The sequence below is a fragment of the Lemur catta genome, chromosome 25, assembly GCF_020740605.2.
Source record: "Lemur catta isolate mLemCat1 chromosome 25, mLemCat1.pri, whole genome shotgun sequence".
Taxonomy (NCBI): Eukaryota; Metazoa; Chordata; class Mammalia; order Primates; family Lemuridae; genus Lemur; species Lemur catta.
This window is the reverse complement of record NC_059152.1, coordinates 6,788,158-7,076,515: the sequence shown is the minus strand read 5'-3', so window position 1 is coordinate 7,076,515 and position 288,358 is coordinate 6,788,158. Positions and strand designations below refer to the sequence as shown.

At 45.3% G+C, this 288,358-nt stretch overlaps 1 protein-coding gene across 1 annotated transcript; it reads right to left on the bottom strand.

Annotated features, from left to right (window-relative positions):
• Nucleotides 1–81,082: 81,082 nt before the first annotated feature.
• DISC1 (DISC1 scaffold protein) lies at nt 81,083–280,960 on the bottom strand. The gene is made up of 17 exons (XM_045537033.1): nt 280,877–280,960; nt 279,829–279,971; nt 277,625–277,663; nt 273,153–273,270; nt 269,959–270,121; nt 268,688–269,685; nt 262,222–262,291; nt 234,097–234,247; nt 221,156–221,285; nt 219,631–219,866; nt 205,053–205,107; nt 200,106–200,208; nt 190,554–190,742; nt 127,053–127,113; nt 107,531–107,807; nt 93,492–93,609; nt 81,083–84,806 (listed from the first exon to the last, which is right to left on the bottom strand). The coding sequence occupies exons 1-17, from the start codon at nt 280,958–280,960 to the stop codon at nt 84,667–84,669; spliced, it is 3,075 nt and encodes a 1,024-aa protein (XP_045392989.1). The 3' UTR covers nt 81,083–84,666.
• Nucleotides 280,961–288,358: the final 7,398 nt, after the last annotated feature.

The window sequence follows — 288,358 nt, the reverse complement described above, 5'->3', positions numbered from 1 at the left end:
GCAGGGGGGGAGAAGGGGTGGTCAGAGAAAATCTCTCTGAAGAGATGGTGTTTGAGCAGAGCCTGAAGGAGGAGAAAGAGCCAGAAACCCAAAAAATTATCTGAAGAAGATGGTTTCTGCAGAGAGAACTGAAAGGGCAAAGTTCCCTCTGAATAAAACTGAATAAGCTCAGTTTCCCAGGAAACAAAGACAGCCAGTGTGGCTAGAGCAAGGTGAGCATGGGAGAGAGAGGAGCAACACGGTCCGATCGTGTAGGGCCCCGTGGCCCGTAGTCAGCTGCTTGGATTTGTTCTAAATGCCATGGGAAGCTATTGGAGGGTGTTAAGGAGAAGAAAAACTGATCTGATTTTGCTTTTTAGGAGACCACATTAAACTGTGAAAATGACCTGTGTTCACGGCTCAGTTTGAACCACCCTGTCTTGTCACTGTTAAGTGTTTGCTCTGCTCCTTAAGGCCTGGCCACACCAACCAGTCAGCATGTCCTAGAGAGAGAAACCAAGGTCAACGTTAGCATCGAAAACTGCCCCTTGTATCCATGGCTTATTGCGTTGCCAAAATAATGAAGCAGTAATACATGATGTATGTATGTTACAGAAGAGTTCAAACTCAGCCTTTCTTTTTTGTGTATATATTTTGCACTTTAAAAAACACTTAATGCTACAATTAAAACACTTAATGCTACAATTCCCCATGCTTTTTGATCGTTGTGCACTTTTTAATTAAGAAAGTATATCAAACATAAAACGACGTTGGGTCAAAACAGGCGAGCAATCTGAGCTTCCTTGGGATGGAAACAATTTTAATTGATGCAATTTGCAGCCATTTAAATATTTCATATTTAGTTATTAACACTGCGGGGAGAGTGGGCACTTCACGCTGACAGACCAACGGAAAGAGAACTGCTGGGTTTGTAATTTTCACTTGCTCAGGTCTAATTTGGCTCGGGGTTGAGAGTGGTGTGGGTCAGGTGAATGCCAGGTCCCTGAGGACAGAGGACAGGAAAGTGATATTTCATGTTTAAACCTAGCCATCAGCGTCAGAGAGGAGGTGGAGCTGTGTTGGCATTCAAGGCTGTTTCTCTCTTGATACTGTGTGAAAAATCTTTCAAATAAGGACCATAGCTTAGCGCTGAGGTTTCATGGTGCCCGCCATGGGGGATGTGGGTGAACGCACTCCATCAGCTGTTTAATTAGACGGCCGGCTAGCAGAGAGAATGAATGCCTGTGGAGTTAAGCATTTCCTGATTTCATTTCTTGTCTCCAGCTCACAGTGGAGTCTCCGGTGCTTTGTGATTTACATCTGCCCGAATCCCACCTTTAGGGAATGGAAGAGGAGGAAAGCAGGCGGAGGTATAGAAATGAATTGTTCTTTCACTTGTTGACATCCACCATGGACAAAATTTTTTAAAAAGTTAACTTAGACAAGAATAGGAAAGTCTCTAGGTCGGTGTTAGGAGGACCATCCTGAGAGCTAAGGTGTTCTACCTGTCACAAACACTCCCGAGGGACTGCCGGGTCCTTTCGGGCAATCTTGACCAAGTCTCTCTTCCCGTCTGTCTGCACGCAAAAGTCAAAGAGCAGCGAAATAGGTAAGAAGACCACACAGATCTCTTCTAAAGACATTTTCAAAAAGCCATAGCCCAGAAAAAATTCTGTCAGGCCTGCAGAAGTTCCATGATCTCAAGGCCCACGTATCGCTCTGTCTTTTCCAACGCCGACTCTCTTGCTAGGAAGAGGAAGCACAGCAGTTGCCTGGAGCCAAAGCAGACAGAAGCTTCCCTGTAAACACCAGTTCTCATAAAAGCACAAACGCCATGGAGGATGTTGCATTTTTCATCAGGCCCTGGGCACGTAAGTGCTTTTGTGTCACTGTTGTTCCAGGCATTGGATTCTCAAAGACCTGACATCTCGTTAGTTCTAACCACATCTGGTCAGAGCAGAGAGAAGGTCCCAGCACGGTGAGGCCATTGCTCACGGCATGTGCCTGGAATCCCGGTGGACTTGGACTTGAATGATGCCCGAGTGCAGCATGCTCTGCAGAAATGATACTCTCAAAGCCTTTCTTCCAATTGCAAGGGTCGGAGACTTCAGGGGGGAAATCAGGAGAAATGCTTTTCATTCTTAGCACTTTCCAGTAGAAGATGATAGTTATATTTTGAATGCATATAAAAAGGGCGCTCTTTGAGAGATCCTCAACCACTTGTGTAAGATGCCTTTAGTGCCACAGATGCCAGCAGGGCCAGCTCTGGGGCAGGAGGTTGATCAGAATCTACAGCCAGGAGGAGATTTGTCGGAATCTATTCCTACACCTGGATTTCTTTCAATGAATATTTGAAGTTATAGTTTATTTAGGTTTTCTTCACTTGGCATCTCATTTAATTAAATCCCTCAGAATGGTATTTTTGATTTTTAATAGTAGACTCTTTCCTGCTTTTTTCACACATGCAATTTCTTGCATGCTATTTTTCTGTTTCTATTTAGGAAACATACGAGAAAAGTCTAACTTTTTCTGAAAGTAAAATCGGTGGAACTGAGGTCATTTTGGGGGGGAACTAACTAGAATCATTCCAAACATTGTGATATGCTCTGGGAGGGGCACTGTCTATATGAATCCAGTGTGACTGTTAGGAAATATCCGGCCTCACAAACCCACCACACACACACACACACACACACACACACACAATTTATTCGGGAACTAATTCTTATTCTACACAATCTTATACATGCTCAACTGCATCATGTGGGGTAAAAGTCTGGACTTAAGTCTGTAGTTTTATAGGATCACCTATAGAGGACAAATGAAAGAAGAAACAGAACATTTTACAATGTCCCATTATCTAGTCTCAAGGGATCCCTATTGGGCTAAGAACCCTCACTAGAGCTAAAGGACTCACGGAACACTCATCCAGACCAATGCATTGCTGCAAAGCCATGCTGAGGAAGCAGGAAAATTGTCGAATGTTCCTGAAATATCTGTGTCACGTGAGCACTGCAGAACCAAAGTGTGGGCACCTTGATTGGTGTCTGGGGTTTGTCGAGACTGCCCATTGCCAGAGCTGGCTCCCAGATCATCCTCCTGCTCCAATTTAATTCATTTCAGTGCAACTTAACTCAACAAGGTTGTAGGAGGTTAACAGCACTGTGCTGGGAGAGACTCAGGGATGGTCCCTGCACTGGGTGACTTTGTGAGAGAACAAGACATGATAGACATGAGAGTCTACCATGAATCTCCCGTGACATTGTCTCATCTCCTTTCTGCAGACGAGGAAAGGAGGCTCAGAGGGTTTAACTCTCCCAAGGTTCTAGGGTGATGAAGTAACAGAGGTGATTCAAATCTGGGTCTACCTAACTCAAAGTTCATGTTCATCACCACGGCTACTCATGAGTCACTTAGTCAGCCACCCTGACAGGGTCTGAATGGGGGAAGGTGGCCTCTGAGGAAGTCCACAGGTCAGGCTGTGGGGTGAGGGGTCTGGAAGCTGGCATTCCTTAGGATAGGTGAAGATATTCCTTGGTAACAAACAATCCCCAAATCTCAAAAACTTAAAAACAATCAGTGTTTATTTCAGCTTCCGTAACGGCAAGAAATAAATTCTTTTTTAAAATAAATTACCCAGTTGTAGGTATTCGGTCAAAGCAACAAAAATGGACTAAGAGACCTGACTGATCCCATGATTCCAACAGGATTAGAAGGAGTGGTGGAAAAGTTTTCCTGTGCAACCTGGAAGGAGAGAAACCCGGAAGTGGGAGGCAGGAACAAATGCACTCTCTTCCTTCTCAGCCCAGAGCGACTTGGGGGCTAGGAGACGCCAGTGGCTGCTTCCCTTTGCTGGGTCATTGATATATTCAGTTCCTGTTGCCAAAAAGTACACTTGCTCTCGGGGTCTTATGCCAAATGGTACCAGCCAAGTGACACGGAAAGTTGACCTAATAATCTAAATAATAAAGACCAAGAATTTAATACTGTCACTGAAGCAGTCAGAGAGTTGAGGCAAAGTAATAAACATTTCAATTCCCTGGATTATTAAATAATGTATGCATTTCTGTTTGCGAGTGCAGACCTGGCCTCTCCAGCTGCCAAATGATAGCTCATCTCTTCAACTAACCCCTTTGGACCACCTGCTACTGTGCTAAATGCTGGGGCCGCAAAGCTGAATCAGATATAGATTTTGTACTTTTGGCTCTTGCTGTTGAGCAGAGAAGATAAAAAGAATACACAAAGAGGTATCAACAATGAAGAATGTGAGAACTTCTAGGAGGTCAAATTAAAAAAGGATGAGTGTACAAGACATGCTATTTTAGGCCACACACTCACAGCTGACTGGCTCAGGAGCAGAGGTTGGACCCAAAGACTGGCTCCTGGCCAGGCTGGAAAAGACGAGTAGGACTCATGTGAATTCACCCTGGGTAGCTGAAATTAGGAAACCCAGACACTGAGTTAATGGAAAGACGTGTCCAGTTCAAGCTGGAGTCACCTCTGTGGTCTACAGGCAAGCTGGAGTTAGAAGCCAGGCGGCAGCGGAAAGCACAGAAGCTGAGAGAGAAGCAGATGCTGCAAGAAAGAGACCGCGCTTCCCCGTGCAACTCACCAAACCCCTCCTGGCACGGTTCCAGGGGCACAAGCTGCCCTGCACTTTGTGCTCACGGAAGGACATGTCAAACAAGTTACAAGCACAGTTCTGGAGTCAGACAAGTCCAGGTTCATATTTTCGTTTGGTATAACACTAGCTATGCAATTGTGTAACCAGCCTAAGCCTCCGTCTCCTCAATGGTAAAGTGGAGAAAATAATTCACAGGTTTGCTATGAGGATTAAATGCCGGTATACCAGCGGCACTAGCTGTGTGCCTTCGTCCCTGCAAAGAGAGGCAAAAAGAGTAATTCCACGCCCCCTTTCCTGTTCAGCCTGTGGGGGGTTAATGAAGTGGCAATTACAGTGATCTGACCCCTCCTCCGCCCCCCATGTCCAGCCCACCCTCCTCTGCCCTCCTGAGCCCTTATGGAAAGGAAAGGGCAGTTTGGGATTGATCTTTTCCTTCACCTTAGTGTAGTCTCTCTGATCCCATATCGAGCGCAGCTTCTTTAATATAAACACTCGTCCAGTGTGTTTATTGTGACACCTGGCATGTCATGAAGGCCGCTCCTATTAGGCATTGCATGAGGATAAGCTTCCAGTCCTGCCCGGTTGGAACCACTCAGACCTCATGAATATAGGCTTATAAATTTTACAACACCCGTGAAATATTGCTCTTGGGGTAGGAACATTGGAGAGATGATTAAACCAGACCTCTAAGTCCCCCGAGGACTATTTTTATAGCTATTAATCTCAGTATTAGACACAATTTACAGCCATAATAGCTATCTCTTTGCCGGTATATACAAACACAAATAAAACCAGTATAAAAGAGGAGGTATTTAGATACAATTAAAGTGACGGATTCCTATGCAGACTTAGGACGGAGAACAGAGATGACTCAGTTCCTCTCTCGAAAATGATGATCTTTTGTATGCTTTTTACTTCATTAAATTCTGCAAAGAGTATTTTGAAAATAGCAATCACAAATTCCCCAAAGCCAACAGTAACTGATTCCACAATACGGGGAGAAAACATCACGCTGGGATTGCTCAGATGAGTATCTGACAATTCCTTTAAATGCCGGAAGCCAGAGCCCACCAATACGTGTCTGCGGGGCCCGGGGGATTTATGTACTGCAGCTAAATAAAACATAAAATGTGACAGTGTATGTTTTCTAGCATCTACACTGTTGGCCCCATAGAAAAGTTTATTGATACCTTCAGGGACCCAGATAAATGTTGCAAATTCTCACATTCCACACTGCCTGTGCCGCAAATAGGCTTTATTTGAAAGTTCCTAGTTTTTGCAGCATTTGTTTACTGGATCATCGACTCTCCTGTTTCTATATGGGGACATATGAATAATTTCACAAGCTTGTATACGAACCAGCTTATATGGAAACCATAATTTAAAAAAATAAGATGTTATAGTGCCTAGCCCCGGGCTTGCAAATACTGAATCTTCAATGAGAGTTTGTAGGGGGAAGACAGGGAGGAACAGAGAGAAAGAATTAGACCCACGATAGTTCTAGAGAAGACTGGTTATGCATGGTTCTTGATTTTTCCCTCCTATTTAATCACTCAAGAGTCAGGGCTCTGGGACCTTTTCCTGTTTTGATTCCAATGTAACATCCAAGGTCATAGTCCATGGAGGCTGTGACGATCCAGTTGTTCCTTCCAGAAGAAACCAACACTTGCATGTGGAGCCATGCTGGAGCTGGTGCAGGTCTTGCTCAGGGACCAATATTGTGAGCAGAAGGAACCTGCCTATTTCCAGTCCCCTGCTTTGCTCTGTGGCAGCACAGACTGGACAGTGAGGTGTCTGGATACTGAGATGCTCCAACCTTGAGTGCCCACCTGCCTCTTCCCTCCTGTCTTTTGACACAGCATAGGTCTCATCCCCTTTCTCATCTCCAAGATTTCTCCCTTCCCCAAATCTCATAACGCTCTCCCACTGGAATACCCTAGTTATCGATTGATTTTATAAAGCTGTGCATGGTTCTGATATCGTTTGCAGAATGTTATCAAGGAAGCAGGCTCTAGCTCAGCCACTCACTATCTGTGTGACTTTGAGCAAGTTTCTTAACCTCTCTGAACCTTTGTTTTCATTATAAAATAGGGCTGTTTTGTGAGGGTTAGACAGTCGGTATAAAGTGCACAGTGCCTGGCACGTGGCTACCTTTTAATAACAGTGAGTTGTTATTCTGGCCACTGTGATTTTCAAAAAATTTAAATATACTCCCAGAAAAATGAACTTGACTGTGAAATTAATTTCCAGACTGAGAAATAGAAGATTACTAGCACCCCAGGACTCCCCGGTTGCCTTTCCTAGTCACCAACTAGCCGTCTTCCAAGGGAAGCTACCCATGTGATTTCAATATCATGGATTAATTTTTGAAATTTACAGCAAATAAAATCAAACCGCATCCTCTTTCTTCCACTCAGTGGTATGTTTGTGAGAGTCGTTCACCTTGTTGTACGTAGTTGTAGTTTGTTCATTCGCATTGTCGTGGGATTTATCCTTTCCACTCAGCAGGTATTTGGACTGCATTCAGCTCTTGGATGTCACATCATTCTGCCATGAGTATTCCTGTGCATTCTAGGTAACGTGCGTGTGGTGTGTCCTGAGAGGAGGGTGGTGGGGTCACTGGGTGTACTTCGCCTCAGAGATGTGCTGCCAACGTTTGCTGTCAGGACACATGTCCCAATTCTCATGCCTCTCCCACACCCAGTAGTCACAGTGGACAATTATTTGTAAACTGACCCGGATACTGAACAAAAGGCATATTTGAGAAGCAAGGAGAGAAGCATTTGTAAATGATTTGACTAGGAAAATGAAGCTTTTTCTTCATAATAAAATGTATGATTTACTCTGAAGCCATTTTAGATGATGATATAGATTAGAGATTGGCAAACAATGGCCCTTGGGCCAAACGTGGTATGCTGGCTGTTTGTCAATAAAGTTTTATTGGAACACAGCCACAACCATCTGTTACATAGTATCCATGGCTGCTTTTGTGCTACAGTGACAGAGTTGAGCAGTTGCAAGATCACGGGGCCCACAGAGTCTAAATTATTTACTATCTGGCTATTTAAAGAAAAAGTTTGCTGAAACCTAACATAAGGAATATTTAAAGACAGGAGAAAGATAATTCTGAGCTCTCCCATGCCCTGGGCAATGTCCTCAACTCCACACAAGCCCCAAATGTACTTGCTTGCTCTCATTTCTCAGTGATTACCTCTAGCGGGTGGGGAGTTTGTACTTGGTCCCAGGGTTTTATAATAATCATATATGTCTTTGAGATCAGAAAAAAATTAAACATGACCAGAAAGTTGTTACAGAAAAAAATATACATAACATATGGCAGTCAGAAAGACGAGAGCTAGCCGGTGGAACAGTCCAGAAAAAATGGGGATGAGAGAGACTCTGCTGGCAAGGGGAGAGCAGCCTGGTCCAGGCCACTCTGCAGGTGGCAATGCCCCACGGGGACAGCGTGCAGTCAGGTGGTCATCCATGAGTAACTTCCGCATTTAGAGTCATTCAAATTCCTCCTGCTCCTCAGACAATGAAAAATTCTGGTTTTAGTTTGGCTTCCCCTACACATTTGCCTGGAGGGGTAGAATAAACAGAGCAGCAAACAGTATCCAATCTGCTTGATGGTTTTCTTTCTCATTATGAAAGAATAAATCAACGTTCTGTTTTCTGCAAAATCCTTGTCTATTCTAAATGAGAGCTTTTGTCCTTGTTTAATATTCAGGGGGACCGGAGCCGACACAGGACACACAGAGTGCACACTCCCTTCCCCTTGGCCTGAGCCATCCTCACTTATTTTTTGTTTGTACGGTCAAGAAGTGCCAGGTGGTTATCATAGCTTTATATAGTAAAACCCCTTTCTCTTCCTTGTCTGTTGTGTCCAAATTTTAAATAGTCACCTCATGAAAAATTTACCTTTTATTATTAGTCAAGGTTTTCCAGAGAAACAGAATCAATAGGAGAGAATCTATCTATCTAGAGATCGAATGTAGATAGATATAAAGTGAGATGCATTGCAAGGAATTGGCTTACACGATCACGTGGCTGAGAAGTCCCAGGGTCTACACTCAGCAAGCGGAAAACCCGGGAAAGCTGACGGTTCCAGCCTAAGTGCAAAGGCCTGACAGCTGGGAGAGCCGACGGTGTGAGTTCTGGTCTGCAACCACAGGCCCAAGGACCAAGAAGAGCCAACGTTTCACTCCAAGCCCAAAGGCTGGAAAAGACCAAAGTTCCAGCCCCACTAGGCAGGCAGAAGGAGCTCCCTCTCACTCAGCCTTTTTGTGCTACTCGGGTCTTCAGTTGATCATTGGGTGGGGCCCACCCACATGAGGGAGGGCACCTGCTGGACTCAGTCAACTAATTCAAATGTTAATCTCATCCAGAAACATCTTCAAAGACACACCCAGAATAATGTCTAGCCCAATGTCTGGGCACCTTGTAGTCCAGTCAAGCTGACACATAAAATTAACCATTATACCTTTTCTTTCTCTTTTTTTCTTTTTCTTTAGAGGTGAGGTCTCACTATATCACCCAGGAATAGACTCCTGGCCTCAAGCAATCCTCCTGCCTCAGCCTCCCCAGTAGCTGGGACTACAGGCACACACCACCAAGCACCACTCATTATATCTTTCTAGATTGTATTGTAGCCAAAATATATACTTAGTTCTAATTGGCCACTCCCATTTTGACTGATTACCTCAACAAGAGTTGAGACTCTATGCTGTGGTTAGATTTATGTTCCAAATCTAGGCTGTGGTGGTATCGCATAACCCTTTTGCCTTTGGAATGTCTTGGATAAAATTTTGTACAGAAAAGAAAAAAACAAAGTGGATTATTTCTCAAAGCGTATTAGTGAAAATACCTTCTAGTCTTTTCTGAAGAGGGACACATGAGCGGAAACATCGACATGCACCTTCTCGTTCACACAAACAACTCAGGCCTTTGAGATGGCGTCGGCCAGGTTTCCTAGAAGAACCAGCGACAGGGATTCAGGTGCGTATGACTTATCGCAGGTGTGCGCTCTGAGGGAGGGATGGCGGGAGCAAGATGGGACAGAACAAGGAGTGCAATGGTGTGACTGTGTCTCCGCAAAATTCACAGTGGAAATCTAATCCACAGTGTGATGTGTTAAGAGGTGGGGCCACTGAGAATAAGACCAGTGCCTTTATAAATGGGCTCCAAGAAGCGTGCTCACCTCTTCCCCCATGCGGGGACACAGAGAGAAGGTGATGCCCATAAGGAAGCCGGCCCTTACCAGACACCGAATCTGCTGCACCTTGATCTTGGACTTCCTAGCGTCCTGAGCATGAGCGACAAATTTCTGTTGTTTATAAGCCACCCAGTCTATGGTATTTTATTACAGCAGCCCGTATGGAGTAAGACAAGGAGTTAAGCAAGGACATGGTCTCAGCTGGACTCTCCCACCAGCCTGATCTCATGAGGAGCTCTGGAGCAAGAACTGCACCATGAAATTGGTTCCGCTCTGAGCAGGCGGTTAGTCTTTTGTACCCTGCTCCTCCACCCGTCCATCACTGCCTATGGGATTAGGAGGGGTGGAGCCAGGGGGCGGGGGGCAGCGTGTAATCTCCCGGACTGGGGATTCCTGTTTGGCCATGGCCATTCTTTGGGAAAGGGGCAGCTTTGAGTGGATAGCAGGCAACACCCATGGCAGTTGAGCGAACAGTGACGGCCCAGAAAGGGGACTGGATGGGAAGAAATAGCTCTCCCTGCACGGGGAACTGTAACCTATCTGAACGAATACAGGCCAGAGTTTCTCCCATAATGCTCTGGGGGTCACACCTTTACACACTGTCATGTATTACAACTTAAAGAACAGCAACAACAAAAAGAAAACACAGTGCATTATTATTCTTTGTTTTTTGAAGAACTGAGCACTAATTGGACAGAATCTGGATTGTATATTTAGAATATACAGAGAAATCTTTCAGGAAAGCTATATTTTTATATATATGTGTGTGTATATATAATATGTAATATGTGTATATTATATAGAGAGAGTGGAAAACAGGGAGAATAAAACCCCTTTCTTCTGCCATATTTAAATTTACTAACATAAAATGTGTCTCTTGTTGATGTGAAAATTGTAGATATGAGAATTAAATGCAGACATGAGAATTAAAATTATGTCCCAAATCCACTGGGGCGTTGATGGCATGCAGGAATTCATTAGGGGAGCTAACTGACTCTCCATCCACAGTATAAATACCCATGGGGGAGTCTACAGTTACATGAGGCTCATCTATTTTGCAGGAATTTCATTAATGTTATTAAGGAAAAGTGTCAACTTTGGCATTATGCTTACATTAAAATTTCCTCTTTCTGTATTTGTCTTTAAGCATTGTAATTATAAATATGGAAATGTGTGTTGCCTGATACGGTAGCCATGCCACGTATGGTTATTTAAATTGAAATTAAATAATTAATAATTAATTAATTAATTAAAATGAAATAAAATTAAGAATTGAGATTCTCGGTCACATGAAACACATTTTCCGTGCTTGATGTTCATGTGTATCTGCTGACTATCATCTTGGATAGCACAGAGATAGGATGTTTACATCATGCAGAAAATTCTATCGGGTAATACTGATATAGATACTCACAAAACCTTCAGGATAAAATTTTTAAAAAGTATAAAGTGTTTATAAATAATTATACTTCAAATTTCTTGTCATACATTTTTTATAGTTATTGCTGTTGTTACTGTTGTTAGATTTTATTTAAAAAGACAGCTAGGGAAACAGAAAGGATGCATACGTTGGAGCTGAGCAGCCTTTACTTTCTATTGACTGTGTAAGTTAGTTAACATTTCTGAGTCTCAGTCTTCTCATCTGTAAAATGGGAAGAATAGCATTTACCTCGGAAGGGCTTCATGAGGATTAAAGGAGTTACTTCCTCTAAAAAGTCTAGCCTGGTGTTTTGCACTTAGTAGGGACTTTACGATGCGTATTACTGTTTTCTTAAAAAAAAGAGTTGGCTCTTTTCAAGCATGTTTCCATGAAATTTCTAGCTTGCAACGTTAGAATTTCCCCATGTGTTCTGATACATTTGTTAATTACCACATTTGCACATGTTTGAACTCGTTTTTAAGTCAGAATTGTTTTGACAGTGGCAAATGAGCTGATTTCCTTCTTCATTCTCCTCCCTTTGGTTAAGCTTCTAAGATACTTCACTGAAAAGGAATTAGAAGAAATTAAAGTGAACCTAGATTGTACTATTGACTATGGAGACAGAGCGTTTACAGAGCTGGGCCAGAGCCTCCCTCTGTTACGGTTAAGAGACTAATTTCTCTCTCTGAGGGTCCTTGAGAATCATTTGCAGAAGAGGCTTTCGAGATGCTTTAAAACATCGGAAGGAATCTCATCCAAAACTGAGCGGGCTCAGGAGTGCCAATTAGCCCTGCATTTGATCTGTGTGGGAGATGGGAGGACAGGCATGGAGGGAACTGTCTTCCCCAGGGGGCCGAATCCCACCGAAAGGGCTTATGCCGACTTCCAGCTCCTGCCTTCTTAGACTAAAACTCATTGCAGGACAATTCCGTGAGACCTAATGATCCTGGGGACAGGAGCACAGCCATGAAGAAGACAAAAGCGCAGGTCCAGCCACTCTGCCTCTCGGGCAGCTGGCCAGGAATTCAAATGCCCTGATTTAAAGAACCAAACAAAATGCTCTCGGGATACCCCCAGGAAAGCTTAGAAAATATCCTGGTGTAGCTCCCCGCTGACAAAACAGCAATGCAGAACATATTACTACTAGTAAGACAATTCCAGTCATTTTGTTTTTTGTTTTATTTATTTTTAATGTACTAATCTGGGTTTGCCCAGACAGCTGCCTTAGCTGCCCAGATTTGAATTAAGAAATCTACCCGTGGAGTCTTCTAATCCGCAGCTACCCCTTCCCACCCTCAACACCTCAAAGAGAAACAAAATCTACAGTTACCCAAATCTTGATCCTTCATCTTAAAAAAATTATGCTAGAGGATGTGTAAGATGATGACAAATTTGAATATATATATACATACACAAATATGTGCATGTGTGCATGTGTATTTTATTTTTCTGGTCAGTGGGTGAAGTTGTTTTTAGCTCAAATGGATGGTGATTTCTTTTCAGAAGTAGAAAGTCCACATGTGGATTTTCTGGTGGAGATTGCAATCACTCCCCAAAGCTGGTCCCCAAAGCTGGTCCCCAGAGACAGGGAAAGCCCCTGAGGTCCTCCCTGCCAGGGAAAAGGCCTCCCACCGAATGCAGTTTGCACGGAAGCGGCTAAGCCTGAGCAGCAGGTACACAGTGATTCCTGGACTCTTGTTGCGGTTGCTGCTTTAAACAAACAAACCCTGCCTCTGTGCACAGATGTGCAACAGCTTTGGAAAGGACCAGCCCTGCCCACCTGCTGTGCTCCATTTAAAAGACAAAGCCTGATTGGCTTTTTATCTGTGAACCTTATTGCATCAGTTGCCACCTGGATTGCCCGTGTTTTGACTGAGTGGGGAGGATGCTCCCTTCCCTTCAAGAAGGAGGAGGGGGAGGAGGTCACTGCTTCAGAATGGCAGTCAGGGCCTGAGGGCACTTTCTTAAGCCGCTCCACACCCCAGGTTCCCAAGAAAAGCCTCTCTGCTCAAGGACTCGGAGAGAAAGCTGAGCCATCGTCCCTACGTAGGGCCCTGAGACAAATGACTCAATAAGGAACTCAAGCTATTAGGAAATCGCGTGGGCTCACACGCAAATTCAAATGAGAGAAATGGAGGCTGGGATGTTAAAAATGGGTTTTAAAATGAAAAAAAAGGCTAAGCAGGGACAGAGAGATTGAAACAACGAGCTCAAATCCATATCACATGCAGGCGTGTGGGAATTTGGAGTCAAAATATTGGGAATGGTAGGTAATACCTGGGAGTTTCCAGGGATTCATTAGGTGGCAGAGGCGGTTGGAGAGGCTCAAGAGAAAAGCAACATTATACTCAGAACAGTTGTAGCCCCTTATTTCTGCCTTCGCCAGCACCACCTTAGCTCTTATTGTCTCTCTTACGTGAATCATGACAATAACTTGCATTTCTCTACCTCCAATCTGTCTGCCTCCCAGCTCACCTTTCTTCCTTCCCTACTCACCTTCCTTCCTTCCTTCCTTCCTTCCTCCCCTTCCTCCCTCTCCCTTCCCTCCTCCTACCTTCCATCTACTGATTCATTAAAAGGATTTGTCCTGTAAAATCTGGATTCAGTCAAAAGGCCACACTCAAGGGTCCAGAAGGCCACATGTGGCCCAAGGTTACAGGTTCTCCACCCCCTGTCGGACCTTTTGAAGATTCAGTACTCACAGCAGGGACCTTGGAGCTCATTCTGCACCTACCCACCGGGTTTTACGCAGAGAGGTCGATCGGGCAGCCCGGCCCCACCACACAGCTGACGTGGGAGCCAGTGAACTCAAACAAAACATGGCGCACACAGATGTACGGAAAATATCGCCCAGGCAAGCTGCCCACTTTTGAGCCATGTGGAAACTGATTTTTGCTACAGCTCAGCACACACACGGTTTCTAGAGCATCTGTCGGGAGCACTTGAGTGACTGGGCTGCAGACAGAAGGGAACAGAGAGGATGGAGATGTATTTGTGGGGAGGGAGAAGTGAGGAGCCCCGTGATGGGGCCAGGGCTGTAGCCAGAGGGCATTTCTCCTGCAACGGGCAGGGGCCAGAGAGTGGGAACCTGAGCCCCAGAGAGAGATGTAGGCGCAGAGGGAAAACCTCCCTCTTGCCCTCTGAAGATTCACTGAAAAACCAACTCACAAAGGCAGATTAATTGGGGAAAGGGCGTACAAATTCATTTCACACGATTACAGTAGCCTTCATCATGAAGACCTCAAGCCCCCAATGGGGTGCAGAAGCTAATACGCCATCTTGGTGTTACAGAAAGAAAGGGAGCTCGGATCCTGGCAAAACAGGTTATGGGGGTAGAAATCAGAGAGACCTTGAGGCTTTCTCAGCTCAGCAGGTCAAATGCCATATTTTGGGGTATTGGTTTCTGAGCCCCACCAGGGACTCAGGGAGAGGGTTAACTGGCAAAACCAGGCCCACTGTGACAAAGCCCACGCAACATAACCAGGGTAGCAGTGAGTCTGTCACTACCACTGACCAGGTGTCTGTTGTTTTAGCCTCTGATCCCTTAAGTAGACTCATGTATTTGGGATTCAAAAGTGGACTACAAGCAAGAGACAGCTGAGGACGAATGTTGTTTGGAGCACATAGCAACCCTGTAGATAAACATTTGTGATTTGCTATTTGCAAACCATCCCCTGACACAGCCGTCCCATCAGTTAGGGAAGGTCTAATAATGTAACATGCTGAAGGTCACATTCACGTGCTGGTACGTAGTTGGTTTTGAACCAATGTCTTAAGACCCCGGGACCAGAGCTCCTTGCACGGTGCAGTGCAGGATGGACCCCAGATAGCCAGCCCGGGTGCCCGGGAGGAGCTGGGGTGAGCTGCCCCACTTCCTGCTGGCCTCTGCCCTCCTCGGGCTCTGCTAACAGTTGGCACTAGCTGGTGCCGGTTGGCTGGTCATTCATCCAGCTCTGCCAGCTGGCACTCTGCCCTTCCTGCTCACCATCCTGTCTTCTGCCTGGGTGGCAGTGCCTGCTGCTCCTGTCTGGCAGGACCTGAGTGGCAGAGGGTTGGCTGCGAGGTCCTGGGTGTTGGCTTCCGGCAATGGCCTTGTCCTCCTGGAAGTCTGTCTGCCTCAGCCTTTGACCCGAGGTTCCCACACCTGGTACCATTGATGAAATGGGCTCTGGCTGCCCAGAGAATAGAAGTGTGGGTCTCTAGTCCCCTCGGGTGGGCTGGCATTCCATGCTGGAACCCCTTCTTGCCCTATACCTTGTGCTAGTCCTGAGTTCATTCTGAAGAGCGAGACTGTATGAACAGAGAAAGGGAAGGAAAGGAAGAGCCAGCCACATAAAAAAGCTCCTGTCTACATACAGGTTTGTCCTTTGCAGATACAAATCTCACATACTTGTCCAAGGTGAGGTCAAGGCCTCTCTGTTTCCTTCCCCACGGAAATTTGCACCCTGGCCTTTCCTAGGTTTGCTGACAACTCCGTGCTTGTATGGTTGGGGTGGTCGGGAAGGGAGGATTAGGCCTCTGGGCAAAAAAAGAAGAGGCCTCTGCCATTACGGAGCACACAGTTCCCGGGGCGATGGACACACTCAAATAAACACACACATGTGTAAAACTCTATACTCATCAGGTGACCTTGGGCAACTTCCTTGACCTTTCTGTGCCTCAGTTTCTTCATCTGTAAAATGGGGGAGCTTTGCAGAATTGTGAGTGTTATATGAATCATGCAAAGCACTTAGGATCATGCCGTGCACATAGTAATTCATCCTTAAATGTTAGCTCTTAGAAAACCAGGCAAGTGCCATCAAAGAGAGGTGCATGAGGCCATCACGGCTTATAAAAGAAGGATTTGACTTAGTCGTTTGAGAAATGAAAGAAGTGCCCTGAACTGCAATGTGAAGAAGAAATAGGTTTTAACTTTGATGAGCAAGGTTGAGAAGATCATTCCTGACAGAGGGAATGGTGTGTGCAGATTGGTCAGCTGGAGGCTAAAGGCCACCAAGAAGCCAAGTCTTAAAGGGCAGCAATAATCTGTGCCATTACCCCCAGGAGGTGTGTTGCATGGGCTTTACCACCTTGGCTGGGGGTTGGGCACATTCCGAGGATTCCACTTGGCCTTCCCCACTGTCATAGCTCTGATGCCGCAGGAAGCAAGCTGTGGGCTAGGTGAGTACTGAGTATTCCCACTGCAGTTAGTGAATCAGGAATTAGGCACATAACTACGAGGTGGGTCTACACAACCGGTGGACCTACTATGAGGCTGACCCAACATGACCTCACTCTAAGGGGAGATGGGGGCATGGTGATGCTTCAGGTCACAGAGCATCAGTGTTAACCTGATTCCTGTGTCCACCAGCCCTTGAGACGCTTGGCTCTTGCCCTGTTCTCAGTGTAGTTTCCTGAATAAACGACCAAAGGTAACTCTGGGGAAGCACCAGGAGAGTCATTACTGTACACCCCTGCTGTGGTGTCACAGGGTCACTTCTCCTGGAATGAGTGAATTCCAGGTGTGAAAACTGGCTCCAGTCCAGAAACTGGGCAAGGGATCATGACTTTGTTGTAGAAGCTTCCCTCAACCTCCTGCTTATCCATTCATTATTTCTTTTGGTTATATAGATTGAGCAAGACCCTCGTTGGATACCCATCTAAACTGCCTCTACGGACAAGGTTCTACTTCATACTCAAGTTGGGTCAGTCCCCCTGGCTGGTGCGCCAAGCTTACTGCTTACGACGGGTAGGCACTGCCACTTAGCCTTGCTGTTTGGGGGTCCTGTCACTCCCATTGCCAGCAAGCCCAGTCTTCTGACAATGTCTCTCTGCAGTTGGCCTGTCCCAGAAGAGGGGAGAAGCAACACCGAATTTCCTACTGATGCTTGTGACCCTCTCACCAGTACGTTCCTTCTCGCTTTGGTAAATGTAGGATCAGCCAAGTTCTGGCACCATCCACGGTAATCTAGAAGGTTTTCTGGCCTTGTGCAGCATATTCACTCTGGCACGCCCCCTGCCTGAGACTTTTGCTCACTCCTCCTATCACCTGGCACTGCCAATTCCAGCAGTTCCTCCTAGTGTCAGCCATCACTTTTTCCATAGTTCCAGGGGTTACCCAAAGGGTGTGTTAGAGCCATTTCCTGGGCTCTGAGACAGGGTGTTAACTCCTGGATTAAGGAAGAGTACCCTAGTATTGATAAACTCTCTCTAATTAACTTCATGTTTTGCTTTCCTTGCTGCAGAACCTTCAAAGTCCAGTGCATCACATACTGCACTGGTTTGGCTGGTTCACATTGGCTATTTCCTACGGCTGCTTCAGAACATCATCCTTCCCTTCTAAGCAGGGTCAGCACTCCTTGGTGGATTGTGTTGCTACTTAACCCAAGTTGTTGATCTGGTGGCCAGGAAAGGAGGGGGGTAAGATCTGCAAGGCAGAGCCTCTGCCTCATCTTCAGAGGAGTGGGCTACTTCTGTTGGTCCAATGGTTCAGGGGAACCCGGGTATTCAAGACTTTCAAGTGCAACAAACAAGATCCCCCCATCCCATAGCTCAGGATCCATTCTTTCCCCCGAAGTGCCCTGGTCTTGGTATAGCAGACCTATCCATTCAGAGTTACCCTTTCTCTGGAACTTGCAATTCTCATGATTAAAATCTGGACCTGGTTCTCAGCTGTTTGCGCCCTCTACTTATGGGGGTGATGGCCTCTTTCCACGCTGCCAAGGAGGACTTCTGGCTTTTATTCCCAGCCTTAATTGGTTGATCACTGTTGGCCTTTTATTATTTTCCCCCAAATCTTCAATTCCCCAAAACACCGGACATCCAGTTCAATTGTTCCTGTAATTACTATCTTTCCCCATATTTTTGAACACATACATTCTACCAGCTAATGTATTTTCTTCTGCTGATATATTATTTCCTTAACCACTAAAGAAAGTTTTAACAATTGCACTACTCCCTTGGGCCACGGACCATCCATGCTGTACCTACCACCTGTGATGGGATCCTCACTGCCGGCTGGCCGGAGGGTGGCCCAGCTCCAGCCTCTGTTTGCTCACAACACTTGACCTAGCTGCAAGTCGGGTTCCTCTTAGAAGCAGACTCTGAGATGCAGATTAATGTGCAAAAAGTTTATTGGGAAGGGCTCTTAGGATCAACGCTTGTGAGAAAAGCGAAGGAAGTAGGATTGGGCAGAAGGAGAAGTTGTTCTGTGATGAGACCCAGGCATTCTGAAATGGGAAACAGGCCTTATCGAGCCTTATGCGGCTTTCTGAAGCTGAGCTGGGATGAGCGTGTTAGGCCTTTATAGTCTTATACTGAGCAGTCATTGGATATCGGCTGCTTTCAGAAGGCAACATGATCTTGGGCAAGGTGGTTCTCTTCATTGGAGAGCAATTTCTAAAGGCAGCTGGGATCTGAAGAGTTCCAGCTGGCCACACGCCCAGCAGCTGGGCGGCAGGTCCCTCGCTGCTGGGCGGGGATCTCAGTGCCATAGCAAGCTTTCCCCAGGCCACCAATGACAGGGGTTTGCACAGGATTTGAAAGATTTCAAACCTGTAGGCACGGCAACTGGTAGACGTGGAGTTTGCCAGTGGCTCCCAGGGCTTTCTGAGAAGTATCCATTGCTGCTGCTGCAGGTAGCTGAGAGCATCAAGAATGACCTCTTGTGATTGCTTCGCTCGGATTCATTAAAAGCCCGCAGAGCCCTTCTTGATCTATAATCTTCCAATACTTCCCCCAGTCATATGAAGCTGTAAGTCCTTATATTAAGTTCCCCCCAACGAAAATACCTAAAATGGTTCCTATTTTTGCCGTCCTAGTGCTTACTGCTACAGTTGTATCAGCAGGGGTTATATCCCAAAGTAAGAACATGGAGTTCTTTTCAATAATCTCTCCCATAATCAATGAATATAGGACTTCCAGACACCTCCCACTCTCCTGACACAGCGGTAGGTACTGAATGCTAAGATCAGCTAGCTAAGAATGCAGTTAGGAGTTTTAAAAAGATAATTAACTGGAAGTATTGACAGTAGGTAAACAGTGTTTAGATGGTGGTAGGGGGGCAGGTTACTAGGATCAGATCATTCAAAACTTGTGGGTCTTGGCCGGGCGCGGTGGCTCATGCCTGTAATCCTAGCACTCTGGGAGGCTGAGGAGAGCGGATTGTTTGAGCTCAGGAGTTCCAGACCAGCCTGAGCAAGACCGAGACCCCGTCTCTACTAAAAGTAGAAAGAAATTATATGGACAGCTAAAAATATATATAGAAAAATTAGCCGGGCATGATGGCACAAGCCTGTAGTCCCAGCTACTCGGGAGGCTGAGGCAGAAGGATCGCTTGAGCCCAGGAGTTTGAGGTTGCTGTGAGCTTGACACCATGGCACTGTAGCCCGGGCAACTGAGTGAGACTCTCTCTCTCAAAAAAAAAAAAAACCAAAAAACTTGTACGTCTGAGTGGCTATGCCAAGCTTCTTGAAACCACTGAGATTTGAAATTGGCCCTGAAAGGAAAACAGCTGAGAGAAAGAGAGAGAAAAGAAAGAAATATTAAACATTTTTTAATGTAGCACATGGGCCATGCATTATTTGACAACTGTCTATCTCCTCAGCCCTTTCCTTCCACTCCTTCGTCTCAACTTTCTGCTCCAGCAATGCCCAGCTGCTTGCAGTTTCCTTGCATATGTCAAACTCTCTCCCATCTGTTTTCTTTGCCCAAGCTGTCACCTCGGCCATAATAAACTTCTCCTCTAGTCACTCTTTAAAACTTACTTTGGATATCAGTAACAATGGCAGAGTAAGATCCTCTGAAAACCCTGTCCTCCATAAGCAATGAGAACACCGGGAAAAAATAGTAAGAATTATCATGTTCGGAACTCTGAAACTTAACCAAACATTTGCAGCAATCTAGAGAGCATTTTTGCAAGAAAAATAGCTGCAGCTCAGTAAGGACAGTGAGCTTTGTGTTGCTCTAATGCACCCTATCCCCATCCTCCCTCCCCAGCCCGACGACATTCTTGAAAACAAAAGCCCTTGACCAGGGGAAGCCAGCAGCCTACACTCACTGGCAGGGCCAAAATAGGGGAAGTCTAGACATTAAGTAGCATGTCAGCAGAAGAGGCTGGGGATTTAGGCAGGGACCAGGTCCTAACGGACTTTACATACTCTGCTGTAGACTTTTCATCTTACTGGGAATGACATGGAGAGCCCTGCAAAGATCTGGGGTTTCAAATCTCCATTCCCAGGTAATTGCTGTTATTTAACCTGCCCAGTGGTTCCCTGAAAGGCTGTTTTTATTTGACCTGATCCAGAGTTTGTCTAATGCAAACAGCTTTTTCAGGCTGGGGGTAGGGAGGAGAGCGTTTGTTGAAAACCATCAGAGGCAATTAGTTGAGTATGTCGGCTACCTGCGCCAGTGGATAATAGTCAGAACAAATAATAGGCCAACAAAAAAAAAGGCTTAGAAAGGAAATCTGGGGAATGAGATGTGCATGGGGGTTTTGAAGAGCTCAGACATATTCCTGCTGGGAAAGCACAAACGAGGTCTAGCTTCCTCTCCAGAGCACTGAAAAAGTGATCAGCTTTGCTTTGAGCTCGTTGCACTCTCATAAGGATTTTGCATCAGGTAGATGTTTGTTTTGTTCTTCTTTTCTGACAGTGGCCAATGAGAAAAATCATAGCGGAAGAAAATTTTGTTATTCTTTACCCTGGTATCAAATTGCACATAGGTTACTGACTTGGTAGGAAGAAAAAAATGAGTCAGTAGTCTATAGTAAATCCCTGTGAGTGCAATGGAGAAATCTGAGAATCAGAGATGTAGAGAATCTTGAGTGACATTGATTCAAACCTCTACATTCAAGCCAATCGCTTCTCGCAGGCTAGAGGATCAGAATCCCAGGGGGAAGGGGAGGCTCATGTAGTTTGAAAAATCCTATCTACCTTCTATCCATAGAAAAATTTTATGCAAAATTCTTGTCTGTTGTGAATATGCAGAAAAGAGTATGAAAGAATGTTGTAGGGGACAAAGTTTTAAAAAAAAGTTTGAGAAGAGTCTTGGGAACAAATGGCTGTACGATGTTAAAGTGACTCATCAGAATTTTTTTCTGTTTTTTTTTTTTTTTGAGACAGAGTCTCTCTCCATTGCCCTGGGTAGGGTACAGAGGTGTCATTGTAGCTCACAGCAACCTCAAATTCCTGGGCTCAAGGGATCCTCCTGCCTCAGCTTCCCCAGTAGCTGGGACTACAGGCATGCACCATCACACCCAGTTAATTTTTTCAATTTTTAGTAGAGATGGGGTCTCGCTCTTGCTCAGGCTGGTCTCGAACTCCTGACCTCAAGTGATCTTCCTGCCTCAACCTCCCAGAGTGCTAAGATTACAGGCATGAGCCACTGTAACCTGCCCTCATCAGAAATTTTTATCTCTATTAGCTATACTTGGCTTAAAATAACACTTCTTTGCGAAGTCTTTAAGTTAAGGAGTGCTGCTACCCGCTGCTATACACGAGAGTTCCAAAACAGTGAGCGAAAAACCGGGGAGCTTCTCAAAACTAAGGGTGACAAAATGATAAGGCATTCTGAATAATATTTGAGGTTTTCTCTTAAATTAAAATCACCTGGATTTTTTTTGACAACTCCTGTTGGACTTTGACCTGTCACTGAAGGAGCCAAATAATTGTCATTTCTGTGACTCTAATGATGCCCAAACTTTACCTTAAAGCCTACCAGTAAATAGTAGCATAAATAGCTCCTTTCAGAAAAAAACAGACTCCCCTCAGGTAGGTAAAAAGATAGCATTGTTCCTGAGACCACTATCTGAAGTATCTCTGACTCAATTACAGTCTGAACGGGTTGCTGTGACTGACAAGCCCCAACAATGCCAGAACTCACGCTCCACGAGAAATTGCAGATGAAAGCAAATCTCCTCACATTTCCAGCAGAAGGATTTCTCAAGGTTTGCTGGCTTTGAGTGTGAATGCACAACATTTCCTTGGTGTCAGCAGCAGCTTGAGAATGGATTCCAGGAGCAATTAATAGTCTGCAGGTTAACTCTTTATCTACAGACAAGGAACTTGAAAATGTCTATTTACTCAGTATATACACACACACACACACACGTATGTACATACACATAAACATCTATACTATCTCTTAACGAAATGTATCTTTTTGCACTTAGGAAATATTTCTTGCTATTTTTTTGAAAAACTACCTAAATAGATTTCACATTACCAAATACACATTATGATCATTGTAACCGAGTTTAATTCCTTCCTTTTTCTTTCCAGCAGCTGGGCTAATATTTAACAGGCTGTCTCATGGCCTAGAACAGGGATTAATATCTTCACCCTGTGGGCCAAGCCCAGGCTACCACTTTTTCTTGTTTGGCCCCTGTACACTTTTAAGTGATGGAAGAAAAATCAAAGAAGAGTCATAGGTCATGACACTTGAAAACAGTACGAAATTTAAATTTCAGGTTCCACAGATAAAATTTTATTGGCACACGGCTGTGTCATTTATTTATGAATCGACTATGGCTGCTTTCTTGCTAAAAGCGCAGAGTTGAGTATTTGCAAGAGATCATACAGCCCAGAAAGCCTAAAATATTTACTATCTGGCTCTTTACAGAAAAAGTTTGCCAACCCCTGGCCAAGAGCATTTCTATGTTTGCTGCGAGTTGTTTTAGGACCTCCTTAGGTCACTGCCCTGCCTGAGATGAGAGTGCAGGTGGTTCCCAACTTGCAATGGTTGGACTTAAGATTTTTCAGCTCTCTGCTGGTGTGAAAGTGAAATGCATTCAGTACAAACTAGACTTCAGATTTGAACTTGTGATCATTTCCTGGGCCGGTGATACGTGGTACAATACTCCCTTGCAATGCTGGGCTGTAGCGGGGAGCCTCGGCTCCCCACCAGCCATGAGACCACCAGGGTAAACAACTGATACTCTACAGTGTCCTGTGTTGCCAGTGTTTTTTGGATATTGTGTTTTGTGTTTTCATATCCCATCTTGTCTATAAAACACCCCATCTGCGTCTGGGGAGAAGAAGAGGAAGGCAATTACTCTTGAGATAAACCTCAAGATAACTCCCAGCGTGAAGGCAGCAAGCCAGTAATGGCCATGGCACTTGAGTTAGGACTTTTGCAAATCGTGACCATCTTTAGAGTAATAAGCCAATCAGTGAGGCGGTGAAATCATCAGCATCAGTTAAATCCACTGTCATCACAAAGAAAAGAGCTGGGCTGATTGATGATATGGAAAAATTACTTGTCACATGGATAGAAGACCAGCTACGGAAGCACATATGGCTTAGCGAGTGATGATCAAGGCTAAGGCATGATTGGCATGCACTAAAACAGCAAGCCAGTGATCTTACCTATACACAAATGCTCAGAGCAGGTCATGGGGGGTTGCGACATTTCAAAAGGTGTAATAATTTTCATAATGCAAATGTCAGCAGTGAGACAGCAAATGCAGATACTGAAGGTACTGACACTTTTAACAAAGAGCTGCATAGGATAATTGTGGAGGAGAAAGATTTGCCAGAACAAATATTTAATGTTGATGAAATGAGCTTGTTCTGGAAGCATATGCCAGAGCATGCATACATTCACCAAGGGTCCAAGACAATGCCAGGGTTCAAGGCATTCAAAGATCAGGTAATGCTGTTTTGGGGTAAAAATTTTGCAGGGTTCAAAGCAAAGTCTCTTCTAATTTACCACTTGTGTCACCATCAACTGAGTTGTATTGTCTGCTACATGAGAGGAAGCCCATACACTAAGACAGACGGGTTGCAGTGGAGGAAAAGTTTAATATTGCAGAGCACCAAGTGAGGGGACGGGAGAAATTTCTCAAATCCATCTTGCCAAGAATTTGGGGGCTAATGTTTTTAAAGGTAATCTGGTGGACAAAAGGCTAGGGAATTGGGTCTGCTGATTGGCTGGAGATGAACTCATAGGGTTGGGAAGCAGAAATTGTCTTCTTGTGCTGAGATAGTTCCTGGGTAGAGGGTTGCCATGCATGGCCACTAGTTCAGTTGATGTCAGTTGGTCCCCTTGAATTCAGAGTCTGGAAGATATTTCAAACACCAGTCTTAGGGCTTTACAATAGTGATGATAGAAGTGATTGGGAAGTCACAAATCTTACACCAGTCAAGGGTATGTGACTCTTATGCAATAAGCAATTGCAAGAAGGCAAGCTATGAAACAACTGCTGGGTAAATTTTAGCTATGTCTGTACATCATTATAAAGCAGGCTTTTACCACATTCCTTGCCTTGTGGACTTAGATTACTTGAATATAGGTGGTTTCACGTGGAGAACCCTAGATCATTCAAGAATGTGAACAAACAATCACTTCCTGTTTATTATTGCCAATTACTACAAAGTCTGGATGGCAACATCATTGTCTGAAGACTGGTTTTTGAACTGTTTCATTCTGCAGGCAAGAGAATATTGTAGGCAAAACAGCATCCCAGTCAAGATTCTTCTGATCTTAGACAATGTTCCAAGGTGTCCAAAGCACATCAGGCGACGTGCATCCTGATGTAAAAGTCATGTATTTGCCGCTGAATACAACCACACTCATTCAACCAATGAACCAAGGCACAATAGCTTCATTCTAAGCATCCAATTTATGCCAAACCTTTGCACAGGCTTTTGAAGAGACTGGATCTGGCCTAACACTCTGAGAGTTTTGGAAATATTTTAACATTCTACCTGCTAACTGGAACATCACTGCAGCATGAGAAGATGTCACAGCAATGCGTGAACAGCATTTGAAGAAAGGTAACGAGATATTAGTGCTTAGGAAACAGCTAGAATTGGACATTGATGAAGAGGATATTCATAAGCTTGTTGGTGTTGAGGCTGAAAAGCTTTCCAATGGGGCGCTGATCAAACTGAAGGAAGAAAAAAGTAAAGAAGTTGAGGCAGAGGAAGATGAAGTTATACCTGAGGCATCAAGAGTGCTCACAGCAAAGAAAATGGCAGAGTCTTTTGCTGCTATCAGCGGTTGGGTATGGATGTGAGAAGAAACGGATGCCAATTACAAGAGATTCACAAGAGCTGACAGGCAGAGGCACAGGATGCTCTTACTTGCTATAGAGAAATATATAATGAAAAAAAGAAACCAATTGTACTGTCAAAACTTGATATCTTACTGAAGAACACTACACCTGCTAAACTATCAACAAGTGTTGACATCCCAGTGCCTTCCTCGAGGCTATTCTCAAGCATTAGAAGAGAGAGAAATGCTGACCCTGTTGCTGTAACAGCCTCATTATCCAGCAATTAATTTTAGTTCAATGCATCAAACATTCTTCAGGCATCAGTGTGCTTTCAGCTGTGCATGTTATTGGTGAATACCCATGCAACCATTCTGTTTTTCACTTTCAGTATAGTATTCAATAAATTAAATGAGATAGTCAACATTTTATTATAGAATAGGCTTTGTGTTAGATTATTTTGCCCAACTGTAAGCTAATTTAAGTGTTTTGAGGCTGGGCTATGATATTCGGTAGGTTAGGTGTATTGAATGATGGTATTTTTAACTTATGGGTTTATTGGGGTATAACTCCACCATAAATTGAGAAGCATCTGTATTGCGATTGTGGAGCTCTTGCAGAATTCCATTTTGATCCACTGATGGTGTTTCTGAGTCTCTCTGTGCAGTTTTCCTAGTAGCTGCTGTAGCATCAAAATATACATATGTAACTTATCACAGTCTACTGGTATCAACATTTTACCAGTTTTAGTGAGGTGTGAACTTAATACCATTTAGACAATTTTCTTTTCCAATTCTTAAATATCATTGTCTTTAGTATCCGGTGGTGTTATAATTTTTGCTTCAGTCCTCACATGTGATTTTGAAAACTCATGAGAAGGATAGTGTTTTGTATGTATCACTATTTATGCTCTTTTCCTTGTTCTTCCTTCCCTCCTGATGCTCTATGATTCCTTCTTTTATCATTTCCCTCTGTGTGAAGAACTGTCTTCAGTCATTGCTTAAGGGTAGGTCAAGTAGCAACAAATTTTGTTAGCTTTTTTTTCATCTGAGAATTTACTTACTCTTCATTCCTGGATGGTTTTGTCAGATATAGACTTTGCACTTGACAGTTCTTTTCCTTCAACACTTGAAAAACACGTTACATTCTTTCTTCTGTTCTCTATGGTTTCAGATGGGAAATCCACTCTCATCTGAACTGATGTTCTTCTATAGGTAAATTTTATAGGTAGGGTGTCATTTCTCTCTGGATGCCTTCAAGATTTTTTCTTTGCCAGAATTTTAACTGTGATATATCTTTCCATGGATTTCTCTGAGTTAATTCGACTTGGGGTTTACTCAGCTTCTTGATTCCGTAAGTTTATACTTGTTTCCAAATTTGGGAAGTTTTCAGCTATTATTTCTTTGAATACTTCCTCATTCACACACACACTCTCCTCTCATTCTAAGACACTGATGATAATGTTAACTCTTTTCTTTTGTCCTGCTATTTCCTGAGAATCTGTTCACTTTTTTTTTTTTTTTCAGTTTATTTTCTCTGTTGTCTAGATTAGGTAAATTCCATTGATCTGCCCTCAAATAATATAATGACATCCTCTGTCATCTCTACTCTTGATCCCATCCAGTAAGATTTTTCATTTCTTTTATTGCATTTTTAAGTTCTACAATCTACATTGGGCTCTTCTTGTATGACTTTTATTCCTTTGCTAATGATTTCTATGTTTTCATTTGTTTCAATGGGGACATACGTATATGCAATCAAGACGTAGATAAGTGAAAAATGAAGGTTCTCCATCGACATGGAATATTCTAGGCCCAGTCAGCAGGGACGCCTTCTGTGATGACAGCTGGAAAAATCGTGACTTCACCAACAAGGTATAGAGGCTTTGTTAGTTACTTAGCTTGGAGTTGAAAGGAAGGCGGTTTCCTTAGTCTTTAGGCTTGCCGCTCAGATCTCTGCATGAATCACAGTTCCGACGGAGCAAATTCCAGTAATTTCGTTTCAGCATGAGTCCCTGCCTTGTTCGAGTCTCTTCTCAACCTGTGTAATTGCTGCCCCGTGGCAAAAGTGCCGCAGCCTGTTGCTACTTCCCTCATACTTTATGAAATCAAAGTTAAACCGACGGCCTGTTTACATTCTTGGTCTGGCACTGGCTGCAGCCTAAAAAAGACAAGAACCTGCAGAGCCTGCCAAAAAACATTCTCTGCCCTGCTAAAGACCAGACTCGCTGAAGCGCTGTGGCCTAAAGGGCGATTCTGGTGAAACGATGTGAGCGCCAGGCTCTGAGAATAATCACACGCGAGGCTGGAGCTGTATTCAATTTCCCTCCTTAGCTTTGATCCTCGAAGCATTCTGGCGAAAGGCCTGGAATTTTGGGCCCTAGTAACCAATTTAAGAGGGGCTTGTTTTCATGGACTTGGGCTAATAGCTTCTTCTAATGGGATTCCTCCTTATAAATTACAATTCCTCATTATAAACCCTTTCATCTAGGCCGGGCGCGGTGGCTCACGCCTGTAATCCTAGCACTCTGGGAGGCCGAGGCAGGTGGATCGCTCGAGGTCAGGAGTTCGAGACCAGCCTGAGCAAGAAAGAGTGAGACCCCGTCTCTACTAAAAATAGAAAGAAATTAGCTGGCCAACTAAAAATATATATGGAAAAAATTAGCTGGGCATGGTGGCGCATGCCTGTAGTCCCAGCTACTCGGGAGGCTGAGGCAGGAGGATCGCTTAAGCCGAGGAGTTTGAGGTTGCCGTGAGCTAGGCTGACGCCACGGCACTCACTCTAGCCCGGGCAACAGAGCGAGACTCTGTCTCAAAAAAAATTAAAATAAAATGAACCCTTTCATCTCACAAATGCATCTGCAGTCGTGGTCGTGACCATCACATAGCCAGAGAGTCCTCTGTGTCATATTCTTTAAACAATGGCTCTCGCTAAGGGCCGGACCAACGGTGCTGCTACCTGAAGAAGACACTGGGGAGTGGGTGGTAAAGGGAAACAGAACTTGTAAAGTGCGCGCCACCAGCTGCCGGACATCCCTGTGGCCATGCGGGAAGCACAGAAAGACCCAGGCACTGCCTTTGCCTCCGAACCTGGCAGTTCAGGTGGGTAGAAGCTTGCCCGGCATCTTGGATAAATACCGATGGTGATTCGGCTCCTGGCAAGAATGGCTACTTCCTTGCTTTCTGGGACAGGGTGGGTTCCATCTTAGAGGAAGTGGACTCAGAATTGAGCTGGAGTTGAGGACGACATTGTGATCGGAGCTGAAAGAGGTTATAGAAATGTTGTGAGAAGGTTTGCAGACCAGACAGGGCAGGAAAGAAGCTGATGGGGGAATGAGCTAGAATGGCAACATGATAACCGTTGCAAACCCTCGCCAGGCGCGGTGGCTCGTGCCTGTCATCCCAGCTACTTGGGAGGATGAGGTGGGACGATCACTTGGGCCCAGGAGTTTGAGAGCAGCCTGGGCAACATAGCAGAGGTCCCTATATCTTAAAGAGAGAGAGAGAGAGAAAGGGAAAAAAAAATCCTACTGGATCCTTACACAGTGTAGCCCTTGCTACTGGCCAGCCACTATTCCAAGACCATGATACATATTTCATTTATTTAATCCTCACACCAGGCCTGTAAGGTATGTGGTGTTCAAATGCCCTTTTTCATATGGGGAAACTGAGGTCAGAGGCGTTAAGTGGCTTGCCTGATGTCAGACAGGTAATAAGTAGTAAAGCTGGGATTGAAACCGCACCGTCTCCCACTGCACTGTGTGCTCTTAGCTCGCAGGTGACGCTGCCTCTCGGGGAGCTGGGAGGGGACAGGAGCAAAGAGACCATCAGGGGGGATGGGGGGAAACTGAATCCAGACGTCACATGAGACCTTGGCTGGCCGAGAGGAAGGAAGCAGCGGAAGTGTTCCAGTGGCTTAGTCACCTTCGGCTGACTCAGGAGGAGACAGCTTGGATGTGCGGGTTTTCTGAGAGCCCAGGCTGACCCAAAGAGTGGGGAAGGAGAGGCATTCCAGGATACCATGGAAGATTTGGAGGGAAAATCCGGTTTTCTCCCCACCTGTACTCACTCCTCCTGCTTCCCACTGTCATGTTTTCTTGCCTTGTTTTGCTGAAATAGCAGCGGTACCAATTTCCTAACCAGAGCCTGACTCTTAACATTTCCATCCAGTTGAGAAGCCAAACAAGAAACATTTATACTCTCAGGAGATGATGTCTCTAACCGGCTTTGAATCTATCAGAACCCAACCTTGGAGGGAACAGCCTGGAGGGAAAGGACCAGGAGCCAGGAACTCAACATCCCAGTCGGCTGGGAGGGAATTGGACAGACCCAGGGAGGGCAGGTGGGAGGAGGGGACGTGGCAAGCAGTGAGGCCAGGCAGGCAGAGCGTGGCCACAGAGACCAGCAGCCGCACTGGGGGCAGTCCAGGCAGATGGCCAGAATTTGGGGGCCCCAAAGGTGATACCACATCACGTACGCAGAGCATGGTGACGGGGCACCCAGCAGACAGCAGAGCTCAATGTCAACTAGATCTATCTACAAACAGCCGACTCTGTCCCAGAGAGGAGTTCTGGGAAGACAAGAAAGTAAAATCTCAGCCTTGGGGAAACCAAGCAATGGGCAGATTTTCAAGAGAGCAACCTGACATGGGAACCAAGGCGGGGCCCACTTACTGGAGCCCTGACTTAACGTGGGGGGTTTGTCGTGACAACAATACAAAAGGGGGGCCCTGCTGGATGAACGGAGACTCAGGTCAGGATAGGCCCAGACGCAAAATGAAGATGGATGGGTCCCCCGAGTGGCTGGGCTGTTGTGGCGTGTGATCCCAGCCACAGCTGGGAAAGGCTTTTAGGGGCAACATCCAAGGCAAGTGGTCTCACTTGGCAGTTCCAAGACACATGCGGCACATCACACAGCCCCTGCCTAGGACTTCAGCTGCGGCCGATCCAGACCCCAGAAACGCCTGCTGGCTGCCTGTGCTCTCTAGACGCACGGAGCAGGCCCAGGGTCAAGGCTGTCGGGACGGGAGAAGCCCAGAGGTTAAGCGCGTGGACTCCCGTGGCTGCAGGTGGGATGGGAGATCATTTCCTCCCAGCTGCTTCTTCTGTGGTCTGAGAATTGGAGACCATAAACCTGAACTTCAAACAAATAAGTTAGATGCTTAAACATGTGCCTCTTTTTCACCTAAGTCCTGGGGACGGATCCTAGGGAAGAAACACAGGCAGACTCTACCTGCTTCTCAAAGTGTGGCCTTGGAGCCCCCGGTCACAGTCACCTGGACTCAGGTGAATCAGAAGCTCTGGAGGTGAGGCCAGGGAGCAGCATTTGACACCCACGCTGCAGGGGACCCTAATGCGTGCTCAGGGCTGAGAAGCTCGGGCACATGCCGGGCTGCAAGCCTGCTGTGGCCCCCTTCCACCTGCCCGTCAGTCCCGGCAAGGGAAATGGAGGGCAGCCACAGGGGGAGTTTGAACTTGATTTTCTCATTAGCTGCTGGACTCGCACCATCTCAGGGAGGCTGCGCCGTTCCCTCTGCAGACTCTGTATCCGAGGACGCAAAGGGAAGCACCTCCCTCCTAGCTCTGCATTAAGTGGAGCTCAAAATATTTCCCCCAGATCCACCTGTTCAAGGGAGAAGCATATAAATGAAGGCTATTGTCACTGCCACCCACTTCCCGGTGCATGTCCCTTTTGGGGGCCCTGCCATCACAGATGTCGGAGACACGTAGAATATGTATTCATGCTCTAAAGCATGACCGCCAACGTCAACTGCTTAAAGGGAAGTGATTCTGTCATTTCCTCATTCTTTAGGAACTTAATGGGCATGGAGCGGAAGCGTGTGGGGACATGTGTGTGCATGGCGTGTGTTGTCCCTGGTGTCCCAGCCCCTAGCTGTGTGCTTGGCGTGTGGCAGGGGGGGACTCGATATATGCGTGTGGATTAAGGTGGGAGGAAGGCTGGGTCTCCGGGCTCCGGAGTCCCCTGCTGGCCTGCGGCACTGGCAGGAGGGAGGTTACGAGGGTTAACCTTCTGTCTCAGTCACTTTGCACGAGAAACCTTGCTAGACAAAGTCACAGTGGACTTATTGGAGGCTGCAAGGCGAGCTCAGAGAACCCAAGCTCAGGGCCCGCAGCAGGGTTCACGGTGGGTAGAACCAGCATCTGCAGACTCAGGACCGGGGGTTTCTCAACCCACTTTTTCCAGCGCTGCTTAGCTCATCTCTGCATCTCTGTCCACATCATCTTTTCTCTTTCTCTCTGCAAATGAATGTCCTCATTTCTCTACGTGTTTGGATCCCACATGGCTTCCCCCCGCCCCTGTCTCAGTGTTAAATCCCTTCATATCTCAAGATTCCAGAGGAAATCATGCACCTCTTGGTCCAAATTCCGAGAGGACGAGAGAGGCCCATTTTAGTGGAAGTGGGGGAACTCAGAGTCCAATCTGGGTCCAGTCGACTGTGGGTTGGGGAAGTTTCCCTCTTCCCTCTGCCCATCTGGCTGGGACTGCAGAGGACTCCCTGAAAAAGGGTCTGGCAGGTTCTGTGAGAAGGGGACCGACAGTCAGAGAGAGACACCTGCCTGAGAAAGCAAATAGTGTCTCAAGCATTCATATGTGGCTGGGACTCTCAATGGGGACGACACCAGTCCTTGGCTGTCGTTGGCATCTCTTTTCTAAGAGGCAGTCAGAGCCTGAACTGAAATCCCACAAACGTTAGGACATGTGTTGCTTCTGACTCGAATGTCATATCATGTTGCCCTTTCCTGCCTGTCACTCTCCCCTCCCCCTTGGATTGTTCCATTAACCTGGAGTGCTGGGTGTAGTCAGAAGTAGGGTTTATACCAATATTTTGTACCTGAGCATAGCTTTAGGACAAAGGTTTATCTGCCATCCTTTCCTTGGCTGAGACCCCACTGTATTTTGTTACAAAGAAACGTGGAGCGATGTTTCAAAACTGCATGTGGCACCTGTCACAGAGTGACCATTCATGGCCAGTGCTGGCTTCTGCTAATTTCAGAACCGTTGGACCTGCTCCCTGGCTGGAGTCCACACAAACCGGGGCCCAGGGAGCCGGATGAGAATGAGGAATGAATGGAGATCGGGACCCGTCGTCCGCTCCCCTGCACGGGCCCTGCCATTGCCATTTGGTTTGTGCTCTGCATCCACGGTGTTTCAATATTTTATGAATGACACCTTCCAAGGTTTGCTGGCCCGCACTGGGACCGCCTGCCTCCCTGACATCCTGCTGTCCCCTCGGGAAGAGGCACCGCACACAGGGAAGGTCCAGATGGCACTGGCTTCACTCCACTCCCTCCAGCGCGTTGCCAAGCTAGACGAACACAGGTTTCTGACCTCGCGAAAGCAGAATTATCGGGGTTTTTCCTGCGGAACATTTAGGGGCCCCCCATTCTGTCAATGCCAACAGCAGGCTGGCTAACTGGAGCTCTGGTCCCCAAGGCCTCCTGGGGCTGGCGGGCCTTGAGGATGCATTCACCCCCACCCCACCACCTTTCAGCCCTGACTGGACATCTCTACTGAAAGCGCATGACTTCTAGCAGCGGCTCTCATGAGGCCTTGGAAACCACAGAGCTTCAGAACTGTGCATTCCCGCGCCATGAAGCCGATGCAACGGATGAAACGCAGGGTCTGTGATGCCCTTGTTTGCCCAGGTGCCCCGAGTCCTTTCCCGGCGCAGGGCTGCACACCAAAAGAAAGGATGCCAGCCATGGAAGCACGTGTGGCTGCAGCTTTGGGATACGATCCAGAGCGGGGTCCAGAGCTTGTCTCCAAGACAAGTGTGTCCAGCCCAGTGGGTGCACAGACGGTCCGCTCCGGCAAGGGAAGAAGCCTTAGAAAGTCGTTCCTTAGTCCCTGTCTTCCTGTAGATAAAATGAATTATGCTTTACTCTTACTGGTACGCATAGCGAGAGTAGCACATGCATAGAACTAATTTTTAAGTCTTGCTCTCTCTTTGTTTTTTTCTGATGGAGAACACAATCCAAAGCCTCTGGAGATCCGTGGCTCAGAGCAGGGGTTCTGGAGTCTTTGTTTGCTGTGAAGTCCTGGCTCTGCTGATCTCTGGTTATGTGGCCCCGGGCTAGGCGCTTAGCCCCCTGAAATCCTTGTTTCCTCATTTGCAGAGTGGACTTGGCAGGAGACCCTCATGCATGAGACTGTTGGGAATGACATGAGATGGTCCAATGCAAGCGCAGCACCTGGGACACCAGAAGCCCTGGCCGAATGTCAGCTGTCGCTGTCATTGTTCCTGTCAGGTCATTTCCACATCAAACGGCAAAAGCTGAAGCCCTCTGGATGGCTCCCAAGCTCAGCTGGGGTCCACAACATGGCGCTTCTTCACTCATTTCCACTTCCCAATCCAGGGCCCTGAGTCAGCACGGACGATTGGGCAAACAGGTGCCATTCAAGGAGGACTCTCGATGTACAATTTGATCCAAAGAGACCAGACATTGTCTGCTGGCCACACCTTACTGGACCTCCTGCCTGGTCCCAGGTCAAGGTGAGGTTGGTGTCAGGTTCTAATACAATGCCCTGCAGCGAGGGGGGAACCATGAACTCAGAATAGCCATCCTGTTTCCACTCTTTGGTTCAGCCTACATCTTCCCTGTCCCGGTAGCATTAGGTTCAGAGACAGACACGCAGGCTGGGTAGGGAGGAGGAGCCAGAGGTGAGACCCATGTTGGAAGGAAGCACAGAGCATTGGTCCGGGAGTTCCTCTGGACTTGGGCAGATCACAGTTTGTCGCCAGCCTTCCTACTCACTGGCTGTGTTACTTGCCTCAGTGTCACCATTTGTCTGCGCTATTTGGGATAATGCAAGCCGCCACAATGGATGAACTTCAAAATCTCAGTAGTTTGGTATGATAGAAGTTTACTTTTCATTTATGTTTCCATTCCAATCCAAGTGCTTCTGGTCGGAGGACAGCTTCTCTCCACATCCTGATTTGAGGAAGCAGCCTCTCTGGTCTTGTGGCCCCACCAGCCCCGAGGGGGGCCTCAGCGCCCAGCCAGGCGATGGGGGAGGGGCAGTGGAGAAGGGAGTAAGGAGAGCTGGGAGCTGCAGTCCCCAGTGGCAGCCACTTGTCAGAGGCAACTGAGAACTCTATTACAGGAAGGGTGGGGGTGGGGGGCAAATTTTGGTGGAAAATGAGCTATCTGCCCCTCTCTGGGCCACGAGTCCTCATCAGTAAACGTGGTGATGACAATACTCCCCCGCTCACCTGGCTGGTGGGAGGGTGAATGGGAATCCTGCAGTGTCGTTGGCTGCTGTTGTTAATGTGAGGGTCTAGAGCTTGCTGTCATTTGCCAAAGTTGAAAAGAAGGCTGCACATGGGAAATGAATCCAGGTACCTCCAGGGAGCTGAGCTCTGGAGCTTCAAAATGGTCCCCGGTGCACAGCCTGTGCCTCCGTCCCAGCCCAGGGTTCAGCTCACCTGGCTTACCTGAGGGGCGGGTGGACAGGTGCCAGGTGGCTTGTGGCGCACATACCACTTTAAAACTCCTCTGTTCCCACCTCCAAAGTTGTCCTCACAGCCTACTGCTCCTGGGATCCTCCTTCTACAAGCAGCTCTCTGAGGAGGCACACTGGTGAGTTGCCCAAACTGGTGTGCAGCAGCCATGTGGCCCAAGGACCCCCATGCTCAGCCACGCCCATCTGCGGGAGTGCTGGCCGCCCGGCCACACCTCTTGTTGTTCTGCTCTGCCTTTGGTTCACAGCTCAGATGAGAAGTCTGCTGCCTACCCAGACACTCATCTGGCTCAGAAATGTCCACGTCCTCTTCCAGTCGACAGCTTGTCTCTGCAAGGAGCTCCCTGTGCACTCTTTCTAGCTGGGGAGAAGGCAGGTGCCTTGGGGGACTTGGCTTCCCAAAGGACACAGCTGGATGAGCCCTCCAGGGCAGGGCTGCCTGGACATGCCCAGAGCTCCTCTGGAACAGTGACAGGACGCCATGACAGTCCATCTCAGAATCCAGCCCCCTTGGAAGAGTTCGGCTGTTGCCTAAACCCTGCCTTGGCCCTGTCCTGACCTTTCCTGGCCTCACCTTCCTGGCCTCACCTGTCCTCCCAGCCAGATTTGCGGTGCTGGCTCGGATTCCTATTTGAAACCAGGGCCAGACCAGGCATGTGGACGCCCTCGGCAAGCTCATAACTTGACATGCCGTTAAATAAAGCCCTTTAAATATTTGCACCATAAAAATTTAGTAGGGCCAAAGGGAAAATGAGAAACATATTTCCTTTATTATTCGTTTTCACTGGCTAAAACACTGATGTTCTAAAAAATTTAAAAATAAAAACCAAAATATCTGGTAAAACACGCCGCATTGTTTCCTAGAATTCTCCTCCTCTTTCCTGATAATTCTGAAAGGAGGTGGCTCTTAGGAGGAATATACAAGAGTTTGAAATTTAAATAAAACAAAACTCATTCTAAATTCATAGCACCACATTATGCTTATTTGTTTCCGAAATTTCAACTGACCTCAGCCATCAGCTTTTAGCGTGCGTGAATGCACACGATTGCAACTCATGCTGGGAAGATGGAAAAAATCTTCCTAAGTGAGAAACGGGTGGACTCCTTCCTTCCTTTTCTTTTTCTCTCTCCCCTGTTTCTTTCTGTGATTTTGTCTGCTTGGTTTTTTTGTTTGTTTGCTTGTTTTTCGTTCACTGCAGGTCACACCCACTTAGGTCGGAGTGAGAGTCATTTATACCCACACGGTTAGGTGAGGAGGGGCTTGGTGGACCCGAGTTAGCCAGGTTGATGGCCGTGGTGGTTTCGTATCCTCGGGCAGATGTCCACAAGGGACATCTCCTTCTCTGTTTTAGAGGGACTCTCTCCCCTTCCTTCCTCTCTGTCCCCACCCTCACCCATGACTCTTTCTCTTCACTCTAGCTCTTAGGCAACTGTGCATGGTCTAGGTACGTCTCCCATGATGAGTTCCTGAACCAAATCCTACTACTTTAACAGCTATAAAGTAGGGGGTCTGGGGGAGTGGGGGATGTTGTCCACCTGGATTCAAACAGACCCAGCCCCTTTCTAGCTGTGTGGCCTTGGTAAAGCATTTAGCCTCTCTGTGTCTGGGCTCAGCCAACTGTATGAGGGATGTTGACCTTGAAGAAGTGCAGGAAATTTCAACCCAAAACATGACTCCTTAGTATAAAAAGTATTTTTAATTAAAGGCCCTTAGAGATCGATGGGCTAGAAGGGGCTGTTGGTCTATCTCCACAAAGACCAGAAAGAGCCATCAGAAAGAACAACTGTCTTTCCCTCCCCTCCCTGTTATCTCTATATATTGTAGGGAAGAAGATCAAGAATGCAACCAATCTAGCCCAACCCATTTTAAAGATAAACCTGTCTCTCAGGTTAATTTAATTTCCAAAAAGAATCATTTACAAGTCAGCCTGTTTCCCTGCATCCATTCATTCTCCCAAGTATCTATTCATCCTCCCTGGGAACCACGTACTGCCACTCAACAGAATTACCTACATTCCTCATCTCCCCTCCCCTCTGAAAGGAAGATATATGGGTATTTGGGTCTCACTGGGACACTAGCAATCACCCTGTGATTCTCCCCGTGTTCAGGGTAACAATAAAATTTGCATAGCTCTGCTCTTATTAATCTGCTTTCTTGCAAGTTGATTTTTCAGTGAGCCTTTGGAGAATGGAGGGGAAGTTTTCCTTTCACCCCAGTAACCTAAAGGAAAAAACTGAGGCACAGTTAATACAAGCAGAGAATTTACTTGGGCCAAGCTTGAGAACTGCAACCAAGGAGCATAGGTTTAAGTTGCCCTTGATATATACTGTGATTAGCAGCAGTTACAAGTGGCTTTTAAGGAAAAGAAGAGGCAGTTCCTAAGTTGTTTGCCAAGAATTTACACTAAAGTAACATAAGCTGTTGATCAGCAATGTTACTGAAAACTCGGCCACTTGTCCTCGAGGCCACATCAAAAGAACAAAAACAAGTGTTTTGAGGAGAAAGAAAGAGAAATTTTATTTGCCAGCAAATAAGGAGCATAGACACTCCTGTTTGAAATGCCATCGCCCTAATAATAAGCAGAAACACAGAGCTTTTAAAGGCTGGGCTCTCAGCTTCAGGCAATTGCTGTTCCACTACAGCTGATGATTCTGATCCTCCCATCTCTGCTGAAGACAATCTCGTGACCCCCACCCAGGACCTCCCTTTCCCACGTCTGGGCTGGGCCATCTCCTTTAGCACAAATAACAAAAGACTGACCCTGTCCCTCCCAACCACTGGTCAGAGGCAGGGATGCAGGTTTTAGTTCTCAAAAAGGAGTGCAGGATGATTTAAAGAGGCAGAAAATATTTTTGCCATTTTTTTCAGGCCATTCCCTCGGTTACATATTCCCCACTCTCATATTTCCCTTCCGTGTCTATGGGAGGAGGGGTGACTACTCTGTTACAGCAATACACTGTTCTTTGTGTCACAGACACCAGCACCAAGAAGACATTGGTAAGGCAGCTGGTTAGGAACAAAATGCCTTTAAACGATTGCCCCCAGGCCTGGGTGTGGTGGTGGGACCGAAGTCCCATAGGCATGTCTCCATGGGCCTGATAAATTTTGCATATTTTACAGAGCTCAGCCTGCTCTGAGTTATTTTTTGTTTCTCAGGGGCAATAATTCCACCTGGCAAAGATTTTCCTGAGGATTCCAGTTAGCATACGCACAGTGCCTGGCACTTCGGAGGCCCATAACACATGGGTACTACTCTTCTTTTCGTATTAGGGTCTTCCCAAAGACCACCAGGCTGGGTCAATAGTAGAAAGGAGAGCTTTCTTGGCGATATCAGTGTGCGAACCAGGAAGGGACAGTCTCCAGGGTGGATGGAAGGTGCTCTCTCTTCAAAAAGAGAAAGGGCAGGTTGAGTTTTCATGCCTCACCAGGTTGATACCACACACGAGTCATACATATTCAGCAGGTTTGGGAGAAAAGTTATACATATTTATGAGGGGGCGTGGGCGCATGCACAACAAGTAAATATATATGCAACGTACAACCCATGTTCACTTTGGGTGAGGCTTTTAGTGTTAAAACGAGGTGGAATTTGGCTCTTTACATCAGAAGGGGAACCATAGGACACAAGATAGTTGGTGCACAGCTTCCATCAGCTATCTGACACTGGACTGAGGTCTGCAGTTGTTTATCAGGGAAGAAGGTTTGCAAGGCCCCTTTTCTGTCCAATCAGAGTTTAGTGGTCTCCGTTGTAAATCAGAGTTGAGAGGGGTCTGACAATTCGCCTGATAGCTCCTATTGTTAGGAAGTTTAGCAAGAGTGTGATTTTTCTTGTAGCCACGGGAATTTAGAAAGTTGCCATGCCAACCAGGCCCCGGGCCCTGAACCTTCAAGCTGTAGGTCACTTTTGTTTCCTTAACTTTAGAGTCCATCTTATCGATAAAGGGGTGTCTATTTTGTCTCTCAGATCACATTAGTTCTGAGATTGTCTTCCTCGAAAGTGATATCCAAGTCCCCCAGAATTTATGTAAAAATCTCAGGTTCTTACCTTATGTCTGTGATTGGAAGACATGAGTTCTGATTTTCCCCCTTTAGCAGCTACTGTCTCAGAAAAGCCACATCTTGATCCCACTAGATGAAATGAATAATAAATGGCGTCTAGGCAGTGTGGAATGTGGGCCAAGCACACCACCCAAAGCTCCATCTCCTGCCTCGATGGTGTCATGACAAACACACCAAAAAAGAGAGATGACAGGATTGTTACAATTGTGAACTAAAATAAAATCTTAAGCCCCCCCCAGCTGACTGAATGAATTGACTCCCTCTTGGCCAAAGGGACCCCAAAAATACCCTAAAGCTCAATTGCTGGCCATGTGAAGGGAGGTCAGACCTGCCTCATCATGCCCCCTTCCTTTCTCAAAGATGTCCTTTGTCACTCATCAACAGGCCCAAGGCCATGCAAGACAAAGCTTAAACCACTCCTGCAAGTCATCCATTTACTCAACAGAACACTTGAGTTTTGGTAAATGTCTGGGGGCTTGTCTCTGGTTAACAGACATCCTTATCTCAAGTCAAAACATTCTAAGCCTTTAGACAAAACATTATTTCTTTAACCAACGTATAAATCAAAGAACCTTTAAACTCATCTATAATCTGTAATGCCCCTGCTTCAAGATGTCCAGCCTTTTCAGGCCAAACAAATGTAGGCCTTCCATGTATTGATTTATGACTTTACATGTAATTCCAGTCTCCCTGAAATGTATGAAACCAAACTTTAACTCAGCCATGGGGAGATGACTTCCTCAAGCCTTCTTGGACATGGCTCTCTGGGCCGTGGTCATACATATTTGGCTCAGAATCAACCCCTTTAAATTATTTTACAGAGTTTGGATTCTTTTCCATTGACACCACTATTTGTCTACCATTATTCCCTGGGGTGGGGAGGGGTAGTAGAAGACACCACAATTTCTTTAAGAAGCATCTGAGGAGGCTCAGACCCCTCAGGTGGTGTCACTGTGGGCTGGCCAGTCTCTTAGGAGAGGGAACTAAGCCCACTCCCTGTGCTCCCTGCAGACAGTAATGGTGGCAGAATAGAGAGATGTCCCAAAGGAGGGACATGTTCCAGGAGGGCAGATCTGGGCACGTGCACTTATGGAAAGTTGTAAAGCACTTACCACCAGATGCTTAAGAACCAGAACAAGATCTTCCACTTGGGAGTGGAAGATGCCAGAAGAGGTCAGGGGGAAAGGCTGGTGGTAAATTTTATCAACATTCCTCTTGTTTTTTTCTTGATTCTGGCTCAGGGACCCCCCCCAAATTAAATTGGGTCCCAGTAGCCAGTTGTGGCTTCTATATCTTTATAGATGGTGGGGAAGGAAGGGGTCAGAGAACAGAACAGACAAGCATCCCTGCTGCACAGGGTTGGGAGGAAGAGGCTCCACAGGTACGTTAACGGGGGTGCTACCCTGCTGTCCCAGCACTGAGCAGGGCCTGACTCCCCAAGATTGCTGGCTGCCCCGAGAGAACAGGTGGCATGGACCAGCGTCCACAGGTGTGGCTCCCTCCCAAGAAGACAGATCAGCAGCAGGAGAAGCAGGTGTGCACCACCTCGCAAACGAGCAAAGAAAGCAACCAACACCTGAGCAAGACCAACCTGCCTCCTGAAACGATCACACGTCAGAAACATCACATTCTACCAAGGACGGAAAACATAAAGACCCTGAAATGCCCACTGTGATTGGGGAATGATTCCATATAGATTTTCTGTTAGGAAAATCCATGCTGAGACTTCGAGGGAGAGCAAAGAAATACGAACAGAACAACATCGTGTGTGACTTGCAAGGTAGTTGCAAAGCTAATGCCAAGGAAAAGGGTTAGAGGCACGGAAGGGCTTTTCCTAACGCATCCGGGGAAAAGAGACACTGAAGTGAAAACAGGTCCACAAATAAATCAGGCTGGGCGTGAAATTAATGACGGGCCTGAAATGGCCAAGATATTGAACTCATTCTTCAAACCCGTCTTCAGCAATAGCAATGAAAAGGAAAATGCAGACAATGCGGAGGGAATAGAAACCGTTTGAAAATAACTCCTGGCGGAAGTGGAAGCGGGACCCGTTGGAACATCTAAGCCCCACACTGAGCAGGTGTAGACGTACCCCTTGGGGATAATGCGCGTTTAGAATAACGGCTGAAAAAGGGCTTTGCCATCATTATTGTTATTTTAAATAAATAACGTTAGGGGAGGTTCTGAAAGAAGATGCCCAGTGTTCTTGGTGGAAACACAAAAAGGCAAAGAGAGGAGGGGGCGTCAAAGGGAATAGTGACCCCTCTTGTCCTGCGTAATGTCAACTGCTGAGGAAGATCGGGACACACACACCGGGGGCGTCTACACGCTGAGAAGGCTCACGACCGTTACGGCTCTTTTGAATCGTGTTGTGTTTTCAAAAGTGGTTTCACATCCCCTCTCTCTCCAAAAATGCCAAACAGATGAAAAAAATGCTGCTAATGGGATCCATTTGCGTTTTTAGTGCATCTCTCTCTGAACGTCAGGGAACAGAGTGTTCGGAAGGATGACGCTGTGACCATTTCTGCTCCCTCCTGTGACACCATGTGATAAAAGGTACATCTACCGCCGCGAGCCCCTGCTGGGGTCTTGGGCCTGTTTTGAGCCAGGGATCTGCATGGGGTCTTTTCACCACCTTCTGTGGGCTGCCCCTCTCCCCCACCCCGCGTGCAAGCACGTTTGTTGCTCTATCTGTCCTCCCACCCCACACACCGTTTCTGTCCTCTGGTCTCCCTTTTGCATCCTTGCCAAGCACTCTAGGCTGGGCCTTTTCTTTTCTTTTCTCTTCTCTTCTCTTCTCTTCTCTTCTCTTCTCTTCTCTTCTCTTCTCTTCTCTTTTCTTTTCTTTAGACAAGAGTCTCACTCTGTTGCCTGGGCTACAGTGCAGTGGCATCATCATAGCTCACAGCAACCTCAAACTCCTGGGCTCAAGGGATCCTCCTGCCTCAGCCTCTGGAGTGGCTGGGACTACAGGTATGCACCACTGTGCCCATACGCTGGGCCTTTTCCCCAATATACCCTCTTAGGGCCAAGCTTGCTATGGAATGAAAAACTGAGTTATGCTAAATAGTGAGTGGGTTAATGTGCCGTGTTAGCAAGGCCCTTAAATGATAAAGTCTTCATCCGGGGAAAGAATTCACGGTGGTAATTCAGGGTCTATGGCAAGATGATGGCGATGGTTTAGGGACAGGAAGCCTGTGTGATGGACTCTTAAGTCACATTAAAGACAGTTGCTTGTGAGTTGGGTCGATCCGACTCCAATGACAGTCATTACTTAGGGCTCAAGCCAGGGCAAGGGTGTGACTTTCTGGCCAAGGGCCACATGAACATGTATCAGGAATACGAAGACGAAGTCTGCTTTAATATCTCTGTTAAGTCCTACTTTTTATCTCAACGATCTCATTACCGGTCTTTTAAAGTGACGAAGTGGCAGTAAAATAATCTCATTTGTGTAAATCCCCACATAGTACCACCAAAAGTTGTTATGTGGGGTCATACATTTATTTGGCTGTAAATAATGGACTTAATTTTGCTAAAATGTATTTGGGTGTACATGTAAAATCTATACACACATGGGATTATTTACTGATGAAGATTATTACCTGTAATAGATATACTCTTAAAAAGTTGTATATAGTTATAAGTGCATACCATTTTGAGATGCACTAATGGATACTGCTATTTAAAGAAAGCCTGTAATGATCCTTATTGAAAACTAAGGGTTCTTTATGAAATGATTAATCATCTCCAAATTTTGAATCTTTAGACTATCTGTTATATACAGCATAGTTTACTTAATCACACACACTGTGTACCAGAACTGTATACTTTATATGCATGGGTAATATGGAATATTACCCATGCATATTGTAATAGCTGCATTCCCCAAAACCAGCATCTTTCATTCCTGCACTAATCTCCAGCTACGAACACTCTGGGTCCTACTGAGGGCCAGCGTACTTGGCCCCCTGACCTTTCACAGGAAGGATGCACCCCTTGGATCAAGGTAATGCAAACATAGCAGCATCACTCTCCACGGTAGATAGTTCCAAAGAAATAGCACCTTCTGGAAACGGAGTCTTTTTGTTATAACATTTCCTTCTCTGCAAATGTTTTTTTCTTATGTTGCTTCTGATTTTGTCCGGGACCAGGGCGACCCGAGAAGATCATTTCAGATGAAAATGTTGCTGGTTCAGCTTGGTTGAAAAAAGGGAGGAATATAACCTCACAGATTTGACTGCAATTTCCTGCCCAGCTTCCTGAGCAGGGGCTTTCAGATTCTTTTAGCCCAGTTATTTATTATCTGGGCTGATTGTATTTGTAAGTCACTGACTGTTACTTTATTCTGTTGCTGTTTTTATGAGCAAGTCCAAAGCACTCCCAGTCTTAAAAATGTGAAACGATTACATCTGTAATTTCTGGCCTGGCTATAACTGCCATATAAGAATATGTCTTAGGAATGCTCCTAATGTTGAATTAAGATGTTTAATTTACAGAAAATACTGTGTGACTGTCACAAAGTCAGTAGAGGAAGGGAAGGAAATAGCTAGTTCCAATCTTAGCTATTTTCTTTTATTTCTCTTTTGGCTTAATGCTAATATCTTGGCAACACGCTGCCTTTTCTCAGTACACAGAATCTCTGGGCCCTTGAGAGATATTTTCTTCCTATAAAGTTAAATTACTTCCCCTGCATGTTATTTTTTGTTGGTTACCATGAAAGGCCACCCTCAGTGATGTTAGCCATTGCCCGGAATATCTTCCGGCTCTTTCTCATCTACTTGCATATGCCTTCCATACTGGTCTCACAACTTCTGTTACAAAAACCTACTTCCTGGTAGCAGCCTGTGATCGGGAATCCAGGCCCTTGTATAATATACCCTGATCCAGGATTCAGAAAATATAATCACAATAGTTATAAGCAAAGAAGTTCCATGATGTTCCATCAAAAGTGGGAGAGGCAGAGACACACCCAAGCCAGAGTTGGACAGTGTTGCTGTATCTGTGACTACACCAGAGGATGCAACTCCAACTGACCCTCTTAAACTAACACTAGGAACAAGCCTGGGGTCACATTATCCTCAGAGCAGGAGGGGAAATTTTCCACCTTCTCACTTGCACATCCACAAAGATTCCCCGAGGGCTTCTAATATAATGTTCCAAATAAGAGGGGAGAAAAGCTAATCATATTTTTGTTCATAAATTGTTGAGTTGGTGCATTTATTTGTATGGCAGAGTTAAAATGTTAATTCTATTCAAAGTGAATGGTGTGTAATGAATTTATAAATCATCTCATTTATATTTCATAGGCATTGGATTTCGGACCTTTCTTCCCATCTGTCTCTCCTTGATCCAAAAGATCTATCATATAAGGTAATAACAGTGGAGAATCCCAGCATCGCTACTGTAGTTTCCCTTTTTAGATATATTTACTGATTGTACTCGAATGCATGTTGCCTCCTATATACAGGGGCAATTCTGATGAAGTAGGAGTATTTGGTCATGACGGTGGCACTCACGTTTACACAGAATCTCCTGCTGGTTCAGCTGGGTTCTTGAACCAAAGAGACCATCAGCATATAGAGTACGACAGAGATTCAGAAAGAAAGCTGAACTAAGAGGCGAGAGTCCCAGGTTGGAATCCTGGCCCTAGTATTAATTAGTTCTGTGGCTCTGAACAAAGTTATCTCTGTTTTCTCATCTGGCAAATGAGGGGATGAGGGTGCACAGTCTCCGAGACCCCCCCACAGCCCTAACATTCTATGTTCCTATGACGTAGAAGTTCTGATAGTAGGTTCAATGGAGAAATCAGGAGTGGCTGAATTTTGGCCGTGGGAGGTGGGCAGAAGTAAAGCCCATCTTCTAGGTCTGCCCATGAATGCCAGGCACGTGACCTTCTGAGCATCCTTCCTCATCTGCTGACCGGAGGCAGAGAACCCAGAAGAGTGCTCCAGGGCCTAACAAAAGGCACAAGATAGACAACTCTTGAGTAGGGTGAGTCCCCCTCACCACCCTACTTGCCATTTTATTCTTTGTGGACAAGAAATAAAATTCTCTGGTGTTAAATCACCAAGGATGGTGAACAGAACTGCGAACATAAAGGAAAATTCTGTCTCCTTTGTTGCCAATGGGAGGCAGGTTTCGTGTATGATCCATGTGTCTCTTCATTCTGCATTTCCCCTGAGAGATGAAGTTACTCTCTGCCTCCCAGTCGCCTGGGAGACCAGGCAGCCTTTCTGCAGTGCAGGGGGCTGATGAATTTGTGTGAGGTTAGGGCAGGGGTATCCTGAACGACCTGAAAAGATGAACCCTGGGGATTTCTCCCAGGCCAGCTCAGCCGGGGCCCTGAGGGACACAGCTTGGTTTGTAATTTCTCTTACAGATGTTTATTTCGCAGATTTCCTCAGACTGATCTTTGCAATGTGCAGCTGCCTGAATTGTGCACACCGTCAGAGCTGGATAGAAACCAGACGACCTGTCCAATCCATCACCTTGGATTTCCACTAACAGAGAGGAAAACCAAACAGTAGCTGCGACCCTCTGTCCTCTCTCCTTTTGTGTCACTGTTCTGATTTCATGCCTTTGCAATAAATCACACGCCCACATCTTCCCTCGTGCCCAGTCAGCCTGTTTCCACTCAGGGATACGGAAAGAGGGAGGTCTGCAGTGGCTGCAAGCTAATGCCCCATGAACCTGGCATCCCTAGTCACCTGCTCTTAATGCATCACTCCACGGTTGACAATTTCCACTGAATCCCCATTTCCATAGATGATAATATCCTCATGATGGAGCCTGGACTTGAATGGAAGCTTTAATTTGCATTTTTAGCCAGACTCCACCCCTCCCTCTCTGTTCCACTTGGCCGTGAAGTTCTCCATTAGAGGACCCTGTCTTATTGCTGTGGGCATAACACGTAAGAGATGCCAGACACGTGGTTGTTGGGAAGAGAATTGAAGCCCCCATGATCTCAAATACCTAGTGAGTTAGTCCAGGAAGTAGATGTCGTTGGAATGGTGAGCAGAGACATAAGAAATCTGAGTGCTGGAGCTAAGTCCCTCTCCAGCTGTGCCAGACAGAGTGCCCGCGAGAAGAGGGGGTCTGCCTTACGCCTGCCCATGCCTCCTTCCCAGAAGTTCATGAGCCCTTGCCAATCTTATTAAACTCAGCCTTAAGCTCTGCAGTGACGAAGGCTCCCTGTTTTGCAGGCGGTCTTGCTGCAGGCAGGCACTGCGATCTCGTTTCATTTTCTCCACCTCCTCTGTGAGCTCAAGAAAATGAACACGTTTGTCATCGCTGTTTATGTATTATAAATGCTAATGCCACAGCGTGTCGTACGAGATGGAAAACAAATGCATTTACCTGTGCTAATGCATTCATTTAATTTAGATGCTAAATACGAAATGAGCAATGTGATAAACAAGGTGCCGAATGATTAAAGTGAACCCCCTTAATTTCTCACAATTGTTCAAGACGGAAATTACAGGCAAATATATTAATGCTTTTTACAATGCCCACTTCACTCGAGGTAAGCAGAAAGCCTCACTTTCCTCCTAGGCTATCATTTGTCCCAGTTCAATACAATAAATTCAATTAAAGGCCCCAGTGCCATCCAAAAAACCATTCTTCTACCTAGAGTTTTGGTGCATGGACGATGTTTTCAAGCTATCATGTGGATTCATGGAGTTTTGCAACTAAAAATAATTAGAAAGGTCCTACGATCTGACAGCTATTACAGATGAGGAAACAGAAGGCAAGGCAGTTAAATGACTTGCCCAGGACTCACAGGTGGCATGGGTCACTGGTGGCAGAGCAGTGTTAGGATACAGTGTAGGGAAAATGTATAGAGAACTGATTTCTTCCCCTGGTGCATAGATCATGAAGATTCTGACAATCATACAAGAAAATGTTTTTTTCTGGGTTCATCAACCTTTAGCCAACAGGGTATCTTTAACGTGGTACCCCACAGCAGTGCTTTCTTTTTTGCCCCTCCCAGGCCGATTTCTCCTTACAGAGTTACCAGATCTGATATCTCTTTGACACCCTCAAAGAGTCAAGGGCTGAGCTCTGGGGATGCAGACTTTGTGGAAAGGGATCCTCGGGGGAAGGACATCAGCAGGTGACACGTACCTGTAGCTGTGCTTCCCAGCTTCTTTATATCACGTGCCACCTAGACTGCTTTATGTCACACTCTGGGGTTAACCTGACAAGGATGCTCCTGCCTGGGGCTGCCTGATTCTGGGAACTCCAGCTGCGTCTGGGCTCACCTACCCGTCCCAAGAGCTCAGCACACCTGTCCCTGTTCCTGAAACAACATTTGGGTAGAGTAGGTCTACGGGAAGCACAGCCAATAATCGGTGCCAGTTCAGAGGGGTCACCCTGGGACACAGCTCACTGAGGCACGTATGGTACGAGGAAATATCCTGTTCCCAGTGTGTCCACATTTAGCGATCAGAAATTGAATTAAGGCTTAAACATAACCTTTACTTAACCAGAGCTGAGCAGTTAAACTCGCTGCGAGGTCACGTGCAGAATACGGTTTCTGAGGCTGACTAGATTTAAATGTTTCATTATTCCCAGTGACCTTGGGTGTGCGGGAATGACAGCCAGGTGACAGCACAAAAAATTAACCCTGTGGGCGAAGAATTGGACGAGGAGCTGCTATAAAAAGGCTTATTTCGTTCCCCTCCTGATTGGTCAGATATATCTGCAAACATTTTCTCAGCTGAGTCCAGCCAGATGAGACCAAAGGTATTGCAGATTCCATTTGATACGTCCTGAAAGAGCTAGAATATGGAAAACATCCAGCAGGATGCATGGTCCCTCATGGGCGCTCTATATATGCAAATGTCCTGCCTTTCTTTCTGTCCAAGTCTTCATAGAGTTTTTTGGGGAAAAAACGTATCCTTTCCCTTAGGATCCTCAATGCTATCAGGAAGCATATAGCAGAAAATAGGTCAAGGCAGTCCTATAGGAAAAATAGCACATAAAATATTTTAGAGCTTATTGAGGGCTTGCGACATGCAAACATAGTCATGCACCACGTAACCATGGTCCAGTCAAGGAAAAGCGGCACATACTACGGTGGTCCATTCAGATTACTATGGAGCTGAGGAGTCCCTATGGCCTAGTGACGTCACAGCTGTCATAACCTCCTAGTGCAATTACTTAATTTTTTAAATAAACTTCATGTAGCCTAAGTGCACTGTATTTATGAAGTCTCCAACAATGTACAGTAATGTCGTGGAACTTCACCTTCACTCACCACTCACTGACTCACCCAGTCGTGCAAGCTCCATTCATGATAAGTGTGTTATACAGGTGTACCATTTATCTTTTATACTATATTTTTACTGTGACTTTTCTATGTTTAGATACACAAATACTTACCGTTGTGTTCCAGTTGCCTACAGTGTTCGTGCGGTGACTTGCTGGGCAGATGTGTAGCCTGGGAGCAGTAGACCGTGCCATGTGGCCCTACTGGCTATGTTATCTAGGTAGTGCACTGTACGATGTTCAATTGCCTAACGACGCATTTCTCAGAACATGTCCCTGTCATTAAGTGACACATGACTGTACTGTGAATCAGCACATTCAATACCCGTTTCAACCTCTCTCTGTATTATAGAGGCTGGAAGAAAAACTCTGTACTCGCCAGACTTCCTTACAGGCAAAGTCCATGTGTGAGCGGGTTTCTCATAAGCAAATTCACTGGGTAAATCTGGGCAGTGGCTGTGAGCAATGCACGCCAGTGGCCTTGGATGAGGAGAGGGCTGGAGCGCATCTACTGGAGCATCAGACCTTTCTAGAGTGACGGGACAGGGTTTCTGGTGTGCAGTGTGCAATGTCACAATTGCTAAGTGGTAGAAGCTGATGGTAGTTGTGTTTCTACTAAGTCAGTCCCAGGCTATGGTGGGTATTTTCCCCAGCCACACCTGGTTCTCTGGTATTCCCAGAAATCCTCAAAGCTAATGAGTAACTATAATTGCTCCTTTTGCTAATGTTAGCTAAAGTTTACTCCATTGTCTTCAACCAAAAACTCTAGCAGAGAACTTGACTCACAATAGATTCTCTAATAGATTTTAAAATGATTTAATATTTGTTTATCCTTAAAGTTCATTTGTTTTGGAATATCTGCCGACACATGGACTTTTGTGTGCGGGGGGGTAGGTGCGGGGGGGGATGGTTATGTTTGCCTTGGTTTGCGTTGTCCTTTTTGGAACAAACAACTAATTCATCACAAATAGGAATTAGGCTTCTTTGGACACTAACTTACTTTTAAATCTAGGAGTCCAGCGATATCTTCACTTTTGATAATTTCCCATTACTGAAAACTCCATAAAGGAGCCCAGGGAAAAGCTCCTGTTTCTCTGGCCTCTTCTTGAACTCTCCTGGGTGGGGTTAGGGTTCCAGATGTTTCTTCCTTTTCCAATAAGTCTAAACACAGTCAGACTATCATTTTTTACCTTGTAAAAAAGGGGTGTTCTGCTACGCTGAGTATACTTAACAAGGTCTGCAGGTCGACTGTTAATCTGTAAGATATACACAGGATGTTTAAGATATTTTTGTGTATTATAAACCATATAGCCAACAGACGATGTGTATTCCCTCATGCATATGTTCACTGTGCATGCAATTCTGTGTGTTTATAGGCATGCAGCTAAGGGTAAAGTGGTTGAAGTTTGCATGGAAGAGAAGGACACTTTGCTAAGATCATGGTATCTTAGCTAATAACAGGAGTAGTAAATTCTCTGACCACCCACAAATGCTTCAGTTAGAACAAATGTGTACAGTACATTTAAGTGACCGATAAATTTTAAATGTTGGAGAGTGGCACTGTGAAATAGTGGAAGGAATATTAGACTTAAATTTAAAATATACAAATTCTGATCCTAGCTCTACCACTTGTTACAACGTCGGCAAACTTTCCTGAGTCTCAGGGGTTTTTAAATTTATAAAATGAAGCAAATATGCCTATCTTCCAAATCTGACTGGATTAAATAGGAAATAAATGTGGCCATTCTTGGTAAATATTAAATTGCTTTATTCAGGCATTCCTCAAATATACACTGAGTGCTTCTGCATTAAATACTGGAGACACGGCCAGGAATAGTTCAGAAATCATCCTGTTTTGATGAACTATCCTTTCTGGTGGAAATCAGATATTCAACAATTTATTTCATAATATATTGGTTCTGAAGTTTTGACCAAGGGGTACCTAGCCTGGCCCAGTCTGGGCAGTCAGGGTTTTCCTGGGCTGGTGCATGCTGAGCTGAGTGGGAATTACAGGCAGAAGTGGGAGGAGAAAGAACATTCCAGGTACAGAAAGCAACAAGTCCAAGGGCTCAGTGCCTTGGTGCCATGGTACTGCCAACAATAAGGCATTTATCCCCCCAATGCAACGGGAAGCCACTGAGTGTTATTTTTTCTTTTTAATAGACTTTATTTTACAGAGGAGTTTTAGGTTCACAGCAAAACAAGCAGGAAGCCTAGGGAGCTCCCATTACCCCTGCACCCCCAAACACGGCCTCCCCGACTGCCGACCCCCCATACCAGCAGGGTCCGTGCACTACAATCAATGCAGCAACACTGACACATCATCGTCACCCCAGGTCCCTTGCTCTTAGTATGTACATTCTGTGGGTTTTGACAAATGTATAAGGACAGGTGTCTATAATCACAGTGTCGTACACAGTCCTCTCACTGCTTTAAGGGTGATTTTAACAAGGGGAGAGATGTGTTTAAAAGTTGCATTTTAGCAAGATCTCTCTGACGGCGGTGCGGAGAATGGATTGAAGGTGGCCAAGAGCAAGTGCAGGAAGTTGACCTAAAGTAGAGAAACTGTAGAAATTCGTGTTGAAATCCTTGGGGTGGGTCAATGCAGAGATGAAATCAAGACTAATGAGGGAAAGAAGACAGGAGCGGCCCCCAGCACTGGACGGCAGGAAGTGGCCCCAGCAGGAAGGCAAATGTGCAAGTGAGGAACTTCTTTTCCAGACTAGCCTCTGTGCCCACACACCAAAACGTCCACGACTGCGCCTGTCATGGCTTGTCGCGTTTAATGATGTCACTTTCTTACAAGCACGTCCTCGCGTGTTTACCTTCTTAGACGGGTGAAATGCCTGGGAAGCTCCTCATCTCTCCTGAGGCTTCACTTTTCCACCTCACCCCCCAGGTCAGGAAAACTGGCCTCGAGAGGGTTTTTCTTCTTTGCAGTTCGGCCTCCGCGGAAAGCAAGGAGGGATGGCCAAGTCCTGCACAAAGAAAGCTGGTCGCATTTAGCCAAGGACAGAGAGAGAGGAGAATACAGTCCCCAAGATCGGAAACATTTTCATCTCGAATTTCAGATTTTGTAAGAAAAATACCCTCAAAGTTGGGCAGATCGGGTATAGAAACAAATGCAAAGCTTTAGAATAATCAAAAGAATTAACAAAATTATAGACACGCCTGCCAAAAGTATCTGTTCATCTTAGAAAAAATATATTATGCTATCAAGTGTGCAAAACTTGGCTTTTGGAGGGTGTCATTTGTTTGATAAGTATTTATTGAGTGCCTACAAACATAAACTAGACAAACCCTTTCAATTTTCCCTTTATTAGCTTTCCTAAACTTGAACAAATGAAGGGGGCCTTTCTTCTTTCTTCCCTCCTTCCCTCCCTTCCTTCCTTCCTTCCTACTTCCCTTCCTTCCTTCCCTCCTTTCTTTCCTTTCCTCTTCCTGTTCTCCTTCCTCTCTCTCTCTTTCCATCTTTCTTTTTTTCCTGTTTATTCACGCATATAGTGTTTTAATTTGTTTTTTCCTATGTGAAAAATATTCAACTTCTATTCTCTTACCCAAAATATTCCCAAAAATACCTACAAGAGATTATGTAGAGGGGTCAAGAGGTGAAAATATAGAAATCTCGAGGGAATTTTTCATATGAATGTCTTAGTTTCCCTGACTTTACTTCATTCTCAATGGCCCCATTTCACCACTAAAAGATCTTTCACCCTCCCTTTTCTCTTTCAGCTGGAGAGATTTGGGAGGCGAGGACATTTTTAAATAGAGGAGATGTATCAGAAAATATTTGAAAACACTTGCTTTAGTAGTAAAATGTATAGGATGCTGGCTACAGATAGATTCGAGGCCAAAAGGCTTAGGTTCCAAGTCCTGCCTCTTCCGGTTGTGAACTGCATGAGCTAAGGTACATTGTTTAACTTCTCCTTGCCTCTTTTTATTTACCAGTAAAAACAAGATGCTTAAAGAGGTATTTCTGCCTCATCTGGTTACTAGGACAGTTCCAGGCACGTGGTAACCAGAACATTCCATCACCACCGCTGGAAGAGAAGTGGGGTTCCCCACTTTAGTGACCTGACCAAGATAGCAGAGGACAGAATCAGAGCGAAGTGCTGTGACTTCTCTGTCCAAATCCAGTGCTATCCTCCCTCCACCCCCAGCTTCCGCGTGAGTGGAATCCTTCCTAAGACAGAGGTTTGGATTCAGAACTCTGAGTATTTCCATAGATCACTTAGACACAGACAACATTTCTGTTTCTCTCCTTTGAGCCACTTTATTTTTTTTAAATCATACTTTACTTTTTTGCCTCCAAAATTGAAATATGTTTTCTACCTATGTTCCACTCAGTTAGAAATATCACGTAGGACATCCCCCTGTTGAGAAGGAATTTATTCAATTCAAATAGTGGGAGAAATATGTGGTTAAAATCTTTGAATAGCTGTGTAAACACAGTGTCTACTCATTAGACAAGCAGACACATCCATTTGTTAGTCCTTCTTATTAATAACTCATTCATTAATCACTGGTTCCAGCAATCTAGAAGAATTATTTTCTAGTTTGCATCTTAGGAAAAATGTGGAAGGGAAAGAAGCAGCCACGTTAATGTGCCAATAACTATAAACATAACGAGACGCCAGACCACCCCGATGTAATTGCCCAAGATACAGGTACCAGGGGAAGCACAACAAGACGCTCCGCTAGCTTTCAAAGAAACAATTCATACAATCAATTTAACCTCACATTTATCTTGTCTTGACAATTATTGAGTCATTAATCTTCTCAGTGTCAAGGCATTGTCATCATTGAACCCAACTAAATGAGTATCCATGGCAATAAATAGAGTAGAGAGCACATGGGTGAGAAAAACCGTGGCAGCAGGAAGCGCTGAAAATGAATTACCAGGAAATGCAGAGCACAACCAGCGGGAGGACAGTGGAGGGGAAGGACCAGGAAGCTGTGGTGCCAGGACCCCGTGACTGCCCACACCTCATCAGCCTTGGTTCTTGCTCTGTTTTCAGAGCTACAGCACGGTAAGGAAAGCCTGGGCTAGATTAACCAGAGGCAAGCCAAGCAACGTTTACAGCAAACTGGGGACACTGTTAAAAAAAAGATTCAATATTTTTGGAATAAAATTTGATGCAGAATATTTAAAAAAAAAACCAAACATCCAAGTCATCAAATAGAATTTTGCTCAACACATTCCACTGTATTTTGATTACAGCTGGAGGGATAGGGTGTTTTGCCGCCTTATTTTCTGTGGGTAGAACCTATGGAGGCTTAATTTGGCCCCAAGGAGAATGAAAAGAGCGTAGGATGAACAGAGTGACAGAGCAAATGTCCCAGGTCTCAGCTGGTAGTGGGGCTAGTGGGAACTCAGGCTTCGGGGAGGAGGATTTCACTCTGGCCAGGCTGGTCTAAATACTCCCTCCGTGGACACTGGCAGAATTCTACCCTGTGCTGTGTTCCCTGGGCCAGGATGGCCCTGAGTTTCAATGCAAAGCCCCACAATCACTTCACTCTCCCTCCTCTGGGCACCTGGGCGCATAGATCTCTCTCCATTCAGCATGCTGGTGCGGCGCCGCTGCGGATGGGGTGGCATAGGCAGTAGAAGACTGTCTTTTCTGCCCTCGTCAGTCGCTTTTTCCTTGATGTAATGTTAAAACCAGGTGGTATGATCTCCCCCCTGACTTTTGGTTCTTCTGAAGGTGCTTGCTGGCTTGGATAGTTGTTGAAGTTGGTGTTCATGCAGAGCAATGATCGCTGGCGATTTCTATTTGGCCATCTTCCTCTGCCCCCAAATCCTTGTCTTTTTGTAAATGAAAAAATTTCTAATTTATCACTAAACTTTATAATTCTAATAGTAAAACCCTTGGGAGATAACTTACAAGCCTCTAAGAGGTAAAAATTATTTTTAGTGGTCATTCGCCCACCTCATTACAAAATATTACGATTCTCTCTGCTAAGATAACGTCTGTGGGATATTGACAAAGACTCTTCTTGAGCAAACTCTAATCAGGACCCTCTGAGCCCTCTCCTGCCCTAGTCCTCAACCTTGGCTCATGGAAACTTGAACAAACACATAGTGCCAGCATCTCTAGGCTGCAGCTCTAGGATCGCCCTAACCCCATTATAGTACCTGCCTGAGAGAACCGGAGGCTGCTCAAAGAATTTCTGTTTGTTTCAGCCCAACATGAAGATAGGTTCCACCTGTCTCCCAGCCTCTAGGACAACAGCAGGGCCCTAACTTTGATAAGGGACAGTGTGGGGACAAATGAAAACTTCCCTTTTGCCCATGGAAGTTTCCCTGAAAATCACTGACAAGAGGTAGATTAATGACAAAAAGCATACACATTGATTTTTTTGATAGTTTTATGACCCAAAGACCCAAAGATAACCATGTTTATGCTTATTCAACATGTAGAAATACCATTGGACAAAACGAGTATGGTTTAATGCTAATAGACTGAGAATGGAAACCACCAAGGCCTGTCTGTCTAGAGTTTTCTTGGCCTCTCTGAGGATACATTCCTTCCTTCTGGGTGTGGGGCAGGACCCTCTTTGGAATGGGGGTCTTATGACCTACAATGAAACCAGAGAATTTCTTTATGGCCAGTTTTTACACAGAGAGGCAGAGGGAATGCTAGAGTGGTATTTTTAGGTTTTATGGCTCCCTTGGGGCGGTCATAGAAAGGAGGGAGAAAAAGGGAGTCTAGTTTCTCTGGCTGACCTTGGGGCAGGATGGGACTGAGGGGCAGGAGGGTAGGAGAAGGTCAGAGAGAAGCTTTTGCTTTTGGAGTATTATTTTCTGAGTCCCAACAACAGCAAACTCGATGGGTCTCACATGGACCAGGCCCCCTTTCCTGCCTTTTGTAACTTTTCACTTCCTTGACTTCCCCGAGCCCCTATTCATCCCCCTTCCCGCTTCCTCATTCTCCCTTTAAAATACCCAGTCACCTCTGCACAAATCAGAGTATTGACTGAAATCTGTCCTTACCACTTTAAATAGTGTCTGGCTTTGTTCATCACTGACACTATTTAAATCAGAAGAAATAGGTTAACTGCCCTAGATCCCAACATAGGAAAACTAAATAAACAGGGGAGGGTGCCATGTTGAAACTTCCAGGGAAAGAGTTGCCTGCTATAGACTGACTCAAAACACCCATGTCGATGTGCACATTCAATATCACCAAAGATTAATTTCCTTTCTGTTTTCATTAGGTCAAAAAATAAATGTAGATTCACCTTCCAGCATTTTCCTTCTGCACTCCAGTGGAGCATCTTGCTCATCACCTGGGGTGCAACCGCACTTCGGGACCAGTGGTCTGAACAGCAAACCTCTGCAGGGCAAGCAGCATTGAAATTCATGCCCCACGGTCGACATTTCAAAAGAGATGGATGCCACGTGGGGTGATTCAGACACACCCCGGTTAGCCCTGGCCCAGCAATGCCAGGCTCTTGCCGGGGCACGGCATCGTCAGTGCAGATGGTATTCCTGTCTGACAAGCAGGGCTTTCTTGGCTCCACTGGCACTGTGCCCAGTAGATGAAAAATGCAAGCAGGACAGATTCAAGCCACTCTTGTCTTCTTAAAATAAGCAATTCATTTTTTAGGGAGCTATTTTTAATAGCGTTAGTTATCTGGCAGCTGTTTCCAAAGTGGCTTCCACAATTCTAAGAAGCTGTGATTCATCCTTTGGCCTGGCAGGGTCCTGGGTACATGGAAATTCCAGGGGGAGTTATAAATGTCACTTTTCATGCGTGGAGCTCACAAAGTCCTCTGTACAGCCAAAAGTGAGATTCGGCAAATTCCATGACAGTGGGAAACAAGACCCAGTATTCAGTTGGTTGCTGGTCAAACACTCTTGTGCTACCCAGTGCGGGAATCACAGACATTAGCAACCAGAAGCCACTGAGGTCTCTGAGTCTTTTCTCTGTAGTCTGCATGGAATTATTTCTTCATGGTTGTTTTCTGGCAGATAGCTGTTTTTACCTTTGCTTGTGTTTCTTTTTTCTCTCTTTTATTTTTACAATATATGCTTTTTATTTTTACAATATATGTATTTTAGAAAATAATCATGTATTTTAGAAAATAATCATGTATTGTAAAATTTTCTGGTTTGGGAATATTTATATTATTTTCATTTGCTTTTCATATTTATTATAAAATATTTCAAACAACACAAAAGTATGGAAAATGGAAAATAAAACTCCACTAACCCATAACACTTTCCTCACTCACATTTTACAGAATTAATCACTATTTCGGTTTGTCCTATTTCACTTTTTTATATATGAATTTATCATGCCATGTTTACTACAGATGAGGTTACCACTGTTACCATTTTGTTGGAGATGCTTCCAGAAATTTTCCAAGCATATACATGCATATACCTATATTTACATAGTTATTTTTATTTATGTTTTTCTATTTTTAATGGGATTATACTATGTGTACTGATCTGCATTTTCTGTTTTGCATGTTTAATTTTGCATTTCTTTCCACACTGGCACAATTGCCTATTTTATAATGGTTGCACAGCATTTCTGTTATGGAAACACCATAATTTATTTAATTGCTCCATATTAATGGAAATTCAGCTTGCTCTGGGTTTTTACTATGACAATGTGGTACACCAAACATCCTCACACTCAGCAATCTTAGCAATTTCCAGGCGTGGGATCACTAGTATGTGAATTGCAAATTGACCTGATTGCATTTGGAGAAAGTCTCACCTTGACAGTTCCACCACTCATCATTCCTGTCAACACTGAGAATTATATTTCATGTATTTTTAAATTTTTAGAATTGTGGTGAAATAACGCATAACATGAAATTTACCAGCTTAAGCATTCGTAAGTGAACGATTCAATTTTAATACCTTCGCATTGTTGTACAGCCATCCCACCGTCCACCCTCAGAACTCTCTTCATCTTCCCACACTGAAACATGAAGTCCCCAAGGTTCATCCATGTTATAGCGTATGTCAGAATTTCCTTCCTTTTTACGGCTGGATAATATTCCGTTGTATGGATATGCTATGTTTTGTTTATCCATTCATCTGTTGAGAGACGCTTGTTTAAAATGTATTTTAATATTTGCTTAGTTGCAGATTTTCTGATCCTTCAATAGTCTATTTTAAAATTTAAAAATTTGAAGCAAACACACATACATGATTCACCCATAGGTCTGTAGTCCCACTGTCTCGCTTCACAGGTGAGGGGGACTGACACTCTGCCCTTCTCTTACCCACGTACCTGTGACACCCTGCTGGCCACAGCCAGAGGGCACAGCCTTGTCACCCCATCAGCACAATGGATTGTAGGTATCATGGCTCATACACAAGAAGACGTCACTGAAGAGTGTGATTATTCTAGTATTGTATTTTTGTACTGTTCTCTTTGAATTTTCATAAAACTTTGTGCTACATTTAGAAATGTAGTCAAAATACCTGCAATTAAATTTTCAGCCTGTTGCCTGTCTTCAGAGAGAGCCTTCAGCTACTGTGTGACTTGCCGGATTAGGTTTGGGGAACTCATTTTGTCGAAATCCCTATGGGGTTTTATCTGAAGAACCTGAATTGATTTTCTTTTTAATAAAACGTTCCTCCAAAATAGTTATAGAACCCAGAATCTTGATTTTCTTCTTTCTTACTGTCCCCAGACTCCCAATTTCCCCTCCTTGTCAGACTCACAAATGGGGAAAAGTGAGATGGAAAATAAATTACAAATGTATTCCAGCTGCTGCATGATGAAAACCAATAAATCTAATTTTTAAATAAAGTAAGGAAAATTATTTTGAGATGTAACCGAATAGAAAAAGAGTGCTATTTACATTATTTTTGTTGTTCTTGACGCTCACTTTCCTACAGATACTGACTCATAAATCTTTTTAACAGCACCTTGAAATAGATAAGGTGCATTAGCATGAGAGAACCATCCAGGCTGCCAGTAGCACCTGGCACAGAGCTGGCAGGTGCTTAGATAACTAGTTGCCAAAGCAGAGAACGAAATGCATAATAAGTCACATTACAAACCACGAAAGTTATTCATTCTCCCACTCTCTAAGAAGCTTTACCTTTAAAGCCGCAAGCTTTCATACATACATGTTTTGCCAAAACACAACACTTCAAGTATTTACACTATTTTATTAAAACCAATTTATAAAGGGTGTTCAGAGAAAAGAGCCCCCTAACAAGTTGAAAACATTACTTAATATCGCTCCCATAGAACTTTTTTTCAGAGAACATATCGAGTATCAAAAACAATATACCATCATATCACAATTCCTCACAGAAGATTTCCTGTTTTGTTTGATTTTCTAGTGACCATCTTAATCCCTTCTTATAAAGTTTTCTCAGAAAAGATGATGGCCTTTCTTTCGGGGGAAATGGACAAAGTATAATATTTTTCAAAGGGCATGGGCAAAAGGAAATTAAGAACTTCCTGAATAAAATTACAAGTATTTCTTTAGATACGTGGGTAAAAAAAATAAATCCAGAAATTATGAGGAAAATGGTGTTTAAGGCCCATAAGTGTTGTGAGGTTGGGCGACTTGAGTTAAGCAGAAAGAAGATAGAACTGCTAGCTATTGAGTCTGCCCAATGCCACAAATAAAACAAGGATCAACCAACACCTCCTCCCACCCTCAGTGGTCTACACACAAGTGCACACACACACTTGGATACTGGCACCAGAAAGAGTAGCTTTTGAAACTCAGAGCAGAGGCAGAGGGTGGGGGCAGGGCAGGGGCAGGACACAAGGACGAGGGCCCTGGGATTCTGTAAAACTCCTCCTAAGCCAAGTGCCAAAAACAGAAGGGCTTTGAGGGAGCCCAGTTTAGTAGAATATTCCTCCCTCAGGTCATTCTGTGGCAACGCAGACAGTCCAGCCAGCTGATCTTTGGTGGCAATGGAATGATCACAACGGCAACAGAGTGAAAGAAACATAGGAAAGGCACCACCAGCTTCTATATTTATCTCATTCTGCCCACATTTTAGGGCAACTACAGTTTTCCCAACTCATTACACCGTTAAAGGCAATCATGAGAAGTTGACGCATGGGCTTACTTATTTATTTATTCAGTTTCCATCATGGATGAATCAAGGCATCATTGAAGTCAAAAAGAAATGAAATGAAATGAAACAGGCAGGTGTTCTTTGATCTCTATCTCGGCGATCTTTGGGAAACTAGAATCCACAAGGAAAACAGGTACTACCTAGGACGTGGCATCTTGCAAAGATCAAACAGTGAGGGGGTGCCCTCTTTTCCCGTCCTGGATCCTTCACTGGTGCAGCTTTAACTTCGGACTCTCTCTCCAGTGCTCCCAATGTGAAGACTTCAGCTTCATCTCGTAAGAAGGAAGGAGTATTGGTCTTCTTCAACCCTGCAGCATCCTGCCCGCGCTTCTGTTTGGATGAGGGTGTCGCTCCCTCGTGTCCTCCTTAGACTTTGCTTAGGTTTGAGCTCAGCAGAAGACGGAGGAACAACAGAACCGAACAAAAGATCCCCCTTCAAGGCCAGCGCAAGGCGGAATAAACATAGCAGCGCTTCTGCAAAGCAAGGGATCAAATCGTAATGATTAGACCCCTCCCTCCATGGAGAGGGCTAAAAACAGCAGGTTTGGGAGGCAAGAGCCCACACGAGACGGAGAGCACAGCAAGGCACCCCCAGTGACAGTAACTCCAGCTAAGGTCCTTGGAGGGAAGGGGGGGCTAATCTAGGACACTGCCACAGCAAGCCATCCCACTGCTCTGAGCCTCCTCCTTCTCCCCTCTAGTCCAGGTAATGCAAAATGGTTTTGCTCAGCACTGCTGCTACCACACAGCACCTGGGGTGTCCACATGCCTTGCCTGCCAGTGGGAGATGGGTGTGGCCCAGCAGGGGGACGGAAGGCATGGCCGAGCTGGGCCTTGCAGAACTTGACTTCCCAAGAGTGCAGCACCAACCTCAGCCCAGCAGCCACCAGCCCTGCCGCAGTGACTGACCTGCTCCGGCAAAGTGACCTGACGTCCAGGAAGTTGGCAGGAACCCAGTGAGCGACATGGAGACGTTCTACACGGCGATCATTTTTTCTTAAGTTTTTCTTGAACTTAAGGTTTTATTTGCATCTCAGAATATTGTATTAGTCGTGTCTTTTATTTTCTATATTTTGATGCTTTGACAGCCGGGGCCTTGCTGACCCTGGAGCGACCCTCGCTCCATACTCTTCCGGATTAGCTAATTCCTAGAGATTGGAGCAAACAATGCTCCCTTATGCAAACCCCCAACCAGAGCCCACACCCACACCACCTCTGCTATCAGGGTCTCACACTCAGGGCCACAAACCCCCAGCCCTAATCGTCCCAGGCCCAGGTACAAACAACCAAGGACAGCCCAGCCCTTATGTCCCCAAATTTATTGAAATTATTCAAACTAGCCATCCCTAGACCTCCTTGCCCTGCCTTGCCTGTTCCTTTCTGCAGAAATCACAGCAAAAGCTTCTTGCTGACAGCTTCTTGCCCCCTCTCTCTGCCTCCTGGCCAGGCTCAGGGCTTCCCTGTAAAATTCCCCCCACCCCATGAAACAGCATGACTCCCTTCTCCCCGTCCCTTGGGAGCTGTGAGTAATAAATTGTCTTCAATGGCACACTGATACGCTGGCCTTACTATATCTCAAATTTTCTATCAATACACTATGTGTTAAAACAACTCCACGTAAAGTGAACTCATGAGTACTCATTCCTGATGTTGCCATGGAGAAAAAGGGACACATGGGTTCCTTCCAATGAACGGACATTTCTCCCAAGAAGATACACAAATAGCCAATAAGTACGCTAAAAGATGTTCAGCATCATCAGTCATTAGGGAAACTCAAATCAAAACCAAGATGAGGTTACCACTCCACAGAAACTAGGATGGCTAAAATAAAACAAACAAAAATGTTGGCGAGAATGTGAAGAAATTGGAACCCTCGTATGTTGCTAGTGAGAATGCAAAATGCTTCAGCAGCTGTGGAAAACAGTTTGGTGGAGCCTCAAAAAGTTAAACATAGAATTAACATATGGCCACTCTATTCTCCTCTTAAATATATACCCCAAAGAAGCGGAAGCAGGTACTCAAATAAGTACATGTACACACACGTTCGTAACAGCACAATTCACAGTAGCCAAAAAGTGAAAACAGCCCAGATGTCCATCAAAAGGTAAATAAAGTTGTGGTATATACATAGAATGAAATATTATTTGGCCATAAAATGGAATGAAGTATTGATACACGCTACAGCGTGGGTGAATCTCAAAAACATTGTGCTCAGCAAAAGTGGCCAGACATAAAAGGTCACACACTGTGTGATTCCGTTTAGATAAAACTTCCAGAATAGGGAAACGCAAAGAGGAAAAAATGCAGATGAGTGGTTGCTAGGGAGAGGGGGGAGGAGGGAATTGGGAAACTGCTTATGGGTTTTACTTTGGTGTGATGGAAATGTTTGGAACGAGATAGAAGTGGTGGTTGCAAAACATTGCAAATGTATAAAATGCCACTGAACTGTTCACGTTAAAATGGTTAATTTTAGGGCCAGGCTCAGTGGCTCACGCCTGTAATCCTAGCACTTTGGGAAGCTGAGGCAGGAGGATCGCTCAAGCCCAGGAGTTCAAGATAAAATGGTTAATTTTATGTGAATTTCATTAAAGAGAAAAATGCCATTCTTCTCAATAGTTTATTTTAAAATCAGTTGTACTTTTGTTTCTGTCCAATCTGTAAAAACAAATCAATGATTTCACAGTTAGCTGGCTAATGTTAACATCGTCTATTTAGCCAATGTGGACGTTGGGGAATATATTTTTCCTGATGTCATTTGGGACCCCATTTAATAATTTCGATTAACCAGATAACCCCAATTATAGCTCAGTCTGACCGCAGATGCCCCACCATGCCTTCTCTGGATTCCATAATGGGTTAGGTCTGGGTTAGGCACGGAGCAGGCATCATCTATGAACACGTCTCAACATAATTATCTAAAACCAGGCAAATGCATCAACCGTGTCCCTTTTCCTTTCTGATGAGTGCCTTTTGTGAGCTTAGTGTTTCCATCTTCTTGTATGTCTTCTCTAAATTTCACACTATAAAAGTATGTATTTACTGCATATTATCAACAGACAGACACCCTAACTCCATTGCAAATGGTGTAACAAAAAAGCAGAATGAGCTCTGTGGGGGACCTTCATACGTAAATGATGCTCTGATGTTTGGCATCTTGTCACGTGAGTCTGAACCCATGGCCTGCTCAGCTGTGTGTCCTGAGAGTTGAGTTAATGCTGTTGGCAAGCAAGGCCTGAATTAGATCCTCTTAAATGATAACTCCTTAATCTCTTTATGAAAAAAAAAACTGGTCTTCTCTAATTGCTTCCCTATTAAATGTCATAATCAAATTCAAGATGGTGGAAAAAAAACCTGACTTTGTAGCCAGGATGCTAAGTTCAAATTGCATTATTAATGGACAGCAAGTATTATGTCAGGAGTCAAAAGGGTAGAATTGACTCAGAAGGTGGTGATAAACAAAAATGCTCAACAAATTGCCCGAACTCATCTACTTGGGTTGGAATACCTGGTAGTAGACGAAAATAACAGTACAATTTATGAAAGTCTCACAAAGTGCTGGGCCCTGGACTAAGTGATTTATTCAGACTGATTTCATTTTACAAGGAAATAAACACAGAGGTTAAATACTTTACTTTTTTTACGGAAGATCCAAGATTCAAACTCAGGGCTATCTGAATGCAGTCTTTGAATGCTTAATGACCACCGTGTTTCAGAACCTCTCAAACCATAACGTGGAATACTGTTAGTTCCCAGAGAGACTGGGCATGAAATGAGGCGAGACTTTCTCTTTTGCTAATTTTAATTTGATTTAATGAAAAATAGGAAATAAAAGGGCAATTTATGCAACTAGCTAGGACTTTTTAAAATAGAGCTACGTGTTGCTTAATGATGAGGATACATTCTGAGAAGTGTGTCCTTAGATGATTTAGCGGTTGTGTGAACATCATAGAGTTCCTTACACAAACCTAGATGGTCTAGTCTATTGCTCCCAGGCTACAAACCTGCCCAGCATGTTAGTGCACTGAATACTGTGTCACAGTAGTAATTATGCATCTAAACATATCTAAATACAGAAGGAGTACAGTAAAAACACGGTGTAAAAGATTTAAAAAATGGTAAGGACACCTGTATCGGGGCACTTACCATGCATGGAGCTTGCAGGACTGGAAGTTGCTCTGGGTGAGTCCGTGAGTGAGTGGTGAGTGAATGTGAGGGTCTAGGACATTACAGTGTACACTACTGTAGGCTTTATAAACACCAGACACAGCCTACACTAAACTTATTTTTTAAAAAATTAAAGGCCCTGCAAGGTTACAACAGCTACAGTGTCACCAGGCAACAGGAATTTTTCAACTCCATTATAATTTTATAGGACCACCATCATACATGTGATCCATCATCGAGCGAGACATCATTATGGGGTATGTGACTGTATCTCTAAAATTTCTCACCAAGCTCCTAACAAGTTACAGATAAAGAAAAAATAAAATCTTTAACATATACTGGTATTGAGCTTCACATTCATCAGGTGTTTGGTTTTTAAATGTCCATGGGCTTTTCTTTTTCTTTTTTTATCTTATTTTATTTTTTTGGAGACAGGGTCTTGCTCTGTCACCCATGCTAGAGTGCAGTGGTGTGATCATAGCTCACTGCAGCCCCGAACTCCTGGGTTTAAGTGATCCTCCCATCTCAGCCTTCTCAGTAGCTAGGACTACAGGTGCATGCCACCACACCTGGCTATCTTTCTTTTCTTTTTTGAAGAGAAGAGATGTTGCCCAGGCTGGCCTCAAACTCCTGGCCTCAAGCGATCCTCCTGCCTCAGCCTCCCAAAGTACTAGGATTATAGGTGTGAACCACTGCACCCAGCCTGTGGACGGTATTTTTAAGTCATCGTCTGCCAGTTAATATATGACCCTACAATGCCTCAGTGGGTTGAAAAAAAAAAGGTTCGCTTTAATTTTTGCTCTAGATATAGTCTGAGAGCATTTTACTCCCTTGCCTAAATCATGCTGGGTAAAGAACAACCTCAATGGTAACATATGGATCTAGCAATTCTGTTATGGAAGCCATTGAAAGAGAGATCTAACTCTCCATTCAATTCAGCTCGATTCTAATACAATCAAATTCAGTGAACATTCACTGTGTGCCTACTACGTAATTTGGAGTCACACAGGACACAGACATGATAAGGATAAGTTCCCTGCTCTCAGAGGACTCGCAGGCAAGTGTCTAAGACAGTCAGGTCAACGTGCCCATCACTCTGGGAGACAGGGGCTGAGACAGAGGCAGGATGCACCAAGGGGAAGAGTGGTTGTTGATTCCACCAGGAAAAAATGAGGGATTTCCAGAGAGGGCCTTCACTGAGCTGAGTTTTGTGAGATAAGTCTTACCCTGTATGGATAAGAAGACTAATGAGAGGGAACAGCATGTGCAAAGGCAAAGACAAGTGCTATGACATAAAAGACTGCTCAGAAAACCATCAGTAGCTCTGCAAAGGATTCTATCCACATGGTCCTAGCCCATCCCTGTACCTTCACTGGTGACCTATCAGCCTCCCCTGCCCGACATCCCCACCTACCCATGATGCCTCCTTGGCTTAAGGTATCTGCAGCCATTCGTGTCTCCCCACGGTTTAGGAGTGGACCAAGAAAGACCCAGTGCTCACAATGTCGGGCTGGAGAGATGAAGAAAAGCTTTACAGTCTATTTTTTTCTGACAAAACTAAGATAAAAAGTCTTTCCCAGCAAGATACTATTATTATTCTTGGGCAGTTCTCTATTTTTAAAATTTGGGCCAGATCCTGCCTCTTGCTTGGGGGTTAGGTCAAGTAAGATCATTCTCCTTCCCAGACCACGTTCTTTTTAAAACTCCGTCTGTATTGAATTTGGACTTGAGCAGGATCCGTGTCTGAGATTATCTTGCCACGGTTGACAATGCCCCAGTGCCCTCTCTCTTGATCTCGGTTGGTTTATGGGGTTTACTGCCAGGTTTAAAGCTAACTTTCTGCCTTTTCATCTTTGTACATTCTTATAACAGATACTCAGGGCAAAAAGGGGTTTTTTGTTTTTGTTTTCTTCTAAAAAGGGGTCCCAGAGAGGAAAAAAAAAAAAGATGAACAAGGTATTCATCTCCATATACTTAGCTTGATATCAAATAAATGTACATTTTAGGGGGAAGAAAGAATTACTTTACACACAGAAACATCTCAGCCATCCGTCCGAAGCTCTTCCAACGTGACTGCATCGCACTGCGGCTAACGGCTGCTTTTTGATCCAAATATTTGGCAGGGAGGGGAACACGCTCCTGGGATCTCAACGGCTCATCCGCAGCTTCCTGCCTCGTTACCGCTTACCAGCTTTATAGCGACAATTAGGATTAGTAGAGGATCCAAAGCTTTCAACTGGGATAAACAGCCTCTGACTTTGTAAGTTACGTTTGCCATCGAGGAGGCCTGAAGCCGGCAGCCTGCGTGGGTCAAAGGTTTCTTTCGTAAGTTAACGGTAGATAAATTCCACCTGAAAAAAAATGTCCAGGAAAAACGTGGGGGAAGGATCTCCCACGATGGCAAAAAGCAATGACCAGACTCACAAGTTTGCCTGCTGCAGCCTCAGTCTTTTCTGCTTATTCACATTTAAAAGTCCTGTCCCCTTCTCTGCATGGGAGAAGAAAGGGTTCAAGTTTTGGTCTTACAGGTTTATATCAAAGAGCTAGGACAGAAAGGCGGCGGCCCCCTTTGCTGTTTCACCCCAGAAGTCAAGTCTGCGTTTCCTATTTACTTCCAGCGTTTCTGGTGTTGCTCCAATTCCGCACTGGTCACTCGTCTGGCCCGGCCACTTGGCAGAACAGTCGGGTTTATTTATTTGAGCATCCTCACCTCTTTGTTGGCAACTGAACTTACCTGAAGTGGTGTCCTCGCAGCTGAAACTTCTTGCACGGGGTCAATGAAAACAGCAAGAGGCAGAGCGTCAGCTCCTCTGAGGCCCCGGGACCCAAGTCATTGTCCCCAGGGTGCTATTGCTGACTCTCCCACCTTCACAGACTGGACACAGTGTGGGGTGGGGCTGATGACAAGAGCTTTGCTTTCTCAGCCTCCTGGGGGACTTCTGGCTCCTTATCCACCGTGCTCCGCCACAGAGAGGAGGGTTCACAGCTAGGAAGACAAATCACTCCGGGGGCAAAGAGGTGACAGGGCAGGCCAGTGTCTCTACAGGGTTCCCGGAAGTTTCATTTCCCATCCCCTGCTCGGGGTCCGTCGCCAACATTAGACACCACTGGCAAGTGCAGCAGACCAGAGTCAGCACTTGCTGTCCGTGGCCGGGCCACTGAGTCACGAGGACTGCAGATGGGGGACCACAGTGACTCACTGCTCTTGAGCACAGCTGCAAGGGGACTGGTGGCTGGGTGACAGAGAAGAGAGCTGGCATTCCCCTTTCAGGAGGGGAAATGGAACAGCCTCGATGTCTGAGGGACGAGATCACAGCTGTGGCCCCCTCCCCATGTTTGAGCTAAGCTAGCGGTGCTGGGCGACACTTGAGTCATACCCAGCCCCGGGGCCAAGTTATTTTTGCTGTTGCCTTTCTTGAGCCTTCTTGAGGCTGGACTTGACCTTGGGCATCCATCTTTTAGCCCATGTGCGGTCCAGATGGACATGGCTGAAAGAGAAATGTTTTCTTCTTGTTTCTAGAGGCTTTGGGTGGATGGAAAAATGACTTCAGACTGCAGAGTGTTATTTATACACATTCTTTGGCACTCCAGGGTGATGTGACGAGTGCCCTGAGAACCAGCAATGGGGTTCACGCAGGAGTTGGGCTGACTCAGGTCAAACAGTGAAGAAAATAGAGACTGAAAAAATGAATGTCCCCAACATAAAGAAACGATAAATGTTCGAGGTGATGGATATGCTAATAACAGATTTTATCATTGCCTATTATATACATATATCAAAGATATCACACTGGTACCCCATAAATATGTGCAAATACTATCTGTCAATTAAAAATAATAAAATAAAATAAAAAATGAGAGTTCCAGAAAGAGATAACCAAGAAAACAAATACTTTATCAAGAAAATGACGCAAGAAAAGTCCCTGAGTGGAAGAAAGGCACAAATCTCCCGGTACAAAGCCATATTAATGAAAGAGATCCACATCTAGAAACATCACTGTGAAATCCCAGGACACAAGGGATGAAGATAAGATCATAAAAGCCGTGAGAAAGAGAGAGAGGGAAAAATAAGAATCAAACTGATGTGTGCCAGAAAATATTCGACAGAATCAGATTGGCATCAAAACCCATAGGAAAACGACAACAACGGACTGTGTAAGAAAAATAAGGTCCAAACATGGCATGGCTTTTTAGCAAATCATGAATCGTGGGCAAAGAAGGTCCTATGAGCACCCTGTGGCCTAGGATGTTGGCATTGCAAATGTGTGGTGTGCACACAAAATTGTGCAAATAATTTCAGAAAGCAACTGACATACAGAAGCCCAGACCAAGGTTCTAAGAGAAAGTCTTTGCCACAGGAAGGCTCCAGGAGGGTGAAGATAGAGGGACCATTATTGCAAGTTGCTTATTATATTGCAATTCCCTTACATGGGTGCATGGTAGAGTTTTCGTAATATATTTGTAGCAGCAATCCAGGGAGTTAAGAGCAGTGCGGATTTCATGCCTGGCACTAAGTGATAAAGTTAAGGGCACTTTCTTTTCTGCCTCTGGGCGCAGCTACTTGGGAACAATGTTAGAACCGGAGCACTGTCTTCCCTGAGGCCAGCGGGATGCTGGAAGAGGTAATGGGTGAGAGGTCAGAAGGAGAAAGTGCATCTCACAACATGGCAGCGTCAGAGCAGGAGGACTTCTCACATGTGCCTCAAAAACACCAGGTAGAAGCTGCGTAGTCTTTTCTGAGCTAAGCTTGGAAGTTCTGGGGCATCACTTCCACTGCATTGATTTGGTAACAAGCAAGCCACCAAGGTCAGCTTGCTTTGAAGGGAGAGGATTGACACCCATCTCTCAATAGGAAGAACCTCAAGTGAACACATGTTCCAAATTCACCACAATACAGGATTGGGAGACTTTCTGAGGAATAGAAATAGCTCTTTCTATGTCCCCTGATTAGCCCCTTGGGAAGGCTGGTTCTGACATTAGACATCCAGTTCTCTGACCTGCAGATTCAAGGCTCAGATATTACAAACTAAGGAAGAGAACTCTATTTAGGCATATGGAAAATTCCCTGTACGGGAGGAACAAATACAGGAGTTCTTTTCGTAAAGTATTTGAAAACTCGGAGAAATAGCAGAATTAAGCTCGCCTATTTATTTACCATGATTCATCCTTGACCTCCAGCAGTTCTAGAGGCAATTAAAATAGACCCAGGACCACTGAGGTAGTGGCCAGGCAGAAGTAGCCTAATCTGCTAGAAAACCCGTGTTAGTTTTCCAGGGCTGCAGCAACAAAGTACCACAAACAATTGTCTCAGCGTCCTGGAGGCCAGAAGTCTAAGATCAACATGTCATCAGGGCTGGTTTCTCTTGAGGACGCTCTCGTTGGCTTGCAGATGGCCGCCTTCTCCTTGTGTCTTCAAATAGTCTTCCCTCTCTGTGTGTCTGTGCCCCGATCTCCTCTTCTTGTAAGGATTAGAGCCCACTCTCATGACCTCATTTTACCTTCATGATTTCTCTAAAGACACTGTCTCCAAATATGGTCATGTTCTGAGGTCCTGGAGGTTAGGACTTCAACGTGTATTTCTGGGGAGTGCACAATTCAGCCCCTAACACCCCCTAGACTTAGAACTCCTCAAGGATGGATGCCGAGTTCATGTCATCTCTCTACCCACGGGCCTGGCACACACTGGGAGCCTGGTAGATTCTCGATGAATATTTGTGAACTGACACCTGTCATTATGATATTTCCTGTGATTTTTCTTTGGATAAAGCGACACTACTTATTTTATTGAGTTTGTCTTTAAACACTTGATTTCTCTGGATCAAGACCTCAGTATTTGTGACTTTGAGGGATAGGATGGCAAAGCAGGAAACTAACAGCAAAAATTCAAAACTGTGTAATATTTCAAGGGGAAAATGGTGTTTTAATAGTGAAAATGCTAAATCATAAAGAATTTTGAGTAGGTTAATTTACTTCAGTTTTCTGTCAATAATAACTATAACTCAGGTATAAAATGTTGTGAAGTCAAAGTGCTCTGAGAACCTGCTCTAATGCAAAGCGAGAATACGTAGTACTTAGAGTTTGCATAGGGCTTCAAAAATATTTGTTCTCCTAACGGGCAGATGTTTTTCCGAACTTACATAAATATTATGCACTTCACAAAGCTTTGCTTTTTCTATCCTTAGCATTTTAACCAGGAGCTTAGCTAGAATTATTTCATATCCAGACATAGCCACTGCAATGCAATGTTCTAAAAGAGAAATAAAGACGATTATCAAAATGTAGCATCATTCTATTATTTCAGATCCTATTTTCTTTTTCTCTTTCTCTCTTTCTTTCTTCTTTCATTTTTCCTTTTTTTTCCTTTCTTTTTTTTCTTGCTTCTTTTCTTTTCTTTTCTGAGACAGGGTCACACTCTGTCACTCAGGCAGGAGTGCAAGGGCACGATCATAGCTCACTGTGTCTTGAACTCCTGGGCTCAAGTGATGTTCCTAACTTAGCTTCCAGAATAGCTAGGATCAAAGGTGTGTTCCACCATCATGCCTGGCTTATTTATTTATTTTTTTAAGAGATGGGGTCTTGCTATGTTGCTCAGGCTGGTCTGGAAGTCCTGAGCTCAAGCAATCCTCCCACTTCAGTCTTCCAAGGTGCTGGGATGACAGGTGTGAGCCACCGCACCCGGCCCAGATCCTGCTTTCCATAGGATTGAGCAGTGCTAGGGTCTTTGTGGCAGTCTAGAGCTTTGACAGAGGGTTTTTTAAAAAAAGAGGGAATGAAAAATATGAAGAGAATTGGAAAATAGGATGGAATGGAAGGATGGAAAGAAAGACAGAATCTGAGGGTGAATCAGAATAAAATGAGAAAATGGAGAAAAAGAGCAAGGAAGAGTGGGGAACGCGGGAGAGAGAGAGAGGAAGCGAGTAATTGAAAAATGATGATAAAGGGGCCAAATTATTTCTGGCATTAGGGTCCCATCTGTCTCCATGTGACAGAATGTACTTTTCAGGATGCCCTTTGTATTAAAATTAAAACACGACAGCAAGTTATTGTGATGCCCCATCAGAAATATTCTTTTTGAGATAACAGTTTATTGACTAGAGAATCCACTAATCTTCTCCCATCCTAAAAACATCTGGAGAAAAATAGCCTCAAAAGACGTGGGGAACAATCTGATATTTCTCCTTAAGCTCCACGAGAAGGGAGTCTTTCAATTAGCGACAGGAATTACACCTGTGTTCCTGCAGGTTGCGTTCACAGTATGGAAGTGGTTACAACATAGTCTATGTCCCTGAAAGCCAAATGATCTGCTCTTTTTAGTTTCTGGCATCAGAAAAAATAGCAAGACCGTCCAACAGATAATCCCCGAATCATGACAAGTCATAAATCTGCCTGCTGAAAAACCTTTAAGAAAACTTCCTCTTGGAGGAAAGGAGGGACGTGGGAGGTAAAGCCACATGTGCAGAGTAGCTGATATCAAAATTGTAATATTGCTCCCAGCTCAAATCTCACATTTTATCCTTGTTAAAATACAGCAACGAGACAGTCCCGTGAAGGCATCTTTACTGAACTTGAATCTGTAATGCCGCGTGGCCTGTGAACCAGACTGAAAGGTAACAGCTGGAAGCTCGTACATTCCTGGGCAATTGTTATTTTGTGAAAAATCATGGAAGCTGTAAGACAGGAAAATGTTCTTTTAAAGCTTGTCTTCAGCATGAAGCTTCCACCCCGGAGTGGGGAAAATATAAAACTCCAACTGACTTTGTTGATTAATGGAAATTTATAATCATATGACATCAGCCCTAAGAGGAATGGGTGCTGCTTTGCAGAATGCAATGCGGAAGCTCAGCTGACCGAATGCAGGCAGCCTTTGGCTACTTACCTCCTGGGAGGGACAGTACGGGGCAAGAGGGAGCACAGGGTTAAGGACACCAAGTATGAACGCCCACCCTCTGGGAGTCTGTCTCTGGTACGTCCTGGCACAGACGTGGGGTTGGAGAGGGAAAATGGAACAGGGCTCTGTATGTTATTTGACCTTTCTGGGTCTTCTTATGAATCAACTGTTTACCATGAGGTCCTATGGTTAATTCTCATGTTTCCTCTTCTTAAATTGCTCTTATTTTCCTAAATGTCTTTAGAGTAACTTTACAATTCTATTCACGCTAATCTGCTACTCTCAAATGTCAAAGAAAAAATCTTCAAAATATAATTTCTGCTCTTCAAACTCAGTCGCACTCATTACCATCCTCCATCCCTCTCTCGGATACCCCTGAACCCGAAGTTGTCCTTAAAGTCTTCTACTGGAACCCGTGTGCACTCCTTATTGGGGGTAGCCCGAAATGGCACCTGCCGTGACTTTGAAACGCTTGCTGCACAAAATTAGCATCATGCCCCCCATCCTTTGAGTAAAATTAATCATTTTTTTTACCCAATTTTCCCCAGAAGGATATGGCATATTCACGCTGCTAATTTGATTTTTCCAGACACACTGACAGATCCCTCTCAGGTTTCCATGCTAAGTTTGAAAAATGGAGATTTAGGTAATCCTTTGTCCTAAAGACTACTAGAAGTGAACTAAGCAAGATCCATATAACGATCAGTTTTCTGTGAAAATTCAGGTAGGACACAGCCTCAAGTGAGTAAAAGGACAATCTCCAGTGTTTATAAATGTTCCCGAGGATGGCGGTAGGTCAGACTCACAGTGGCAAGAGCTCACTCCAAACCCAGCACGTGAGTGGCTGGCTGAGCAGCGAGGAGAGCTGGTGACTGTGGTCAGAAGGAATCATTTTTTAGAATTTTCTAATGTTCATTCACTCCGTAATATCCATGGAGCTCCTATATTTGCCAGACATGAAAAGTTCATGGACATTTTGTCATTTTATTTAGGAAAAACCTTGCATAGTATAATGAATTTGCAAATTGTTTTTATGTACAAAGTGAAGGATAGTGTTTAAATCAAATCCATAAAGATGGATTTATGTATCCTACGTGCCCCGCATGCACACAGATACACAATGACACGCACACACGCATGCACATCTATTCTCTTCTGTTATTCCTTTTATGGGAGAAGGCAGGTAGGCTGAGATCCTAACGGTTCCGCGTGGATGTCAGAGATGCAGAGATCGGGTGGTGGCCATTGATGAAGCCCCACAGCCGCCTGCCCTGCGGGGAGAGGGCAAGGCATGCTTCATTCATCCCTCCGCTGCCCGCAGAAGGCGGGAGTCCAGGAGGAGGGGGACGAAGATGCCTTCTGATTGCCCGCCACCTCCATGGCCCTGTGGCTCGGGCAGAGCCTTTACCCAGACGTGGGCTCCTCGGGGCAGTCGGGCTGGGGACACGAGAGCTCAGAGAGGCGCGGAGTCAACAGGGCTTCCCATGACTCAGCCTCTGCTGAAGGGACTCGAGTCAGGAATTGGAAAGAACTTTGTGGCTGCAAAGGTCAAGAAACGTTACAAGTGGCCGTGGAGTACCTTCGCTAGAGATTTGGCGGGGAGAGGGAATTAGCCTGTTTTCTCTGGCGAAGAGCATGAATTGTAATCCAGTCCCCGATTCTGGAAATGCTTTTAAGGTCTCTTGCACCACGTTAATTCTACCCTCAGTGACTCACCCAGAAGCACACAGATCTGAGGCCACCAGGTCTCTGCTGTCACTTCTGAGGACGAGACACTTTGCCTCGTCTAGGAAGTGAAGCTGACGGTTTAATGTGACCCAGTCTGCCTGCCACGCTGCTGAATGCCAAAACTCACCTTCTACCGGCTACTTTATGGATAATGTTCATAAGTCACCAAGGTAATGGTTGTATCTGTTGTTTTTTAGGAACTTAGACCAGCTCCTGTCCAGTTCAAACCAGTCAAGACTACCGACCCTTCAACGGGGCCTGCGCTGGTGCCTGGGAGACGGGATTTTCATGTCAGAGGGCCCCAAACTCCACCCTGAGATCATGCCAATGCTGCCATTTCTGCACATGTGGCATCTTATGCAAGCATTAAAGATGATGATGATGATGATGATGATACAGATCTATATTAATTGACATGCAAAGATGTCCACCATCTATTGTTAAAAAAGAAACAAAATACAGAGCTTGAGAGCATGATCCTGCTTTTGCTTGGAAAAGTCTTCAAATATACAGATGTTAAAATTTACTGTCGAATTATGGATTTTTTTTTCTTTTTATTTATCTGTATTTTATAATTTTTCTATCATGAACAAAGATTTATTTTGCACTTCAAACTATTTTAAATTAATTTTTAAGTGCAAGCCATCTCTTTGTCATTACTCATAACTTATTTATTAGACATTAGTTCATAAGAATCATTCTACTGAGTTCCTGTTTCTCTGGCATGGAATCTCAGTTTTACAAGATGAAAAAGCTTCATGGTATTTATCTCACAATGACCTGAATGTACTTAACACTTATAACTTGTACAGTTTAATATGGTTAAGAGGGTAAATTTTATGTTATGTATATTTTATCACAATTAAATATTTTTTAAAACCCTTCCCCCGCAAAAAAAAAAAAAAAAAAAAAACAAACCAGAACTATCCTATTTAACAGATATTTAAAAGAGAATAGGATACTGGATTTGGCATTTTTTCATGGGAATAAAAATCAGAAATAGGGAGAACAAAGACTGTTGAGAGGAATGTAACAGTGTCAACAGTAGATAAACCTGCCCCTCCCCCAGCACTTCTGCAGAAAAATCTTGGCCATCCTTCTGAGTTGAGCTAATCTTAATAGTCAGACAATGAGCCACCTCTAAAGTAGTTACAATGGGCTACTGCATTTCAGTGAAATTCACTTAGATCCACAATTAATACCAACTTATCAACTTTCCTCCACAGTCTGTATTGCTCTCTAAATGGCAAAGCTGTTTAACTTACGCTCAAGAAAATCTGATTTGGTGTATTACTGCTCATCTCGCTCTCATTGATTATTCAGCCTACTTTTCCGAGGATCACTGTTCTTCCTGGAACTTTGTAACATTACCCATAATCATACACACTTCCTTAGTAGGCAATACTGTCCCGGGCCATTATTGGAAACAATAGTAGGGAATGATTAAATAATTCCAAAGCTATACCAAAAAGCCCGAGAAGCTGGCAATGTGGAACCATATGTATTTACACAGAAAAAAGTAAATCACAGAGCAATGTGTGGATATGGATATTTGAATGTTCTTATTTAAATCAGGTAGGACTGAATACATCTTGCTAACACTTCAGTGATCATGTGATCCCACAAATGACCCCCTCCAGCAACACCTGACATTGAGGCTTCTATACCGCTTTTTCCTCTTAGTCTCTGGCTGGATTTAACTCTTCTCCAAACATATTCTGTAAGGCTTTACAGCTTTCTTTTTGAAAATTTTTCTTCCTAGAGATGGAGTCTCCCTCTGTTGCCCAGGCTGGAGTGCAGTGGCGTCATCATTGCTCACTGCAAACCTTGAACTCCTGGGCTCAGGTGATCCTCCTGCCTCAGCCTCCCGAGTAGCTGGGACTGCAGCTGTGCACCATGGTACCTGGCCAGCTTTCTTCTGATGTGCGTCCCTTTCCCCTACCTTCCCATTTTGAATTCTGAATAAGAAGAAAACAAATAAACACAATAACGATGAAATAGCTCTGTAGGTAAGCTTGACTGGTCCCTAATGAATTCGCATTCAACACCTGGACTCTACCTGGCAATTATCCTTCTCGAAGACTCCTAAGCTTTAAAGACTCATCCTTAAATCTCCACATAATTTAGCCTTATTAATGACATTTTGGAATTCTTCTGACCAACACCAAGCCACACCTCCTCTCTCTGGCCCTTGCGCCACAAGAAGCAGCATTCCCCTGCCTTAATCATCCCAGGGCCAGGTGCCAGGCAACTAGAGATCAGTCCTGTAGCTTCGAGCCCCCTGAAATGACACAAACTGGCCACCTGCTCTGTCTCGCCTCTCCCCGGACACGCTAGTGAAGGCTCTGGCCCGAGTCCTTCCCTGGATCCAGTCTGCTGCCTCCCAACCACCCAGCCTCCTTCCCACACGGCCCTGCTGGGGTGTCATACCTCTGGCTCTAGAAACTGCAAGTATCATAAACTTTGTTTTCCTGAATCTCTCCTGTGTCTTTTCTTATGGCTGACCGTCTCATAAGAAAAAACAAAACAAAGCTTTCATGTGTCAACTTTGGCAAAAGATTCGATCTTGACCATTTTTCAGGGACCCCTTCCTGCCACCATTCAGTCCTTGGCGACGGCCCTGCTGGTGCCCAGGCGGCTGGGTCATGCGAAGTTGGAACAGGGACACCCTCTCCCTCCCAGCCCCCTGCCCACGGCCAGACTCTGCCTTGGGGACGTTGCTGCCTCCTGGCACCTACAGCAACCATCCCACCTGGAAGCCCTTCCATCTCCAGGGTGGGAGATCTCCCGACTTTTCCAAGAGAAACTGGGAATCTATAATTTCTGGAAAAATCTCCCCAATATTTTCAAGTTGGCAACACATTCAGTGGCTCGTGTGCCGTCTAGCTTTGGAAGATTGGCCAGATGCACATGAGTAGGTTGTACTAACCAGGAAGAACCAAATAGTTCTGGGCATCAGCATCATGCCTCATGGATGTGGACACACCGTAAGTACACCCTGTCTAGTACCCTCCTCTCACTGCAGAGGCAGCCAGCCAGAGCGTGCCACTCTGCAGCAGAATGCACGGGAACAGCAACTCGTGGCTGGGCACAGGGGAGCGGCCTCGTGTCCACGCCTCAGCCCTCTGGCGCTCGGACAGATCAAGGGAACAGAAGTGAAGAAACTAAAAAAAACACATTCTGGGTATCGAATGCACAGAGACCTTGTTGGCCACAGGGCCACTTTGTGTTTCTCGCTCTTCTTTGCCATTTTGCTAACATTATTTATTCATGATAGCCGGTCATTAGATCGTGTCCTTCAGGGCCAGCTCAACAGATGTGCAGCCAGGCAGATGTGCACGCGTGTGTGTAAACGTACATGAAATGTGCATGGGGTCTAGAAAAGCTTCCCAAATCACAAGAGTACCTTACGTGTTTTATAAAGCTCTAAAATTTCCAAAGCCCTTTCTTATGCGTTCTGTCATAAATTATGCATTTTGAGGAATGTCACAGCTCTGCGGAGTTGGGCAAGGGGAAGCACTAGGTGTCTGAGGTCCCAGTCCTCAGGCCCCGGCTGGAAGAGTCGGCTCCTCTGGAAAAGGCCATCAGACCCAGAGCCGACTCTCTCCTGCTTGAGCTGCTTCCAGCCATTGACCGAGCTCTGTCCCTTCCCGAGAAGCCCCTGAGGATGGAGCAGCTCGTCGGGGGCTCCAAGGAGGAGGAGCAGGACAGGCTGCGGGAAGCCGCTGCCACGGCAAGAGACACAGACAGGCCACTTTGGACAACTGCCCAGAGCAGGGCAGGCAGGAGGGGAGGGGACGGGATGCCTCTTGCATCAAGTGACACGAGTGGCACCTGTTGGAAAAACATGCTTCATGTGAACCAGGCCAGCAGAAGCCACCTTGCACCCTCCTCTCCACCTGGGCCCCTTCCACAAACACCCCAGACACACACACACACACGTTCAGGCCCCGTGTCCTCCCAAATCCTCACCCGGCGTGGGCAGCCGGCCGGCTTTCAGGGGGGCGGGTCGGAATAGAACAGAGCAGATGCCAGCCACGGGAAGATGCTGACGGAGAACACGGAAGGACACGCCATGCCACAGGGGCAAAGGCAAGGAGCTGTAAAATCTGCAGCAGCAGTCGTGACGTGGCACCCGAGTCTGGGTTCCACGCCAGCTTTCAGCCCAAGATCCTGGAGGGCCCGGCTGGCATCCTCGGAGAGCGCTGTCATTTCGCTGTGGCTGTGGACGCATGAAGGGGAAGGAGCCGGATCCATTGGACCAAGGGCAGCGGACAGTCCCCATGGGGAAGGAGCCCGGGTCCCTGCTGCGAGCACTGTCCATGAGGCTGGTGACACAGCTGGGCATCCAGCCTGCACCGTGGCCTCAAGCATCCCTCCCCCGGACACTCGCAGGGACCCGGGGTTGCAGGACTTTCCCTCCCGTTAATAACGGGTCACCTGCCCTGAGCAGGGCAGTCACCTGCTCAGCACCCTCGACGACTGGATTTCTTTCCTGTCTGTCTCTCCTCCCCCACCCTCAGCAGGGGCTTCCTGGAACCACCTCCCAAATAAGCCACTTGCATGCGAATCTCTCTCAGCATCAGCATCTGGGGGAACAAATGCAACGCAGCCACAGATGTGCCATCCCCGACAGAACAAAAGAACTAAGGATCGACCCGGCAGCTCTTGGGTGACACAGTCAAGTACGGAGCTGGGCACTAGACCGTTGACAACCTGAGGACAGAAGCCAGGATCGCGAAGGGTCTGCTGTCCCTCGGCCAAAAAGGAAAGACTCAGATAAAAGGAGCCTGGAAAACAGACGGGCAGAGAGCAGAGTTGGCACCGAGGTTATAAACGCTGACCTTGGTTCCCCACTCCTGGAATGCAGCTCCGAGCTGCCACCTACTAAATGTGTAATCTTGGATACATTTTCTTTTTTTTTTTTTTTTTTTTTTGAGACAGAGTGTCACTTTGTTGCCCGGGCTAGAGTGAGTGCCGTGGCATCAGCCTAGCTCACAGCAACCTCAGACTCCTGGGCTTAAGCGATCCTCCTGCCTCAGCCTCCCTAGTAGCTGGGACTACAGGCATGAGCCACCATGCCCGGCTAATTTTTTTGTATATATATTTTTTTTTTAGTTGGCCAGATAATTTCTTTCTATTTTTAGTAGAGACGGGGTCTCACTCTTGCTCAGGCTGGTCTCGAACTCCTGACCTCGAGCGATCCACCCGCCTCGGCCTCCCAGAGCTAGGATTACAGGCGTGAGCCACCGCGCCCGGCCTACATTTTCAATTTTTTTTTTTTACGTCTCTAAACCTTAGAGTCCTTATCTGCAATATAGGACTTGTCATAATGTCTACCTCTCAGTGTGACTTTGTGGATGAAATGTGATAACACCCGATTCATAGTAAGTGCAAAGTAAACACTAGCTGTATGTGGAAGGAGAACAAGACCTCTTTTTTAGCTCGAGAAGGCATCGCTAAAGCCAGGGTTTTCGGAATATCAAAAGCAGTCATATTCAGATTTAAACTGATCAGGTGTGATCATCATTTCTAAATCATACTAATAATTTGTGTTGTCTGGCAATGACATTGGCTTCCTTGTGAATGGCCGGGAGGAGGTAAGAACTGGCTGTGGGTGGGTTTGAAATAGATTGTCCCCTGCCCTGTCCCTTGCCCTATTGCCTTGTCCCCAGTCTCTTCCCCCGGATTTCATCCTTACCACCCCCACTTCGCATCCAAGGCCCTAGATTGTTTAAAATCTCCAGAGACTCCTTTGTTTTCTTTCCTTATAAACATATTCCCAGCAAATGCTGATCTCGAGAGGCTAATTTGGTGCCATCTGGAAACGGCACTTTCGTCCTGTGCAGCTCTGTACTTCCAAGACGCATTTGCACTGAGCCCCAAGGCAAGTCACTGGGCAGCACAGCTTCAGAGGAACATATGGTGGAGGGAAGCCACCCACGGGCATCCTGGAGAGGAGCTGAAAGCAGACTTCTTCTCTCCCCACGGATCAGGGCTGTGAACAAAAGGCTCAGGAACAACTCGTGCGGCAGGCTTGAATAAAGCCAGTGTCAGGCAGTCACCCCAGAGTGGGACCCAGCCCATCAGGACTGGGCAGCTACGACTGGCTAGATGGTAACAGCAGGAAGAAGTTGCCTTCCTTCCTTATCTTCATCCATGCCCTCTCCTCCAGGCAGTCCACCTTCATTGCACCACCGGCCCCCTACACACACCCTGCATGCTACAGGGCCATTTTATCATTAGCCTCTTTAGAGAAAGTACACACACAACAAACTGTTACTCTGGAACATCTACAATATGAAGACGTACTGGCTCTAGATCACGCACAAAATACTCCCACCAACATCACAATTAATAAAGTATTTTTGACATACCATCATATCAATTCCATTACACATTTAAGTTGGTATTCATAAAAATATCACTACATTTGAAACTAATTTGCAAATTAGAATTTCTAACTTCACAAGGATTCCTGAGTAGGCCCAATGATACTGCAAAAAACACAGTCAAACATACAAGCATTACTTCCTTTCTTTCATTCCTAAAGTAATTTGCTTCCATTTTAACAAGGCTTGATTGACGGTCTACGTGCCGGGCGTTGTTTTACATGCTGGGGTTTCAATCTTGAACAAAAAAAGGACATAGTCTTTGCCCTATCGAGAATGTCTTTCAACATGAATAGTAATAATAATATTCAAGGTGGGATGCAGTTGCCTAACGATACATTTGCAATGAGGTGGGTGGAACCCCTCATAGCTAGTGCCTGGGCCTATCCATCGTGTATGCTGCTAACTCATAGCTAAGGACGTACAACAGAGCGTGGGGAGAATGTCTCACGACGTGGATCCACACTAATTTCCCATAGGAGGCCATTTAGAGAAAGGAGTAGAGATCACAGAGGTAGTGCACCAAGGATGCTACGTCCCTACAACCCAAGCATGCGACTTAATTACTTTTATATCTCCAACACCTAGCACATCGTAGGAGCTCAACAAAGGTTTTTTAAACTGAAAATCCTAAAATATAGGGTTGACATCACAACTTATTTTTTTTTCTAATCCTTAGGACTTTACTGTTGGGTGTTGTTTAATTCACTGGTTTGCTTGAACTCTCTTGGTGGTGAATGTGCACGAGCTACGCTTACCCATAGTGAGTTACTCCTCTTTTCCCTGGCTTCATTGGTCCTCATTTTACCCTTCTAAAACTCATGTTTAGTTGCAAGATAAAACAGGGCTATAGTAAAAAAAAAAAAAAAAAAAATCAGGAAAAATCAGCAAAAAGAAGAAAAGAGGGGCTAGGGGTGGGGGCTCACACCTATAATCCTAGCACTTTGGGAAGCTGAGGTGGGAGGATTGCTTGAGGCCAAGAGTTCAAAACCAGCCTGAGCAAGAGTGAGGCCCCATCTCTACAAAAAAATAGAAAAAATTAGCCATTCATGGTGGCACATGCCTGTAGGCCCAGCTACTCGGGAGGCTGAGGCAGTAGGATCGCTTAAGCCCAGGAGTCTGAGGTTGCTGTGAGCTAGGCTGACGCCACAGCACTCATTCTAGCCTGGGCAACAAAGCGAGACTCTGTCTCAAAAAAAAAAAAAAAAAAAAAAGAAATATTTATAATTTATGGAAATTTGACAGTTTATGATGACTTCCTATCCAAAAGCTTAATGTGTCTTTCCATGTATTCAATTCTTCTCCTTTATCCTTCATCTTAAAATTTCCTTCATCTAAGACTTAATACACTTTTTAATTTAAATTATTCCAAGTCTTTTTCTCCCCCTTTTTTTTTGTTGCTACAAAAATGGGGTCTTTTCTTATACTCCAGCTTCTGATTATTGTTTGTATACATAAAGCCTGTTGATTTTAGTCCGTTAATTACGTTAATTGTGTAAAAGATTTTATGCTAATTCTCTTAGGTTTTCTATTTTACAATGACATCATCTGTAAGTATTAAAGTTGTATCTCCTTTCCAAATTGTAACCCTCATATATTTTTCTTGCCTAACTGAATTAGCTAGTATCTGCAGTAAAATATTTTCTGTGGTGTTAGTGGGCACTCTTGTTGTTTCCCACTTTAGTCATAATGCTATTTTTAATTTCCTCAATCAAGAAATCTGGAATAGAAAATCCGATGGTTTTTGGATTTGTTGATATCTGAAAGCAAACACGTGCACACTTTTAAAGCATGGCTTTATTACAAATGTTTTGTGTGATGCAAATAATTGTACAATTAATCATCCTGTAATAGAAAAATGAGATGAATGAACCTGATACATTTTCTTATCATCCATACTCCAGTAGACAAAAAAAATCAAGGTGCACCATGGCTTGGATATAAGTTTTAATTTTGTGTAACAAAAAGTAAACTTAATAAAGCAATAAATTATATGACAAAATTCAAAGATTAGATAAGGGGAGGATATTAAAAGCATTGAATTACATGTATAAGAAGGCATTGCCCAATGAGGGCATCTTTGCTTTCTCCATAGCACAGAATTCATATGACTCAAATGCTTTTTGGAAAACACCAATTTGGTGGGGACCTTCAAGGAAATCTGTCCAGTGTCAGGCTGTGAGTGGTTGTTTCTGGGATGACTGGGGAAGGGTTAGGTCAGGACCATGGTTGAAGGGAAGAGGTTTGTTAGAGACTGTCTGAGCCTAGACTTCACCATGAGGCCCCTGGGGCTGAGGAAGCCTCGCTTGCCCTCGGCTCAATTTGGCTGACTCTCCAGCTAGGATTACTAAGGTGGCCATGCATTAATAACCAGGTGAATGAATAAGTTCCATGGCTCAAAGTCCCGAAAGGACATTAAAGGAACTTCAGGAAGAGCATTAGCTAAGAGCATGCTGCCTGTCTCTGTTAGGTTTACTCTCACTCCATGTCTTACCAGCTCTGTCCCGTGGGGAAAGGGAATTAGTCTTCCTAAGGCTCAGCTGCAGCACCTACAAACACCTCTCTTATAAGGCTGATATGGGGATTCTAGGACATCACGATTGTAAAGGGCTTAGCATGGGACTGACCCTTCCATGTTTCTGGGGTGGGGAAACCAGCCGTGCTGCAGAGGAAGACAAGTTTCCAAAGCTACAAACTAATTTGCTTTGGGGAAGGATCAGTTCAATCTTGAAATTTCAGGATGTTGGAAGGAACTGGGACTGTTACTGATGGAAACCATTTCATAATTCAGGCTGGTGAAAGAGAAATGCGTGGCCAGGTGGAGGCCAGCATTCCAGCAAGGTGAGCAGTGTAACCTATCACTCTCTTAGACCATGTCACAGTGAAATCAGATTCTAAGTCATCGTTTTCAGTATGTGCTTTTGCTTGTGGTCTTGGCTGTTTCCATAACAACATACATTTTTATTATTGTTGTTTTGTTGCTTTTAAATCCAAGCCCTAACTTCTCCTGGATATCTTTATGCTGCCCTGACAACAACTGGGCTGCAGTATGGTTGGGAATACACGGTCCTGGGTCTTCCAGGGACAAAGTGGCTTTAGAGAGTGGGGTTGTCCTGAGAAGGTTGTGTAGCCAGAGGAAACACCCTGGCCTTTAGCAGGTTTCCTGGATGACACCCTAAGACCAAGCGAAGACTAGAGATAAGTTACAGACAAGGGTTCCTTCCCACTGGGCAAACAACAACAGTAAAAATGGTTAAAGAATGACACATCTGCCCCAATACTTGAATTTGGTCAGGTGTCTCAGCAAGGAAATGAACATGCTGTCCACCGGAGGTACCAAAAAAACCCTGATTTGGGGCACATTCGAAGCAGTTATTAACTTCTGGAATTTTCACATATATCATGAACTCACAGAATTATTTCATGATGGTGTCTGAGTAATACAAAACACTCGGGTAGTGACTGTCAAGATGTTTTATGTCTGGGAAGCTTTTTAAAAAGACTAATTAATGTCAAAGGAGGAATTTGTTATGGGTCATGTGATCAATCCTGACTCTTCCCATCTTTTGCTTCACTGGAATTCATTCAAGGATTCCAAGAGCCACGTGACTAGTTCAGAACTGTTTTTAGACACAATCATAAATAATTCAGGAATTTGGTCCATCATGGAAAAAACCAGACTAATTACACTTATTATTAAAATATGTAGAGTGTATTTTCAAAACCTCTCAAGATAAGCCCGTAGGGAGCACAATCAGCAAATTCACATATTGTGCCTTTGCTCGGCTTCCTGGACCCTGGCCAGTTGCTGGCTTAGGCAGGGGCATCTCCTCGACCGAGGCCGGGAGACCTGCTCAGCAAAGCCCCAGATGCCTTCCGGAAACAGCAGTGTGACTTCAGGAAATGACAAAAATGGTCTCATGTCCATGGATCCTAGTGAAGGCAGGAAGATCACTACCTTATGCATATGAATGAGAACAAAAAACAAACAAACAAAGCACAAAAAGAATAATGACTCTATTAAATTTCCCAAACCGTGGCAGGTAGTTATTAAGTTCAACGCGCTGCAAAAGTTTGACTATTGGTCTCCAACACATATATCGAAATGGTATAAATCAGTGTTTGGACTAGGACTTCCCCAGAGAATGCAGTGTTGCACAACACTAGATCCGTGGGATATGACTAGCATCTACATGAAAAAAAAAAAGAAATACATGATCCATTCAACTTGGGAAGTTTGCGGTTAGACAAAATCTTTAGTACAGGCTGTCTCATAGAATACTACCCTGGCACGCGTTGTGGCTCTCGAAGTAGGCATTATGGCATGGTATGTTTACCAAAGCGACTTGACCGTAAAGGTGACCCATTTGTTTGTGGAGCATCTCTTGGGGCCGCCTTCCCCCGTGCACTTTGGGAAATACTGTCTAATTGAACTCAGCCTGTTTGGCAGCTGTCTTGACAGCTAGGCCCAGCTAGGCCAAAGGAGCAGCGCAGCAGGGGCCTGCGATGCTCCTGAATTACTGAGTGCTGCATTGCCCTAGAGAGTGCTGTCCTGCCCTACTGAGTACTGCACTGTGTTACCGAGTACTGTGCTGCTTTGCTGAGTGCTGCACTGCCTGGCACCGAGTGGAAGAGATGCCACAGGAAAACAGGAGAGGCTCCAGAGGTTTATACAAGTCTCCTGATCCATCCATGCCCTCACTGTAGGTCAATTTCAGAATGTTCTGATGAAACAGAGACTCTTAGAGATCCTTTCTGCAGATATAGTAATTGCCACAAAAGGAAAACTGAGGGGCTGGTGCCTTACCAAAAATATTTTTGCAAGTTGAATATCAATTTTTCTGATACAGCACTAAATTACAGGAGAGGGAAGCTGAAAGGCTGTTAATTCCAGACTGTGGGGTTAATTAGCTTTCTTAGATCATGCGCCCGTAGGACAGTAGTGTCACAGGTATGGTGACAGAGTCTTCTGCTCAGTTTCCTTTTTATAGGCTCTTGAATCAGGAAATATTTCATTTGCAGCAGAAAGCAAAACGGTATAGGAAAGGGAGACATTTTTGCCAGAGGATTCATCCCAACTCCCCTCTAATGGGGGCTGAGATGGAAAGATTTTCTAATCCCATGCGGGCTACTCCCACGAATGACACGGAAAAGAAATCTCTGCGTGACAGTTACAAGAAAATTCAGCAAATTGTTCCCTCTTCTCCATATTCCAATTTGCAGACTCCCCAATCTCAGCCTCACAAGGACGAACAGGGACCATCTTTCCGCCGGAAGACCTCAAGGCTCTGCATCTCCATGATGGATTCAGTCCCATCAGTGATGCGGAGGAGGGGAGCAGCCCCCCGAGCCCGCACGGATGACGTGGCAGCCCACCCCTTCCCCATCCCAGCACGCCTCAGGCCTGTGCTTCCCGGACACCAGCTGTCACACAGGAAGCTGCGGCCTCCCTGTCCCCCACCTCCTTTGCTGGCTGGAGCTGCAGGCTCAGGGCCTGCAGAGTTTCCTTCACCATCTGGAGCTCCCTCTTGAGAGACTGTGAGCGCGTGGTTAAGGGACACAGCCGAAGGTGATCGCAGCCTCCGAGGGGTCTATCGGAGCAGATGGGCACTGCCATCTAATTGCAGTGTCAAGTTCTTCCCAATTGTAGGAATTAAATATTAATACGAATCTTACACTTCTTCTTTTAAGAACGACTGCCATTTCTACAAGGCCTGAGGTATTAACTCTCTCAAGGAAGGTTTCAGAAAGGAAGAGAGTCAGCTCTTAGAGGAAACAGATGGCCGACCGGGATGCTCAATGTGCAAGGTTAGTGTGACTGTCATTCCCGCTAAGCCCCAAGCTGGGCTGAGGCAACTGTCAGATCTAAGTCCTCTGACAGCAGAAAGAGCAGAATTCAAGAAATCTAGGATTTGGAGTCACCGTAAGGACAGAGAAACACACTGGATGGGGCTGAGAGGCAGGAATTATGCTCCTTGTTCACCACTAACCAGCCTTGTCGCCTGTGCAAACCACTCTGAACCTCAGTGTTCTCCAGAAATGATGACTTTGAACCCCTCCAGGCTTTAGCCTGCTGTCCTCGGTTAGCATCCTCCCAGGTACCAGGAAGGCGACTCAAGATTTGAAAGCATGCAGGGAGCTTGCCTTCTCTGCATTGGTTGGCTCGTTTCTCCTTCAACTGCTGGATTCTAAATTTCCTAACCTGTAAAGTTGTTTCACCCATAGACAATACAAATCTCAAAGAACCTGACAAATAGGATTTGGAATAGATAAAGCTGTCATGCACTTAAGAGAATGGATTCTCCTCTGGGTGTTCAAGCAGGGGAACATTTATTTCACCAGCAGGGGTTCTTCTGCTCATGCATTGCCAGGTCCCTCTGCCCTTCCCCTGTGTACTTGTGGGCAGAACAACACTAAGGTCAACACCAGGTGGGAGGCGGGTTTAACACGCAAACTAATTCAACCTCATCTAACAGGGACCACGGGGAAAAGCAGAAATATATTGACTCCATTTAGGGTGAAATCATCACTTGAGGTCAGGCCACTCTAATATTAGCAGACAGCTATGGAGGGAACAGAGGGGACAGAGAGCTTTGGGAAAGGTAGCACTTGCAGAGATCTGAATGCTCACAGGCCACCTACGCTACAGTGTTGTTTTTCCTACGTGCAACGTCAACACAATGTCAAGAGAAAGAGATACCCTTAGGTCATGGCTGCAGAAAGCTTTCCCTGTCTTTTTTGAAAAAGGAATTCCAGAGGATCCTGGGAATTATGCAAATGAACCTCTCCTAAGCAGAAATGCTGAACCACCCTGAAAAACTTCTGGCAGTTTTTCATCCTCTGAAGCTTTACCAGACTTCGTCATCTGCATAATTCACCCATATTTACTATGACGTTTCCCTCCTCGCACTTGATCTTGAGGGGAATGAAGGCTGGCTGGAGGTGGTGTAAGAAAGGAAAGAATCCAATATTTTCCTTTTTTTTTTCCCTTTTTTAAGAGGCTTTGTTTGCCTCCATTTTTTTTGGACAGCTCTGCTAACCTTTAGTGCAAACACATACGACTTTATATAAGCAAAAGCATAAGTGGTCCCAGACTGAATACCAAGCTGGAATTTAATCACAACGTTCTGCTACATTTATAAAGAGCAAGCACAGAGTTTAAGTAGTTTATGAATCCTGACAAACTCCTGAGATTTAATTACCTCTGATACGCAGCCTGGGACTACATGCCGTTATTTGTAATATGGTAAATGATGACAAAGGTTTTTAGAGAGAGAAATGGAACCAAAATGTGATGCTTCTTAAAAAACTCATAAAACTTCTGGCACTGGCAGCACAAACTGAAAAAGTTAAAAAAAAAAAAAAAAGGTGGAAGGGAGAGAGAGGCTATAAAAGATGAAGTTATATAACAAAATTAACACATCAGTCCCTCTTAAAACAATCTCCACTGACACACAGAAGAGTCAGCAAACTGGGATTTGAGGATACAACTCCCCAGCTATGGGAAACTGGAAAAATCATTCAGTGCTTAATTGTCCCACTTGTGAAATATAGAATCTCGTACCTTCTTCATAGGGTTAGAGTTCAATGAAATACATTTTTCTTGTGAGAGTATAGTGCTTTTTGTGAGGTGCCATGAGATTTAAGGTTTATTTCTCAATGTAACAGATGTAACAAACACCTTAGGCTCTGTCTGACACCAGAAATGCTAGAAACCTCCTTTAATGGGGTAATACTCATTAAAATAATTAAAATAATGTTTTTATTTACAAAATAGTTCTCTTTAACCAAACTGCTTATCTGATTCCTCACTAAGTGTGAGCTCCAAAACATTTTGGATGTACTGAAACGAAAGTGTCCAGGATAAAATGCAGAGTGGGGAAAAAAGGCAAGTTGCAGAACGATTATGATGATACTAATTTTGCAAACGAAGACTATAGAGATAAGCCATTCCCAGCTAGAAAAAAGGATTTAGGAGCACAGAGTAGCAGCCCCTAGGTAAAGGCAGTGGGAGGGAAACAACAGCTTTTCTATTAATATTTTCCCTACTTCTGAGATAGTCACAAAGGATGTGCATCGCTTTCTTATTTAAATCAATATGTTTATAAAAGAAGCCACTTGAAACATTTCTCCATTGAGCAGGGGGAGGAATGGAAGTGCGGATAGAGATTCTCATTCTTTCTTTCAGTCATTCAAATATTCAAGTGTTTCCTGAGCTCCTACTGTGTGTTAAGAGATGTTATGAACATGGCAGCACAGGACTGAACCAAAGTTCCTGCTATCACGGGGTTTAGATACCTCTGAGTACAGCGGAAAATAAGCACACGCAGGCAATGTGGACAGTCTGTCCGGCAGGGCTAAGTGTCTGAAGTGGGACAGGGACCATGGGAGGACTTGGAGCAGAGGGGTAGTGTCATCAATATGACTGCTATGCTCAGAATGGGCTTAGGAGGGTAGGATTAGAAGCACAGAAAGACCCCTTAGCAGGCTACTTCAATCTCTCAGGTGAGAAACCGTCATGGCCAGGACAGGGCAGTGGCAGCGGAGGTGACAGAGGGCGCCAGACTCCGGATGTGTTTCAAGGATACAGCCAACAGTGTATGACCATAGACCGGATGCAGAATACGAGGAGATGGAAAAGGCATCAAGAATAACTCCCTGATTTTTGATCTGAGCAAAGAACTAGAAAAACAGACTGCAGTTTACTGAGAAGCAGAAAATTGGGAACGAGCGGCTTGAGTTTCTTTTGGGGAGTGGGAGCGTGGCCAGAGAATTGCATTTTGAACATGGTAAGTTGGAGAAAACTATTAGCCAAGGGGACATACTGAGTAGGAAATGGACATGAGTCTGACGTTCATATTGGACCAAATATTTGAAAAAATACTTTCACAACATTTTCTTTGTTGACTTACAGAAAAACAAACTATCCCATTTGATAGATCTGACCAAGATCTTCAGGTTAAGTAGTGAGTAGAGCTAGAAGCAGATTATCTGATTGCTAATCCAATAAGCTCATAGTTGAAGCCCATGGACATATTTGACCTTGATTTTTGTCAAAGGCCTGAATAAAGTATTAATAAAACTCTAGTATTGGAATTTTAGGTACCTGGAATAGAGGTGCTCACTCCATCTAAGTGTAAGAATAGGTCTCAAAGGAGCTTCTGAATAATTCTTATGATGCTTGTATCTTAGGAACCTGAGTAGCTAAATCTCTGTTCCCTTGTAGCCGATATGCCACCAGGTCTCTGTGGTATCTAAGAAAATCAGCAGATTAGTTATAATAATGTCACAGAGATTGACATCCTAACATCTTTAAAACACCTTTGGAACCCAAGGCTATTCTTTACCTCCTTGGGAACAACTACCCACATATTAGAACAGTGCACAACCTGTTAAAATGTCCGTGTTTACAATTCATAAAGCAGTGAGACTAACTAGCAAGACACATGACCCCAGAAATACAGTGGTAACGGCCATATTGTCATTCGGGGAAGCCGTTTGCAAAAGATCCAGGAACTCTTTCAATAGAGTCTTTTGTTTTTATACAAAAACAATTGAGTGTTTTACTCTCAATCCAAGTGATCATTTTGATGGCTTAGTCAAAAGTCGGAGTTCAGGTCATCTGATCTAATTTGGTTCAAAGAGAAACAATAGTACAAGTTGAGCACCCCAAATCTGAAAATCTGAAATCCAAAATGCTCCAAAATCTGAAACTTTTTCAGCACTGACATGATGCTCAAAAAAAAAAAAAAAAAGCTCATTGGAGCATTTTAGATTTGGGATTTGGGGATTTGGTATGGAAGGATAATGCAGATATTCCACAGTCTGGAAAAATCTGAAATCCAAAATACTTCTGGTCCCAAGCATTCTGAATGAGGGATACTCAACCTGCACATCCTTTGGATCCGCTTCTCATTGGCCACATTATTTCTTCTTACAAGCATTGTAAGAAGTGACTCTGTAGCCACTACAGCCTGTCGTACTGGATAATTTATCTTCATGGAAAAGCCAGAGGTGAAGGTCACAGTCTTTGAAGAGCAAAGATGAAAATCTTGCCTACACAAAAGCCCTGGTTCAAAGGATTTGATGCTTGCACGGGGGAACTTTGTGTTGCCCACTTCGTGCTAAGACCACGTTACGCTGAGCCAGCAGCAGGACAGCCCCTCCCTGTACTGGGGGGCTCCAACTCTCCCTTTTCCCTCTGCAAAGCCTAAGTGGAAGCCAAAGGAAAGAGCTGCAGCCACCATACCTGCATCCACCAACCTCTTAGCGCTCTCGATTTTCTTATTTATAAAATACATTGGTGGAGCTTCACAAGCGTCGTGGCCCCTTTTCCAGCTTCTCAACTCTAGAAGCTGAAAACATTTCCAGGAAATGCCGAGCGATCTCCCCAAACTTCTATTACCTTTGTCTGTCCAAGCTATGGATTTGAAGGTTGAACCAAACAAGGGGCCTTACAGAGCTGTGGAGTTCGTGCACGCACGAGCCTGGATGTGTTTAGAGTATCTGCACGCCATCAGGCACCACCAAAACTAATCAATTGGGTACCACGCATTCCAAATAAACAGACAGGATGGAATTCCACATGGGCTTCCTGGACGTGGATGTAAACACAAGCGCAAATGGGATCAGTGTGTGCCCATCTCACCTAGACTCAGAGGCAGGCAGAACTGCCCTGGGGGCTTTGAAATATGCCCAAACTGTGCAAATCCCAGGTGCACTTCTTTTCCTTTGAAAGCGTATTGTGGATGTTGAAGGAGAACAAGAAAATGAGAAAATCCACCTAACCTGGAAGGTTTTGGGTTAAAGCACTCTGAACATGGAGGAGCCATTACACACACTCAGAATGTTTTTCAAAACGTAACTGCTAACTAGGGCCTCAGATGACTGTGACACAGAATTGCAGACCCAGACTAATGCTCCCGGAAATCCTGGCTTGCCTGGCTGTGAAGTCACACCTCCTGTCCTCTCCTCAGACACACGGCGAGAGCCACCTCTCTGTCACCAGCTCTCCCTGTTAATGGTGCACTGTTTTCAGACACCCACCACTGCAGTAGCTGACAGGTTTGGGTTGTCACTGGGTCATGCTCCATGTAACTGAGTGAGCCCATCAGGATGATGGAGGGCACAGGCTGCTTCCTCCTCTTCTCTGGATTTGTCAATCCCGTGTCTTCTTCGTAAAAGTAGGGGACGCCCAGCAGCCTGCCCAAAACTCGAATAGTAAGTCAGGATGCCACGAGAACCTGTTTGGAAACCCAACCCCACCACCCATCCCTAGCTCCTGTGGATGCCGCACTGGCAGTGTTTACACACACACGTGGCTTAGGCAAAGGCTCAGAGTCCTTCCACGTGGGGAAGGAACATCCATCACAGCATCCAGGGTTGAATCTTCTGGACGTGGATGTCCAACGTGGGCTTACGTCAATCACATTCCAGAATGGACTTAGATTAATCAGCTGCTGTCTACCTCGTTTGCACAGTGGGCTCCGGTAGCATCTCAGTGGAATCACACAAAATATTGCACCCACTGTGCAATTCTTCCGTTTAGTCGATGGCAAGGTGCTTCTTTTAACCACACTCAGCATTGCATCATTGATCAGAAATGGAACTACAAACGAGTCAGAGTTTGGCTGGAGGATTCTGGTAGCCTCTTTGAATCTCTAGATAAGTTCTAATTGGAAACAACAGCTTTGGTTTGTGCAGGGAAGCCTCCACAGAGCTTTGTAAACATGCCTTTCTATCTTAGGGTGGAATGTTCCACTCAAATCTGAGTGCCACTTTGTATGAGTTCAAAGACACCTTCTGTGTATTTATTCTCAATCAGGGACACAGAACAAAGCCTGCACTTCAGAGAAAAGTCTGGGTTGAAATGCGGATGGTGGTGTAGATGTTACTGGAGGGATGGAGAAAGCTCATGTCAGTAACTAAACCTGCGCTTCCCTGGTTGGACATTTCCCCAGGATATCTTCTCCTATTGCAGCAAGGATTAGCAAAAGTCTCAAAAGCATAACTTCACTAAAATACTTATATTATAGCTTAAAATTTTAAAGTAACTGTATGCTCCAGGGACCAGACCTGTCCGTTTACTTACAGGCATAGCTGTCCCCTGACGGGCCAAGGAGGACCAAGGGGTTGTGTCTGAAAGGTTCTGCCACTCGTCAGAAAGGACCTTGGGCCAGCCAAGCAACTCCAGCCTCGGTTTTCTCAACTGTCAAGTAGGGATAATAGTCCCTGACTATTTATAGAAGTTTTATTAGAATTTAATGACTGTTTATATAAGGCGTGGCGGGGTTACTGATGGATTCCTTCAAGCATTTATTACAGAATAGCTGAATGGACCTACCTATAAACGGGATGTTGTTTGAGCTGGTGACAAAGATACGAAGAACTGCGAGACAGAAGGACTTGGACAACATAGTTTTCTACCTAAAGCCAAGCACTTTCTACACATAAGGACTGTGACTTAAACATACACCGTGAATATAGTAATAGCCTCATTTAACAGCCATGAAAACCTCAGAGGCATGTATTATTGTCCCGATGTTACCGATGAGGGCCTTGATGCTCAAAGAGGCTTTATCACTTCTCTGTGATCCCGCTGCTATGGGATCTGGTTCGCAAAAACTAAAAGGGTCTTATTTAAACACAGCGGGCCCTTCCCAGTTCTAGTAAGACACAGACTCAATTCCCTAGAATCAAACTAACAATCTAAAAAATTTCAAAGCAAGAGACCAACACAGACCCTGGCTGCAGCTGCTGAGCTCATAACTGCTACCTGAATCCACATACGCCCGAGGTACGTCCCACTCAGGAACCACCCCACCTGCTGGGCCGGGGGACAGGCCCTCCTCCCCATGCCGTGGCTGCCTGCAGCGGGTTGCTCTTCTGTGACCTGCCACTTGCCAGTTTTCTGGACGCCATGCCCCCTTAGAAGTGCTCAAATCTGTGTCACCCCATGAACACGGAATAGACAAAAACGCCATCCTTCTTCCACTGCTTCTTAGCGAAACTTTCTAATAATAGCTTAAATACTAGTTTTGCAAGAGGCAGGAAGTGATGAAGAACAGAATGTCTGCTTTGAAAAATCTACCTTGAGCAATGTGAAAATCATCGCTGATTAAGTTGAAGAAATTACCTCTAAGTTTAATGAGCGAGGTCAAAGATTTAAAGTTATAACAGGGAAGGAAACACAGCACTAATCCATTATTATTAAGTCATGGATTTGAATACTTGAGATTAAGATGAATCCTTGACCATTTAAAGCTACTTTAAACACACACACACACACATAAAGCATGGTAAGGACTGGCATTCTGCAAACTAGGACAGCAATGAGAATCAAAGGCCTAAATAGCTACATTTCCCACAAACACATCTAATGAAAGTCTTACTCCTGAATAGAAAGAATGAATGAACAGAGAAGTGTCAGCTTGTGATTAAATAACTACAAAGATACAGAAAGGGACGCATGTCCCTTCATGGTTCAGCACCCCATCTGTCCGCTCTCAGAGAACTAACTGGTGACAAACTGGCTGCACCCACAGACCAACATGGGATGGAGCGGTTCATAGGGACGCATACCAAAGCCAGTATGTCCTCGCGCCATCTTGTTCACTGACAGCTGGTTTTGATGCCGGTGTTTGCAGGTGTGACACCAGGATATTGAATCCAGTGCAAGAAAATCCTATTATTAGAAATCATAAAGGACTAGATTGAACTCAACCATGTGCACATGGTTAGAAATTGCAAAGGAATGATCTAAAGTCCTGTTAATTTTGATATGCTACTACCTGTTACCAGGCAGAACTGTTAGATAAGGAAATTTGAAGACGTATTTGGATCTTATGCTGTTACAAAAGCTTGTAGAAAACTGCACTAGTCAAATGTTTTCTTTTACCAGGACCACACAGAGCTGGCTTTACACCCACTGAAAACCACACGTGATTTAGCTTCATTGTGTGCGTGTCAAACTTCGTGGCTAATTTTTGGTGGTTGTGTTTAATAATCAAAAATACTGAATTGCTTGCCAAAAGCTAGAGATTAACCATTGCATACTTGATAATCTCAGGGATCGAGGTGCGCTGTGCTATAAATAGCGGCAGCGTGTGTTTGTTCCATGCTTGAGGCATGGAAAAACTGCGTGGGTTTTTTTTTTTTTTTTTTGAAGACTCTCTTTTACAAAATAACCTCACAGCTGCTTGATCTGCAAGAGGAAAAGGATATGAATGAGATCTTCATCATGACTACGGATCGCTGTGTGAAGCTGATCTTCCAAGTGCATTAACTTCTTGCCTATAGCTTCACATTTTTCTCCAAGTTCTGCAGAGAGGACGTAAGATTCCTGGCCAGAGAAAAAAGAAAAAGATCACTTGTAAGCTGTGGACACTTTTAGGGCCACAAACGCAGACAGTACATGAAGGGAAGATTTCCTGAAAGAACACCCCAGCTACTGTGCCTCAGTCGGAATCGTGCCAGAGCCTCTGTCTTCCTCTAATAGAGACCGTTCTCGAGAAGACATGAACCGATTTCAAGTTACTACCGAATGCTGAGCTGCATCTACACAACTCCCCAGGTCACTTCCCTTATCCGGTCATTTCAAGGTGCTGCTTCCAGTATGCCAGCTCCTGACGTGGATTTGCCAACGGGGAAGCCTGAACCTCTCCACCGCATCTGTGGGCAAACCCACGATTTCATATGAATCCTAGTAAAAGGGGAGAGGGCATCCCAGGAGCAACAGGGCCGACCTGTAAGGACAAAGGGACATTCCCTTAAAGGCACAGGGATTTAACAGGGCACTGAACACTGTTGTGGCCACAGTCCTGGAAGGCTAGAATATTAACGAGACTTTAAATGCCATGAGGTGTGTACTGTGCATATACCCACTGCCACCACCACCATGCACAGGAGCGTATGCCCATGATGACAAGAGCAGGGTGACGATGTCTTGCTTGCTGCCGGGTCTGTAGCTCCTGGCACAGTGTCTGGCATGCGGCAGACACAGAGTAGTATTTGGTTTCATGAAAGAACAGTTGAGTCTTTGAGCTCCCTTCTCTAATGTTTCCCCTTCCAACTTACATCTCACACATGAGCCAGAAAAGAGCCCTCTTTATGTCACTTTCCTGCACAAAATCACCAAGAGCAGAGTCCAGACTCTGCCCTTGTGTGACCTGACACCATTCAACCATGTCCTTCTAGTCTCCCAGATACAACCCCACCTTTGCTGGCTGGACTGACCCCGTTGCCTTCTTGCTTTTGCACCTGTGCATTCTCCTGCATTCTTCTCCAAAACCAGCCGTCTCCGCAAGGCCCCCAAATAATAATTCCACCTTGTGGTGCAGATATTCTGTGTCCTCTCAAGTGAGTATAAACTCCCTGTGGGCAGGGACCATGGCTTAGTCGTTCATCCCAAAGTCCCCACGGGAATCCCAGGCATATAGAAGGTCACGGACTTGTGAACAAACAAGGTCAAGAAAATGAGAGCAGAAAATAAGGACTCTTAGAATAAAGCTGGGAAAGGCAAGAAATGAGCTCAGAATTAAGACTTAACCAAATGTAAAGGTAGTATTTTCCCAGCCTATTATGTAAAGCTTAGAAGGTATACTAAAGAGAATTTTGCAAAAGGGAAAGAATTAAGATATGTATTCAGATTATACTGCAAGGTTACTATAAAAGCTGTAATTAATACCCAAGGATAGCCACAAAATGCCCAGGTGTGGTCATATTTCCTGTTAAAAAGTTCTTGGAGATCACCTGTTATATCACATTATAATCAGAGCCCATGAATGACAATTAAATCCAGGTATGCAACTTGACATTTGCTATATTAGCTCCAGAACGGTTTAAAGTTTATATACCAAATGGTCAACTATATTAGAATAAAATGGTGTTAATGGGAATTATAAATAACTATTATAAGTATTAGAGAAGTCCAGTTTACTGCAAGTAAACATATATACAAAAGAAAAGAAATCTAGTGAAAATAACACAATTTTGAGGACATATGGACACAATTAAACGAGCTTTAATGTGAAGCATGCGTGAAGTTTGCTCACAATTGACCATAACAGTGATAAGAAGACAGCAAATACATAAAAATCACAGACACACGTATTTCACTGATCCTAAAAGTAGCACCATTATCATTCAAAGGTGTGGAATTAGGGGTAGACAGATTGCATTGTCCATTGTCTACACGTAAGCCAATGGGCAGGGAGATACACCATAGTCATGGATGAAACAAGTGAGATGCTAAGAAAAAGAACATCTGGAGAAAACATGATTGGCAGTAGTGAAACCACAAGTCATACACGAAGGAGAATAACACAGTATTAGTGGGAAACGGTACATGGCTGAGAACACACTTAAACAGAAAAAACACGTAGACTCAGAACACGAAACCCAGGAATTTAAGACACTCAAACAAAAAATCAAATAACTCAATCTTCATCTTAAGGCTATAGCAAACATGAAATCAAAGCTGAATAAAATGAATTTAAAATATAGCTTTACATTCCACCCCCCCAACATATAATCCCTGTCTGTTTTCCTTTTAAAATGATGTGCAGATTGATAGTGACGGTGTAAATTTTGGAGAGCAATTTCAGACCATGTCACAAGCACTTCAAATTGTTCATATCCTATGTCCCAACAATCCCACTTCCCGGAATCTATAAGAAAGAAATAATTTGTATATTTAAATTGAAATAATTTGTATTAAGCCTTTGTAATAACCATGGAAAAATACCAATCATATATGGCTATATATATCAAATAGAAATACAAGATTTTATTTATGCAAAGATAATGGTGTTGAAAGTATGAGAAAGAGGAAATAACTATCCAGCAATACAGGGAATGGGTAAACTAAGTTCTGGTACATTAGGTTTGTAATATTTAGTCGATAGAACCATTTTTAATGTAAGAACATTCGATATGAGAAAATAAATAGGCAAAGCACTAAAAAATGTACAATTATCTTGGGGAACGATATTATTGGAAATCTTTATTTTCTTTTCTATACTTTCCTGAATTTTCCAAATCTCTAAAATATAATTAAGAAAAAAATTACTAAAAACACTAATTCAAACCATAATGAAAAAGCATGGAAGAAATTCACCTGAAATTTTTTCTTTTTAAAGAAAGTGGCATAAAAGAAGCTCAGAGAGCTCAAGGCACCATGTCTAGTAACAGAAGTTCCAACTGGCATTCTCTTGCGGAGCTGTTCTTCCGAAAAACAAGTTTCCTACTGAAACTGCTATCTGTTGGCCTGACAGATTCTGATCCTGAAGACCCAGGTGAGTATTATTGGAGGGATTTATTGCTTTATTATAGCACTGTCATTTAGAATCTTGGTAATACAAGTAATTTACACCTCAGCTAAAGAACTGACAGCTGATGAGAGGCAGATTAACATATTGCTGTCAATCTGATGAAAAATTCTGCTCTGTCTGAAGAAATCCTGTCTGTCCACAGAGGGCAGAGTGGCAGCAGGGACAGGGGTATCAGCGGTACAAAGTTCCCGAGGCTCTGCCTGTTATCCCTTAAATCAGGGGCCCCGCAGAACGTTCTCGTCCATTTCTACGCTGTGCCCAGCGATGGCAGAGCGTTTGCGTGGCTTCAGCAACACGCACTCGCATGGCATTGCCTCTCCACCGTCCAGAGACAGAGTTGATCACTTCTCCCCTTGAACCTGGATGGCCCTGGAGGTTTCTTCAATGAATAGAACACAGCGGAGGTGACACTGCCCGACTTGCAGAGCCAGGTCATACCGAGCGACATGTCTTCTCAGATCACTCACCCTGGAACCCGGCCTGTGTGCTGTGAGCAGCCCGATCCACAAGGACAGGCTGTGTGAGGTGCCTGGCTGAGAGCCCTGGCTCAGGGCCCCGTGAACAGCCTTAGGGGACCCCTGCTCCCATCTCTGAGTCATTCGGCTGGACGTAGTGGAGCAGAGACATCCTCCCCACTGCGCCCGCCCAATGCCCGTCCTACAGATCCATGCATCTCATAAACGGTTATTTTACATCACTAAGTCTGGAGTGACCTGTATGCAGCCATAGTAGCTGACACAGTGGGCTACACGGGTTATTCCCGACAGAGGACCCTGCGTGAAAGAACAGGACTGCTGTAAAATGTATCAGACAGAGCATCCTCACTGTCCCGACCTAGGGAGTGGTTGCCACGGCTGACTAGACCTCCGAGGCTCACTGAAATGCCAATGCCCAGACTGGGCTCGGGGAGGGGAGCTCCTAGCCATGCCTGCACTGTGGCCAGCAGGCCGGGGAGTGCAGAAAAGACACTACAATGAGCAGCCACTGCCACTGCTCGCTGGTCCCTGGTCCCTGGTCCCCAGATCCCTGGCTCCTGATTCAATGTGCAAGTTATGAAACAGGGCAGGCACATATTCGGGGGGTGCGGGGGGGAGGGCACAGGGGTGGGGTATGTGTGGATATAAACTAAGAATAGTCAAAATTTACAGTCTCCTAGAAAATTCCTCAGAAAGACATAGCACGGTGACTCCAACATATTGGATTACAGTAAGACCCACAGAGCCTCACTTTCTTCTGGCTTTGGCAGAAATGGCTCTTTCTTTAGCGGACACTCGGCACAGCAAGGTGCTGACATCCTGAGAGGCAGAAAGACACAAGATGAAGGGATTCCTGTCTCCTGGGCTCTCACACTGGCTTTGGGGCACACCCACCGCCTAGAGGGAAGGACATAATTGCTGCCCTATTTTAGTGGCCATGTCCTCCTGGTACGTGAGCATCTCTTCGTTACAGTCTCTGCAGGAAGCATCAAGCATGCTACGCCACCTCTGGTTTCTCCATCGATTTGAGAGCCTCGCTCGAGCGTGTTCTCTCAAGCCAGTGGGATCTCAAAGCCCCCCACTGGCTTGAAAGAACACACTGGAGCAAGGCTCTCAAAGGGCTGCCGCAGCCAGGGGTAGTAAAAACATCACCAGCCCTCCCTGAGGGTCTTCACGCCTAGAGGCAGAGAGCGCTGGAGCTGGTAGGGGTCTTAGGAACCATCTAGTCCAATTCCTTCTTTCACACGCAAGAAAAGAGGCTCAAAGAGTCACGTGACTTGGGCAAAGTGTAGATGGAAAGTAATCAGAGATGCAAACAGCACCTGAAGACACAGCGACTCTCCCCGTCCACCCTCAGAACTCTGCAAAGTCAACCCCAATTCCTGGAGGGCTCAGCCTCTCTAACAGAGACTGGTCCCCCAGGACTCAGACTCCTACTGATAGGAGGTGGTGATGATGACAACCACAATGACCTGGGATGCAGTGGTGAGCTCAGGACCATCCACCCACCCACACACGTCTATAAGACACCAGGCTGGAGGTGGAGGAAAGCAGGTGGGCACGCGGGAAAGGTGGTGAGAGTTCCTTCTCTTGAATAGGAATCTGAGTCTCTGGTCTCACCTTTCTCATCCCTCCGTGGCTTCCAAATGAACCACGTCCATTAGCTCTTCACACACTGGGCTCCTGGCCATGGGCAACTGGTAACTTTTGCAACCATTTTTACTTTTAAATTAAAATGTGGCAAAAAAGAAAAGAAAAGGAAAGAAAACCCTCATGACTGATACTCGATAATTAAAAATACCACCCACTACAAAGTCGCTGGGATTCCCAGCTGAAATGGAGTTTGGCAGGATTTGCAACTCCGAATGGATCATTTAAAATACAAGTTGTTTGGCACTTCAAAGTGTCTTTAAAAACTCTCCAGTAATTTGTCCTGTCAGGCAGTCTTTTCAGCAATTCAAATTATTATTATTATTTTTTTCCTTCCTAAACACCCATCCCATCCTTAGCCCTGGGAGTAACTGTTTCCCCTGGGTCAGAATGAAAAGTCATTGCAAGAGATAAGCGGGCTGATGGCTGAGTTCTTCCGCTTGGCCAACAGCCTCTCTCTTCAAAGCCCTGCAGACCCCACTTCTTCCAGGACAATTTCAATCCTGAGTCTCCCACCCCACCCGCCTCTGGGTGGAGAAGTTTCCTCCCTGTGTATATAACTGCCTGTCCCCCCCACTCGACAACAACAGCCTGGTGTCCTGCAGCCTCTGTAGCTCCAGCGACTGACACCTGCCTTGCTCCTAAAAAGTGCTCAGTAAATATTTGTTAATGCAATGAAGGGAGACTCTTCGATCTTACCAGGTCTTGAGGAAGCCACATTGTTTCTCAGACTGAATTATCCAAGACATCCTCTCACCAGGGTGTGGACAGCCAGGCAGGATCACTGGCAATCAGAACCCTTCTGGACGCTGAACACGTGTCTTTGCCTCAGCGCAGCCAAGACCAGCCTCATCTGCGACAGTGCCCTTGCCACCAGGGCAGCCGTGGGGTCCGGCCTGCCCGCCGCGGTACTGCCACACATGTGTCTTTTATTGGCCTCAGAAAGAGCCTACGATCTTCCCTGCTGTCCCTCCACGTGGGTACGATTCAGTAGCGCCGACTCGGCCAGGCAGTATTGCAGATATAATTTGCTTCACTCACCTCGTGATCAAAACCTGTAGGCCTGAATGGTCGGACAGAAACGTTCAGCTGTGTTGAATTAGAGCTGATGTCAAATTTCTGTCCTGCTCACCCAATTCAGAGAGTGTGATTTAAAACAGAAAATAGGATTTCCTCTGTTGGGCAGGATTTTCCCATTAAAGCAACTTTCTGAAAACATTTGTCTATAAAAGTGTACACTCCCATCCCAAAATGCATTCAAATGCTAGCCTAAGCAGATGTCTACACCACATGCACCGGTGAACACAGAGTCAGTAATGCCATAGCCAGGGTCTCCAAGGACTTTTTTACTTAAGTTAAATTTCCCATAAACAAGACTAAGTCTCTACCTATGACATTTGGAAAATATCAGCACTTTTCTTAAAACCAGAGCTCATATTCCAAGGGTAGGGAATATATTATGTAAAAATAATGATTGTTTTGATAAGAGCAAGTATCTGGTAGCAATATCCCATCAGGCTATATCTAGTGATGAGGAAATCACATTCATTATTTCTACTCTGAATAGAAAATGCACGTGGAATAGGAAACTGTTGAAGGTAAATTTCTGGGTAGCTGGTTCTACTGTGCTGCCAGCTCTGCTTAGGAGAGTCTTCCACACCAAACAGCATGTAGGTTTTTAGAAATGTTATTGATCAGTGGATGGATCTGCCGCAAATTTGAGCAGACGGGCTGCACCTTGGGTTAAGTCACTGGATCAAGACGATTCAAACAATTGATTTCTTAAAATGCTGTCAGAAGTCGTTCTAAAGGGAGAGACAGTAGGAGGTCTGCAAAAGTGTCCAGCAATAGAGCAAGAAAAATCTCATAACTGGAGTAAGAAGTCCTGCTATGGTTTTAAGATTAATCTGAGAAAACCAACGGGTAACTTTTAGGTCTATATTCTGTGCGGCAAATGCACTGTGCTAGATGCTATGCTGTAAAATCATGAATTACTTCCACACTTGCCAGGGGTCTGTGCTGTAGGGGAAGGACTGGTACCACTAGCGTGAGCCTTCATCTTGGAGCACACACTCTCTGCTATAGCTCAGCTGACTGCCCCAGGTCCCTGTTTCTCCCGGCCATGTGATAAGGCATCAGCAGTAGTTGCCTATCCACAAACATATTTAATTCCTGCAGTGAAAGTCACAGGCTACACAATAAAGAAAGGACAGGTGACGACAGAGCCGTCCCGTCTTCCTTGTAGCTATCAAGCCATCTGTGTTTACAGATTTCCAAGCCATAGCGATCTCTAAGTTTTTAAAAAGTTAAAAAATAAAAAACCATGCACTGCGCACATACAGACTTACAAGCCAAAAATGCGGCTCGAACCTCATGATGTCTGTTATGTTAAAGTCTCATTCCCTCTTCTCCAGCTTGAGGTAAACCAGATGTGATTCCGCCATCCGTGAGCTTCGCCGACGCATTAAAGCATTTGCTTGGTTCCGTATTAAAATCACAGCCTCACATATGTTCCTTTGGGCTGTTTCCCAAAATATTTGCTTGGCAAGTGCATTTCAGAAATGCTATACGGTTTTCTCTTTCTTTTTAAACTATTGTCGACATAAAGAATATTTACCCCAGACAAACGCCTTCCGTATCACAAAGAGTATCTTGCACATCGATTTGAAGTGGATTTTATAGTAAGTATTCATCTGTCCACATAGACGCTGGGTTCTGCAGTCACCGTGTACATGCCAGTAAGCAGGGAGGCACCAATTAGGACACTAGGGGGGCATCTTTATTACTCTTTATAATACAAGTATTCATTCAAATATCCAAAGTGCATGGTCACACCCTGAGTAAGTGGATATTCCTTTTTAAAGCATCCAGATGTCGTAAGTGGTAAGGAAAGCATCTGAAATATTTAGACCTCTTTAGCTCAGAGCAAGCAATGAATTGCCTTCAAGTGCCTGCATGCTTGTTTCCAAAAAGGCTTGGAGAAACAAGCTCTGAATAAAGCTAATTAACAGCACCAAACAGATTGATAAAAACAGAAATTACCTGATACTTGGTATGTGTTCGTTGCCCTGTGGTTTCTCATGTACATGAAGGACAATCTTCTAAAAGCTGTATTTCATATTACAAGATCACTCAGGAGGGTTTGGACAGCTTTTCTATTTTAGCACACTGAGCTTGAGCATCAGTCAAACAAAACCAACACCCTCTTAGAACTTTATAGAAAAAAAATCTGTTTGTAGATGACATTCATGTCATCAGCTACTACCTAAACAATCTCCATTTAACAGAAGGATTCACATTCTGGGGATAGTAACATCAAACCCTAAGACCTTTTTGTACAAGAAAATATAAATGAGCAGCAGTTGGGGATTCTTTTTCAGGGAACATGCTCTCTGAGGTGCCTGCCTGTTGCTAAGAAATACCGAACTGCAAAGAGTAAGGAGGAACTGTAAGAACCGAATCAAATGCCAGAGTTCACCCCTGCTCATTTCAGATTTAAAAGAAAAAATCAAATTTCTCAGTGTCTTTTGTAAACTGTGCAACTGTGAAACTAAGATAATTCCTGTTTTTAAATGCCGTTTAAAACTGGTTCTAGATGTTAGCCCTTCCGAGCAAGAGCATGCTTCCCACTCTGCAAAATGTCAGGCACCTGCAGCTCCCTGCAAAGAGATGGGGATACTCGGGTTGGTGACATCTGTTTGCATCACAAGGTGCTGTGATGCATCCCTCAGACTAAGAGGAAGAGCAAAGGACTACTCTTCTTTCTCACACTGCCACTCGAGCTTGCTGGGCTCGGGCCCCTCATTATGTCTGCAAAATGAGATCTTCTTTGCCTTAAGCAATGGCTCCAATACATAAATGGGGTGGGGAGGGTGGTGGCCAGTGGTGGGCAAAGAAAAAATAGCAACGTCGACAGAACAGAAAGGCAGCACATTACCCACTGGGAAAGGGGGCGCAGTGAGCCTTGCGCAGAGGTGAGACAGTCCCAGGCAGGAGCTTCACAGAACTCCAGTCCAGAACCCTCTGCTCCTAGCTAGGAAGGGTAGCAATGTCTCACAGTTACCTTCCTTCCAGGTGACGGGAAGCTCCTAACTTTAGGGGCCCTGGCCCCCAAGAGGTGGGGATATCAGACACAGCCTAGGTATGATGACGGGGGCAGCGTGTTCCTTCATTTTCCGGAAATGGGAAACCCCAGATTAAAAGTCTCAGCTACCCCGAGGACAGGGCTGAGCATTCATTGCGTAGAGCCGGCCGTAGATGCCGGCCAGGTGGTGACCATCCTGCCATCGATCCCTCAGTCCTCCTCAGCCAATGACAAGGAGTTTCCAAGGTGAAAGCGGTCTCCAGGAGCCCCGAGGGTGTCTTCCTCAGAAGTGCAGAGCTATTTTTAATTAGTGGAAGAAGTACCGCACTTAGGCCCTGGAGCACGGAGGCGGTTCCACAATGTTCCAAAAGGAGGGAAAGCGGCAGATCAGAGGAGTCCACTGGCTTCCCTCGGGCAGGGGAAGGGAGCTGACAAGCTGAGGACATTAATTAACTGAGAGAACCAGCGGGAGCCAGCTCATGGACTGCAGAAGCAGCTCCTCTCTTAGGGACTGAGCCTGTCCCCCAGCTCTGCTCCCTCCACCAAACCCGGTGAGCAAGGCCAGGCCAGGGCGGGGCCCTGCTTAGCTAGCACGCTTCCCTTCCTGTTGCTCCAGTTGTGCGTGTTTCCCTGTTTCTAAACCTATTCACATTTCTGCCAGTTGTGTTTAAAAAGCCGAATCATATAATTTAATTAAATACTACGTAAAGCAATGAAATATTAGTGTGAAAAGAAAGTGATTGTCTCCATAAAAAAACAAGTTGAAAACGTTGGAAAGACTCAGTAGCAGTTAAGAGTGGGCGGATGGCGTGGCAAGTGTTCTCTAAATTTCCAGTCCTCCTTAAAGACACCAGAACTAGAAATTGTAGGTGATGCATGACGGCTCAGGTTTACGGAACAAGGGCCATGCAAAAAGCCAATCAGTAGACCACAGACAGAAAAAAAGAATCCTTGGTCCTGTATCAAATGATTGGCAAACGAATGTGTATATTTTCAGTTAAAAAAAAAAAAGGTTTAAAATGCACATGTATCATTTTCTATGATTCTCTGCCTTTTCTGACTTTTTAATTAACTCTCCAATCACCAATCCTGATTGCATCCTGATTGCTTCTGCTGCTCTACTCTTGGGTGAGGCAGCTGGGTCTGCAATACTCCGAAATGCAGTGGAGGTAGAACTTTTCCTCACGCTCCAGCTCTTTGCTTTCTCCCGAAAGTCGTTACACCAGCTGATAGGTACGTGATCATCTGTCCCTTGTCATCGGATAAACTTGGAGGTGGAAGAGAGACATCAAGAGATCACGTAGTTTGGGACGTGCCTCTTGGAGAGCCAAAGTGAGTTTCCAGCTTTCGCAGAGCCAGTAAGCGACAGAGAAAAGACAGAATCAGATCCGCACCTGCCGCGACAGGAGAGGAAGCACTTTTGTCCGTGAGAGATTTTTCTAGAATGAGGAATCAGTTTAAGATGAGGAGGACACATGTCTTCATCATGGATCCCCTTTTCCAGCTTGCTTTTCACATGACATTGAGTAAAAAGGAACGGAGATGCCTGCGTTGGGGCCTAGAACATGATACCCCAAACCGTGGCACTTTGGCTCACAGAGCACTTTGGACTCAAGGAAACTGGGAAGCCTCGGGTGCAAGGTCTCTCTGGTCTTCTCCGGCCCTCCTGTCTCCCAACCCCAGATGCAAGCCGTAGAAACCAGAATTCCTCTTCCCCAAGCTGGGTTCATAAGAAACCAGGACTCTTCTCCCCACAAAGCAAGCCATAAATCCTGGCAAGGTCACTCTCTCGCTTCTCCCTGGGAGAATACATGTATCTCCGGCCAAGTATTAGTTGCTGTTTTATGCAAAGAGTACATTATAAACATTCACTGGTCTATTACCGTTAGATCACCCTCTTTTGTCCAATCTCTTTCTTCATAGCTACTGATTCTTCATTAGACCTAAACACAAAAATACACAATTTTCCCTAGGTCTTCGGCTCTTCGTTTCTGAAGGCTCTCGTGTCATACAAAACTTTGATTACATAAATTTGTTACGCTTTTCTCTTATTAACTTATCTTTTGTTATAGGAGAGTCAGGCTGCGACCCTTACGATGGGTGAGCAAATGTATCACACCTTTTTGCTCCTAAACTTACAACGAGCTTTGGAGACGTAAATCCGAACAAATGGAGCTGCATGGGTGGATTGTCTCACATTGCTAATTCCTTTCATAAACACTGCCTGGGATGGCACGAGTGACGTTGCCTCTTTGGTGGCAGCGACTGGCTCAGAAAGGAAGCAGCTGGGCTGAGAAGTCAGTGGGGAGTGACACTGCCTAGGGAGCTCCACAGGAGGCGAGCACAGCATGTAGAAACAGAAAGCACCCCAGCAGGACAGGGTCGCAGACAGGAAAGAAAAAATTGCGCAGGTAAAATGGGCAGAACAGCCAGTTTCAAAGAGCAACTTCCCAGCCAAGGAAGCCTGGCTCATGGAGTTCCCCAGCTCCTGTCTGGCCCCCGTGCAATTTCTGTGACATCTGTGAACCTGGGCCAACAGCAGCTGATTGTTTCCAGAGTCCTCGGAAAGGCGGAAAGGCTCGGAGGAGAGCTGCAATGAAACCGAAAAAGAAAGAAAAAGAAAAGGGCTCTTGCAATTCGAGGAAGTGCATAGACTTCCTCTGCAACAAAGCCCAGAGCAACTTACTTTGCCTTAATGGGCCTGGCTGTAAAATGGGGAAATGGCGCTCGCTCACGGCCTGGCAGGGACCATAAACACAGGGAAGGGTTTAATTAATGACAAAGCGCTTGTGAGAACAAAGTACCACCAGAATGCACGGCCCCGCATCGGCCAGATGAGCACAGCAAAGGCTTTGAAAACCCATCTCCCTGTGGACGTCTATAAGAAGTCAGCAATTTTTCATGGAAGATTTGGGTCAAAAAGAAATTGACTGCCTTCAGGGCATCGTGCTTCAATAGAGAAACCGGCCCAGGATGGCCACGGCCCAGGGCCCAGCGGGGAGCTCCAAAGCTAAACCAGCCCAGAGCTGCAAAGCAAACAGACATTTTAGCCAGGGGGATAAATGCACAAGTACTCGGACGGCAATGGCTTCCCGAAAACACAGGCAGGAAAACAAAGACACCTTTCTAATGAGACCCTTAGTTGCCATTTCTCTGCTTTCAGCCGTCTAAAATCCTGGGCTGCAGGACAAGCAGGATTTTCCCTTTGTTGAATCTTTCTCTTCTTGGGATACAGAAGATTTCCATCACACCCCTCTCAAATTCCTTTCCATGGGCGAGGGAAAGATATTATTTTTCCTCCCCTACAGGAGGGAGGGGGGGAAGGGAGGAAATTCCTGGTTGACACTTGCTCTGCTGAATCAGTCCTGACCTCCGGCAGAGTCAGTGACCCATCACTGACTGCATCACACAGCTGGCCTGGCTGCCGCTGGCCCCATCCCAAGCTTCTCCGGGTAGCTCACCTTGGAGAGCCAGCCCGACCTTCAGAGACTTGTCCCCAGAGCCTGCGGTTCCTTCCACCCTGGGCTCCTATTCCCTTGCTTAGGCTGCACTTCCCTCCACACCGGAATATTCTTCCACGCCGTCCACCTGCAGCAGGTGGTAGGTTTTCAACACCTCCGTCTACCCAGAGCACTGGGGGCCAGGCTTTCCTGTCTGACCTGGGTTAACAAAGGTGTTCAGAGGTTGGTAGCTCAGGGTAGAGCCTACTGTACTGAGCCAGCAGGGATTCAGAGTGGCAATAGCTGCTTTCTTATAATGTCATTCAATGCAAATACAGGGTCAAAGGTCAGTTTTTTAAGCAGCCCGGAAGGCAGTGACTGACCACACAAGTGCCTGCTCTGCAAAGAGCATGGTGCTGCAGACAGGACACGAGCCACGGGGCCAGCCTGGGGGGCGGGCAGCACTCTCCCCACCCACCTGCAGTGAGTCCTGGCACAGGTAACATCTAACATCAACCATGAAACCTGAAGGCCAAGTGGCACGTTCTTCCAGGTGCCCCACGCTTTTATTTCCTTTTCATACTCAGAACACTGGAGAACCTGGCCAGGCAGAGAGCTCGGAAGCCTCAGGGCACGGAACAGAAATGGGGGGAAATTCCTAGGGCCTGTCACTGAAAGGACTTCCGCTGGGGTGGGAGAGGGACTGCGAGAAGGGGCAGGGGAAGGGAGAGTTAAATAAAACTACATTTTAATTTGTAATACATATATCTCCGGCCAAGTGTTAGTTGTTGTTTTTATGGAAAGAGTACATTATAAACATTCATTGTGATCTGGTTTTAGCAAAAACAATTAACGGGATGTATGCATATATTTGAATGTTTCATTCTAATAAATATTAATATTGTAATATATAGATTATAAATATATAATTAAATACCCTACATGACATATAATATATAGCATATGCAATAACTATTTGCTATATATAGGATATATGTAATGTATGCTATATTCGACTGTATATTCTAACTCTAGCCGTTAAATTAGAATGAGAACAGAACTAAATATTCTAAAGATTTTTTTTTTTTGCTCTTGTATATTTTAAACGTCTACAAACATTCTACATTATCTTGTACTCTTATTCAAGAGTTATTAAAACCTTACAGAGCTAGTATGGTTGGATGGGAAGCCCTCCCGGTATTCACTGCCCCCATTTGGAACGTGGTCCCAAAGCACCCCAAAGAGGACAGCTCAGCGGGCTGTGGGGAAAGGACAGACCGACCTCCTTCTGCTCTCCTGCAGCGCCATGCGGAGAGGGGATCGGGGGAGCCCTCCATTCTTCAAATGCCTGCAAAGGGGTCTTCCTCTCGTCTTCGGAGTGGGGCCTGGGGTGGACGGCTGCAGTGTCTGCACGGACAGCCCCCTCTGCATCCTCCACCTGCCTCTCATCTTCCACAGATGGGCCTCCACTGGCTTCCTGGAGTTGCAGGCTCTGGATAAGCAACCGACAAGTTTCCAAGTCGGCTTCCCACACTTTTCCAAGCAGAGGACACGTGCAGCTAAGACACAGAGGGGGGCGGAACAAGGCATCAAAATGAACTCAGCGATGCTTCATCATGCCAAGTCAATAGCTTGTCTACCTGGCTAAAAGTCAGCTAGTCATCTTATACTTAACGACTTGATTTCACACAGTGATGGATTATTTCAGTCAGAAGATTCAGAAGGGCCAAATTGGTATACCATTAAGTCACCATGAAATGTGTTGGTCCTTCTTAGCTATTCGGTCCACAGGGCCATCCAAAATCCTGTATAGTTTTTCAGACTCACTGGCCCAATATAACACAGCCCCTGTCCATGTCTGTGTTTCAGCCCTACTAGCTTTCTTCAAGTCCTCACTCCTGCCCAGATCTCCCGGCTAAGCACATACTTTTACATGTGCTATTTCATGTGCCTGCACCCTCTCCCCCCATCATCTCCCCCAACACACACCCCACCCCAAGCCTCCAACTGGCTAAATCTTATTATCCTTAGATCTTAGCTTAAATAACATTTCCTTGGGGGAAACCCTCCCTGCCTCCCAATGAGAAATTTATGATAGGTTTCTTTGCATCCTGTACTTTTCCTTCAGAGTATTTACCACAATTCTAATTATTTATGTGATTATTGGTTCTTTTCTCTGAGGGTAGTGCTTATATCTATCTTGTTCTCTACTCTGTGGCTGGAACATAACATGGACCATGAACTCAAATTCCTAGAATGCCCAGCATGTACCGTAAATGAGTGGAGCAGAGCAGGGATGATATAAACCATAACATCTGATATTCAGCCTCAGTGGCAGAAAGGAGGACATTTCCTTTATAGGGAGCACTTCATCAGCTCATGCCAACTAAAGCTTTGAGGAATATAGACTCAATGTTGACAAAAATTTGACTTTCCATAGAAAGCCAAAAATGTAGAATTTTCAATGAAAAAATATATTTTTCATCCATCCATCCCACTTTATGCTAGATATTTCCTACAGATCTATCTTCCATTTAATAATCCTTCCTTCTACTGTATCTAGTCTGCTATTCAGTCCATCCATTTAGTTACTTTTGTTTATTTTGTTTGTTTGTTTGTTTGTTTGTTTTTTGAGACAGAGTCTCCCTTTGTTGCCCGGGCTAGAGTGAATGCCGTGGCGTCAGCCTAGCTCACAGCAACCTCAAACTCCTGGGCTTAAGCGATCCTACTGCCTCAGCCTCCCGAGTAGCTGGGACTACAGGCATGTGCCACCATGCCTGGCTAATTTTTTCTATACATATTTTTAGTTGTCCAGATAATTTTTATTTCTATTTTTAGTAGAGACGGGGTCTCGCTCAGGCTGGTCTCGAACTCCTGACCTCGAGCAATCTGTCTGCCTCGGCCTCCCAGAGGGCTAGGATTACAGGCGTGAGCCACCGCGCCCGGCCCATCTAGTTACTTTTGATTTGATTTTCCGTTATATATTCCAGTTCTCTGTTGAAATTCTCTACCATGACCTCTATTTTCTTGAACATATTAATCACCATTATTTTAAAGCCCATGTCTATGAATGATTAAATTAGAAGGAAAAAGAAAGAATGAGACAGAAGCAATATTAGAAGACATATCAGCTAAGAACATTCACAAATTGGCAAAGGACATCAAACAACATATTTAGGAAGCACTACATCTCAAAGTAGGAAAAGATCAAAGAAAACACACACTGAGGCTCATCGTAAGGAAACTGCCAAGCACCAAAGACAGAACAAAACTCTCAAAAGCTGCCAGAGGGGGAAAAAAACCACACACATTAACTTCAAAGGAACAAAATTCTGGGTGACAGAAATGATGAAAGTTAGGAGACAATAAAACAACATCTTAAAAATGATGAAAGAAATATAGCTGCCAATCTAGAATTGTATAATTATTTTCAATCTTCTTCAAAAATAAAAGTAAAATAAAGGCATTTTAAGATAAACAAAATCTGAGAGAATTCATTGGCAGTACATCCATAATAAAGGAAATGATCCCAGACAGAAGCAAGGACAAGTGTGAAGGAATGAATGAAGGACAACGGGAAGAGTAAATATGTGTGTAAGCCAACGTGAAGATTAATGTACAAAACAACAATAATAATTTCTTTCTGCTCTAAGATATATTTAAAATTAAAATTCATGACCAACAGCACTAAGAGAAAGAGGGAATAAAAGGAATTAAAGTATTCTTAGGTACTTGCATTATCCTAGAAGTAGTAAAAGTACTCCTTTATATTAGGCTAAAAATTCAGGGATTTGTACTGAACTCTTTATGGTAAAAATAAAACACAGAGGTTAAAAGGATTCTTTATTCAGTTAATATGGGGGAAATTAAAAAGAATTAATTAAATACTGCTTTAACAAAAACAACAAAGGAGACAGGAGTGAACATGGTACAGATAGGAAAAATAGTAAAATAGAAATATTAATACCAAAATTACATCAGAAATTGTATTAAATATAAATTGATAAATACTATATTTAAAAAGCAAAGATTCTGGATTAGAATAAAAAATCAAAATCCAATTACATGTTGCTTACAAGAAACATACATTAAACATAAGGATACAAACAGATTGTAAGTAAAAGGATAGGAATGATATAACGACAAAGCATTATTAGAGATAAAGTATAGTGGGGAAAGGACAGTTTTTTGAACATATTGTCTAATATTATGTCAGCTGGATATCACTATAGGAAAAAAATCAAATTATGATTACTGGCTCACGTGATACAAATATCAATATTGGGTGGATTGTAGATCAGAATGTGAAAGGTAAAACAAGTAAACTTAGCATATGACAATATCATTATGATTTTGTGGCAAGCAGAACATAAAAATAATATAAAAACAATATAAACAGAATGTAAAAAGTACTAACCATAATGAAAACAAGTGATAAATTTGGCTTCCTTCATAGTAAGGACTTAGGGATCAAAAAGAATCAACTGAATGAAATGGCCAGCCACACAGTGGGAGAAATTATTTCTAATACATATAACCAACAAAGGGCTGATTGCAGAATATAAATAGGACTCCAACCAGTCAGTAAGAAAGAGATAGAAAACCCAATTTTAAAAGTGGGGACAGGCAGTAAAGACTGAACAGGTACTTCATAAAACAGGGCCTCTGAATGGCCAATAAGGAACTTATGAAAAGATGCTCAAATACCATTAATCATCAGGAAAATGCACATTAAATCACACTGTGATACACTACACATCAACAAAATAGCTAAAATTTAAAAGCCTGACAATACCAAGTTTTGGACAAGATAGGGAGCTATGAAACCCTCCCTGGCTCCTTAGGTAGAATGTGATGAGATTAAAGCAATCGACCTATGACAACCCACTGGACAAGTCTTTGTAGTTATTACATAAGAACTATAGATTGGGTAAGATCAGTAGTTCATTCTGCCCGAAATTCAACCTGCCAGTGACAATAAGAGATACTAAATATTTTTGCAGAAGGGCAGTACAGCTACTCATCATCTTCATCATCATCTTCATCATCATCCCCATCCCCACCCCCATCATCACCACCATTGTTAACAGTTGTTGCTCAGGTACTGTTCTAGGATATAGTATGTCATTTAGTCCTCAAAATAACCTCATGAGGCAGATAGTATTACTACATTGTGGAGTTTTTAAAGCATAAATTTCAATCCTTTGACATTCCTACAATAAAGAGCTGGTGTCTAGGTCCTCCCGCCTTGAATCTGAGCTGGTCTTAGTGCCTTCCTCGTAACGCATGGAACACAGAGGAAGTAATGCCACGCAACTTCCAAGGCTGGGTAGAGAAAGGCCCTGTAGCTTCCACCTGGTTCCTTTGGGACATGTGCGTTGTGGGAAGCCAGCTCCCATGCAAGGAATCCACCTACCCTGAGAGTGCCATGCTGGAGACACTACCTGTAGTCATTGGCCCACGGCCCCAGCTGGGATCTCAGGGGACGGCCACTGCCCACTGCCAGCCCATGCAGAGAAATGCCTAGGCAAATTGAGGACTCACCAAATTGTGAGCAAAGTAAAACGACTGTGTTAGGACTGGCCTCTGTTTTGCAGGGCAGAAAATCAAAGTTACATCCTGATCATAAGCATGATGAGTTTCCCTTTCCTCTTGTGGATAAGCCAGCTAGTCACCAATTTTTACAGTCCTTTGCAACTCTGCAGCCTACTTAAAACTCAAAGTAACAAGTTTTTTTCTGTTTTTTTCTGTTTTTTTTTTTTTTTTGGTTTGGTTTTTTTCCCTGTATCACTTGGCAGCACACCAGGGTGAAGAAGGAAAGAGAATAACACCAGAAATAATTAGATAGATAATTATCTGGAGCAAGTATTGAACACTCGGTTTTAGGACACAAAATCAAAGTTATCAGGGATCCCCATCAAACCAGCCCCTCCTGTTAGTTTTGCTATTTATATTCATGGTCTCTGTATTCCTGCCATCATCCTGGCTGGCTTGTTTTCTCTGGTCCCATCAGAATTCAGCCACTTACGGGCAGGGGGCCTGTCTCGTGCCAACTCCTCTCTTCCCTGTGCCCAGCCCAGTGCTGACATACGCCACAAACTCAATGCATGTTAAGAGAGGAGACTGAACGAAGGCTAGAAATCTTGGTCATCTTTAATACTTCTCTTTCCCTCAACGCCCACATCCAATCACAGATTATAAATTGAGAATATTGTTCATATCTATTTTTCCCCATTTCAACTACTACCCCAAATTAAGCATTTCATGTCTTCATTCCAGGCAAACTACATGAATGACGAGCCTTCCTGCCCTCGTATGTGTCATGCCTCCATCTGTCATTGCTCCAAAACTGTTAATGGCCCCCATTCCTTGCCAAGTGGAGAGCAAAGTTCTGCAAGGCCTTTCCCAGGACGACCTCAGCCCTGCCCTGGGCTCCTCCACCCACAGTAGCCCTGTGAGTTCTCCAGATGTCAGCAAGGCGGGCCACGCACCCCTCCCAGGACAAATGCACAGGTATCTAATTAGAGGTGACTGTTTCTTGTCCCTTTCCTTCTCCAAAATCTCCACTCAGTTCATCAAGGCCCATCTCAGGGTCAATGTCACTTCAGTACAAAACCCTTCCCTGATCCCCACAACCGTATATGACGTCTCCTTTCCCTCAGCCACATGGCACCCTGCAGTGCTCCTGAATCTCTGGGTTTCGCGTACATACGCCTTCTTCTACTGTTTGTACTTAAGGAGGTTCGAGAATACTTCATACTCATTTTTTAAAATCCTAAGGAAGGATATATTCTAGCAAGATGTCACCCACAATAGGAAATCAATAACCACTTAGTGAACTGAATGAACATTCAGAAAAGCCATGTGCAAAGGACTTCCCCAATTTGAAGCAAAAAAAAAAAAAAAAGGCAATTAAGTTTAAAAATATCCACCCTAATAAAAGTTAATAAGGGAAACGCCCTGCTGATAAGTGGTCGCAACAGATTGGCGAAACTAAAGTCTCATCATTCCGCTCCCTTTGGCCATCTAGTATCGGCTTCCACGCTGCCCAATGACCACATGAGAATTTTAAATTATTTGTCTCTAATTTTGAAGTGGGGAAAACCTTTCTAAGCAAAACACAAAGTCTGGAAATCAAAAAAGAAAAATAGTGATAAATCTAAATATATATAAATGCAAACTTCCAAATGGCCAAAGTGCCATAAATGAAAGTCAAACTACAAATGACATATTGGGAGAAAATATTTCTAACACGTAGCATGGTCCATGAGTCAAATTTCTTAACCAGCAAAGAGTTTTGAAAGTCAATAAGTAAAAAGCAAATATCCCATGAGATAATAGGCAAACAAGCAGAAGAAGAAATAGAAACGGCCAATCAATATATGAAAAGATTTGCGTTCAGCATGAAGATGAGCAGAGTAGGAGACAAAGGTCTGAAAGTTGCATAATTCACTGTTTTATGGGTGGGGGATTGGTCTTTTTAAGGACAGTAATTTGGCAATATTGGTCAAAATTAAAAATGCATATGCTCTCTGCACTAGCTATTCCTCTTCTAAGCATTTACCCTACAGAAAGATTCAGACAAGGAAAGAGATATGCAAAGAAGTATTATCATTGCAACATGAAAAATAACTGGAAACAACCAAATGGAGAAAACTGAAATCAACCAAGTTTACTGTTACATATCATGCAGCCATTTTTATCTCTTCAAATGCCTTCAGTGAAAAAGAGGGCACGATATTCTGTTACGATCCCATCTGAATTTTCTAAAAGTAACAAGAGGACAGGCAAATATAGGCATATGCACTACTGAGATATTTCTGGAAGGACCCACTTGAAACCATTAACAGCGTCCTCATGGTTGGGGGAGGGTCAAAGGAGCTTTTCCTTTACATCTTACTCCTTTCTGTTGTATTTCTTAATTTTTCATTCCAATAAACTTGGGACATCCTTTTCTAACAAGAAAGAAAATTTAAACTATACTTTATCCACTTATTTTCCTCTTGTTGTTTTTGCCAAAATGTGCACGGTCCTTAATTTCGGTGCTAAACGTCCCCCCGCACTTTGCACAGAAGTCCTTGTGAGGGTTTGGAGGCGCCACGTTTTGATCGGTGCAAGCTGAAAGTCAGGGAGACTGGCTTCCTAATAAATGCCCTTCAGACGTACGAGAGCTACGCTGAGCCCTGAGAACTACAGGATAAATGGAAACACATGCCACCCTAAGAGCAGCCAAGGAATTTTAAAGGGAAACAGGAGCAAGACAAGGAGTGAGTGAGTGCGCCTTGCAAATCGCCTGCCAGCTTATCTCCTGAATACATTCCGGGAACTGGTGCAAAAAGAATAGGAGCTGGCCAAACCCCGCACTATAGCTGAAATATATTATTCTTCCAATCTCTCAGAACACGCGCTTTCCAAAGAGCGCTCGCTAATAATGCGCGCCAAGAGAGTGGGATGCAGACAGAGCTGCTAAAGAGCTCACACCCCAAATATTTTATCTGACAAATGTGCAGGCCAAAGAGTTAAGGAGGCAAGGATTACGTGCAGCTAAGTAGACATGTATATCTGGCTGTCAGAGAAAGAAAGTATAGAAATGTCCCCAAACTATTTTGTGTCCTAGAGAGAACAGTTAAAGAGTCTTATGCATAAGCGATGCAGCTATGTGCACGCTCACCAGCCTGCTGAGGCTGACGGCTCCGCGTGAAAACCACAGGACAGAGAGTTGGGGCTTTGGCTGGGTGAAGCCTCCATGGAGCAGTGTCATTTTGAACATCTTAGGGACGCTTTCTCTTGTGTCTGGTACTCCCCAGCCACAAACCAAAGAAGGTGGTGATGCTACCTCCAAACACAGTAATTATGGCTCAGGAGACTTCTATGACCAAGCAAGGAGCAGAAGGGGGGAAATGTCCCAGCAACGGTTGGAGGGAGAGAGCCTCTGTTTCTAACGTTGAAAAAGATGCAGAGCAAGCCCTGCAACCTCGTGAGGTGTGTCCTTGCAGGGGTCGCAGAGTCATTTCTAGTGCCTGAAAACAAAAGATGTGAGCAACTTCTCCCTCTGGCAAAGGAAGCCTACTCATGACTTCTTTATGAATGGCAGAGCACGAGCGTGAGATGGAAAGTGGAGAAGGGAGAACCGTGGGCTTCGTCTGACCTGACAGGCTGCCAGCCTGTCACCCCACATGCACAGAGGGGGTGAGGAATGTGACAAGAGTATTAAGGAGCAGTGCAAACCAATCACATCTGCTTCTGGTCTGAGCAGGCTTGTCTCGACCTCTCACTCCCGCCACGGTCCCATGGTGTAAACACCTTCAGGGGTGGGCAGTGCTGTCAGGGAGGGGCAGGGGCACAGGGAGCTTTGCCCAGGAGGGAGGTGCCCTCGGGCTGTCCGCACTTCTGCTCACCTTTGCCTCTGTCTTTCAAGGACCTTTGTGGGCCGGGCTCTCTGCTCTGCAAGTCAGGCAGTGCCTCGTGTGCGTGGTGTGACCAGGGTCCCATGAAGTGTGATGTGACAGAACCACTAGACAATCCAGAGAAATACCCATTTCTCTTTCCCCATAACTGAGAGGCCCTAAGTGTTATATGGATACTTATTGATGTGAGGATGGACGTGGCTCACTGATGAAGTACAAAGAGCTGGAAAGACTGCAGGACCAGTGGCTGGGGGCAAGGGTTGAAAACATCACCTCTCGGGTCCTAAACTGGGCAGTGCTGCAAGTTCCATCCTGGAAGCAAAGGGAGACCCCCCCCGCCGCCCAGCTCTGCTACTAGGCAAGTCACTGAACTCACTGTGTGTCGGATGTTTCCTCATCCGTAACAGAATGATTGCGGGACTGCTCAGAGGATTGCACAAGATACTGCATGTGAAGGACTTAGACCTGTGCCTGTCCCACAGCCACCAGCTTTCTCACTGCTGCTCACATGACCGGCTCAACTCCATCCTCCCAGTTCTGCAGTTTCTCACAGTAAGCAATTCTCCAGCCCTTGTCTCAGGCAATGCTCTCTTTATCCCTTAAAACCCAGACCAAAAGATGCTCTTCGAAGCTCTTCCTTACCCTTCTTGGAAAAGTTGGTTATTCTTCCTTTGTAGCCTTGTAGGTACAGCCTTGTGTCCCTGATTTTGACATATATGTTTGAATTATCCTCATACATGTACTTCCCTACCAAAGCAAGGACTCTTCAAGGTCAGAGCATGTCCTTGATAAAGGAATCAGCCCGTGAGTGAGCACATTTCCTAAAGGGCTGCTTTAGTCTGCCTTGCGTTCTCCTTAGGCCTCCATCAGGGATCAGAGGAATCAAAGTCCGGAGCAGGGCATGGAAGTGGGCTTCCAGCAGGACCCTCGGCGCGGCTTACCGTCCGCTGAAGCAACACGAAGACTTAATTCTGTCTTAGTCCATTCTGACTGCTATAACAAAAATACCATAAACCGGGTAGCTCATAAACAACAGAAGTCTATTTCTCAAAGTACTAAAGGGGTAGGAAGTCTAAGATCAAACTAGTGCCGGCAAGTTCGGCACTAAGCATCATTCGTGAGGGTCCCACCCTCGTGACCTAATCACCCCCAGAGGGCTCGCCTCTTAATATCATTGCAATGAAGCTTGGGTGTCAATATATGAATTTTGGAGGGACATAAACATTCAGATCATAACAGATTCTTCAAAAGGCATATGATTTTAAAAGATGATGAATGTGCCTATTAATCACTTGAGGAAGCTTGTTAAAATGCAGGTTCTGATTTGTAGGTCGGGGTGGCGCCTTGGGATTCTGCGTCTTTAAACACATCCACATGCTATCAGTGCTGCTGGTCCACAGTAGACAATTTGAATAGCAAGGACCAAATTGTGGGTCTTACACGCTAAAACCGACAGCCTCTGGAATGCCAAAGCACACGCACCCACAGGACTGGGATACAAACTGAGCTGAATTTCAGTACACGTGATAACATGCACACGAAACAGGACAAGCTCAGACAGGTATTACTGGGGCTTTCTAAGATACCTTTAGAGTTTAGGACAGCTCATTACTAACACCAAAGAACTGGGAAGCCTGCATATATTCAGGCCTTTCATCGCAGCTCAGAAAAAGATAACTGGAGTACCAGGTTTCTAGACCCTTCCTGTCTGTTCAGAAGGAAATCTAGCAAAGAAATAGCTTTTCCTCATTTGGGCTTTCATCTCCCACCTCTAGGAAACTGTCTAGAAAAGCGAGGACAGTCAATAAACTCATGTTGTTTATAAAGAATTTGCATGGCGTTGATTGTTTATGCATATAAGAGATCGGATTAAAACTCTGCAGGCAGATGGAAGACTGCTGGCAGCAAGGCCATTGGCAAACACTGTCGATACAAGGCACATCTTAGCCCCGTCCTCCTGGCTCAGCTTCCAGCTGCTAAAGAGGGCAACGGGAAGGAGCAGTCCTGAGGCATTCAGGCTCAGAGAGGAAATGTATCAGCGGCCAGAAGAATCCAGAGTGTCTTACAGCTGAATTGTGCATCAACAGCTCGATCCCCAGAACACAAAGTCTCATGAAGTCTGAAATCTAAATCGAAGTCTAAAAATAGCACGATAAAATGATTTCCTTCTTTCACTCCACCAGAGAGCAAGCACGCTGACATCAGTATCTGCAGGGCACAACCGACTTCTCCGAGTGTACGCCGAGAGAACGATTACACAACTGCCCTTTCTCGGGAGCAGACAGTCTGCGTCAGAAAAGACAGGAGGGAAGGCAATTACTCTGTTGCTGAAAACCAATAATGGGTATTTGATTATGATTATTAATGGGGGGGAAATGAGACAGACCGCTGAGCACGCGCCTGCCACTGAGTGGATCCATAGGACATTCCAAGAGGGGGATTAATTTCTGTTTTCTTTTCATCTCTCAGCCAGGCATCTGAACGAGACACCAAACTTTAAGCGCAGGCCTGTCACAGCCTTATCAATATGCAGTGCCACTGCACTCTGGTCACATTATCTCCACTGGATACACCGAGTGACAGGCCCCTTGCTGCGGGGATTGTTTTCCCTTTGACTCTAAGTGTGAGGCAGATGAATCAGGGTAACTGACTTGTCAGATACAGGAAACTAATTTCCAAGACATCAGAAAGACATTTGGCAGCAAATATTTACTTCTCTGTTTGTTTCCTACTGATACTGAACATACATGATCTAATCTGGAGGATGCAGGGTTTACAGTTTCTGCGAACAAAGGGATATTGTAGCTCATTCTAAGGAAAACAATGCCATCAATTCAGTGCCTGGTGGAAACACTCTGCAGCTTGAAGTATATTTGTCTTCAGAGGATAAAAGGGACCATGAGGAATGTAGGGAAAGACGAGAGAATGTGATTTCTCTGACTTTATATTGCTCCCTAAAAACCAGTTCCCCTACACCACCTTACCCGGCCACTGAATTTTCAATAGAATGTCTGCACCAGGTCCACATAAACATGGCAGCTTCCCCCAGGGATGGCTATTAGCAACTCGAGATCCCAGATGGGAAAAGCTGAGCACAGGGAGGACTGGATTAGAAGATGCTGGAAGAGACTGGTGTGTGTCCACCTCTCTGTGCCCAGCTGGGTACAAGGCACTTTCCATGCATGATTTCATCCTATTGTACAATTTCACTGTGAGGTGAGTGTTATTATTATAATCTCAACTCTACATAGCAGGACACAGGCTCATGAGTGTCCGGTGTTTGCTCAGTTCCTAGCTAGCTAATTGGTGGATCTGAGATTAGATCCCATCCCGATGACAAAACCCATTGTATGCTGGTGCCTCATTTTAGGCGAAACATTTCAAAGTCTCCTTCTGCACCTGGGGAACACAATCTTTTACTCTACACTGAAACCAAACAGAACACTTAGGAACTCACACGGCTAGTCATTTTGGAGTCAAATACACAGCAAGAGACACACAAAGCCATCCTTACCTGATATATTTTGTGTGTGTGTGTGTGTGTGTGTGTGTGTGTGTGTGCATGTTTGGCCTTGCTCATTTTTGTGAAAATATAGAAACACTTCTCTGGAGATGACAGAAATGGCATTAGTTGCAAATGGTAACGCACACAGACATTCATTACTATGTGCAAAACTGAACACGCTTCCCTATGCTGCCAGTTATAAACACCAAATTTCAATGGAAAACAATTTCAAAATCCTGTGTATGAATGCACACACACACATGTACACACACATGCGTATGCGTGTCATGACACACTTCCCGACCTCTAATCCTGACTGTCTGCCCAGGGCTCTAGTCTCCAGCCGCTTCAATGCTTCTCCTTCTACGATTGCCACTGGCAGCAAACGTGGACTGAGCATGTGCTGTGCATGTTGAAAACATGATTTTCATATCATTCAATCTGCATAAGAGCACATGGGGGAGGGCACCATTTTATTTCCTTTTATACACAGAGGAATCAAAATTTAGAGAGATCAAATAACGTGCCCAAAGTCACCAAACTGGAAAGGGTTGAGGTGGCCAGGATCACATGATCTGACCCCAGAATCCACATCCTTGACCCTGTGTCACCCTGTTTCCTCCAAGCCCTTTCAGTTCATGTCCTTGCCAGTCACCGGCTCTTCCCTGTGCCAGCCCCTAATCCCGACGCTTCCCTGTTCCTGGCCAGCTCAGCCAGCAACTCATCCAACTCAAACGCAACCCTTTCTTGGCACCTTCCTTGGGCCTCCCTTTTATGCAGAACTAGTTTCCACCCCCCTTTTCCCTCCTACAGCTCTTCATGCGTGTCTACAATACCATCTTCCTCGTGTCCCAGCCACAAGACAGCAGGCCAGACCCCCACTCATCCCTGTGTCGCCAGCACCTGGCACGGAGCCTGGCTCACGGGCAGAGCTCCGCGTAGAATTGCCTGAAAGCCCGTCACTTGTTCCGTGTTTCGTTGTGTTACTCCCCACGCCTATTAGGGGTTATGAACATTTTATCAAGATCTTCCAAGTGACAACTCTTTATACTCATAACAATGATTTTGAACTTTCCCTCTCCTGTTTTTGTCTCGAAGGAACCCAAAGTCCATCAAACTATACTCGAAATATTATTATCTAGTATTTTAATCACCTCAATCATCCAATTTCTCCACTTCTCTAGGTTTGGGTAGGGTGTCTTATTGTGGAAGTTAAGCTACTGGAACTCTATCAAACTACAGATAAGCACGTTTCTCCCTTAAAATCCATGTGAAAAGGTCTGGATGTGAGTGAGTTGGTCTGTTACCAGGTTTTCAATAAGCCCATTTTCACTTTTTTTTTTTTTTTTGAGGACCTGGACATATTTATTTTCCTGATTTAAGAAAAAAGACCAGTAAAGTGGCTCAATAAAAAAAAATAACCAATAATGTTGATTTAAGATTTGTTGAGTTTGTTTTACGTGACTGTCGTGGTTTCAGCATCCAGGTTTTTTTGGTTTGTTTTCGATCAAGCTCAAACTCTGAGACAATGTCAGAGATAAACACACAGAGAGAGATTCATGGGTCCCACTCTGAGACCACCGAGAAGGCCACAGACACGCCGCCCTCCCCATCCTGGGCCACACACCTGAATCACGCGTCTCTGCCCTGCTTAGTGTGTACAGCTGCAGGAAATACCTTGTTACAGATATAAACATTTACTCCTGTAAGAAAAAGAAATCTAACTTAAAAACCACAGAAACAGCCCTAGCTTCGGAGAAAGATCTGAACATAGGGCTTCAAGTGTGAAGAAGAAGAGACTGGAGCTTTGGTGGGTTGTTGCTGATGTTTATAAACCACGTCCTCCAACATGCTTGTTCTCGTGTTTCAACAGCAGATCGGCAGCCTCTGTGATCCAGAGGACGTGGCTGATTTGAAGGACACTGGAAAAGCCCTTCCCTGCCCAAAGCTACTCCTGACCAATAAGCCCTGTCCCTGGAATTGGTGCTTCTAGACCCTTGCATAAGGTTGTGGCCATCTTCCACATGCTTATGTAAAGAGCAAAACTTTGGCGTGGCTAGCCTCCCAGTCCCCAAAATTACAATTGACTCGGATCCATCAAATGAGGCAATTGGGGCAAGTCATAGACGGAAAAGCAGCTGAAACCCAGCGTCACAGTCTTCACGCTGGAACCGTGGCTCACGTGTCCTGTGAGTAACACGTGGTCCACCTCTCTCTGGGGTAGCGTATTTGCTTTTCCCTAAACCTGACAGCTGGTTGCACTTGTTTCTTACTCTGGGGTTCAGACAGTGTTGACACATCAGCATAGACCAGCACAGCAACAGGCCGATACCCCATTTTCTTTATCTGCCTCCAAAATCCTCTGTCGTGAGTGCAGTGGCTATGATTAGGAGAGTGCAGTGGCTATGATTAGGAGTGAGACGTGGAGAGGTAAGCACACAGTCCCGTGCCAAACAAGCAACCAATGTGCTTTCAGGAGTCCGTCTCTTAAAATTTAAATCTCTAGACGTGGCCCCACTGAATCTTAGAGAAGAATCCTTCCTTCCAGATAGACTAAAGTAGTTTGAGGTGAGACACTGAGCTCCCATCGTCACAGCTGCTCTACAAGGGCCACCATGGCAAGCAAAGATAGGACCACAATCACTCTGAAGTCAACCAGTTACACTTGACTAAACTCTTCCGGTTGAAAGGATTCATAGTCACTTACAGATGTACGGAATCGGAGGAAACATACTCCAGGTGAGACCCTGCCCCTCTGGCAAGCAGAAGGGCGAGACCCCTTACCAAAACACGTCTCTCCTTCACGCTCCAAGAACCCACACAAATGAGCACTCTTGTGCCGAGGCAACCCTCTCGAACAATTTCCCTTCTGTAATTACTAGAATTGACAAATGCCGCCACCAACAAAAAGTCAATTCCACTGCGCAGCAATAAATCAAGAAAATTCTGGAGACAGAGAGTCAATTAAAAGAGACAGGCTTGAGTTCATTTGCAAAGGGACAGGTGTGGCACGGTCACCAGTCTGCACCAGTGGAACGGAACACGTCTACTACAAAACTGCAGCTGAGCACCGGGGCGTCAGCTCATTTTCCCATTTACAGCATCATCAAGGAAATTGCTTTGTGTGACTGTCACAAGTCATCTTCGTGATTCTCTTTTCCCTCTTAGGCCACTGAATAATTTTATGATGTCTGTTGGGGACCTTTTTTTTTTTTTTTTTTTTTTTTTTTTAAGAAGCACCACTGAAAGAAAGGTCTTGTTTTTGTCGTGAATAGGAGCTACAGAATTATCTTTTGGGGCTTAGCATACAATACAATCACATAAAATTCTCTGAGCTCAAGAAACGTCATCTTTATATCAGCAGCAGAAGAAGGGAAAAAAATGTTTTCCGCCTGAGGAAGCTGTGATAAGGGGTTTAGACTCCATCCTGGTGTGAGCTCCCAGATAGAAGGGGACGCAGCGCAGCACCTGAAGTGTCTGCAGCCCACTCCCTTGTAGCTAATGTCCCCGCAGCTGTTGTACGACTCGGGTTGGCTGGGGGGAGGGGGAGGGTGAAAATGGGACAAAATGAATCATAGCAAATACCGTGCATAATATTTTGTCTAACCTACATTTGTCACGGCTGCTGCAGAACTGTCATCCGTAAAGTGAGATAAGGACATTAAGCAGTCTTAAAAGCTAGAAGTGAGCATCTGAGAAATTCCACGAGGAGTTTTAGTTTTATTAATCATGTGTCTGAAGCTAACAGGTTCATACCATGTTAGCAAATGAGACTATCGTATGATCTCAACAATGCTTCCTTGAATCGCTAAAAAAGTCTTCTCATTTAATTAATGACAAATTGGATATCTACCTACTGGGGTTTCCATTGATACAGCAATTCATTTTTCTGGAAGACTTCTCAACTCCCAGCCAAAACGCATCAGAAACACTCAAGCTATGATGGTTTCTCTTGAGTTCATAAAAAATCATCCTAGCTTGAACATTTGCTATCAATTCATTACAACTGTCTTTTTAAAACTATGACATGTACCTTAGAAGTGTGTGCGCTGTGACGCACATGGCCATATCTGGAGTTAAGGGCACACAAGCTCACAGAACGTCACGGGCATAACCTCTGCTAGGCTGTCTGCCTTAGCTCAATCCAATGCAGTAGTCACAGCCCCGTGTCTTTCTGCCAAAGTAAACTAAACAAAATAAAGAAAGAGGAACCCTCTTTCCTCGATCACTGGGCACCTTGCCAAGTCTCTTGGACCTCCTTAAATATTAGTTGATTTCTAAATTGATGTCAGTGGGCAAGTGATCCTATCATTGCTTTCAAATAGAGAAACTGTGGATTGGACTGCACGAATTGCAGCGGAATTTGCAGTGCCCAGCCTGGCCTCCTGCTCCGGGACAGCAATAAAGCTGCCTACTGCCAGGGGGCTTACAGGGCTCTGGCTGCTTCTCCCCTTCCTGTCCCACTGAGCCAGGTCTCCTACCAGCTTGAACTAGCCATGGAAAGAACCTTCCAGAAATGGGCTGCAGGAGGGGCCAACTCTTGCCCTGGCCATGTGAGACTGCAGAGGGGTCCTGGGTAACTGGTGTGTGTGAGTCGGGAGGCAAGGCACACGGTGGCTTTGGAACGTCGGCTTGGCTGGAGAAGCAAGGAGAGAGGTGGGAGGTGGTGGAAGGTGAGATGGGATGTCTATAAATTAATTGCATTCATTCATTTGTTCATTTAGGCAACCATTCATTTAACACATTTACTGGGCACCCCTACACCATCCGGCACTGGCCAATCACTGAGGATACAGCCCTGAACAAGGCAGATTAGTCTTGCAGTGCTGTCAGGAAGCACTTAGTGAGAAGAAGAATTCAGTGCAGCCATGTTCCTCAGTTTGGGGAGTCCTAGAAGGCTTTAAAGAGGAGAACTCTAAAACTCGAAAGATGAAAGAGGACCAGACAGAGGAAGGCCTGGTCGGGGGAAGGCGGGCTGGGAGAGGCCCACCAGGGCACACTCAAAGCAAGAGGGTGAGCGAGCATGTCCAGTGTGTCATGGCCAGGAGACTGGCCAGTTCCAGGCCACAGCACCCTCCTGAAGATAACTTCATGTCCCAAAGTACTGGGTTGAACCATATGAAGTTGCCATTTGTCCAGGTCAGAAATGGTCAAATGCTGGCAGTCTCACGTGGTTCAAGCTAACATTAACACTTCTGCGGATGATGCTCCTTAGTCATTCCCCTTCTTAACTAGTTTCTTTCCAGAAAAAGCACGATGGCATTGGGAAGTGTAAGGGAACAAGTCCAGCAGAAGGAGGGTGGTGACGGGGCATGGTGGGTGGCACTCAAGGACACACAGAGCCCACATGGAAGAGCACACCTCGAGCCACAGGAAGGCCTTCAGCCTTTGTCCTTAGGACAACAGGCAGCCACGTGCAATGACCAGATGGGCATGTTAAGATGCTCGCTCAAGCCCAGCTGGAGAATGCGTGAAAGGGAAACAGTGGAAGCAGGAAAGCAGCCAGAGCTGCTACTGTGGTCATTCAGGGGGAGAGGAGGGCCCACACCACTACGGTAAAGCTAGACAGGCTTGAGAGAGACCAGAGGCATGACTGGCAGGACTCGGGGCCGAGCGGGAGGGGAGACACAGGGCAGCCAGGCAAGTGGCATGCTGGGCCGCGCACTGGGCCGGGTACACAGGAGGAACAGCTTGTGTGGAGGGACAGAGGACACGTGCTGGGCATGACGGCTGGTTTTTGTCCATGGTTCCTGGCTCATAACTCCCACAGCCCTTGTTATTTCTCCCCAAGGCAGGCCATGGAGAATCAGCATATACTCTAATCCTTTCCGAGCTTTCTGTCTCTGACCTACCTGGTCTGATTGTGGGTCATGAGACCCCCATTTCAGAAGGGGCCCTGGAGGAAGGGACACTGCCCAGAGAGGCCAAGAAGAATCTGAAAAGACAGGCCTTGCTGGGTTTCCCTACTCGGCCTATCGGTATTAGATTGTACGCTTATGTCCATGCTTCTATCACGCCTATCCAATGACGTCTCCATAAAGGCCCAAGAGGACAGGGTACGGTGAGCTTCTGGGATAACTGAACACATGGAAGTTCCTGGAGGGTGGTGTGGCCAGAAAGAGCATGGGAGCTCCAAGCCCCTTCCCCATACCTCACCCTGTGCATCACTGCAACTGTATCCTTCGTAATATCCTTTATTAAACCAGTAAATCTAAGTGTTTCCCTGAGTTCTGTGAGCTACTCTAGCAAATTAATTGAATCTAAGGAGGGGTTCTTGGGATCCCCGATTTATAGCTGGTCTGTGAGCACCATAGGAAACAACCTGGGACTTGTGATTAGTATTGGAAGTTGGGGGCAGGCTTGTGGGGCTAAGCTCTCAACCTGTGGGATCAGGTACCATCTCCAGGTAGGTAGTATCAGAATTGAACTGGAGGAAACCCAGCTGCCGTCCACTGCAGAGTTGATCATTTACTTGGTGGTGGGGAATATCTCACAGAAGTCTTGTGTGTTGATTATTGCATTGTGTATCCAACCAGTTCGGCTGATAAGGAGAAGGGGAAGGAGAAAAGGGAACTAATGTTTGCCTAGTGCCAGCCATGTGAGTGCTTTACATGCAATATTTACCTACATCCACATGCTGGCCCTGGGAGGTAGGTCCCCTTTCTCCAGTTTGATAACTAGAAAAGCTGAAGATGAGCATTTACTTGAGGTTAGGTATTAACAGCTTATAACTGGTAGAGCTACAATGTCAACGGTCATCTCTCTACTATTACCCATGCACTGTGGCCACAACTTGCCTGCCAATAACCTAACGTAACTTACGACGTGTAAGGTGTTTATGGCTAAAACGATGGTAGCCAAGGGTAAGACCAAGAGTGATATGCCAGAAACCTGGCTCAGAACACACGGAAGAGGAGGAAGACCCGGCTTAGAGCAGAGCACTTGACCCCGATGTGTTCCATCCTTATCCACTCCCCTCCGCCCCGCTAAGTCTGGGGCCACGCAAGGTAGAGAAAGAGCAAGCAGTGGGTTAAAGGACTTTCTTTCCAAGCATTGGAATAAATCCTGCAGTACCTTGCTTACCCTGAAGAGCAGGGATCAGCAAGGCAGGCCCTCTATACCTCTCTTAAGAAAGCAGCAGCATTTTAGCCGATGGCATTATCCTAGCAGACAAAGGCTTAAGGCATAGCCTATATAAAGAATTACTTAACAACTTCCGAAATAGTAGCAAAATCATCTCCATAAAACTAAACGACTCCCAGGGAAGAAAGCACATATTACATTCTTGTACTTGTTTCCTTAATCGGGAACAGATCCTGATGACTAGGATTTATTTTCCTAAGTGCACACCCACAAAAGCCAGAAACATCTCGACATGTTGCAGCATCCCTGACATTTCTCCAATCTGAATTCCTAATTGGGTTAGGAAAAAAAAAAAAGCGATCAGGAATTTTCACGCTGGTTTTGATTCAGGATTCAAAACAGAACCTAAGATGTGCATTTCTATATTATTCCAAACCATGTAGAAATCCTTAAGACCCCCATCAGACACGTTAAACAAAAAAAAAAAAAAGAAAAGGAAAAACAGACAAGGGATAAATTCTGAATTTAATATAGCAAAGAAGAGTCTTCTCTTCCTTATAGAACATGAAAACCATCCTGTGATCTCCCCAAGACACTTTTAAGTGTCTTAATCTATTTACTTTTAAAAAGAGAAGATCAGGGCTGACACCTGCTTCTTCACTTATGAGATTCAAAGGACTTTTTTGTATCTTTTCTGTTAGTTTATTATAGAAACTGGCTAGCCTTTTTCATCACTTTAACTAAATTCTGTTATAATAAGGATTCCAGATGTGTCATGGAGTCGATAATACAGGAATTATTGTCCTTACCTGCACAGTTTACCCTCAAGCATTTCCATGTATTTCACGGTATTTTCCTTCACACATGTTTCTGCAAAAAAAAAAAAAAAAAAAAAATCCAAAGTGAATGCAATTGTAGTCAAAATTGAACAAAACCCTGAACTGTTCAACTAAAAGCCCAAAACCAAAGGATTGTGGTCAAGCCGCTGGTAATAACAACATCTTATGTTTGGAAAACACTCAGATCCATTGGATTGGCTGCCTGGAGTCATGGATTGGGAAGGATTCTGAGCTCCAAGTACCTCTGCAGGAAAGAGTCAGAGGCTGCGGGCGATGGCACGGTGCCACCCTTGCTGCATTCTTTCAAAGGCAGCTCGCTGATAGTCTATCCCTGGATCACATGCACTCTGTGCCTGTCCCCTTTCCCACCTGGAAGCCATGAGCTCAGCGTAGAACACAGGAAAAGAGCACCCAAGAGTGGAGTAACCCCCGTCCTATGGATGAACCAGGGGGGCCTCCCCAGTGGTGGTAGAGGATTGTAGATAGACCCTTCCATTGAGAAACAAGCAGAAACATGGGATGCTGCCTGTAACGAGAAATTGATTGGTCAACCTCCAATGGGTGATGAAATCAGCTACCCCTTGAGATAAACTCGGTGCTTAAGAAGGTGGGAAGGACTATGGAGATTAACCAAAAAAAAAAAAAAGTGCTGCAGAGTGGTCAGGGGCATCCTTGGGAAAGTGACATTTCAGTAAAAGCTTGCAGAGGGCCAGGGGAGGGAGTCAACAAGCATCCAAGCAGAGCAGGTGCAAGGAGCAGCCAGTCTGAAGGTGCTGGGGCAGGAACACACCTGAGTGCTCCAGTCCGTGTGGCTGGAGCCGAATGTTGGGGAGAAGAGGTGACGGCAGAGAAGTAGCCCAGGCCTAGTCACAGAAGCCATGGTGACAGGTAGTATTCTCAAACCAGCCAGGGCAACATTTCTGGTCCCACACACTCTTCCAGAACCTCACCGCTTCCCATCAAGGGGTGAAGTCTATTTCCCTCCCCTCGAATCTGGGCAGGCTGTGACTGTTCCATCCCACTGAGTATGATGGAAGGGATTCCATATAGCTTCTGAGTCTAGAGTCTAGCTTCTGCCTGCTCTTAACCCAGCCACCATGCTGTGAGGAAGCCCAAGCCACACGCCAAGGCCGTGTGTGGGTGCTCCAGCTGACATCTGGGCCCAGATCTCAGCCTATGGCCAGCATCAGCCTCCAGATGCACGGGTGATCAAGATTTCAGATGCTTTGTACCTTTGCATCTGAGGGACCCACACATCATAGAACAGAGACAAGCCATCCCCACTGTACCCTGCCCAAATTCCTGACTCTCAGAATTCATACACTTAATAAATAATGATGCAAAGTCATTAAGTTTAAGGATGCTTTGTTACACAGCTGTAGCAACTAAAAGTCGCCATCAGGATATTGAGTATTCGGACTGTATTGGGGAAATACTGCAGAAGAATGAAACAGGGTTGACTTACAGCTACCATGTTGAGAATAGAGCACAGGAGGACGGGCCAGAAGCAGAAAGACATGGAGGAGGTTAGGAATCATTCAGGAAAAGGTGATGGAGGTGAAGTAGAGGAGGAAAAGGACTATCTTTTCCTCATCCACTGCCAAGGTCATGGCTGACACGGAAATAACGAAAGGTAGATTAACTAGAGAAAGCCATAACAAACTTATTTAACCAAAGTTTTACAGACATAGAGCTTGCAGAAATGAAGACCCAGAGACCCGGGGAAAACTGTGTATTTTTATGTTAGGGTCCATGGAGAATGGACAATGGGACAAAAAAAAAATGACCTAATGGTAATAAACTGGGAGGAACTTAGCAATGGACTGTTTGTTTAGATTCTTCTTGGCCTTTCTGCGTAGCATTCCTTTCCTCTAGTGTGGTACAGGGCACCTGTCAGATGGGTCTTATGACCTGATTTCAGGGCAGTTAGGTCAGAGGTTCCTCTATGGCCAGCCATCACACAGAAAGGTGCAGGAAGGCCAGAGAGTGACAAACAGGTGCTCTGCAGTCTTCTCAGTTTCTAAGGTGCTGTATTTTGGAGTAGCACGTTCTAGGCCCCCAAAGGGACTTAGACCAGGGTGTTAGCAGGAGTTGGTGATAAGTAGACAGATTTTAGATCTATTTTAAAGGTACAGACAATAGGATTTCCTGATAGGTTGAATGTCAGGCAGGAGACAAAGAGAGAAGTCAAGAATGACTACAGGTTTTTGCCCTAAGCTATTGGAAAAAATAGAACTGCCATCAACTGAGACGGGAAGAATGATAAGTGAAACCGGTTTGGAGAGACAGGCGAGAGTTCAGTTTAGGATTTGCTAAATTTGAGAAGTTTATTAGACAACCCAGTGGTGATGTCAAGTGTGAAGTGAGACATCTGAGTTTGGAGTTTGAGAAAGTTCTGGAATGGGGTGGACATTTGGGATTGGCATTTGAAGCAATGAGCTGCACACTATCACTCAGGAAGTGGGAGTAACTTAAGGAGCCCTAGTGATCAGATACAACTACGTTTATATTGTGACAGCACCTTCCTTCCAAAGGACAAACATGGATAGCACCTCCCTTGAGGAAAAGAAAGCCATACTCTTAGGTTTAGGAATAATTCAGACGCCTACCATTTGGTTAAGAAACTGAATGCTAAATCCTTGGCTCATCTAAGCACTGGGAGCGCCGGTTGGTGACATTGGACCTGCATGAAAACATCCGGGCAGGTTCGTGTGCTTTGCCACTCGCCCGGAGGCTGCCACCTTCGGAGGAGGCTGTGTTGAGATATTACTTTCACGAGACCCTGACCCATCTCCCAGCCACGCAGCCTAAGAGTGCCTTGCACGTGTCTACCGAGTTGACTTGCAACCTTCAAGACAGGCCAGGACTGTAGACAGGGAGTTTAGATTTCACCAAACATCCTAAATAATACGCCCACAGACACATCGACTGAGAATAGTGCTCATCTTTTCTTCTCTGCTCACTCCCCTGCTCTTTTTCCTTTTCCTGCCATCTTGGGTCCATTAGAGCAGAGAGCTGTGAGAACGCTGGGGTGGTGAAGCCTGGCTCCAAGAGCCAAGGAGGGTGCTAGAAGAAATGCTGAACGCTAAAGGAGACGCCAGGAAAACAAAGAGGACCAGAGGACCCCTGGCCTCCTCATCAGGAAAAGGCTGGAATAATTCACTTCTTCCATTTGCAAAGGGAACCTGATAACCACATTCAGGCCATAATATTAATATCAGAATGGAATGGAATTCATACAATTAGTTTTATGAAACCAATTAAACAAAAATCAATTGACAATTAAATGCAATAAATCTGTGAAAACATTTAGCATTGTGCACGGCACAAACACAAATCAGTGCTAAGGGAATTTAATCTGGGTCCTGCCTCATGCGAGGTGCTACACTTGGTAGTATTTAAGTGTAAAAAGGACACGGTTTCAAGGGACCCAGAGATAGTTGTGGGGCCAGACTCTTTGACATTGACGGTTCGTGGAGAGCACAGCAACATTCTCCATAAATATGCATCGTAACCACTAATCCAAAAATATCCCTGTGAGTCTGATGGAAAAAAAAAAGAACCACACTCCCCAGCCAGAGCCTTTGCAGCATAAACATGAAGGCTGGAGGGTAGAAGAATGTCAACACGGAAGGTAGGAGGGTGTTAAGCAGAAGCAAGTCCAACTAGGTTTCAGTGAATTGTATCCTTTGTTTGCATGGTAAGAGGAGAGCGGTATTTGTCATGAAAATAGTACAGGAAATGAGCAACACCCAGGAGACTTGCTATCAGATTGAATGGAGCAGTGGTTCGAAGACAGTTCAGCCCCTCCACCCGCAATTAATCAAGAGGGCATCATCGGATCAGTACAATATGATCTCACCTCCTAGCAGAGGCCAGAGGTCAGCAATACAGAAAAATGGCCTTGTGGTTAGACTGTCTTGGCGGGTGGGGCAGGGTAAGATTGTGCGGGGGGCCGTGAAAGCTGGCAAGATCCTTTCTACGAAGTCCTACGTGGGTCAAATGTAAACACCAACCACGAGCCGCTAAGACGTAGACAGTTTTAGCTGCTCAAACTGCGGCCATATTGACTGTCACATTGGAAACCCACCATGTGAAATGCATGATATCAATTTAGCTACCCTTTCATTTAGCACCTCCTGTGTGCCAGGTCCTGTTTGAAACACCTTGTTCTAAATACTAACTAGATAATAGTACTTCACGAACAGCCCTAGCACGATCTTCATTTTACAGTTGGTTGATCAGAGCCGCAGTGAGGCTCACAGTCACACTGCTAGTGACAGACAGTCCCAGCGCCCACTGTTACAAAGCACATAGATTCAACTTCAGACAACATAGTTGGAGATCAGTCAATGCACACTGAATGGATGCACGTGAAATTTCAGCACCAACAAAATGAAGCAGATGTTCAAAGACAGAGTAAACTCAGAAGAGACCAAAGGCTGTGCTGTAAAAAGTCAGAGCACTGGCGATTGCAAAGGACAGGCATCAGCAAATGGAAACCTCATCATATGTAAACTGTAGGGAAGAATGCTACTAACACAGCGCAAAATACAGTAACATTTGGTAAAATAAACTGAGAGATACATATGTGCTCCCAAGAGACAACAAGCCAAGGTGACTTTAAAGTAGGTTGCAATGTGAAAATCATTAGTAATTTTTTTTTTTTTTTTTTTTTTGAGACAGAGTCTCATTCTGTTGCCCAGACTAGAGTGCAGTGGTGTCAGCCTGGCTCACAGCAACCTCAAACTCCTGGGCTCTCCTGGCTCAGCCTCCCGAGTAGCTGAGACTACAAGCATGCGCCACCATGCCCGGCTAATTTTTCTACTTTTTTGTAGAGATGGGGTCTTGTTCTTGCTCAGGCTGATCTCAAACTCTGGCCCTAAGCGATCTGCCCACCTCGGCCTCCCAGACTGCTAGGATTACAGCTGTGAGCCCCCTCACCTGGCCAATTTTCTAATGCTTATATCCTCATTGGTTCACTCTTCACAGGAAGAGGTTAAATATATGTGATTTTACTAGCAGATGTTTATTTGCATCTATAAATTTGTCTACTTGCACCATTTTCCTGCTATCACTACATGTGCCAGTTCTAGGTTAGACAGAACTCTGAAGAGAGGATTCCTGAGTTTAACAGGACGCCATCCTTCCTAGGCTTTTGACTGTAGGTTCTCTAGGGCCGGAACCAAATAAAGGCGACATTACCAAGGTAGCAATGGATTCATTGCTCACTGGCAGGACATCATTCAGGATGTTGTGGTTAATTCTCTCTCTCTTTTCCTCTGATGCTGATAAGAGATTTTACAGAGAGAAGGAAAATTATCAGATGTGGGTCCTATGGATTTCATAAATAGTAACAAAGAAAAGGTTTCTCCTGGAGGTCGTATCTGACTCTTGTTGAATGTTTCTTAAATGCCTGCCCCACGCCTGATTCTGTATTAGACACTGGGGCTGCAGATGAATACGATGCCGCTCATGAGCTCGAGAAAACCAGGCTTGGTGAAAGACGCAGTCACATAAAAGCAATGAGTTAGATTCAGTAATAAAAACTTAAAGCAGCAAGCATGCTGGGAGCATTGCAGGGGAGATTTGGGCCAGCTTGAGGGGGTTAAAAAAATGACTCCCGGAGGAAGTGACTGAGTTAGCAATCGCAAAGGATTTTCCATGCTAGCTGATACAGGGGGAGGCCAGGATAATCCAAAACAGTAGTTGCACATAAAATCAGACTTGGGCTTTAGAATATCAGACATTTAATGTCCTATCATTTTATCTTCCCAATAATTTCCAAGTCATTCGTCCCTAAGCTTGTGTTATGGTCACTCACACTGCACGTTGCCACTCCAGGGAAGACAAGACAGCTACGGGCTGGTGCAGAGGAGGAGCTCTGAGCCTCCAGCTCTGCTCCCACGGCCACACTTGGAAGGGGACCTAGAGATTAACTCAGTCTTCCAGATGTCGCCTTTGGGTGAGTCGAGTGACAATGTCGTGCTCTGGTAACCTCATGCCGGCAGAAGTACCCGAAGAACAGGAGTGGAAAAGCTTTTTCAGAGCTGGACCATCATCATATGACTCCGCTGTCCACGAAGAAGGTAAAAGCAATCATTCTGAACTAGGTTTATGCCTCTGCTTCCACCGTTTTGCCCTGTGGGCTGGTGTGTGGCTGGTGGCTCCCCAGAAAGACACCATCCTCAGAAAGCTCTGCCCTTGAACCCTGGCACGCATCTCACGGACTTGTCAGTCTTGAGACTCATGAATGCAGAAACAGCTCCCCCTTAGAAGGGAAGAGAGAGGGGGCAGGAGGCAGGGAAGGAGGAAGGGGTAGGTAAGCCCCACCAGGTTTAAAAATGTTTTAATATGTAGCAACTGCTTACGCTACATGGTAGATAAAGCCCACGTTCCAACTTTACCTGCTGTGCTTGTCACTAGTTAATTGGGTATCATCGGATACAGTAATTCTCACTTCCCCAGTTGAGACCCGCTCCTACATGCAATCTCCCGATGCCCTTGAAGCACACAGCCTAATAAATCAGCACGAGTCCATGACAGAAAGAAAAATCAAATGCTCGCGGTACGGAAAGCGGGTCAGAAGCAAGCTAACACGGCTCAGTTCCAAGCAGGTTCTCGTCACAGCCTCCCACGCACGTGCCCTTGTCAAACGTTTTCACTGAATGGAAAGACAGGCTCGCTTTCCTCAGCCAGCCCTGCTGACAGCAGCGGGCTGTCTTGGGTTTGCTTTCCAGTGCACGTAAATGAAAGAGTTGTGACTTCGGGATTAATTTGCAATATTTTCGAAACTGCTTGGAATGCCTATTTCTGTGCCTTGCCTGGCAGTGAACATCCGAGAATGTGCAGTCTCATTGATTCTTCCTTCTACTCCCCTTGAACACAAGCATCACACACACACACACACACACACACACACACACACACACACACACTTTACTTCTCTCCATCCCTTTTGATAGGATAATTAATAAAATTTGGGACTTTGCTTTTTAAGTGGAATGCTATCTTCAGAAGCAATTTGTGTTTTTGGTTGTTTTTTTTAAAGCCGCAATCCACACTTGATCTGCTTAAGCTAAAGCAAGTGAGCTCACGCTGGGTGCCGGCAGGACGCTTCCACGTGCGTCATGATTTTGTTTAATTCCCACAATAACTCTCTAAATCCCTTTTGAGGATCGGGAGAATGGGGCTGTGAGAAGTTATTTCAAGGATTAAATAAATTCAGACTCTCTTGGGTTTTACGCCAACGGCTGTGTGTTTTTCACAAATACACAATACTGTTGCCCAGTTGTTACAAAATAGAATTTATGGGTTTCACTGAAGGAATTCTATATTTCACAGAAGGAAAGAATTTACTTCCCCCCCGCCCAAAGCAGAGGCTGCACATATGTAGCTGCTAAAAACACACAAAAGGGTTTGGTTCTGATGGTCTGTCTGAGCTGCCCGTGGAAGAAAATTCCAGAACGCGGGCAGTTTCTCAGAGCGTGCTCAGTGGCAAGGGACCGCGACCACTGCAGGCAGCCAGAGCCCGCCCTGCGAGATGTCCCTCGTGTCGGAGCTGGCCTCCTCAACTGTCCTAGGAAGTTTCTGAGCAGCCAGCCCGAACACCACCTGCTCCTCTCACCCAGAAGGTTCCGGCAGGATTGGGGACTAGGGAGGGCAACGGAAGGTTTTAATGTCATCAACTGCTCTACTTATTGGTCCTGTCAGCTTCTAAGTCCCTGGGCCCGATGTCTCACCGCCAGCCTCACCTCTGCCTCCAGTGTGGTGACCGGAACGAAACTCAGAGCCTTTCTGAGTCCTGCGACTCACACCTTGGCTTCCACCCCTCCGCCTGCCCCGAATACCTCCCTAAAACCTTTCTACTTCCTACTCACTATGGTCCTCTCCAGTCGGCAAGACCCGGTTCTCTCGCCCTGCAGCTCCTCTTCCCATGCCACCCTCTCCCCTTTGCTGAGTCCCACGGGCCTTGCAGACTTCCTGTAGCCACCAAGTTCCCTTAGGGCCTGGATTATCCGTGAACTCTCCTGCAAAGCGCGCCCGGCCTCACTCTGCCGGCCTTGCTCCTGGAACCTCACTGTCACCTGCTGAAGCAGGAAAGGGCAGGTGGGAAGCCTCCCAGGGGGGAGCCCCGGCAGTAAGTACGCAGGCAGCCCTGGGGCCGTGTGAGGGTGTCACACAGTGCAGGTGTAGGGGTCACTAGTGTCTCCCATGCCCAAGCCTCGGTATGAACACTCAGCACCTCCTGGCTGTGAGGAGCCCCAAATCTCACACCCCAGGTGCGCAGAGCAGCCTCATGTAGGGATATCTGTGAGACTGAAGGTTGCAGCACCCACTTCTGACCCACGAGCTCAGATTCAGAACCACGGGGGAAGGGGAGCCCCCCACCCACCCATCTGTTCACCCACGTGCCTGCGAGAGCAGGTGTTTGCAAGTTAGGGGTCTGTACACCCCGCCGACGCCCACGCCTTCATCTGAGCCCCCTCTGCCGTCTGGCGGGCGCGGCAGAGTGGAGGAACATGGCAGCTGGGAAGCAGAAGAAAGGACGTCGAGACTGTGACGTTGCACCCACTGGGACGCAGGGTGCAAGCCGGCCACGGCCCCTCTTTGCAATCAAGAACGAAACGCAGCAGCAACGTTGAGGCAGAATCTCATTTTCAGTCTTTGGCTTTTAGACATCGTATTTGAGGTAACGCTGATGCGAAAACGGAGTGTATGAAAACAAAGTGCAGCGACAGGCAGCATCTCTGACAGCTTATGATGGGTGCCTTCTTCTTCCTCCCCCTCTCCCTCCCAGACACACCCTAAAGAGCACAAGGTCTGGGAGAACTTAAAAATGACCTAGCATGGATTTCAATGGAGTAAAGTAAATGAGTCCAATTCTCTATGCCTTTCGTTTTCAATTATGCGCTGAATGTCGAGAAGCATAAGATGTAAGTGAGGAGAATACGACACTTAAAATCTAATTTTCAAAAATTGGGTCCTAAGGCGGAACAGGGAAAATGCATTTACACATATAATTGCGCCCGCAAATCAATACTGGCAGAACAAGTGCCCCCGTTGCTCTTGAGGTCGCCTGGCCAGGGGTCCCCAAGCCTCGGGAAACCAGTTCACTCACTGGGCAGGTGACTGCCAGCCCCTGCCAGGTGCCAGCCGGTGCACCTGGTGCCCAAGCGGACACGCTCTCCAGCTGTCGGTGAGAACCGTGTGGCCCAGCGAGGGACTTGCACAGGCAAAGCTCTCTGCCACACACAGAGAGGGGACACCAGTGAGCACGAGCAAAGGCACCTGCTCGGTGGAGCCGGAGGTCCCAGAGGTGTCGCGTCATGGAGGGAAACTTCTGAGTCGAAATGTGAAGAACAAGCAGAGGATGGGCAGGTGGCAGGAGCAACGAGGAGGACGGGGCACATCGGAACAGAGGGTGCAGTGCTGACTGAAGATTAGCACGCGAGGAAGGAGAGGGGGTGAGAAGCACGTGTCAGGAAATGAGGAAGGAGACAGACAACAGCGGGCACATCAAGACGAGAGTGTAAACCGCTGTGGGAGCACAGACTTGCTCCCACAGATAAAGGGAAGCTGTTCCAGGGTCCCACAAAGTGGAATGGCACAGCCATTAGGGATGGAGAAAGATGGGCTGAAATGAAAGATATTTATGAAATAAATACCAGGATTTAGTGTTAGGTTGGATTCATTCATTTACTCATCCAACAACTACTTATTGAGCAACTACTATGTGCTGGGCACTAGCCTGACAGCTAGAGCTACAACAGCAAAAAAAAGTGTTAGAGAAGTGGGTATTTGCAAAACTGCTTAGAGCAGTGCCTTACGCTTGAGAGCTATTATATTATACTTGCTTAGGAGAATGAATAAAATTAAACAGACGTGAGCTGGCATTTCAAGAGTGAAGACAGATAATAATAAGCAAAGAAGTAAATGTATGATATGCTAGATGTGGATAAGTGAAAAGGACAATGTATGTATTCGTGGTGGGCTGTCATTTTAAAGATGGTCACAGGAGACGCCTTGAGATGGTGACATTTCAACCACGACCCGACGGAGGTGAAACTGCACAAGGAGTGAAGCAGAGAGGAAAGATACAGCCCGACTCCAGGTGCGTGGCTGGGTCAATGGGCAATGGAGGACATCAGAGAAGAAAACTTTGGTAGGAAAGAAAATGGGTTCCCTTTCTAACATGTTGAGTTGCGTATGTCTTAAAGACATCCAAGCAGAGTTACCCAAAAGAAGGGCATCGTGGGGGTTTGGAACTCAGCAAGGTGGGGCACAGGGACCCGCTGTCCATGCACATGGCTAATGGCAGCCGGGAGATGGATGGACCCATTCTATCGCTGCGGTAACACGTCACCACAAATTCAGCAGGTTAAAACAACCCAAATTTAATATCTCATGGTTCTGTAGGTCAGAAGTCCCGTACAGAGGGACTCAGCCGGCTCTCTGCACAGGCTAAAACCAACGTGAACGCAGGGCTATGTTCCTTTCTGGGGTCCTGGGGTTCAATCCACTGCTGAACCCCTTCAGGTTGTTGGCAGAATCCGGTTCCTAGTGGATGGAGGCTGAGGTCCCCATCTCCCTGTCTGCTGTCACCTTCAAGAGGCCGCCCACATCCCCTGGCTTGTGGCCCCTCCCTCTCTCTCCAATGCCAGCAGTGGCACGTCCAGTGCTCCTCACACTTCAGACCCCACTCACTCCCCTCCTGCCTCGTCCCTCCTCTGCGTCAGCCTGCGAATGTCGTCCCCTTCGAATGGCTCAGGTGACTCAACTGGGCCAGCCTGGATGCTCCGGGCTGCTCTCCTCATCTCGGATCCACAGCCTTACTCCCATCTGCAAAGTCCCCATGGCCTTGTAACGTCACCTCTTCACAGTTTCTGGGGATCGGGACATGGATATCTTGGGTCCCATCATGCTGCCCTACCACACTGGCATGTAGACTGAGAAGAAAACCTGGCCAGGGACAGAATCCCAAAGAACAAAACCTTAAGAACGGGCTGGGAAGGAGAAGCTGGCAAAGATGACAGAGACCGAGCGGTGAGAGAAGTAAAGACCCCAGGAGTGGGTGTCTGTAGAGGCCAGTTAAGAATAAAGTGTCCCCAAAGCTATCAACGGGATCAGGTGCTGCCGAGAGGGCTGGAAGAACCGCCAGGGTTTTGCAATAAAAATAATTATTAGTGATTGACAACAGTCTTTGCACATGCATGCACATGCAGGCATGTTTAGAAAGTCCCTTTGTCTGGACGTCCCCCAGTCCACCCGCCTCCACACAGCACCCACCAGCAGAGCTGCGCAGAGGGGACGACACTTCAACACTGTCACACTGGCTGGGGCCAGGACCTCGTCAGTCAAATAGCCGTGAGCCTGCGTTTTGAAATAATCAGACCGGCTCTCAGCCCACGAGCACATTCTCCCTCCTGTTGGATAAAACGAAAGCTCCGTGCACAGAGGAAGCCAAGATTTGAGATCCTGTCCCCACTAAATCCGCGGGGATCGATCCCCCGACAGCCGACGGCGCTAAATGCCACGGAAAATCTATTCTCCAATCCCCCCCGTTTCCTGGCATTTGTTTTAAGTATTTAAAACGCATTAGGCTTGACACCAGAGATGGCTAATAAGTTAATGTCCTAGATATTTAGGAGGAGGTAGGTATAAAATTATTGGCTTAAAATGATCCCACTGAAACCATTCCTCCTAACAAGATCATAAAACGCGCTTTCCCAGTGAGTCATATATAACTGGCTCAAGTCTGTAATAAAACGGGGATGTGGGTTTAATGGAAGACAGAACCTGTCCGACTGCAGATTAAAGTAATTTTCGTCTCACACAACTGTGGGTTTGAGGGATTGGAATATCTTTTTTCTGATATACTTTCTGTCATTGGACTCAGAGATAAGTGAGCTGTTTCTCTTTATCACAGGGACGTGTTATGAATATGTGAGTTGGACGGGGACTCCTTTGACCAAAAAGAAGAAGAAAAAATAGGAACTCTAAGCCCAGTTTTTGATTTTACAGAAAGGCCCTGATATCAGAAAGGCCCTGTTACTACCTTAGAATCCCACTAAGATTTTAAAAGGGAGTTAGTTTTAAGAGATTGTGAAAATGTATTCATTTTGTCTACATATCAGAAAATAACGTGGATGAAACTTCTACGGGCTCGTTCTTCATTACAGGTGCTGAGATTCGAGACATAAAGGGCAGAGACCTCAGCCACAGTCACGCACTGTTATCGAGCGACAACAGTTCCCAAACCTGCAGAGACAGATTTGTCAGCCTTTACGCAAACCCAGCTCTACAACTCATTTCTCTGCCAGTTCCCCCCACACCAGTTTAATAATGCAACTCTTCTTGACAGCGACCTTCTACCAACAGAAAACATTTAAAAAACTCATTCAACATGAAGAATGCCAGGCTGTCATCTCCCTGTTTTTCACGGTAGGGGTGGAGGGGTGCAGAGGTACAAAAGCTACCCCACACAGTCACTGGTGGCCTCACGATGCCCAAAAACACATCGCTGGACTCCTGGACAGAGCACATTTTGCTCTCCTCTGGGACATGCCCCATCGCCCTGCCACCTTGGCTGGAGAACAGCAACGCTGCACAACGTCTGCCCTGCAGGAGGTGAGGCAGAGCTAAGAATGGGACCAGGTAGGGGTCGGATGCTGGCAGAGCAATGGAAGGATGAAAACAGCTGATCTGAGTGACAAAAAGCAAAGTGTAGGGTGGGTGGGATGAGAGTCCAAGGTAACACATCCAAAGATGCCAGTTCTGAGTGAGGCACAGGTAACCCCAGGGCCAGGGGCCAACAGGGTCTGAGCCCGATGAGCAGGAACCAGCACACCGGGGAGTCAGCCCAGAGTGATTCTCTGGGTCAGACTGTCACCGATTTGGGACCTTTACCACAGCTGACCCTCCCCAGTGGGGACACGCTTTCAGCTGTTTCAAAGGAGCAGCCCCCTGAACCCAGCAATCAATGCCAGTTTCCTCCTTCAGCTTAATCACACTGAGAAATACAGAGGAAACCAGATACAATCGCGTCCCACGCACACGTAACGTCCATACATTCAACCTGGTGTGCTCTGTGCGAATGTTTCATGCAAGAAAATTCCTGGAAAATTCTGTTTTGCGTGTGTACTCTGTTAAATGGTATGCATTGTACGCTGACACATCCCTATGACTGAAAAGATTCATACGCACAAAACCTTGTATATTTTATGGGCAACTTAGGGAATTCTCAAGGGCAATTTTCAACGTGCTTAATTTTTGCCTTAAGTGTTAGCTTTAGAACCCAACCTTGTATAAGGCACAAGTCCCTCTACTCATTGAACGGGCTTTATAAGCATGGCCAGTTAACAGCGAGATTCTACAAGCATGTAAATTCTTCGAAAGGTGTTTGCATAGCTTTCCTCATAAAAAGCTTTACACTGCTGATATTAATATTTTCTGAAATTCTGTATTGTTGAGCAATCTTGTGTCACATGTGAGGGGCAATACATACCTTTGTGAGACATTCCCAACCTTCAGTCTAATCTTTCCTGCTTTGGCAAATTTGGGATCTGAATTTTGAGAAGCGCTTTAATAAAAGTTAGAGCTTTCCTTCCCCACCCCACCTTTGGGGGGTTTACTTCCTTTGTGTATATATATGGGATTGTTAAAAAAAAAAATCTGTGCTGAAAGCAGGTGAGGACCCACCCCACCCAACAGTGTTCCCAAGTGGCTTGGCTTTTCCCATTAGATGTCACCTGCACGTTTAACACTCAGGATGTGTCACGGTCCCCTGAGGCTTGGCTCGGTGCTCCACAGAAAGTCCAGGGTGCAGACTGTATCATCCTGCCATATTAAGATGTTCCGAAATCTCCTTAGCACAATCCTTCATTGTCCCATTTGGCAAGAGCTCCCTCTGAACGTGAGCACACGAGAGCTGTGTGTCATTTATCTCTCTGGCTCAGTCCCAACCACGAGTTAATCCCCGCAGGCTGTTCAAACAAGAGCAGGAGGCTCCGAGATAAACCTTTTCTTTGGGTTTCACCCAACCTCTCCCTAAGTCAACTCCCGTGGAAGATGCACATCCCCATTGCAAACTCTGCCCATCAGATGGGAGGGGGCTGGGACACCCTCCTGCACCCCCAGCAACCTTCACATCACCTCTTCGGAAATGGAAGTCAGCCTTCAATTACGAAATTGAGCAATTTTCCATTTCATCAAAATAAAAAAAAAAAAACATGCATTTTCAATAATTTCATCAAACAGATCACTCATATAAAATAAGATACCTAACAATCATTGAGTTAGCTGCTTTTCATCCCATTAGGTGACAATATATAGAATACACACCTTAAAACTGCAAAGGAGTTTATATTTAAGAAAAATTAGCACTAAAAGGATTTTTACCTTTGCAAGTTTAATACTTCTGTTGTGGTTTGTTTGTGTTTGATTTGCTTGTGATTGATTGCGTTTGATTTAAAAACTTCCATTTTTCTTTCGCTTATTTGTGTTATGTTGTGTCCATTAAAACTCAGCACAAAGAATATAAATATATTAATATTTATTACTACTGATCTATACACTTAGAAATGATAAAGACGGACTGGGTGCAGTGGCTCACGCCTGTAATTCCAGCACTTTGGCAGGGGCTGAGGCAAGGGGATCACTTGAGGCCAGGAGTTCAAGACCAGCCCAGGCAACATAACGAGACCCCATCTCTAAATAATTAGCCGGGCGTGGTGGTGCGCACCTGTAGTCCCAGCTACTTGGGAAGCTGAGGCAGGAGGATTGCTTGAGCCCAGGTGTTCAAGGAAGGATTTATCCCAGCCTGGGAAACAGAGTGAGACTTTGTCTCTTTAAAAAAAAAAAAAAAAAGTAAAGATGGTAAATTATTTATGTATATCTTTCCTCAATTAAAAAAAATTAAAAAAAACAAACAAACTGAGCGCTGACACTTTAACAGTACCTGCCCTTGGCTACAGAGACAATAAGACACTGTTTCCACGGCAGGGCTCACATGGCATGGCACACGTGGAGGCTAAGAACTATTCCCATAAAATATAATGCTGAGAAACTGAGACTTCCAGCACACTTTTAAAAGAGTTTATTTCAATATTTAACCCAAACGGTAGAATTAGAGACAGGTCAAAGGAGAGGAAGGGGATGCAGATGGAGATGACATCCCAAGACGGAAAGGCGTGTGGCACGCCGCTGGGGGGCTCTCTCGGCTGCTACTACGTACATGACGCTTCCTTCGCCGGCCCAGGTTCTCTCTCCTTGTCCCCACTTTCCTTGTCTCTGCCCTCTGCCCTCCTGCAGTGCTACGGGGGACGAATCCCAGTCTCGCTGAAGGCTGAGAAGGCAGGTTGACCTTGACTTTCTGGCTTTCACCTGCTCTTCAAGGCTCACATTCACAACTATGATTTTGTTGGAGCCTGGACAAGGGACCCTGCATCAGGAGCAGAGGATGGCTCTTCCAGGTGGGACAAGCCCCAGGGGAGGTTCTTGGTGACCCACACTCACGCAGATCTGTAGAGGACAAGAGGTCGGGCCAATGAGAGAACCTTGACCAATGGGGGAATGGCTCCATCTTGCCCCATACATGTAGGTTGTAATTATATCCCTACTGAATTTATGGCACTGAGTCTTGAAAGACATATTTAATTTTAAAAGATGCCAGGTGAAAATGATGTTGGAGAGTGGAGAACCTTTTTCTGGAAATTCACCAATGTCCTTACAAAAATCAGAGATGCCAGGAAATGTCATAAAACCAGGGATAAGAACGAATGTTTTCAGAAAATGTAGCAAGTGTGTCATAAGCAAAATGGCAGATGGTTAACTCAGAATTGCTTTTGAGGTGGAAATAAATGGCTGGATTATTTATTTTGTGCAAGATAATTATTAGGCTTATCATTATCACTATGTATATATTTCTAAGCAAGAGCCCAAAGCTCTTCTTACAATTTAAAGACAGTGTCGTATTAAGTGGTTTAGAGCAAAGCTTTGAACTCAGGCTAACTGGGTTAGCTTTGCAACTCGCCAGCTCAGTCAACTGAGCTTGGGCAAGCTAATTAGTATCTCTACACCTCATTTCCTTCTATGAAAATTGGTATAATACTATTACTTCCTCATAGGGATTTTGTTAGGAGTCAAGGACACAATGGGTACTTGATAATAGTTAACTACTATCATTGCTACTATCGTTATTACGATCATTTCTACCATCAACATCATGACGGTGATGTCGGGGTGGCACAAGGACATTAGCTTCCATGTCACATGTTATTACACTGGATGTTTCTAAGATAAGTTGGGCTTAATTTTGAAAGCAACTTCACAACTAATTGGCCCTGTCCAGGGTTGAGAATCAGAGGCATGATATGATTTTTCACAGGCTGCAAGATTTCAAATTTTGACCTTAAGGATGCTAACACTAAATAAATATTCAATGCATCGACTACAGGATAAATTATGCATTTTAGGATTATTTCACAGCCTCAGTTACCTATTCAGCTTAGAATACTGAAGAGACATGACTGATTAGCTCCTGGAGAGGTCGTGGGCATGGTAGAAAGGGGATGGGTGCTTGTCACCCACAACCCCAGAATTGCTGTGTGTGCTGGCTGCAATGTGAATGGTGTCCCTGGAGGTACAGGGGACCACTGAGGCACAGAGAAAGAGCGTAGTCTTTGAGGTCAGACAAATCGATATTCAAACCCAGCCCCTACCATGCACTCAGGCACATTACTAAACCCAAGATCCATTTTCTAATATGTACAATGAAAAATAATTCTTATGTGTTAGGTTACTGTGATGCTTAGAAATAATAAATACACAAGGCCTAGCTTGTGCTCAACAGGTGCTAAATAATTAGTAGCTATTACCATTACCATAGATATTACTCCTGTCATTCTATTAGTCCTAACATCATATGTGGGACAAACATTGGTCTTAGACTAGATCAGTAGTTCCCAAGTATTTTTAAATCACGGCATCTCCCACCAGCACCTTTCTCTCACCACTTAATCACATGATGCTGATTATGCAGTGCTAAGAGAAGACAAGAGGCTCATCGTTACCAGTAGGTTATTTTGTAAGATTACATCTTCCCCGGTAGGGCTACTGCCCTGTGTAACTCCCGGGATCCTATCATGGACTGCCACGCCAGGGCTCGGACCCTGAGCTAATGCTAGACACTGTGCTTGCAATTTGGGACGGTGCCACCAGGTGTCAGTGCTGAGCAAAACCCCCGTAATACAAATAGCCTTGGCTCCCCACACTGTGAACAACATTCAGGTGAGAAAAATCACAGGTGAGTGTCGAAACCGAGCTATATGGTGGGTCTTCAATGGATGGTAGGGTCATCGTGTGTCAAAATAGCACAGATGCCAAGGAATCTCTGCTCCAACCTCTGCCTCCTTCTTCAAATGGCAATTTGCTCTGTGTGTCTGTCTCAGATCTTCCTCTCCTTTCTCAGAAAGGAACACCAGTCCTCGGATTAGGGCCCAACCGAAATCAGGATGATCTTATGTCAAGATCCTTAAATCTGTGAAGACCCTATTTCCAAGAAAGGTCACACCCACAGCTACCAGGGGTTAGGATATAATCACCCCATTGCAGGTTTAATAGGAGGCACTTTCCATGTGTTGTCTCACTCCGAGGTCATCTTGCCCCACCACCTCCATGCCTCCAGGTAGCACCGCTGGCAGCAGTCATTCAGCTGCAGTGTCACTCTCTCCAGTAAAAGGGGACACTCAGAATAAGTTCCCGCTCCAGACCGACTGCTCCAGGGGTTCCAAGGATTTTCCTCGGTGCACAACTTCACCACGCAGTTGGGAATTCTATCCTCACCATTTTTCAGAGCAAGAAACTAAGGACGGAGCGGAATGTGACTTTTTAAGATCGTGCAAGTACTGAGTCAGGATCCCATCCTGCACTCAGGCTGGGGCCCATGTTTTTAACCGTGTGCCAGTCTGATTCAACAGGGAGAGGACGGGGAAGGAGGCGGAATTTCAAGGTGAATTCTAAAGTCCCGCAGCAGCATCATGAAGACGAGCCCCAGGTTCCAGAATAACCTGGCCATGTGCAATGTCACCCGACCCCAGCCTGTCCATGAGACAGAGGCTGGACGGACTGGTGCTAGGGCAATAACTGGGGCGACAGAATCATTTTCTTAAAAACTATTGCCAATGCCCTTACATTGCAGCAACATGAGCGGACGCTTCGCCCTTCGGAATAGCCAAGAACACCCTCCTGCACATCTCTGCGGGGAGAATTAGGATGCCCAATGTCACCCGCTCTTTCTTCCCTGCGATTGTTCACACGGCCACATCATCCTCATTTCACCTGCGAAGATTTACTCACACCCACCCCCCACGCACTCCGTTGCACATCACACAAAAGCCTCAATGGATCTCCCAGCAGAAAAATTTTTGTCCCGTAACTATGGTGCTCATGTGCACCTTCTGTGACAAGCAAGCGCCTTCCCCTCCGGGTCCCCGCGCGGTGAACACACACAGGCTCCTTTGCGTGGCAGCTGCGTGCTCGGCCACAAAGGGCCCGAGAGCAGCACGTGTGGCCCGTCCTGCGACAACAGACGGGGCAGGGGGACGGGCATGCCTTTCTGTTCAGGGGCGCTGCCTTTGATCGCTGCCTTCACTGGGGGGGAAGTTCATCTTTTCCACTTTACAGGACAAGCTCTGAAAATTCCGCGATTCGGTCACGATTGAGCTTCCAGGAAAAATAGAGACATTGAAATAAGGGACCCTTAAGCCTGGCGAACGGGGGCGCCGGGAGGGGTCTGTGGGTGGGCACATGGCTGGGCAGAGCCCGGGGACAGACTCCTGCCACCCAGCAGGAGGGCTCGGGGTACGAGACTGGCTACTCATTTGAGTGAGCACAGGTGTGCTAAAAGCATTTGGCTTTTAAAAAAATGAATATTGCACTTTCTCAGCTTGGCGGTGGGTGGCTTTGAGTGCTGGGTAGCACCTGGATGACGTCCAGCAGGTTGAATTTTCCAAGCGCGATGGAAGCGCAGAAGGAGTTTGGGTTGCACAGGGCACGCGACACCCCTCCCGCGGGCGAGGCTGCAGGTGACATAACCATGTCTCACTCGGAACCTGGAAAGGCGGGTGCGGTCGCTGGGACGGGTCACTCTCTGGCCCTCCAGGCTTACCCTGGCAGACTTGCAAGGCGGAGCAGCTGTCACTCTCCTGCCTCAGTGGTCCCCAAGTGTGTCCCCCGTGTACACGTGTGTTCCGTCCAGAGCGCCATCCCCCAGCAAGCAACGCAGCTCAGTGGTTAGGACAGTGTTTCACTCTGGAATCGGGACGCTCTGATGCCAAGCCCTGCTCCACCACGCTCCGGGCACACGGCCAGGTGCATTTACCTTCTCCACGCCTCACGTTCTTCCTCTGTGAAGGGGAATAGTTCCGGGACAAGCTCCGTGGGCTCAGTGTGAGCATTAAAAGCAACAAAACTCAAGACCAGTACCTGGGGCACAGTAAGCACTTAATAAACGTTAGTGGTTATTGCCCATCAAAACCACACGCAGCTCAACAACCGAGACCATTTGCACACCTGCTGCGTGCCCAATGTCCCATAGTAGGAGCCGTGGCTGCATTATTCCCTTTACCCTTCATGGTGACCCCATGAAGAAGGCATTTGCACCTTGGTTTGTCATACACGAAGAAACTGAGGCTCAGGGTAAGTGACTTGTCCAAAGTGGGTGGCAGAGCCAGGACTCACCTGAGTCTCCGTGCCTCAGAGACAAAGTGCTACGTGGCTGCCCTAGACTGCCCTCAATTATGTAGATACTATCTATTAGCTGATTTCTCTGAGTGGTAGAAAAAGCAAAAAGGGGAGATGTTGGTCAAAGGGTACAAGGCTTCAGTTGTGCAGGATGAATAAATTCTGGAGATCTGGACAGCACGGCAACTACAGTTAATGATAATGTATCATATATTTGAAATTTGCCAAGATAGTAGATCTCAGGTGGCCCCACCACACACACACACACACACACACACACACAGAAGTAACTAGGTGAGGTAATGGGTATGTTAGTTAGCTGGATTGTGACAACCATTCTACAACGTATGCATATGTCAAATCATCACGTTGTATACTGTAAACACATGCAGTCTTTATTTGTCAAGCACTCCTCAGTAAAGCTGGGTAGAGGCCAGGGAAGCAAAAAGGGGAAAGAGAAATAATTTGAAATAGAGACAAGTAGTCAGTGAGGATCCCAACTTGTTTCTTTAAGTTGACTTTTTGAAGAGCCCAATCATAATATTATTTTCTCTACGGACACCTTAATAAGCATTAATTTACAAGAGTAAGGTGGTGGAGAAGCAGATCAAAAGAAAAGGTCAATATTTCCATCACCATTCCAAATGGAGAACAAATGGCTATCGACTAACAAAATGTAGGGTGTGTAGATATCATAGCACTGGCATTGTTCTGCATGCACTTTGGAAGTCACAGATAACCTGTGAACGTACTTAATATCACTGACCTGTATACTTCAAAATGTCTGAAATGGTAAATCTTATGTGTATTTTACCACCGTAAAAAACATGTATAGTTTATCTGAAATTTAACTGGGCATCCTGTGTTTTTATTTGCTAACTCTGCCAATCCTATATCCCCAGGGGACATGTGACAGGGTCCAGAGACATTTTTGATGTCATAACTGGGGCTGGGGAGGGAGGACTACTGGCATCTAGCAGGTAGAGGCCAGAGATGCTGCTAAACATCTTACGATGCACAGGACAGCCCCACGACAAAGAGTCACCTGAACCCAATTGCTGAGGTTGAGAAACCCTGTCCTGGAAGGACAGCAGGGAAGCCCTAAGGAGATTTTGCTTAGAGCCTGGAAGTTTTAACGTAAGCCTCTGGTCACAAACGACAGATCTCCATAGGAAAATACGATCACACAAACCCTGCTTGTCTTTAGGGCACATCTAAAATTATTTTTAATCACTTTGCACATTGTTTTATACACAAAATTTTGTGCATAAAATCATACTATGTGTGTAAACCACGTATTGTGAGACCACAATAGCTATGACAAAAATAGCAGCCATCAAAGAGCGCATTTTGTGATGTCCAATGAAGATCAAGAGCTCATCAGAAAAAAGGTCTTTCTGTCCAGTCACAGCATCAATATGCTTGCTGAGGCACTTTAGCCACAAAAATAAAATCAGGAGATTAGCTAAGCATGAATTTTGTTTTTTCTAAGCATGAATTTAAACCAAATTCCCACGGCAAAGTTCTCTGCACCGGCCAGAAAGACATGCACTTAGGCCGCCGTGACAAAAACATCCACCGGAAAGCTTGTGTGCCCGGGAGGATCTTAGCTGTCCCCATTTGACCTTAAATTCACTTACTAAACCTTTTAAGCGTAGGAGGAAAACCAAACCTACCAAGACCTTGAAAACAAGTACGGTAAAGTTTTAAGCACGTTTTTGACGATTACAGATGATAGCACGAGTGGATGGTGTCTCGTTAATGCTGACTTGAAAATCACAGACAAAGTGGCAGCTTGTTGTCAATGCAGTTTTGAGGATAACAACAAAACGAGAGCAGCACCACGGAGCCGTGTGTAAATTGTACTCAGGACGGAACGGGGCGGTCGGAGAGTGTGTGGGCTTCATGGGCAGCCTAGCCTTCAGCTCGGAGGCTCTTCTCTCTTACCTCACACGACATCCTAAATCCTCTTGGTTCTCCCAGGTCTAAGGACCTAGCAGATGAAGACAAACAAACTAAAATAGGAAAAAGCTGAAATAGGGATATTGCGAGCACAAATATAGCTCCTAGCCTGGAAGGAAGGGACATGGGGGTCAAAAGGAACACGGTGCAGACTAGGCACAACCCCAGACATGCCAGTGGCCAAGGGAGCAGCCGTGCTGGGTAACTTGGCAAGAACATCGCTGCCCTTCAGCTTCCTAAGGCTTTGGTGGAGCTACCAAACAGATAGTGAGTGACAAATGGGCCTTGCTTATTCCCACTCTTTCTCAAGGGAGGAGAATGTGAGCATAGCTTTAACTATTAAAAAATTTAAAATACTGAACACAGTAGCCAAAGGAAAAGAATAGAAAACACACTCAATATGGAAAGAGAATACATTGTCAAGTGAAATGATCAGTTAATAGACTTGTCTGAAATAATGAGGACAGAGTGTCATTTTTTTATCCTTTTCTTATTGTGGTAGAATACACATAACATAGAACTTAGCATTTTAGCCACTTTTAACCGCACACTCACTGGTACCAAGTACACTCACACGGCTACACGAGCCATCATTGCCATCCAGCCACAGAGCTTCGTCGTTGTCTCACACGTAAACTTGGTACCCACCAAACACCAGCTCCCCAACCCTCCCTCTCCTGAGCCCTGGGAGCTATCATGCTACTTTGTGTCTCTATGAATTTGACTCTTATAAGGTATCTCATATAAGTTAAGTCACAGATAGTGTCATTTTTAAGGAATTCCAAGTACTCAGTGGTATTATTCAATGTTTTTAAAAACACAATTAACGTGCCTTCTCCCTTTGACGTTTGTTGTTGCTTTGTGAAGGTGGATTTGTGCCCGCTGAATGCTGTGCAGACAATTCCATATTTTATGTATGCTCAGTATGTAATTTCATAGCATCTTTGCTGAAAAAGAGATTTCCATCCTTTGTTTTAGCAGACATTGTGCTTTTTCTAACCCAAGATCAGAGCGGTAGAAGGCATGGATCACTCACACATACAGAGTTAAAATACGCACAGTTTACAACGAGGCTCTGGGCCACAGAGCAGCAACTCCACAATTCACGCACGGCACGTCCCAAAAACATCCACGCAAGAGGAAACCAAATTTTTAGCAACTCAAAGAGCAAAGCACTCCCTAAGCAAATGCTGGAGTCTAAGAGAAACAACTTCTCATGACTGCATTTTCAAAAACCCAAGAAGTACTAGAACAATAAATATGGAACAAACCCCAGCTCTCTTTACTGTTAACCAAGTTAAGTCTGCTGAGCACAACCTGAATCATGGGCTGTGTGCAAAACACAGCATTGCTTTTCTAAAAAGCTCTTGTGAAGGTAATTTTCAAAAGGAGCTCCTAATATTTCTCACAATTGATGTCATCACCATTGGTTCACATAATGTCTTCTATTAAAGCCAGATGTGCTTCACAAAGAGAAAGAGACAGAGAGAAAGGGCAGTAGATGAGAAGAAAGGTGGAAGAAAGGGAGAGAAAACTGCATAAAATGAAGTATGGTAAGAGGAGCTCTAGGTTGAGGGTCAGAATCCCAATGTTTGAGATTCGGCTCTATAATTTCCTCTGTGAACTGGGTCAGGCCCCTTCCGGTCCCTCAATTGCAAAGCAGAAACAGGGTGCTCTTTAAGATTCCAGAAACAGGCTAAAACTCTCCTTACCTAAAAGGAAAACTCATAATGCAATCCCCAAACATATTGTCTAGGAGCTTTTAATAAGCAGTGAGTTTTGATGCTTTATCGCACTAACAATGATTGGAAAATAACACGCTACGTACAAAATGCTTTGTTCTCTGGCTTCAGTGTCTCATGTTACTCTGTCTCGATTTGATGTCCCCCTGCATCCACAAATACTCTCAATCTTGCCTAGGCTTCAGCCTCAGTCTTGGTGACACGTACCCCATGTCGTGCACCAGCGTGGCTCATCCTGTCCATATGCCCGAATCATTGCACCTGCACATGGGGACATCTGGGACTAAAAGAGGCAAACAGCCACCCAGAGGCAGACGTGGAGCTCTGAGCCCTCAGAATCAACTCAGGTGCTTTCTGGCTGGAGCTTCCTAGAGGCCTCTGCTTACTGAAATCCACAGGCAGAATCTACCATCTGCGGGGAGAATGCTCAGGGCAGCAGGAAAATGGCCCCAGGACACCCAAGGGCCAGGGTGAAGACATTTCTCACATTCAGAGTCGCAGCCCCCTTCAGAGGATCCCACGAGTGGCAGTGAGGCTGCAGGCTACAGCAAGCTGCAGTTTTCTCTTCCAAACCCAAACTCAGCATCCAGCAGCAATGTGGGACAATCCCCAGGAAGAAGAAGAAAGGAAGCATCCTCCAGACCCCTGAGCAGGAGGGAGGGTCCCCCAAGGGTATGGGCACACAGCAGCTCAGTGGAGGGGGCACTGAGGAGCACCTTCTCCAAGCCTCCTAGGGTCACCACTTTCCCACAGGAGAGGGGCTTCTAGCACCTCTTGTCTCCTTCCTGCACCAGAAATCCCCCTTGCTCTTACGTGGTTTGCCTGCTTGAGCATTCAGCCCTTGTGCTTTGCCATCTGTCAATCATGCAAACAGCCCCTGCCTGGGAGCCAGGGCCAGCACACCTTCCAGATGCCATGCAGGTCCTCTTCCCGACTCATAAACTCACCCCCGTCCACTGCCACTTAAGAACTCCCGGGGTACACTTCCCAGACTGCATTCTGCTCTACCACCTCCCCCAGAAGTAACTATTTTTAGGTATTTATCATTCCCATACATGGATTTCTCCTTTTCCTTCATATGTACCCTTAAGACATACGGGATGCTATTTTGCATATTTTGAAACTAAATAATTGGTATCCTACTGTATGCGTTCTTCTAGAACTTGCTTTTCTCACCGATACTATGTGTATGAGATTCATCCATGTTTTTATGTGTGGCTTTCACAACTGTGTAGTATTTTGTTATTGTAATTGTTATTGTAATTCACTTATTCACAAAACAAATACTCCAACTGTAAAGTAAGGAATAGTCCCCTTTAAATCTAAAGGGCATTAAAATTGGAACGAGCAATAGCAGTTGCCCATCCCTGCTTTACTTTCCTCACTGTCTCGAACCAATTTGATATCAGTATTTAGTTTAAATGCTCAGTAAGTTCAGTTATGTTCATTTCTAGAGTGGTAACTTACAAATAATCTCACGTTTTCAATAGCAGAGATAAGTGCTCGTAGTAGAATACAGAAAAACGGAACGAATGACCATGTACTAACTGCTTGCCATGAAGATTTAATGAAATAACCCACAAGTGTGGGGGAAACCCTGTGGGGTTACGGATTATACATCTGTGTAAAGAGTAGACCAGGCTCAGACTCAGATAGTCTACAAAAGTCTACAAAAACTCCTTACATGAACGGAGCAAATCCATCTGTCAGGGAATAAAATAACCCAGTCTGGCACTTTATGTTCATCCTTCTGTCTTCAAGTGGAAAAGAGCAAGTCACTCGACATCAGCCCGGGTGCCAGGGAGATGGGAGGCTGCAGATGAAGAAGTTGAGGCTCTGAGAGAAACCGGGAAATGGGAGCCCGGACGAAGCCAACACTTTGAAGAAATAGTTGGTTCATCTGTCTTTGAGAGCTGCCTCAGGAAGGAACCAGCTGTCTGATACTGGAGACAGCAGAATAATAACTTGCATTTAGAATAAAATCATATTAGAAAGTAGCCAGGTCCATTTGGTTATGCTTGTTTCCAAATCATGCCCAATGTCTTCCATCCTGTTTTATAGACTTGTGGAGTTGAGCACTGAGTATTTTAAACTATTTTGTAAGACTTAGCTGAGAGGAAGAAACTAATAAAAAACTTAAGGAGAAATACATGTTATATGTATTCCGTAAGACACAGGTCTGGAAATGCACATGCCAAGTGGACTGCTCGGATGTGGTATGTAGAGCCTGGGGCAAGGAAGGGGAAAAAAAGGTGGGGGGACATTTATAAGGTTGTCCTTATATCTGTCTTTTTTTATTCAAACCTAGACATACCTTTGCTTCTTAGAATTCTCCGCTCACCTAGAACTTTAAATCCACAGACACTACTCAGGAGTTTTGAAGACACATCACAAGCAAACACAGAGCAGCAGTCTTGCCCATATTATTAAGTAGAATCACCGAGAGGTTATGACTCATTGCTACCGGGAGGTGACATGCTTTGAATGTGTCCCCCAAAGTTCACGTGATGCAAACTTGACCCTCAAGGAGGAGGTATGGGGAGGCGTTTGGTTCTCGGGGACACGCCACTGAGAGGGGGTGAATGCCATCATCTCGGGAGGGGGTTCATTACAAGAGGATGAGTTCGCCCCCCCCTTACTCCCCCTTGCCCCTCTCTCTCTCTGCCTTTCTGCCTCCCACCATGGGGTAACCCAGCAGGAAGGACCTCCCCAGATGCCAGCCCCTTGACCTCGAACTTTCCAGCCTCTAGAACTCGGAGGAAATAACTTTCTGTTCTTTGTCAATCGGCCGGTTCATGGTGTTCTGTCACAGCACCACGAAACGAAGACAGGAAGTATGACAACTGAGAATAAGCCACTTTTGCAGTCTTGGTTCCTGATTTGAGCTCAAGCTCCATGCAGTTCCTTCTCTCGCCATCTCTTCGTCTTTCTCTACCACTGCCTCTTTGTCCTCAGCCGTCACAGACACGATCAGAGAGAGGATTCCTCAGAGACTCATTCATAAAACGCACATCCACAGGGTCAACCGTGGACTTCCTGGTTCAGGAGAGATGGAGAAAACGGGGAAGCAGACATGGTCCCAGGCTACCACATGCAGTAGCACGGGAAGGGACTTTGCATGAGGGGGTCACGAAGGAATCCTTGTGGTTTGCAGCTGAGGCCTTGGTGCCCCCGCTGGGTCAGTGTGGACAGGCTACATCGGGCTTGAATATCTGAAAATCATCACAGGGGATATTGTAGGGATTCTCTCCCCTACCAGACTCCTTCCCTCACTCTCAGCTCAAATAGCCCCATAGCTCAAAAATGCTAAAAATATAAACTGTGATTCAGCTTTTAAAACTTCTGTGGTCCTCTCATAATAACAGAGGTTCAGACACTAGAAGCAAGACAGAAAATCCAATTAATCCTTCCCCCATGGGCAAACCACCTTATCAGATATTTTCCTGTAGCCCTAGCAGAAGTTTTGCATGAGAGAGCCCACCTGTCAGTTTTTCATATGGTTCAGGACAAAATCTCTGAGGCAGCATTTTTATTTTAACTCTGAGGTAAGTTTTATTAAAAATGCCTGTTATAGCCAGCCGGTGTCAGGCTGTTGGTTTGCTAACTAGGCGTTGACTGCAGAGGCTGGAATTCCCTGTTTCATGCAGATGTGCATGGTCAACTATTAATAACAACTCCCAAAGCCAAGTGGCCAGGGGTCAGGGGGACCACAGGACCAAACCTCTGGAGGAGGAGGGGACAGAGGAGCCCTCCCCGCCTCCCCCGGCCAATTCACATATTCCCGCATCAAATGCATTCTTTCCCCCATCCTAGACTGATCCCTTCTATAAAACTGGATCACACAAAGACATGGCCCAGAATTATATTCTGATTTTTCCTGTTGCCATATTTGTTATATTCGCATAACAAATACTAACAACGCATCAGATGCAAAATGCCGTAGAAAAGACTCAGGTTCTCTTGTACTTGGTGGGTGTTTCCATGGAGCAAGGACATCAGATTCGGGGAATCGCATCTTCAGCCCCACTGGGTGGCCGAGGTGCTGTATTTGGGATGCAGTTTTCCCACCCCAGAGGGATATCTCTCACCTGTCCCAGTGTGGATCTTAAATCCTGAGCCCTGGATAAAGGACCCTCAGACTTCTCACGTCGGACTACCGTGGATCAGTGATGCCCACACTGTGCCTGCAGAAGCTGAGCTTGCTCTGTAAGTTGCCACCACTGTTGCTATATATTGTTAAAGACTTAAGATGTTAAAAGAAATAGGAGAAGAGAGGGGTTCCTTCAGGGTATCCTTGCTGAAGATGGGACGCTCAGGCCTTTTGTGGCAAACGCTTACCAATCATTCGAGAGCCAGTGCAGGAGCGAGCCTGGGAAGCCCAGCTAATGGGCTGCAAAATGGTCTCATTAGGCACCACGGCCTCGCCAGTCACAGGCCTTCTGAGGTAGTTTGCTCCACTCTTTTTCCCCCTTTGGTTCTATTTACTTGTGGCCCTACTTCCCAGGCCAAGCCATATTGGGGAATCGTGAATTATCTAAAGTGTCCATTACGGATTAAGGAGAAAAGTGGAAGGGACGGCAAGAACAAAGCCACGCTGCACCTGCTATCACCAAAGAGGAGAGTCGGAATGACCATGGGGCCTTATACTTTATGATTTAGAGTGAGAACTATTTAGTTCCATCAAACTGATATGTTTAGATGAGTTAGATGGGATTTTATGGCTTATCTCAGCTCTTTTTCCCATTTAGAGATGAAAGCTCAGGGAAGTGAATTGCCCAAGACCCCTAGGGTGGTCAATAACATCTGCGATTTCAAAGCTGCAGCCTTAGTAGGCAGCTGGCTGTCACCACAGCAGGCAACCCTCCACCAGGGCACCCAGGCTGCAGCAGGAGGAGCTGGCCGACACCCCGCTGACAGGCAGCTGACACCCACCAAGGCCCATGGCTGATGGCTCCCTCCCCCATAGGCTCAGCTGCAGCAACCCCTCTCCCTACCACCGACAGCATCCTGGATCATGTCCTCCAAATATTAGGTTGGTGCAAAAGTAATTGTGGTTTTAGCATTGTTGACATTTGCCATTTGATATTGGAATACATTCTTCAATAAATGTGATTACATTATACATCATTTTAACGTGCATTTCTCGCTGCGTGTTTTTTTTTGCTAATGACTTATTACTTGCTATTTATTTTAGACTATGGAAATGATGTTAGACAAAAAGCAAATTCAAGCAATTTTCTTATTCGAGTTCAAAATGAGTCATAAAGCAGCAGAGAACTCAAAACATCAACAACACATTTGGCCCAGAATCTGCTAACGAACGTATAGTGCAGTGGTGGTTCAAGAAGTTTTGCAAAGGAGACGAGAGCCTTGAAGATGAGGAGCACAGTGGCGGCCATCGGAAGTTGACAATGACCAATTGAGAGTAATCAAGGAAGCTGATCCTCTCACAACTACAGGAGAAGTTGCTGAAGAATTCAACATCGGCCATTCTAGTCATTTGGCATTTAAAGCAAATAACTGGAAAGGTGGAAAAGTGAGTGAAAAAGTAAGTGGGTGCCTCATGAGCTGACCAAAAATCAAAACAATAGTCGTTTTGAAGTGTCATCTTCTCTTATTGTACGCAACAGCAACAAACCATTTCTCCATCAGATGGTGATGTGTAACAAAAATCTTATATGGCAACCAGCATCACCCAGCTCAGTGGTCGGACTGAGAAGAAGCTCCAAAGCACTTTACAAAGCCAAACTTGCACTAAAAACAGGTCATGGTCACTGTTTGGTGGTCGGCTGCTGGTCTGATCCACCCACTACAGCTTTCTGAATCCCGGCGAAACCATCACCTCTGAGAAGTCCGCTCAGCAAATCAATGAGATGCACCGAAAGCTGCAATGCCTGCAGCCAGCATTGGTCACCAGAAAGGGCCCAATTCTTCTCCATGACAACGCCTGACCACACGCCACACAACCAACGCTTCAAAAGTTGAGGAATTGGGCTACAAAGTTTTGCCTCATCCGCCATATTCACCTCATCTGTCACCAACCGACTGCCACTTCTTCAAGCAACTCAACAACTTTTTGCAGGGAAAACACTTCCCCAACCTGCAGGACGCAGGAATGCTTTCCAAAAGGTTGTTGAATCTGGAAGCATGGATTTTTACGCTACAGAAATAAACAAACTTATTTCTCATGGGCAAAAATGTGCAGATTGGAATGGTTCCTCTTTTGGTTAATATAGGTGTGTTTGAGCCTAGTTATAATGATCTAAAATCCACAGTCCAAAACCACAATTACTTTTGCACCGACCGTATCACAGCTGTAAACGTCCACCACGGCCTTCGTAAATATTCGGCCTGCCGCACACAGGGCATATTTACAAAGATGGAGATTGATTTCCCTATCCGTGTTTATGTCCGTGGGTTTGGCAAGTTTGAGGTCCAAGTGAAGAAAACAGAGAGCTAGGGCCCTACACTCACATCCAGTCGATGCTTTGTGCGAATCCTGGGGGGTTATGAGGTTTGCACTCTAGTTTTCGATGGAAATTATTTTAATGCCTTCGTTAGCATCTCATTTCAAACTGTGGCATTCTTAATAATTCAAATGGTTAATACAGGGATGAATTGTGTTTTATCTTTTTGAATCAGAGGGCTATGAAAACAAATGTTTTTAAGTAGAAGAGACAAAACCAATGGAAGTGAGTCAGCTAGGAAATCTTTGGCCAGGCCATGCATTTAAACGTCACTGGTTAAGATTAAGATGCCCTCTTTCAGTGGTAAGAAATCGTAATTTGGGGATTCTAATTATATTTTCCACACAGAACCCCTCTCACGACTTTCTGTTCCAAGAGTCAGTCTCCCCATGGCAGTGAGGACCCCTGCCTTTTCCAGTTCCCCGGCTCTGCAGGAATGATCTAATTAGGAAGTGGAACTCATTTTCCTTGATAGCTGGAAATTTGTCCTTTGAATTTTCCTTCATGGCATTCCTAACATGCCTTCTCACTGGCAAACTTGTCCTTATAATTTTTATATCCTCTCCATTTGTTTCCTTCTATGAGTGCTCCACCAAATTTGATGGGTACTCTATGCGCTCTGGTTTTCAATTCACTAATTGGTCCCCTATATAAGACCTAATGCTAGGGGGTGAAGGGGATGGATGCAGGGTGGGGCACTGAGCAAGGGACATCACAGAAAGGTGCTGAAACACAAGTCTTACGACTGCTATCAGGCTAAATTCCACTTTGCTTCTCCTCTGCAGCCCTCTTATAAATCATTGACCTGTTCTTGGTTTTGAAACGGTAATCAGTAACCACAGCTAATCCTCCTCTGCCTCTCTTGCCAGGGAACTCAGGGGAAAGGACTCCCAAATCTTTTGTAGTGACTCGATATCAGATAACAGGTTCTGCTTCCCAAGGTTGCTTTTAAATGGCCATTTTACAGCAGATGATCTTGTTAGAAGTCTGGGCGCAGAGATGGCACCTGTGAGATCAGGTGGTGGAGGTGAAGCCCCTTAGGTAGCTGCACGGGAAGGACATCGGGCCCTTTCTCCATCTCCTTCCACAGCCATCTCTTCGTGGAATAAACCGAAGCCAGGAGCGGGTGCCTGGAACACATCTTTATATGTGGTCGAGGGAAGCCACGGGCAACAGGAGATGATATTAGAATGCATAAGGAAAAATTAAAACTGAAAGCAAATGTCAAAGCCAATTTCTTAAATAATTGCTTATCCAGGGTACAAGGAACCTGCCTCGGAAATACGCACTTGTCTTGGAAATATGCAGCAACCCCACCAAGAGATCATATATGGAAAATGAGTTGAGCGGATGAGTAATTTAATGAGAATTTCTTCTGCTGGTTTCCAAAGCTTTGTCAAGACTGTGCGCCTGTCATCTGGATTGGTTTAAAATAAAACTCAGTTGGTTTTTTTTTTTTTTTTGTAAGAACAGATGGAAAGAGGGACACAAAGGCAAACAGTATGCAAACAACAGCAGAGTCTCAAACAGGAGTGGGTAAAGCGATGAAAAATAAACAGAAGTCTAGGAAATAGTGACAACTTCAGTCCTGGCAAGGCATTTTCCAATCTACCACGTAGACACTTTCAAGATGAAGGACTTCTGTTCCCCACCGTTGGCGACGGATCAGACTGTGGGGTCTGGTGGGCCCTAGAGACTGGGGGTGTCACCAGATCAGGGTCAGACTTGCGAGAGCATTTAGTGTTGCGAAATCAATACAAGGAGTTGGGAGTAATAGGAAAGTTTTCAAGCAAATGGAGAGAAATAACCTTACGACAAGAATCAGCATGACACGTGCATTTTTTTTCATTACTAAGATGGGGGATTAAAAAAAGCAAAGAATGAAAGAAAGCCAGTGTTAAAGGGAATCGAAAGCTTACATAATTCAATAGAGAAAGTGATCAAGTACTGAAGTGAAAGTTCTCATTTTGGAGACACAGGCATTGATCTGCCCAGACGATGACATCCCCGGACGTCACATCCATCAGGCTGTCTCCGTGCCGTTCAGTCGGGCAAAGGCTTCCAGCTGCTGCTTGCACAACTGTCCTAGTGCACGGCTGAGGGCCTCTGCAAGGCGCCGTCCCCAAGCAAAAGCCAAAGGCAGCTCGGGTGCCCCTCTAATAGTGAGATGGGACATCTCGAGTGTCTGGAAGTGGGTCTACCGCAATCGGTGGCTCTACGTCGGGGTTATGACAGGCAGAGAGAGACCAAAAAGAGTATCTGGTAAATGCCACATGCAGGGTCTGGCCAGGGGGCCACGGAGCGGCCCTGGAAGCATTTCAGAATTGCTCTCACTCCCCCTGACCCTACACACCACATACACCGCAGGTGCACCCCGAAAGCAAGTTCAAAAACTATTGGAGACCCAGCCGCTGCTGGGAAACCACAGCCTCAGCAGACAGGTGCACTGGAGCAGCTGCAATTTCGGGGGCACCGATTTCCTCTAGAACAGAAATGGAGCAACACGGCAAAGAGGTGGAGATTAAGACACGACTGGCCGAACACGGCAAAACCCACTACGAGGAAGGTGCTGTTTATACCTGAACTGTGGGAAGAAAAGCCCCAGCCACAAATCTGTTGAATGCAATGGTACTTCCATACCAATGGCAGGATTCTCATCCAAGAGAGAACCCACTTACGACTGTGGTCAGAAGTGTGTGCAGTTGTGTTCACTGTTGGTGCTGCCCATGGGATAGTTATGAATTAGAGCGAGGATGACTGTGGTAGTCCCCACAATTGCTTCCCCGTCCTTCCCCCTCTGCCTGAGAGAGTCTCTTCCATCTACAAAGACCTAGAACCTTCTATTCTCTCTTACCTGTATCAAGTGCTGCCTTCAGAACCTACGGGAACTCTGAAGGAGAAAATGACAACTAATAGACAGCTCTCTGCAAAGCACACGTGCATTTTGTAGCCTAATCCAAACGGCTGTGGCCGTAGACTTTCCAGCACCAACAACAAGGGAGGCAACGTGGCAAGGCCTGGACTTGCTGCAGCTATGAGTCCAGTCGCTGCCGAAGCTCCCCTGAGAAGCAGGGAACCTCACCCAGCCTCACCCAGCCTCACTCAGCATCTGTGCCGGTCCATGCAGGCCCAGCACCCACCCCACTCCCAACAGTGCACCCCTACTAGCTACAAGAAAAAAAATTCTAGGTATGCAGCACGAAACTTGAGATTCCCATTTAATCTCAGAAACTGGATGACTAGAGCACACAACGAAAGTCACGCTCTTCCAAAAATCACGTAACGTTGAGAAAAATTATTTATCCTTTGAAACCTCATCCAAATCGGTTTGTAAACTAAGTCGTTTCACCAGGCATATCTCAATTTGTGGAGGAAACGACAATGGCATAGTAATTCCAGGAGGAAACACCAATTGCTGATCTCTGAAAGCCAGTTTGCAGTAGGTTAACAGGTTAGTGATCGTGAAGACATGTCCAGCACTCTTGCCATTGTCAACTGAAGGAAAGAAGTCAAGCTTCTAAAGAACTAAGGCTGGTTTTATTCAGAAGTCGTACTGAGCCGTAGCTCAGCCCTCTGCTTACCTACAGGCAGTGGGGGTTCAGGACGTGCAAAGTCACATCAAACTTGCTCAGAAGTTGCACCGAAGCAGAATCACGTCAAGGTGTGAGTGTCAGAGGACATCTGGTCATAGATTACAGAGACGTAATTACTCACCCCTTCAGAAGTTATCTTACGTGGAGGAAAAGGCAAAGACTGGGGTCATTTGTCTTTTAAGGACTGCTGTCACTCCGACGAGGGACGTGGGGGCTGTGTGCTGCGTCCTGGTTTGTTTTCAAAAGCATTTCTCCAGAGACCTGCACGTCATCACGGAGCCAGGGGCTTTGCAAAATGATGCTGGCGAGCAGAAATAAGCAAAAATAGCTTCTTATACGCACCCCTCTGTCTCCTACCACATTTTGAGGGCCTTTTAGGGCGCTGCCAATTTCCCCAGCTCCTAATTTGCAACTCGTCCCTGTCACACCCATGGAGCTGAAGCCATAGGGGAGATGAGGGAGGCGCAGCTGGACAACACTCCCTGATCCAGCCCCCCAGCACAAGTCCAGGAAATCACCAAGGGACAGCTCAGGCCCCTCGGAGAGATGTGGCTCTCGGAAAGCCAGCGCAGGCTGGCTGACCACTTAGCACAAGCTGGTTAGATGCCGTGTGAGTCACTGGATGCCATATAAGGAGAGGGAAGACGGGTGTCTATCATTAGCACCTTCTGCCTAGCGGGTCTCAGGAAGGACTTTAAATTGTAGTGGTCCGTCACTTTCATTCTGACCATTCAACTGGATGCCCATGAGTCCCCAAGCACTTACCAGGCCGATCTTGTCTTGCCCCTTAGTGAACAGAGCGTGCAGGTCTTTGCCACCTTGTGTCCTGCCTAGGAAGGATGTCCCCACATCAAGAGCCCCTCCTAATGGTCCCAGGCAAAATGGCAGGCAGGTGTTCAAACCTTGTCTTCTGAGCCTTCCTCCACCTCCTCCTCTTGCTTCCTTCCCCCTCCCAAAGGAGTCACCTGACCCCAGACTCCCAGCACCCTGGGACCTCTTGCACCCGTCACTCAAGTAGCGCCCCTAGGGGTGGTCTCCTTGTAACTTTCCTATTTGAAATTCAGCTTTGTGTTCTGTTTGTCAGACATGGGCAAAGGACAGCGAGAGCTTTACAGTAGACAGAACGTGCCTGCTACATAAGGCAAGACCCCTCTCGGGAACCAAAGCCCAAACCCTTTCACCTCAAGGTCTTTACAAAGAGACTCTGCTATGGTTTGGATGTTTGTCCCTGCAAACCTCACGTTGGGGATGGAGGGCTAATGGGAGGATCCCTAATGAACAGGTTAATGCCGAAACAGTCCCCCAGAGAGCCGGTTGTCATGAGAGCCGGACACCTCCTTATCTGCACACTCCAGCCGCCCTTCCCCTTCCCACGAGCGGCAGCTCCCTGACGCCCTCCCCGGGAGCAGACTCGGGAGCCCGGCTTCTTGCACAACCTGTAGAACCCTGAGCCAGACAAACCTCTTTTCTTCACAGATTACCCAGCCTCAAATAGCCCTTTAGCAATGCAAAACGTTCTCAGATACACGCTAACAATGAAAACTTCCAGGCCTTGGTTTATGTCATTTTTTGTCAGGGGCCATTTTGACTTGTCTCGTTCCACACTCGGGACAACCAGCAAGTCTGTTTCTGAGTTAGTGTGCGCGGAGGCAGGGGAGACTCACCTGTGGCTGCGTGTCTTCCAGCAGATTCTCCTCCCAAGCCCAGCCATGTGCTGCTTTCACTACCTTTCATTTGCTCACTCGCTCGTTCACTCACTCATTCCAGCCAAGTAGACGCGTTTGTGTGTTCCGTGTCCTACACTGCGTCTCTTCAAGATCATTATTCTCTCTGCGAACCCTCTGCCCGGCTTCCCATGGTGGGGTCAGCACTGTGGCTTCCTCCTTCCACTCAGGAAAGTTGGGGGAATGCACACACCCCAGCTCTTGTCTCCACTGTTACTAAGTCCAGGATTTCATGTTCTGCTACTCATCTCAAAAAATGTATAATTGGTGACTCTTTCTAACAGGCCTGCATTTGGCCTCATGGGATTATCTTCTCCACCTCTCTCACAAAAAGAAAAAAAAAATATTAAAGTTCGATTAGGTTACCAGCTGCTTTGAAGATGCATAATGAGAGGCTGGTGTAAGCACAGCCCAGGACTGGAAATTTCCAGGAGGGTGGTCTTGGAGCCAAATGGTGCCCAACAAAACCAACGGCGAACACTTGAGAAGGAATAGAAAAAAGAGATGAAAAAGAAAATAAATGAAGAGAAAATGGAAAGGAAGAAAGAAGAATGAAAGACAGTGGAAAAGGAGAAGGCAAAAAGAGAAAATAGGGATGAGGGTTAAAAACCAGAGAGGTGGGAGGAGGGGACAATGGTTGGATCTCAAGGGGGAAAAGTACCTGGGGCCAGGTGCTAATGACACCCTTTTTGCCCACCCCTGAATCCCAGCCACATGCACACAGCTTTTTTTCAGAAGCAGAAATAACTACTTATTTTTTTATTCCTCCACAGATGAGTGTCCTCTGAGGTCTTGTTTTGTTTCTTTCCTGTCCCCCACCCAACTAGTCAGGAGCTTTAAAACTCGATCAGTGCCAAAGCACACTTCACTGCAATTGCAATACAAATGCAAGATTAGCAGAGGAGCACTAAGGGGAGGGGGGGGAGCTTTCTTCTCTGCCTTCCCAATCACAGGGGTTTTAAGTATTCGGCTCACCTTCTAAAGATGGTCTTAACTGAGCCGATGATTCAAGGCTTGGTGGATGAAAAGGACCGTATCCTTGTGCTGAGCTATACGTAGCGCTCTGCTGCTTTCCGAATCAGGGTTTCCAGTTCATCAGTTTATAATCATTTGCAAGGAGTTGAAAGTTTTCTTCCAAACAAATCTAACTGTATGGAAAGATCTATCAACACAGGAGAGGAAAACTGCTGACTGATGGGTAACACGACAATAACATATGGACCACGAGGCTGTGTGCCCAAGGCTCATCTTTTTTCAAAGCTTGAAAATGAATTCCTCCCGTCCTGCACACTCAGGAGGGTTTACGAGCAGCCTAATTAATTAGAAGCATCTATGTGTCTGACGGGGACGCTCCCTCGGCTGGAACAGGCGCTCTCTGCTTCTCCTGAGTCCCTTGCTAGTCCCTCTAATATTATTATTTTTTAAACACAGTTCCAAACCACTTTTTCCAGCCTCCAGGGTCTAGCCATGGGGAGCCTGCCACAAATCAGTCCCAGTTCCTCTGTGCCGCCTATTCTCAACTGAAGCAAAATACGTATATCAGTGGAATGTTAAACAATTACTTTTCTTTAAACCTTTCTCATTTCCGATCCCATGGAATGGCAGTGTGATAGCTAACCAGACGTGAATAAGTAATGGAAGATTTTAAAAAAAAAACAAAGCAGCAGCAGATTTAAATAAAATATCCCTCATTACGGTGCTTAATTCTCTGCATTGCTAAGAAGACAGCCGTCTGGAGCAGTGCACGGCAATGTGGGTATTAAGGGGGCACGCACCCCACGGTGCAGCATTGGAACCAGGGGTTTGACTCCAGGCCTGGGGAAGACGGGTGATGTTATCAAGGAGGAATGCGATTGTGTGGATTTATCTGTTATTTTTATTCTGCATTTTAAAGGAATGAAGACTGACTATCCCAAGGCGATAAAGGAGGTCTTGGAAATGCCGAATTTCTTTTGAAGTTCCTCCCAGGACGTTGCTCCCTCCTGCAGCAGAGGTTGCCCGGGCAGTGAGCTTTGCCTCAGCGCCCTCTTGTGTTCAGCGCGCGCCATGACGCCGTTTCCTAACCTCTGTCGAAGAAACTCTATTATTACTCTAATTACAAATTAATTACACCCTTTCATCAAGCGTAGAAGAAGAATCCATACAAAGCATGACGGCTAGAAAGCAGAAGACATGCTTTTTTTCTTTTTTCTTTTTACTGCAAAATCATTTCTTTTCAATGCTCTTTCAGAACTTCAGTAGTTTAGTAGTGGAGCATTTTGCTCTGGAGTCAGACGCGCTGGGTTGGAGTCGGAACTCTCCGGCTCACACGCAGCCTGTCCCTGGGCAAGTCACCAACTTTTCTGTGTCCAGGACTTTGCATTGCAGTACTTGTATCCCAAGATAGTTCTGAACACTGGACCATAAAGGGCTTTGAAAGTGCCTGGAGCCCTGCAATAAGTGTTAGCTGTTGGTCTTTATTGTTGTTATTTTTAAAAAAATAAGTCAAAGAATTGCTACATTTGTGCTCGAAGAGACTTCAGAGGTAATTAGGCCCAATTTTATCATTTTTCAGCAGATAAACCTCCAATCCAAAGGAGCAAAGTGACACAGCTGATTTGATTGACGGCAGAGCTGAGATCAGAACTTAATTCTTTTGGCTCTACGGGGCGCAGGTCCTTGCCCTCCCTGCAGATGGCTCCTTCGGGAAGCACTCCTGTCGCTGCGAGGGGCTTCCTGCAGGGTCGGGGGGAATGCAGGATGCTGCAGGCACAGTACCGAGCCGCATTCAAATACCAGGCTCAGCGGTCCGGGCACAGGAGTAATGAGTAATCCCTGTTCATTTTTTTATTAGGATATTGCCATGACGATGAGATCTTTAATCCAAGACTGTGAGAGAATAGGATGATCTGAGCGACAGTCTACCTAAAAATACTGGCCTCTGCCACGTTCAGGAAGACTTAAATGATCACACACACATACACCCAAACACCCATACATCCCATGCTTGTAAATCTGTTTCCAGAGCGCCAGAATCCTAGCCCTCCTCGTCTTCCGGATAATATCCAACTCCAAAGGCCGAGGTTCCAAGAGGGCCTTGTGTGAGTGTGGAAGAAAGAGGCGTGCTGGCTACAAAACTGACTTCTCTCATGGAAAGATTCTATTTGTTTTATTTTTAAAGAAGATACCATATCCCCAAAGGATGAATACTATATAAGTCCACTTACATGAGCTACGCACAGCAGTCAAACACTCACAGAGAGAGAAAGTAGAACAGAGGTTGCCAGGGCTGGGGGAGGGAGAATGGGGTGTTATTGTTAAATGGGTGTGGCCAATGTTGCCACGGAAATGGAACACCAATCTGCAGATTAGTTACTCGACTTAATGTCTATTGGGCTAAAGATTATTTTCTCTTGAATTAAGACTCATAATACACCAAAGCCTTAAGCTCCCATTTTGGGTGACCCTCTGGTATTTCTTAATGCCCTTTGGGTTTTGTGACTGCACCTAAAGCTGATATATACACAAACTGGTATAAACACAATAACTGGCCAAAGTATTTTGTGGTCTCTGAACATGAACAGCAGCCATTAATGAAGGAAACTAGAAAACTCTCTTCCAAAGCAAATAAAGACATGGGGACTTCAAATACGAAACATCAGCATAGAGCAATCACCAGACTCACCCGGTCGGCGTGTTTGTCTGGAAAGGTCCAGAGCAGAGCTGGGAAGACCAGGTTCTGCTTCCAGCTCACCCATTCATTTGCTGTAGGACCCTGGCAAGTGGAGTGACTTCTCTGGGCCTCAGATTTTCTCCTCTAAAACAAGGGGCTCATGAGGTGACCCCTAAAGTCTTTCATAGTTTCATTCGATGACCCGGGCCCAATATTGGTCCGGGTCTACCATGGCTGTGAGGTAGGGTGCGATCCATAACTACGTAACTGAAAAACTTTCAAATGAAATTTAATCATACTAAGAATACAATCTGATTGACCCACATTAAAAAATTAGAATGCTCTTTATCTTTCTGGAATCATCTGCAAATGCAGAGTGGGAGACTGAACATAGGATTTCACATATCAAAGCAAAAAGAAAATTGGTGAGCACAACATACAAGATTTTTCGTGCAAGATTGCCCTCTTAACACCCACTCTTTCTTTTTAAACACTCATGTAAATCATTCAATCCCAAAAACTTGGGCCCCACCCCCTTGGCTTTTCTACTGACACTACGAATATGCAGAAATCAGAGACAACTCTGACAAGCCATACATGAGATATGACATAACAAGACTTTCTTGAAATCTAGACTAGATACACGAGAGCATGAAGCAGGAAAAAAGATGAAAACTTTTCAAATTCCTTTCTGCCTTCATCTGAAAATTTCCCCTCAGAAATGAGATGAGTGAAAAATTACAAGCACCATTTTATAAGTAGGATGAGTTGCGTGTGTTTTATACTGTTAATTTTGTACGATGGAAACTATGTTTAAGCACAAATGGTCCTATACTGCTAGCTGGCTATACTCTGCAAAAGGACGTATGGAAAAGATCTTCATAAAAAAATATCTATGGTGTAAGCTATTACAGCCCTTCTGTGTGGAAAGGCATTAAAACAGAACTCTCGAGCGAAAGAGCAAAGGTCATTTTTCTTTTCAGGGGACACCGTGATTTCCCTCCAAGAAAAGGAAGAATTGAATACCCTCTTTGATGCTCTGTTTCCACTCCAGACTTCTGATCTACCCTAGTCCTTTTCCTCTTCATTATGCCTCGAGGGACTGGGAGTAGACTAGACCTTGGCTGCAGTATCTCAACTCTTACAGAGATTAGACACAAGGGACTCATTACCCTACTTCCTCAAAAAGTCCAGGGCGAAGAAACAAATGAACTAGTCTAAAGATTCCGGTATTGGAAAGAAGTTGCAATCTGTCCCATGATAGTTTTATGGGTTTAATCTACCCAACGGGTCTGAAAGAAACCATATTGTCTTATTAAAAGTAATGGTACAAATTTTCCCGAGTTTGACACAAAACTATACTTTTGTTAAAAGAATGTTTTATAAACTATGTCAATCGTAACTGAATTCTTATTAGAACGGTATTTTTGTGGCAACAAGCCTGCAGGCCCTCAGGAGACATGTTAGAAACTTTGTATGTGCTGCAACTTGGAGCTTATCTATACGCTAATGAAGGTATGTTTGTTTGATTAACAAAATGGGGTGAACAGCTTTATCGTATGAAAACCATATAAGTCCTTTGCAGTCAAGAAAAACTGGTTCAAATACCAGGTCTGTCACTTATTTGCTTTGTGAATATATGGGTGCGTTTATCTATACAAGCCTCAGCCTCAGCAAACTGAAAACCTTAGTGTCTGCCTTCAAGGTGAGGAGTGAATGAAATAATATTTATGAAGTACTCCCATCTGTGCCTGGCACACAAGAAGTCTCCGGTAAACAGCAGCTGCTATCATCATTGTCATCGTTCCATGGTACAAGTCATTTTGAGATGATCATGTCTATGATTTGAAAATATCGCCAAACTAAATGTTTTTCCAAATGCAACAAATATATCCAAATGTTTCCTGAGTCACTTGCCATTACCTTTATTAAACTGATAAATGACCAGAGACATTTACTAAATCTTCTATTAAAGAAGAGGAATGAAGAAATCCTTCTTGTTCTGCTTCTGTAACATTAACTGAGGGTTGCCTGAATACCACCTTAAGTAATAGAATATTACAAAGCAATATTCAAGATCCTTTAAAGACAGAAATGATGCCTGAAGATAAGAGGGGAAAAGTTTACCGAACTCTTTCATAAGCAGGCTATTATTCTTGAAGGACATTCTCAAATAACTAAAAATGAGCAATCTGCTAAAACAATGGAAAACAATCTAAGTAGTCATTTCTTGAGTGCACCTCTTTAGAGTACAAATGTGACACCACTAAAGGAATTCTCACCATGGGAAACAGTTGCCATAAGTGACAAGAATACCAAGAATGCAAAGCTCAAAGCCAGAATTCCATCCCTGTTCTGCCTAATAATAGCTGTCAGAGCTATTTCCAGCCATTTAGGCTTCTGAGTCTCAGATTCCTCATGTATAATACCACCTACTCCACAGGGTTGTTCTGTAAATCAGAAATGAAATGATTATAAAGCTTTTTATAATCTATAAAATAACTGCTGTCAGTTATGGTGTGCTGAAGCCAGCTTACACTTCCTGGTGACAGCCAATTGATAAGTTTTCAAGAACTTTATGAACCATTTGTTACACCATTAGTAGCCTGAAATCAGCCATAATGGGAATATTTACACCATGGAAAGGGGCAGACGTTGCAAATCAGGACTTCTTTTTTTTTTTCCTGGAGAGCGGCTTATTAAACACTTACCAGCACACTCCTGGTTCTAGTTGCTGTTATAACTATATTAAAACTTCCTAGGCCTACAGAAGAGCGAGCAAAAAGGACTCTACTATGAGGAGATATATATCAGTCAGACTCTTAAAGAAGCAACATAATCAGACATAGTGTAGCACATTTCCATCAGACTTGTGAAATCCAAAAGAGGACAGCAGAATATTCACTTTATTAGCAATGCAAGGAATATGACGGCACACTAAGAAGCGAAAACGGAAAAATACTACAGGTTACCGCAACCTCTCGTACACCCTGTGGTCTGAACTTGGTTTCAAATGGCACCATTAAACTGCATAAACACTGAAGATCTGCCAAAATGTAAAACAAGTTAAAAGATAGGGGATTGCTTTTAAGCTGGATTCTCAGAAGCGTGCTGGTTTCCAAATAGGTACAGAGACTCAGCTTCCATGAAGGAGACAGTGAGAGCAGACACTATTCCTCAGAGCCGCTCCACGGTGAGTGAGCGCTCAAGAATTATAGATCGTATTTTAAAATAGCAATCCCCCTTTTGGATTTTGGAGACCTTTCCTGAAAACTTCTGACCAATCAATACCATTCGCGAAGATCGCCCTGCAATTCACCAACACCTTACATTCCAAGACACTTTTTCTGACATTTCCACTTCCCCAGATACCTGGCACGACCAAGGAAGCAGGCAGGAGTTAGTAAAATACTGAAAAGGCCAGAAGCCTGAAAGTGCAGCAGCTCCTACGGTATTCCCCAGAGCAAATGAACGTGCACAGGAAACCTGGGCTTTACGGCATCTTTTTTGAGAGCAAAGAGAAAAAGGGAGATCACAGGAATCGAATCCAAATTGCAACCTTCAGTTAAACAACAACAAAAAAAGTCTCATAAAATGGCGAGTGAGTGGAACAAGAAGTAGGAGGGTGAAGAAAGGATGGTGGGAAGGAGGAAGGCAGCATACAGCACGGATCGGACTGAAGACAGACACCCTCGCCACAGCCAGAGGCAAGCACGGCTCACTACATGTGTTCAAAACCATGCCCTGCCCTGCTAATAAGGTTTTTCTATTCCAAAAGGATCCAAAGGAAATTACCAAGTTTTATCCACATGGAGCCCCGAATGAATTATAAACTGACTAAACGTTGGAATCACCTGGGGAACTGTTGGAAAAATGCTGAGTCCAGACCCCACCTCAGACCCAGGGCCCAGCAGGTGGCCCTGAGGCGTCCCTGGCTAAGGAAGAGCGCTGCGGCCACAAATAAGCAGCGACTTAATATCTTGGAAGACAGGACTGGAAATTCCGTGAGGCTATGTTTTATGGGGCAACTGAAATATTGATTGCATTAGTAAAATCTGTTTTATTTGACTTTTTTGTTGAAACAACTGCCTTCACACAAGTGGCTGGTGGTTTTGATGTCCTTCAGGTTCCATCTACGATTGTCTTTAGCGTGGCAGCCCATGTGGCAGTCTTTAGCATGGCAGACCACACTGGCAGACCACTGGGATGCCTTTCCTGCCTGAGATTTAACCCGGGCCTACAGCTGGGAGGGTAACTGACGTTCTCTCTCTAAGCTCAAGTGCCTTTGGGGGAATTTGACTTCAAGATGGGGCAGTGACAAGTGCAAGGAACTTCGGTGTGTCTTCTAGACACCTTTTAGAGAGTGCTTGGAAAACGCAGCTACAGAAACCAAGCAGCATTCCTGAAGGCGCTAAGCGACCGTCCCTGTCGCCGTCTGGTTGGGACAATGAGAAATCACGGCGCATCGGGGCTGTGCTGATTGCAGAAGAAAGTAAAACAGGCTTCAGCTAACTTCAAGACTCTCTCTCACAATTCCAGGTTATTGTTTGCTTGTGTTAGTTACAAATTCACAGCATCCCCCAAAACACTGGCAAAGTGCTTGCAGAATATCTAGGATAAATAACCTTTACTTTTGCTGAGAGGAAACCGAGGCCCACGGGGTGTGAATGACAGGAACGATGCTACTTGGACACCAGAGACAAAACCCACGGGTCTTAATTCCCAGGCGGGTGGCCTCTCCACACCCCTTGAGTTCCATCAATGACAATAATCCAGATCATCAGATATACAATGTTTTAATCAGTGAAGCCGATCAGAGCTTTTCCGTGCTCGACAGGCTATCAGTGTCAACAAATGATGGAAAATTGTAACGCAGTAAGAGTAGTACTTTCACTTCTGAGCTGGATTTGTGCCACATCGGAGTCTGTAGGGTCTCCCCGTTCCCCTACCCCAACCCCACTCACTTTGTTTCTCTGTCCTGACCCAAAACCACAGAGTGCCTTGACCTCTCTGCGACCCAGCCAGCTTCAGCAGGCTTTTCCCAGCAGGCTTGAACCCAGACTGGGGCCTTGAACATTCCCAGGCACTGATAAAGGTGTCTCAGTTGTTGCCGAAAACACTGAAAAAAACTGGCCCGGCCCTGAGCCAAATTCCTTACACCCTTATATAAACTCCATGCCCCGACCCCTCGCTGCAGACACGCCGAGGTAGATAGCTCACTGTCGTCTCCAGGGTTACGGCAGCTCTCTAAGCTCACCTAATAAAGGCTGTGGACAGAGCACCCCCGCATTTGGTGCTTGTGTCTTTGAAATCCCAACGAGCCCCATTTCGGGAAGGTTTGGGGCACTCCCTTGTGGGAACTCCCCTGCCGCCGTTCTTGGGCCCATTCTAGCCTCAGGTTTCCCAGGATGAAACAAGGTCATGAAATGATGCTCCAAGAAAAGATGAGGGGAAGTACCCTGACTGAAGTGGGAACTGTGGCCACAACCTGCTGACACAGGGTTAGCAAGCTCCCTGGGTCGCAGCTGCATAAGGACTTGCAGGCTCCTCTCAGGATGGTCGTGCTCCCGAGCACATGAGAATTACCCCGGAGCAGGGATATAAGAGAAAATCCTTGCACGGGAATGAACCGGACTGCAGCAGCTACAAGAACATATGAGTAAACCCACCTTTAAAATAAGTAGGACAGATTTCCACAAAGTTGCTTCAACATCTCTGATTTCAAAACAGAATTTGCATTCCCCACTGCATTTTAATGTGTAGCCCCAAGACACGGAGCAGAACAGAGAAGGGGCCAGAGGATGCTTAACTGTCCTCATGCACCCAGACCTGCCGCCTTCTTCCTCCCATTGTGCGGAGTTTCTGCCCTGTATGTCACCATCCCACATGCCACAGGATTCGTTAAGTTTCAACGCTCTGTGACACATAAATACGTGATCCAAGTAAGAGCTCATAAAAGTCACCATCCAAATTGGGCGACACATCTCCCATCTGATCATTCTAGCAGCTAATGAGCTGTTTAGGCTCACACAGCTTGACAAACATTTGTAGGAGTTTATGTTCGCCGAAGCCTTTGGCATATGCCCACGGAGGCTGGAACAAAGCTGTGAGTACAATAGCCGACAATCGCGGGGACAGTCACAGCTCAACTTCACGATGCTCACATTCTGAGGGCAACGCGAGGGCTTGAATTTCAACAGCACAGGGGCTGCTTGATTTGGGTGTTACATCAAATTAATGGCTGACCGAGCGAGAATGTCCTTTGGAATATGTACGTGAATATATTCAATGAAGACAGACATATCCACAGTTTTTCAGACTCTGAATCAAAACCCAAATTGGGGGCTTCCTTTTGCAGACGGTGAAAGTGGATCAGCTGAAGAAACAGAAGGAAAAGCAGCACCTCCCTTTAGGTAAAATCACCCATCAAATAACTTTGCGGAAAGGAAGACAAATCCGACTTAGGAAATAAAAGCACATAATAAAATTTTGGTTTAAAGACATGAGTAACATCTCTGTTTCATTGCTGACCCCAAACCTTGCCCTCCAATATTTGTGGCTTAGGTTTTACGTCGTGAATACAAGAAAAGTGACTACTTTATGAAGAGCGTTCAAAAAAAAGAAGTAGAATTTCAAGTTTTGGAGGGAGGATTTTTGTTTGTTTTAGTGGAAGTTAAGTTGCGTTGCTTGTATCAAATGGGGAACATTTTATCACTGTGGGTGAAGTGCCAAGCTCATGTACAGAAAGTCATTTTTTCCTTTTTCATGTATTTGACAAATAAAAATTGTATAGATTGCGTACAACATGTTTTGAAATAAGTACATGTTGTGTAGGAAGTTATTATTTAAATATAACACATTCTTTTGTGATTCTTTACGCTCTAGTATAAAGTGAATGAAGATGGCTAAAAAAAGTGTAAGTTTTCAGAAGTGTCATTCACAAAGTTAAGAATTTTCAGAGGAAACTGCATTGACATTGAAAACTACTATTTTCTCCAACTTTTTAAAAACCCGCTACATAAAATTCTTTCCTGACCTAAAATTCTTTATTTTTCCTTAGATACTTCCTTAGGTCCAAGAATTATTTTACTAGTTTCTTCCATCAAATACCACTAAGTACATGGTGATACACTATACACCACATGGAATTATAGAAATAACTGTGAAGTCTCAGGATGCAAAGATGGACATTTCAGTTCATAACGACCAGAGGACACCCCTGTTACGATTTAAAAGGATGAGAGGCTCGGATCGGGGAAGGCACATGAGCATTCACAGCTGTAGCCAGGAATTTTCTTAGAAGTTTTACAGATATAGCTCTATATGTTACATAAGAATACTATATGCAAATGGATATTAGTAGGCATATATGCTAGTTTTGCACATATTTCACAACTTAATGGGCATTTTGCGAAAAGTTTTACACATTCTATAGCATAAGATCTATTATATTTTATATGTTCACTTACATCACCTCAGCTGTCCCTCACAATGACTGTAACAGGATTTCATCCTCATCTTATAGATGAGGAATCCGAGCTCAGGGAGAAAGAATTTAAGTGACCTGCACACAACCAACTAAATCAGTAAGAGGCTAACCGGGATTAAAACTCAGATCCACCAAGCAATAAAGCCCATGTAGAAGCCGGCTTCGTTTTGTTGATTTGTTTGTTTGTGGGTCAGTTTCAGCCCCAAGGTCACTGTCACACAAGAGGCTCCTTGGGCCACCCTAACCCTAACCATGTGGGTGAGTAGCCTGCCCCTTTGCCGGGGATGTTGCTGTACTCAGCCCAGTCCTCTGCAGTGGACAGCAGATGGGTATTGTCAATGTAGCTGCAAAAGAAGGTTGTTTAGGGAAGTCTCTGTAGTCTCACTGGGGCCACTAAGCTCCCCCAAACTTTAAGTTCAACCACAAATTCAGGGATACAGGGACAGGAGATGCCAAGCCAGCACTAAGCCAGGACAGGGCAGCTGCTAGATCTTGGCCCCAGGTCAAACCCAGAGCCCATCTGCGGTCCATCTTCAGCCCACTGCTCCGCGTGGTCAGTCGCTCACCACTTAGCCCTTAAACAAGAAGCTTGTGCCTGTTCCAGCCCCACCCACTCCGTTCAGAAGCCCTGCAAATGCCAGAGCAGGCAGGTGTGCACCACTTAATGACACTTCAGTCAACAGTGGACCACGTAGATGATGGTGGTCTCATAAGATTATAATACCATATTTTTACTATACCTTTTCTATGTTTAGATATGTTTACATACACAAATACTTACCACTGTGTTACAATCGCCTGCAGGATTCAGTGCACGAACATGCAATGCAGGCGTGTAGCCTAGGAGCAGTAGGCTAGACCATACAGCCTAGGTGCGTGGTAGGCTATGCCATCCAGGTGTGTGTAAGTAACTCTGTGATGTTCTCACAATGACAAAACTGCCTAATGACACACTTCTCAGAATGTCTCCCCATCGTGAAACCGCGTGTGACTGTATTTGATTATTTGGTTTCTGACAAATAGCTTATCACTTCAGTCTTTCCAAGGACAATGGTATTTTATCAAAGAAGTTTAAATACCTCCAGAAAGAATGCTAAAGGCAAGTATCAGCAAGGATGTCTAGCATAGCTCTGACGCTTCCCCAAGCAGTATTACTCTTAAAAGCAGAAAAGAGTGCAATTCATTCGTTTCTGTTTAAAAATCAAATCCAGAGGGCCTTCTCTACCAAACTGCAGTCTAATCTTTTACAGTTGCTTTGAGGTCAAATATTGGGCCCAAATCCAAAACTATCTGGCATAATCTCTTGTCCCTTAAGATGGGATTTGCAAAGTAGAGAAACTTAAACGTAGTTACAATTCTATTTCCCTTTCACATTAAAAGAAAAAGTCTCTGACTTCTTTCTACTCAGTATCATTTACAGTCTGGCCAATGCATTCTCCACCGCCTTCCCTCCTGACTCCAACCCGCAGGGGAGGTAGAATTGGCGGATATCTTAATCATTAATATCACCAAGCTGACGGGCTAAGTGCAGCCCATGATGCTAATGCCACATAAGACAGAGAGGAAACCTAAACTGAAAAATAAATGTGACTGGTTTAAACTCTGGAGCCTGAGAAATTAGAGAGTTAACTAGCCTCTCTTACCCTACCTTAAGCAAGACCAGAAGCATGTCCCCTGAATGATGATATCTGAATACTTTACAAAGTATTAGGGAAATGAACAGTGGTCCCGACAGCCTTTTCTGGTTACATCTAACGTGTACAAGGAAGATGCATAGAAAAGCCAGGCGTGTTTTTATACCCTTTGTACCCTGGCTGTACTCACGCCCCTCGCCCCCCACCCTGGGGAGCACCTCTCCTATATTGCCTTTGCTCAGCAATGCAAAGGAAAAGGAAACCAATGAATAGCTCTGGAGCCTTCCACATCTAAAGCCTAAGATAAACAAGCTCAGAAATAAAGATTCAGAGTCATTGAATCAATGAGCGACTCCAAATGTCACCTGCAGACATTGTGAAATGAGATCTCGCTCGTCTATGACAGAGAAAAGGTAAAAGCATCTGACATTTGTTCTTGCCAGTCAAGCCTTTGGAGGCCAGCAGACCGGTGTTAATCCCGTTCCACCACTTACTGGCTGCGTGATCCTGAGCAAGTTGCCAACGCTTTTGAGGCCTCCGTTTCATTACTGCAAAAGAGGAAGAGCAGCCGTCCCTCCCCGACACTGCCATTCCTGCCACGGCAGAAGGCCCTGGGCAGGCCCTACGTCTCAGTGGGCAAGGTGTCCTCCTGGGCACCCTCTCCCACGAGGGACAGAGTGATGCGCCCCCGTAAACCTTTCATCCTGTCCTCCAAAGCCGCCCAGGTTAGCACTCTGATCCTCCCTATTCCAAAACCAATATCCCAATTTTATATTCTAAACTTTTTGTAACATGGAGGCCCAGAGGAGAGCGGAGCTCTGCTCTCCCCAAATCCCTGCCCGGAGAAGCACGTGTCCTCCAGGCGACCACACCACCTTCCTGCAGAGCCAGCCTGCGGGGAGGCCAGCTGGCCTCGTCCCCCTCTGCACCTCCCTCCCCACGACCCTTACATGTGTGCAGCTCAGTGACGACAGATCATGCCGGACCTCCCTCGCTGTCCCTGTCCCTGTCCCTGCCACATACTTTAACATCTATAAAATAGGCATATCCGGGCTGGACGTAGTGCTGCCCGCCTGTGGTCCCAGCTACTCGGGAGGCTGAGGTGTGAGGATCCCTTGAGCCCAGGAGTTTGAGGTTTGCAGTGAGCTGTGATCACGCCACTGCACTCCAGCCCAGAAAACAGAGCGAGACCATGTCTCAAAGGAAAACATAAATAAGCAAATAAATAAAAGGCGTGTCTGTGCTTGGGGACACCTGCTCTTCCTTCGGGTGTGCAGTGCCACTTGAGGTATGCAGGGGTCCCATTTCCACCCACGTGGAGAACGTGCGTCCCCCAGCCTGCATTAGGCTATGCAGGTGACTGTAATAACTGCCCGCCGCTCAGGGCAGATGCTGTTTCATACCAGGTTTTGCGGCATCTTTGTCTTCCCGGCTCTGTGAGGGACGCTCAGGAGGTGGCGACCGTCATCTGCACATTTGCGGGTTCTCAGGGACACGGAGTTGAGGAAAAGCAGCGTGTCACCCCCTCGCACACTGCTGTGCGTCCAACAGCCATGTGCCCTGGATTCCCGCACACGTGACGCTGTCTTTAGAGAAATGCAGCTCAAACATACTCAGAAGCTCTTGTCCCCCAAATGCCAGAGATACGCTAGGACTTTGATGGCAATAACCGCTCAGGTGTGGAACTGAATGTATGGGAGGTGCAGACCTGCACAGTAAGCGTTTGTCCTGTGGAATGCAGGGCCCCGGGGACATCAGGGGGGTGTGGCCCGCCCCAGGCATGTGCCCGTGGGAGCACTGTGCCCTTGATGTGACCTTCGCACCCTGCCAGTGCTGGTTTCCCCGTAAGGGTGTCTGAGATGCCTAGGTGACAGGGAGAGCCCAAGGAAATCTAAAACTGAAACAACGAGCTGTCTGTGCCCCGGCTCCTACTGGTGGCTGAAAAGAGAGCAGAGAGCCCGGGCCTCGAATTTCCGCAAAGGAAGGGACAGCAGAACAATTCCACATAAAAATAAACCAAACGTGCTCCCTGCAAACAGAAGTTTCCCTACTTTTATCATATTTAAAACAACTCTGATACGGTATGCTTTTGCAACTTCATATAAAACAGAGAAATGTTTTCTCCTTCTTCCTCCTCCTCCTCTTCCTCTTCCTCCTCCTCTTCCTCCTCTTCTTCTCCCTTCTTGTTCTTCTTCTTCTTCTTTTTTTTTTTTAGTACATGGAGAACTCCAGAAACATTTCTTAACAGAGCAACCACTTACGTTGCATTCATACAGAATCAATATCTCTACGTTTTTTTGTTTTTTTTTTTTTTACCTGTCACGGGGTTATTGACTTGGGGACCCTGGACGTGTTGTCTAACTTCTGAGCCTCAGTGTCCTCCGCTGTAAAATGGGAACAATGCACCTCGAAAGATTGCTGTGACTGTTGACATAACATGTGTCAAGAGCCCAGCAAATGGTACGTGCTCCACAAATAATACCCGCCGACATCTAGAGCAGGTTCCTCAGAGGTGGCAACTGGACATCAGAGAAGTTAAGTAACTTGCCAAACAGGGTCTCTCCCTCCCCCACTCCCTCGAGGTCTGTCTTTCCAGAGTGTCACATGAACAGGGTCCTACAGTATAAAGCCCTTGGTTTCTTTCCCTCAGTATAGCACACTTGAGATGCTGCCAGGCGGTTGTGTATATTAATAGTTTGTTCCTTCTTATTACAGACTTGTGTTCCATTATGGGAATGCACTACCGTTTACCATTCCATTTCCTCAATGAAGGACACTTGACTTGTTTCCAGGTTCATGCAATTGCGAATAACACTGCTATAAATATTCATTATAGTTTTTGCTGGACGTAACTTTTTATTTCTATAGGATAAGTAAATATCTAGAAGTGGAGCTGCTAGGTCACATGGCAAGTATAACGTTTAACTTCAAAAGAGACTGCCACTGTTTTCCAAATAGATGGCTCTACCATCTTCCGTTCCCTCCAGCAATGTATGAGAAATCTACTTCCTCCACATTCTCGCCAGCACTCGGTATTGTCCGTGTTTTTTATCTTACCCATAATAGGTGTGCAGTGTTAATTATTTTCTAAAGATAGAAAGTTGCTTTTTAAAGATAGAAACATTTATGTGAGATTGCGTCTAAGCATCTACTTTATATGATAAGAATGTTCAGGGACAGTGGAGGACACAAAAATCAAGTTTCTTTAATGCTACCCAGCACCGCTGGAAAAATCTCGAAAACTCCAGCATGGCAAAAAGGCATCTCACGATCTGGCTCTTCCCACCCCTCCGGACTCACCTCCTACCATTCTCACTCTTGCACCCTTCAGTCCAGCCAGATCAATAATCACACGGACTAATATTGATTGAGTCCTTATTATGTGCCAGGGCACTAAGCCTAGTTTGTAACATGTATTATTTCACCTGTCCACAGCCCTAGGAGGTTGATAGCAGTGGTAGTATTTCAGAGAGATTGGGAAATGTTCAAAGTTACACAGCTGCTACACGGCGGGGCTAGGATTCAATTCTGGTCTCATCGTGCCCCACGCTGGCGTGTCCCCCTGACCTCTGAGCCTGTGCTCTCCTCTGGCCTGGGACGGCAGTGTTTCCACCCCTCGCCCACCCTCAAGCCACGGCTCATGCTCTGCCTGCTCTGAGCTCTCCCTGGCTCTTTCAACATGCACTTGGCCATCCTTGTCTCCACTTTCCCTTCCCCTGTTGTGTATTTCTTTAGTTCACCCCTCATCACATGGTACCCTATTCTCTCGCGCATCCGCCCTCCCCACCAGTGACTGCAAGCCTCTGAGGCCAGGAATCAGCCCTCGTCACTCTTCTCCTCCCCATGCCTGTCACAGCACCTGGCACAAAGGAGGGGCTCAACATTTGTCGCAGACATTGAGGGACAGCTAAGGCTTCTAAATAAGAGACCAGGCGGGTGGGGCAGGAGTCCATTGCTGCAGAGGAATTTTAAACACAAGCTTAGAGTCCTGTAGAATGCATCCAGAGTAGAGCATTATATGCATAAAAATTTACAAGCAAAGAAAGGGTCTTACACAAATTTACATGCAACTCTTGAAACAGCCTCAGACATCCATCCCTGTCAGCATCAAACAGAACGCTGGATATGATACAAGATGACAACAGGGACACTCACCAGTGTTAACAGCTTTAGGCCAAAGGGCAAAAAAAAAAAAAAAGAGTGGAAGAAAGAAGAAAGGTGTCCTTTATTATATTCACGCTACCGTCAGTTTCCTTCTTCTTTACATTAGCGTCGTGGTTGTGGTTTTTTTATCCTCTGTTTATGGGTAGCAGGGCTATTAAAATTTTTTATTCTTTTCTTTCTATCGCTCTCAGCAAAGAAGGATCATTTTAATATTAAAAAATAATAATAACAATTAATTCATTTGCCTGGAAAGCACCTTGAGGAATATGGACTAACCTTTTTTCTGCTGGCAAATCTAAACACAAACCATTCCAGATAGAGGGTGAGTAAACCACCAGACGCAGCTCAGACACAAACAGGGCCAGGCAGAGGCAGCCCTCTGCACAGTGTCTGCATTCCATGAATGTGTTACATTCATAGATTAATTTTTTTAAATTAAGGCATTTGAATAGTATGAAATGTCAACAACCAAATGCTGCGTGGGCCACAGGATCTTCTCCAGCATTGTCCCAAGTAAGGATTTGGACCACGACAGAGGCCACGTGCACGCATTCATGAATCCAAGACTTTCTTATTTATCTTCATTATCTATTGATAAATGTTTGCAACTTCTAAAGGCTTGAATACAGAAGTTCAGCCTCTCCTTCATAATTCAGAGCAAATTTTATATATTTCACACGTAAATATGTTAGTATTTTTACTATGGCAGCCCAACTTGCTGTTCCCAGGCCAGATTAAGAATCATTTTTCTCCACCCCAGCTCCGTGACCCGCTCCAGCGGCATGTTTTAGGTTCCTGGGAATTACCTGCGTTAGTTCTAACAGAGACGTGTCCCCTCTACACACTCTGCAGGGACCCCTCTTTGCTCTGACACGTGGCCACCTCCTCTCCTCCCCATCATTTCATAAAAGTTCACGTGTGGAGAATGAAACACAATACTATGTCCATACTTTAATGCAGATAAACAATTTTTCAAATGAGGCAGAAAAAATACAGATCAGAAATACACCACTGTCTTAATGTCAAATTTCTCTATCCAGTGTTTTAGGGACCCCGTCATGTCATGCTTCATGGGAAAAGGGGGTGAGGGGACTCATATAATTAATGAAAAGACAGAGGAGAATGTGCTTTTAAAGTTTCTATGCCCATATATCACCTAGGCAAACAGGCACGTTCCATGTTTGGTAATTAGACGTAAACAGCTACACTTTGGGATAAAAAGTATCGTGTCTCCCCTCTTATTTCCACACAAGCGCCCTGATACATCTCAGAGTGACAGCCACGAGCTGGTTTATACATCTAATGGAGCCTTGCAAGACAAGATGACCTTTCTAATTGTCATTATGAGAAGCACAATTGCAAGTGACTTTGAAACACATGGCAAACTTCATTATGCTAAAACATAATAGCTTCTACTTTGGGGCTCATGATGAATATTAATGTCAAGGTTCCAGAGGAGAAAAATGTGCTCTAAATTTTATATTGTATAAAGCCCTTTCAAGACCAAAGAGAGCATGTATTTATAGTCTTTGGGCTTCTTCAAAGATGCTGTTAAATGTTCCACTAAACATGGCACAGTGGAATGAATCACCACGGAACATGGAGGGATAGATAATGATCATCTTCCTGGCATCAGGCCAAATGCCATGTGGGGGGACGGACAAAAAGACTCTGACTATAAATATGGGTGCACGGAGGACACTGGGGTATAAACAGGAGAGTCGGGGTCCCCACCCAGACCACGGGAGGAGATGTGGGGTGGGGCTTGTGTGCTTCATCAAGAGCTCTGGGCGAGCCCGGCAGCCGGGAGGACAGGGGACAGTCCTGCGGAGCTGGGAAGGAACATAGGGAGCAGGTGTGTGGGCAGATGAGGGTATGGGACATGCCAAAGGTGGAAGAAAGAATGTGGATACCAACGGGGAGTAGCCAAAAGCCGCGGGAAGATGTGGAGGGAGGGAAGGGAGACCCGGAGACCCTGCAGCTGCAAACGGGCAAGGAAGCGCCATCCTGAATCCCCCATCACAGCGATTTCTTACGATTTATGATCACGCGTCATCAATGGAAAGGGATCTTTGCCTTAATACCAAACGCTGCGGACTGTCTGTGCAGAGAAGGGCAGGGAGCTGTTGCAAACCCGTTTCTCACACTGGTGGTGACAGTTTCAAAGGTCATCCTGTCTGGCATCCTTCCAGGACAGGGACGACCTTTGTCTACCATCCCCTCAACCCACAGCTTCCAGGGCCACCGGCACCATCCACGGACACTCTGCATCAGTCCTTGAAATAAAAGCGTGCTTTTCGAACAAAACAAACTCCCACGGGCAGCAGTTTTTTTGTGTCTGTTTTTTTTCCGCTAATCGATCAATTTAATAAAATGGGAAATAATAAAGAAAAAACAGTCCAAAGACAGCAAAGTGCTAAACGTGAGCTGCACTGTGAAGGAAAATAAAGTGATGGGTAAGACACTCACACTCCTCTCAGCTTCTGAATGTTAAAGGCGGAGGGAATGTAAAATAATACCTGCCACAGATTTATTGAAAAAAAGTGAAATTGGTTTATTAAGGTCCCCACGGCAGCAGCTCCCTGAATATCACATTTGTTTTAAAGGCCAGGCCCAATGAATATTAATGCCCGAGTGGAAATGGAGCGCCTTTACTCTGGAAGCCCTGCCTCTGTTATTCGTTAAATCGTTTGCACCCTAATGCTGTAAGAAGTTTCAGAATTCACTCTGCACTGTTATCTCAATGTGGCATCATTGTTTATAAAGATTTTACTCTTGGTGCGTTATTAATCATGATAAGGGGTCCATTTCACACATACACACATAGGAAAAAAAATTATTTATAACTATCTTATATAAAAATAAGGAAACTATCATGTTATCCCCCCAAAAATAAAACAAGTAGACAAAGGACATGAACTATACAAAAGGAAAAAAATTATAAAGGCACACAAAGGAGCAAAGTCAACCTATTAGTCAAAGATATGTAAAAATAAGGCATGAATCAAATACCACTTTCTTATTGCTATGATACTAATAGACTTCTAAGAATAATGCTCAGTATTGCAAAGGATGGGTTGGTAAGTATCAATTAAATTGATATAATCCTTTTGAAAGTCAATTTGCAGCATGTGCAAAGCCATAAAAATGACTATGCTCTTTGGGTCATTAATCCCAACTTGGCACTTTATCTTCAGAAAGAAAATCATGAAACGATCATTAAATACCTCAAAATAAGAGGACAATTAAGTAAATTATGGTATATTGATTCTTTGAATGTTGTACAGACAATAAATGATAAATTGGAATACTATGTTGCAAGCAGGGAAATGTCACCGTACAAGGAAGAGTACGGCTCTGAAACCAGGCAAATGAGCCTCATTCCAGTTCTTCACCTCCCAGCCACAGGGACACGAGAAACTCTATAGCAGAGAATCATTTTGCTTCCAAAGGTTGACAAATTCTCAGGATTCCAGACCACTGGGAAATGTCAGTGTTTGGTGATCTTCTTGGGGCACACATGGAGCTGGTATCCAGCCACGACTGGCACTAGGTTTCTGAAAAATAACAGGGTTGAGTGAAGGGTAAGCACATTGGCCAAATTTTAATGCATCAGTCTCACCCAACACCATTGGTCTGTGTGGACCAAAGTCAAATGCTGGACCCGACACGGAGTTAAAAAGCAGCTCAGGATTTCAGCCACTTGTCTAAGCAAGACAGATCTCCTTTCATTGAGCTGATCACGTTATCACCATATAATTACATTTGGTTCTTTCCTGGGGAAGGAAAATATAAGATTAGGGGATATGTGAAGTGTAAAGTAGCCATAGTAAACACAGGAAAAGAGAAACATTCAAAATAGGCTAAAAGAGCCAAAAATTTAACATGATTTTGGCAAATAAAGTTTGGTCGTAATTAAATCTAAAAGCAAAGTATGTCATCGGTTGTTAATGAGTTATAAAGACTTTAGAAAGTATAATGCCAAAAGAAAAATAAAATCACATTTTATGACCAAGTGGGCATGTAAAATATGTGCATGTCTGGCTCATAAATTTTTGATGATACCAAGTCAGTAGATCCTTAAGTAACTCTTGATGGTTTCTGCTTTGGCCATAAATATTAAATTGCAGTGCATTTGCTCAGAGCCGTCTACCCCTACAGTGATCTGACCCTCCCCAATTATATAAAAATCTGAGGAGCAGATTAGTCAGAATGGCCATTCTCAAGTCTAAAAAATAACAATACAAAAGTAGAATGCAGCAAAAACGGGCTCCCCAAAGCAGTCAGAACAGGAATACATTCATGAGCACACTTTTTCTCCTTTACAAAAGCTAAGAGAACCTGAAAAAAATCAAATTAGCAACAAATGATAATCTCTCAAATAGATATCATCACTCTTGGGTTGTTAACATATGGCAGCTTCAAAGAAGAGGAAGTGCAAGGCTAAAATGGAAGGGGCATGTACAGGAAGCCATAACTCATGGTGATGCCAAAGAGGAAAACAAGACATTTCTTACAAAATTAGTCATTGGAAAAACTATGACCTCATAAAAGGTGTCATAATGTTTACTAAGAATGATCTACAAAGCAGAAAATCTGGCAGATGTTTAAGAGACACACATACCCATCCTGTTACATAGAGTCGAGTTCCTGCTCTAAGCAAGTAAGCATGCCCAAAAAACTGCCTGTTGCAATTTGGTATAAAGTAAAACTCAGATCACCATTGCATTCCCACCTAGGGGGTATATGAATGAATTATTGTGAAGGGAAAATATCATAGAAAGCAAATGGAGAGACAAGTGGGAAAGAAAGGAAGGACTTCTAAAACAATCACCTGGATAAAACAGAAGGAGAGTAGAATAGGTGAGGGCAAGAAAAGAAATGGACAAAGTATAAATAGAAACATAGGAGTTCACCTATGAAACTAGAGTAAATGGTAACCTCAGTAGCTTCAGGGACTATTTAAGTCATCTCTGAACTGCAAGGGTCTAACACCGTGCATGGTGTTACTGTAAAAACTCAATAAATGCTTGGAGAGGATGGATGGATGGATAAAAATGAAACTTCAAGATTTGGTTCTACCATGTTGTATTATATGAAGCAACTGAGACTCACTGAGAAAATTCATTGACTCGCTGAACGTCATTCATTCATTGAACCCCATGTTGTGATGTTCTATGCACCAGGTGCTCTGTAGGTGATTAGGGAATGGCAGGACTGAAATTAAACTGAGGCCTCCTACATCCTAATCCAGGTTTTTTTTACACCAAATGGGGATGCCTCCCCAAAGAATTATCACAGCTATTTAATAAAAGAGGAAGGAAGTCGGTTTAGAAATTCACACGAGCAAGTAGCTAAAGAGAAATAACCATACTAATAGTGATTCAAGGATATAATTGGAAAGAAAAAAATGGAGAGAAATTAAACCTGCAAGCCTATATTTAACCAGAATCTTGATAAAGTAACAAATTAATTAATAAGGTGAATAAAAGATAAATGATTAGAGATATGAAAACTCAGCCCATCGAAAAACCTAAGGGAAAAGATTTTGAAGTTTTTTAAAAACAAAGTTTTCCTCCAATAGATCCTGTTCGATATATTTTTTAATCTAAATAAACAGATTTCTAATTTAGAAATGCAGCTACAGATCTGTTTCCCATATAACCATCTAAGTTTCTCAAGATACAGAGCCCCGCGACACTCATCTGGTTCCAAAGCAGACAGCTCCGCCCTCGGTTGTAGACTGCTGTCACTGGTCTGGTCCAGAGAGCTAAGTTGTCTACTTTTCCTCTTAGCCAAAGTTTAGAGGAAAGAAATGACATTTGGTGAGTCTACAGGATATGTCCTCCAGCCACTTTGTAGATACTATATCTCATCTTGGAATCATGTCAGATCATTGGAGGATGCCATATTTAAACTTCACGAGCCCAAGCTCTTACTAATTCCCTTCCATGGTGTCACACTTTAATATAATGTTTCCTAAAGTTTGGAGAATCTTAGAATGACCCCTTAATAATTCTGCTGAAAAACTGGATCTTTTTGTGGGAAAAAAAACTGCATACACCCACATATCTAAAATTTGTATACAGTTTCACAGTCTATCTACAGTCTATCTCCTGCTTTGAAAGGATCCCCTAACATTTTTTTCTAGCAGGTAACAGCCATATGAAAAGTGCTTTTGCCTGTACTATAAATCTATTCATGAATATTTTCCATTATGCTCTCAAGAAAATTTTCTTTAAGAATTTAGCACCACTCTGTATTCCCTAAAAACTGTGTGCTTTCAAAGTCACTATTGAGGAAGGAGGATGATACTTCAACTGCCTTTTTTTGCTCTGGCTTCTAGGAAGCTCATTATCACATCATATTCCAAACCAAAATAACTAACGCTTGTCATTAGCATTTTTTCTCTCTCTGTTATTAAATTTCAAGCTTATTTGTTAATTTTATTATGTTTATATCTTTGTTATATGTATTTTTCCTGTTCTGTATTTCCTTCCTCTCTTCCTCCGCCAGAAATAAAAAGACACATAGATTTTATTCTTTTGTTATAATTTTTCTTGAGTGCTTCTTCTACACATACCTGATGAATATGAAAGACAATTATTGCTCCTACATGCAGAACTTGTAACTCACAGGATTTCTAAACTGAAAGCCTTTTCTTAATAGGTAAACTTCTGAAAGAAGCTGTGTCCATAAACTTCAGACAGAGTTAAAGAAGTTAGTATCTCACTACAGTAGGTGACTGCTATAGTTTGATTTATTTGGCCCCTCCAAAGCTCACGTTGGAATTTGACCCCCAATGTTGGAGGTGGGGCCTAATAGGAGGTATTTGGGTCATGGGGGCGGATCCCTCATGAATGGCTTAGTGCTCTCCTCCTGGTAAGGAGTGAGTTCTTAGTGAGTTCTTGCTCCATTAGTTCCCGAGAGAGCTAGTTGTTAAAAAGAGCCTGGCGCCTCCTCTCTCTCTCTCTCTTCCTCTCTCGCCATGGGGTCTCTGCACATGCCAGCTCCCCTTCCCCTTCCACCGTGAGTGGAAGCAGCCGGAGCCCTCCCCAGAAGCAGATGCTGCTGCCATGCCTCCTGCACAGCCCGTAGAGCCATGAGCCAAATAATCCTCTTTTATTTATAAATTGCCCAGCCCCAGGTATTCCTGTACAGCAACACAAACAGGCTAAGACAGTCATACTTCCTTTTATTAGCTATTTCAAGCTCAAAACTTATGAGATAGTTCCAAATATAAGAGCAGGCTCTTGTCAATGTGGACTTGTGGCTTTTCTATAAAGCAGAAACTCCTAAGCCAGACCACACCTGGACAGTTGCCTCCACTCCAACTTCATCACGCTTAGATTGCCCCTTCTCTTCCTTCCACTCCTTGCTCCCAGAAAGGCAAATGCATTTAATCTGAGCATAGCCAGCCATGATTCCCAGGAAAACAAAACCCTGCCACCCGCTGTTCTCACTGAGAATCTCTCTACGTAGTGTATTCCCGACGTGGATTTCTGACACCTCACCAGTCCTCGGACCCAGGCAGATTTTAGAGCTGTCTCTGCAGGATCTTCCCCACTCAGGCAGCTGGCGTAAGGTGGGCAAATTCATTAACATGCTAATGATGTCCTGTTTAAAATTCTAGCCCTGATTATTCTGTGATTAAATCTCTCCCCTTGACATCGGCTTCCTTTATATCTGAGTTACAGTGCAAAATCAACAATATTAATAAAGTACAATACAGATTACCAGCTGTATACACAAGGGATGGAAAACAGTTATGTAAATCCGAGGATTGTCTTTTTTCTTGAAAAGCAGATGTAGCAAACTACAAAAAAAGTTACTGATTTTTTTTACCCCACCCTCCTTTAAAAAATACATCGAAATCCACAATAATTAATGGTTTATAGTTAATTTCCATAAATATTCAGGGGTTGGAAGATGGGTTTAGCTTTTCATTCTATTTCATGGCACTTAAAATTGCTCAGAATTCAAATGTGTTCCACTGAAGTCTTAGGAACAGCGGATGGGCATTAAAGCACACTTTCTTCTCTCCTTCTCAGAGCCTGTGTCAGGTGACAAGAGCCAATGGATTCAGTGCTGATGTCTGTCTCTCTTTGCCCTTGAGGACTCTGGCATATTTTAGCTCCTTTTCCATCACCAGATCATTTTGTTTCCTGACACCCCAATCTGAACACCCGACTCAGACAACTTCAGCATCTTCCACGAAAGATAATCAAACTTATCACTGCTCTCATTAAACTGGAAAATGGATAGAGCAGCGGAAGAGTCAAGGTCTAGATCTGTAATCTAAACTGAAGGAAGACAGGACGAATGTTTCCTTTCAACATCTGGCCCCAGCAAACAAATATGTACGGTATACTGCATTTGTGAGTTTAAAAGACACCAGGGAGGACACAGAAGCAATACAAGGAAACCTAAGGACAGAGCTCTGACTTCAGTGGACTCAGACTAGCCAGAGACACAAGACACAAGGAAATCTTAAGTGATCAGTGATGCAAGTTCATCTCAGATGAGTCATTAGAGATACACGTCACATCAGTAAGAGTTCTCTGTATGAGAGACACTGCTCAGTCTTCCCTAAGACTGCAAATGTCCCCTTTTTCTACAGTAACAGAACCTAGGACTTCAGCAGGGCACATGGTGCCCAGGGTAAGGACAGTTCCCAGTCCCCCTTGTAATTAGCTGTCACCATATAACAAGGTTAGGTCTACAGGGATATGGCAATAGCAGAGGTGGCCAAAGATTCCAAAAAAGGTCCTTAAAAGCAATACATAGGTGAGCTCTCTTCCTTCTTAGTTCCTTCTGCCTGGAGTTGGACATCCACATGGCTGGGCCAGCTGTCTTGGAATGAATGTCCCATGCTGAGGTGCACAGAAGAACAAAACAGAAAAGTCCAGGTCCCTGACTGTCAGGGTTGTTTGTCCATCCCTTAGTTATCTTTGTCCCCTGAACGCTGCATTCTACAACCATTGTTGGAAATCAAAATCTTTTTAGAGAAGACTACATATACTGCTCATTTCTTAAACAGTTTCATTGCAAATGTTTTCTTTAAGATAGAAAGACCTACGTGCACATGCATAACATCCTGTGTAGTCGCTCTACGTTGAGACTTGAACACAGAGCTCCCTGTCAAGTTTCAACTCCCAAACCCACAATTAGCTCACTATGGACTTTGGCCTAGATTTTTTACATTTCAATAGATAAAAGCTTCAATTTTTCAGGAATTCATTGTTTGTTTCCCACACTCTCACCACCTGCAGATTATTAATTTAGTGCACTCAAAGACAAGTCACCTCAGATGGGCTAAAAATTAGCTTCAGCCTAAAGCACGTGGAAATCAACATATAGGGAAAAGGGTAGCTGATCCAGCAAAATCCAAGCCTAAAACATAAAGCGAGCCTTCGCAACAGTAATGAGCCATCTGCAATTTAGAACCATCCATGGTAACAATCCCTCATTCCATTTGTTTATGTTTTATTCATCATTTTGAAAATACTTAGTGAAGTGACAATGATGAGATTCAAAAAAATACTGCACAGGCCTTTTTTTAAAAGAGATATTAATGGCTTTCGAGAGCTCAACTATTCAAATGAAAATATAGCTGGACTAAATTTGCTCAATTTGTTCAGATCTTCTTTATTCTTAGATATAATATATTCCCCGTTTTGTGCCCCAAATTATGTGGTGATAGCAAGAGAAATGCCATAGTTTTCACTGCTTATATATTTAAAAATCAATAGCAAGGATCTATTTAGAGTATACAATGCTCATTCCTATCATAATGCAATGAGCCAGGCTCTAATATCTAGGGTGAGCATGCTGTCATTCCTCAGTACTAACATCTAGGGTGAGCATGCTGTCATTCCTCAGTACTGCAGTTATTTAGGTTCAACTGTACAGTCTCCAGTTTGGAGAAACAAGGCTTGACCTTTAAAAGCAAAAAGAAAAGATAAACACTGAGTTACTGAGCCAACTTAAGAGTGTTCACTGCAGAGAACACACAATAACCGCTGAACATGCTATCTGTGATGCAAACAACTCTCTACGCAATTTCGTAAGCCTTTAACAAAATACGTTCCTCCCCAAATGATGCACTTAATTTCTGCTAGCTGATTTTATATTTCTGCATTTGGTTTTTAAATCCTAATCTTCATTTACTTCAATTTGCAGAATATTTTCAAACAGCCCTATTTCAAATCTGGCTTCTAATAGCCCCATTTCTTTTCTTATTTCTTTTTAAACAAGCAGACTTTTTAAATATAGCCATTTATTCACATACATGTCTGTCAATTTTTTTTTAGTAAACAACATTTCTTTGGGGACCATCATATGCTACATATGACCTCTGCCCTTGAGCAACTTCTAGTTCCTAGGAAGGAACAGAAGGTTGTACACGCACATGCGCACAAACACACACACACACACACACACACACACACACACACACACACTCCAGGATCTTTGTAAATTAATCTGTACCACTTAATCTGCCTAGGAGATAGATGTCATTCTTCTCACTTGACTGGTGAAGAAACAGGTTCCAGCATATAATATATTTTAAATCTAAATTTGCTTTTAATGATTTCATTCTGCAAATTAGAAACTGAATCATCAGAAATCCCTTCCTTTTTTTTTAAGAAATATGTTTTTGCTATCTCAATTTGAACTGAACCAGCATCTTCTGAGACTATCCCTTAGGGTGCAAATCTCAAGGCGACCTCAGTTACTCTTCACAATTGGAACAGAAAAGGACTTAAGAATACTTTAACTCCACGAACGAGCCGACGCTTCAGCTAAGGCAGCGCTGGCAACATCTACATCACTCTCCCTGCGGAGAGAAGCTCTCAGAAAAGCACAAACATGGAAGAAACACTTCATGGTCTTTTCCCAATTGTCTCAGAGTCAGCCTGATTTAGGCTGTGACTGTGCAAAGCTGGAGGACCGAGCCAGGGGACAAAAGGAAGATAATTATCAAGCAAAGAAAATGCTCCCAACCTGTGCCAAGGGAGAGATTGCTCTAAATAATCACAAGGCCCTTTGCAAATGCCGGGGGGAGGGGGGAGAAATAGAAAAAGAAAAGACGTCACATGTGAATATCAAAACAAAACCTGACAAGTCATTCCACCCCGTTTGCCAAGGCGCCTGCCAAAAAGGTCTCCCAGGAGAAGGGCCACGTGCTCCATGGCGCTGTCCACAGTGACACTCACATGCAGCACAGAACGTGGCCTGGCCACACAGCACAGTGAATGTCATAAATATCCCACCAGACAACAGTTGTGCACTCCTTACTGTAGGCCGTTTCCTGGCATTCCAGTTCTCTTCTCAGTCTGTTGTAATCTTCTTTGACACTTCCCAGCTTTTTGCCATCCCTGGAACTCAGCACCAACAGCTTGCTGAGGAGTCCCTCCAGCCCTTCTCTCTCTGACGTTAATGATCTAATCTCCTCGGTGAGGTCCTTAGCTGTACAGAAATGGTTTCCTGCAGCACATCATGGGAGAGAAGGAGAGAAAGCAGGCTTGACGGCATGCACAAACACGGCAGACCCAGCAGCAGCTAGCATGCACTCAGCGTGGGTAAGGGAACCGAACTTTGCAGTGAGGAACTGCCTCTGTAACGGTCCTGGGCAACACTAACTGGAAGAACAGCGACCTTCTCAAACGGGAAAAACCGCCAGTGGCTCTTTATCACCTCATTCTTGTTATGTCTGTTTTGGGGGTTCCATTGGCTAAGCCATGCCTGTGAAACATGATAGCGAAAAACTGTCCCAGTGAAACCCAGGGAAGCCACAATGTATCACACCATTCAAACATCCAAACGTGAAAGAGGTGACATATTATAACAGGGTGGAAGGAGACTGGGACTTGGAGTCAGTCTAGACCTAAATTAAAATCCTAGTCTCCTTTTTACTTAAACTGCATGACCTGGAGCAGGGAAATGAGCACACCTGGGACATACTTCTTATAAAAAATGATTGTAACAACACCTGAATCATAGGTGGTTGCAAGAATATTCTATAAGGCACTGAGCAAAATATATGGCATATTTTGAATGTAACAATGTTGCAGGAAACAAGGTCAATATACAAAAATCAATTGTATGTCTAAAGATCAAAAAAAAAACCAACTAGAAGATGATTTTAAAAATTTAGAAGATATTTAAAAGCCCAAAATACTCAAGGATAAATTTTTAAAAATATGTGCAGCTCTACAGTGAACACTAAAACTGCTGAGTGAAATCAAAGACAAATAATTAGAAAGATATACTATATTCATATACCAGAAAATTCAATATTGCCAAGATTTCAATTTTCCCCAAATTGATTCATTGATTTAATACAACTCTAATCAAAATTTCATGAGACTCTTTTACAGAAATTTATAAGCTTATTCTAAAATGTAAAAGAATGAGCCCAGGAACTTGAGGCTGTAATATGCAATGATTATGCTTTTGAATAACCACTACACTCCAGCCTGGGCAACATAGTGAGAGCCTGACTCTAAAAAAAGATAAAATAAGGGAAAATGTAAAAGAAAATGCAAAGGCCTAGATAAACCAAAGCAATCCTTAAAAAGTTAGTCTTGATTTCAAGACTAATGCCAAAACACAAATCAAGACAGTTTGGCATTGGCATATAGACAGATATAGACAAATAGATCAATGGACTAGAATAGATAGTCCAGAGGCAGATCTACACTCATATGGTCAATTGATTTTCAACCAAAGTGCCAAAGCAAGTCAATGAGGAAAAGAAAGTATTTTCAACAAATGGTGCTGTAAAAACTAGCTTATCTATATGAGGAAAATACTAACCTTGATCCATATGCAAAATTTAATTAAAGATAAATAAGAAGCCTAAATGTAGACGTTAAACCTATAAAGCTTCTAGAAGGAAATATAGAGGAATATGACTTTGGAGTAGGCAAAAACGTTAGATAGGACACAGGTAACACTAACTATAAAAGGAAAACATGGATAAATGGACTTCATCAAAATTAGAAATTTCTACTCACCAAAAGACACTATTAAGAAAATGAGTAGGCAAGTCACAAACTTGGCAAAAATATTTGCTACACATATATCTGACAAAAGACTTGAATCCTACAACTCAATAATTAAAACACAAATGGTGTCACTGAAAAAAAGAGCAACGAGACATACGCACTTTGTCGAGCAAGATATACAAGTGACCATGAGCATATGACAAAGTGTTTGACATCATTAGCCAACAGGAAAATGCAAACTAAAACCATACAGATTCCACTACAAACCCACTGAAATGGCTCAAATTAACTAAAAATGTCAACGTTGGTGAGGATGTGGAGAAACAGGAACTCTCATACACGTAAAATGGAGCAGCCCTTTAGAGAAAAGTTCTGGCAGTTTCTCATAAAGTTAAACATGCACCTACCCTTTAATCCAACAATTCCACTTCTGGGTATTTACACAAAAGAAATGAAAACATATAATCAAATACGTGTACTTGAATGTTCATAGTGGCTTTACACGTGAGAGCCCCAGCTGGAAGCAACCTCCAAATCCATCACCAGGCAAATGCAAAAACAGTGGTGCACCTACACAGTGGAAGATACTCAATAATAAAAAGAAACAAAATGCAGCAGCATGTATAGATCTCAAAAAAAAAAAAATACAGACACAAAGAGTACATGCCATATGATTCCATCGAGTTCTAGAACAGGCAAAACTAATGCATGGTAGAAGATACCAGAACAGAAGTCATCTGGGAAGGAGGGACAGCGACTGAGAAGGGACACAAGGGTCATGTTTCTGGGGTGACGAAAATGTCCTGTATCTTGTTAAGGCTGTCGGTAACACAGGTGTCAAAACTCACAGAGCCGTACAATTAACACCTGTGCATTTCCTTAAATGTGACTCATACCTCAATAAAAAGGGGAAAAAATTGGGAAAATGTATATATGAAAATTAAACCATAAATTAATAAATATATCACATTAAAGAGTGCCCCATAAATGATAGTTACTGTTATTAAAAGGCTCCTCTATGTTTTCTAAGAATTTATTGTAACTATAATCACAATAATAGCTACTACTAATAATAATAATAACAGATTTAAACATTCTCTCCTTTAAATCTCATGACAGCCTTGGGAGATAGATAGATTATATCCTACATTATTAATTCTAAGATGCACTTTTTTTTCCGCTACATTTTAACATCCCTGAAACAGGGATGTGTCTTGCAATCGCTACCGGCCAGAAGGCAGTCAGGATGCAGCTGTTACAACTCACCTGTCAGACTTGGTGGCCTGGCTGGCCACCTGCGACACCCTGGCATTTCAATGGACAAACTATTTCAGCACCATTTGAGTTCTGGCTGTTATCCGAAAATCTTCTGTTCCAAACATAGATTTGTAAGATCAGGAAAGCTCTAGCATTTAAAACTTGAGGAATGGTGTTAGCAGCTTGGCAGAAAATCCTACAGAAAACGGTAGTGCATTCTCGGTGGGGGAGGAGTAATAAAGTCGCATCGCCAACAGCTTTAATGGCACAGAGGAGGATGGGGTGTGGGACACGTGAGCCTCGACAACTTTGAGTCGATACATTGTACGTTTCAGAAGGCTCAGACTAAATATGAAGATGCTTTAGGAAAACCTCAACAAATTTCTTCCTTTTTAAGGAAAGACGTGATCTTTTAAAAGCTTAAATATATCTAAAAGAGCTATTTCAATAGCTCTTTCTAAGCCACAGAAAGCGTTGCATCATTGTTAGATTGACAGCAATTTTTCTTTCTTTGCAGTATATAAAATAACGGTGCTTTTTATGCTCACTGAAATACGCAGTGTTATCTTTTCTTTACAGCTGAGAAAACGGAAATCTAGAGAATTAAGATATCTCGCTGAAGATCACATAGCAGTAAACCACAGGGCAAGTTTCCAACTCGTGCGTAAGTCCAGAATCCCTCCTCTTAAATACTGAGTGATGCCATTTACTTCTGTACTATTAAATAGGCGTATTTCAAGCCGACATAAATGTTGAAAATGTTACAAAATGCTTTCCCACCTCAAAGGCATTCTGAACACCCAAGCACACATCATCTGTCACTGAAATCCATAGTTTCCAATTCCATGACTGGATAAATATCTTTCTGAGACTCTGTTTGCCTATCACTGTAGTAGGCAACGTGGCAAACGCAAAACTGAACAAGGTACCGCCCCTGATCTCCAAGAGGTAACCATAAAAATCAAGGGAATACAGTGTATTGCAAAGAACAGACAAATACGCACCAGAAGGGGTCAGAGGAGAAGAGAGATTGTTCCAGAAGGAGAGGTGGAGGCAGGTCTCATGAGGGAAGAACGTAAGATTTCCAAAAGCAGAAACAGAAACGCTGGTTAGAGAGCAGGTAGGAGGTAGGTGATCCAGGTGAAGACTAGACTAACAAGCAAGTTGGATCAAAATGGCGGCGCCCCAAATGCCAAGCTCATGAGACTGGGTCCATTTAGGGAAAAAACAACAAAGTCTACAGGAGAGCAATCTAGACTTCCACAAGCTTTGAGTTTTAAACAAAAACACAACTAAAACCTATCCCAGATCCATGATTTCCATCCTGAGCAATGACCATGTCAGGGCGGCTGGGGGTGGAGCTCCCCACAAAGACCCCAAGGGACCCCATGCTCTCGGGAGCTTGCAGAAGGATCAGCCCCGGACACGTGACTCCTTTGGGGCCAGGCGGCCACAGGCACAATGTAGTACCTTCAAATGTTCTTAGGCTGGGCTGAGGGAGCCCCAACCTTGCTGCTGGGCCATGTCTTCAAGCAAGTGTTAACAAAAAGTAGGATGGAAACCAGCTGTGCTTCCAGAGCCACCAGGCAGGCCATGCCAGAGTGTGCCATTTCCTCCTACGAACAGTTCAGAAAGAAAAGAGCTCTGAAGACAAATCAGAAGAGACTACATACACAGAACAAGTGCGAGTACAGAAGTTTGCTGGAAATACACCTTCTGATCCCCTGAAACCCATCACAAATTCTAAAGACCCTAATAAAACATGAGAACGATCATTAATTTTAAAACCTGGGCCCCTTCCTTGATCCTGAGGAACAGGGCTTGGGGAAATGCATAGTAATAAAAGCGAACTTTTCATATGTCCAGAGCAAGTGTGAATTCCCAAAGAGACAGTTCATATTAAAACCCACCACGATGAAACGCTACACTGACCTTGGCTAATATTTTATAAGCATTTTGACCTCAGCTCCAAGCCCATGAAAATCTTGGTTGACGTAGCCCTCCCTGATTGCTGAACTTGGCCAAGAGCTCGGTGACGAAAATGCATAAAATCAGCGTTGATCCCTGAAGGACGGACCATCAGCGACCCATGACCCCCATCTTTGTAGCTCTAAGGGGCCCTTTCCAGATGCCATGGGGGGATGTGTGTGGAAGTGAACATGCCACCCTTGGCATCGTGTCACACAGGGACCTGTCTACTCTTCAGCAAGAGGATGGAACTTGGGTATCTTTGTAGGTCTTTTAAAGCACCTGTCACCATATTGCATTCCGCAAATAACACACTTTAAAGCCCAAGCCAATTTTACCCACTGTGTTCTTTCCACCTTACTTATCCTCAGCATCTCTGAGTTCAAATACCTACCCCTCCACTTGATAGTACCTAGGGGGTCATTTTCATGAGTTCTTCCTTCACCTGAGAGTTTGATTTTATAGATTACAGCACTTCCGTTATTTGCACTGTCTCACTGAATCTTCCCAACAATCCACGAAGGCTGGGGGAGGGGGGGAGGGGGGCTTGGGTGGGGGGCAGGGGGGGTGTTCTAACGACTGTCCTTGATTTCCAGGTGAAGAAACCCAGACCCAGAGGGTGGCCTTGTGAAGGTCACAAAGTCCTACAGTTCTAAGGTTCCATGGGAGGTTGCTAAACTTAAACTTGGTTCTTCTGATCTCGTATCAATAAACAACTTAGTCAAAACCTAGACACAAACCGTCCGTACAGTGAGGGGGTGCGAATCCTGGGTTCACAGGGCTCCTGCACCTGGCAGGTCCTCGGGATTCGAGATGCCCCTCACCTGGGGGAAGGCCTCACATTCTGGGCACTTGCCTCAGGCCATAGACATTTCAGGGTGTAACGATCCTCCTAAAATTATCCACCTTTACCTACACTGGAGCTGTACTTCTTTACTAGCAAAAAGGAAATACAGCCAGTGCTGAAAATAATAACCCTAAAACTGTTAAATCCTGTATCATTTCTCCTCCATGACACCGGATCTCTTGAGGAACCAGCAGCTGCAGTGCATGGTGAGGCAAGATCTCACCCTTGCCGTTCAGAGCTTTCCCTCGGTGCGCTCAGGGCTGCCTGCTGGGAGCTTGGGTTGGCTGAACTTCAAAAGGGCAACTGAGGCAGCAAATAAGCCCCAGGCACCTGCTCCCCACCCCCACCTCTCCCTGGAAGCTCCTAAAGCTGGCATTTGCCATTTCCGGTCAGTTATGTGGATTTCTTCCGCTCACCATGATTTCCTGAGACAGCCAGAAGCATTTCCTGTGAGCGGAGCCCCATGGCTGGTTTTGCACGTGGAACATCTCAGACAGCCACATGTTTCATGAAAGGTGGAGGGGATGTGATGCCAGACACGCAGGATTTTACATAAAACAGACTGATTCTAACAGCCGGACAAAATACGGTTCCCGGTGCAGACTCAGTATACAAATGGACAAGGGCTAGACCATATAAAGTCCCCAACCTTTTTGGCACCAGGGACCAGTTTCATGGAAGACAGTTTTTCCACTGCCCAGAGGTGCGTCAGGGGACAGGCAGGGGGGAGGTGGAGCTCAGGCTGTGATGGAGCAATGGGGAGCGGCTGTAAACGCAGACAAAGCTTCTAGTCACCAAAGCAGAAGTGATGGTGTGTGACCTCGAAGACTAAATCCGAACAAGGTGTTGTGGCTTCTATCTTGTTTGCGTGTGTGCGTGCGCTCTCTCTCTCTCTCAGGTCACTTGCTCTGGGGGAACCAGCTGCCATGCTATGAGTGGCCCTCTGGCACAGCTCTTGTGGCAAGAAACTGAGGCCTTCTGTTAACACCCACACGGATGAGCTGGGAACTGCTCTTCCAGCCCCAGCCATACCTTGACAGCAACTTCGCGAAACCCTGAGCCAGAAACCCCCAGCTAAGCACTGCGGACTCCTCACTCTCCAAGACCATGAGAGATAATAAAGATTTGTTGTTTCAAGCTCTGAAGTTTTGGGGTCATTTATCATCTATTACACATTCATAGAGATGCCTGCCAGTTTCTGAGTCCAGTCCTTAAGAAATAAGACATTTCCATTTCTTGTGCAGTCTCTTGGGACCCTCACTCTTGGAACCTGGCAGCCATGTTGTAAGGAAGCCAGGCTGCCTTCCGAGCAACCAGGAGCCAGACCGTACGTGTGCACCATCTTGGAAGGGGAGCCTCCAGTCCTTGCTGTCTCTGCCAAGCCCGGCCCAAATTGCAGATTCATGGGCTAAACAAATGATCGGTGATATTTTAAGTCACTAAGGCTTGAGCTGGCTCATTATGCAGCAATAGATAATATAAAAACAGATTTTGGTATCTGGATATGAGGTGTTGCTGTGTGTAACAAAACCCTAAAATCCGAGGCATTGGCTTTGGGACTAGGTAGTAGGCAGAGGCCGAACAGACATATGTGAAGGCCGAGAGGAAAGTGAGGAAAATAGTGTTGGGAGCTGGAGGAAAGAGGAAGCTTGTGGTGGCAAAACATCACTCTGTTATCACCTAATCTAATACAGAAAAGGGTTCCTAATAATTTTAATTAGAAATCCAAGGAGATTTCCAGGCAGGACATAGAAGTGCCTACTGGCTTCTAGTCACTGCCTATGACACAATGCAAGAGAAGAGAGATGAATTAAAGAATCAACTGTTAGATATAAAGCAGCTATAGAACTTGGTTTAAAAATAAAACTATCTTCTATTTCCAGTCTCCGCAGATGGTCAGTGATTCTCGAATTAAGAAAGAGCTCCAGGCCATACATCAAATCCAGGATAGGTCTATAAATCTAAGACAGTAAGTCACAGAAACTTCAAGACATAGAACAGACCCGCCAAGCATCTTAAGGGCATCCTTTAGGTTCCTCTCCATTCAACAGGGCTTCTAAGAATCTCCAGGCCATTGTCCCTCAATATTCTCAAAGGGGCCCAAAATAGAGAAGGGCTTCTCTTGGAGAGGCTGTTCATTGTGGTTTTTGTCTAATGGAGTGAGGGTTTGCCATTCTAAAGCTACTGAAATAGGAGAAAATAGAAATAGCCTTGCATGCAGAAGCTGCAAAAGCAGGATGACCATTCTGCCACCAGTACTGCACACAGGGACAGCCTATTGACGGGAAGTCCCTCTCACCTAAAGAGTAATTTGGACATAGCAAGGTCAAGAGACTAATTCCCATCACGATCACCCCAGGTCATCCTTCAGCAGATCGGGCCTCACCAATTTTCTCAGCTGACCAAAGAGTTAAAACAGAACACCCAGGTTCCACATGCAGTATACCCTCTTAAGAACTTTCCCTGGGATTCTAAGAAGATGATCCACATTGGAGCGAGGATATCTCTGCTGCCTGAATTATACATCTCCTCCCTTGGGCTTAATAGAGACTCAGCCACCTGTATTCCTGGGAAAGATATATTGATTAAGAAAGGCAAAAACCCTAACTCAGAAGCAAGATTGTGTTCAATCTTCTTTTTTTCCTCTTAGCAAATGGGGCCATAACTCCAAGGAAATGGCATGTGAAGCTGTTAAGAGCCAAACCTCCCATTCGCACGGTGATGTTCTACGCGTTGTAAATAACACGCGTGACTGCACCAGGGACCAAATTGCTCGTTAGCTGCCAACATTAGATGTTTAATGATCTGAGGAGCAGAAGCTGCCAATTACTGTATTCCTTCTTAAAATACCATTTAAAACCCACACGTGTAATCATTATACCTTTTTGTTAAATTTTTATGATTCTTCTGAAGCTGATGGGCTGTGGGTTCACCCAACCTATAAACCTCAGAGAACTCTTTGAGGCCATCGTTACATAACCGGGGTAAAAAAATCCACATATCCCGCACCGAGCGGGTCTGGACTCCAGCCCCTGACCTGCCCCTGCTTAGCTAATTGAGCGAATTTAACCGAAGTACACAGCCCACAGCCTCAGTTTCCCCTTCTGTCCATTGGGATGACAGTCTCTCTCCCACCTAGCTATTGCAAATATAAAATAAAATAATAAATGCAGAGGAATGTTGGAAAGCACTATTCAAATATTGGGGGAGATACTGTTTTTAGAGACTTGTTATCAAGCTACTGATTAATGGAAAAAGAGGTCCCTTCCTAACTGCCAGAGTACACAGGGACTACGAGCTCTTGAGAATTCTCCAAGTTCTGCGATAGATGTTTAAACCGAGTGCCTCCATTTGTGTCATGTTATCACCCACCCCCTGCAGGAGATAGGTCCAGTAGTCCTCACTGAGCAAGTGCAGGGACCCGGTACCGTATACACGCCTGCTCGAATCATGTAACACGCAGAGTACGTGCAGTCTCCAAACTCTTCACGAAACAGGAACTGGAAGTGCAAGAGTTGATGCCTACATAAACAACTTGTGCTGTCTTATGTGTGCATACGTATGTTTAAGAGTCAAGTCCACCCCTTTATAAGGAAAATCATGCCGCCCACTTATTCCTTGGGTTTCAGCGACACCCCCAGAAAAGCTCCGAGATGTCCAAGGATGACCTAACAACAATGGAGAAGTGTTAATCGAGGACAGAACATGAAGCGGTGGTTGTCATCGTCTCAGTCTGACCACTTCAGCGTCGCCTCCATGGCCAGTTACCTGATATGGCGAGCATTCTGGCTTCGAGCAAGGCTGGGAGTTGGGTTTCAATGTCATTAACTTCCTTCCTCAGAGTGCTGCAGAGCCTCTCACTCACGCACACCTGGACGGAGAGAAACAGCCGGGAGTCGTCACGTGCTCAGCGAAAAACCAGAAGGCAACGGAGCAGCTGGCCAGAGACTTCTGGGTTTATAAGTAATTAAGAGGGATGATAAAGAGTAATCAGAGGAGAGTGTTTAAAAAGCAAGTAATGGAAAAGGAAAGAAAGAAAAATAGGAAAGCAGGCAGGCATTGGGATATTCCAAGAATAGGTCCTGTGCCCCTGTGCCACACTCAAACACAAAACCAATGAGCTGGCACAGCAGGGAGCCACCCCAAACTAAAACAACTTCATTGCTCCTGCCTTGTCCCTCCCTCGGGGGCCTTTGATCTCTGCTCCTTGTGTCTGGAACATTCTTGTTCCAGGTGTTGTAGCTCACTCACATCCTCAGGGCTCTCTGCTTAATCACCTCCTGGGACAAAAGGCCTTACTGATCACCTACCCAAAATAGCAACCTCCCTGTCCCTGCCTTTGATGTTTTTCCAGGGCGTCCTTCCCACCTGACATACCTCTGTGACATGGCTTTGTGTTTACAGTGTCTCTCTGCCAGGCACGAGCTCTCTGTGAGCAGGGTCCTGGTTCTGTACCAGGCACACAGTGGGCAGCAATGAAGATAAGGCCATCTGGTGAAGGTCAGAGCTTCAGGATAAATTTAATTACTAGGCGACACTGTCTAGGAAACTTTGAGGACAGATAGATACTTGCTGGCGAGTTACATATGAAAAATAGATAAGTAATTCTCAGTGAGGTTTGAGGGTTTTTATCATTTATTTTCCCATGACACGCCAAACGCTTCCTATATTTTTCTTTGATTTTTCAAAAATAGCAAAAATCTTAAATCTCAATTTCTTTTTCTAAATGCCTTCAAGTTATCTTTTATTTTGTTGGAGGCTAAAACATCACATTTTTCCCCTCCCATTTAAGGTTAAAATCTCATATTCAAATGTTGTCTATACTCAGATTATTGAGCTATTTAGAAAAACTTCCAACTCAACGAAAGCACAGAGCATGGATTTAATAAGAGTGAAAACATCTGTGGAGATATTTGAGGCTTGTCCACAAAAGACATTACCTAGAAGCATCATTCTTTTCTTGCCAAAAATCTGAGATTCCATTCAAAACTAAAATTAACCCAGTTGGATTCACAGAGCCCGGAGAAAATATAAAATTTAGTTTCCCAGAAGAATCTGGGTCTTGCTGGAGATTATCAATTTGAAATGTTTTGCTTATCTCAGACTGAATTAAGATTATTTTTGGAGTCAAAGCAGACCTTGCCCCTCCTGCCTATAATACTCCACCATATTTCTCATGGATTTCCACGTGTTCTTTTCCATCCAGAGGCTGTAATTTTCCAACCTCTCTTTATAAAGCTCATTTTCTGGATCAAGACAAGAGTTTGGCAGCCTCTGAACCAAAGCCTGCACCAGTAGTCTTGGGCACTGACACATCCATGGTCATTAATTTCAAGACTCTCTCAACGGCCCTGAGATTTATCATGAAGTCAGAACCAGAGTTAAAAGGAAAATGTCCCAGACACCTTCCTTCTCCTCAGCACCAAGCCTCTGGTCGGCTGAATGCCCAGTGACTGACACATCCCATCCGATCCATTTATGAATGTCACCGGAAGTCCAGGGACATTTCCATTAACTCTATAACACCAGCCATAATTCTTATGTCTCCTCCAATCTCTGTCCAACATTTCTGATTTTAGTTAACAGTACCTGTTAATCATAATTGGGTCAGTTTCTCCTTTGTTGAGCAAATCTATCCTTCAAACTGTCACTATTAATATGAAACAACCTCTCTGAATCTTCTTATTAAATTGCAATGTTCATTCTTTTAGGCTCTGCTGGATATAATCTAATATCTACCAATCTCCAGATATCCCATTTATTTCCAACTATTTCTTCCACCTCATTTATCCCTTAATTACCTTTGGTTTGGGTAACCCACAAGAGTTGAAGCAACATAATGAGGGCAGTGAAGGTTCCATCTCCCCGTCTGCGGAAGGAATCTAAACAGTACCTGGTGTGTGTGTGTGGGTGTGTGTGTCTAGCACACTAGAGAAAGAAAACTGTGTCAAGCTGAGACTGTCACCTCATTGTCACCTGTAAATCTAGTCTAGAGTGGAGAAAAAAGATGTTTTGTGTGATGGGCAGTTTTGTTTTAATGCCCTGTAGACTACTATAGGCCAAACACGCACATACACAAAGTCATGTATGTGCACACATACATGTCCACCTACACACACACACATGCACCCCAGAAAATCTGCATCTCCTTTTTATTTACAAATGAAATTGGACCCTAAGGAACTCATTATCAAATGGAGCTGTTACATTTACATTTTTAAATCCAAGACACGAGGTCCTTAATTTTATGGAAAACCATAGTAATCATAAGTTTTTGGTGAATGCATCAGAGAAGGTATATGCAATGGTCTGAATGCTTATGCCCCCTGCCAACAAAATTCACATGTTGAAATCCTCACTCCCAAGGTGATGGTAGTAGGAGGCGGAGCCTTTGGGAGGTGATTAGGTCATGAGGGTGGAGCCCCCATTGTAGGGGATTAGTGCCCCAGAAAGCTCTCTTGCCCTCCTTCTACTGTGTGAGAATACCCAGCCATGCTGGCACCCAGATCTCAGACTTCCAGCTGCCAAAATTGTGAGCAATAAATTGCTGTTGTTTATAAGCCACCTAGTATTTTGTTTTAGCAGCCTGCGTGGACAAAGACAAGATGCAAACTGTCTTTGTATTTAGCAGTTGGGCAAATCCAAGATTTTTAACAGTGGTTGAAGCTTATCAACAAATCCCAACATTGTGTATGTGTACATGTGTGTCCGCAACATAAAATGTCACCATACACACATGCATATAAGCACCATCTGTATTACATGATATGCACACCTGTCTATGCACTGCAAGTGTATAGACTCATTCATATTACCAAGACAGTGTGTTCTGAAGATAATCAATGAACCCAGATCCAAGAGCATCCTCTCACGTTTTTATTTGAGACATAGAAATTAGGAAGCACCTAATAAAACATAAATGGCCTCTATTTACAATAGAATATGTACGGGAAGGAAACATCTACCACCTCGTCCTTGACAAGAAGCTTTTGGCTCTCCCCACCGCCCTCCTGGCTCCACCAAAGGTCGCAGTAGCAGATGTTGACAGGGCTGTGAATACCAGTGGGCCACGTCACTGTGACTTTCGAGGCAGAAATTCCAGTCACTCTCTGACATTTCCTCTCCTGCTTCATATAACAAAATAGGTAAACCAAGTGAGAGTCTCCCATACCCCTGAAGTTGGGCAGGGGAAAGGGTCTCAGCCCAAGCCAACGTGGAATCCTGAGATGGAGATTCCAGGGAGAGGGGAAAGAAGATATATAAAAGCCCAGCCCCTGCGCGGCCCGTCACCTGGGCCTTGTGCCTGGGCACTTGGGTCCTGGCACTGCTCTTAGTCTCATCCTGCTCACCATCTTTGGGTGAACATTCATAGGATGCTCTCCGGGACGGCAGAGCAGGTTTCAAGCCTTCCCCAGGACCCGGTCCTGATGACGTGTTATGAACACCACTCACTCTAACAGGAAGCTCTCCTTGTATATAAGGCATAACTACCCGCCACTTGCTGCTGCATCAGCAACATCATTAGGTGCCATTTTCAGAAATGAATTTGATTAAAAAAAAATGAGAAAAGGGCCAGAGTAACTGCAGACATTTTTGCCAACAACACACCCCCAATTCCAGCTTAGCTACAGTGATAGCAAGACCCTCAGCATGTTTCCTGATTGAGGGCCCAGGACTTTCTCTCCCTGGGCACAGAGACAAGAAGAACTTCCTTCCGGGCCAGCAGGTCTCCTCTGCTACTTTGCTAGCTGCTCAGCAACTGCCCTTTTCCTACTGATCATCTTATAACCACCTGTGGTCCCAGACATAATTAATGACTCATAATTAATGCACACAATTAATGGTTCATACCCAGTTCTCTGCCACAGCAGTTAGCAGTAATTCACAGAGTAATTGATCCTGCTCCTATGTCTGCCAATGGCTCGGTTGGGTATGACCACATGGGTGGGGAAGGGCTTTTGTTTGTAAACTGTGGTTCTCCTAACTAACTGGGACATTGACTATTTAATTTAATTGACCATGTGCTCTTAGGGAATAATGAAGAAATGTTCTGTCTCTACACAAACCCAGGTCTTGATAGGGCAATATAAACAGCCGATAAAGTAGGCAAAATGATTCTCAAGCCAAATGAAAAACTTTACAAGACAAGAAACAATCACCTACTATACCATTTCCACTTGTGAAGAACCCGAACACTGCCCTCCTGGGAGGAAAAGTAATTAATTTCTCAAATTACTCTCATCCCGAAAGCCTGTTTAAGCAAAGGCATTCGATCTGCATAGCAACAGTCCTTCTCCCGTCCCCAGATTGACAGCTCCTTCTGAAGCAAGGGCCAAACCCATCCATTTCTGGGGGGGACCACAAATCAAGACCTCCACCACGATAGCAGCCCTCCCCCGGCTCATCGCTGGGGCTGCAAAACAGCTTGGCAAAGTCTACATTTCTTCCAGAGTCTATCGGGGTGGAGAACCCGCAGCCTGTTGATTTCAAGATCGTTCTTTCTTAAGCACCAAAGGAGGCAAGGCAAGCTTCATCTTTCTCCACTGCACCCCGTTTAATAAAAGGATTTGTTCTGTACAATTTAGATTCATCAAAAGGCTGCACTTAAGGACCTAGAAAGCCATATGTGGCCTTAAGGCCACAGGTTCATGTGACATCAAGTCAAAAGAAAACTTCATAGACTTCTTTGGAAAATGGAAGTATAAAAGTACTTACCTTAGCAGTGATTTCTTTAAGTGACAAGTTGAGGGATTTTATTCTTTCCTGGAGGCTGGAAGAATTAAAAAGAGGAGGTTGGTATTGTTGGTAACCACAGTTTGATACCTCTACGTTCAGGAGCCCTGCAAACAGTGGCCCTCGCATCGGCTGGATGCCCGAGGAGAGCAGGAGGAAAGATGATGCCAGATTGGCTCCCTCCAACTTGGAATTATATGCTGCTGGGAAGCTTGTCTTTCCTCCCTAATCATGCTTTACTTGGGCTAGTAGTAGAATCTATTATCATCCCAGAGTGCACATCTACTGATAATGGGAAGAACAACTCAGATGTGCTCCTGGCAGCAAAGGATTAAAATTTGCATTCCTGTAACCACCTTCCTAGAAGGATAGCCTATCATAGGGTGGGGTCTCACTGGCAGGGAATCGAATGGTATCTGTTGAAGCTACTATATGCAAGTCCACAAATATGTACCGAGTGCCTTCCACATTTAGTATTGACACAGAGCATAGATGATACACACATACACACACACACACACACACACACACACACATACATAAAGTATGTCTGAAATAGCACGCCCTTAGGCTTTTCCTGCTTCTGTTTTCTCCTTAGCACTATTTGCTTTGACATATTCATCTATTCATGTAGTTACTCCTTTTCTCCCATCGGAATATAAGTTCCTGGTGGGCAGGGATGGGCCGTTTCAATGGCAACCCTGCCCTCAACCACTTACTGCTGCCAGCAAGGCAAAAAAATATTATAGGTGCTGGAAGAGGAGTGCTTACTGGATTAAACAGCGGTCTGCAAAAGGGCAAAGGTCGAAGTTCCTGGGGTACGTGCTGGGAGGGGAGAAGGGAGGGGTGCAGGGTGTCAGGAAAAGCTTCTGTAGCAGGGGTTGCAAAGTATCAGAACTAAGCTGCCGATTTGCTGATTTTTGTTGTTGTTCTTCAGCTGGAAGAACTGTTTTTGGACATTAGCACCTCCAACAACTTGTGATTTCTCAGTACAGGCAAACTTGTCTCAGTTGCAAATACCTGAGAACTGGTGGTGCAGGTCTGTGCTAATCGATCATTCCCACTTTAGACCGACTTTCAACAAGACCGACTTTCAAGAAGCGAGAGTTGACAATGGGCAGGGCAGGTGACACCAGATTCTTCTGAATTCAGGAGTCACCATCTGACAAAAGCTAGTGTACTCAATGGGCACAGGGGAAAACAACATTCAGAATCCTGCCTGGAGAATTCTAGGCGCTGGCTGGCTGGAGGTCGGATATTTTGAGAGCAAGTATGTCTGAGTGTCACGCTGACATGGAGAACTGAGAAGATTAAACCAACTGGGATGTTGGGAAGCACAGAAGGTGTCAAACATGGGCCCGGACTGGCTCGGCCTCTGATTCCAGCAGCAGCACCAGCTTTGGGCTGCTAATGCCTGTTGTCCAGACTGAAAACCTTCCTTGGGCAGAAACGAACTTGCCCTTGCTGGGCTCATGGGAGTCCATTCAACTAATAAATGGTTCACCACATTGAATCTCGAAGAGCATTTAATAGTATTTTATAAATAGGTGTTCCCCACCACACACAAAGACCAGTTCATGCATTAACAATGAAAACAGACATTAGGTCATCTTACGGATACTGAAAATTGAGCTCACCAAAACGGCAGTGCCTTTAGCTAATGCCCAAAATACCGAATAAAAAAAATAGGTCAAGCACCATCTTTCCAGGGGTCGATGCAGTTCATTGGTCTTGGCTCCTGTCGGGCCCTATACCAGAAAGAAAATTAGTCTCCTCTCAAATATCCATGTTAGAGGAAGCAAGCAGTGATGCAGATAATTGAATACATTGTTTTACATTTGATTTGAGTTATATATAATTAATTTAATTTATGGTATATTATCTTTGCAGTAGAGTTACCTTCCTAATTATGTTTTGCTCAGGCTAATATTAACATTAGTTGCTTCCCTGGGGTATTCACAGATTAAAAGCAATTGTGGGGGGGGCAGAAGAATATGAGTAATCTATATATATACTAGTGGGTTTCGGGCTATTTTTAGCAGTAGAACTCTCTCAAACAAAAGTTTCCATAGAACTGTAATATATACTACAGATAACAGGAGATCTGCTCGGACTGAAGTGGGTGTCTGGCCTGGGATATAAATGTCACATTAGTCCACCTCACACACGATGCTACTGCCATCACACTGTGGTCCCCAAACCATAATTCCAAGAGTAGGAATACGAATTGAAAACCAGCAGATCAGAACAGCTAAATGTTTATAGACAAGAGTTCAATGTACTTTAATGATTAAAACTCATCCCTAAGTTTCTTCTACACTTGCAGATTGTTCATAAGGAATAAGAACTATCCTCTCAGATCACATTACACTACACCTTGGAAACTCAGTAGGTTGTTCACACAAAGTAGCACGTGTGTTTTATGAGACATATCAGATCTAACCTACTCAAATGAGTATCTTCACTCAAAGCAGCTGCCCCGCAAATAAGAGTCCAACGTTTACTGAACACTTACTATGTACCAGGCGCTCTTCCCGATTCTTTACATAGATGAGCATTTTAAATTCTTATAATAACTCTGTGAAGCAAGAACTATAAGTATCCACATTTTCAGACAAGAAAACTTAGCCAAAGAGACTAACAGAGTTTTAAGTAACTTTTTCAGGATTAACCAGCTGGTAACTGAAATCTTAGAAAAGTTGAGGCTACTGACATGCACATGCTTCGGAGAAAGCCCTTCAGTGGCAGATGGACCCGGGAACCGCAGCAGCAAAGGAAATTGAACATAAAGGGGCCCGTTACAGGCTGAATGATGTCCCCCAAAACTCATAGCTTGAAGTTCTATCCCCCAGGACCTCAAAATGTGACTGTATTTGAGGATAGGGCTTTTAAATAAGTAAGTAAGTTAAAATGAAGTCATGAGGGTGGGCCTTAATCCAGTCTGACTGGTGTCCTTGTAAGAAGAGGAGATTGGGACACAGGTACACAGAGGGAAGCCCTGTGAGGACACAGGGGAAGACGGCCGTCCGCAAGCCCAGGAGAGAGGCCTCAGGAGAAATCGACCCTGCTGACACCTTGATCTCAGACTTCCAGCCTCCAGAATCATTAGAAAATAAATCTCTGGTTATCAAAATACTCACATAACTTTGGGATTTTTGATTGATAAATATTCATGATGTGTGAAAAAGCATGATGCATACTGTACTATCTCAATCCCATAAAATTGGATGTTGGGTACCTGTCAGGATCTAGAAAGACACGTCCAACTGTAAGCTGCTTGTGATTATAGATGACTTTGTTCTTTGCTTCTTGTGTTTTTCAGTTTCCTATATTGCACATATTAACTTTAAAAAAAAAAATAAAGGTTATTTTAAAAACTTGAAAAAAAAAAAAGAAAAGAAATTTCTGTTGTTTAAGCCATCCCATCTGCAGCCCTAACAAACTAATGCACGTGGAATTTTCCATTTCTAATAGTATGTTTAATTATGTGTGTTATTAAGATCCTACATGACTGGTGCTCCAGGGTCCAAGAAAAAGAAAAGTTGCTACTTTGTGTGCCAGCAGCCAGTCAGCAGAAGCCACGGCAGCTCTTTTGTCTGCTCCAAACTGACAGACCGCTTCATTCCCAACCCGCCCGACTGGGAAACTGAGGGCAGCTGTACCAACGCGATGCGTGCAGAATGTAGAGCTCAGGAGCTGAGCATTCTGAATGTGGCTATAAGAAAACTGTGTGCGAGAATGTCTTTGAGTTAAAAAAATATGATTATGGGACCCTTAGATTAGTACAGGAGCTCGCAACTGCCCTACCTTCAGGTTAGGAATGAGAGGGACTCCATTAAATACTCCTACAATATCGCAAACAGAACGCCATCACTGATGTCAAAAACATCAGTCATAAAAATGCAACTTGGGGAGGGACAGATTGCTTTTTAGCAATAATTAGAAGGGGAAATGGAATTTAAGTCAATCACAGTCACTACTCTCGATAGTATTAGCCAAGACTTGGTTCAGGGCCGGAATGAGACATCGATGCAGGAGGATACAGCCAGGCGATTTTGAGTCAATGAGTGAGAAGCAGTTCTCAGGAGAAGTGGTCCAACCAAAGAACCATCTCCAGAAACCCTGGGCACCTCTCCTCTGAAATGCTGATCAGCCTCTGAATTGTTCTGTTTCTACCCTCTACAATCTATTCTCAAGACTGCGGCCAGGGTGAGTCTTCGCAAACATGTTAGATAAAATGTCACAAAGCCCTGTTCCATCACACCCGGGTCAAGCTAAGTCCACAAGAACCAGCATGGCCCATCTCCCACTGTTTCTGACCACCTCTCCTACAACTCCCTCCTTTGCCGGCTGCACCCCGACCGCAGAGACTTGAACAGCTCCTCGAATCTGCCATGGCTGGCACAGGCCCCTGTGCCTGGACGCCGCGCCCCCGCACACACGCTGGGCCAACTCCCTCCCCGCTGCAAGGCCTTGCTCACATCTGAGCCTCTCCGTGAGGCTGGCCCGACCACACCATCTCAAACTGCAAATCACACCTCCTCCCTGTTCCTCCCCTGCACCGTGTTCATCACCTACTAACCGACCTTAGGATTTACTTATTTATTATGTTTATCATTCATTTCTGCCTTTCCCCACTGGAAAGAAAGCTCCCTGGGGGCAGATGTCGTTTAGAGAACGACTGGGCACATGGTGGGTACCTAATCAGTACCTGCGTAATGAATGATGTCACATTCTCGTCTTCCTCTAAGAAATGAGCGGGTGGGGTGGTGAGTAGCTCAGTCTCCATCCCCACCTCCTGCTGCTGCCCGGGCACGAGCGGGGATTGGAACTGTAGCTGCTCGCTACAAACGGCTAGGGGTAGCGGTTTGCATGAGAGGGGAAAAAAGAGGTTAAAAACTTGGAGTCAGCTCATGAGGCCTCCTGTCCTCTTTCTCAATTCCATCTCCTAGGAGTCCTGCTCTCTTTGGCTTACCTCTGCTGGATGGTGTCTTTTCACAGACTGTATTGTGGGTTGAATCGTGTTCCCCTCAAAATTCACATGCTGAAGTCCTAACCCTCCATACCTCAGAATGTGGCTGTATTTGGAAACAGGGTCATTGCAGATGTACTCGGTTAAGATGAGCCCAACTCCAACCTGACCGGTGTCCCTTATAAAGGAGGGAAGTTTGGATTTCCAGACGTGCATAGAGCAGAGACAACGTGAAGACACTGGAAAAAAATGACCACCTACAAGCCAAGGAGAGAGGCCCGGTACAAACCCTCCCATGAAAGCCCTCAGAAGGGACCAGCCCTGCTGACACCTTGATTCTTGGACTTCTGGCCATGATAAGTTTGTGTTCAAGCCACCATTGCCTTGCTATGACAGCAAACTAATACAGACTGGCACTGGAAGGGAGGCCTGTGAGGGCCACTTATTGCTCCCCCTTGGACTGGTAAGAGCTGGGAGGCTGGAAGTGAGGCCGCGCCCTGGGCAAAGGGCAAAGGTCTCGGCCAAGAGCCCACCTCTCGCCGGCGCCAAATGAGTCCTCACTGCTGCCATGCTGCCACGGGCATAGGCCCAAGTAGTGGCCAAGCAGAGGCTACTCTGAAGGGTGAGGATGCAGCTTGGACACGCAGGCGAGGTGTCCAGATGGAAAACCCATCATGGTGTGGGACAGACGCAGGGGCAGGAAGACAGGGAGACAGTTACATCTGTCCCCTTGCTCTGGGACACAGTCTCAGGCAGGCCTGAATGGACTCCTTTAACGTTATGTCCAAGAGAAACTACCTCTCACCCCATGTGCTCTTCTGTGGTTCATTAACACTTCCTCCTGCCACCAGTAACCCAGCCATGACCTCCCCCAGCGCCAGGCACCAAGAGGTGAGGTCTTGGCCCCCAGCGTTAGACTCAAAGCCACTACCCACTGCCCCAAAGATGAGCCTGTGAAGAACAAATTCCGTTCCTGCTCTTCTCTGGACGTCTGCTGCAAAAGAACATTAGTGACACTCAGAGCGACACCACCAGCCCACTAACTTTCTGCAAGACTTTGACCAAGTCACTTTCATCTGGGCTTCCATTTTCTCAGCTGACTATTTCTAAGATCCTCCAGGCCTGCCATCCAAGATTCTGTCACTGTTCCACCACTGAAATTTCTTTTACTAGCCTTATTTTATTTGCAGATATTTAGAAAATCTGAAACACCCATCAGTTTTATAAAGTGCACCAGATAACATTAATGACAGAGGCAGAAATACAGGCCAGATCCCTGTCATTTTTTCCTAAGTGAGGCACACATTTCTCAGCCCTCAGAACCGAGTTGTGCAGAGGTTCCGCTGACAGCCGCCCGTCCATCTTCTTGCCTGTGTGTACCTGGCTTAATGCTGATGTCTCCCTTCAGTACAAAGCTGCAGGAGAGCAGGAATATCAATTTCATCTCCAAACAGCCTTCTCACTCCCCTCGGTCTCCCCCAATTCCCTGTTCCATCCCATTTCTTGTTTAGTAAAAATCAGTTTAAGAAATAAGAGATTGTTACTGATGCAAACTAAAAATGACAGAAAGAACAAAGGACAGCTCTCTTAACATGGGCACTACTTAGGCCTTGAATTAAAAAAAAAAAAAAAAAACAGGAATCCGTTGACATTAACAACCTGGCCAATTACCTCTTAGTCCTCTAGCTTTCTGTCAAGGGACAGGCGGGTAAGAAAGTGACAGTAGAAACAGCTTTAGGAAGTGCAGGTTTATCCACTTGGCCTTTTGCCTTCCTTGGACCCTTTTATCCTCACAGTTGATAATGTCACACGGCACCAGTGGGACATCCATGGGGCACAGATGACAAAAATGCCACGAATTTCCTCTAGACTTCAGATGGTCTCGTAAAGCATGACAGGGCGCACAGATTCATCAGGAGTGAGCCACACAGTATAGCCGTAGAAATGACTAGAGCTGATCGTCTGAGACCTCTAACTCTCGGGAAAGGCAGGGTGGTGCAGTGCAGAGGGATTTGCACTGAAAGGGAAATGCGCTGGCACCTCTGCTGGCCATCCTTGTCCCCCTTGCTGAAGGATGTCACCTCTTTCCAGTCCGGTGACGGCCAAAGCCAGACAGCGTGCTGCACACAAGACAAAAACTCACCTTCGTGCGCATCAAATAGCTCATCTTTCTGAGATCTCGAGAGGAATGAAGTATAGAAAGACTGTTTTAAAAATCATCCAGATCAAACCATACCTGTATTACAGTAAAACAAGAGGGATCTGATACCAATCAAGCACACACATTTTTAACTAAAGTAAATATATTTGAAGTTTTTCTTGCTAGCCCAGGCAAAGGAGATTAAGTGAAAAAACCAAAGCAAAATAGGCCAGGGAAATACTTGCACGTGTAACCCTTTGATTCTTTCTCTGGATATAGATCACATATATCCGTGACTCACAACTTCACTGAATCTTTCTCTGAATTCCAAGGCTCTTGTGTCTGAACTTTAGGATGCTACACTCTGTTACCCTTTTAGTAAAGTCCAACTTGCTAAGCAAACTGAGAATGAGATGTCACATTTTATAAGACCATAACCTACAACCAAGGTCACTCATATAAGTACTCCTTAAAGAGATCACAGGGGAAGGGAGAGAGAGAGGAGAAACAGAAGGATTTCAAACCTCTTCTTGGAAAAGATTTCATGTGATTGAGGTGTGGATGCAAAGAGAGTGAACAGAGGAAAGGAGTGAGCCCTGATACTGAGTTTACTAGATCTGCTAAACTTTCCAACTTTCCCGATGTGCGTAAAGCACACACGCATGCACACTCTCGTCCCGCGCCGTCTCTTGCCAATTCCCTGGCCCAGTGGGAAGCTCAGCCTGACGTTACCGAGTCACAGCTTGCATCTAAGTCCAGTTCCATCACAAATCACAGCTTTATTTTTAACTGATTAATTCGGTATTTGGCTTATCCAAATACTCCAAGTGTTAACTCAGCCAGATCTTTCTCAGTGCCTCTCAAACAACCATATTCCAAACTAAAATGAAAATTCATGTGCCAAAAGCATTTTGACTCACAAACATTTGTTTGCAGGAGATTGCGGTCGTTTAATAAAGAAGAAATGAGAGCAGGAGTCAAAGACGTGAGTGGCCTTAGGTTCATATCATCACTGCTCTCCCCTCTACCCATTCCTCCCAATTGTCTCCTAAGACCTTTATACATGCAATAAGAAAGTAAGTTACTGGCTTTTTGGTTTTTGGAGACTGATAATCAAGCGAGCTCCACCATTCAAACAAGATTTCAGTACTTGGACTCTAGGGCTTTTTTTCCTCCTCCAAACTCCTGTGAGTTTAATCCTTAAAACACAGCGATTTGATCCAAGGGGAAAATGATCCCGCCTTCAGGCTTATTCTCTGAACTGAGCCAAAGGCATCTTCTTATTTCCATTTCAATCACTGCTCCCCACTTAATTCTGATTATTTAGTAAGTAATGCCCAATTGCTCCCATGAATTTTAAAGAAATACCCTGAACCGCTTGCATTTCTATTTAATGCTAATTTGTTAATACATGTTGTTTCTGCTACGTTTCTAAGCACGTATACTTTCTCTGACTATGAAGTGTGCCGGAAAGGTTGCACTCTCTGCTCTGGAATCATTTTCAATTATCTGCCATCTGGCTAAGAACAAACATAGGCACAGCTCAAGTTTGCAGAGACAATTTTAACCTTACATGTCTCTCCGGCATCACTCAAAATCTATTGACAAAGCACCAGATCAGCCTGATTTTTGAAATGGGAGGACATTGTCGATTTCATTTCCTAAAACGTTTCCATGAGTAAATTAAAGATGGACACACTTTATTGGATAAAGAATGCAGAAACAGACCACTGATGAATAAAATGAACAGCAGGAAAAAATCCAGTTGGCTGAACAAAGTAACTGAATAAGAAATTCAAACACCAACATCAGTATGACTCAAAGAGGAAGCTGAGGAAATCTGCCAAACAGGAAGCACAAAACAGGAATGATAGTGAAAGTCGCGATGCATGCTTAGCAAAAACGATCCCTGCATATAAGACACAGGGCTCCCCTGCAAGCACCTAAAGGAAACCTAGAGGTTCTGTCTGGCTCTGGTTTGGGTCATCCCAGAAGCCTAAGCAAGCAGCACGGGGTAGATTAATCACCCTTCAGCGGCTGGAGAAAGATGTGCTCTTAACTGATTAAATTCCCAGCAAGCAATGAGCTGGCTTTTCCAGCCTGGGCACATTCCTGGGTCACTGGAAAGGGGACTGTCTGAGTAGAGCTGAGTTACCTTCCACTGGAAGACCCTTAAACCTCTGCACTTCTCCCAGGCCTTCAGCTCAAGGATGAGGAAGAATTTAGTCTGGCGTATTAAATTAACATCTAAAAATTAAAGCCGGAAATAGTAACATACAACTTACAAATAGGAAAGAATCAGAGAATTTGCTACAGGGAACAGAGGATTGTAGAAGACACCTAACTTACAAAGAAATTAAGTATAGAATAGTTCTCAAGGTGGTAATAATGAAAACTAAACATTGAAATTGAGCAGTAGAAAGACTTTTAAAACAGGCCGCATGCATTCATGTATGCAGAGTTGATTTGTGACCATGACATTAGACCAGCTATAGCATTTTAAGTGACTGTCTGCCATCTTTGAGAATTCATGGGGCACCAGCTGAAAATTATTAATCCTTGAAGAAAACAAAGCACAGAGAATTTGTAAAATATTAAAATACATTATAAAATACATATCAACTGATTCACCTCCCTTGCTCTAAGTTTTTAAAAAATCATCATAAATTTGACTGTAGCACAAAAAAAGTATTTTTTTGAATCTGTAATTAGGATAGAATTCCTGCCTTGAGTTTCTCAGATGCACTCAATGAAAACCAGAAATGGGGGCCCTCTTTTCTTGGGGACACACGTTTCCTGGTGAACAGCACCTGTACCCACCCAGGTAGGGGATATTTTCTAGTCCCTTCCTTCTTCTTCATCCCTTTTTCTTTACCAGGCTGCAGTTTGGTAGACTTTTCTCATTGCCTGTGACAGCGACTTCCCAGGGAACCGTGAGGAGAACACGGCGAGGCAGCCTCCAATCTCCGAGCGGCAGCTGCAGCACGAGTCCGTTCGGGTCGTGGTTCTGGGCAGGCACAGCCTTTAGGGAAGAACTGCCTGGGGGCGATCACAGTCTGCCCTGCGAACTTTGCAGGGGACCTTATTTTGGGGCTCCTAGGAACAGAATTATTGGGTTTTTAAGCTGCTTGTTTTAACCTATTTCGTACCCTGAAGAGCAAAGTGTTCTAGAATCCGAACAGACCTTCAGCAGCATCTAGTTCAAACCCTCATTGCATAGATGAGTAATAGCAGTTCCCTAGCCCTGGGGCCGGGCCTCGAGTTCCACCCGATCTTCCTCGCACACTTCTCTCGAGACCCCGCGGCTCGGATCCCTCTCAGGTGACACCAGGTGCTCTGGGGGCCACAGAGACAACTGTCCTTGGCCTGAAATGACATCCGTTTTTCCAGCCATGCTCTGCTGGGCTGGACCTCTTCCCACCGCGTGACTAAGCACTCCGCCCAAGGCCATCAGTGTCAATCACCTCTCTCCCCGACACCCAATCAAAAATTGGCCAAAGATGTCAGAACACGCACCACTGTGTGAGTTCAGACTCTCAGCAGCCTCATCTGCAAAATGAACGTAATACCATTATATTGCCCAATATGCCTTATAGGATTATTGCAAGCAAAAATGAGCATTTTGTAAACAATCGAGAAATGAAACCTAACACGTGGGTATCATTAGCAATCTAAGAACGACAGACAGGATAAATACCTGCAGGGGGCTCCCAAACACGGCATGCTGCCTACGAAGGGAAGCCCTACTTCGGGGACCCATCAGTCTAGCATTGCTCACAAGCTACTGTCTCACTGCATTCACTTTTTGGGGTAAAAATATTTATCTGCCTCACGAATTCCTAGGAAAAGCAAAGTGTCTGCTTTTTCAAAAGAGGTAAAACAAGTCAGAATTTCCTGGAACAGCTGCCAAGCTTCCCTCTTCCTCCAGATGATTTACGATGCCCTCGGTCCCATAAAGCCATTGTTTCTGGCAAACCAACCAGGTGGAAGCAAAGACAGAGAAGAGAGAACGACAAAGCCCAGAAGTGGAGATTACAGCACAGCAATCACCACGAACGGAGAAGCAGCGTGGAGACCGCTGATACGCTGCGGGGGCCTCTCTCTGCAGCCTCTGAGTTACCCCAGTGTCATTCCAATCTGGCACAGCCTCGCACAGTCCCCAAGTGGGCGACTTGACAGGACGCCACGCACACAGCTGCCTCCATGCAACCCTCTCTGGGACCCTCTGCCTCGCTCCTCCAGGATTCGGGCTCTGTTTTCCAATTCAGGCCTTGCTGTTTCGCTGTGTCTCCTCGCTCTAATGAGATATGCATCTGAACAGCAAGCGCTGATTATTGATTTTTCCCCCCCAGCCAGCTGTGAGCTGCTGAATTTCGTTATTTCAAATCTCACTTGCAAGGAGGCCTGACACCAGCTGGGACTACGTGGTGTGGAGCTGAGCATGATGAGAATGGCCCCAGCACCCTGTATGGCTGGTCCCATCTCTGGGGAGCCCTGGGGCGTTCAGCCAATAGGGGCTGGGGAGCTGCAGGCCTAGCTCCTCCCCACCCACCCCCTCCCCGGCCCAGCTGGGCAGAGAAAGCCCCTGCAGCGGCATATCAGCCATCTCCAAGCTGCTTCTCCATTCGTGGTGGCTGTTGTTCTTTAACCTCCACTTCTGGGCTTTGTCTTTCTCTCCTCTCTGTCTCTCCAACCCAGGCCCAGCCAGCGCCCCTGTAACCAGGGGTTGAGTTTGTTTCATACTTGGTGCCAATGGGTTGTAAAAAGATGTGATATGTTTCTTCCAAATGCACAGCCAGAGACAATTCCTCCATGAGCTGCCAGAACACACTTCCCACAAAGCATGAAAAATCCCAGGAGCTGAGGAATGCAGAACTCAACCGCAGACGAATGCACGCCAGGTGAGCGTTTTCTAAAGAACATTAGCGTCACACGCAGCCCTCCGCGTCATCACGGCTGTCAGTGCTGTAAGTATGCCCACCCCGCTTTACAGTTAGCCACACGCAGGGTCCCAGGCCGAGCTCCCCTGGTTTTCTGGGCACCTAAAGCCAACAAAAACCCAGGGGAGGCTGAGCTGATGGCCCTAGAGAGAGATGAGCTGCAAATTGCCACGTTCCTCCATTTATGCCAAATAAATAAACAGAACCTCACGCCCACATGCAGGGATGTGGCCCACAGACAATCTCAGAAACGGTCACCTCCCCCCTGGATCCCTGGTCGTTTCACTGCCCCATCTCTTCCACGCCCACATCGAAATCCCACTGAGCAGGGCGCGAGTGGAGGCGGCTGGGATGGGACGAGAAGGATGGGGTTGGTGCAGGCAGAGAATCGGGCTCACTGGGTAAAACCGTCCTACACCCCCTCATCAAGGGAAGCCTGGCAGGAGAAAGCAAGGAGTCATTTTACAGCAGAGGGGTTGGAATCCCAGAGGTGAAAGAAGTGCAAGTGAACACGTCTGTTAAATGACTCCCGTCCCTCCACACAGCCCTGCCCTGTCGGCTTCCACACTGTGGACGTCCTGATTCTGCAGGTGCTTCAGGTATCTCCTTTTGTTCATTGGAAGGAAACCATTTTTGTTGGCTCGACTCAAAAGGTAGCTACGATGTCTTCGAGAAGAGAGCACTTCTCCGCCTCCTGCTAAGTTATTTGATCCAAAATGCAGACATTGGAAAATTCAAAGAGCGGAAAATTCCCATCACAGCACCCAGACAGAAAGCCACGAGGTCTCCCCGACCCCAGCACGCGCCCTCTTACTTCTTGCCCGTCTCTAACCGTGGCCGGCAGATTCCCAAAAAGCCACCATCAGAAATGACGGCCTCCATACAAGCCCACAAGTCCCTACCGGTGATACTCCCAGAACTGTCATGTGCTATTAGGAAGTTTCTTTTCAAGTTCATGTGTGGTTTACCCAGGAAAAGAAGCAAACCCTTCCCTTTGCACATGCACATCCGTGAGTTGAATAAATCAGAACCAGCTTCTCTCCAGACAGCCCCTGAGTGTGTAGCTACGAAAATCTTTACGGATGATGATAATAACAGCCATGACGTTGAGTGGCCTGTCGCTCTAGGCTCTCACAATAATACCGGTCTCCACAACTTCTCTTCATGAGACCTCAGGATTTTCCTGTTTCATAGTCTTTCCAGATCTCTCCATCTGGCCTAAGAAGAAACTTCCAAACAACAAAGGCAGCAATTGATGTAGGTAAGATGCACTCCTCTGGCTGGGGCATCTACCCAATAGAGCCCTTAAGTCAGTATTTGCTAAAAGACAGTCAATCCTTCAGAGCAAAAATTAAGTCAACAGGAGCATGGCCAGTTAGTTAAAAATACTGGCCCAAGAATCTGTCTGATCTGTTAAGCCACAAGATTCTGCATCGGCTTCTTTCAAGTGCTCCATTTCTGTGACTCTGTGCTGCATCCGTTCATCTGTGCAACAACCCTATAAGGTAGGTACCTTATCATCCCTTCCTCCTAATCAGCCGACAAGTGCTTGATTGAGGATTCAACCTTCAACCGCAGACAACCAAATAGCGGACTCCATATTCTCAAGCACTGCAGGTGGTGGGTTTTACTGAGTCTTTTCCTCAGTGCAGTAACCGAGCGGAGCATTACCCCCTCTCCTTGTCCTACACCCATGGCACCTGCAGTCCTCACGACCCACCTGCCTACCCATTCGGGGACTACTCACTGTTTCGGTCCAATGTGCGTAAGTGAGCGTTCTGTCTCCAAAATAAGATTATGAGCTCCCGAAGGGCAAAAGGTAGATGTGTAACTTATGGACAGATACAGAACACAGGGAAGATTCTCATTCCCCGTGAGCAGATGAGAAACCAGACTTGAGAATTAATGAACAGGAGTTTGAGTATCAGTTTTCCCTCTTATTAACTAGGACTTTGGGCAAATTGTTTACCTCCTTAAACTTTTTTTTTCCTCATCTGCAAAATGGACACAATAACAGAAGCCATTTATAGAGCAAAGCTTAGCACAGGACCTGGTACGTAGCAGGCACTCCGTAAATCCTAGCTGCCAGTAACAATTCACTCTTCCAGATGGAAACATCGGCACTGAATCTCCCTTTCTTAATGGCTCCCTCCCGCCTTGGGATAGTTTACCTCTCTCCAAATTATGGTCCCCAGCAGAGGTTGGCATCAGAATCTCCAACCAACTGAACTCCAACAGCTCTCAAAGGGAGAGAGGGTGCCCCTGGGGACAGGCAGGAATGCCGGCATTTAGCAGGCTGGGTGGCCGGGCTGTGAGATAGCTTGCAATGCTCAGAAGTGCCCCATGCAGTGAGGGATTTTCCCACCCAAACACCAACAGTTCTTCCGTTGAAAAATACAGACTGCTTAGAAACTATTCATACATGAGAGACAGCAGACAAAACCATTCCAATAGACAGCTCAAAGAGGCGAGTGATCCCAAATCAGTTAGGCAGCCACTGGTAGGTACCTCTTTATGGTTTCCGGTGGCTCCGCACGGAAGCGAATCCGATTGGCTGAGGCCAGGGTGTCTTGCAAGGCCTTGACGACCTCCTGCAGCTGGCCCAGGGACAGCCGCCGCAGCAGGGGAGTCAGGTCACAGCCCTGCCACTGGAGCTGTTGCTCTTGCTCTTCTATTTCCCTTCTCAGCTGTTGATCTTTGGCTTCCAGCACAGACATCCTTGCTTGGAGAGCTTCGATTTCTTTCTGTAGAGAATGAGGAGACCAGATTTTATAAATTAACCCTGCTCATGGCAAACTGCTCTATGGATAATGACTCATTTAAATGAGAATTGGCCAGGTGCACCAGCGCCGCGGAGCTCCCCTTCGGAGGCAGGCAGATTTCTGGAGCTTTGCTGAACTGGAAAAATCACGCCAGCTTTATATTCCTAATGAGTTGGCATAAGGAAAAAACATTCCCTCCCAAGCATTAAATAACTATGGTGGGGGCAGGGGGTGAGCCAAGAATTTGGCTTGGAAGAACCCAGCAAATCCAACATGACTGACTTCATTTTAGGAGGGAGAGTTAGAACCCGGGGCAGCAACGCATCACGCACTTGAGATACAGGCTAAGCCGGTAACATTAGCCACAGACCAGAACAAAAGAGGCAGACAATCCTGGGTGGGTCTGTCCCCAAACATAAGAATTTACAGTATAAAGAAAGGTGAAAAAAAGAAAAACTTCCCGGCTTCTTATGTCTGCAGGATTGAAAGAACAATGAGATGCTGTAGATAGTGTCATGTGGTCTAAAGTTCATACAAATATTAAATAAATTTAATTTCCATCAATATAGCAAGCTCAAGTCCAAGTAATCCATAAAGTATCATCTAATCTTGAGGGCAACGCACCCTCTCTACTCCTGCAGAGGCAGTGCCTCTTCTCTGCTCCTGTTCCTGCTGCAGGCCTCCAGGCTCTGGCATGCAGGGACCCAGTTTCAAGGTCCCCTGCCTCTGGAGAGCTCCCAACTGGCCTCTGGCTGGAACTCAGTGCTGCACCCAGATTTCTAGCCCCCCACAATCCTTGGGCAACTTTCATCCTCTGCTCTGGGCCAACCCTGGGCTCCCATGCAGCCTGCTAAGGACTTAACAACTCTTGCCTCTTCACAACTGCTGCTCACAATGCACCATGATAGGAATTTCCATAAAGGATTTTCACAGCACAGAGCCCTTTCTGCCTTCAAAGGAAGCTTCTAAAGGTCAAAATGATAAGAGGTGACAAATTGGCCTGGCAGACAAGGAACACGAATTCAAAAGGTTATGAGGAATATCGAAAACAGGCACCAACGCTGCTGAGCTTTCAACTCTTGTTTGTAATGAGATTCCTACAAGCCCTCTAGTCATTCCCACTGTCTCTCCTTTTAGTCCTCCCCGGGTTGACAGCCAAGGCTCTAATTGCTATACTCACGCAAAGCAAAGACCCACTTGTTTGGCTGCATTGGACGGAAACGGATAAGAAAAACGTCATCCTGTTTCTTGAAGATCCTTCACCTGCTCACCTGTAACTGCTGCTTCTCCTGAAGAAGCCAGTCTCGCCTCGTGACGGACACACGCAGGTTGTCCTGAGCAGTGGGTTCCAACGGCCAGGGCTCCATTCTGAGTGGGGCTTGGCTGTCATCACTGCTGGCCCTTAAAATAACACAGGTATACATATTAGTACAGGTACAGAGAAGCTGAAATCCCTCGGGTCGACAAGTATCTTAAGAGTAAGAAATTTCACTGAGCATTCCCCAGCCATCCTCATCCTTAGGAGGTATCTACCTATCCTTAGGATGAGGTCCCTATGTAAGTTTCTGCTTTAATGACAATCTGCTGGGAACTTTGCTTTTGCCCATAGCCAAATTTCTGTTACTAGACCTGCACCTTCCCCTAGAGTAGCCCTGGGCCACATGTGACGTGTGCTTAGCCCAAATTAAAATGTGCCAAAAGTGCAAAACACCCACTAGATTTTTTTTAAAGTTAGTACAAACATAGAGAGTGCAAAATAACTCATTAGTAATATTTTTAAGTTTAATACATATTGAAATAATATCTTAGATACGTTGGGTTGAATTCAATGTATTATTAAAATGAATTTCACCTACTTCTTCTTAATTTTTTTCATGTGGCTTAACTAGAGCATTTAAAATCATGTCTGTGGCCCGCGTTATATTTTATTAGACCGCACTGCCTGGGACCTTCCAAACAGGGCCTAATTCTAGAGCTGATGGAGATTCAAAGCAAGCGTGACTGCTTTGCAGGTGCTTGGGTCAGAGCTCCTCAGAAAAGATATGCTAAAGGACTGTGGAAACCACTGGAAACCTGCTTGGCTCCTGCTCTTGCTCCTGCTGGAGGTGACATATTTGGTGACTGCCATACTGGTGAAAATGTGGGGACACGCTTGAGCCTTACGCTGGTCACCTGCCTTTATAGAAGTTGGATCTGTATTTCTCATCAAAGAATCACAAACTCATCCTTAAAGTGTTTAATTTCTAACTCAGTGCAGGTGAGCAGAAAAAAAAAGTTTACCCTAAGCAGAACTAGGTCAGCAATTTAAGAAGCTAAGAAAACACCATCAACTAAAACTAAAAGGTAAAAGACAAGTTGGGAAAAAATATTGCCGCATATATGCCAGAAAAAGGAATACTATTGCTATTTTAGAAAGATTTCTATTAAATCAAGAAGGAAAAGACAAGTGCACCGATCAGAAATTCCAAAAAAGGAATTACAAAGGGTAGAACGTTGAGGAAATTGTTTATCACCAAAAATGGCTTTAAATGCAAATCCAAACAACATAAAATGTCATGTTTCACCTAACAAACTGGCAAAGGTTTGCACAAGCCATAATTCTTTGGTAAGAGCAGGGAATAAGAGTTAAACTTTAATAGAACTTTGGGTCCCACATTCTCACTTCTAAGAATCAACTATGTGGAAATAATCGTAGATGTACACAAAGATCAGCTACCAGAATATGCCATTTTCTCTTAGTAGCCCAAACTGACATCACAGTCATTGCACCCCGACATCAGGGTCAGTGCAGTAAACCACGGCACGGCCCCCAAGGAAGGCCAAGCAGCCACAAGAAGTAAGTCACACGAGACGTATCGCCATGGAAAATGTTCACTATTTATTGCCAATTTTTCAAAAGCAGGTTTTATGGCAGTCTGTATAACGTACACATAAATAATACATTTATAAAATAAAAGACAGAAAAATATCCACCAAAATGCCATCGGTTCTTATCTCTGGGTGATGGGATTAGTTCTTTCAGTCAATCTTTTCTGAGGTTTCTATAGTGAGTGAGCATGTCTTATTTTCATAACTATAATAAAAAATGTTTTCCACCACATACACCAAGCAGCTGCACTAGTGACTTAAATATTTCAACACAGCCAACCTATCCTGTGGCTCTTGGACGTGGCTGTGTTTTCAATAAATCCCATCAATACATTCATCATTGAAGCCTCTCTCCCTTGCAGAGGAGCAGGTATCTGTAGCTTCTACACTTTGAGGCATAAACTCAGTGCCCAAAAAGGGCCAAATTAAACCTTTCCCTCCTCCCGTGTACTCTCCTTCCACACGGCTAGATCTTGTCTGCCACATTTGTCCTTACTTCAGGGCTCAGGGACAAGCATGAAGCTGCAAGTTCTTATTTGTATGTGCACGTGGGGTCTCGCCACCTCTGCATTTCTTCGAAAAGAAAATGATCCCAATATGTGTTGCGCTATGTTCATCTCCTTTCAGTCTTGCCCCACGTCATTCAATCATTCAGAAAACAAAAACATTACTAAGCCCACCTAGTATGTGCCGGGGACACAACAGTAAACCGAACTTGGTTCTTCCAGGGAGCAGAGAAGACAAATGTATCAACAGAAAAATTACAAGGCAATGGGGAAATGCTTGATCCAAAAAACAGACCAATTACTGAAGACTTTTTTTTTTTTTTTTTTTTTGAGACAGAGTCTTGCTCTGTTGCCCAAGCTAGAGTGAAGCTGCATCATCATAGCTCCCTGCAACTCAAACTCCCGGGTGCAAGCCATCCTCCTGCCTCAGCCTCCCCAGTACCTGGGACTACAGGCATGCACTACCACACCCAGCTAATATTTCTATTTTTAGTAGAGACGAGGTGGGGGGATGGCTGGGGGGCATGGTCTCACTCTTGCTCAGGCTGATCTAGAACTCCTGACCTCAAGCCATCCTCCTGCCTCAGCCTCCCCAGTACCTGGGACTACCGGCATGCACTACCACACCCAGCTAATATTTCTATTTTTAGTAGAGACAGGGTGGGGGGATGGATGGGGGGGATGGTCTCACTCTTGCTCAGGCTGATCTAGAACTCCTAACCTCAAGCAATCCTCCTGCCTCGGCCTCCCAAACTGCTGGGATTACAGGTGTGAGCCACCATGCCCGGCCCCAATTACCAAAGACTTTCAGGGCTGGGGTGATTCTCCCACTTCCTGAATCTCAACATGGCACTTACAAAGTCAGTGACCAACCTTGCTGCAAGAAAGCAACGCCTAATATTTTTAGAAACAATACTACAAAATATGTCACCTCAGCATTTCTACGACAGAAAACAGTAGCTCCGGGAAAAGGAACCTCACTTGTGTTCCTGTGCCTGACACAGATTCAGATTCTCTGAATAATCTTGCAAGTCACTCACTTACTGTAACATACGATGCAATTTGGAAACGTATTTTCTGTTCCATGTGCTTGAAGGCAAATGATAACAGTAGCAGTAAAAAAATGTTTAAACTGATAATAAGAAAGTAAACTGCTGTGAACTGAGAATATATGGTACTCTTTTATCTCACTTGCTTCTCACTGCAGACCGAGGATGAAGGCGTTATTATTGCAGTTTTGCTGATGAGGAAAGGGAGTCGCAGGGAGGCCAGGTGACCTGCCCATGGTCGCACAGGCACCATACACCGCAGGTTCTCAGCAAGATCAGCAACTTGTTTCCCCAGCTTCCAGCCACGACCCGGACGCCCCTTCACTGAGTCCCCTCCCGGCTGCTCAGCCCGTGGAGGCAAAGGCCAGCGTTTGGGCCTCACTTCTGCCTTTTCCTAGCCAGGTGTCCCTGACTTACCCAATCTCTCTGAACCTTGCCTTAAAATGAGAATGCTGACCACGATAATAACGAGCATGCCTTCCCTACGTAGCTGATGATAGGGATTAAATTTGTTCAACAAATGACCACTGGGCACCTACCGCATGCAGACCCCACCCTCCCACTGGGACCGTTTGGGGACGGAGACAGAGCACCTGTGTCCTCAGGGAGTTTCCTCTTGGCCTCCCCACACCACAACGTTTGCATCAGGAAAATGAACACTGTGCCCATGTCCAGTGGCCACACCTCCTCCACAGGGAAGCAGACATTAAAGATGAAATACGTCCAAGAAGAGGAAGCGTCTGGAACCAAACTATCCCCAGCTACTAACGTCTGCGGGAGTGGCATGCACCTCCTCCCGTGGGCTCCAGGGTCGCAGCCTGCGTGCACCCTATCCTGTTCTTGACCCTGAGCCCAGGGAGCAAAGGGATTGAGCTCATCTCATGGTGACGGTGACGTCCCCAGTGCCCTGCACCGGATAGGGGCCTAGCAAATATTTGTTCTGACTTAATGAGTCTGTGGCCTAGAAAATCCAGAAGTCGTTTATATTCACTTTTCTATTGCATTAGATCATTTTGTTGAACTAACTTATTTCCCAATTCGCTCTGCTTATGCTAATATTAAGAGTTCCCTGAATTTCCTAAATAGATACCATCTGGGTTGGGATGCGAGTTATTGAAAGAAATCAACACAGAATTGAAAATTAGCTACAGAAGAGCTACAGGTGGGGATTCTCTATAATACCGTTCATTGCATTCATTACTTAATCCATGGGAAAAGCCCCTGCGAATAACCAAAACCCCTCATCTGTCTCTCGTGTCCTTACTCCAGGAGCAGAAAGGGGTCCCCAGCCGGCTGAGTGATGGCCCCGGGACACACTGTCACTCAGTAATGAAGCAAGGGACAGGCATCCGTCTCTCGAATCTGCAGTCCTCTGAGTCATGCTCCCTCTCCCCTCGACAATGTTGTTCCCTTTCTATCTAATAATTCTCAATGTGTAATCCCTAACGTCAGTGCAAATTAGCGTCGTTGCTATAAACTAATCAGTATGTAAAATGAGCAAATCCCTCAGGGGCAAGAATTAAAAACACGCAGCATAGCCCGTTGGCACAGCACTCAGTGCCAGCTAGGACTTGGCTAAGACGCCAGTCTCAGGCCCAGGGTATCATACAGGTCCCCGTCTGGGCCTTCCTGGTACTGGAAAAGTCTCGACCCTTCTACTCTCCTGTCCTGTCTATCAGCAATTTAAAGAAGGACAAAACCCATTTGTGAAATAAGAACCTACACACCACAGGGAAAAATTTAGCTCCCAGTTGCACAGGATGAAATTTTTCATTCCATTGCTGTAACATTCACAGTGTGACTGATGTGAGCACGTATTTCAGTGATACTGAAAAATAATAAAGCAACCACCTGGGTGTCAGTAGCTCCCTCGACAGGTGTGCTTGTGATGGATCTACATTGCCGCCTCATCCCCAGCCCAGCACCCGGGCCCCAGGGCTCTCCAGTGCCCTTGGCTTTGCTCACTGGGCTGCCTGCCGAAGGCTTTGTGAGCAAGAATGTGCCGGGGCGGAGGAGCCAAGCAATTGGTCTGTGAGGATACCCTGCCCCGGATCTGCCCATGCTGTGGTTCCTGCAGCCTCACGGATAACACAGAAGGTCCCTTTCTCGGACCCTAATGGGGTCAGTCTCCATAGTAGCAGAAGAATTGCTGTTTTGGGCCACTGCTGGAATCATAAAATTATAGTCTCAGAAAGCACCAAAATTATTGGGGCCAATGATCTCACAGTTACAGTTAGAAAAATGAGGCCCAGAGGGAGTGCCACTCAGTCCAGACGACCGTTGCTGGCAACAAGAGTTGAGCGTGGCCCTCGTGAATAACATTGCTAATCACAGCCCCCTGTTGGTGACTATTCTATCAAACGTATGTCATACGACTTGTGTGTTTCCACCTCTCCCTCTTTGGGGGATGGTGCTGAAGAAGAGGTTTGGGCCAGTCGTAGGACCACGGAAGTGTGCTTTAAACCTAGAAATAGCTTCCTCATCCGACAGACAATGTCATGAATCACCAAGGCCACTCTGAAAGCACAACAGAATGTTGAAAAATTTCCAGGGACAACAGGTAACTTTGCGATTCTTCCTTACGCGTAAGATTTGGGTCTAAAACATAAGGATCACGGAGTAGAAGTCATATTCCTGAGGAAACTGATCTTCATTGTCCTACACGGTCTTATCCCACTCCTAGAAATGACCACCTTGCAAGAGAGACACGTGCGTGAGTATTTGTTTGGGTTTATGACAGTTACTCCTGATGCCACTGGCCTCAGGACAGACGTCAGCTGAATTTGAATGAAGAGGGACCTTTATTTGGAAGCTTTTATTTATAATCCACTAGTTCCAAAACACGTTGAGGAGTCCGCTGTGGCAAACCTTATTTTCCTTTCTCCCATCCCTTCCTGGGGCCATGACAAGGGGTCCGGAGTCGGTCTCCTGGGCGCAAGACACGTGGCTCACTAGTAGCCCTTTCTGTTCCCCATCTCCAGCTCTAATTCGGGGTTCAGAAACATGTCCTGGTACTGTGGTAACAATGATAAATTTTTATGCCTTATCATAGCCATCTTGCTTTATATCCTCAGTAATGTGTCTCTAACAGTTATTTTCTGCTCTCGCTGAGTGTGTATGGATTCCAGTCTGAGAGCTGATCACCACTGAATTCTGCCATGGTCCCTACATCGCAACCAAAGGGAAATAAAGAACCACATGCTTCGAAGGGAATCGAGGAGGACCTAGTCAAAGAAGGGCTCAGTCCGGAAGCATCATGACGCTGCACCAGTCTCATCTTCTCTGTTCCCACCTCACAGGAGATACGCGAGTAGGAAGTAGTTGGACAGGCAAACCCGAGCTCTGCCTTGATGAGTGCCCCTGGAAAGCCATTGTGTACCTTTGTTTTAAACTTGGTTGTATTTTGTTTGCTTGTGTTTTAAGTTATCCATTGGGAAAACGTCTTTGATGAACACAAACCAGCTTGCACGCACACCTGTGCACGCAATTTAGCTTACAGAAGTGATCAGTGTTAATACACGTATTAGTGAAGAGCCCATGGAAAACACACAGGATGTATAGTTAGAAAAACTGCAAAGCATTAATGAGAAAAAAAATTATCAGGAAAATGTGAAATAGTAGGCCAACTCCCTCTCTTAGGAATAAAGAAAAAATAACTTCCCTTGGATTGTGTGCAAGATAAAGCCTCTCTGTTGTCTGCCGATCCTTGCTATGACAGCACATTGAGGGGTAATTTTTCCTTTTGCTCCAGAATTAGAAACTGAAGCTGAAGGACACGGGCTTAAATGTCCTCCACATTCTAAATCTCAAATGAGGAAGTGGCGGGCCCCACTCTGGGAGCTACACGGGCGGTACTGCCACAACCAGCCACCCCTCTCAACACTCACCCAACCCCTGGCCGTGTAGGAAATGGAGTCTTCCTGAGAGATGCGTTTCCCTCCCCCACTCATGGGAGCAGCGAGGGGGTGAATCCCCCCACTCAAACCAAGAGGAAAAAGTCCAGCGGACTCACTCCTAAAGACTGGGGATGCCCTGGCAGGAAGGAAGACTGGCATCTAATTCTCCAACCCGGATATCTGTCTGGAATTGGGTTCTCCTAATGGAAGAGCCGGAGACAAGGATCTGAATGCAGGTTGTTTTGGGAGAAGTGATTCCCAAGAAACTGGAGTGAGGGAGTGAGAAGGAGACAAAGTCAAGAAGAGGTGCATTACCGAGGCAATCACTACATGGGCAAATGGGTCCCAATCCCACTAGGAACCTTCTAAGGGGAAAAAATGTGTGGAGCATGTCTCAGAACTGTCCCCCTAGAGGCTGAGGAGGCCAGGACATTCGTCAAGGGTTACCTTCAGGGGCACCATCCACCCCCACCCTTATGTTTTAGACCCCTGTTGCAGACAACCCTGATAAAGCTGCTGGAGGCCTGAGTGGGGCACCCCGTAAGCACCGTCCCCCGCTGTGCAGGACATCAGCGGGAGGCCGGGGGCCTGGGACACAAGCATCAACAGTGTCTGCCGCAAAAGCTGCTTCAGCAACACACTTCTGACGCGTTGCTGCCCCCTCGAGCAGGGATGAGGGAATGGGAGCCACATGGTAGGGAGCACAGAGTCTGTCACGGGGGTGGCCTGAACGCCCACCATTTTTGTGCCAAAGATACATGAGCGTCCCGTGAATCAAATGAACGTCACAAAAGTTATCCCCCCACCAATCATACCCATTAGGCAAGGAAACCTGCACAGAGGAGGGGCCAAACAATCTGGGTACCAATATCTACAATACAGGAGCCCAATGAAGCCCTGAAGGTCATTAAAACTCTCTCGCCTGCTGGCAGAACCTGAACAAATCTAGAGTGATCCAGGGTGCCACTCTACACACGTTCAGAGAATTAAACCACACTTATTAAAAAGTTGAATGAAACAATGATTTTTAAGAACAAAGTGACAATCAATAAAAATAAAAAGTAAAGTGCCCGATTGTACTCAAGTGTTTACATGTCCTTAAATCTGAGTCTAAACTACATTTTCCTAATCTGGGATCCAAAGACGCGCTAAGGAGTGAGTGGATCATTCAGAAGATCTGTGAGTCTCTGGAAACCGCACCCAATGGTTTGTACATGTGTGTGCACACGTGGTTTTGTGAAGGAAGTCATCCATAGCTTGCATCAGCTTCTCAAAGAGATACTTGATCCCAAAAAGGTTAAGAGGCACTGATTCGTGTTATTAATTAGTATTGAAATCCTTCCGTGTTGATACAACTATTTTTATTATTTGCAAATACTCTGTTTCCCCCTGGACTAAGAGAGAGCCTGAGACCATTTCTGTCCAGGCTGTGGGCGGGTGGGCGCCAGCCTGGCACCACGTCCCCCTGGTGGCCACTGAGAAAACTGCAGCCCCTCACACGGGGAGCCTGCAAGTCCTGTAATTCACCCGATGACAAACGCCACAGGCCACGTGGGTAGCCGGCACGCTGAAAGACGATTTTTAAAAAATTATTAATAACTATGTAATTGTGTTAATGTGCATTAGAAAAATGTAAGAAAGAAGTTGACTTCAAATCATGATTTTCTGGTTATGGCAATAATGGGACAGGTGGATTTGGCAAAAGAAAAGCCAGGATATTACATAAGTAGCTGAAGTTTGGAAAGTGGTGATCTAATTCAACCCCCTGGTTCTCTGATGAGGGAGGGAAGTGTGGCGAGATTAGCAGCTACCTCAAGCTATGTACAGCTGGTTAGTGGAAGAGACAGGGCCAGAGAGGCTTCCTGACCCCCGTCCAGGGTTCCGTCAGGATATAGCACGACTCATTCTTGCTGGGAGTTTCACAGGCAAAGCTGAAGAAGCATTTCCTCCAGTGCAACTGCACCAACTAAAGTGATTGATCTCTCTCTCTCTCTCAATGGATATCCCCATATATGTTTGCGAACCTATATATAGATACATATACATATGTGCTACACTCACTCAATGAGTATTTATTTAATACTTATTATGGGTCAGCCACTGTTCTAGTCTCTAGGAATAAAAAGACAAATATAATACAGTTTTGTCCTCAACGAGCTTTTCATCTGTCAGAGTAAACAGACACTCAAGGAAACAGATTTGTTAAAGACCTAAGACAGGTGCAATAATTCAAGGTGCTCTGTAATTCCAGAGGGAGGCAGCGCGGCTGATGGGCAGAGCTTTGTGAGGATGGCGGCTTCACTAAGTCTTGAAGAATGAGCAATGGTTGGCAACAGCAATGGGGCATGTGCAAGATCACAGAATCCAGAAACAACTGAGGTGGCTTCTAATACATCAGCATGTGTGGACTGCAGGTGCTGGTGACGGCCAGTCACATTGGGGCAGCTGGAGAGCTAGGCAGAGGCTGGACCGTGAAGGCTTCGAACGTCATGCTAAGTAGCAGGAATTTTATCCTGAAAGCAATGGGGACCACTGAGCATGACATGATCTTTGCATCTGTGGCACTGTGGACGAGGACAAGTTGTTATTTTGAACAAAATGTTTTGTTAGAACAGACTGTTGTGTTTTGAAACAAAAGAATAAGAAAATAAAAGTTTTATTATACCTTCAAAAAAAAAAAGAAGTGAATGGGACATAAACACACAGTATACAGGTAACTCCTGTGAGGAAAAGGAGAGAGGTTCATGGGCCCATAAAGCTAACCAACAGTTAATATCGGCTTGATAAATGTTTAATAAAGACCTATGCTTTTATGGGGAGCATATAAAATAGCTATTTTGATAGGTTTCAAACAGTCAAATATAAGAAATGTCCTGGGGAATAACCTAATGTAATTCAGAATACATGACACTGGTTTTATTTTAATCATGTTCCATGGAAACTCAGCTGAGACCATAACAAAAGCATCGCTTTCCATCCAAATTGCACGAAGGGCTAAAGAGACAGTAATGCAGAAGCCTTTGCCAGCCCGGACTTAAAAGAGGCAGCACAGCCCACCAACATTGTTAAAATGTCCTTACAGGCCAGGCACGGTGGCTCACGCCTGTAATCCTAGCACTCTGGGAGGCCGAGGCGGGTGGATCGCTCAAGGTCAGGAGTTGGAGACCAGCCTGAGCAAGAGTGAGACCCCGTCTCTACTAAAAAAATAGAAAGAAATTATCTGGCCAACTAAAATATATATAGCAAAAATTAGCTGGGCATGGTGGCACATGCCTGTAGTCCCAGCTACTTGGGAGGCTGAGGCAGGAGGATCGCTGAAGCCCAGGAGTTTGAGGTTGCTGTGAGCTAGGCTGATGCCACGGCACTCACTCTAGCCCGGGCAACAGAGCAAGACTCTGTCTCAAAAATAATAATAATAATAATAAAATAAAATGTCCTTACTGCCCAAAGTGATTTACAGATTGAACACAATTTCCATCAAAATACCAATGCCATTTTTCACATATCTATAAAAAAAAAAATCTTTATGTGGAACTGAAAAAGCCCAAATAGCCAAAGCAATCTTACGCAAAAAGAACAAATCTGGTGGCATCACATCACCTGACTTCAAATTACACCACAAAGTTATAGTAACCAAAACAGCGTGGTACTGGTATAAAGGTAGAGAGACATAGGCCAACAGAAAAGAATAGAGAAACCAGAAATAAAACCATATAGCTACAACCAACTGATTTTCAACAAAGCAGACAAAAAAAATACACTGGTGAAAGGATGTCCTATTCCATAAATGGTGCTGGGAAAATTGGATAGTCACATGCAGAAGAGTGAAACAGGATCTCTATTGCTCACCATATACAAAAATTAACTCAAAAAATAATAAATTAATAAATAACAAAAATTAACTCAACATGGATTAAAGACTTAAAGGTAAGACATGAACCAGGCAGGCCTGTTGGCTCACAGCTATAATTCTAGCACTCTGGAGGCCAAGGCAGGAGGATAACTTGGGGTCAGAAATTTGAGACCAGCCTGAGCAAGAGTGAGACCTCGTCTCCACCAAAAATAGAAAAAATTAGGTGGGCATGGTGGCACATGCCTGTAGTCCCAGCTACTCAGGAGGCCGAGGCAGAAGGATGGCTTAAGCCCAGGAGTTTGAGGTTGCTGTGAGCTATGATGATGCCACTGTACTCTACCTGAAAAAAAGACCTGAAACCATAAAAATTCTAGAGGAAAATGAAGGAATAACTCTTCTAGACATCAGCCTAGGTGAAGAATTTATGACTAAGCCCCAAATGGCAAATACCACAACCCTGAAAATAAATAAATTGGGCTTAATTAAATTAACAAGTTTCTGCACAGCAAGGAAAATAATCAATAAAGAGACAACCTACAGAATGGGAGAAAATATTTGCAAATTATACTTCTGACAAAGGACCAATATCCAGAATCTACAAAGAACCAAACAAATCAGCACCAAAAAAAAATAATAATAATAACCCCATTAAAAAGTGGGCAAAAGACATGAACAGAGTTTTTTCAAAAGAAGACAGACAAAAGGACAACAAACATGAAAAAATGCTTAACATCACTAATCATCAGAGAATGCAAATTAAAACCACAATGAGATAAGGGTAAGGTGGTAAGCTTACCCCTATCAAAATGGCCATTATTAAAAAAATCAAAAAGCAATAGATGTTGGCATGAATGCAGTGAAAAACGAACGCTTATACACCGTTGGTGGGACTGCAAATTAGTACAACCTCTATGGAAAACAGCATGGAGATTCCTCAAAGAACTGAAAGAACCATTTGATCTAGCAATCCCACCACTGGGTATTTACCCAAAGGAAAAGAAGTCATTTTATCAAAAAGATAGCTGCACCCGAATATTTATTACAGCACAATTCACAACTGAAAAGATATAGAACCACCCTAAGTGCCTATTAATTCATAAGTTGATAAAAAAAATATGTCACATATATACCATGGAGTACTACTCAGCCATAAAAAGGAATGCAATAATGTCTTTGGCAGCAACTTGGATGGAATTGGAGAACATTTTCCTAAGGGAAGTATCTCAGGAATGGAAAAACAAACACCACATGTTCCCCCTAATAAGTGGGAGCTAAATGGTGGGTATATGCGGTCACATAGTGGTGTAAAGGACATTGGAAACGAAGAACAGGGGAGGCTGGGAGTGGGGAGAGGGATAAAAATGCACCTATCAGCTACAATGTATACTACTCTGGTGACAGGCACACTAAAAGCCCTGGCTTCAGCATCATACGGTTCATCCATGTGACAAAAATACTTTGTACCTCATTACTATTTTAAAACAAAAAATATCCAAATAAATCAAATCTCTCTCAGTCATTCCAATGTGCAGCCAGGACCTATAGCCACTGGGTTAGAAATAGCAATTGCTCTCTATGCATTGCCAATCCCAGCAGAGCACTGGGTGGTCCAAACAGCAAAAGTTGCTGAGGAGCTGGAGGTACAGTCGGGAGGAGGCTGGGTTTTCATCTCTCAGTCAGAGGGGACCCTCTGTGGATCTCACAGGCTTAACACAATCACAGGGGACAGAGCTGCCCTGGACAAGAGGAAATGCACCCACCTTCTCAGAAGTGCGGCTTCCCAGGGGAAGCGAAATGCCCAGGCTGCAGCTGCACTTGCAGAGGGTCTCTCAGTTAAGCAGAAAGGGCTTCTGTCCAGGGAAGCACAACCCACACGGGTCCCTCACTCTGAAGGGTACCCGCAGCCCCTGCACCCAACCAAGCAACAAAGGGATCCTTCCCAGGAAAAGGCAGCTAAGCCCCTCCCAGCTCTTTGCTACGTGGGAGCCGAGAGGGAGGAAGAGACACAAGGAAAAAGTGACAGCAACGACAGATACTCACTGCCGAGCTGCCCGGTGGTGCAAGGCGGCCTGGGCCTGGGCCGCCAGGTGACCCAGGAAGCTGCTCAGAGACGGCTGCTTGGAAGGAAGCTGAAAGTGCAGGCTGCTCTTCTCTTGTTCCAGGTCTTCTAATCTTTGTTTTAGCATCTCCGCTGGAAACCCAAGGCAGTGAGAGAGAGGAAAAAAGAACCATGAAACTCAAAATAGATAACCCAGTAACTCCCAGCTCCAGTCCTAGTCAACCTTTTCCTTAATGACGTCATGTGAGGGTTACCAGTTTCTAGGCCAGCACATTCATCTCTCTGACCGTGCTTCTGAGAACCTTCTTTTTACCAACAACACGGGGCTCCCACTACCTTTTATTCCTCTGACTCTCGGAGATGATGGTTGATGTGTTTATACAGTGGTCATAATTATGAGCCTCACACACAGTGACACTTAATATTAATTATTTTTAAAACCATAATGATAATTTGGCAGAAACAACATGCTGATTTTGATGGATACTATAAAACTGGTTGAAGAAGAAATCAGTGCCCAAGTGTTGATTTTAAGAAATTGCCTGGCAAGATAGAGCCAGACAGTTACTAAGGCCACAGAAGAAATGTTCAAATGCCATCACGTTGTGATGACCACATATCCGCTTCTGTTAGACAGTAGGATTGCTATAATTGTTTAATAATCTTAGGTCTCCTAGGACAAGGTATAAATATAGAATCCCTATAAAATAGTTTTTCTTTAAAAAAAATAAGCTGCAGAAATTGGAATCCCCTCCAATGAGAACTTATCTTCATAATCAAATACCTAGAGAATTGAAAAGTTTCCCAAACAGCTATTTTTAGAGAAATGCAAGGACTGGGTTTTAAAATACCATTCCTCAGAGCTTCCCTCCTGGGGGTCCTGGCCAGGCTGCTGCAGCCACAGAGACTTTGGTCCCCTCCATCCCGGGGCAGTAGGTGGCCCTAGGGCAGCCTGAGGTCCCAGGCAGCCACCTCTGGCCATGAGCACTTGCTACTCACTCCAGCGTGCAATGCAAATATTATCCTTGTCTATGCATGATGAGAAAATGTTTTAGAGGCATTACCCTAAGTTACAAAAACTCCTTTATATGTTCCTACAGCCCAACTCTACAGGCCATTTTCCAAGGAGGCCATTTCTGTAAGACTCAATTCCAAATTAAAACACTTTTTTCAGCAAGCATGCCATTTTGAACAAAATGTTTTGTCATATGCCAGTAGAGGTCAACACTAGTCACAGTGGGCCTCTTGACATGAGTCTTCTCCTGTGCTGGCAGCCCCAAGGCACACACCGGGGTAGAGGAAAGGCAAGGACCAAGTGCCATGCACAGCAAACCCATGTCTCTGGGGCTGTCAAATGAGAGCCCTTCCCACAAACCTGCCATATGCATTGGAACTGATAGCCAGAAACTGAGGATTTACCAAGGATCCATTCTAAGGATGCCAGAAACGGTCATCTGCCCAGGACCAAGTCCCGGGTAATTACCAGGGCTCTTAGTCTGTGCCACCTTCTTCAGAAGTGACCACTGGAGCCAGCTCAGACACCCCACTGACAATACACAATGGAGTCTGGATTGATGGTATTTTCCAGGACAATACTGAAATGTGCCCGTTCCTTAACGCCAAGCATTCAAACGTTACAGGGACTCATTGCTTGATACTTTATTCCCTGCTCTATAAAATCAAAACTTTGTTGAAGAGCAATAAAATTCTGGAGTTACATGCTCTAAAATAACACCCTGCTAAGTGATTATGTATGTAAAGATGCTTCAAGATCTATTACATAGGGATTAGGAGAAAACTTGGGTTTGTGCCTCAATTCTGCCATTTCTAGCTGTCTGACCTTCAAATGACTTAACCTTTCTAATCTTCAGTTACCTAATCTGCAAAAAATGGGGTCAATAATAGTATCTACGTCATAAGGTTTTCTGAGGATTAACTGAGATAATCTATGCAAAGCCTTTAGCATCATGCCTGGCACTTAGTAAGTGTCCAGAAGGATTGGCTATTATTAGCAGTACCATTAAGTACTGTCTTCGAATGTTCACAATAAACTTAAAAACCCAGCCCAGCCTCCCTCCGCCATGGCATCTCCATTTCCACTGCCCTTCCGCCAAGCCCAAGTCACCGTCACTTCTGCCTAATCTCTCTTGCTCCCGCCATGCTTTCTTCACATCACCAACAGAGCAACTTTCCTAACACTCAGCTAGGCACAAACTTGTAAGTGAACAAACGAGCAAAGGAATGCAGAAACATCTGCTAGTCCTTGGCATCGCTCCAAGTGCTTTTGGATATGCCACAGGTTGAGCATCCCTAATGCAAAATCCAAACTCCAAAATGCTCCAACATCTGAAACTTTTGGAGCACTGACATGATGCCACAAGTGGAAAATTCCACACCTGACCTCATGTGATGGGTTGCAGTCAAAACTTTGTTTCATGCACGACAGTATTTAAACATATTACCTAAAATTATCTTCGGGCCATGTGTATAAGGCATATAAGAAACATAAATGAGTTTCCTGTTTAGACTTGGGTCCCATCCCCACCACATCTCATTGTATATAGGCAAATACTCCAAAATCCAAAAAAAAAATCTGAAATTCAAAACACTTCTGATCCCAACCATTTCAGATAAGGGATACTCAACCTGTACTACAAAATGTTCTCAAAGTCCTGGAGGACTCCGTGTGACCTCCACAGGCAAATGTCTGTGCCTGGCACGCAGGACCGTGGGCAACCTTGCCCAGCCTCTCTCCCACGCAGGCTATAGCACTCTGCTCTGGGGCGGCAGACGGCACATCATTAGAAAGAAAACGGAATCACAGCACCAAGGATCAGGGCACCTGGATTCAGGCAACAGCGTTGACAGTAACTTCGCATATCATATTTGACAAATCACTTACCCCATTTGACTCTCAGAGCCTCATCTGCTAAATGGGAGTAATCCCCCCACGAGGTGTTCAAGGAAATCACGATTGTTATTAAACAACAAAGAGGTGTGTTGGAGACCTCCTTGGCTGTGTCAGTTTGGGATGCTGTAACAAAGCACACGGACTGGGCTGCTTAACCAACCAATGTTTATTGCTCACAGTTCTGGAGGCTGGAAGAGAGACCAGGGTGCCAGCATAGTCAGGTGCTGGTGGAAGCCCTCTCCCGGGTCGCAGACGGCGGGGAGGTTACCCTGAGAAATAAGTACACAGATGGAGCAAGGAAGTATATGGCGGATAAAGAGGGCCAGGTTTCTAAGTATCAAAGAATATACGCATAGTCATGGAAGGGGACGCAGTGTAGACAGACTGGTGTACTGGAGTTGGAAGCACTGGTTTAAACAAATGGTTTCGAATAGACGAACTCACAAGAAGATAAGGAAATAGCTATAGATGTGTGTGTGTGCATTTACATGTATTTTCTCTCTGTCCACCAAGAAGGCTGGAAGCTATGATGCCTCAGCAGCAGCGAGCACACCAAGCACACGGCCACTGGTTTCTAAACACCGTCCTCACAAAGGGAACCGGAGCTCTGGAGACAAACGGCCATCGCCAGGGCTGCAGCAGGGGCAGCACAGAGGAGTCTGGAGCATCGTGTTTTACCAAAGTATTAAGCAGTGCTCGAAGACTGGTAGGGTCATGGCAGTAGAACCCAGAGGCGCCTCGATGAAGCTCCCGTGGGCCACATCTGGGGTAATCTGGGAACCGAAATAAATCACAGGGGCGAAGCTCTGCATCGAAGGGAACAGGAAGCCAGCCGTCCATGCCAGCAGAGCGTGGCGGATCACAGCGATGACGAAATGGGGCTTGGTGGGGAGCAGGCAGCCAACATAACCTCAGAATGTCACGCCCACAACGTACTGATCGGTCACCAGGGAAAATGCTGACGCTGAGCTGGAGAGACCTGGAAGCCGCAGCATGACCAGGTGACGAAGGTCAACCTCGGCAGAGCTGGGAGGGGCCGGGAACACGGGGGGTCACGTCCAGGGGGTTCCCGTCAGCACCGTGTGACCCAAACCCAGTCATGAGGAACAACACAGGGACCCGGGCTGGAGGTCGTCCAACAGAACATATGGTCTACACTCCTGAAAACTTTTGAGGACATGGAAGACAGGGAAAGATGGGAGTATTGAAGCATCGCCCCAAGTAGGAGGAAGCTAAAGAGATATGACAACTGCATGCGACGTGTGTCCCCGAACCAGGAAGGAGAAAGGAGTGTCGCTGGGCCACTGGTGGCAGGGGAATGGAGCGTGTGGGCTGAAGAGAAGCATTGTCTCGATGTCGACCTCGCGACTCGGAGAGATGCAGGGTGGTGGCGTGGAAGCGCGTCTTTGGGGACATACACAATGGGGTACTCGGCAGGTGACAGGCACCATGACTGCAGCTCACTCTACAGCGGTCAGAAAAAGGCTGTGGTGATGGGTATGTGTCCCCAGCTGGGAGTCAGAATGAGCGAGACACATGAGTTGTTTGTCCCGTCCTTGTGACTTTTCTGTGCATGCAAAGCGATTTCAAAATAAATTATTTCTAGCTATAAATAGATAACCCCAGCACTATGAATGCTGCATTTGTGACTCTATGTTCTAAGTCCCCTTATTTGTATGAATCCTGTTGGGCCATTAGAAAAAAAACAAAAATTCCTCTCCTATTCTCCCTATTTAACCCAGTGGTCAAGAAAACATAACTCATTTTCTCTGGTTTTCCTTTCTTTTAAACCAACGTAGCCTTTCTGCAGACATTGTTAATGTGATTTCAGTCTGTAGTTCAAGGTGAAGGCCACATCCTCGGTAGAGAATGTGCTGCACACGGCAGGTGCGAATAAACGTGGTTGAGCCCATCTGACTAACAGAGCAACAATAACATTAGAAATGTTGGCTGCATTTTGTAGCATAGCTGAATAGTAAAAGCAAACAAACTCAAAATTAACAAAGGAAGATATCACTAAGCAGTAACCAAAACGATACATGGAGGAATACAGTGTAATTGATAACGTATGTTCCCTTTATGGGGCTAACTTTCTACTTTGGAGCGAGCAACTGTATTTATTTATGCTGCCGAAACGTATTTATTAATGTTTAATTGAGGGTCAGGACTCATCTGTTATTCCTTAGTGCATCAGTAAGAAGTGCTTGTTACTTGGGCAACAATAACGAAACAGAATGAAAGAAAAGTGCTTTCTACTTCCATGAATAAATAAGTAAATGGGCATTTATAAGCAGCAAGAAATCTTCACACATAAAGACATCCTGCTAAATAGATTCAAGTCCTACTGCCTTGTTCCGTCTGCAGGAGGACAGAATATACAGTGTAAATCATATTCGTGGAGGCCATGCAGCCGTTCTGCATCCTTAAGGAGGCCTTTAACGTTAAGCAGCAATCAGTGTCTTCATAAGTCATTTTTCTTTAGTTTTTACATAATGGCCATGAGATGCAATTCAGTGAGAGCTGAATATTCTAATTCCACATTACCATACACATCATGAGCAGATGACCACTTTGCAAAGAATTCGACTGTAATAAAATGTATTTCAGACCAACCTGAGCACAACTGAGCCAGTCTTTGACATTTCAGAATATTGGCGTCCGGCGGGTCATTTTCATAAAAATCAACCACCATTGGGACATTGAAGGCTTCAAGCGTAACAATCATTTTGAGCATCAACTACATGTCCGGTGTTATAGATACATTATTTCAGAGCTTTGGAACAACTTGCAGAGTAAGAATACAAATATAGAAAGTGACATTCAGAAAAGTTAAGTAATTTTCCCAAGGCTTCACAGTAAGTAGCAAAAGCAGAATCTGAACTTAATCTTTTCTGGTGCCAACATGGGGGCTTTTGCTATTGAACGTCCCCAGAGCCCCCCCGAAATACCACCTACTCCTACATTTTCCCCAGTCACACAGGAGTCTTGTGTATCTGTTAGTTTTTCATAGTCCCTGGAGACTGTGGGATCCAGGCTGAGCCTTATTCAGCCCTGTCTTGCCAATATCAAGTTCAGTATCAAACACCCAATAGGCAATAGATAAATGCTGAAGAAATAAATTAATGAATGTTTCTGTTTGGATGAGGAGCATGGTAAACACAGAAAATAGCAGCTATTTTATGAGCACTGCTATGTGCCAAGCACATTGCTACATATCAATCCCTTTATCCAATTCCAGGGGCAATGGTTAAGTAAATAACGGTATACCCACCCATGGAATGGTATGCAGCAAGTCAAAGAACAGTTAGGGAAACAGCAAAGAAATGTTTTAATATTACAAGATAAAAACAGGATACAAAATTATATGTACATATTATTTGTACTTTTTAATTATATTTTTTAAAAACGTAGGCAATCAGTCAGCATAATTACGAGTAACTTTATCTCAATTTCTCTACTTAAAAAATCAGCTGCAAAACCTTAAGCTGTTTCTTATTTACAAAATTATTGTATTATTAAAAGAACCTGCAGGTTACTTACGCTACTCTTTGATTTCTGCATGAAAATGGAGATTTGGTTTCCACAAATTCTTAATGCTAAACTGCTTAGGGTAAGCTTGGTTTCCATGGTGCATAGATCTTTTCAGTGAACACCAAAGAGGATTTCTAGAATGTTGTATTTTAAGCTTGCCAATATGTGGAAGGAAGAATGAGAAATCACTTTGTTGTGGTGTAAAAAGAAAAGCAAACCTTTGGGAATGATACAAAAATTTGGAAGGGAAGCAATAGTTTATCTGTGATACCGGCCCACTCAGCACCCAGTCTATTGCCTTGTTCTTGATAAATATTCGTTAATTTGCTCTGATATATTTTCATATTTTAGTAGAATATGGGAGTTAAAGCATCTGTTCTTCCCCAATGAGAATTTAACGTGCAAAACAGTTAAATTGTGAGTGAGCAAAACAGCAAAACTAAGGAGACTTCCAAGTATTCACCCCAGGTCTTTTGGCGGTGTGTGTGTGTGTGTGTGTGTGTGTGTGTGTGTGTGTGTGTGTGTATGTGTGTGTGTGTGAGTGAGAGAGAGACAGAGAGAGAGGTGAGTGTACATACCTGTTGTCAATAGGCCTAATTTCTCCAGACCCTGAGCTTCTGAACAGAGGACTTCATTATGGGTCACTCCAAAATACTCACTGCCTCAACTCTTCAAGCAGATTCAAATAAAATGTTCTTTCACCAACTGTCAATCATCCAAAGTCCTAGGGAAGTAACTGACCAACTGAATTGTGGCAACTTTTCATTAAACCCTCAGGGTTTCAGAAAATAAACCTGTCTATGGAATATGTTTTCCGAGTGCCTGGATCACTTCTATACATGGTCCAAGTTCACAGTTCAAAACCAGGGCTTGAGGAACCTCCACAGGCAATTGTCTGAAAAAGAGAAATTATTTTCTCCACTTCTTTTTAAGTGCCATGGAACCTGCCACACAAACACTACAGCAGTCAATACCAGCAGCCCCCTGATCATCACCACCATCACCACTGCAAACATGCCAGCCATCGTCACCACCACCAATCCTACCACCACCACCACCACACCTACCACCACCACCATGACTACGCCATGACCACCACACCACTCCTACCATCACCACCACCACACCTACCACCACCACTATGACTACACCATGACCACCACACCACTCCTACCACCACCACCACTCCTACCACCACCACCACCAATCCTACCACCACTACCACCAATCCTACCACCACCACCATCCCTACACCATGACCACCACACCACTCCTACCACCGCCACCACTCCTACCACCACCACCATGGCTACACCATGACCACCGCCATCACTCCTACCATCACTCCCACCACACCTACCACCACCATCACTCCTACCACCATTATCACCATTCCTACTACCACCACCATTCCTACACCATCACCACCACTCATACAACCACCACTCCTATCATCACTACCTCTCCTTCCACCACCATGACCACTGCTCCCATCACCATGACCACTCCTACACCATCACCACCACTCCTACCACCATTTCTACTACCTCTAGCACCCCTACCATCCCCATAACCACCACCATCACTCCTACAGCCACCATCACTCTTACAATCACCACCACCATTCCTTAAACAATCACCACCATTCCCACAACCACCATCACCACCACCACCACTGTCCCCACTACCACCATTGACACCACCATCTATACTTTCATCAGCTCCACCACCTCTACGACCATCACCTCCACAGGCACTCCTATCACCACTGCCACTAATACCACTACCATGGCCACGACCTCTAGAAAAGAGACAACTGTCTAAATTTCTAGCTGTTTGTTAAGATATATGAGTTGAAAGCACTTGCCAGTGAAAGAAGAACATCCTTTAGATCATATCCAAGTAGCTATAATGAAGACAACGCAATAGAAACAGCACAAGAGGAAACGCCACTGAGCAGCACAATGAAAAATATCAAAAAGAACACACTTCAAAATATTTCCAGTGGCTCTCTCTATACAGAAGAATAAAGGTTATGTTTTTCTTTTGCTTATATGGTATATCTAAACACTCTAAATCTTTCTCCAATGTCATGTGTTAAGTAATTTTTCAATTTCCATTCTCAAAAATAAATGTAATTCCAACTGGCACGTTCAGGCATTAGTAAGTAGGGCTCTATCTGGGGTCAATGTGTATGGACCATGAAGCCGAACTGAGCTCCTTCCAAATTCCCGCTGGGGCACTTCTCATCTGTGTGAACTTTCTGATCTATACACTAGATATGACCCTGTGAACCATTAATGATGTGGAGTACAGAAATCTCCATGCATATAGATGCTTCACAGTATCCAGTTATCATTATTTGTGGAGGAGCCTGGTGATGCTACCAAACTCAGCGTAAAGTATGTGCCCACTTACCTTCCTCATGCAGCCTTCAAGCCAGTGTGACCCGGGACAGTCCTCATAACAGTGGGGGAAGCAAGAGAGGGCTTCATGGCTCCCAAGTATTCACACTGGAGGGTTGGGATTTGGAGCATGGGTTCTGAAGAGGCTGCCTCAAGTCAAACCCTGATTCCACTCTTTATGAGCTGCATGACCTTGAACAAGTCGGAACCTCTCTAAGACTCGGTCTCCTCGACAGCAAAATGGACGCTGAAACTGGACCTACCTGGCAACTTTGCTGTGATTATCGAGAGCACAGTGCCTGGCTCAGTGTCCACACGCTGCTAGTGGGAGCCGTTGCCGTTACTGTGCAGGGGGAAGTATTAGATTTGGTTTAAAGGCCCTTTATAAGTCAATTGGCTAAAGTTATGCCCAAATAGAATATGCGCTAAGAAGGCAGTTTGTGGGAAAACTGAATAGATTAAATCTCTTAGTGGCACTTCCCGGCTAATTTGGGAGCTTTTGTAAAATTCACAGCTCTTTCAACACATAAAATTAACATAACCTTGATATACTAATAAAAATACAATAAGGTTTTAGGAGCGATACCACCTAAAACCTGGGTTACAACAGAATATCCTTCAAAGTCCCTTCGAATCCTTAAAATGATGTAGAGTGGAATTCAGAACCCTAAGCCCAGAAGTCAGACCCTCTGTCTCCCCCTTCTAGGTTCTGCAGAGAAATGTCATAGATCAGACCTACACACAGAACTGTGATATTTTTCTAGCCATTAAAAAATATGTAAACTCTGAAAGAGAAACTCTTCTTTAAAATGTCATGTTAGGTCCTCCTACATGAAATATTTTTATGTCATATACTTCATTTTAATTGAATTTGGATTCAGTCATCACCAAGACAGGTTAATAACAGGCAACGACCAGCTGGCTTAGCAATCTGGATGCACATCTGATAAAGGGACCAGTTCCGTACACTGAATATTAAAGTTTATTAGGGATAGTCTACCTAAGAGAGGAATTAAAAGAATAATTCTTCACGGTATGGTACCATATCCCACTCCCACCCTACCAACAAGACCATGGGAAATTTCTGGCAAGCAATTCTCCAATTCATATATTCAGGGAGTGAATCTGGGGCCATTTCCACGTTGGCAGTAACTTTGCAGAATGATGATGCTGAAATCCAGGTTTCCCCTTCATGGGTTCCTTTATCTTTGCCCATATATGTTAAAGCGTTTAGGAACACTTAATAGAGTGATGTGCCTCTCAGATACTGGAGAGACCACTGACACTGAAGTTATTTTTAGGAATTATACAAACGCCATTCATTATTTCTCTCCATTGGTTTTTGGCTGTACTCAGTTTTCACCATTAAACTGAACATGGCATTCAATTAGTTCCCATGAATACATTCTTCATGAGTAATTTGCTCTGCTGGTGTTTTCATAAGAAATTAGCCGGACATAGCTGCTTGTCAGTGCTCAGAAACCACAGGGTCTCTCACCCCTTTAATGGTAATCACTACGGCCTATAATCTTTCAAAACATAATTGGTTTTTATAGAATATTTTTTAGCACATTCATCTGTAATGGAATGCAGAGTATTAGGGGAGCACTGTTGAGCAACCACCATCACCACTGTTTAAAAATACATAATGCAAATTACACTGATGTAATATCCCTGTCTGGAATGGGCAAATGGAACACACCAGTGTTAGGCTCAGCGCCAAGAGGATTGTACTAAATTGGTCTCTGGTTAACGACACGGCAGCAGGAACAAGAGCTTAAATTCTTTGAGTGGCATAAAGGTATCTAGATAAACAGCATAGTCAAAAAAAAAGCTTAGAAAACTAAATAAATTATTTCCACTAGCCTGAGCTATTCTAATTAGGATGAAATCCAATCAGAAGGAATAAAGCATACTGGAATATTAGTTCCTTGGAGCAAACTAGAATTAAGCTGTTTTCTTTTGGCTGAAGCACTACAGTATAAATAAAACAGTGAGCTTCAATTCAAAGGTGATGTTAACAGAGAGAAATCAGAAAACAGCAGCCAATGGTAAGAACAACTAATAAAGAGCAATTCTTCTAGCACACCATGAACCTGCACGTGTACGGGCCCCAGGCTTGGCTCTGCAAATATGAAGTTCTCCTTCCTAAAGGACATACTGTAGGAGCTCTGCAAGACCAGTTTTATTAATAGAAGGACCTTCCCAAACTTCTTAGATGCCATGCAGATTTTAGAAATGAAACCAAGTTAATGGGAACATTTTCCAGAGCAAAAATGCAACCGTAACAGGATGCAGATGCAAGAAGGACCTCAGGTCCTTGGTAGAACCAACCGATTCCCTGTGGTTCCATATGGAGAGAAGTCATGGCCCCCAACCATTAGGCCCTTCACTGGTTAAGTGCAACTCCAAGGACAGAGATCCAACACCCCCAATTACAAAAATAAAAGAAGTTGACAGCTCAAGGATTCTTACTTGGTATTGAAGTCTATCTCCTGGACCCAGGTGGGAACTCCTGGCAGGTGCTATCTGGGAGCACAAGGACTAAGCTGGAGGCCCCTGAAGGTGCAGGGTGATTCTGCCTTGTTGGTGGCTGTCTCCCCAGCACCTACTGCACTAGATGCTCTGAAAGGCACTTAATGTTTATAGACTGAGTGAAGAGTGCCATATATGCTCTCAAAGAATAAATCTTGGCTTTATAATCCTTAAAACCAGCATCTTAAAGGTGAACAGCATAGATTGTATAAAATGTAACCCTAAAGATAAACATCTGAGGACGTATAAAATGATTAAGTAAATCCTGTAAAGGGACGTGGTGTGGCTCCTTTATCTCTACATAACATCCTCTAGAGTAAGAAGAAAATTAAAACTGTAAAAGGATTTATCTGCTTAAGGGTCAGCAGACCCAGATTTTGGTCCTGAATTCATCCTGACCAAACTTGGGATCTTAGGGCTATTTAACCCCTCTAAGGACCAGTTTCCTTGTCTCATATATAAGATTAATAATACTAGACCCACTTGGGCCGCCAGATGATTGTGAAATGGTGAGAAAAGAATGCCGTGGTTTTGAAAACCAGAAGTGGAAGAGTTGTTACAAATGCCAAAATGGTTTCAAGAGATTGCTATGATGAAATTAATTGCTTATTGGCTTGAATTTAATTCTACTCAAGTGGCGTCTCTCTGAAACTCGGCAGACGTTCAGTGTGGCCCAACACCTAGAAGACTGTCGAATAGAGAGGAGTAAGGGCCAGCCTTGCTCAGCGCTTGCTTTTTCATGATGTGCAACTCCTGTCCCCACCATGCATGTAGGCAGCACAGCCTCCCTTTAGCTGCCCGGGAATCAGTGATTCTGAACCACCTGGAAGTCATAAAGCTCTTCAAGAAACGTCGTGACACACTGATATGCTAAATCCCATCATACGCATTAGCAACAATATCAGTAACACAAAATAAGAGTCCGTTATAGGTACGCAACATAAAATGACAGCAAAGAACACAGATGGCCCCCCTACAAAACAAAAGAGAAAAAAACAAGCTATTAGACTAGTCACAATGGACAATTTCTGAGTTTTCCACTGATAATCATTTCGTACGTGTTGAACCATTTCATTATCTTGCAGGCAACGACAGACGAGTGGTAGCAGGCATGGAGGTGCCGGTGTTTTAATAAAAAAAATTATGAAATTTCTAACTACCAAGTATTAAGTGCATTATTATGCCAGCCCTACTCCTAAATTGATTCTATTAAGCGTGAAAACGCTCTCTTAATTAGCAATCTCAAACAGTCACACCCCAGATTCTTGCAGGGGAGGGTGACCTGTCACCGCTGACCCTTTTCTCTCACAGGCTAAGAGAGACTGGGGATGTGATATCTCCAGAAAGACGGTGCAGTCCACCCATTCTCTTCTCTTGGTGTTCTAGAACCATCTCCTGAATTACACAGAGCAGCAGAGCAGCCGTGGAACTACACCATGCAGCCACCTACAGACTGGTTTTGCCTAAATGCACTGTGGAGTGATACTATCAACCAGTAAGAACTGTCCTGGGTGTCGACTGCTTTTGAGGACATTGTCATTTTCCAGTATGCAGGGAGGAAATACCTCTTCCCTACTCTTTAGGCACCAGGAGGACAGGCTTTCCCTGTTTCCCTACCGCTTTCCTGGGTCTGCAGAGAAGTGAGTTTCCCCACTGGTGAGTTTGGGTGCAAGAAAGAGCAGGAGTAGTTCGGTGCTTCCTCCCTCCCTTCCTGTCGGAGGCCAGACGCCCTTGGGGAGCACTCATTCTCTGCTCCTCCCGGAACCCAAGTTTGCAAAAGGGCCACCTGCAGCTCACGTCTGCCTGCAGCTGGGAGGGTGATTCTTACCCTGGGGTTTGGCGTTAGGAGGCCCACCGCTGCCATATACCCAAGCCATGTTCCGCAGTGCTAGCGTTATTGGTAATAAAGCTGATATTGACATCTCCATCTGCTTTATACTTTTGTGTTATCTCTCTTTTCTTTTTTTTTCTTTTTTTTTTTTTTTTTAGTAGAGAAGGGGAATCTCGCTCTTGCTCAGGCTGGTCTCGAACTCCTGACCTTGAGCGATCCTCCCACCTCGGCCTCCCAGAATGCTAGGATTACAGGCGTGAGTCGCCACACCCAGCCTGTGTTATCTCTCACTTGGTTCATAACATGAAAAAGCGTTATCAAGCTATTGTCTCTCACCTCTAAACCCATCTTTTTATCTTGTGTTTTGTGATGCTGGCCGGGGCTGCGCCTCTGCAGACCAATGACATTTCTGACTCTGCCACCAGCTCCAGAGAAGGGAGGAGGCTGGAGGAGGCTGGAGGAGGAAGAGGGACATGCTCCTTCCCGTCTGCTCCCTGCTGTGGGCCTCCTGTTCCTGTCTGCCGCTCCCTGGCAATGCCAGGCTACAGCACATTCACTTTTGGGTGGGGATCTTTTTCCCTACAAAAATCTAATTATTCAAACACAGAACAATCAGGGTTTTTCATCCCCCCACAGGGGACTGGGAAATGCGTTGGAAGAAGTGGTACAAGTGGGCAGAAATGTCCCCTTGACTTTTCTCAGGCCCACGGCCAGCATCCAAACAGCTGCTACCCTGAAACGGAAAAAAAGAGAGAGAGAGAAAAAAAACAAAATGCCACCCTTATCTTAAATGAGCACACTCTTCTACCTGGATCCTTTTTTTCTTTTCATGATGTCTAAAGAGGTAACAGTTGATTCTGTGCAGATAATTGTTTGTCTTGCTTTGTTTCAATCTGGGGGTCTCATTAATAGCAGCTTGGTTCAGGATGTTGAGGTTTGCATGGTGCATCCAAAGCAATTGGTTCCAGCTGCCAGGAAGAGAACGAATACCTCTAAGTGGAATGGACACAGAATAACATCCTTGACTGGGACTAACAGTGCTTGAAGCGTGCTGAAGTTTCTGCTGGAAAACACTTGTGCCCATGTGGAGGAGTGGAAAGGTCTGTTTCCTAGCACAGCAGGCTGAGCAAAGCCTGCTCACTCCCATCGCATCAGATACTGCGGTCCTTCTGGCTGGGCACCTCTAGCATAGTTGTGTGTTTGCACGTTCAAAAGTCAAGCGTCCATCAAATATGAAAAAGAAGACCGGATTTGAGAGAAATCTCTTCCTTCCTCTCAACAATAGTTTCTGAATATCTGAGATATTTTTTAAATCCCTTAAGGCTGTGCTTTTTAAGTATCTTTGTTTGCTTCTTGGATTTTTGTTTGTTAGGTTGCGTTTTTTGGTTTGGGGTTTGGGTTTTTTTAGCAAGGGAACTGTATTGAGATGAAATCTTTCAGGACTAACAGATAAAAGCCAGGGTACCCCGATGCTCCGGATGGAGCTTCCCTTTCAGCCACCCCTAAAGCAACTCTGTGACTCCTCAGAACACAGCTGCAAAATCACAGCCTTCTGGAACTATTAAGAAAACATAGATCCAAAAATGTTGAAGAGCTGTAAATACTGCCAACTCCAAGCTGCCATGGTTTTGTTACAGCCCCAAGTTCATGTAAGTGAATGTTTCATTGCATAAGGTCTCTAAGAAAACTAAAAGATTTACATCTTTTGATACAGTTTTGATATTTCTGATTCCATAAATATGCATAAAATATTAATCTCAGGGAGATTTACTTCCTTGGAGCATGAAGCCAAATCCTCAGCTGTGGTACTAGGGTTTTGTTAGACTTCTAACTTTGCAGCAGAAAACATTATCCATAGCTCCCCGGCCAGAGGCGGCCCCAGTGAGTGTTGACATAGTTCCTTTCAATCCACACAATGTTCCTATGTGTTATTTCCTGTTCCTCCCACCGGCAGGCGAGGTAGGCAGGGCTGATGTTACTGTACCCATTTAGCAGATGGGGACGTGATGTCTCACGGAAATAGCTAGGAAAAGTGCCGGAATGGCATGGCATTTTCCATTTTTAATTTGCCTCACTAGCACCCACAGTTGCTGCTCACTCCACATAAAAACATCACCCTCCCGCTGACTTCCTGAACAGGTAAAGTGAGTTACCTGCGGTTGTCAAACGCAGTGTCCAGACGAGGGACACAAGCTGGAGCGAGGAAACGGCGACACATTTCCCACCCGGCTCTGACCGCTCCTGCCCCCAGACCACGCGGGACAAACAGCAAACTTGCAAAGAGCTCACGTTGCAGCCCTCACCTGGAAACGACTCAGGGGAAAATCATCCCACGGTAGAAAAGGAAAAGAAGGTAGCCACGTCTAGACAAAGGCAAAAATGAAGCATTAGAAAGACGAGAAGAAAACGTCCAGGATGAAGGTGAAGAGGAGAGCAAGCTACAGAGACTGGGGCAGGGGCAGGCATGCAGAACACCCCAGTCCTTGGCAACAAAAGTTCATTGTGAGCAAATCTCACTTAAAATAAACTCCCGGAGGAACTAATTAGACTAAACGCTCTGGAGTGACTTGGGGAGTGGCCGTTCCTAAGCCACCCTGTGCACGTGGGCCCCGCTCTGCCGCTAGCAGGGGCTGCGTGGGGCCGGCTCATGTCAGGTTAGGTGCTATCAAGCCTGTCAATTGCAACTTATTTTGTGTCACGAGACAAGCTGGCACATTGTATAAAGGTCAAGTGGAAAACTGTCCCTTCTGCTACATCACTGTCATCAGCTGCTAAAGGTCATTCCACCCCAACCATGGCTGTGACGGAAAATAACTTTGTTTGTCTACCGTGAAATATTAAAAAGTCCCTCCGCTACAGGCTTTCTGGTTTCTCTCCGCTCTCAAAAGGCATTAACTAGGCCCTCTATGGTAATCTAAGACCATAACCAGTTTGCAAACAAATTTGAACATAAAAGCACAAAGACAGAGGTTAAAAGGACTACCCACCTAGACCCATAATATCTCAATATTTTACTAGTGAGTATAATTGTAGTAACTAACATTCACCCAGCATGATGTGTAACCCAAACAGGTAGCATGCACCATCCCATTTAATTTTCCAAATAACCTGTTATTGCATTTTACAGATGGGAAAATTGAAGCTTGGAAAGATGAAGTGACTTCTCCAAGCTTATACAACTAACTACCCAGTGGCAGAACCTGATTTTGTTGTCATATTTTTAACTAGACTGACCTGAAAGGCTTTATAATACTATCGTTAGCAGAATTATGAACTATTGATAGCACAATAACAGTGATAATAATCGTTTGTAGAATGATGTATTTTGAACATTCATTCGTTCATCCAACAACTATTTCTTGGGAGGCTACTTGGACGAGGCATTATGCTGGGTGCTGAGTGTAAAGTTAAAAGTAGATGATCTCTTTCTCTCCCCAGCAAGCTTACACTTCAGCCAAGGGGACAGCCAACAGCTATATTAAAAATGTATTAATAACATGCATGAGGATAGAGAAACAATGCAAACTGCCCTAAAGAAGGGGCACTGAAACCAGGTCTTGCTGACCTAGTAGGAGAAGGAGGTGGGAGGCGTGGGCAGAGGTGCAAAACAGGACGGGATGAGACAGTGTCCCTGCAGGAATTACTGAGGGACTCCACAGAAAGTTGCTTGGGTCGGGGAGGAGTGGCGGGAAGGGAAGTTAGAAAGCCAGGCAAGGGACAGGCAGGAGGGTGGTGACTGTAGGTCAAATTTAATGTTTGTCCTGTCAATGACGTCAGTCATGGACAGAGGTGAAGTAGGAAAGTGATCATAAATGACCTTTAGAAACAAGATTGGCCACAACACGAAAGGTGATCTGGAGGGGAACAAGAATGGTAACCAGGGACCCAGTAAGAGACTAGTGTGTTTGTCCAGGCAAAAAACCGATAAGATCGAAGGACAGAAGAAAGAGAAATTTAGGAGACAAAATCTAAAAGGCGTAGTGCCTCAGTGTGCAGGGAGGTGTTACATCCCAGGGCGACTCCCAGTGGTTCTTGCTTGAGCTGCCATTCATTACGGTAGGGGATACAGCAAGGGGAGCTGGGCTCAGCTGTCGCAAAAATCAGGAATTTATAGGGGCAGAGCAGAAAAAAATAGAGTCCTTGGACCTTAGGTTGGAGATTCTACACAACAGTATTGGAAAATGAAGTGATGCCACCAATTTAAGTCTTTTTTTTTTCTTATTAATGGAGAGATCTATCAGGAAACATGTGCAACTAAAACATTCCCAGGCTAGGATGAGCAGGAAAATGGGGTAAGGAGGTCACAGAATTGTCTGATGTGTGTGTTCAAAGAACACATAGTATTGAATGGGGTTCGGTAAGTAGGATTTGGAGACTTTGGGCAACAAGAAGGTCGCTGGGGTGATCTCTCTTCTTCACTGCTTCTTATTTTATGACCCCACTCAGTCCCTACTCTAAATCCATGCCTGGACACCTCAGCCCCTGAGATCTATCTTTCCTCACTGACAAACAGGACCGAAATGGCCAGTGCAGGACCCACACTAATGGCTTGGTGAGGCAGAGGCAGGAGAGGGAAGCAGGACGTGGCTTTTCTGGCTGCCTCAAACTGTGTCAAGGCTCCTGACCACACAGCCAGCCAGGAGACCCCCTAGCTACCAGCACCAGCCCCAAAGCAGAGAAGAATTCCTCCCGTAACTTTCTACCCTCAATTCACAAGGTGCCCTTTGGTCCTGCCAAGTGTCTATCTCCCTTCAACTGAAGACCTTGATAAACCTTCAAATATTTATCTACCATAATGGTTTTTATTTCCAAGTCCTGTGGGAAACTTATTCAAATTTCCCTAGATAATTTGAGAAATAGCGGGTCACGATTCACGTCCCACAGACAGGGTCTCTAGCGTAGCTGATGTAGTCACACGATGCTTTTATGCTCTCGTTGACTTGGGAGTAGGAGCTCGGCCAAGGAGTGGGCAGAGGGAACAGCCGAAAACGAGCTATAGAGCTTGTTCAGTCTGGAGGGAAAAGCCACTCAAACTTTTCTCCCGGTGTGCCTCTCCACCACCCAGAATGTGTTAGTAGAGTATTTGTTGTCTATTTTTTAATCAAATGGGATACAAGATTTAATTAAGTGCCTGGACAGTTTATAAAAACAAATGAGCTGTCCAACGATGCATCGCCTAGTGCAAGGAGCTCCACAAGGGAAGGGGGGCACCATATCGTTGCCGTCATACAGCGGAAATGGGCGCCATGTTTGCAAATGACTGTTTTATTAATAAATGCAAAGATCCAACATTTATCTGGGCATTGCACCTTAAGCCTCCCTGGCCATCAAGGTAAAAGTCACAAAAAAGCAGAAGCCCACAGAAAAATAGCCAGAAAACAGAAGGCTTTCCGTCTCTCCTTCTTCAGTCTTGTCTTTAGAACTCCACACAAGAGCCATTTTCCTCCTCCTTTCCGTTCTTTCCCTTCCACTCTCAAAACCAGGGTCACCAATTCTCTCAAAGCCCAATAGGGCTTTGATTTCATTTTCCCAGTGTCATCCAACAGAGTATCAGGCGGAAAATGAGAGACTTAAGGTCATGAAATTTAGACTGCAAGAGGAAAAAAAATAGTTGGCCGTAGGAAGACGGGAAACATAGTCAAGCTTCAAATGCTTCCTTATAATTTGCATGTTTTAATATATATTGCTTTACCTCATTTCCAAATTTTTTTTGCAGCTTAAAAGAAATCAAGCTATGTGCAAATGAGCCTGTTATTGCCAAATAGAAAATGAGAAGCCAAATCATTCCATCTTATCTTCTGCATGTTACTGGTGCTAACTGCTGGAGGAGAGATTTTTCAGAAGCATCCACACTTTACACTGTGTTTTCTAACACGCAGCACCCAGGGGTAGGGGGTAAGTGGAGATTACAGAAAGCAAAGGGAATAAATAATTCCTCAATACCTGCACTCCAGGCACTGTGCCGTCATCTCATACACATCATTATCGCATCTAAGCTTCCACCCACACAGCAGGATGGGTATTATGATCCTTAGTTTATCCAGGAGCAAACTGCTGTACGGATGGTAGAACCCAAGTGGGTTCACCCAGAGGTGCAGAGACTGCTAGAAAACATTTCACAGCTCACTGTTTGTAGATTATGCCCCAAAAACAATATATAAAAAATTAAAACTTAATAAATAAACACCAGCTAAAATTTTCACAGCTCACAAAGGTGTTTTTAAGTGGTGACTAGCCCAGGCTGAGTGAATTGTTTCTAATTGTCACTTCCTGCAGACACACAAGAGTTCATTCTGCCAAGTGAATTCATCAGTCAGTCAGTTCAGCGGGAGGAAGGGGCCCGATCAGCCCCACACTGCAGAGGTGTGACAGCCAGTTAACGGGTTGAACTTTTCCCGAGCCCGACACACAAAGCTACCCTACACACTGCCGCTATCACAGATTATAAATCAGAGGTTATTATGATTCCTGGGGCAGATCAGGACAAAAGTCCCTGGAAAGTTTGTAACAAGAGGCAACTTCAAGCTAATCTGTAAGTCGAGGTTTGGGGAGGAAAATCGAATTTCCTTCCCCAACGGTGTCTAATTCACCGTTGTTTCCCACCGTTCAGCAGAGTGCTTGGAAATAGTAGGCGTCCAATAAATGTTCCTTGACTAAATGAATGAACTCCGTACAGGGTGTTTTCATTTTAGTCTTCTTTGTGTGCTTTTAACATCCCTCACTTTGAGATTCAGAGGTTGCTCTCAATCATGCTCCATTGCTTCGTGCGTTTGTGTTTCACTGGGCGGTAAGTATACTGGCTACTACTTTCATCTGCTAAGCACCAGTTCCTGTACCTTCTCCTAGCAGACATACCCCGTCTCATCACAGACAGACAGGTAACCAGGCTTGGCCAATCAGACCACTTCACCACTCTGGCTACCGTAACTGGTAAGGGCAGTGAACACGTGAATCAGTGCTCCCCCGGAAGTTGCGTGCTGGAGCCAGGAAGGGAAGTCACCCTCTCTTCTCTAGCTCGGTTCTGAGCCCTTCAGGCCCCTTGATATGGGCTGAATTTTGTCTCCTCCCCACAAATTCGTATGTTGGAGTCCTAACCCCAGGACCTCAAAATGTGACTGTATTTGGAGACAGGATCTTGAAAGACGTAATTGAGTTACAGTGAGGTCATGAGGATGCATCCCAATCCAATATGACCAGTGTCTTCATAAAAAAACAGGAGATGAGGACACAGGTGAATGCAGTGGGAAGACCACGTGAGGACACAGGGAGGAGACAACCATCTGTCAGCCAAGGAGAGAGACCAACCCTCCAGACACCTTGAGCTCAGACTTCCAGCCTCCAGAACTGGGAGAAAATAAATTTCTGCTGTTTAAGCCACTCAAGCCGTACGTAGTACTTTGTTATGGCGGCCCGAGCAGACTAAGACACCCCTCCTGTTAAGCGAAGATCAACCATTTGTGCCAAATACAGAGATCGTTTCGACCTAAGATGATTGTGGTGGGAAGGTTCAGTGTTGATTACGTGTTAGCCTCTGATCTAGGCACACTCCTTCCATCTCTGTTCCCTATTTCTCAACCTGTGCAAAGAGGAGAATGACTTTCAAAAATCTTTGAGAAGTAAATTGAAATGGTTGACATTTCTGAAGTCCTAAGTGCCTTCACAGCAAGGCGATTACTCTGGACCAGAGAGCTGGCCCCAGACAGTCTAAGTCACTGCCTTGTCCTGTCTGGCCACCTTGCGCAGAGCAGGTGAGTTCCTGGGGCCGAGATGGAACATTCCCTCAGGTAAGCCTGCCCACCTGGGATCCAAGCCAGCCTCTCAGCTGCTCTAGGAGGGCGGCAGGACCACAGAGCAGCTTCAAAATCGGACCTCTAAGTGCAAGAGGGACTTCCCGCCCAACACTGTGCCCAGTCAACTAGACTTCACGGCATGAGAAGCCTGCATCATCTGCAGATTCTCATAGGTAGACACAAAAAATGAGAGACAGATGTTGTGTCCACTCTTAGCACGACAGCCTTCTGCAGCTCAGCTGGCAGGAAAGTATGTCCAAATTCCAGCTAAGCACCTACTTAGGGAGAGGAGGTAGAGGGGGAAAAATTTGTGTGTGTGTGTTGCTTGGTGTTTTGTTTTCCGCAGCGCATCCAACCTTGGAGCTGTCGGGTTTTATCATGGATAATGTACCATGACAATGCTCCAAGCAATCCTTACAGGACAAATGGATTCCTCACAGTCAGAGAGTGCAAAGCAGTGTGGCCACATTCTCATAGAGGAACATACTGTGACACAGCCATCAAGACGTCTATGCCACTGTGCTGCTACCTCCAGAGCTGCGGGAGTTCTAAGAAATCCCACCAAGACCTAGAAAGAATTTAGCATGCACTGGGAGGGAACGCCAAGGGGAGAAGGCCGCACACTGAAATCACATTTTATGCTGCCCATGAGAAGAAAATATTTTATATGCAAATAAACTTTTGGGTCTGTGCACAGAGCTCGAATCTCAAGCAGGTGTCACCTGATTCATTGCACCCTTAGCACCCATGAAAAATGCCACCATTTAAACCTGCAAACACAAATGGGAGATGCTCAAAGTCACCGGTGGCTAAGGTCTCTGCCCTAAGTTACAGAACTGTAAATTCTCCTGTAAACAGGGAAAGAAGCTAAGGCAATGCAACCGAGCTAAGCAAATGACATTTTGTACAGATTCTTTTTCCACGATGTGCTTATCTTAATGTATAGTTCATCTCCCAATTTTTAAGTTTTTGGTTAAAAGAAGAGGAGGCAGATATATAAGCTTTTCTGAGAATAATGCTAAAGGTTAAAATTAAAATGACACAAGTATTAATTTCCTAACAGACTAAATTTTTAGACAAAATGTTGGAAAGTTGTCCCGGTGCATCCTGGTATGGAGTGTTCGTCGGTCCCTTTCCTGGTTGTCTGTAAATAAGAGTTTGCAGAATTCAGAAACTTCCTCGCTAAGCTTTGTCCTCCAACTTCTACAGAGTTCAGACTTCCACCCTGGGACACGAAATGTTCCAGACCCAGCGGAGACAGGAGGCGCAGCCGCAGGGCAGCCAGAGCGCGCAGCCAGCCCCCCTCCGAGCAGCTTCTGTGGCCTCGGTGGGAAAGCAGAGGCAGCAACGATTCCTCCCATGGCGATCGTGGGATGTAACCAGACGACACATGGAAAGTGCCCAGCACAGGGCAGAACTGCGACAGGAGTCACATGCAGTCACCCAAAGGGAAGAGCTCTTGATAAATTTTATCTTTCACAAACGCCAACGTACCAAAAGGACGTCTCTTCCTTTACTGAGGTTGTTTCCACGTTTGCACACATGCACAAAGCCAACATTGAGACAGGGCGTTTTTGTGAAGTCAAATTTCTGATGTCCATGGAGGCAGATGAAAAGTCTGTCCCGGTTCTCAGAGAGAGACCAAATTTGCCTCCGTATTTGTTCTCTCCAGGCCCGCAGCGATTGGATGGTGCTTACTAACATTGAGGGTGAATCTTCCCCCTTCCCCAGCCACTCAGACTCACACTCATCTCCTCTGGACGCAACACACAGACCCACCCAAAATGATGCTTCACTGGGTTTCAAGGCATTCCTTAGTCCACTCGAGTTAACATCCAAAATCAAATGCACAAACCCAGCCCTTGTCAACGTGGCACCCATGCGCATCTCCTTAGACCATACTTAATTTCCAAGTAAAGACATTAACAAGGTAACAGTTCCACTTAACATGACACACTATCCTGTGTACAGCTGAAGATGCACTAAATCCCTTCCTTAGAATTCAGCTTTCAGGATTTTAATCTTTCGGGATTGCGATTTTCAGGATTTTAGACTTTAGGGATTTAAACTTTAGGAAATTTGAGCCTTAGGGATTTTAACCTTTGGGATTTCAACATTCAGGATTATAATTGTCCCCACTGCATCAGCTACACAATGGGACAAACATATCACAGGAAGAGGACACATACAAAATGGCATTTCCTTTCTGTGGTTGCATTATCTCAGCTTGTCCTCCCATTTACAAGGGAACTTACAACTCTGTAAGTTGAGGCAGAGATGGTGGCCAATGGTGACTCTGAGCATCGCTCATTTGTGTCTGCAGGTCTAACTGTTGGCATTTTTCATGGGCAACAACAGTGCTGTGAGGCTCATGGCACCTCCTTGAGATTTTGCTTTTAAATCAACAGATTTTCGTATCATCTCTAGACACAGGGATGCTGTAAGCAGCCCTGATAGCAAAAGGGGGCAGAGCTCTATAAAGAGCAGGAAAGAACTAGAACGTTCCAAAGCCCTTGGGTTCAGGGAGGGACGGAGGTGCCTGTTCAGGGGAGCGGCAGGTGGAAATTTCGCCTGTGCCCACGTTTGCTGTGTTCTCTGGGGACATGTTAAAGTGGCGGTTTTGCTGGGCCTGTGTGTCTGAGCAGACGCCAAATGCAGTCCACTGTTCAAGGCAGAAGAACAACACAAGCTGCCAAGAGTGGCATTTCTGTTCTACGGGCCCCAGGTGGCATCTAGCTCCCATTGACCCTGGCAACCTGGGGGATATAAAAACGGCCGGACCCAACTCAATAATCTTGTTTTCTTCTTTCTAGCCTGGACTGAAACGCACTGCGGAGGAGCCGGTGGCTTTCTGCTGTGCTCAGCCACATCTACAGCTCTGTGGCACGGGTTCCGGTTCCAACCACGAGGCTCCAGGAAGCCACTCAATGCCAGGCCCTGGGGGGCGGGGTGCAGGGCAGGCTCCCCAGGAAAGAAAAGGGTGTCGGGTTGGGTAATTTGCACACTGTCCCCAAAGAGCAACTGCACACAGAAAAATCTTATTCAAGACAGAATGCAGAAAAATGGAGATTATGCTAATTTAGACAAGAGCTGGTCTCACCCTGGAGTGTTTTTATAGTTGGCCTCTGCTGCGAGTATTTTTCCTTCAATGCCTCCGATGTTTATTATGCTAGAATTTTGTCATAATGGATGTGAGTTGAGACAAAGGATCAAGAAAGTAATTCCAGGCTGGAGACTCCAAGAAGGAAATTCTCACCAAGCAGGGCCATGCCGGCCGTGCCACCGATCACGGAAATGCTGAATTCTGGAAATTTTGCTCCTTCCTGCTCACAATCTCCCCTTGCTCGCTTCGGTAGCAAAGTGGCATGCATGGTCACAAGTGGACCTGGGACACGGGCAGTCAGGGGGACATCGTGGGCACAAACCAATGCAGGAGCAACATGGAAAACCATTCCCCGCAGAGCCCGACTCCTCGTCTCCAACATCTGGACCACGATTTCTCTCTGTAGGACTCCGAGGTGTCAAATTGCCCTCGGCTGACTGCAGCCATGAGACATGCATTAATGAGTTGAAACCGATAGAGCTTCTTGGAGAAAGACCCTAAGCCAATACCAAAAAGCGTTATTCTTTTTCTCCCAAGCCCTCCCAGCCTTCTGCAAGCATATAAGGAAATATTAACTTGACTTCCCTAGTGAGGGAGAGATGTAATTAGAGCCCTGAGAAGGTTTCTCCACAAGCCATTAGTGGGTACATCTGCCAGCACTTTGATGAGATAAAACATGGAACTTTCTATTCTGCGCCAATTGCTCCTTTCTCTAGAACACAAAGTCGTTTTTATGAGTGAAACTAGAAAAAAGAAAGATTAAAAAAAGCAACAAAAACAAAGGGAGATAAGGTCACCTGCTAGTTTCTCCTGGCTCTTGGATTCCGGCAAACCCCTTCCCCCGAGACACAGCCGGGCTGCACAGCCGCTCCTAACAGCGAAAAAGAAGCACGTTCCAACACAGGGTATGAAAAAGAAAAATCTCAACAATTCTGAAAATATTTATTAGTAACCCTGGATAAAGTAGATTGGAAAAGAAACTGTATTCGAATCCTTTTTTAACAAATCTCATTGCAACAAATTCTCCACCTTGACATCATCCAAACTTGTCTAATGACTTCGCGATCAACGTACAAGAATTTACTGACCACTTACTATGTGCAGGGCTGAGCGCTGGGCCCTGCTGTGATTCCTTTCAGACAACAGCCAGATTCTAGTCTTGTTTCAAGCCAGCCAGAATTCTGGATGGTGGCTAGCAGTGGCCGTGCCTTTCCTACCTCTCTTCTTCTCCAGAATGCCCCGCCAGCTGCATCACACTCATCCTTCAAGACCCAGCTAAACTACCGCCTCCTCCATATCTCTGATCCCTCCATGCACCCCAACCTCTGGCAGAAGTGATTTCTCTCCTTCTGGAACTCCCTTGGTGGCTCCTTATGCTAAAGGTCATATTATGCATGGCTTTTTACCATTACCGTGCACTGTGCCATCTCCCCTCCTGACCTATATACTCCTTGAGATGTCAATCTCGAGGACAGCATTTGGCGCGTCTTTATAAATGGCATTGTTTTGATTCCTCATACACCATCGTTACTCAAAGTGTGGCTCACAAGCCCGCAGCATGAGCAGCATTTGGGAGCTAATTAGAAATAAAGTCTCAAGCCCCACCCCAGACTGACTTAGTATCTGCCTTTTATCCAGTTACCTACCCAGGTGATTCATATATACATTGAAGTCTGAGACGTGCTGTTGTAGGGAGTGGATGCTTAATAGATATTTTTCACATGAGCCGACTTCTGTACAAAAATCTTGCCCCTAGTGCACCCCCACCCCCACCCTGGGCCCTGCAGATGAGCCAGGGACTGACCCCATCTTGAAATGGCAAGAGTCCTTTCTCCCTGCTCGTCCCAGCTTGTTGTTCATGGCCTCTGCGCATTCATGGCCTCTGTGATTTATTAATTCCCTCACACATTTATTGAGTACCTACCTACCGTATGCCAGGCACTTTGCACATTTCACAAGAGCATTTGCCTCTCAACACACTGAACCAGGTTTACAGGTTTGGAGAGTTTCAATAGAGCGAGCGCAGTATGTGAGTCAGTGTGTTAAGTGCCTAGCAGGGTGCTTGTCCACTCCTTGTGGATCGGGGGGATGCAGCCCACAGACTAGACCCCCACCTCCAGGACTCGGCTGGCAACTGCCCCCCAGGCTTGGCTCTCCATGGGATAAAGCCCTGCACCACAATTTTCAAACTTCAGCACCCACCCCAATCACCTGGAAGACTTTTGGAAACACAGATGGCTGAACCCACCAGCTGATAGCAGCGAACCAACAAGAACAAAACGAGGCAGAAAGTAAAGAAAGATGCCTCTGTCCTTTCAGTTTCCCCGATGAGGTGTGCCCTATCAAACCTCGTTCCCTTGGGTGCTGCAGAGATGTTTGGGAACAAAGACTGAAGAAGTGAGGTTTTCGCTTAACGAAGCCCACTGAGAGAACCAAGTGAAGAAAGTTCACCAGGTCCTGAGAAGGACAAAAACTAGGGCCTGGTTTTCTATTTGTGTTGCAGGCTTTGTGTGCTACAGTGTCTTTAAAGGTGGAGGGACCAGGCCTCGACCCACGGCAAGGAAAATAAATCTGTGCAATGGTGGGGAACTTCAAAAGTAGGTTTCATTGTCTCACAGACAAAAGTCGGCAGGTGAACCTTGGCCCGGGAACAGCTTGTTTGGTCTCTGTCTACAGCTGTGGCCAGGGCCGTGGCGCCATTGCTGGGGCTGTGGCGGTCCTTTCCCTGGCCTCAGACTGGCCTCCCCTCCCAGGAACCTCGTCCTCCACCAGCGTCAAGCAGCCTGGAGGAGGAGGAGTGGGAGAGTTTAAAGGGTCCCACCCTCAGCCCCAAATCCTTCTCCCTTCCTCCCACCCCATCCCATTTCCAAACCCAACCTCGGTGGCATAGGCAGTGAGTACACGGGACAGCTCTGCACGTCCTTAGAACAGGATTTCCAGCCTCCCTTGGAAACCACTCATCTTGTTCCTATGGTGGCCCGATTCCAACAGCCTGTGACGTGTTCAATGGGAGTATCAGAACACAGGCCAGGAAGGTTGGAGACCCATGCCTGAAGGCTAACCGGCTTCAAGAAGAATCTTTAAATGTACATTCCATTTCCAGACCAACCCTGGATGTGCTAAACTTGCCCATCACCGGGAGTACCTGTCAAGTTGATGGGTGTCTAGGGGACCGAAAAGTCATTTTAAGCCCTCTCTCCTTCCCACACCCAGCAGAAATGGGTGTGAGATCTTGCACAATCAGCCTCGAACGTCCTCAAGATTCCTCCCAGGCCAATCACACCTGAAAGCCTTCCTTTGACTCAGTCTACCCTGTGCCCAGTCAGCCCCCATGTCAGCCCCCATCTGCTTCTGGCCCAACTCTTATTTTGGTGCCTTGTTTTATTTTTTCCCAACCTCTGACCAACTCCTCTATCTTCTGGCCTCCTGTTGTAACTTCTCCTTTCTATCTTGAGTATTTTAGGCCATGTGTGTGGAAATTTGATGCACGTGACCCCCTCTCTAGCACAGCCTGACATCTCTGGAATTCCTATTTCTCAGAATTCTCATCTCTCATTTCCTATTTCTGGTCCCGGAAAGCATGAAGTCGGAAAGCCCCATGAGGACATGTATCTACTGGCATCAGAGGGGCAGACACTGTGTCTGCTCTCTCACTGCCTGCCACATTATCTAGCACATAATAGGTGCTCAACAAATGATATTTTGGTGAATGAATGAATTATAGATATATCATAGCATGCCCAGGCAAATAAGTTAATGTAATTTTTATTGTGCAAGTACTCCAAGTGTTTCTGGAAGATCAACGAGGTGACACTGATAACCCAAAAGCCAGAAAGTGCTTTGAAACACACAGTAGAGCTGTGAGACAGTCGACTGTGCCCCAATGGCAGTGACGAGAGGAGCAGGCTGCACAATTCGCTGGGGTGCGGAAGGTTGAGAGGAGACAGGAGGGGAAGAGAAGTGGGACATTATGGGGAAAAGTAAACAAATTAAAACTCACCTTTATCATAATCGTCATCCTCGACTGCTGCTCCTTGAAGTTTCTGAAGCTTTAATCTTAAGGAAGTGACCTATGTTGGTTTGAAATGGGGAAAATGAAAGCCCAATTACAATAGCCTTCAAGCAAACGTATTTTGCGAAAACTAAGAACATTTAGAAACTATTCCAAAACTGCACTTATTCTCCTTTAAAAGAGAAACCACAAGTGTACATTTTTCTAATGCCAGATGCATTTGTTTCTCCCCCCTCCAAAAAAAAAAAAAATAAGATTATATAAAGAAGACATGTAATTTGAGCATAAAATCCACAGAAAAAGTTTGAATGTTATTTTAAACAAAAACATCACACTGTGCCCTTATCTGCATGAAAAAAATGCATAATGAGAAGGAATACAAAATTTCCTGACCAAATGGTCTCTGTTCTAAAAATCACATTGAAATTATGAAGGTAAACACACCAAAATTGGAAGGGAAACCAAGAGAAGAGCATGCACTGAATCGCAGCAGGCTGTCCCCAAGGCTGGGTAAGAGGACAGGCAGGCCCTTACAAAACCGTTCAAATATTGTCCATTAGAGGAAAGGCACTGTCTTATTTAACCTGCCTATAGACTCAATGATCCAGTTACTCCTCTGGTTATTACCAATATGTTCACTTGTAATCATTGTTCTTCTCAACAGGAGACCCAGAGATTACCTGAAGGTGGATCCTTGGCCTGACCATCAGTGAATGAGTTTGGGCTTGTTCCCTACAAACACCTTCCTCCCCTTCTTTGCCTGGCTCACACCTACAACTCCTTCAACACTAGCTCAGGTGTTATCTTCCCCAGTCTGTGTTCAATGTCCCTCTTGTATACGCTGTCATGACCCGTACTTGCTTCTACTCATAGATCATGCAACAGATACTCACTGACTGACTCCTAGGTGCCAGGCACTCTTTGAGGTGCAGAGGATACATCGCCAAATTCTTAGCCCTCTAGACTTACATTCTAGACAAAAAAATAAACATTATACAGTTGATCCTTGAACAACGTGGAGGGCAAGGGCACCGATGCCCCTCACAGTTAAAAATCCATATACAACTTTTGACTCTCAAAAGCTTAACTGCTAATAGCCTGCTATTGACCAAACCCTTAACAATAACATAAACAGATATTAGCATGTATTTTATAATATGTTATATGTTTTATATGCTGTGTTCTTACAATATAGTAAGCTAGGGAAAAGAAAATTTAATTAAGAAAATCATACGGAAGAGAAAACATATTTACTATGCATTAAGTGGAAGTGGATCATCATTAAGGTCTTCATCCTCATCATCTTCACACTGAGTAGGCTGAGGAGGAGGAGGAAGAGGAAGGGCTGGTCTTGCTGTCTCAGGGGTGGCAGACACAGAAGAAAACCCAGGTACAAGTGGACCCACACGGTTCAAACCTCTATTGTTCAAGGGTCAACTGTAAGTAACTTTTATGATGCCTTGGAAAGTGATCAGTGCTGTGAAAAAAGGAAAAAGGAGAACCAAGCAAGGGAGCTCAGGAACGCTAGCAGAGGACGAGTGTTGCAATTTTAAATATGATCTCATTGAGAAAGTGACATTTAAGCAAAGATTTAAAAGTGGTAAGGGAGTGAACCACAAGGCTGCCTGGGAGAAAAACAGTAGGCAGTCCAAAAGCTCTGGGAAGAAGTTTTCCAGGTAGGAAAGCAAGAAGTGACAGTGACGTGAAAAGCAGTCACAGCAAGAACTCACCCGGGCTGGGTGGATTGAGGGAGGGAAATGGTGCTTATAGGTGAGGTCAGAAAGGTAATCAGGAATGCGACATGAAGACCACTTAAAAGTTCTAATTTTACTCTGAAATCCGTGGGGAGCCATTGGAGAGTTTGGGGCAAAAGACCACAAAAGATCTGATTTATGTTTCAACAGTTTCATTCTGGCTGCCATGGGCAAGAGCAGAAGAAGAGAGACCCGGTAAGCAGCCACAGAACACACCAGAAGGGAGCTGATGGGCTTCCAGGGAGTGCAATGGCAGCAGAGAGGACAAGGAGAGGGGGTCTGACTCTGGACACGCTCAGACAATGGCGGGCTGAAGATAGAGCCAAAAGGATTTGCTGATAAATCCCAGGTGGGATGTGAGAAGAGGAGTCGGGATGACGCCAAGGCTTTCGGTCTGAGCTGCTGGAAGAATGGAGTCCCAGGAAATTATCTTAGTCCCTACCACACCATGGTATAGCTATCTTTTTGCTTCGTTTTGTTTTGTTTATGCACATCATTCAACTTTGTGCATCTGGAGGGCAAAAACTATTTTGTACCCATGTAGAACACACATATAGAATATTTAAACACTGAGGATCAGCTACATATGAAAAGGAGTTGAAACTTAAATTCCTGAGATTGACATTTTTACTTAAGTAGAAGAGAGAGGGGGGTGAGGAATTAGAATGTCCAAAAGGCCCCAAAACACTAGCATCCTTACCTCTCGAAGGATCTTTTTGAAGATCCTCAAATCACACTCTCCCCAGTCCTGAGAGCCTCACCAGTAGCCCAAATGGGCGATCTCAGGTCTTTGCATGAACGCAGGGGAACAACAGCCTCACCCCATGCAGCCTCCCTCATGCGGACAACTCCAGCTGTCACGATGTTCTTTCTCCTGCTCAAGCAAGATCTGCCTTCCTGTAAGTCCCATGCCCTGGACAGAGTCCTTTCTGTCATTCCCACTACTCGGAATCAAGTTAATTCTTCTTCCACACAACAGATATTCAAATACAGTCATGCATTGCTTAACAACAGGGATACACTCTGAGAAATGTGTTGTTAGGTGATTCTGTCGTTGTGCAAACATGCTAGAGTGCACGACACAAACCGAGACGGTGTAGCCACCGCACACCAAGCTATGTGGGGTAGCCTCTTGCTCCTCAGCTACAAACCTACATTAACCGCACTGAACGCTGTAGACAACTGTAACGCAATGGTAAGTATTTGTGCATCTAAACGTATCTAAACATGGAAAAGGTACAGTGCAACAAACACAGCATTATAATCTTGTGGGACCACCAGCACATATACGGCCCCCTGCTGACTGAAATGTCACTGTGTGGCACAGGACTGTGATTAAAGACAGAGTCATGTTTTCCTTCACCCAGGTGTTGGATTACCACAAACGACAATACCTAAACTACAGATAAATTGTGTCCACAGCCTGTCCCTTGAGACAAGATATGAGTTTACTTTGAGCTACGGGAAGAAGGCAGAACTTGGTTTTTTTTTGACTCAGACTCTCTTCCTCGGAGCTACTTCTCTCTCTAATGCTAAAAACGGGTGATGTTCGGGGTACTTGCGTGGTGCCAGACCCTGCCTGCAGCACCTTGCATGGGCCAGCACGTTTTATCCTCGGTCTAATGAAGTAGGCACGAGGTCATTGTCCCCTTTTTATACAGGAGCATCTTGAAGCACAGCACAATTCAGCGAACTGCCTGCGCTCACACAGCGGGGAAGGGACAGTGCCAGCTGTCACTTGCAGCAGCCCCACTGACCCTCCACGCTGCAAAGCTCCCTGGGTCAGCTCACATGCGCCAGCAGGACCCCCCCCCCACCCCCGCCGCTGCAGGGCCCCCTGGACAATTCCAGTAGTGCGGGAAGAACGTGGCAGACACAGCACCAGGCATGCGTGGCTCACCATGCCTCCTTTCCCCAGGAGCAACTTTCTAGTGGGTTGTGACCAATCATTTACTTTTAAAAGCTGAGTTTGGGCAATAAAGGAGTAAGGAAGGGATGTGTTTATGGCTGGTTTTGTTTCTTTCTAAAACTAAACCTCACGAACTCCAAAAAGTGGGTTAAGCCACAGGCCCTGGGATTTCGGCTCCCAGGCCCCTCCAGTGACCTAGTGGTCCGGAGAGGGTGCATGTGAGCCCCTGGCGGGGCTGTGCCCAGAGAGCCACATGTTCTCAGGGTCCGACAGATTCCAGTTTACCCACCACTCTAGGTTCTCAGGAGGACGTGATCTGTATCCTGGTAAAGGGAGTCAAAAGGAAGGAAGAAACTATCGATGCTACCAGAACCCAGAGGGCCAAATCTCGTGGACTGTAGCAGAATTGTTGCCAAGGCCTGTTTCTGTTTGGTTATTTGGGAGGGAGGGGAGCTGGTCTGTATAACAGCATTCTGACTTCTGCCTCACTTGGTCGAAACTGGAATTTTCGAGAGAGAGAAATGCAGATATGTTGCCAAGATTTTTTTTAAAAAAGGTCTCTGAAATGCAGTGTTGAAAACTGACATTTAGAATTGGAAAAATATGATGATGTCAACCTCCACTTAGTGCCTTTGTCCTTTGTATGCCTACCTCTCACATTCTCTTCTGCATTGGACATGCAACCCAAGAAGGCTGTCAATTAGATATCTTTGGCCCATCTTAATGAGATTAATTATTTCTCTAAAAAAAGATTAAACACCTGTAGAGGCCCAGAAGTGTGCTAGGCATCAGACATCTGAAAATGTCTAAGAGAAGTGACCTATGGTCGTGGAATTCAGGGTTGCATGGAGAAGTTGGACCCACAAACAAATTATTATTATTAAAAGTGGCCAGGCAGGGTGGTTCATGCCTATAATCCCAGCACTTCGGGAGGCCAAGTGGAAGGCTCACTTGAGGCCAGAAGTTTGAGACCAGCCTGGGCAACATAGCAAGAGCCCATGGATGGATGGAAGGAAGGAAGGAAGGAAGGAAGGAAGGAAGGAAGGAAGGAAGGAAGGAAGGAAGGAAGGAAGATAGATTAGCCAGGTGTGGCGGTGCACACCTGTAGTCCCAGCTACTTGGGACACTGAGGCAGGAGATCACTGGAGCCCAGGAGTTCAAGGCTGCAGTGAGCTATGATTGCATCACTGCACTCCAGCCTGGGCAACAGAGCGAGACCCTGTCTCTTAGGAAATATCGCACACAGAAGTGGCTTCGGACCCTCGACAACAGAAATAAGTAGGAGCTCAGCAAGTGGAAAAGTGGAGGAAGGTCATTCCAGGCAGAGGGAAAGCTGTGATCAAAGGCCTCGGTCACAGCCTTCCCTGGTGTCTTCGGCATCACATGGCTGGAGCTGACAGGAGTGAGGGGCTGGAGCAGGCTGAGGGCACATCCGGCAAGGCCTCGATTGCCAGGATAAGAGCCCGCAGGCCAGCCCGAGATCAACAAGGAGCCACTAAAGGCTTCAAGCCAAGGAACAGCACTATCCCACCCGTGTTTTAGAAAGACAACTCCACTGGCCTCGCAGAGGAAGAACTGGAGAAGAGAAACACAGCCGGAGGGCAACAGGATCTCTTGCAAAACCCGGGAGGAAGGTAACGCGGATGTGAGGTGCAGCCCTGGCCGTGAGAGGCAGGTTTGCAGTAGGACAAGGCCAGACGTGGGGAGGGAGGAGGAGGGAGCTGTGGCAGCTGGCTGCGGCCTGCCTGAGGTCCTTTAGGACAGGGGAGGAAAATGCCATCAGTTTTGGACAGGTCTGAACACCACCCAAAAAATGGCCTGTGTCTCTGCTCTGCCTTCATTCTCTCTCTGAGTCTCAAATCGGAGAGCTGGGCTGAGGTCCCTGAGGGCCAAACAGGGCAGACAGGGACGGAGCTAGGGACACCGGGCTGCAGGGAAAGAATCGAAAGGAGGTAAGATGCAACTGCAGGGGATGAACAAGGACTTCGGCATTTCAGACACTCTCACCGAATGCCTGACGAGTGAGCACTCTACTTCCCTACCCCCACGTACACACACACACACACACACACACATACGTGTGCAAACACACGTACACACCCCACAGTGAAAACAGTCACTAGGTCAGCCACAGAGTATCCCCCTGGGCTTCCCTGGGAATGTGGGGGGCAGAACCCTGCCAACTTCTGCACCTGCTTCCCAGGTAACTGGACGGAGGGCAACATGACAATGCCAGCTGACATGTCCCCAGCTTGTCCTCATCTCCAAAGCACCTACTTCTCACTGGAGCCTCCGAACAGTCCTGCGAGGTGTCGTGATCTCTAAATAAGGAAACTGAGGGCCAGCGAGGTTTAATGGCCAGAAATGAAGCCCCCGACTCCGGGGATGGCGGCCCCCATGGCAGCGGGAGGGGAGGAAACGAGGGGAGCAAATGCAGATGGAGACCAGGATCGCCCCAGCGCAGGGCACCCCCATGTCGTACCTCGCAACCCCTCTAAACGTCAGCCAGCGCACCGCCCTGCCCCCAATTTTCTGTTTCAAAGCAGAGCGAGGCTGAGCAGCCACGTGTCCCCTAGGCCAGGGACCCTGGAGCAGAGAGCAGATCTGAGCACCTAAGCGACAGAGAGATGCAAAGGAGCAAGGTTTGTGTTCACACTCAAAGTGACAAGTGCAGCGACATCCTTGTGCAGCAGCCACAAAAAGAGCTGCTGCAGCGTCCGGGGCAGTCGGTCAGGCCCGCCACCCTCGCCCCCTGCCCCCTGGCCGGCACTAGCCTGGGCTCTCCACCGACCTCCACCTGCCTCCGGCTGCTCAGCAGGCAGCCCTGCAGCACGGGCTCCCACTTCCTGAGCAGGGCGTCCCAGGGATGGGCGTCCCCTGAGCCGCTGCCCTCGTCACCTCTGCAGCCAGCCAGCAGGGGATCCGGGGACCAGGAGGAGCCAGCGTCCACGTCCAGGCTAGACGGCATCTCATGCTCTGGCCCTGCAGCCCGGGCGGGGTCCGCCGAGCCCTGAGCAGGCGAGAGATCCAAGGGCCAAGAGAGGTATCGAGGGTCCTCGTGGGGCCTGTCCGAGCTGGCGGCCTTGGCGCCCACCTCCTGGGGACTCTGACGATGGCACTCGGCCTCTCTGGACGGCGGGCAGCCCTCCGCCTCCCCGCGCTCCCCGGCCGAGCCCAGGGAGAGCCGGATGAAGCTGAAGCTGGAGGTGAAGGCATCGTGGTTGCAGGGAGGGACTGAGCGGGCTGAGCGGCCACTTCCGAGGCTGCAGCTGGTGCCACTCAACTCCGCTGGTGCCACAGGGCCTGCTGCCTGGGTGCCCCTTGCCCCTTCCAGGCGGGCTGTGTCCCAGCTAGCGTGCGGGGCCTCGGGACCGTCCATGGATGAAAACTCTTGCTGACACCTGGCGTGCCCAGGGCCACAGGCCCCGCTTGGCCTGTCGGGCAGTCCGGTGCCAGCTCTGCGCTGAGTCCCAAAGCGTGCTGAGCTTCCTCTCGCAGCGGCCAGAGCCAGGCCTAGGTGGCCCACAGGGGTCACAGCAGGGGCTGTTGTGCTCCTGACCAAGAGGCCTGGACGCTGGCCCCCTGGGTCGAGGCTGCGCTGTCCGGCCCTGGACTCAGAGCGGTGGGACTCCTCGCCACACACCCCTCCCGGGACCCGGGACAGCATGCCCACCGCGGGGGACGGGAACCCGATCCCGGGCCCTGCCGAGCTTCTCATGTAGCCTGGCCTCTGTGCCAGCCGCCGCCGCCTCCGGAAGGACACTGCAGGTGGCAAGCAATCCCGGCTGCCTGGGAAGAAAGAGAAAACAGAAAACGGCACCGTCAACATGCGGATCTCACGGGCTCAGCTGGCGCCGCGGCACGTTGTTGCCAGCGGGTCAGCGTGAACCTCGGAGCCACAACCTCGGGGCTCCCACGCCCTCCAGCACCCTGCCTGCTGGTCTTTGGCGGCACATCGGCACTCTAGTCCCACAGCGGGTCTGGAAAACGAATGATTTGAACCTGGGATGCCAGCGCACTCCTCAAAATGCGATCCAGGTATTCATTCCAGCTACTGGTTGCCCAACACGTGATGTTCATCATCCGACCTCCCCATGTCCCTGCACGCCAGCTCTGTTGCTGCGGACTGTGGGCTGTCACGCAGTGTCCGACCACCATTTCGTCTCACACGGCGGGTTGGGGAGGCCTGCTCCAAACCAGGGGCTGCGTTCCCCTCCTCGCTGTGCTACAGGAATAGGAACAATAACAAATTCTGACACCTCGTTGCCCAGTTCAAACCCTGATGGTATCACTAGGTGGCTGTGTGACCTCCCACAAGTTACTTAACCTCTCTGTTCCTCAGTGTCTTTATCAGCAAAATGGCGATATGAACAGTACCTCTCCCATAGGGTTGTCGTGAGCATTAAGCTAACTAAACGCATTATTACAGGTAGACAGAGCAGTGCCGGGCACACGTTGTAAGAGCAATGCACATGTTAGTTGTTATTTGTACGTTGCATACCACTTTGCTACTCATAACGTGCTTTCAGCTACATTGCTTTCACTTGCTGCCTCCCAGGTGACCAGGAATTACAGCTTCCCTTTGACCTCTGAGATTCAGAGTCAACTTTCCAGAAACCCCTGCAAGTGACTAGGCCAAACTCTCCCGACTCTACGGGCCCATGTAGTGGTCTCACCCGAGGGCCCTGCCACACCATACGTCAGGCGTAAGTAAAACCAGGCAGCACGAGGCACAGCTGCACTTAGACCACAGCCAATGGCGAGAAGCGGAACAAAGCTTCACTCCAAGCCCACACACCCTGCTTTGCCTCCCGGCACACACATGGTCCTGGGATCTTTGTCGTGGGGAGCAGAGATCGCTAGGCACTGAGGATGCCACTGAGCTATGATTATGGCACATGCTAGTCCCTGGGGAGGTGAGGTGGCATTGACAATCCCCAAGGAAATGAGCACAATGACCTACAGCCGCCTGTGCCCTGACACTGAGCATCCAAATACAATAGAGCCCAAGACACGCTCACCCAGTGACCTGTTTCTGCCAACTTCAGGGAGCCCCAGAAGGGCTAATGCCATCCAGCGTACACAGAACTCTGCAAGCTTGCAGTGGAGGGAGGAATGGAGGCAGGATTATGAGCGGGTGGTAGAGAAAATCAGAGTAAAGGCAGGGAGGGAGGCACGTACCACTATAACCCTAGGAGATCGGTACCATTCTCATTTTATAAATAACAAAATTAAAGCTCAGAAAGCTTTAATTTGCCCCACAACTCCTGGATCATAATTTGCCAAAGCCCAGATCTGAACTGAGGCTTGTCTGATTCCAAAGCACATTCTCAATCTGTTCCCTTTGCCTCCAAGTACGTATCAGGGCAATAGCTTAAAATGACAGGAAGGCAGAAGAAAGATTTATTTTTCTTCTTTCTCCAAGACAGAGGCCATGCAAAGTTGGAACCAAGAGAAAAGGGTATGATGGGAATGTACAGAAGGAATTATTAATAGGAAAGATCAGGTTGCCACATGCTCTGGTTCAATGGGAACCCCAACCTTTCCCCAGGGTGCTTCACCACCCCAAGACACGCAGCTCCCTGCAGCGGCAGGGCCCGACCCCGGGGAGGGAGCAGTCAGGCAGGGCCGAGGCAGGCGGAGAAAGGCTGATGCTCATACCCATTGAAAATCTGGCAAAATGTTCCCTAAAGAACAAGAAATCCATCCAAAAGGAAGTTAGAGAGAACATCGAATTCTGGCTTCAAGTGCCAAAGGAAAACAATTCAACCGTTTCCTATCTTGAGAATGAATCCAGTGAAATGTACAGTCTTTTGGCTTAAAAAGACTTTTAACTTTTTTTTTTTAATCCAAATACCAGTCACCCAAATAACACTTCTGAAGTTAAAAGAACAAGGCTAAGTGGAAAATAATTTGTTCAAAATTTCATTTCTTTTCGAATGCCTGCGGGCACTTTCGGCCTGAGTAGCCCTTTTCCAAGGCCACTCAACCAAGGGCTCTGCAGTCCCCAAGCCAGGTTCCCACTGCTGCATGCTGAGTTTGCCCAGCAGGAGCCCAGTCCCTGCTGGGGCTCTGGTCAGCTGCACAACAAGCCCAGAAGACCAGACAGGAGAAAAGTGTTTGCCCAACACGGGGGAGGGTATGGGACCACCCAGCTCCTACACCCCCCTGAGGGTCACATGCCCCGTCTCCTGGCCGTGGCCCTTCCCAGAAGGGAGCCCGAGAGGCAAAGACTGTCACACACTGTTAATCCTAACCTCAGAGGGCAGAGGCTGGAACAGAGCCAGATCCGGAGGGCACGTCTAGAACATGCCAGAAGGATTGGAGGAAACCCACATAGGGCAGACCTGAAATCTTCAGGAAGACCTCCAACTTCCCATAACCAAAGACTATTTTTTCCCGCTCTTTCTTTTAATTTTTATATTTTGAGGACCTGTGACCAGCAACCAATTCCTACTTAAATTATCCTGCCTGAAACCCCATCTCTTAGATTTGCTCCAAATCCAAGCCTGCAGTTCAGGAAGGGTCGCGATGCATTCAGACCTAGGAGAGAAACACTTCTCCCTAAAACCTAAGCGCACTCAGCTCCCGAGGGAGCTTTGAGAGGGCAGGAGGGAAGGCACGGAAGGCAAGGGGAAGGCACGGTGTGCAAGCAGGCTGTGAGGGCTGGCCATGAAGGAGCGGTGCTCTCCACGCTCTGAGAAACCCAGAGGTGGCCTCATTCTGCCCATCTGGCCCCTCTGAGCAGCAGGTGCCAGGCTGGTGCTGCCTTCTCCACTCCTCGTGGCCTCCTGCTCCAGAGCAGATCAATTCTAGGGCGGAGGGTGCCTTATTTCCTCTCTACATCACCAGCCTGCTGGCCCTGGTCATATACAACCCCCATCTCCACCCCCATCCAGCTCAGTGAGCTCTGACATTGAAGGGAAGTGAAAGACAGGATGCTGGACGTGGTAGCACACGCCTGTAGTCCCAGCTACTCAGGAGGCTGGGGCAGGAGGATCGCTTGAGCCCAGGAGTTTGAGGCTGCAGTGAGCTATGATCATGCCACACTCCAACCAGGGCAACAGAGCCAAACACTGTCTGGAAAAACAAAAAATGAAGAAAAAGGAGGAGAGATCCTGGAAGAAGAAGAGGGTTTGGGGAAAAAGCCTAGATAGAGTTTCTGCTTTCAATCAGACAAGGAGAGTCCTGGGCCCACAACAAGACCTCCCACGAGGAGGGTGCCAGAAGGCATCAGCTGCCTTACACTGTCTCACTTCCCTACTCAGTCGTGGGGAGAACTGGGCCCCCCGGCAGTCCAACAGGCAGCCCTCTTCAGGGTTAATGGCCAAAAACTGTGCATGCCACATGCAGACTGGGATCTTGCATTTGATCCTGGAATAAGAAAAGGGTACTGGTGAAATCCAAGTAAGATTTAGTTTCGTTCATTGCACCAGTGTTAATTTTTGAGTCTTAATACATGTGCAATGATTATATAAGCTATTAGCTTTAGACAAGCTGTGCTATCTTTGCAGCTTTTCTATAAATCATTCCAAAATAAAAAGCTTATCTAAAAAACATGTACACGTGCACACTGACATGATTTATGGACCTCTATGTTGCAATAGCAAAGGGTACGAGGCAGATTGCCTGAGTTTAACATTGATCTCTGCTGCTTCTGAGTGAATGCGGTCAAGTGACTTATGTCTCTGTTGCTTCCATTACCTCATCTGTAAAATGGGACTGCACCTCATAGAATCGCTGGGAGGATAGATAAGTTTAGGAATTTAACTGCTCTATACCATGCCGGGCACAGAGTCACTGAAGGAAACCAAAATATGCCACCTAAAATAAGCTGTTTTGTTTGGTACATGGATTACTTTGAGCTGAAGGCACTTGAAAAACAGCAAATGCTGGGAGAGGCTCTCTCTGAACTCCCTTTAAATGCCTAAAGACAGATGCCTCCAAAAGGAGTTCAATTGTCACGAATCCCCCTCCCTGGGAGTTTCATCAACCAGAGAGGATGGACTCTGATCACAGGAGAAGGGATGCCACACCCCGACAAACTCTGCGGCAAACTCTATCCCCCATCTATTGTTCTCAGAGCCCGTTCCTAAAAATCCTTTACTCTCCCCCAAGTTGCCTACAATCCCGACCCATTCCCTACGAAGAGGGTATACAAGCTTTCAACTCTCACCACTTTTGGGGGGGATTATTCAGTATTTTTTCCTATGCAAGTAGTATTAAAAATTAATAAATGCGTATGCATGTTCTCCTGTTAATCTACCTGTTGTAAACTTCATAGACTCAGATATGGAACCTAAGAGGGTAGAGAGGGGAGTTCTCCTACCCTACATCACCATTCCATAACTACTGTTACTTTCGATTCAGGAATAAAGACAAGAATATCCTCGAAAAGCAAAGGCAGCTGGAGCCTACACCGTGGAGGGAGAGTTCAACGCAAAGGTAAACCAAGGCAGCCGGGGCCCTGACCACAAGCCTCTTTCTGTATTGACGAGGCTCCTGGGAACCAACATTGATCTGCACGCATGCACACATGCACACACACAGCCTAGCACAGGATCACGTGGACATTCGACCTATGCTCTCCATTGACCAATACATTCCCAACTCTCTGATCCAATTTTCTGTGATCTGTTTTCTCTCCTTTTTATGTCTGGACCTCCTTCCCCCAACTGGAGCAGGTGCTTGAGGAATTTGGTAGCAAGAGATTCATAAACCACGTGGAAGGGAATGCTCTGAAATACATTGAGCTGCCTCTTTCCATTGTGCTATTAATTTTCGTAAACGATTGTCTTTTTCTTTTCATGTAAAGCGCAACTCAAAAATCTAATCACCATCTGAACCTCCCTCAAGAGTGCTGCTGGCAACAGATGGGTGTCTCTAATGAATTTTTTAACTGCTGCCCTAATAAAATATGGATGAACCAGAAGGAGCCCTCTATTAGCTATTATTCCAAAACAACCAAACAACTTAAGTTTCTACTCTTATTATTTCCTGCAAAGAGCTGCAAGCTCTCGTATCCACCCTAACAAAAGACAGCTTTTTTCATGCTAGTCCATCTGTAAAGTTCACAGTTACCTTTTACGTGCCATATTTTATGCGTGGGCTTATTTTCATGGCTTTCTAAATGCCCCACTTAGCATGCCAACTTTGAGATGTGTTTATTAAAAAATGATCCCAAACTGTCAGCATTTCACACATAAGTAGTACCCTGGAGACTGAAGCGTCTTTTGAGTAAGTCCCTACTTTGTACTACATTTTTATTACTAAGAATTTAAGCCCACATCAAAGGTTTCTGCTGCTTTAAATGCCTGACCTTAAAAAAATAATACGATTATAGAATCACTGCAAATGTCCTGCTCTGTGGTCCTCCTAGAAACCAATGGGAAATTCGGTATTTTTTTTTTTTCACATTTCAGTATTGGAACTTGGTGCTTTGGTGTGAGGGAATAAGAAAGAAATCGGCATAATATGCCTCCTATATTATAATGTTCTGCTGCTGTACCTATGGGGGCAGGTGGTAAGCATGACCCATAACTTACCCGGGTCTGAGATGTAAGAAAACATTTATAACAGAATGCAATTGTCTTTTATCTACACTTGAGGATTCTTCTCTTATAAAACTTCTCTAGTCTCACTTCATAGCTTTTGAAAGAATGACAAAATTTTTAAAGAGTAAAATGTAAATACAGTTAAAAGCTTCCAAATGCAGCAGGTATAATTTTTAAGTAAAGTATCTCTGCTATATTTTTCTTATTACAAAAGCCATAAAGGTACATAATAAATGTAGCAATAAATATGTAGTATTCACGGATGATGTTTTGTATTTCTGTGGTATCAGCTGTAATGTCACCTTTTTAATTCTAATTGAGCTTATTTGGGTCCTTTCTCTTCGGTTCTTGGCTAATCTAGCAAGTGGTCTGTCATTTTTGTTTACCTTTTCAAAGAACCAACTTTTTGTTTCATTAATCCTTATATTGTTTTTTTTTTGTGTGTGTTTTCCAATTCATTTAGTTCTGCTCTGACCCTTGTTATTTCTTTTCTTCTTCTGGCTTTGGGTTTAGTTTGTTCTTCTTTTTCTAGTTCCTTGAGGTGTGACACTAGTTGTTAATTTGTGATCTTTCTGTCTTTTCAATGTAGGCATTTAAGGCTACGAATTTCCCCGAGGAATGCTTTTGCTGTGTCCCATAGATTTTGATAGCTTGTGTCACCTTTGCTGTTCAGTTCAAAGAATTTTTTGATTTCCATCTTAATTTCATTCTTGACCCAATAATCATTCAGCAGTAGGTTGTTTAATTTCCATGTCTTTGTGTAGGTTTTAGTGTTTCTCTTGTGATTGATTTCTAGTGTTATTCTTCTGTGGTCTGAGGAGACACATGGTATGATTTCAATTTTTTCGAATTTTTTGAGAACTGTTTTGTGCCCTAAGATATGATTAAAAAGTCCAAAAACAATAGATTCCATTGTGGATGCAGAGAAAAAGGAATGCTTATATGCTGTTGGTGGGACTGAAAATTATTAAATAGTACAACCTCTATGGAAAGCAGTATGGAGATTCCTTAAAGAACTAAAAGTAGACCTACTTTTTGATCCAGCAATCCCACTATTGGGTATTTACCCAAAGGAAAAGAAGACTTTTCATCAAAAAGACATCGCCACTCAAATGTTTATTGCAGTACAATTCATAATTGCAAAGATGTGGAATCAACCCAAGTGCCCATCAATTCATGAGTGGATTAATAAAATGTGGTATAAGTATACTATGGAGTACTACTCAGCCATAAAAAAGGATGAATACCTTTTGCACAGTCTGGACAGAACTGGAGACAAGTCTCCTAAGTGAAATACCTCAAGAATGGAAAAACAAACACCACATGTACTCACTATTAAATTGGAACTAACCAATAAGCACACATGTGCACAGAAGGAAGTAAAACTCAGTGGAAATCAACTGAGGAGAGGAGAAAAAAGGGGAGGAGCAAAAACCTACCTAATAAGTACAATGAACATTATTTGGGTGATGGGCACACCTATAGTTAGGATTCAAGCATTACAAAAGTGATTCATGTAACCTAAAACATTTATACTCCCTTGATATTTTGAAATTAAAAAAAGCGAGTTTGTTTAAACAGATTAATACCTTATGGGAGATGACAGTGGGGAATATTTAGGATATTTAAGAGAATAAACTGTTTTCAAGTACTCATTTACATTCAAACAGTAATTATGAAGAATTCTTGTCTCTTCTCACCTTTATAATGCCTCTTCACTATGGAATCGTCTTGAACAAAGCAATACATTCTACTGGTAAGAATAAGTCTCCGGGGATGCTTTGATGCTTAAATATCTGAAGCGTGCTTTGGTTATATCAACATGTATTTGCATTGTGGAAAGCAACTAAACAGCTACACTGAACTCCTTTTGAAAGCTTTTGTACCCAAAGTGGCACATTTTATGATTTTTAAATTATTACAATGAGATGCCAGTGTTTTTACCAGTCACTACGGTCAGATAGATAACACATGAACTGTCAGAGCAGGGCCATCTGCCAGAGGAGGCGGGGACCTGGAGGTCCTGGCTGCTGTCCTCAGGGCACGAATTCAGAATATCGTGATCTCTTGCTCTTAGGTATCTCAGCCAGGCACACACCAGCACGGAGCTAGGTCACCGGATCGGTCAGAACCAACCATGGGACAATCACTCAGCAGTCCATGGCGGTGCTTACTGAGGAGGGTGCGTCCTCTGGTCACAGAAGTCAAAGGAGCTAAAGGGGAGAATCCCTCAACAGGGACACCCTGGACAGTGACATTGCCTAGCTCCACTGAATTCGAGTCACCCAGTGAGAACCGGTCTCCACAATCAACTCTCCATTAGAAAAGAAAACTAATGCTCAGCATTGCAGGGGTGACAAGACTTTTAGGAGACAGAGCAATGTAGTCGGGAGAGTTCTGAAGTCAGACTGGGTTTAAACTCACCTCGACCCCTTCTAGCTCCTGACTTGCTAAAAGTATAACTTTTCTAAGCCTCAGTTTTCTCATCTGGGGAAAGCTAGTTCTAATATCTTCCCTGCAAGGTGGTTTTAAAGATCTGAGATCATGAGCTCATGGTCCCCTTGTGGCTTGTGCTCTGTGCTACTTGTCCACACTGCCTCGTCCCAGCACAAAGATGGTCTCTGTCTCCTGTCCTCAACCATGACAGCAGGAGCAAGCATCTCCCCCACGCGGAGCCACCTGCCTGCTGGAAAAGTTCCTGCTGCCTCTATGATCCCCGGGTTCTGGAAGGTTCTGTGTGAGCAACACGTTCGTCCTCTTTGGCCTCCTGCTTACAGCTCCGTACTGCCCATCCCTCTCTGCTAGAAACCTTTGCTCAGACAAGACCAAAACGATGTATTAGATGTCAGTTTTCTTATTTACAATCACGTTCCAATCCTGCCCTTCCTGAGGTTACACTACTGTCACCTTGGAGTGTAGGATGTTCACAGACAAGTCCTGAGTTACTTCTGTAGATGATTAGTCTCATCTGCTGTGTATAAGGTTTACCAGTTTAATATTCAGGGAAGGTCTTGTAGCTAAATGAAAAGGTTAGATCTTAATTCTGTCAGTTCCCGTGTGGGTGATCCTGACCTTAGCCTGTCCATGCCTCAGTTTGCTCATGTGTAAAATGGGGAGAGTCCCCATAGCTTGAAAGACTGTTGTGAGGATACAACAAAATCAAGCACATGTATTTTTAAAAAACCAGAGCCCGCAGCAGGTGACGATAACGCTTCATAAATCTTAGTCCCTTTCCCCAAGTTCTTGTGGGCACCTGAAGTCAACCTTGGATTCTAATAACACCTTAGAATTTTCCTGAACAGTCTTTTAAAAGAGGTAAGAGAGCTATTAAATTTTCTCCCTTTTTTCCTCCTTTGTGGGGGGACAATCTGTTAATCAGTTAAAGTAATGTTATTCAAGAGTCTGCGTTAGACTTAGTTTTGGAGGAGGGGTTTGTCTTGTTTTTTTGTTTTATCTTCCTAAGAAAGGAAAATGCAGTAAAGAGAACATAAATGGGTAAATAAAAAGGCATACGAGTCAATGGAAATTCCCAAACTATCACAAAAATATCAGATAACCTGTAAGCAATTTCTAAGAAATATAAGAAACTCATGAAAATTTTAATAGATCTATATTTTCCCCTAGAGTTACAGAAATCCTCTCCAAGTACGTGCCCTGACCAGACATTACTTTAAAAATCTCCTCATTTCCCTTCAGGGAGAGGTTCAAATACTCTACACGCTCAAAATCATGTCCCCCTTTATTTTCATTTACCTTTTCAGTCTTTGGGCTATTTTTCTCACCCTCCAGCAACATCCAAAGGCCTATTTTTCTTTTTTAAAAAAGGTCTTTAATAGCTAAAACAAACGAGATAAGTCTGGTTTTCTCTAGAATGAGCTTTAACCCTTGAGTTAGCGCTCGCTGAGGGAATAGAGCTTCCTTGGTACACAGCTTATTTTGAAATAAATGAGGCAATGCTGGGTCATAAATTGGCTTTAATTCACTTAGTACACTGAAGGAATGTGAAAATGAGATCGGCCAATTGCTGCAGTGGTCTTTGAGGAATCTGGGAGGACAAGGAGACACGTCAACAAGCTAGAAAGACGCACGTATCTCCCCGTGTTCTGAAAAGGGGAACAGGCTGTGGCTGCAAATTGAAGGCCAGTGGTTTGCAAACCAATGAGCGTGACACAGATACCAGACGGGACTTCTGCAGATTCATAAATAGGGTTATTTGTGAGCACTTACAAATGAAAAGAGCCTACAAGGGTTTATTGGAAATAAAACATGTCAAACGAACTTTATTTTATTTAGACAGGAAATAAGAAAGGGGAAAAGACAATAGGGAGCTCTGCTGTGTGCCAGGCATGGTAAATGAGAGGGAAGATGGAGTCGTTACTGTCTGGATTTTACCAAAAGGATCTGAGATGGCCTCTCCCGAGTTCCCTGCACACAAATGGAGGGTGGAGGCACGAACAAGTGCCAGAGGGAGGTGGATTCATAGCCCATGAATGGCAGTTCCAGGCCAAAGGACTCTAAATCCTAAAAGGATACTGGGGAATGGGTGTGAGTGTAAAGGGAGAGCAAGAGGAGATCTTTGTCATTTTGGAATAATTCTGTTTCTTGATTTGCATTAGTGGTTACAAAACCCTAAACATATGCTCAAGCAACATAGAACTATACACACACATTACATTAGGGTCAAATTCCTGCTTTCGATATTGTGTCCCACTGGAGGAAACTATGCAAAGGGTCTGCAGAACCTCTATTATCTCCGACTTCCTATAAAACTATAACTATTTCAAACTCAATAAAATTTTTTTTAATTAAAAAAAAATGCAGGGAGGGTCCCAGCTCCCTGACGCAGGGCTCTTTCATTGCCTATCCTATGAGCAAAATAACTCCCCTGCAGCTCATCACAGTTAGGAGGGCCGAGGAAGGGTCACTGAAGGTAAGAAAATATTTAAGCCTTGATTCTGCAATTTAAAAAAAGGTAAACTCCAAAGGAGTCAGACAGGCTGTAAAGCTCAAGTGTGCAATTTAAAATTTTCTTCCTACATCTCTTGGCAACCTTTGAACTGCCCCATATTTATCCAAACCGAAGAGAATGAGACCTCTGTGATCCTCTTGGGTGCCTTAAAGTTAATGGAAATAATCTCACTAGTTCCTCCTCCTTTTAGGGGACACTAGATCCCAGTTGTCCTGTAAGGACATCCTTCAGGGTATGGGCTCCCATGCCCCTGCGGCCAAGCTATGCAAGGCGTTCATGGCAGGAAAGCCAGATGGTTTATTCACCATGAAGGTACAGCATCTTAGCTACATTGTTCCAATATTTGCCTGGGAATACATAATCATTTCAATACAAATTCCAGGAAGCCCTGAGGGTTCAGAGCACAGCCATTTTGAATTTAACAGGAAAGAACTATTCCATCTGGGAGAATGCTCACCAACCGCAGCAACCCCCTTGTCTGGAGCTGGCCCTGACCTCTCCTCTCCAATTCTCCGGGTGTCCAGTTCTCCTCGGAGCCCATTATGACTGGGTGAGGCTGAATGCCTTTTCCTTTCCCTAAGAGCCTTTCATTTCATTCTGCAAGCTGGCGAGGTCACAAGTGGCATGGATTGAAATGGTTGGGAGATCCTACGCCATCTTGAGTACACAGGGAGGGTGGGCAGAGAGGATGGGCAACCACATACCCTGTGTGTCTTTGCTTCTCTCGGCTTCTATTGCATCATACCACTATTTGTTAAAAGACAACATTTTTATGTAATGATAAATAAAATGAGATTAGATATTTGCTGAGGAAGGTTTCTTAGCTGACACTGATTATCATATTTTATTTATGCACCAGTGAAAAGTTCCCACGGCCATTTAATTAGATTAGCTCTAGAATTTGCCATATTTCTCTCATAATTCCATCTGTCTCTCTTTATTAGCCTGGTCTTTAAATCTTTCCCTGGAGAGATTAATTCTGTGCAGTACATTTTTTTTTCCCCTCTTTTAGACAAAACCGACATGACACAAGATGGCAGGCATTCTACACGATACAAGAACAACTCATCATGGCTTTTGCTTTCATATGACATGAAAAGCTGAGGGGTTGTAGTTAACAATAAACTCAGCAGTAAACAACGTAGGTAATGCGGGCACCAAACATAGGCATTGTCTAGGCTTGGGCTGAAGAGAACTAGCATTCGGACGAAAAGAGGTAGAGACCTACTGCTCCCTGTCCCACTAGGACCACATGTGGACTATTCTTTTTCATTTCCCACACCACCTTTTAAGAGAAAACAGCCAGAAAGGCAGTTAGTCTGTTATGGCCTTAAATGGGAACAAGAATTCTTCTGCACCCACAGAGGCTGATTGAAGTGGAGCCCTGAAATGTGACCAGGAATGGGGGTCCCAAGGAGGGAAAGACGCGAAGGAGAAGAGGAAATCTTGGAAAACTAGCTCAGAAATCATCAAGAGGACAGGGAAAGCAGGAAAACTGTTACACAGTTGACCCTTGAACAACACGAGAGTTTGGGGCACCAATCCCCGCACTCACACAGTTAAAATCCACATGCAATTTTGACTCCCAAAAAACTTAACTACTAATAACCTACCATTATTAGACTGGAAGCCTTACCGGTAACATAAACAGCCGATTAACACAGTATGTTATATGAATTATATGCTGTATTTTTGCAATAAAGTAATCTAGAGCATAGAAAATGTTATAAGGAAGAAAATATACATTTGCAGTATTGTACTATATTTGTACTGTATTTATTGTATAAGTTTACATTGTCTGTTTACAAGATGAATCCTCTGAAATGGTGGGCAACCACGGCTGCAGACCTCAGTCAATGGAACATGTTAAGCAATTCCACTTTTTCTTGTAATGTCATGAGTTTTCTCTGCTCCTTAGGAGCACTTCCGGTATCACTAGTGGCACTTCGCAGGGGTTCCATGGTGTTATTATTAGAAGTGTACAGCATTGCCTTAAACACAATGAAAAATACATGAGAGTAGAAAGATACCACTTTTGCCCTCAGTATGCAATTTACTGAAGACATGAACTTCTCACGTAGAGATGATTAGCATCACACGGGGTCTTAGGCAGATACTTGAAATACTTGAACTCACAGCAAATAGCAACGGGAGGTGTCTACAAAATTAAGGTAGTAGTACAGTATGTATTATAGTTAATTTTATGCAGTTATGATTTAATACTGCATATTTATGTTTGCTTACATTTCTCTTGACTGCAAATGGTGCCATGTATGGTCTGTGTTTGTGTGTGTAAGTTTTGATAAATTTAACTTTTCTTTTTTTAGAAACAGGGTCTACACTGTTGCCCAGGCTGGAATGCAGAGTGCGATCATACCTCACTGCAGCCTTGAACTCCTGGGCTCACGTGATCCTCCTGCCTCAGCCTCTCAAGTAGCTGGGACTACAAGCATGTGCCACCATGCCAGGCTAATATTCAAGTTTTTTTGTAGAGACAAGGTCTGGCTATGTTGTCCAGGCTGGTCTCAAACTCCAGGCCTCAAGTGATCCTTTCACCTCGACCTCCCGAAGTGCTAGGATTACAGGCATGAGCCACCACGCCTGGCCAAATTTAACATTTTATAATAGATTTGTATATATTTCATAGTAGTAAATGATAAAATAGACTAGTATCTACATACATTTTATGCATCCATAACATATCTAACTTTTTCTTAATTTTTTGGATGTTTCTAGGCTATGTGGTTTGTGACTTTTTTCAAACTGTTGCAAATTTCCAAAAATTTTTTCAATATATTGAAAAATATCTGCGGATCAGTAGACCCGTGCTATTCAAACCTGTGTTGTTCACGGGTCAACTGCATTAGTTTGCAATTGCTGCCATAACACATTACCACAAACTTAGTGGCTTTAAATAACACAGATGTGTTATTTTATTGTTCTGAATGTCAGAAGACCAAAATGAGTCTCACTGGGCTAAAATCCAGGTGTCAGCAAAGGTACTTTCCCCCTAGAGGCTCCAGGGGAGAATATGTTTCCTTGACTTTTCAGGTTTCTAGAAGCTGCCTGAATTCCTTGGCTTTGGCCCCTTCCTCCATCTTTAAAACCAGCAGATTGGCATCCTCAAAGCTCTCTCTGACTTTGACTCCTGCCTTCCTCTTGCCCTTATGATTACACCTTGTGATTACACTGGGTCCTCATGGACAATCCTAAATAATCTTAATCACATCTGCATGGTCCCTTTTTGCCATTTAAGGTAACATATTCACAGGTTACAGGAACTGGGATGCAGACGTCTTTGGGGAGCCATTATTCTGCCCACCACAACTATCATTAGATATAGGGGTGGAAGATAATGAAAGGCTTGAACTTAGATCACAGACAAGATAGAGTTAAAGGACTGAAAGGTAAGTATTTGTAGGTCTTTAAAATAATAATAAGCAGTGGAGTCAGAGAGATCCAGGTTCAAAGCCCAGCTCTTCCATTTATGAGTTGGATAATCTTGGCAAATTATTTAATGTGACTGGGCCTCAGTTTCCTCATCTGAAAAATGGGGATAAGAATTTCCTCTCCTTAGGCTGTTGTGATGGTTAAGCGATAGAGATAGAGATATAGACATAGATATAGATAGATATATTAATAGATATAAGTGGCATTCGCATATGAAACCGAGACCACTCCAGGTACATCAAACAGAGTATATTTAATACAGGGAATTGGTTACAAAGCTATGGAAAGAACTGAAAGAGGAGAGGGCAGGAGCCAAAAGAAAAAAGATGTGACAGCTAGACAGTAGATGTTAATGCTCCTGAGCTACTTCCCTGAGACTGCTTAGTCTGCCATACTGTCAAAGAGGTTGTGCCAGTTGGCTCTGAAGCCCCAAGGAAGGGCTACATCAACCAAGAGCCTCAAAAAGGGGCTTCCTATCAGGGTTCCTGGAGTCCCAAATCACCCCTTCCTTGCTATCACTACGGCAACTGCTTGCAACGGCCCCACTATAAAACCCAGAATCAGGAAGCTTTTCTCTCCCCCCCCCCTCACTGGCAGGATTTAACAGGAAGGGAGCTGGTGAGAGAGGCAGCGATAGGCAACTTTCAGACTCCCAGTCCTGGCAGTAAAGATGGAAGCACAGAGGGTGAGTGAGGGGCCACAAGACCACAGGTGAATAACCAGCACTCAGCCTACACCCTGCCCCATCATTTCCCTCCTGGGTTAACAACTGTCTGCTCTGGAGGACGTGTGCAGGGCAGTGGTGACAAAGGGAGGCAGTGGGGAGGGCGGGGATTATAGTCCCTGGCCTCAAGGAAAAGCCTGGAGAAAAGATAGAATTAGGGAAGCAGCAAAATTGCTCCTCTGACTCTGTGGGGATCATATTATTAAACTTAAACTGCAATGACCAAGTTGGAGCCAGAAAAAGCATGCCATGCACCCTTTCCAGAAGCTTCTGTCTGCTGCACTAATAATAACACCTTTCTCTTGTTGACAGGGCTGGGCTGCTAATGCATATGGCACTGCTGTGCAAGCATTTTAAAAGGTCCCCCTCTGGGGTGGTGAACCACAGAAAGGTGTCCCCTTGGGGAGGGTAAATTAGAAAACAGGAGGCACCTCTGAGCTGATGAGTTAGGAGAGGGCACCAGGGCCCCATTCCCCCTTGGCCAGTACCGTTGCAGACTGCAGACCACCTGTAACACGCTACTGCGTTCTAAGCCCTTTCGTCTATTGTTGCACATGATGCTCACAACATCTCATGAAATAAGCATTATTACTGCCCAGCTTGCAGATGAAGAGAATGAAGCGGCTTGTTCCCAGCCATATACCTCGTAAGGGACAGAAGAGCTGGTAGAGATTTGAAATCTAATAACAGCTCCTCGATAATAACATCGAGAGCCCACAGTGAGATGAGGCAGCGCCGTACGTATTCGGAACTCGACACATGCGACCGCAGGCAGTTCTCGTGACAGCACGAGGTAGCCAGCACCGTCTTCATCTCACCGGCCAAGGTTGACAGCGAGGACTCGGACACCAGGGTCCCGGGGAAGCCCCCGCCTGCACAGCACACGTGCGCTCAGCCCCCGACACCATGCATGGCATTCTTTCATTTGTTTATTTTTCGTGCTAGTTATTGCCTCACTCCCTAAACGCAATTGGCTCTGAAGGGGCAAGGAGGCTGAATAGGAATATCTGAAGCTGGGATTTCCTGTGGGTTTTTCCACTGGTGAAACAAAAAATTCCTTTGACTCCAGCTCCTTTGGGGTCCCAGGGAACAAGCTGGCATTATCTCTGCACTGAAGGGCCTTTGACTCCCACACTCGCTGTGGACAATGCTGAAAGACATCCAAAGGATGGGCCAACTGGTCTGCCCAGCCCACAGCGTCACAGAAGCTTTCCCTCAGTGGAAACAGCTCACAAGTGACAGCTCCAAAAATTTACAGGGAGCCAGTGAGCTCTGGTAGGAAGCCAGTAAGCCGAGTCCCCCACCATCCCAGTGTGTACTTGGGTTGGGTACATTTTCACAAGGCTTTTATTAAATACATTCGATCTGTGACACTATCTCCTCCCTGGAGCCAAAACACCTGAAAAGCAAAGGGAAAAGGAAAAAAAGTCTGTGTTTAGAGCAAAAGGCAATGGCAGGCACGCTGCCAAGCGGAACTTCTTTTAAGGTTAGAATGCCCTCTTTGGGTACAAAAGTATACCAGCAGGAGTGGGGAGTTTTCTAAGACAGGAGGGATTCAGAGAAATCAAAATTCACACACTGTTCTAATGGGGAATTATCCAGAGCTTACATTTCATCTAGATGAAAATTTTATAAAGGTAAAACCAAAGTTAAATTACACAGTGGAAAACAAAAAGATTTACTGGTCTAGAACTATAATTCCCTTAGCAGAGCCAAGCTAGATGTTGTTAGGCAATGCCCACCGCCTAGGACACATTCGGTAGCCATCGTCCACGCTAAGCTGTCTCACTACAGCAGCAGTGGAGATACTCAGGGCCCCAGACGCATCCTATGGGGCCAAAAGAATGGCTCACCTTGACTGTCATGGCTGGTTGGTATTCCAAGGGGCAACTTGACGGTTCCAACCATTTCTGTTCGGGCCTGTCAATGACAGCAGTTGATCCAGTTCGCCCTCCAAAAGCAGCAGGGTCTCTGGTGCACAGGCAGAGTACGGGGCAGGTTACTGTTTGTCCTCAGCCTGATAAATGTGGCACCAAAGGACTCATCCAAGAGGCAACGTCAAGAGGCAACGTCACACCCAATGCAAAGGAGTCTACACAAGTGGGCCCTCGGAAAAGGCTGGGCAAAGCAGAACCCAGGTGTCAGAGCAAGGATCAAAAGCCAGGGAAGCCTGGTGAGCACCCAGTTTTGGAAGCCGAGTCCAGGAGGCACCCGACCCAAGCATGCTGCCGTGCTGCGGCGTGGAGGAGCCAGTCTGCACTCTGCTCCGGCGGTGAGCAGAAGCTGGGGGTGAACAATATTTCCTCCGTGACGTCTTGTGCTCATCGTCCCCGACACACCCTCGTGTTCCTTTGCTCACCCTGGAGGCAGAGTGCTGAGCTTGGTGGCTCGACGACCAAAGGCGGGGTACCAGTGGCCTATCCCAAGAAGCAGAGATGGTACAGTAGCAACTGAGGCTAAGAACTGCAAACGGAGGAGGAGGAAGAGGGAGGAGATGGAGCAAACCAGCAACAACGATGAAGTTCAGATCCATGAGGCATCATCTCTAATTCCAAAATCTAAAACTCTCTGCGAAGCACAAGCTTTCTCTAATTCATCTGGCAGTAATCCGACCTGATTGAACTCATACGCAGGTGGAACCTCAAGTGCACACATGTGAAGCAATTTAGAGCCTTCGTTTATCCCACTTTCATGGGCACGGGCATCTGTTTTGCTGCAGAAACACTAATATGGTTCAGATAAGGGGTCGTGGACCTGGGGACACAACGGAGCCACGGATCACTGGACAAGCTTTAGGGCAACCCGGTGACAGGCAGGATGGATGTTAGGGACAATACCAGCAAGTTTCTAATAAAAGCAACTCTTTACACATACATGTTACAGATTGTGACCAACGCTGATATAAATGATCATATCAGACCTTTTACAATTCTGTAAATTAAGAGCTATTATTATCCCTGTTTTCACAAAAGGGGACACTAAGGTGCAGAGAGATTAGAGGACTTATCCGAGGTCCTGACAACCCCCTCCACCCCCCAACCCAGTGTCCTTCCCACTAAGCCACTCACTCATCCACAGCAACAGCAAGTAAGGTGAAGTATTTTGATGACAATTTAAACGTATCTCTGGGCTTCTACGGAGAAGATGCCTTTGACCGATGTTGCAGGAACGCACCGAACCTCAGGATAAATGAACTTCAAGAGAAAGAACGTGGGAGGTGCTGGTAGCATCAGCCACACAGGGGTTGGCTTAGGGGGTGCTGCAGCCCCCCCATGCTCCATCAGGCCCCTAAATCCACTCCAGATTAAAATCACGATAATGTGCTACGATACGGGCATTTTTCTCTTATAAAAAGTGTGGATGGCTAGAAGCTCCTTTAGAGATTTTTGCTGCTTTTGTTGATCTTGAACAGGTGAGCCAAGATCAGTGCCCTGTGCTCCCCTTTCTGGCCCAACTGCTGCCCAAGCCTCTGCATGTGACACTTCAGCCACCACTGGCTGGGCAGCAATTCTACCTACTCCTGCATGCCATGGTTACTATAGTACACGTGTTATTTTAAACCAATTGCAATGCAATGTCTGTATTCCTACTGTAAATCTAACACAAATGATAAGAAGATAAATGACAAAGTCTGCCCTGAAGAAGTTTTCCCAAGATTAATGCAGAGACATATCCAAAACAGTGGGTTTCTCGACACTAAATTCCTGGTTGATTCCTCTCTTTCCTGGCTCTGCAATGATTAATAATTATTCATTTAATTGGGAA

What these genes read in the sequence shown, in the direction of transcription:
- DISC1 (XM_045537033.1), bottom strand. Translation starts at nt 280,960, where the DNA reads ATGGGCTCCGAGGAGAACTGGACACCCGGAGAATTGGAGAGGAGAGGT. An exon ending in CCCCACGACTGAGTAGGGAA is followed by an intron (nt 270,122 to 273,152) that starts GTGAGACAGTGT and finishes CTATTCCTGTAG; the next exon opens with CACAGCGAGGAGGGGAACGC. An exon ending in CTTGAGGGTAAACTGTGCAG is followed by an intron (nt 107,808 to 127,052) that starts GTAAGGACAATA and finishes TCTGTGTCTTAG; the next exon opens with CTGCACGTGTCCTCTGCTTG.